General features: G+C 36.6%; 9 protein-coding genes across 14 annotated transcripts in view; 2 read left to right on the top strand and 7 right to left on the bottom strand.

Annotated features, from left to right (window-relative positions):
• LOC306887078 (synaptic vesicle glycoprotein 2A-like) overlaps positions 1 to 6725 on the bottom strand; it is a 36766-nt gene extending 30041 nt beyond the window's left edge. Inside the window, exon 1 of the mRNA XM_079444562.1 lies at positions 6590 to 6725. The gene's annotated coding sequence lies outside the window, so the exon portion shown is untranslated. The remainder of the gene's footprint in view (positions 1 to 6589) is intronic.
• Positions 6726 to 19968: 13243 nt separating this feature from the next.
• Positions 19969 to 47169, bottom strand: LOC306887060 (myotubularin-related protein 11-like). Its single transcript, XM_079444536.1, has 17 exons — positions 46849 to 47169; positions 38498 to 38567; positions 34583 to 34719; positions 34334 to 34403; positions 34079 to 34218; positions 33152 to 33236; positions 32039 to 32186; positions 30971 to 31058; positions 29964 to 30052; positions 29744 to 29868; positions 28451 to 28529; positions 28036 to 28106; positions 26652 to 26824; positions 25899 to 26069; positions 23572 to 23787; positions 22146 to 22445; positions 19969 to 21000 (listed from the first exon to the last, which is right to left on the bottom strand). The coding sequence occupies exons 1-17, from the start codon at positions 46903 to 46905 to the stop codon at positions 20581 to 20583; spliced, it is 2439 nt and encodes an 812-aa protein (XP_079300662.1). The 5' UTR covers positions 46906 to 47169; the 3' UTR covers positions 19969 to 20580.
• A 2345-nt stretch (positions 47170 to 49514) lies between these two features.
• Positions 49515 to 76658, bottom strand: LOC306887058 (OTU domain-containing protein 7B-like). 4 transcript variants are annotated; one of them, XM_079444530.1, is made up of 12 exons: positions 76446 to 76658; positions 61533 to 61713; positions 60795 to 60965; positions 60299 to 60526; positions 58703 to 58804; positions 58228 to 58355; positions 57443 to 57549; positions 57218 to 57345; positions 56799 to 56948; positions 56373 to 56487; positions 55246 to 55330; positions 49515 to 54625 (listed from the first exon to the last, which is right to left on the bottom strand). In XM_079444530.1, the coding sequence occupies exons 2-12, from the start codon at positions 61615 to 61617 to the stop codon at positions 53171 to 53173; spliced, it is 2754 nt and encodes a 917-aa protein (XP_079300656.1). In that variant the 5' UTR covers positions 61618 to 61713; positions 76446 to 76658; the 3' UTR covers positions 49515 to 53170. The 4 variants fall into 4 exon arrangements, with proteins under 4 accessions (XP_079300656.1, XP_079300657.1, XP_079300658.1 ...); XM_079444531.1 differs by having other exon boundaries at positions 55252 to 55330; XM_079444532.1 differs by having other exon boundaries at positions 60299 to 60523.
• Positions 76659 to 77560: 902 nt separating this feature from the next.
• Positions 77561 to 82962, bottom strand: LOC306887358 (RNA-binding protein 8A-like). The gene is made up of 6 exons (XM_079445027.1): positions 82811 to 82962; positions 82354 to 82413; positions 82195 to 82272; positions 81947 to 82083; positions 78137 to 78273; positions 77561 to 77975 (listed from the first exon to the last, which is right to left on the bottom strand). The coding sequence occupies exons 1-6, from the start codon at positions 82920 to 82922 to the stop codon at positions 77930 to 77932; spliced, it is 570 nt and encodes a 189-aa protein (XP_079301153.1). The 5' UTR covers positions 82923 to 82962; the 3' UTR covers positions 77561 to 77929.
• A 1192-nt stretch (positions 82963 to 84154) lies between these two features.
• On the top strand, positions 84155 to 89098 carry LOC306887866 (apolipoprotein A-II-like; the record flags this gene model as incomplete). Of its 2 annotated transcripts, XM_079445867.1 has the most annotated exons (4): positions 84155 to 84251; positions 84366 to 84435; positions 84660 to 84786; positions 85477 to 85745. In XM_079445867.1, the coding sequence occupies 3 exons, from the start codon at positions 84390 to 84392 to the stop codon at positions 85694 to 85696; spliced, it is 393 nt and encodes a 130-aa protein (XP_079301993.1). The 2 variants fall into 2 exon arrangements, with proteins under 2 accessions (XP_079301993.1, XP_079301994.1); XM_079445868.1 differs by lacking the exons at positions 84155 to 84251; positions 84366 to 84435; positions 84660 to 84786; positions 85477 to 85745 and adding exons at positions 88086 to 88131; positions 88386 to 88512; positions 88879 to 89098.
• Positions 89099 to 116595: 27497 nt separating this feature from the next.
• On the top strand, positions 116596 to 142498 carry ntrk1 (neurotrophic tyrosine kinase, receptor, type 1; the record flags this gene model as incomplete). Its single annotated transcript, XM_079444463.1, has 17 exons — positions 116596 to 116774; positions 120228 to 120302; positions 120389 to 120460; positions 124684 to 124752; positions 124932 to 125083; positions 125911 to 126053; positions 126347 to 126485; positions 128981 to 129313; positions 129413 to 129430; positions 129821 to 129876; positions 129972 to 130074; positions 132100 to 132264; positions 132356 to 132486; positions 133932 to 134104; positions 138897 to 139137; positions 139520 to 139678; positions 142313 to 142498. The coding sequence occupies 17 exons, from the start codon at positions 116596 to 116598 to the stop codon at positions 142496 to 142498; spliced, it is 2394 nt and encodes a 797-aa protein (XP_079300589.1).
• Positions 142499 to 148067: 5569 nt separating this feature from the next.
• paqr6 (progestin and adipoQ receptor family member VI) lies at positions 148068 to 165821 on the bottom strand. Its single transcript, XM_079444519.1, has 8 exons — positions 165585 to 165821; positions 157573 to 157817; positions 156786 to 156913; positions 155422 to 155627; positions 151736 to 151862; positions 150405 to 150501; positions 150151 to 150295; positions 148068 to 150061 (listed from the first exon to the last, which is right to left on the bottom strand). The coding sequence occupies exons 2-8, from the start codon at positions 157621 to 157623 to the stop codon at positions 149814 to 149816; spliced, it is 1002 nt and encodes a 333-aa protein (XP_079300645.1). The 5' UTR covers positions 157624 to 157817; positions 165585 to 165821; the 3' UTR covers positions 148068 to 149813.
• A 2245-nt stretch (positions 165822 to 168066) lies between these two features.
• smg5 (SMG5 nonsense mediated mRNA decay factor) lies at positions 168067 to 184820 on the bottom strand. 2 transcript variants are annotated; one of them, XM_079445217.1, is made up of 22 exons: positions 184419 to 184818; positions 183459 to 183557; positions 183137 to 183260; positions 182891 to 183047; positions 182109 to 182198; positions 181905 to 181994; positions 181638 to 181716; positions 181324 to 181449; positions 180270 to 180338; positions 179984 to 180195; positions 178852 to 178989; positions 177745 to 178596; positions 176802 to 176971; positions 176615 to 176690; positions 176342 to 176517; positions 175256 to 175414; positions 173201 to 173260; positions 172924 to 173083; positions 171735 to 171825; positions 171480 to 171554; positions 171225 to 171363; positions 168067 to 169178 (listed from the first exon to the last, which is right to left on the bottom strand). In XM_079445217.1, exons 1-22 carry the CDS (start codon positions 184481 to 184483, stop codon positions 169095 to 169097), a joined length of 3291 nt encoding a protein of 1096 aa, XP_079301343.1. In that variant the 5' UTR covers positions 184484 to 184818; the 3' UTR covers positions 168067 to 169094. The 2 variants fall into 2 exon arrangements, with proteins under 2 accessions (XP_079301343.1, XP_079301344.1); XM_079445218.1 differs by having other exon boundaries at positions 168075 to 169277; positions 184419 to 184820.
• Positions 184821 to 190660: 5840 nt separating this feature from the next.
• On the bottom strand, positions 190661 to 279119 carry syngap1b (synaptic Ras GTPase activating protein 1b). Its single transcript, XM_079444231.1, is given in 21 exon segments — positions 190661 to 191235; positions 201465 to 201537; positions 206093 to 206304; positions 208639 to 208815; positions 210176 to 210619; positions 211541 to 212116; positions 213829 to 214042; positions 217158 to 217380; positions 217383 to 217395; positions 217466 to 217667; positions 218627 to 218863; positions 220997 to 221141; positions 221231 to 221375; positions 222587 to 222922; positions 223700 to 223939; positions 225204 to 225302; positions 225762 to 225915; positions 230019 to 230140; positions 233082 to 233452; positions 264151 to 264256; positions 279087 to 279119. Coding segments are annotated over 21 exon segments (4401 nt in total). The 5' UTR covers positions 279105 to 279119; the 3' UTR covers positions 190661 to 190941.
• Positions 279120 to 288358: the final 9239 nt, after the last annotated feature.

Below are 288358 nucleotides of genomic sequence, written 5' to 3'. Positions count from 1 at the left end.
CAAAGATAAAACAGCAAAAGCGAAAACTGTCCAAAGCCCTTCTAAACTAATATGTTGGTCAATTTTGATCTGAGAGGACAACAGGAGATGGACGTTTCACTGGAGGAAATATTATTGTGGATATGAACTCGTATTTGCCCAGAAGCAACCTTAATGATAGATTTGATACTTACAAACATGCAGCTTTTTGGATCAAAAGATATTAATTGATGGACTGGATTGCTTGTGAATTATTGTGATGATTTTATCAGCTGTTTGGACTCTCATTCTGACGGCACCCATTCACTGCAGTGGATCCATTCCAGCAAGTGATGTAATGCTACATTTCTCCAAATCTATTCTGATGAAGAAACAAACTCATCTACATTTGTGGTGGAAATGATCCGTAAATGGTCTTTAAAAACTTAAACAGTCACAATATTGGGGTGTAAATAATACTGGACACGAAACACTACAACTTTGTAATTTCACAGAAAAATAAGAGTCACACATGTTTGGATCCAAGGAAAATTATTTGTTTCCTTATTGGATAAAAGCGAGGCAAACTATTACAAACAAAGATTTGAGAAGAGAAGCAGCACTCAATACTAATTTGAATAATCAAATATTCAAATGAATGCATACATTTTTATCCCTACAGTAGCAATGCTATTAAGCGATACTTGTTGTTAGTCATTTTAAGTCTGTAATTTAAATACAAGGCATTATAAAAACGATGTCATCCCATATAATAACCCTATTAATACACAATGCGATAATTAATTATTCATTTAAATAATTTGAAAAGCAATTTCAGCCTTAATAGTGTGCCCTTCAGGAACAATACATGCTGATTCACTTGTCTTACCAGGGTATAGAAGGCATTTTCCACATTGTGAACGATTATCTGAACAAAATTTTAAATAAAGCCATCCATTATTCACCAGACAGATGGAATATGTGTATGGTGGTCACACACACACACACATGCACGCACGCACACACACACAATATTATTATTATTACTGTATTGTTGATCAAATAAAGGAAGCAGGTGAGCATGAGAGACAACAAAACAAAACAAAAAAAATTAAAATAAAATATTTTAAAATGTCTAAATAACTGTATTAAATAACTATAAGTATTAATTAATAATTATATAATTAAAATATAGTATTTTCACAGTTGTACTACCTTTAATTTCTGGTGATTGTAATTAAAAAATTGTATTACAGCGCTGTAACATTACACAATTATATTTAATATATTATATAATATTTAGCTTTATTATTTAAGAAAAGCTGTTTTAATCATAGAATGCTCCAGCCTCTTTAAAAAAAAATCATCTTTTGCACGCCATCTCTTCATTTGTTTGAAGTCTAATCTCACCAAAAAGTGATAATTTAAGCACTATTTTAAAGCCGCTATTCTTTATTGCTAACAAGGCCAAAGCTCAATGAATCTGCTTTATTTCAACGGGCAAGAGTGACAGCAGAAGCCTGGAGTTAATGGATCTGGGAATGAGCGTGGTGGAATAGAGGGAGGAGAGGAGGATTTTAGTGGATGGTTTGAAGCATCTTGACAGCGGTCTCTCAGGAAAGGACAGAGCCGCTGTGAGTCACGTTAGTCCTGGAACAAATCTCTCAGTGTGTGCTGCTGTCACCATGGCCACAGTCACTCCTGCCCTCTGCTACATCAGCACCACCAGCATCCTCTGCCCAGCCTCCATTTTAGCCCAAAATATTCCAGCGCAAACAGGACTGAGCCACATTTGGATGGGTGTTGTCAATGCAACCTTTCATTAAAAACAGGAAGCACTTCTATTCTATCACGTTGTTGCTATAGTGCAAATGTGATTTAACACTGAAATGTGACATATTCTGCAAAGATCATTTTTAGAGTAATCATCATCAAGTCAACATGAATTTAAAATGGACCTTATTTTCTTTCTTAATATGTGACCCTGGACCACAAAACCAGTCTTAAGTGTCATTTTTTTTAAATTGAGGTTTATACATCACCTGAAAGCTGAATAAATAAGCTTTCCATTGGTTTGGTAGGATAGGACAATATTTGGCTGAGATACAACTATTTGAAAATCTGGAATCTGAGGGTGCAAAAAAATCTAAATATTGAGAAAATCACCTTTAAAGTTGTTCAAATGACGTCCTTAGCAATGCATATTACTAATCAAAAATTAAGTTTTGATATATTTACGGTAATACATTTAGAAAATATCTTCATGGAACATGATCTTTACTTAATATCCAAATGATTTTTGGCATAAAAGAAAAAATTATAATTTTGACCCATACAGTGTATTTTTGGCTATTGCTACAAACATACCCCAGCAACTTAAGACTGGTTTTGTGCTCCAGGGTCACATATGTTCCTCATCTTATTGTGCATGATTCTACAGAAATGACACAACATTTCATTTTTTAATTTTCACATTTTAAAATAAAAGTATTTGAAAACTTTAAAAAAAAATTGATCATTGTCAATATGAATAAAAAAATAATCCCACTTGACTTTCTTACTATTCCTGATCTTATTGTGAATTACTCTGAGGTTGCAAATAAAACAAATATTACTGTAATAGGTTTTTCTAGAAAATACTATACTGCAAATTTTAGCTGAATTCAGTACATCACTTTTTTTTATTATTTACCAGTAATTTCTGAGTGAAAATTGTTTCAAAGTACTACACCAAAAATGTTCCTGTGTAATTCCTGAGGGACAAAAATTGATGTAAGAATTTCCTTTTCCTCGTTTCCTCTGAAACAAATGATCTTTCTCTGCTGATGTCACATGATAACAGCCAGCCAAACCATCTTTCGATCTAGATCTATCCACTTTTCACAATTCACTCAATTCAAAGCTGATAATGCCAAGCTTCAGTCCATTTCTTCTTGATAAATATCCTGTTTCACTCAGAAATATACAGAAATGGATTGCAAATGGGTTTAAATTCTGACTCTTACTTGCATAACAGTGGGACACGCACCTCAACAGGTTTAAATGACAAAATAACAGTCATGGCACATTCTGTGTGTGGTGTACACTGCCCTCCAAAAGTTTGGAAACACCTCTGGCAAAGTGTGGTTTTGGACGATATCAGCATAAATCCATATCATTTTTTGGTGCAAATACATTAAAGTAACTTGACATTATCATTGAAGACCAGCAATAAAACATAACACTGGCAATATATACATGTCAAAGTCAGACATGCCCCTTTGCCAGCTGTGATGCCTGGTTACTGGTTTAAACTTGGCCCAGGTTTTTAAAAGATGTTTGTGTCAGCACACCTTAATACTGCAGCTTCAACAATTGATGACCAATTCAAAGTCAATGTTTGAATAAACTGACAGCTCAGATGCCCAGATTATTCAGACCTGTAATAGCGGCTAATGATGGATATTTTGATGAATCGAAAATTTACATTTTTTCTAAGTATAAACTGTTTATGTAATGAAATGTTTTCGTAGTTTTTGTTGTCCCTTATCAGTGCAAAATTATCAAGGATTCATGCCAATATTGTCCAAAACCCCACTTTTCTAGGGCGTTTCCAAACTTTTGGAGGGCAGTGTATATAGTGAAGTCCAGGGGAAATGAGAGATCCCTCTATAAGAGCTCATATTTTACCGCAGGGATTAATGGGTGAGAGATTACCATATGATTCAGTTATATGCGGACTCATGCAGTATAAACCTAAACATACTGCAGTTCCAAGAAACTTCTCACCCTCCATTTGCATCACTGTGAGGACATTTGGATGTAACCTTGAAAAAAATTCTAAATAAATCACACATCTATAGAGGACTGTGATGTCAATTTCTCTTAGAACACATGCTGGGAGAATAATGTATAGGTTTTTGTTCAAACACAAGCGAAAGGGAATCATTTTTATACATGACTCCACCTCTGTGTGTAAAGATACGTCTCTGCCTTCAGCTTCACTCTGAATATCTGCATGCCTTTGATTTCACTCTGAACATTTACTCAGGCTTTGACCTGGATCATTGCTGTTATGCAAGTTTAATTTGAATTTATGTTCAAGTGATTTTACAAAAGACTAAAAGATGGAAAGTGGGTATTCAAAGACACAGGGGAAAATCACCAATTATACCAAGAAATAATCCCAAGAAAACATTTAGTTTGAAACATTTTGATTAGAGAAAGAAAAAAAGGGGAAAATAACACCTGGAATATTTCTTAATAAATTGGCAATGTTTCATATTAGAGGTCAATTCAGTACCTGGAGACATGGAAATATTACATCAAACAAAAAACGTTCACCCAAAAATTAAACTATGCTGAATATGTACTCAGCCTCAGGCCATACAAGATGTATAGGAGTTTGTTTCTTCATTGAAAACGATTTGGAGAAATTTACCAAACCTAAAATGACGTTTTTTTCAAAGCGTTGCTTTTCTGAGTACATTATTTATAATATTTCTTAGTGAAAAAGTTGTCTCATCTGAATCAGGAGATGAATATGCACAGATCAAGCACTGTTTACAAGCCAAACCAGTTGGTATGACAGTGGATTTTGATGTGAGAGGACAACAGGGGGTGGACTTTATTACTGGAGGAAGCGTTATTATGAATTACAGATTCGTATTTTGGCCAGAAGTGACAGTTTAAAATGAACACCCCTTAATAACGGATTTGTTTCCTAAACATGCAGCGTTTTGCTGCACAAGATGTCAACTGATGGACTGGAGTGGTGTGGATTACAGCTGTTTGGACTCTCATTCTGACGGCACCCATTTACTGCACAGGATCCACTGGGGAGCAAGTGATGTAATGCTAAATTTCTCCAAATCTGTTCTGATGAAGAAACTAACTCATCTACATCTTGGATGGTCTGAGGGTGAGGACATTTCCAGCAGATTCAAATTTTTGGGAAAGCTATTCCTTAAATTCGCAAAGTGCGAAATTGTTTATATAAAATATTTGATCCAAATGTGACATGGACATGGAAATGTACGGCATCAAATTCAAGTGATATTCAGATCCCTGAATGAAGGAGTTCTGAACGACGGCCCAGTCAGATAAGACATCAGCACCTGCACAGATCAATGATAAACACTCCTGTTTCTGACCCTGTTCTCTCTCTTCCTCCTTTGCCACATCACTCCTCTGAGGATTCCTCTCAAGGTTACTCTGAAAAGAGCACTGCAGCGCACAGAGAACACAATAATTGAGGAACAACTGCAATCCTGAGCAGCACCACCACTGACGGAGACACCAGATGCTGCGTACCACAAACAGCCTGCAAATCAATTCACATTAGGAGAAACAGTCCTAGACGGGGTTTGGCCGCTTTCAAACAGATCAGATCAAAGTTGGGATCCAGAAGTATGTAAACACAGTAGCTCTTTCTACCAGTGACCAGTGTCATTGCACATCTAACTTTCAGACATTTGCATATCACATTATTTCTTTTCTCTCTCTCAATAAAGCTGCATAGGCTACTACTATCAAATATACAGCTTCACATCTCTAATATCAATCCAAAAATACATGTGTATATGCATATATAGCAATACTACCAGCATTAAGGTCTACATAAAGGCTACTATACCATCAGAAATCTCTGCATTCTAACATTAGGCTACTAACAACATACAGTTTTGCATATTCCAAAAAAACTAGCTCTACATAATCTACTCTAAGAATTGATAGAGATGAAGAGCACAATTATCACTATTTGCATGCACTCAACAGTAATGGTTGGACATTATTTCACTGAAAAAGCAGCAGTGATACAGACACATGGAGATGCACATAGAGCATCACTGTGAATTCAGTCAAAATAAATGACACTTGCTGTCGTGACGAGACTGAATGCAATCAGCAATGGAATAAATCATCGAGGAGATTCACACATGTAGCAGGTCTCCATTCTTCATGTCTGCTGCAAGGTCATTTGATGCTTCAAGATATAACGCGGTACAAATCTCATTTTCATTTATATTTCTCGTGGTTTATCAATTCAAGCAAATATGAATCCCGATGGCAGCCCAAAATCAGCCAGTGAGGAACATGTTAAGCCCAATCAGTCTTATTCTGATGGATATATTAGGTGAAGGGGCGAGGCTTAAGGTGCCGTATGTCTCTATGGGAATATGGCTTTTATCAATTACTCTTTTAATATATTATTTAACCCATGGCAAATAAAGATTAATATACATACAGGAAATTAGTAATAATAGGCTACAACGTTCTGGGTGCAAAATACAGCGCATTTCAACAACAACAACAAAAAAATCTGCTTGCCGAAAAAATGAATTTTAATGTCTCGAGATGATGCATGAGCCGTGTTAAATGACAAAAGGTTGCCTTATAATTTACATTGGTTGTTATAATTAGAAAGATGTATTTTTGATGAAGATTACGTTTGCATCCATCACTGATGAGCACACATTATTTTCCAAATGAATGCCTCAAATATAAAATCGTAAAATTTAGCATTTAACTCACTCAAACATAAATGTGGTATATTTAAACATGCACGAGCGTCTTAAATCATTTATGTCTATGCAAGCTAATTATAAATGAGCTCCAAAACATTCATTAATTTGCAAGAAACGTCACTTACCAGTGCGATTCGGTTATTATTTTTCCAAATGATGTCAGGAATAATTGTATATAAGATACGGTGAATGTTTAGTCGTGGTGATGATGAGGGCTGTGTGACATTGCCTGTATCTTCACCCTGTAACGAAGGCGCGTGTGACGCGTAACGGGGTGCAACCCTACTACTCAGGCAAAATGAACGATTCCTACTATGGCGAACGCTTGACTTATTAATATTAATCGACACGCTGACGTTGCATGTAACTTTCCTAGAGCGTCCAGTTACATAATCTAGTTAGTAATCCTAGCCAAGCCTTCTCTGTACTATAATTCGATGATAGGCCAACAGAATCACAAACTACTGCTCTTCAGCCAAACAGTGTGGCGAACGTCTCGCTGCCTCATTAATATTCATGAGACAGGTAGGATTCCATCATTCGCCAGCTGACCTGCACTATTTACGAACGTCTGCCTTTCAGCCAATCGTTTAGGTTTACTGAGCGAACGTGTTGTTACGTAATTAATATTCATAAGCCAAACCGTGGCCATAGTAGGAGTAGCTGATTCGCGTCCCTCATCTCGAGCGCACCGTTCTCCAATGTCAAGTCAAGTCACCTTTATTTATATAGCGCTTTTAACAATGTAAATTGTGTCAAAGCAACTGCACAATAGCAAAAAAAGGAAAATAGTGTGTCAATAATGTAAAATGAAAAGATTTAAAAAAAAAAGATTTTCAGTTAAAGGCATTTCATTATTGAATTCAGTAATGTCATCATCCAGCTCAGTTCAGTTTAAATAGTGTCTTTGCAATCAGGTCGACGATATCGCTGGAAATGAAGTGTCCCCAACTAAGCAAGCCAGAGGCGACAGCGGCAAGGAACCAAAACTCCATCGGTGACAGAATGGAGGAAAAAACCTTGGGAGAAGCCAGACTCAGTCAGGGGGCCAGTTCTCCTCTGGCCAAACGAACCAGCAGTTCGATTCCAACTGCAGCAAAATCAGATTGTAAGGGCTCAACTGGTTCCAGTGGTCTTTCCCGATGGCTGTCTAAGTGGCGGGGTCCTCACTGGGGATCTGTCTCTGGCGCTCATCTCGGTGTCCTGGTCTCCGCTGACGTTCAGGGCGGTAGAGGTCGTCTCTGGGTGCTGATCCACCATCTGATCTGGATACGGACTGGATCTGGTGACTGCAGTGACCATCTGGGCTGGATACGGACCGGATCGGGTGGCTACGGTGACTGGGGATATGTCCCCGGGGCTCATCCAGGTGTCCGGCCTCCGCCAACGATCAGGGCCACATACATCATCTCCCGGCACCGATCCACCATCTGATCTGGACACGGACTGAGAAACAGAATAGAAACAGACAAATATTAGCGTAGATGCCATTCTTCTTACGATGCAACGAGTACATCATGTATTATGGGGAATGTTCCCGGTTCCCGGATCTAATTAATGCAGCCTAACAATCCTTTAACGGATTTGAATAATAGAAGTGTATTAGTGTGTTATGTGTAAGCCAGGTTAAAGAAATGTGTCTTTAATCTAGATTTAAACTGACAGAGTGTGTCTGTCTCCCGAACAGTATTAGGTAGATTGTTCCAGAGTTTGGGTGCTAAATAGGAAAAGGATCTGCCGCCCGCAGTCATTTTGATATTCTAGGTATTATCAAATGGCCAGAGTTTTGAGAACACAGTGGACGTGGAGGACTATAATGTGATAAGAGCTCGCTCAAGTACTGAGGAGCTAAGCCATTCAGGGCATTATAAGTAATTAACAAGATTTTAAAATCTATACGATGTTTGATAAGGAGCCAATGCAGTGTTGACAGAACCGGGCTAATATGGTCGCACTTCCTGGTTCTAGTAAGGACTCTAGCTGCTGCATTTTGGACCAACTGTAATTTGTTGATCAAGCGTGCAGAACAACCACCCAATAAAGCATTGCAATAGTCTAACCTTGAGGTCATAAACGCATGAATTAGTATTTCTGCATTTGACGTTGAGAGCATAGGTCGCAATTTAGATATGTTTTTGAGATGTAAAAACGCAGTTTTATAGATGCTAGAAACATGGCTTTCAAATGAAATATTGCTATCAAACAGCACACCTAGGTGTCAAGTGTTAGATAGTGTTATATGTTATTACATGTGGGGTTTTTAGGTCTGATAATTAACACCTCTGTTTTTTCAGAATTTAGCAGTAAGAAGTTACTCGTCATCTAATTTTTTATATTGACTATGCATTCCATTAGTTTCTCAATTTGGTGTGTTTCACTGGGCCATGAAGAAATATAGAGCTGAGTATCATCAGCATAACAGTGAAAACTAACACCATGTCTCCTGATAATATCTCCCAAGGGTAAGATGTAAAGCGTGAAAAGTAACGGCCCTAGTACTGAGCCATGAGGTACTCCGTACTGCACTTGTGGTCGATATGATAGCTCTTCATTTACTACTACGAACTGATGGCGTTCAGATAAGTACTTCCACTAATGCCAACAAAGTGTTCTAGTCTATTCAAAAGAATTTTGTGGTCGATAGTGTTGAACGCAGTGCTAAGATCCAGTAGAACTAATAAAGAGATACAACCACGATCAGATGATAGAAGCAGGTCATTTGTAACTCTAATGAGAGCAGTCCCAGTACTATGATACGGTCTAAATCCTGACTGGAATTCCTCACAAATACTAATTTTCTCTAAGAAGGAATATAATTGCGAGGATACTACCTTTTCTAGTATCTTTGACATTTACAAAAAGTGCTTTTGTAGAAAGGGACCTGATATTAAGTAAGCCAAGCTTTATCAATTGTTTCTCTGTATTGTAAACATTTTTTATTTGTTGAACATCAATTAAATTGTTACTCTTACTTTGGTTGGGACGTTTTCTGTATTTTCTAGTTCGGGGAACAGACACGGTCTCTATAGTGTGATATGTAGGTGAAGGAGTCTCTATGTGCTGAGAATTAACTGACTTCTGTGACGTGAGGCGGCTAGCAGACGGTCGGTTTAGCCAGTCTGTCTGCTTCCTGACCTGGGCCCCAGTTAGTCAAGTATGAACTCTAAGACTATGTGCCATATTTCTAGAGAGAAGAGCGGCACCACCCCTGCAGGGATGAACACAATCTCTTTTCAACAGGTCAGGTCTGCCCCAAAAACTCGTCCAATTGTCTAAAAAATATGTTATTCTGCGGGCACCACTTAGACATGCAGCCATTGAGTGACAGCAGTCTGCTATGAATCTCATCGCCACGGTAAGCAGGGAGCGGGCCAGAACATATTACAGTGTCTGACATCGTACTTGCAAGTTCACACACCTCTTTAAAATTATTTTTAGTGATCTCCGACTGGCGAAGTCGAACATCATTAGCGCCGATGTGAATAACAATCTTACTGAATTTACGTTTAGCATTAGCCAGCACTTTTAAATTTGCCAAGATGTCAGGCGCTCTGGCTCCAGGTAAACAATGGACTATGGTGGCTGGTGTCTCTATTTTCACGTTCCGTACAATAGAATCGCCAATAACCAGAGCACTTTCATCAGGTTTCTCAGTGGGTGCGTCACTGAGTGGGGAGAACCTGTTTGATGTTCTGATCGGAACAGAAGAGTGGTGTTTTGACCCGCGACTAGGCCGCCTCACAGTCACCCAGTTGCCCTGCTGCACGGGCTCAACCAGAACTGAACAATGTACAGGACTCCCTGAGCTAATCGCATCCAAAGCAGTATCTACAGCCCTCACATTCTTACTATCCTCAACTAAAGTTTGGATGCGTGTCTCTAATTCTGAAACCTTCTCTGTCAACCTAACTATTTGCCTGCATTTATCACGTGTGAATCCCTCATCGCCGACAGAGAGAGATAAACTGTACATGTGGCATGAAGTGCAAACAACAATAGCAGGAGAAGCCATTTCTCACAGTGACTGATGAATGATACCAACTTAACTTACCACTTACCACTGTTGTTTGATGAACTCGTGAAAAACGAGCCAGAGAGAAATGAAAACGAGAAAAAAAGAAAACAATAATAGACGCGAATAGAAACGCGAGTAACAAGCTAACGATCAATTTAGATTAGCTTGATAGATAATACCAGAAATATGGTGGGAATTAAGTTATATATTATCACTTTAAACAACAGAGAGTGAAAGTAAGGTAAAGATTCAATAACGCAAACCTCTCAGCAGCACAACAGACAGAGGAAGCAATCCATCAACAAGATATTAATAAGCCGTCCGAAATTAATAGGCGTTCAGCATTAAAAATATTGTGACTGAAACGCGTTTTTATTATGACCAAACGTCACAATGTTAAATCCAAGCTGCCTACAAAAGGTTTTACGGAAACGCGCGTTTTCCTCAAATAGCCTATAATTGATTGCGGAAATAGTGGTGTTTCCTTATAAATTAATGTCATGTTGTGTGGTTAACATATAAGCCTTTAAAAACATGCAGCGAGTCTGAAATCACTGGTCTGTGCATGATTGCACACGTGCTCTAACTCGTGCACATATTTGGCCAAAAGGAGGGAACCATGATGCGCTTTTCTCTCCCTCTCCATCGACTGTTATTTATGTAAATTTGACGGAACCTGCCGTTATCAAAGGTTAGAACACTGTCAATTAATAACTGTCTGCTAGAGGTAAGATGGGACAAGGTTTTCAATCATTTAGATTCCACAGACCCCCAAATATGATTATCCATGTGCATCCAGGTATGCATTTTCATATATAACCTAAAGACGCAATTTATACTGTGACAAATTCATAAATATATGTAAAAATATTTATTTATCCTAGCCTACATGTTTTAGTTACTGGTTGATTGACTAATTTAAATTAAATAAATATATTTAGTTTAATTATATATACATTTTACACCGTTTTCCTGTAAACTTTTTTCCCCTGACAGCCAGTTGAACTATAAAAACAGAATCATATCTCCTTAAATAAAAATAAGCAAAGTTTTATGTCAATAACCTCTTAAATAAAGTAAAAAGCCACTGTAATTTGTCCACACTGATACTGTTTTGCAATGACGAATCAGTCAGATATTACATTTTTACATTTACATTTATGCATTTAGCAGACGCTTTTATCCAAAGCGACTTACATTGCATTCAAGTTACAGTTTTTATATTTTATCAGCTCTTATATATCTTTAATTGACAGCAGTTTCCTAATAGCCATGATTAGGTGCTTTGGTTATGATGCTGATTCTGGCATAATTTATAAAAGCTGTAGTTTTTAGGACACCTCGTCAATCATAACACCATCTGCCTATAAAGATGGAACATGAGCACAGCAAAACTGGAAAAATCTGGCTCCACATCATTTTGGGTTATTTGTTTGATGCGACTGTCTGTCTCCTGTGGAATTACTAGGTATCTGCGATGAAACCTGCACTGCAAAACCTGTTCCTGTCAGACGGAGTTCCAGAAGTGCCAGTATTATTGGACATAATGGGCTAATGCAGTGCTTAGCAACAGGCAGTATGACGATGTGACTGGTTTTCAAATAAGGCTGCAAATCTCCATTCTCCCGCTGACAACAGGAGCATCTACTGATGTACAGGTCTCTGAAGAAGCTAATACATCACAGTACCCCAACACCAAAATGACAGGCAACTAATTATTCATGCAAACTTAGTGTTTGAAATAACCCGAATAAGCAATCAGAACCCATAAAGCCTGACATATGACAGAAATATAATTATCTGGAATGGTTCAGTTTATTGAACCATTAGACAAAAGTTTGTTTGTTGGGTATCAAAATCAATACAGATTTTATGGCTCATATTGTATGATATAATGAGTTCATACTTGAGGAGGACAAATCACCTGTTGCTGATATTTATAGAACCAAAAAGTAAGATTCTGCAAGGTTAAAAAGTCATTCTGATAGCTTGAAATCATAAAGATTTACAACAGTATTGACCACTTACATAAAATACATATAAATATCAGTTGTCACTCTGTATCTTCCAATAATATGTCTAAGTAAGATGAGAACCAAATGCTTACTTTTATGATCAAAGCCCTGTAAAATATACTGTCTGCAATGCCATACAATGATTGGTTTTTCTGAAAAATTATGTATGGATATTCAAGTAAAGTTGCTTCTTGAATCTTGAAATATTACTAACAATATAAAAGTTATTTTTAAGTTTACTTCATAGAAATCAGTAAAGATTTCACAGCAAAAAGACACATGAAGCATGACCTGAAGTGGGCCGTTTATACAATGATACTATAAAAGGCCTTGTTGTTAAAATGCATATTGACACTACACAACGGGGTTTTCAGCAAAGTTTTGATATTTCAGCAAGTTTTGATATCAAATATTTTTTGTCGTGACGTATTGTCAAGTATGGTGACCCATACTTGAAATTGGTGCTCTGCGTTTAACCCATCCAAGTGCACACACACAGCAGTGAGTAGTGAACAAATGCACACACACACACACACACACCGTGAACACACACCCGGAGCAGTGGGCAGCCATGCTGCAGCGCCCGGGGAGCAGTTGGGGGTTCGGTGCCTCAGTCGTGGTATTGAGGGTGGAGAGAGCGCTGGACATTCACTCCCCCCACCTACAATTCCTGCCAGCCGGGGGCTCGAACTCGCAACCTTTCGATTACGAGTCCGACTCTCTAACCATTAGGCCACGACTTCCCCAGAGGTCTTCGAAATGTGCATATCAAATGTGATACAGTAGGGTTAATTGTAATGCTTTTCAGCCATCTGTGTTTGCTGTTATTTCATAGACTATTTATTTTGCAAAAGATATCTGCTAAAATCTCCTAAAATCTTTCAAATAAAAAAGCTTAGCGTGAACAAGCAAGACTTGATGTACATAATTCCAAAAAAAAGAAACTGCATTTCATGATGTCTTTAACAGTATGCAAAGCACTCGGTTATGTTGCGGTCCTTTAGAAATGCTTAATATTTTGTGAGCATGAAAACAGTTTAATCAAGAACATTGTGTTTATATGATGCAGTCTTATGTGAATGTTAGGAAAATGAAGAAACCAAATCAGCCATATGCTGCTACATCCTTACAGGGTAATCATCATCAAGTTGTAATATGCCATAAGAAGAGAACGACAAAATTATTTGTTCCATTTAATTCCTCGAAACCTTGTCACAACAATGGATTACTTCATTAATGCTAAATTACACCTCTCTGCCTCATGAGGATACGGCACCTTTCAGCTATTAAAACAGAAAACCTCCAGCTCCAGCAGATGCTTCTGACTCAACATCTTAATTTGTGCTGTGGGCTTCATTCGTGCCGCCTTTTCTAAAGAAAGAGGATGTACTAACTATTGTTAACTGCTCCCTGGAGACTGGCTTTTTAGTGCCCTAAAAACTGCCATGCTGCACTTGACAGGAAAGCAAGCTGGATTTTTCTGTTCCAAAGACATTCTCTGCTAATATTCATTATTATTTTGCAAAATGCATGGACTAAAATGTAGTAAAATGTTTTTGAAATCTCCAGTTTCTTTAGTTCCAGCTGTTGTGGGCCCTGTTGGCAGGAAACATCCTTAATATTATTATCCTAGTTTAGATCAGTCTACGGATCAGGAGTTTACAGCATGTCTAAGTGAACACCTGTTAGGAAACAGACAGACCATATCAGGCTGTACAGAACAACCCTAAACAATTAACCAGATGGAAGTCTGCAGTTTAGACTTGCAGAACATCTAACTGACACTTCTTCTGCTGTAAAATGAAGAAAAGAAGGCAAAATATGTTTATTATAGTGTCTACTCTATTTTACCCCCCCCCCCCATTTTTATCTATATCTGAAACAACAACTGGGCCAAAAGTATAAACGTTGCATTGTCCTGCAGTAAATCCAGGCTGGGTAAAAAACAAATAAAAATAAATTTATTTTTAAATAATTTTTAATATATTAAATTTATTTCTATGTACTTATTTAAAATATAAATGAGTTCCATTTACTCATGTTATATAGTATATATAGCAGATGCGTCTCCTTAAAAAATAAAATATTATAAATATCTTACAAATTAAGATATTATATTATAAATTAAAATAAGATATTACAAATAAATATTTTTATAAAAGGCAAGCAATTGCTCTGTCATTTACATTAGAGAAATATATCAACTTAAAAAGCTACACACACACACATATATATAATTTCTATTTACTTATATAAAGATAGAGCGTCTTTTGACTGAAACTTTCTGAAGACAGCTAGGATCTTGTAGAGACGCTCGTGCACTGCTCGCTTCGCGCGTGATGAGCAGATTTCGATTTCTTTCTCTCGCTCAGTTTCTATCTGCATCTCATCGGCGCTGAAACATCGAGAGCAATCGCCTCCTATTGATTTATCGACCTGCTCCCACCTCGAGAACGATAAACCGCCCATCGCGTCGTGAACTGCGTTTTAATGACCCATTTACTGTCCGCGCGCGTAAACATGCTTAGAAACGACGAGTCTGTCGCACAGATGTCACATCACTCTAGTCGTTTACCATGAGAGAACTGAACATGTGCTGGAAGATTATTGCGACACTGAGCTTGGACTGTTTTAAAGGTTCTCCGTCCTCTTCGCACAGGTACGTCGTATTTCAATAAATGTGCCAGTGTTGCGCATTATCTGTATGAAGGTGTTTGCATGCATATGCAGGATTCGTGTTGGTCTAAACAATGGCAGACTATAAATGGGTTGCTATGGCAATGCTTGCTCCGAACATCATTTTTACAGAGAGTGTGCGATGTCGCTAGAATGCATGATGCATACAAATCGAATGCATGGGCATAAAACTGAACAATAATGATGTGCTTCAATCATAGAGTAAGATGGTTTGCTGATCTAGTCTAGTCTAGCTGTTTTAAGGCACTTTTTTTTAGCTTGATCAGGCTGTAAGACTAGCTTAAACTACAGTAGCTGTTATTGCATGCTGACTTTAACAATAAAATGATGTAGTAGGCTATTTGGTAAAGGTAAGATTCATCCTGGGGTCACAACACTAGGTTATGCAACACTACCTTCCTTTGCGAGCATGTCATATTTCTCCTAAATGAAGGGGTTCTCAGATTCTGCTTTGTCTCAGATGTGTCTCCTAAAATAAAATAAAATAGATATACAGTTATAAAGACATAAAACACAGAATGAGTATAGAGTTGTAGGTGAACATCATAGTTTAGATAACAATAATTTGGTCTTAAACCTAAAGGTTTAAAAATGTTTCTTAATTTACAATTTGAAATTAATACATTTACTGAAATAAGTGTGTTTATTCCAGATTTAAATTAGAATTTGGTTGCCATTTTCTCACCGTGGTTTCAAACATCAAACATTATGAAAAAAATCCCAGAAATCGGCATTAGAATCTGACTTGATTTTTTTTTTAAATATATAGATTAAAGCAGATTTCTTAGTTTACAATTTAAAAAAAATAATAATAATAATAATAAAAATTGTTCCAGATTTAAATTGCAGTTTGAATTAAAACAATTCCATCAACATAAGATTTGAATTGAAAACTTAAACATAAAAAAATATACAATGTTTATTTAGAGTTTTATTAAAATTACAAATTGATTGAAATTTTTAGTGTGGTCTGTTTTTGATGAGAAATACTTGATTTTATACTGAAACCTACTGACCTTTAAAAAAAAAAAGAAAAAAAACCTGCTCTGTTATTTATATTTTATAACCTAAAAATGCTAAGCTATACATTATGTGCATTGTCCTTCCATTTACCGGTTTACCAGCAATACAGAGAAACAATTCAAAAAGCAATTTGAATCTCTAAAGAGACCTCAAATGTGTTTTTTTCTCTCCCATGGTCGTGCAGGTCATCCACAAAGCTGGGCTCGAGTCAGGCCGCCAGCATGGAGAGCAGTTCTCTGACCGGTAGTCTGTCTCTGAACTCTGATTTTCCTCACTGCCAGTGCTGTATCTCTTTCGAGGCCCGGTTGAAGCGCCTCTCCTGTGGCCACCTCTACTGCGACCCCTGCTCCGATCAGATCGTCAACCTGGCTTTTGAGGACATAGAAGGTCTGTCCGAGTATCCCTGCCCAATGTGCAAAACCCTCCGTCACCTTGGAGGCTTCGCTTTAGCCCACAGCTGCCAAGGCATGACCCACTGCTCGCCCTTCGGAAGTCAAAAGCAGCAGCTAGTTGAAGAGAAAGGAGGCCTGTGGGAATGATTGCGTCAATTGTTCACCCAAAAATGACAAAGTGCTGAAAATGTACTCACCCTCAGGCCATCCAAGATGTAGATGAGTTTGTTTTTTCATCACAACAGATTTGGAGAAATTTGGCATTACATCACTTGCTCACCAGTGGATCCTCTGCAGTGAATGGGTGCCGTCAGAATGAGAGTCCAAATAAAAACATCACAGTAATCCACACCACTCCAGTCAATGAATGTCTTGTGAAGTGAAAAGCTGTGTGTTTGTAATAAACAAATCTATAATTAAGTTTTTTTTTTTTTATTTAAACCTTTGCTTCTGGCCAAAATAGTCCATAATTCATAATAATTCTTCCTCCAGTGGAAAAAGTCCATCTCCTGCTCTCTCTCACATCAGCTATTTTGGACTGGTCTTGCATGTAATTGGTGCTTGATCTGTGCATATTTCTCTCCTGATTCAGAGAGAAAGCAATGTTATGGATAGAGGCCTGGAACCGGAAGCATAGGTTTGAAGTTAAAAATGTCTTAATAATGGATTTGTTTCTTACAAACATGCAGATTCTCACTTTACAAGTCATTAATTGATGGAGTTGAGGCGTGTAGATTACTTGTTAATTATGATGTAAATTAATTGTGATGTTTTATAAGCTGTTTGGACTCTCATTCTGACGGCACCCATTCACTGCAGAGGATCCACTGGTGAGCAAGTGATGAAATGCTAAATTTCTCCAAATCTGTTGTGATGAAGAAACAAACTCATCTACATCTTGGATGGCCTGAGGGCGAGTACATTTTCAGCAGATTTTCAGTTTTGGGTTAACTTTTAATGCAGTAGTTCTCAACTGGATTTGTTTCAGGACCCAGATTTTACATTATTCCTTTTTAAGATTATATAAGCTTACTACTAACTACAAACAATTACCAGGACAGATCCATCACTCATTTTCAGGTAGTGACCCACCAGTTGAGATCCACTGATATCAGGGTTCAATATTCTGAATCTGTAAAATGAGAATACAATGTTAAGTGAGACCTGCATCGTAAGTGAATCATTTAATAGGTTTCATATGCTCTCCAGTGTCATAATTGAGGAAAAGTAAGTTGATGCTATAAGAGTCTTTTTACTTCATTACTGGTGGAAGTGATTTAAACAAACGACTGGCTTTCATAGATAGATTCAGTTTGTATTTTGTTGTATTTGGTGTTTTTAATGCCGGATGATATATAGCAGTAAAGCGTATCCAAGTGTGTATTTATTTTTGTAATGAGTGCTGTGGATGTAAACTTTTATTTATTGGGTAATTTACAATTCATGAAAATCTTGTAATGCTTCTTGTAAAGTGCTCATGTTGTAAATATCCATCTATATTTTAATAAGATTCAAGTATGTCAGAACTATCGGGCTGATTTGTCATATATTTTTAATAAGCCAGAATAACAAATGTTAAGAAAACCATCAAACAGTTGTATTGAGGAACTATAATGTGCATTTATTTATCTAAAATGTGCCAATAAAGGTTGTTATAAAAGACTAAGGAATGAAAAACATGAGAATAGGTAATGATTTGTCCCTGTGGCAGATGCAAGGATGAAAAATACAAAACAACTGGAATCAGTTTTAAAGCACAAGCATTGGGTCATTTCATGAAATGAAAGCAATTCTTGTGCCATCAAATAAACATTTGCTTCAATTCAGTCTTGTGAAATATGTTGATGCAAGATATTTCAAGTCCATTTCTCCTACTGATATGAGTGCGAGACAATAGAGTGAAATCTCAACACGGTACCGTATGTTAATGTTTCCAGCACCTTTTCCCCGTAGGGGAAATAAAAGTAGGACACAAACCTCTGGAGCTACTCTCTCAATTTTGCAACGTCACTGTTGTCAGACATTAGTGGCGTAACGCTTTTTGAATATGAACGTCTCACAAGGACAGATCTGAAGAAGTCTGTCTTGTAACCCACATCACTAAGGAGCTTCAGAGCTTTCCATCAAACCTAAAAGGAATGGTTCACCTAACGTCACATTTATGTTCTTCCAAATGCTGCTATTTTTCCCTTAGAACATTACAATTAATTTTTAGGAGAAAAACAACAGCATTGGGATGAGTAAATAACAGTTTTAATTTTTAGGTCAACTATTAAAGGGATAGTTCATCCTGAAATGAAAATTCTGTCATCATTTACACACCCGCAAGTAGTTCCAAACCTGTATGAATTTATTTGTTCTCCCGAACACAAAGGAAGATATTTTGAAGAAAGTTTGTAACCAGGCTGTTCTGGGGCACCATTGACTTCCATAGTAGAAAAAAAAAAATACTATGGAAGTCAATGGTGCCCCAGAACTGCTCTGTTTCCCACATTCTTCAGAATATCTCCCTTTGTGTTCGGCAGAACAAACACACTCATACAGTTTTGGAAATACTTGAGGGTGTGTAAATGATGACAGAATTTTCATTTCTGGGTGAACTATCCCTTTAACAGAACGAGCAGTTCTGAACACTGTCATTTGTAGAAAATCTGTCAGTCTTACAAAAGAAATCCACAGGAAATGAGAAAAACAAACATGTTGAAGGAAGTCCTGGAACTCCACTGAATCAAAACAGAGAGAGTAATGCGCAGAAGATAAAAATGAGAATAGAAAATGAGCGCTACTTTTTTTGTCCTTCCTTATACACAAATTGACTTAACTCTCATCACAAAATGATTTTAAAAACACATCCCCATACATTATGATGAAGTAACAGTTAAATATCCACTTAAACGGCAGAGGCAGACTAAAAATAATTGTAATGTCAATGATGTTGCATCTACTCTCCATTTCTCTTCTATTTTTGTATTAATACTTAATAAAATACAAAAATGCATACTTAACAGTATTGTGCGGTTGCTTGTAAATATTAAGAGGCAAGACAGCATTTTGTATTATTTGCATTCAACACGGAGGCTGAAGATTGTTTTGTGTCCATCTTGTGGCTGTTCAGGAACTCCAAAACCTCCTCAGTTAGCGTGATAGCAGCCTTTTTCCTGCCTTTTTGGTTGAGGAAACAAAATCGCAATTTACCGTACCATGAACTACTGCTACAAGCACAAACTACTTAAAGCTAAAACTGTTTCGTGACCAACACTGAAGTTATCAAATCAATATTTTGGCATGAACCTCAGACACATAACATTTCACATGCAGACATATACTAGCTCTACTTCGCTACAGTTTTTCATTTTTATTTTAAGGAATAGTAAATTCTGTTGTTATTTAGTCACCCTCATGTCCTACCAATGGCTTTTATTTTCTTTCTTCCATGAACACAAGGTAAGAAAAATGATCAGTTTCACGTGTAAAAATAGTGCAAATTACAAGCATCAAAATGAATCATTTAGACTGATTCTGTGAACAAAATCAACTGATTGATTGAAATTATTAATCTCGAATAATTCCCAAATTGCATACTGCTACTTTTAAAATAAGATTGAATAATGATTTAAATTTGGTTTCGTTTTCACAATAAATCATGACTTCAGAAGAAGTCGTATAAATTTGGAACAACATGAGGATGAATAAATAACAAGACTCTTTATTTTTAGTGAACTAGACAATGCAGTTAAATTATCTTATAAAAGCACAACAGAGGAAGAACGTCAAGTTGTAAATTGTTGACGCTTTTTTGCTAGCCTGTTTTATGCTAAGCTTTACATAGCTGCTTATACAAAAAAAGCCCATGTCAATCTGTACTTTTTCAAGTGCACATAGATTTCATGTTTCTAGTGGAGTTTCTGCTTTGTACCGTATTGAATTGTTTCAGTAACACAAACACCAGAGGGGGTGTTTCTTTCCGTTACAGATCAGTGTGAGTTTCCGGGGCGTTTGGGAAGTTTGGCACTAGGGGAGGGAATGTAACGCTGCCCTGATTGCGGCTCTTGGTGGCCGAACAGAAACGTGTGCTTGCTGTTATTCCTCTGCGCAGGCCTGGACGGATCAGATGCCGTCCGCTGGGCTCTGGGAGGGATGGAGGATTGGACCGCACCTCGGCTGGACAGCAGCGGCTGTTGTTGAGATGTCCTAGAGGAAGAGGAGAAGAGGAAGGTCCCATTGTTGGCGTTCTGGTTGAGGTTGGACTCCAGCCGGCGTGGCTCCTGTCGTTTAGTCTGGTTCTCAGGGCGTCTGTGAGAAGCCTGAGCCAGTTTCTCTCGGAGCTGCTGCACTTCCCAGGCCAGCTGATCTAATGGATGCTGACTGCAGGATGACATGGGGTGTGAGAAAGCCTACAGGAAGTGGAGAGAGAGACGGATGTTATAAAATTAACTTGTTGATTACAAGCTGTCAACAACACGAGGATGTTAAATATGTTTTCAATAATCAAATTTCGATCCATCCATTCTTTTGTCCATTTACTCATTTATCTGTGTTTAGCCATCTATTTATCTGTTCAGCCATCGTTCTATCTATCCATCCTTCCATATTTTTAGCCGTCTATCCATCTATCTGTTTAGCCATCAACCTGTCTGTCCATCCATCCGTTTATTTATCCATCCATCTATTTATCTTTTTAGCCTTCCTTCCATCCATACATCTAACTGTCTATCTATCCATCCATCTGTTTAGGCATCTGTCTATTTATCCATCTATCCATCCATCTTTTTAGCAGTCTATCTATCCTTCCATCCACCCATCAATCTATTTGTTTAACCATCTATCTATCCATCCATTCGTACATATATCTATTTATATGTTCAGCCATCCATCCATCCGTCCATCCATCCATCTTTCCATCCATCTATCTTTTCAGCCATCCATCTTTATATATTCAACTATCTATTCATCCATCCATATATCCAACTCTGTTAAGCCATCCATCCATCCATTCATCCACACATATATCCATCTATCTGTTCAACCATCCATTCGTCCATCCATCTTTCCATCCATACATACATACATCCATCAGTTCAGTCATCCATCTGTCTATCCATCCATTCATCCACACATATATCCCTCTATCTGTTCAGCCATCCATCTGTCCATCCAGCCATCCATATATCCAACTATCTGTTCAGTCATCCATCTGTCCATCCATTCATTCATCCACACATATATCCATCTATCTGTTCAGTCATCCATCTGTCCATCCATTCATTCATCCACACATATATCCATCTATCTGTTCAGTCATCCATCTGTCCATTCATCCACACATATATCCATCTATCTGTTCATCCATCCATCCATCACCACAGTGGCTTTCACAGTACATACAAACTTAAATACTTTGCACTAATTCCCCCGGAAAATGATGATTTTCTTTTCAAGAAAACAAATTGTTTTCACTGTATTTTGATGATTCGCATACATTAAATTTGCAACCTAGTGAAAAAAACGTATCCAAAAACCAAGCACCATTACAGTGTACCTGAGCGTGTAGTGCGCCCCTTAAATAGCAGCCCCTCCATACTCTAACACAGGGTCCCAAGAGCAGGGGCAGCAGGGGCTCGTATGGGTCGTGGAGGATTGAGGGGTTCTCTGAGGGTTCCGAGAGTGAACAAGCTCGGATGAGACGCTCGAGTCCAGACAGACTCTCAGATGACGGAGCCCTGCGGTGGCTCTTCCAGTATGAGCCAGAGTTTCCGCTTCTCCAGGGGAGCAGGTTGGAGGGATGGGAGAATGTGCTACGGGACAACAGGAACACAGAGCCTGGCAGTCCATCATTGTGCTGAGAGAGAGAATAAACAGCATTAACACACTCTTTAACAGGCTAATGAAGTGGTACAGTCAGTTGACAGCCCAATTAGAAAAATGACCTAATTTTGGCACAGGTTTATTAGTTGGCCTCGTTTTTAAAGAACCTCCCTTTTGATTTCCAGCCATCTAGGGCAGCCCAGAAAACATGAATCAATTATCATTAACTTGACAAGCAATGCCTGTTAGCTGATAATTAATTTCTCTGTCCTGTACTATCAATTCCCCACTCAATATTGTTCCTCTCTATAAGGGAAGGAGGAAATTAATAGTCACATCTGATGCTTTTACAGTGCAGTTATTACAGGGACGATGCCTCTGGAGAAGCCCGAGATTAAAAGAAGACTTCTAACTAAATATGAAGAGTCTGTCATTGTTTTCTCAGCTTCATGTCATTCTGACCCTGTTTTACTATCTCTTACGGTCTTGGATGGTGACTTGTACACTACCATTAAAAAGTTTGGGGTCAGTAAGATGTATTCATGTTTTTGAAAGAAGTCTCTTAGGCTCATCAAGGATGCATTTATTTGATAAAATATGGCAAAACCAGTAATATTTCATAATATTCTTTCAGTTAAAAAACTGTTTTCTATTTAAATATGTATTAAGAAGTAATTTATTCCTGGGATGCAAAGCTGAATTTTCAGCATCATTACTCCAGTCTTCAGTGTCACATGGTCCTTTAGAAATCATTCTAACATGCTGATTTGCTCAAGAAACATTTATTATCATCAATGTTGAAAACAGCTGTGCTGCTTAATATTTTGTGGAAACAGTGATACATTTTTTCAGGGTTCTTTGATGAATAGAAAGTTAAAAAGAACAGCATTAATAGTAATATTGCCTAATTTTATAAAACAACTATCTTACGCGTTTCACAAATAATAAAACAGGATCAGAATGGCATAAGGGTGAATACATTAAATAAAAATTTCATTTTGGGGTCTCAGAGTGCCACTAGTAGGATTCAGACCTAAAAATCTTTGGTTTATCAGCCCAGATTTTTAACCACTGTGCAACATTTCTATTCCTATACAGGATGAATGTATCCTTGCTGAAATGGGACTGTTAGCGTAGTCCTCACAGCAGATCAATCTTACCCAGCTGCGGTCCAGGTTGGTGTTGAGGTTTCCATTGAGGACAGGTGGAGGGCAGGCAGGTTGTGACACAGGTTGGGTGAAGCGGGCTCGTCTCTGACTGCTGTACTGCAGGGCCCAGTCCCATACCGGAGGGAAAGGTGGGTCTACCGGCTCCTTTGGGGCGCCCATGGGCAATTCCCTCAGACCGTTCACTGGGGTGTAGCTCTGGGGAAGATGCTGCAGGGAAACAGCACACACTTCAGATCTGTTGTTTTGGCTAGTAAAGGAATACACGAATCAGCAAAACTTCCAGACGTAAAAAAATTATATATATACACAGTGCCTTGCAAAAGTATTCACCCCTTTTTTTCCACGTTTTGTTAAGTTGCAGCCTTATGTTAAATTTTTTTTCCACATCAATCTGCACTCCATACACCATAATGGCAAGGCAAAACGTACATTGTAAAAGTACAAAGTGAAATAAGTACATAAGTATTCAAACCTTTAACTCAGTACTTAGCTGAATCACCTTTACAGCCTCAAGTATTTTTTGGGTATGATGCGACAAGCTTTGCACATCATCATTTGGCAATTATTTGCCATTATTCATCTTTCAAGCTCTGTCAGGTTGAATGGGGGCAGATGCACATTTTCAGGTTTCTTCAGAAATATTTGATAGGGTTCAAGCCCAGGCTATTGCTGGGCCACTCAAGGACATTCACAGAGTTACCTTTAAGCCACTCTTGCTGTGTGTTTAGGTCCATTGTCCTGTTGGAAGGTGAACCTTCTGCCCAGTCTGAGGTTCTGAATGCTCTGGACTGGGTTTTCATTAAGGCTATCTCACTATTTTGGTGCACTGAGCTTTTCTTGTACTCTGATGAGTCCCTCAGTCCCTGCTGCTGAAAAACACTCCCACAGCATGAGGCTGCTACCAGCACACTTTACTTTTGGGATGGTACTCTGCAGGTGATGAGCAGAACTGGATTCCTTCAAACACGACACTTAGAATTGAGGTTCATCAGACCAAAGAATCTTGTTTTCCACAGTCTGAGGGTCCTTTAGGTGTTTTTTTGCAAATTCCAAGTGTGTTTTCATGTGTCTTCACTGAGGAGAGGATTGAGTTTGCCACACTGGCATAAAGCAGAGATTGGTGGAGTGTTGCAGTGATGTTTGTCTTTCTGTAGGTTTCTCCTATCTCCACATATGTTAATGGAGCTCAACTAGAGTGACCATCAGCTCCGTGGTCACCACTCTAGCCAAAGCCCTTCTTCATCAATTATTCAGTTTGGCCAGGAGGCCAGCTCTAGGAAGAGTCCTGGTTGTTTCAAACTTCTTCCATTACGGATAATGGAGGCTAAATACTTCCGTGAACCTGAATGTGTGGTTTGATGCAACCCTGTCTCTGAGCTCTTCAGGCAGTTTATTGATCTCAGGGCTTGTCTTTGCTCTGAACTATCCCTTTAATAATAATAAAAAGCATCTAATAAAGAAAAAACTAGTTGTTTTACTGTAGCAACTATTTATAATCAGTTTTTCATAGCTACATTCACACCTTTTGCATCACTCAATCACTCAAAGGGGTGTGCATAAAACTGATATGACACCTTTATAATCATGACATGACACACATCATTAATATGAAGGAGGTTTTATGCATGTTTATGACAACTGTCATTAAGTGTCATTCGCTCAGTTATATCATTTTTAATGCAAAGATTACATTATTTGACCTAACCCTACCCCTAACCCTAGCCTATAACAAAGACATCTTAAATAATGTCATCTTTGCATTAAAAATGACATAACTGAGCGAATGACACGTAATGACAGTTGTCATAAACATGCATAAAGCCTCCTTCATATTCATGACATGTGTCATGTCAGTCTTATGCACACCTTAAAGTGTAACCTTTGTTTCTTCTCAAATTATAAGATAACTCTATTAAAAAGAGATAACTCTAGGATAATAACTGTAATAAATATTGCACGCCCATTTAGTTTCAGTGCCACATGACCCTTCAGAAATCTTTCTAATGTGCTGCTGCTAGCTATTTTCTTTTGTGGAAAATGTTTTTTTCTTTGATAATTAGACAATTCAAAAGAACAGCATTTATTAGATTTTTTTTGTAACATTATAAATGTCTTTTCTGTCACTTTTGCCCAATATAATGCCTCCTTTTTTGAATCGTACTGGTAGTTTATGTAGCTATGCAAAAGGAAGATAATGTGCAATTTTGTGATGCCTTATTGTGAAATTAACTCCCAAGGCACAGACATTGCAGCATTAAATAGCTCTAACGTAGTTAGTTGCAGCTTTTTGTTTGTGCTTTGACATGTGTTGCGTATACCTGTGAGCGGCGACATCGCTCCCTCTGACTGTTGGCCAGGAAGCTGCTGAAGAGTGGAAGATGCACGCTGTCATGCAGAGCCAGCAGGTAGTCTTCAGTAAGCTGGAAGCGTGCGGGATACTGCGCCCACAGCTGCCACACACAGTCGAGAAACAGCAGGAACACAGGGGCCTGCCGGAGAGCAAGGTACATCATACAACTCATTTAGAACAGGACTCTTACCGTCAATTCAAACTGAAACTAAAGCTGAAATGTGAACAAGTTCAGCTCAAGTCAACTAAAAAAGCTCATTTAGGCAACATTTAATCATGTGTGCGCTCATGACCTCACTTTGGCCAATATCACATGCATGCTTTGAGGATATGGCAGTACCAGAATGCACTTCAACAAGCTTTTCATTCAAAAAGACAGAATCAAAGGATTTTTTTCTTTCTTTTCAGTACTAACAAGTATCAACAGAGAATTAAACATATCATTAGCTGTGCTACATTTCATCAGTTTGTTTGTCTGTAGACATTGTTTCATTGTTATAACATTTAATCGTTTCATAAGGGTTAGGATGTTGAAGGGAAGGTAGATGATAATGTATAGTATGACACTATTGTTTGCTGAAAGAACAGATCTTCTGGCTGTGTCCAAAACCTAGTGATCTGCCTTACTGTAAGTACATAAGCAGCTGCTTTTTAAGACAGCATTTATACGCATTGTATATGTATGTGGGTTATAGAACAGATCATTTTCTCTTTCTTTTACCTCCTCTTTATCACTTTCTCTGTGGTAGTTGATCCGACTGAGGAATTTGTGTCCAGCCGTGATCCACTCTTTCTGAACCAAGCCCTGAAATCCAGCCACGGTCCTGCAGTGAGGGTCACACATCACCTGCACCAGACTGCAGACCACACAGTTCATGTCTCGATCCTCCGGCTCTGAGTAAACAGAGCAAAACACAATGCATCATCTGAGAATTTACAATACACTCCAGCTTTAAACTTAAAATGACTGTAAACAGTGGATCAGGGGATTTCATCGCCCTCTCGTGGTGCTTTCTTAGCATCTCTGCTCAGCGCACATGTGGCGAACAGGTTTTACAGTGATTGATGTGTGCGTCAGCCTCATCTGAGAAACTCATTCCTGAAGTTATTCACTGGTTGTCAAGAAACACAGAATATTGATGTATATATGGCAGGGCAGCTGCGGGTTACGTGGAGGAAAACAAATGCTTTAGAGGACAGTAAAATTAAATGAGAATTTAAAGAATTGTGTCGCTGTTTGTTGGTTTATGGGTTAGGAAAAAGAATAAATCACAACTATGTGGTATGTTTTAACTTCTGCTAAGAGCGTGTCATTAAAAAGAGATTAAATCCTATTGTTACAAACTGCAGTCTTACGTAGTTTGAAGTGTGATTTCTATAGATTTTTAGAAATGCGCTTACAGGACAGATTTCAAGTATCAAGATAGGTTTGAAAAAAAAAAAAAGAAGTAATTAAGTGCCATATGAACAAAGCCTAAGACTCAAATTTAAGATAGTAGTACATTTACTTCCATACTGACATTTCTGAAATAACTAGTGGCAATATACAGTAAAAAATGTATTAACGAAATAATAAAAGAAATGGTCACATTTAATGGTTGATATAATTTTTTAAAAATGCTTTTGAAGTCTCTTCTGTTCACCAAGGCAGCAATTATTTCATAAAAACACAATAAAAACAGTAATATTGTGAAATATCATTGTAATTTAAAACAACTGTTGAATTTCCACAAAAATATTAAGCAGTGCAAATGTTGAAAACAGTCGCGCTGTTTAATATTTTTGTGGAATCTATTCTTTGATGAATATAAAGTTTAAAAGAACAACATTAATATAAAACAGAAATCTTTTGTAACATTAGAAATCTCTTCAATGTCACTTTTGAGCAATTTAGTGCATCCTTACTGAATATCCTTAATGGGTATTACTGAGGTATTTGTACATATTGTAAAGGGCAAATGTTATATTAATGTCTGATTTTCTCACTGTATTCAGCACAGATTGGATGTGTTTAAACAGTAAAGACACACATGAATCATTGTGTGCTAGTAGGGTGCAAAGTTCAGAGTCGGGTCAGATGGCTGTTAATGATAAGTTTGACTAACCTTGGAGAACAACAGTCATGTGACCTCCTCTGAGCAAACAAGCCACCTCTGCAGCTTTTCTCAGACAGCACCTGTGGAGACACAATCACATCAAACACAGCAGGGCAAAGCACACACAAACACACACAGCGGGATACACTGATGAAGGCAACATCAAATACACAACGCTTAAAAATAAAAGTTTAAGTTTAGAGCATTGAATTGCAGGATGCAGTATGCTCTTGTATACTGCACATTTTAGCAAATTAAGTGTAGGTAAGATTTGCATGTTTCCACAGTATTCTACAGTGCAGAAAAAGGGGGAATGGTAAAGATAGCAAACATTGTCAAAAGAGAGAAAACATTTCTACATGATGCATCCAAATATTGTTACATAGTTTAAAAGATCACTATTTATATTCATGCACAAATATACCTAGTATAGTCGAGCCAGCGAGTGCTTTCAAGAGTGGAGAGCCACTTGTCATCAGGCACCGATACAGATGATGAAATATCTGTAGGGCAGAGAGACAAAAATACATTTTATTGACCAACACATTTTTAAACTTAATAACAACAAAACTGGTCAAATATAAGTATAGACATAAATATAAAATAATTTCACATGATCAAATGTAATTATATCAAACTCCAACAAAACAAAGTGGCTAATAAATGCAAATATGAACATAAATATAAAATGCATATAAAAGCAACATAAAAAAATGCAACAAATGTGGCTAACCAATAAATAGATATAACTAGAAATACAAATTTCACATAAAAAATTAGTTATATGAAAAAACACTGAGAAAACAAAAATAAATATTAATATATAATGCACAATTTGAGACAATGGCTGAAATCTCGGCCTGTCATTTCCTTATACTCAGAAGCAGTTGAAATTTTCCAGTATTTTTTGGCATCACACAACAGACAATGCAAAAATGCAGGGGACTCAACAAAAATGTGAGAAACTAAAGTCTGGTCAGCCGTGATGGGATTGGGCGAGCTGCTCTTTGAGCTTGCAGCACTATGAGGAATTCTTCGGGTTCGTTTGGCTTCAACCGCAGGAGGAATGTGAAGCCAGACAAAACAACAAGGCCGTATCTCTGAAAGACTAAAATTGAGCTTTTCAAACAACAGAAGCTCTTGACCTCTGTACACAAAATCTTTAAATCCACACCCGAGTCTCAAAACAGCTGTTGCACAAAAAGTTACAACATTTAACCGCAAAAGATAAAAGACATCATTCCGATTCCAAACATTCCAATTGTTCAACTCAAAATGTCCAAATTCAAAGTACTTCACTCAAAAATAAAAAACATCCATGTAAGTCATACAACAGGTTTGTGTGAAGTACAAACTAGTTTTATGATACTTTTATAGAGCTGTTTTGTTTTTTGTGGAGCTTGGCAGCATGTGGACACAATACATTCTCACTAAATGGAAAAGAGAAGTGTGAACATTCTGCTCAGCATTATCTTTTAACCACAGGTTTGGAACAACGTGGTGAAGCATTTTCTTATTGTTGGATGAATTATTCCTTTAATATGCCCTGCTATAAAGAGTGTTTTTGGATGCTTATGAGCTGCTGCACCCATCAAGCTCGCCTGGCCAGCATCTTCAAGTAGAGTTTGTTGGAACAGTAACAACCTGTCTGGAAATTTAACCTGGCTTTTGCACCAGGGTATTATCAGGCCATCAAAAATCAACTAAAATGACCCACCGCCCAGACAAAGTGTCCGGAGTCTCGTGTGAGCCAGCTGGATGTCTGCAGGTGACGGCATTTCCTCTCCCAGATCCACAATCACACACAGCTGCTGTCCGCCGAAGAGCACCAGCTCCAGGTTCCTGCAGATCACAGACGACAAGAGCTCCGTTTAGTAATGAATGCTCAACTGCTGCTAAGGAACGTCTAATTCATCTAGAAAGAAGTAATGACAAACCTGATGTCATCCTTCTCATGGTAGATGTTATTTTGGAAGCTGGCCATTCGTAGTAAGTCACTGCCATGAGGATGACGCCAGCACCAGCGCTGAGGAAAGTTAAACGACGTATTATAAATCCTAAAATATGTTTCAATATAAAAAAGCTTTTGACATACAGTACAACAAACTGTTGTATTAAATACAGTGCTGTGAAAATGTCTTTGCCTCCATCCTGAGTAAACACAAAGTACAGTTTTGAAATGATAATGTTATTTATTGAAGCAAAAAACGTTTAATTTCTGAAACAATTTAGTATGAAATATACACAAAAACAGAAGAAACCAGGAAGGGGCAAACACTTTTTCACAGCACTGTAATTCACCCAGAAGATTAATATTCACACACAAAGCTATTGAATGGCTTCAAAGTACTTTTTTTAGTTTGACAGACTCGTTTTGCTGCATGGAAAAAATAACAAGATGCACTTTGAGAACTATAACTATTTATTTAAGGACATAAACAGCATTCACAATACTTGATTTTTGCAATGTGATGATTTATAAAGAGATAATTCAACCAAAATTCTGTCGTTTTACTCAACTTGATGTCATTCCAAACCTGTATGAATTTTTCTTCTGTTGAACAAAGAAATATATTTCAAAGAAAGCTGGGATCCAAACACAGTAGAAAGGAAGTCTTCGAGGTTTGGAATGACATGAGTGAATGATAATTTTAATTTTGGGGTAAAATATCCCTTCAAGTGAAATAATGTTGTGTAGGAACTGATTTTTTTCCTTAAGGAGTTGATTTGCGAGGAGTAGGTTTTGGTCTTGGTTCATTTTGGTAGCCTTGATTATAAAGTATTTACATTTCAATTATGGTAACAATATAAAAGATTATGAAAACTCAATTTAGGAACATTCCATTATGGAACATTTCTCTTAGCAGTAAATAATGTCACTTTTATTTTCATGCCATGTTTAAAAGTCTTGTTGTTTTGTAGCGGGATGTCAGAATGAACTCACTGGGATGCGACCCTCGTTAAAGTGGGCAAATGTTTTCTTAAGCTCTGTGTCCAGGACCCTCTGAGGAACCACACTGAATCTGGGCAGACTACAGGAAAAAAACATGTGATCAGTTTCCACATGGAACATGATGTGCGCATAATTGGACCCGCTTGTGCAAACATGATATTATGTGGTGAGCTCACTGTACTTGCAGGCACAAATAGATATAGCCTTACATTTCTACACAACCATTAAAAAATTTGGGGTCGGTAAGATGTTTTAATGTTTTGAACTTTATGCTTACCTAAGCGGAATTTTAACATACAGTAAAAACAGTAATATTGTGAAATATTAATACAATTTACAATGAGTGTTTTGAATATATTTAAAAATGTAATTTATTCCTGTGATGCAAGATGAATTTTCAGCATCATTACTCCAATCTTCAGTGTCACATGATCCTTCAGAAATCATTTTAATATGCTGATTTGCTGCTCAATAAATATTCCTTATTATCATCAGTGTTGAAAATCACTGTGCTGTGTTTAATATTTTTGTGGAATGTGTGATGCTTTTTTTTTTTTATTTGAAATAGAAATCTTGTGTAATATTATAAATGTCTTTGCTCAATTTAATGCATCCTTCCTGAATAAACATTAATTTCTTTAAAACAAATCTTAACGATCTCAAAAGCATTTGGATAAGCATGCAATATGTAACAATATACGCTCTCATATAATTAAATAACCATAATGTATAAATCAGCAAGTGGCGGCCAGTTATATTATTGAAATATGGTTATTTTGTTTTTGGTCCAATTTTGTGTAAAATGCCTTCAAAATAAATTGCAGCTCATGTTACCTTCATTTCATTAGTTTATCTGCATACTGCAAATAATCGGCATGAGTAGTACGTTAGTATGCTATTTCGAACACACAAAAGGTTATTCATCAGAGTGTATGTGTGGGAAAAGCATTTAGCAAGCTGTTATGGAACAATGAACATCAGTCGTGTCTAAAAAGTGGAAAAACGTGTTCTAATGTCAATGCTAAACTGAGCTCAGGAGGTCTGAAAGAGGAGCTCTACCTGGTGGACATCTCAAAGCGGTCATTGACAGAGCTGACCCTCCAGCCGCTGGCACCTGTCCTCTCCAGCTCCTGCTCCCATCCCATCGAACACTCGAACCAGTTCATGTTAGGGTCACGCCGCCTGTTGCTTAGGAACTGCTTCATTTCTATAGACAGCATAGAGAAGCATTGAATGTTCGAATTGATTACAAGATCCGGTTTGTGTGCAAAACCTCCCGAGAGCTGCAAACTCAATTTGCTCGCCGCAGAGCTCGTGCACTGGTACAATAAACATGCACCTACTACAAACAAACCTTGACAAGGTTGAAAAAGGGCTAGAAGGTGACCGGTTTCAGATTACTTTCCATTATTCATCTGGTTACCGGTCACTTTCCCTCTCAGAGACGTGCCTTAGCTCACATTTCCTTCTATGATTCATTTGAATATCACATATATGTGGAGCACAAAGCTAGAAGTGGGTGAAAAAAATTATATTCCAATATTCCTCAGCTTTTTGACAATATAAATTTAAATATTTATGTATTTGCTCTGAAATCACTTTTTAAAAACATAGTTTTTTTTCTTTTTTTTAAATGGAACCATTATTTTAGTAGATTCAAAATGTTTAAAGCAAAAAGTAAATAAAATCTTAAAAAATAATAATATAATTAAGCAATTATCTAAAAAAATATATAAAATCATAATTAAGAAATGTTTTCAATACTTTTTTTTTTCACTAAATGACCACAAGAAAAAAAAGACTCATTTACATTAATCCATATAAGTAAATTTAATAAATGAACAGCAACAATTACCTACAAATTATTAACTGAATCTTAATTCATACACGTGCTTGTACTTTTAATAATACAATATATTTCCACTCCAACCTCCAACTATAATACTGATCTAAAACTCATTCCTTCACTTACTGATGCTTCAAAATCAACTGAATAACTGAAAATAGAATTGAAAATTGCTGAAATGTAAAACAAATTCCTGCTTGGTTGTGCACTTGTACTTGAAATTTATATTATTACCAGTAGCAAACATATCAGCAAGCTATTTTGTAAAAAGTGTGTCATCTGGAATATGTCACATTGGATTTTTGGATTGATTATCAGTAACTCACCAATACTACCCAAAGAAGCATTTTGGAAGGAGAGGATGGTTCCAGGTTTCAGTGGTTGGTAGGTCTTAGCAATGGTGTACGTGATCTGTAAGCATGTTGAAATAGAGTGGCAGTCATTAGTATGATGATCAAAGGCTTGAAACATACTCCACAATAATGTACTGTAAAAGCAAATATACTTCAACATTAGCAGTTGGAATGGTTAGCATGCCCTCATGGTTAAAAAAAGCATCTTTCTCCATTGGTGGCCATTCAAAAACAGCCATGTTTTGAGACATATAAATAGTACAGTATAATATCATATAATATAATATTAGCATAGTATATATTTAGCCTGTATACAATTCAGTTTGGCTCTTAAAAGCATGAAATTAACATCTATTTTTCCTGTTTAATGGCTTTAACATCACAGATCAGGATAGTCACATATTGACTAAAAATACACATCTGTATTTGCACCGCAAAAGCAAGATTTTTTTTTTAAAGAAATTAATACTTTTATCATTTTCCAAGGATGCATTAAAATGAAGAAATGGCAGTAAAGACATTTATAATGTTACAAAAGATTTCCATTTCAAATAAAACTTTCTATTCTTTCTATTCTTCAAAGAATCCTCAAAAATAATGTATCACATTTCCCCAAAAACAATCAGCACAGCTGTTTTCAACATTAAAAACAATAAATAATTCTTGAGCAGCAAATCAGATTGATTTCTGAAGGATCATATGACACTGAAGACTGGAGTAATGATGCTGAAAATTCAGCTTTCCATTACAGGAATAAATTAATTTTAAAATATATATTCAAATTGAAAACAGTTATTTTGAATTGCAATAATATTTCAATGTTTTTACCATATATTGATCAAATAAATGCAGCCTTGCTGAGCATGAGAGACTTTCCTTATATTTTATATTAAGACAAACCTCCACAGCTTGAGTATCAGGCGTGAGTCTGTCAAACAGGAAGCAGAGGACACGCATGTCTCGGCAGTACAAAACCAGCTCCTCTGGGGTGAATTTTAGGGAGCAGGTAGGGGTCACTAGTTTGGTGCGAGACGGTCCCACTACAACACACATTTATATGCATTAAAACGTATGATTAAAATGTGACCTGGACATATTCTTTACAGGTTTCGTAAAAATATGTATCCATTTATCAGTCTGTAGAGATTGCCTCACCTGCCACGACTTTATCAATGGAGGCGAGAGCTACGTCATGATCCCAGAGCAGCACAGGATCTGCATTATCCTGAATAAGGAGAAAAGAAGCCATCAAGATAAATACGTCTTACACTAGACTGCCAGAGACTTTATAAACTTCAGCCGGCCAAAAACGGTTCACGGTTCACAGTAAAGCTCAACTTTACACGGAAAAAATAGTGCTGGGATTCTCATCCCGGAAACATCTCTGCAATCTGTGGCACTCACATCAGGTTTCTGGCTGTCCTGAGGCACGAAGGCCACTCTAAAATGAGTGCAGAACAGAGTCCCAGACAACCAGCCACCTCCTTCTTTAGCCGACAGCTTCTTCCTCACCAGCATGGCTCGCTGTAGCACACACTCTCCTGCAAGAACAAATGATGAAAAAGACATGCCTTTTGTGACATTTAGTCCCTTGGAGGTCATCTATATGCTAGTATTATGCTAAAAGCGTACTATAGCAATAGGAAAATGTGTGATCTGTGGAAGGAATGAAACAAACATCTGGCTTTTAATTCAAAGGGAAACTTTAAAGTCTCTGTAGGCTATTATGGTCACATATATAAAGGATATGTGGTATTAAAAAAAAATAGACTGAGGGAAATTATGATTCTGTTGACATAAAACGCACACAACCATAAAAAGTGAAGGCAAAGGACAGAATTTAATGTCGGTAGAGCCCCTTAAACCCGCTAAAGTCAGGCATGTCACACACGTGAACTGAGTTGGGCTGCTCTTATGGCTCTTGTGGTCACTTTTCAAAGGCGAGTTTCTTAATTTTATGATTCTCAAGGGTGCACTGGATCTCAAAGCTCATTCCTGAGGCATCATGGGACGCAGATGTCAGAGAGAACAGGACGGAAGCAGAGAGATCGGACTGTCACGGTGATTACTGTGCTATTAGAAAAACATGCACAAAATAATAACTTATTCTGGACAAGTATTCAATGAAGATAATCCACATTTACTGTGTGGTAGATGGCTGCTATGTATTTGAAGTGTTTGACAGCTTATCCTAAATACCTCATGGGGCCTGGAAATTGTATAAATACATTTATAGTCACTAAGTTAATTATTATATATGTGAAATACTTAAATAATACTGAATCAATTTAGTCTGCCAAAATCTTTCTCTCAAAATAAAACTCTTTCAGTCATAATGAATAACACGAATCCATTTCACCCGGCTTGTGTTGAGTTTCATTGAGTTGCTGCTTTGCTAATTTGAACCACACGTCCAGTTTGATTTGTTTTTGTCAGCATTTGTTTTCCATTAAACCTCACTTTCAGGCAAGAGTAGCGTGCGCTACCAGAGTCATGCCATGTTGGTCCAACCTCTCCGGGTCACATCAGCCGGTTTGTTCCAGGTTTTATGCTACTGCATGACGTCATGTGAATAAGAAACCATGAAGCAAGGTCACATCTCGCATTCCCAATGATAACAGAGCAAACATCTATCATATTATTTCAAATGTTTGCAGTTAAGACACTCCCAGCAAGGTTTTAATGGGTACAGTGACCTTAAACCAAGGCAAAGAAGACCTAACAGCTTAAACCACTTCCCTTAAAAGGTGCTGCCAGTGATTTGTTTTTTGTATTTTTTTTTTTATTTAAAAATCACACAGAAAACGTCTTTACTTTCTGATATTACATAACTGGGTTTTTAGAGATATCGGACACTCCTGGTTAAAAATAAAGACATCTGCCACATTAACTGCCAAAAAACAAATTCCTTTCTTTTTACCCACCCCACAACACAAATAAGAACAACTCTATATAACAATTAAACAATGAACAGCATCTGGGTGAAGTTTAAAACTGCACACTACCATACTACTGTTGCAGTATGCATCATGCACAATGTGATTTTTCTGAATGCATCTTACAAAATGTGCAGCATACAACCAAACCATGCCACAGAAATACTGTATCACACAATGCAAATGCCTACGATTTTGTTCAGTTGCTAACAGGATGCCATCCTCTCAATTCAACTTGAAACATAATGAGGTCATGTGACAACAATGCAGCGAACTATACATGTGAATAATTTATCATTGCATAATACATACATTCTTTTAAATAGCAGGCTGTCAGCAGTATATACAGTATGATCTACTCTTTCAAACTCCTCTGACCTGTTCACCTCCAGGGACCGATTCAGGTTCCGCTTCCCTGCGTCGGAGGGTTATCTGAGATTGTGCGGATGGAGGTAGAGTCTTACACACGACTGTACTGACCATGAGAGCATGTGTGTGTGTGTCCACAGGTCTCTGCAATGTGAGACCTTTGACCCTGAATGGTTAAACGGAGTTTGTCGCTCCATATTCAAAGTGAATGGATGAGACTTGTGGCACGTGATATCTTAGACATCTAGGATTCAAGTAAATGAAGATCCCATAACAGAAGAAGTCATGACAAGTGCTGCCTCAGACTGCTGTTAAGCCAATAATATTATGTATGCTGTCTACACGGCCTATAAATTACTACTGTATTTATGTCTATATTGTACTAGTGTGTACACTAGTATAAAGATCTGTGAAAGAAGTCTCTTATGCTCACCAAGGCTGTGTTTATTTGATTAAAATGCAGTAAAAACAGTAATAATGTGAAATATTATTAGGCTACAAGTTTTAAGAACGGTTTTCTTTTTTCTAAAAGAAGAATTTATTCCTGGGATGCAAAGCTGAATTTTCAGCATCATTACTCCAGTCTCCAGAAATCATTCTAATATGCTCTTTTTCATGCTCATCAATGTTGAAAACAGTTGTGCTGCTTAATATTTTTGTGGAAACTAGGATACATTTTTCAGGATTTTTTGATGAAAATGGAGTTAAAAAACAGCATTTATTTAAAATATTTTTTTGTAATATAATAAATGTCTTTACTGTTACTTCTGATCGAATTAATGCATCCTTGCTGAATAAAAGTATTAATTCCTTAAAAAAACACTTACTGATCCCAAACTTTTGAACAATAGTGCATGCTGTTCAAAATGAAAACAAAAGTTGTTTTTTTTTTCCCAGGTATCAATAAACACATTTCATAACAAAATTGCTTTTAAACATCCAATAATAAAAATAATAAATAATAATAATACTGCAATAGCTTTTAGACATTTTACAGGATTAAACCATTTTGGGGGCCACTGTTTTAAGTGTCCTTGAGAATTTAATTGAATTCACAAATGTAAACAGTGAAGAGTAAAAACAGACAGGTGTGTGTGTGTGTGTGTGTGTGTTTGGTGTCCAAACAGTAAGAGACTATGCAAGCTGAATATCAACAAAGACCGAACTGTGTGTGAGAAGCGTTGAGGTGAGCAGCTCTATTAAATGTTGATGCGGTGGGAAACGCTATATGCTCCCAAAGGGACGCTGAGCATAAGTGCTGATATGAAGTGTTACAGATTAGGTTGTCCGGGTCGGACTCACAGCCTGCCAACATTCCTGAGTAAAGCTGCTGCTTAAACACACTGCTGACGCTGAGATTGTGGTGAGGGGCTGCTGGGCTTCAACACACTCTGCACACTGAGCCATTGTTTTCTGAGGCCATTCACACCCACAGAGGCAGACGGACCACAACCATCCAGACCTGCTCTTTTCCTGTCGGGGATCAACTACCTGAAAGCAGCGCTGCTATTAACGTGACTACCTATTTCAGTAGGCTTTTCAAAACAGTGTCGCTTTTCTGACAAAGAGCGGAGTCACATGCCAAAACACTACATCACTGTTTTTGTAGTATGTCACACTGTACTAAACAAACACACTATCCTGGAATATTTTCCTCTCTCAAATGGCATTAGGAAGTCTGATTCATTTCAGGGAATCATTTGGTAATAATAATAATAATAATCATATGTATCTTGAGCAACAATTTCTGAAGGATCATGTGATGCTGAAAATTCTGCTTTTTCATCAGGAAGAATTAGCATTTTTGAAATTATAATAATATTTCACAATATTACTGATCCAATAAATGCAGCCTTGGTAGGCATAAAAGAATTAAAAAACATAAAAGAAATAAAAAAAAATGAAATAAAAATTCCCCAAAATTTTGAATGGTGTGCGTAATCAGGAAAACAGGGGAAATCCTGTTATAAATGTCAATACATTATAAAAAATAAGCTTGCATTGTGAGATTTACCTGGTAAACAGCAGAGGCCGAGCACATCTCTCCCGCGTGCATGAAGGCTACTGTGGCTCATCATCCTCTCCTGTAGAGAAACAGAGAGATAATAAAGAAATGAAGGCTGTCATATAGTATGGTAAAATTATTAATGCTTATATGTGCAACAAACTTCTGCATTCTTTAAATCTTGTTTTAGTCAAGATGCCTTCAAAAGAGATCCCAAAGATGATCATAACTGACCCAAATTGATATCTAAAAGTTTATATATTCTTCTCCATAACATTGGGATATTAAAATTGAATAAAATGCTAGTAAAAATAACAACTAGCCAGTTTAGCAGATTACCATAAAAGTCCATAGATATCACCATTAGTTCATATTGCTGTTAATACTTTCTTCAACAAGCGGATGCACTGAGACTGGTTTTCCAGTTTGGTCAGGTGATGTTCAACAAAAGCATCATGTACAGTTTATGTGTTAATTACTACAAATATTTGAAGACAGGAAGTTCAGACTCATACTAACATATTAAGAAGACACTGGTTAATGCTAAAAATCTCAAAATATTGAATAATTCATCAGTCTGGTTGATGCACACTATGCAAACATACATGCATGTATTTTATTTGCCTTCTGACACAGTGACAAAGGAAATGAGGCCTAAATTTATATGCACTGACCACAATAGTGGTTTGTTTTTAACAAGATGCAAGAAAGCACCTCCTGGCGCTATATTTAAATTGCATCAATCTTTCATATTTCATTTCCCACAGTGCAACTGAACCACACAAGTAGGTTCAAATTGAACAGGCTGATATTATCAACCTATTTATAACAAAGCGTCTTTCATTTGCGAGTCACTGCTGGGTAGAACAGAAGTCTAACAGAAGTCTGAACCCACCTCAGTGTAGAAAGAGCTTCAGCATCTCTGTAACTTTTCAATATTGAGAGTTTGAACCAGAAGCATCTGGCTGCATCATGCAGATAATACCTGCAGTTATTTAGACATTCTGAGTTTGATTAAACCAAAAGAGAACAAAACAGTTCAAGAAATAAAGTAATGTTGCATTGCCCATATTAGCAACATCTGAGAACTTGTTAGCTAATCACTAATATTAAACAGTCTTGATATTGGATTATATTAATACAAACACCCTCCCCTCAAACCTGCAAAATAAATTAATAAATATGATAAAAAATAATAAAATAAAAACATTTAAATAAACTTAAATAATACAATTAATAAATTAAAATAAATAAATGAAAGAAAAATGCTAAATTAAAATAAATAAACGAACAAATAATTTTTTTAACGTTTTAGCCATGCTTAATGGAGAAACGACAGGAAATGACAGCGAGAAGAAAATGAAACCGGTTCAAAAACAGTTTGCATTGCCCACATAAGCACCTACTGAGAACTTTTTATGATTATATTAACAAAAACACTGTCCCCCTAAACCTGCCAAAAAAACAAACAAACAAAAATGACAATTTCATAAATAAAACTTTAATTAATATTAAAAAGTTCAATCAAATGTAATTAAATAAAAGAACTAAACTAAAGTAAATAAATTCCAAGATAACTTTGTATATGATGCTATTCTATAATTTTTGGGAAATACTGAATAGCCATGTATAAAATAATTTACTGCTCGCTCATTAGTTTCAGTTTTGTATAAATTCAGTCACAAGGTACTAGACTCTAAAAGGCAGCCAGAATAAACCCCACCAGAACAAGTGTTTTATTCTAGTTTCCTTTGAACATCTTGTCTGGAGTTTTTGTTTTTGAACTTTTAAAGGCTGGTGTTCCGGCCAAGACCTGAAGGAAAACACCACAACAACAAAGTGTTTCTAAACAGAGGCTCCACTTTCCAATTTAACTAGGACAGGAAAAAATGCGTGCACAAGTGTTAGTTTGTTTGTCTTCAAGCTTAAGCTTTTTAATGGTCACTTTTTATCACTCTGTGATCAGAAGCAGTGCATTCAAAACAAGCAAACACACTCTTGCATTTATGCGGATTAGAATCAAAATTCCACCCTGCAGTATTCCTAAACGAATATAGATCTACAGACAGGAGTCATTAAGCATTCAAAGCCCAGGAAACCGGACTGCTTAACATCTCTGAGGAAGTGAATAAATGTGCAATAAGTGCAGGACAGATAAATGAAAGAAAAAAAAAAAAACAACCTCAGTAGCACATTTATGCTGAGGGTTCAGTTCTTCAAGCCACCGCTATTGTGCAATCTCTCTTTCGTTGCCTCTTTCTTCACCATTAAACGCATCCCTCCCTCCTTCCTCTCAACTTCTGAGGGCCGAGGCAGCCAAGACTCATTGCAGTTTCCATTGCTCATGGCTTCCCCTGGTTTCTGTGGCCAGAGAATGCAGCTGAGGGAACATACAGTCCTCCTCTCCCCTGAATCAGCCAGGCCAGACTCGCAGAAACAAGACGGCCAATGGGAATGTGGGAACGCACTGTGCCACCATATAAACTGTTAAGTTTATTAGTCATCGCCTAGAGGCACAATAAGCCTTTGTGCGGAGCATCAATCTAGAGCTAAATGAGGTAACTAGAGGCCCGGTGGGGCGCTTTATAGAGCCGAGCTATTGTTCGGCCGGTCGTTATTTTCATGCGATCTTCACGTGCATCTCTCTGCTGCAGAGAAATGTCAACAAACGGGAACAATGCATCTATTTCTATAAAACGTTTGAAGTATTTTCTCTGTATGTCAGTTCAGATGGTTAAAAATAGCACCTTTGTTCTCAAACTAACGTACCTAAAATGATAAATCAGTCTTGTCTAGCCATGACGCTGCCTTTCCTGGGCTTTATTTCCCAAATAAAACAGCTTGTATCATCATTCCTTAGTGCAAAAGGGGGAGAAAAAAGGGTTATTGTGGTTAACCAAAACTAAAAGCGAAACAATTAATCAATTGTGGGCAGTTGTGGCCTAATGGATAGAGAGTCGGACTTGTAACCTGAAGGTCGCAGGTTTGAGTCTCAGGTCCAGCAGGAATTGACCTAACGGTAAGCCCCGCCCCCCTTAGTTACTGTTTCTCCCTCGGACAAATAAACAGAGTTGCTCACTGTCTCAATGACAGCTGCAGTGTGAAAACCTTGCCGATGTTTTTGCACAATTTTGGACACAGAAGACCACCAAATGGGATGGAGGGATTTATAAAATATTTTTAAATAAATACGGTGGGTAACTCGAAGCGAGGGTTTACAGATCACAATGCAAGCGGGAGAAGTCTCATATTACGGTCAGTCATCACGATCGCAGATGACAACATGCAGGATCAACACTGTTCATGTATCGCAGGGTATAATTAAATTAATGTACATTTAACCAGTTTAATATGGAGAGGCACTGAAATGTAGACCTTCGTTTATGTGCTTTTGACCTACACTGTACAAGACGTGAGAACAGTCCGCTATTTAGGTTTGTACATTAGCATAGATTCACTAACTTTAACGCAAGCTAGTTTTAGCCAGAGATACATTGGTAAAGCACAAGATAACATTAACATTCTGCTTGAGCAGATGAAAATTGTAACTTGAGTGTATGACAACCAGAAAATGAATGTTTTTTGCCTTCATTTGTATTGGGGTTGAATACTTAGGGACATTTTGCTCTGTTTTGTTTGGATTCAGGAAATGTAATGAAATAAAATTATACTGCCCATCCTCTCGGGATACCTGGAATCAGTGTTACAAGTACCCCAGGCACATCGTTTTTCCATTTTTGAAGCATAAACCCGATAAAACCGATGCAAGCTTTCCATCTTCCAATGTTTCTCTATGGCGCTGAAACCTAAAGATGTACGGGTTCCGCTCCCCGTGCAACTGATACTCAACTGCCATTGGCTAGTCTGCATTCGAGGGGAGGGGCTTACCGATAGGTCAATTGTCGGTGGGGGAAGTAAACAACCAGCGCTCTCTCCACCTTTAATACCAAGACTGAGGTGAGACCCTTGAGCAAGGCACCGAACCCCCAACTGCTCCCCGGGCGCCGCAGCATTGGCTGCCCACTGCTCTGGGTGTGTGTTCACGGTGTGTGTGCACTTGGATGGGTTAAATGCAGAGCACAAATTCTGAGTATGGGTCACACGTCACTTCATTTCACTTCATTAAAAATAATATTTTCGTTACTTGGAATAAAATAAGCGTTAACTGAAATACAATAGTAATAAAAATGCACAACATTATCGGACTGATATCGGAATCAGGTGATAACGGTTTTAAATGTAAATATCGGCATCGGCCCTATATGAAAAAATATGCCGATATGTCTTGCCAATAAGAGGAATAAGTTAACTCACATGTGCTCAAGGTGTGCTAGTGATTAGATAACGTCAGCAGTGTGGCTCATTCTTGAAGCAAAGTTTTGTTTGAATGATGATTAGAGTCACTCTTTTGGATAGCTGCATTTAATCTGTGAAAGCACTTACAGAATGATGCCTTCGGTGTGTGATAGAGTAAACAGTAAATGAGCAGCGGCAGCTTCCCCCAGGTCCTAATGCCTGTTCGGTAAGGAGTTTTAATCTTACGGGGTGCTGTTGGCCTACTTCTAATTAAATTAAAAGTAAAATAGCCTACACAAGTAACATTTAGACTGTGTTTCTGATTAAATAAAGCAGTAATTGATGTCATAAAATAATGAGTATGTTTTGATTTAATTGTCAGAAGCTATAGCTTACATGAAAAAAAAAACAAAAAAAAACAAGACAAGACAGCAGTAAATTAAATAATTTTATATATGCTGATTTATTCATTAATGTGTAATATGTTTTATTTTTTAAACAAATAAGATCTAAAAGATTTTCAGAATTTTTACAACTTTTGCTTTAGACCATCTACAAATGTTAAAATAAAATGTTAGCGTTAACACTGCATCTTTCTGGGGGGAAAAAATGCAGCGACTGATAGTTTATTTATAGTTATTTTCAAAGCTTCAACGTACTGTCAAAAAAACCTTCATTATTTTTTATTTAATGCTAACAAATAAGTTCCTGTTATATTTTGCTTATAATTTCTGCACAGGACTTGGTGTTGTTTCCAAACAAAAGGAAATATATCGGTATAGGTATCGGCCAAAATGAGTTGAAAAATATCGGCATATCGGATATCGGCAAAAATCCAATATCGTGCATCCCTATAACAAGTAACTTATTTTAGCTAGTTTTCAAGGCAACATTTTTCATTTTCATTTAGATTCACTTGATGTACTAAAATAACTCAAAATGAAATAAAATCAATAAACACAGACATACAAAAAAAAAAAAAAAAAAAAAAAAAAGACAAGCAAATAAAATTACAAAACAGTTAAAACAAAAAAACTAAATGTCAAATATTATCTGTTTTATTTTAGTAACATTCATTTACTATTACTGTTATTGTCAATATTTTTAATCAGATTTATTTTTTTGCTTTCACTTTAATTTTCGTTTGTGTTTTGGTATTTTTTTAAACACTTACATTTAGTCATTTAGCAGATGCTTTTATCCAAAGCGACTTACAAATGAGGACAGGACAATAGAAGCAATCAAAACCAACAAAAGAGCAAGTGCTATGACAAGTCTCGGTTAGCCTAACGCAGTACAAGTAGCAACATTTTTATTTTATTTTTTGAAAGAAAATGAGTAGATAGAATATAGAAAAAAGAAACCTAGTGGGTTTTTTAATAAAAAAAAAAAAAACAAGATAATAATAATAATAATAACAACATTATATATATATATAAAAAATATTTCTTAATATTTATTATTAAATTATTAATTATTTAATATTTCTACTTTGGTTTATTTGAGATTTTAATACTTTAACTTAAAGTAAACAATTTCAGTTCATGTTTAGCTATTTTATTTCAAACTATTTTTTTTCTTTTTTTCTTTTTTTTCTTTACTAAGTAGTTTTACTTTTTTGTTTACTTGTTTAAATGCTACTCCTAAAAATTAAAATAATTAAAATAACACCAATTGCTACTGCTCATATTTAAAGATCTGTAGCGCTAAATAATAAACATTGGCACATACCTCATTCTGCAACAGTAGTACTACAAATCCGATAAAATCGCAATTAAATATTTTCACTTGGAAGGAGATAAATCAAGTCCAAAACAGGACCTGAGCCATATCTAGAAACATTAGGCCAGCAAGAAACCCATAACACCCTAGCAACCGCATAGCAACACACTTAAAAACCCACTCAGAACACATTAAGAACCACACAGCAACACCATTCTTTTTATGAAGCTTATTAAAAAACCCACGTCTCAAAAAAGCAGTGCAGGAAAAGCTCCAAGGTCAATTAGAGGGTGTGTCGCAGTCTTGTTTATGCTATGCATCGTCTTTTTAAATAATTTAAAGTCAAAACAAACCTTCAGCAAATCTCTTATTTAAACAACCACTCATCTCGCACCAAAACCAGATGCCATTCACTTCGATAACATAAACGCAAGTAATTACATACGCCACATGGCATATTCCACTCCAACCAAACAAGCAACAATGAATGAGATATTCCTGAGCTCTACAGCATTATATTTTCATTTGCAGTGTGAAGTTTTACCCATGGGGGAAGCGGTGAGTCATATTTATATTTATTTATTTTTTAAATCATTGACATTTCAGACGAGCTGATCCCAAGACTCCCATTTGAAGAGTCTGAAACGTCACATGTAATCTCTGAAAATCTCTTGAGTGACTGGTTTGAACTGGCTTGAGTTTTAAATGAAACAGCCAATGTGGTAAAGTCTCGCCACAACTTCTACATTCACAATTCCTTCTCCATCTGTTCATTTACAGCACTGGATCAAAATATAGGTCGCCCCATTCTCAAATGCACCAGCTTGGGTGGCTTCCAACCACACAATTGGATTCATTTTCTAAGCAGGGAAGAGTCACGTCTGACACTTCAGCAATACCGATTCACCACCTCCACACCTAGTGAGTTCTGGGTAGGCTGTTTCCATGGCAACAGCCAGATGTTGTGCACATCAGGGCCTCCACGCTCTCAAGAATCAAGGCATCTGCTAGCGTTTTTTTCCCCCCGAAGCAGCTTAAAATAGCCAGGGAAGAAAAGTTATGCAGTAGAGGTGAGCATTAGCAGATTATAGCTCAAGAAAGTAGATGATTTGCTCTCCCATAAATACAATTTGTCATTTACTCATGCTCTTGTCATTCAGACAAATGTATTATTTTCTTTCTTGCATAAAACACAAAGATGATGTTAGGAGGAATGTCCGATCAGCTCTTTTCCAACCAATAAAAAAGTGAAAGGTAATTTATACTGTCAATCTCCTAAACAAATAAAAAATAATAATAATAATTTTTTAAAGCATTGAGTGGAAAACAAATGTTCTTTTCTATACAACCAAAGGGGATCGCAATTTATACTCTCAATCCTCAAAATAAATATAAAAAAAATATATATATATATTTATAAATGCGTAATTTATATAAAATAAATATTTAATAATACATTAAAATATATTTATGTCTCCAAGCATACTTTATGACTAAAAAAAAAAAAAAAAACCCATAATAAAATACACTCACCACACCCTATGAAATAATAGATAAGCTACACAAAAATAAAAATAAAACTGAATTCCCATCTGAGAATCCAATAAAGGAGGCTCTGTTATTCAAAGATATTTAGGCTTTATCATTTTTAAGAAATCTGCTTTAGTGGGTATGAATGTCTGGCTGGTTTTATTTGATTAATGCTTTGATGTTCCTTTTCGAGAGTTTTTTATTTTATATATTTTTTTTCCTAAATGGAAAAACTGACTCCTCAACCACAGATTGTGGACTATTCCATTTAAAGAGTTTCTGGTGAAATGAAATGATGTGAATGTAGTTTCCAAATACAATAAAGTGAGAGTTATGGAGGATAGAGTACAGATACATCATTCACAATCACGGCATCTGAAAAATACTAAGCACTGATACAGTTCAAGTCCAAAAACCAGCTAACCTGAGCTCAAATTCTTATGCCAAACAACATAAGTCATTCTTAGAAAAAATGTTAAACTGTTTTTAATGGAAAACTGACTCCCACCACAATTGCAGATTGTGGTCACATCCATTAAACCTATTTCTGGTAAAATGATGCATTGGATGCAGTTTTCCTGGGAAAGTGACTAGTTACATTTGCATGAAAGTTGCACAACCATTTACTCATCTGTTATAAACTTACTGACAGATCAAATACACATAATTCACTAAATGAATGCGTTTGAAACCTCAAAATCTACTTTTAATATGAATTACAATGTTTATATTATACACACACGATGCAGAAATGAGAAAACAATAATAAACTTGTAAATAAATGATGGATATATATTATTATTTAACCTTACCTTCATGTCCGGAACCATCTGTCTCACTTTAAAGGTGGTTTTGGACCCTGTCAACATGATTTCAACCTAAAACAGCTCCGGACTAAAAGCATAAATGGAGTATTTGAGAGAGGTTTGAGGGTTTGATCCTGTCCATGTTACTGTAATCGGATGGTCTGCGTCCAGTCTGCATCACTAAAGCGCTTTCACACATTTCTCCATCTGTACTATGCTAATATACTCAACTAAACGCCAAATCATCTCTAACGGAAATATATTTTCACAAAGAGGACGCGCCTTTTCCCACCGCATTTGTTTACAGCCCCTTCGCCATAGTGAAATGACACGGGTGTTACGGAGTAACAAAAACCAGGATCGAGTCTCTTAAAGGCCCAGTACCGCCAAAAACTGAATGCGCTTCTGTCCTAATAGACTGCTTCCATCTGCTGCAGCTCTTTTGGACATGCGTGGTCATGTTCCAAATATCATACTAGCGTACTACTCTTACTATTTATACTATATATAGCATTCACATTTTCTGCATGAATTACCCACGAGATCTGACCTTTCATTTACAAATATGATAATAGGTCAAGGTTTGTCTAGTTAGCCCCTACTGGTAGATTTGCTGGTAAAGTCTCTTTTCCCACTGACCACCATTTAAAACAGACTGTTTTAAGCCACGCTTTTTCTTTTTCTTTTTTTAAATATGTATATGGATTTGACACTGAAGACTGGAGTAATGGCTGCAAGAATACAATGTTATTAAAGTTATTAAAATAGAAAACCGATATTTTAAAATTGCAATATTTCACAGTATTACTGTTATTTCTGTTTTTTAATCAAATAAAGTGTGCAGGTTCGTTGGACATAAGAGACTTCTTTTAAATATTTTTATACCATTTGTTATTGTTGCTGTTGTTAAGCAATAGTCTAAAAGCACCGATAAAATAATTAAAAAAATGCTAAAAAAGTATTTCTCCAAAACAATTGTGAGGAATACGATGTAATTCATCTTAAAGAGTCAATAACATTAACAAGATAAATGTATATAAAAAGATATACTAGAGAATAAATTGTAATTTAATTGTAAATTGTATCCTGCATTCTGTCAGTCATATATAACCACTCAATTCATCACTAATGCTGGTTTAACTTTAAACTCAAAGGTCTAAAGTTAAACCTTCTAACATTTGACCAGATTAAATGAACATGGCACTGAGTAATTCTTGGAAAGGTTTTGCATGCTAAAAATAAATCTTCTGCCAAGCCTATTAAAAGAACATGGTGTAGTTCCATTCTATGCTTTATCAATGCATCTAAACGCGCAAAATACCAGTCAATTTTCATTAAGTTGTTTACAAACAATTCAGACTGCTGCACCATAATTCTCTTCTGCTCAAACATATTGCACTTCACCGGTGAGCAAACACACTTGACAGTCCCATAGTTTTTGACACCCTAGTTACCTCGTCACTGCAGTATCAAAGAACCATTTCACAGCAACGTCCAGCCAGCAGAGAGACTGAGAAAGGCGTCTTTAGATTATGGTGTGTGTCCAGCATCAGCACTCGGGTGGATATGAACACGATGCACTGTGTGAAAAAGGCTTCCACTTGAAATGGATACCTGCAAAGCAAAAACAAATGAAAACTGATCCCAAAGATATCAGTGTTGCTATTACTAATTCATCAGACGCTCATTTTGAATTTATTAGAGCAAAAGAACTCGAGCAATAGCCCACAAAAATACCTCATGAATAATACAAACATCCGGAGCACTAATCTGGCAATTTCTCACATTACATAGGAAGTGAAAGCAAAATAAGCCTTCAGCAAACTAATATAAACATGCATTAAGTAAACTTTATTTACACTTTACTCTGTCCTGGCACAAGGCAAAGTGTCTGGAAATTAAAATTAAATGATTTTACCTTGTAGTAACTTAAAATATTTTTGAAACAATTGCTAGGACAGACATCAGCTGCATTTTAGCTGAGGAAACAAGTTGCTTCTTCCTATGCTTGCTTACAACTATAGTGTTTCTCCTTCTTAATTTAGGTTTCCACACTTTCATGGAATTACTGTAAAAATCTTTGAGATGGCAAAAGAGCAGATTCTAGCCAAAAATATATTTAGAGAAGAGCCTTAAAATACTGAGAAATGCCCATTATTTTTATTTTTTGCTAAATAATATTTTATTCAGAGAACAGTTTACCAAAATAAATAAATAATTCTCATCTCAGTTGTTTATTCCAAACATACCACTTTTCACTTCACAAGACATTAATTGATGGACTGAAGATGTGTGGATTATTGTGATGTTTTCATCAGCAGTTTGGACTCTCATTCTGACGGCACCCATTCACTGCAGAGGATACATTGATGAGCAAGTAAGTAATGCTAAATTCCTCAAATCTGTTCTGATGAAGAAACAAACTCATTTACATCTTAGATGGACTAAGAGTGAGTACATTTTCATATTTGGCTCAACTATTTCTTTAATCCCCACTAAAGAATTTGTAAAATTCTCAGGTTTTCCATAACTGTGGGAATAACCTTGTATATGCAACTGAAAGCTCGTGTCACTGTAAAAATACAAGATGTTTGTTATTCTGAAGCCTCCGTATAGTTAAATGTAGAGAATGAGGGTGCAACATAAAATCAATACAAACAACTGTTTAAATACAATGAGAATTTTATTAAAACGGTGCAAAAATAAAATAAAAAATAAAATAAAACTAACATAAAAATCAGATGTTCTTTCCACCTAGATTGCACTGTCACACAGCCTGGGGTCACCTCTCAAACAAGGAGAAAGGTAAAACGGCTGAAAACAAACAAACTGCCCAATTAGCCAGAAGTAATGCACAAATATGAGTAGATAAATTGCATCTGCCAGTTCTGTACATGCAACAGTTTCAGTCTCATGCACATTCGAGAATGCTGATGACTGTAGCTCTGTCACATCCATGAACATACCATATAAAAATAGTAAGCTGCATCATAACAAAACAAAGCCCACTGTATTAAATAAGAGAATTTAGTGTGTGAAAACTGATGGTGGTGGACGCCACCACCATCGTTAAAAAATGTACTCAAAATTCGATTAAGTATCATAAATCGCTTTAAAATAGAAATCAAAATTAGGAATCTTCAGAGGCCCGTCTGTTTGATAACTAGCCACATAATAAAGAACATCCTAGTTTCAGAACTAAACATCCCAAACGGTTTGAAAAATCTTACTACAAATATATATTTTCAAATCATACCTTGTCAGATCACTGATGGAGAAATGAGTTTGTTCACAAGAAACACTCGGATTTAAGAGGCTTCTCTTGTCAGTTATCGTTGTATGCTCCAGAATACTGACTCCACCACCAATCAGCATACATTTGTATCTTTAAAAAACACTGTAAAACTGCATTTGATTTACAAAAATAACTTGAACGTATTTATACAACAGTTTTATTTCATAATACAAAAATGTTTGCACTCTTATTGAAGTCCAACGCTCGGGGTGGCTGAATGAGCTTTCCATTCATTAAATAACTGGATCCCTTAAACGCAAGCGACGAGTACAATGGAAGGAGAACAAACTCCTAAGGAGAGTAGTTGTCATTTCACTGACAATTTCCTCTTGTTTGTGCCTTGAAGCTGCAATAGGTTTGCAAAAGAACAATTCACCAGGTGCGCACACACAAACACAAACTCACACGCAGAATTCCTTTTTTGCGACTTATCGAGTGGAAATCTGGGTAAATGGTTTATATTCAAATGTGCTGGACTGAAAGGGAAAACAAATCCAAAAGCAGCAGCAGCAGCAGCAGCATACTCTTCGTTCCTTATTTACACTATGAAAATGTAAGCCATAGGCCTCAAAAGGTCACTAGGGATGCACTGATTTAGACAAAGGTGATGGCAAAAGAGAAACCTAAACAAGTGTGCCATCTATTGGTTATAAGAGTGAATAACATGTCAAAGATATCTTTCTGTCTTTGGGTGAAAAATAATACTAGCAACCCTTCAAGTTTTTATTCTGCTGCAAAACTTCACTCTGTCAGAGATAATAGACAATTTAGTGCTTTAAAACGTAAATGAATCTAAACAGAATTTATAGCTTCAAACGAATGGGAGATGCTAGATGAAGAGAAGAGGTATGTTCAAATTTTGGTAGGATACTAACCTAGCATATATTTAATTGTGCAAATCAGTAATGCAAATGTGGGAACATTGTGGCCTTGAGCTGACACAGTTATACAATTATTTGCATACGACTGATTACATCTGTATTGAGCATTTGAGAAGCGGAAGGGGGTTCGCGGCAACTACAACACCAACTCTACAGCTACCATCAACGCAGCACACTAACACTTACCCACTTAAATGAACATGATCACAGCAGCAACATCCTCTTACAGTACTATAGAGCCCATTTCACATGAGCAAAGACAGGGTAAAGGGATATTCAGCCCAAAATGAAGAACCTGTCGTCATCATTTCATTAACCCTCTTGTCGTTCTGAACCTGTATGACTTTCTTTCTGCTGTGTCCAGCAGAACGTCCAGACCGCTCTTTTCCATATAATGAAAATTAATGGGGACATGTGCTCCAAGTCAAAATGTTGTAACTAAATATTTTAAGAGCAAAATTAGTAACATGTAACAGACTGGTTTGACTCAGATTCAGAGAAAACTGAGTGCATGTGTGCTATATTAGCAGTTTTGTCCTAAAACGTAGCTCTCAAAATGTCATTTGCACATCCACATTGGCTTGTTGTGCTCAGTTAAGACACAAGAACCAAATGGCGTTTGTCATCACTGGCTTCAAATTTGTCAGAAGGCGAGATGGAGTGGAAGACTTTGGACCGAATGACTTCTGGTCCATTACTCGCATTAAGTGATAGGTCCACATTTACTTCCATTGTATGGAAAAGAACAATCTACTTTTGTATTTGCCAATCATACGGGTTTGGAACAGGGTGTAAGGCTGAGTTAATAACAGTATTTTAGTTTCTGTCTGAATTGTACAACTAGCTGGCTTTAATGGAGGCTTTGATGTCTGTTAACAGTGTAACTGGATTTGATCTCGATGCACCATGCATCGTGTAATTGAGATACTGAGAGATCTGCTAGCATCCCTCTAAGTCCATAAATATTGACAACACTATAATCAGCACTTCGAATCCAAAACCAAACAGAAGTAGAAATTCAGTTCAACAATCCCCCTGAACTAAGACTGAAAAGGCAACTAGGAAACAAGTGAGCTTGCACACAACAGTGGCACCTACAGCCGAACCCTGACATCCACAGTCCATGCGAATGGAACTGCAAGTTCTCCCTCCAGAACGGAGCGAAATGCCAGACTAGAAGCACAGCAACATAACAGTCTATTCATGGTCACGTCTGAAACCCACACGCACAACCTCTGGACATTAGAAAAGTGCTTGATTTGGTGCAGTGACTGCTCTGGGGGTGATCGATCATTTAAGCCAGTAACATTTAAGATTTGAAGGGGTCAGAAATTGTTTCAACATCAGCCCTCTTTGACCTGTGAGTACCTAGAAAAAGTTCCGAAAAATGACATCTGATTTCCTTCCTTTTTTGAGCTAATTTGAAAGGTTTTACACTTTTAAATGTTGTAGAAACACTTAGAACGTAAACGACTGTGAATTTTTCATATGGACATGTGAAGACGCAAAGCAAAAACTTTGGCTATCAAGGTTTAGCTCCATAAGTTGAACATCTTAGAAGCGAAAAAGCACCATTTTAGCTAATTCAAGCCAGTCGGGTATGGCTTCCAAAGGGGTGCAAGTTAAATTATTGTAGCGTTGGGCCAATGCAGATAACACTCACTAGAAGTTAACAATGTGTTTTTGCCTTACACTCGCAATATGGCAAGTCTTACATTGATTGCAGCTGAAATTCTACATGAAATGTCTATTATGCATACAAATGCAAATTTTCTGGTTGTGCTTAACATGTATTTTGGAGTACGCGGTGTGTTCGTGTGATGCAATGTAGCACATTGTGCTCCAATGTCTATTGCCTGTGCTCTACATTCTCGCCACTAGGAGGAGACAAGGAGACAGGAAAGAGGATGACCACGTCAAGCAAATGTTGGCAGAGCTTAAAGCTCCTGCCTATGAGCCACAACAAATGTAACACAACAGCAGTCCTTTTCCCACAATGGCCATTCATTGTGGGCGCCAAGTCTCAGTAACCTGGTTCAGAAAGGCCGAACTTATGTCTTAAAGCAAGATCCACGCAAACAGGATATGATGTGGCTCACACGGTGGGCTCCAATGAGTCCTATAGGAGAGAAACCGGACAGAGATTGTCCATTCAAAACCTGTGGATGGCCGGATCCGTTTCCCGTCTCTTCAGCTCCTCTCTGTAGCAGTACGAGCAGTAATTGCCCGTCTCGGGGTGGCCGTAGTAATTGCACGTAGGCGTTCGGCATTTGCTGGACTGCAGGTTGGCGAGGCCACCCGCACTGCCTAAAGAGTAATGCCTCACGGGCAACGGCCCGTTGCGACTGTCCAAAGTGAAACGTGAGTCCCGCAAGCCATTCGTGTAGCCTCCAGCAGGTTCGGTTGGGTAATCAATTGGGTCATGATCTTGGGGAAAAGACGTCAGGCAGGGGTTGATGATACGGGATGGGCTGCCTAAACTGGTGGAGGGAGGGTGGTACTGGGTATGGGGTGGGCCCTGTGCTAGAGGGCAGTGCCGGGGCAAGGTAGCATAGGATGGTAGGCCTGGGTAAGAAGACGGCGAACCTCCTGCCAGCTGCCGTCGTGTATCCAAATAACCATGCATATGGAGATGCTGTGTGAGTTGGGAAGGAGAATGGTCAATGAAGGTGGGCCTGGGGATTGGGACCACACCAGAGTACATCACCGGGCTGAAAGACGACGACTTCAAAGCATTAAAAGTAGGAGGTGAGTTATCAGTGACTTCCTCTTTGCTTTCAAAACTTCTGTAACTCAGCTCAGGCCCGTCCTTTTTTAGTTGGGACCCAGCATTCGTTGCGAGACCTCCTGCCGCTTTCCGCTCAGCTTCCCTTCTCTGTTCCTGTTCGGCACGGAAGCGCTCCTCTGCGTCAACCAGGTAGCGTTGGATCATTTCCTCCTGAAACGGCTGCCGGTTGCTTGTAGCGAGTAGCGCAGCAAAGATGTACTTCCTTTCGCCTTGCATAGCAGATCGGAGGATGCTGAGACTCACTTTCACATCAGAGCTGTACTTAAAAGGGTCACTTTCAGAAGAGTAGCATCCATTTTGTCGCTCGCTGGTTGAGGAGGGTGAACCTTTCCCAGAGTCCTCAGAGCCGGTTTGAATGGAGGGAGAACTGTCCTTACTGCCCTTACGACCTCTCAGCGAACCTTTCTTCTTCTCTTGATCCTCCTGTTTGGATCCACTTCCACTTGTATTCTTTCCCGTCATCAGGCCTCCTACATTCTTTTTCAGCTTACTGCCCAAGCTCTTGCCAAAGCTACCCAGCTTGTTGGCAACGGAGTCTGCACGTTTCTTGTCCTTATCCTTTTCTTTGTCTTTCTTTCCCTTCTCCTTTCCAATTGTGCCAGTTGTCCCTGCTGAACTGTTACTGGATGAACTAGAGGAGCTGGATGATCCACCACTTGTTTTCCCTGTTGTGCCACTGGTTCCAGTAGTGCTGCTGTCTCCATTGCCATTGGAACTGCTGCTGACGGACTCCTTATCGGACTCTCCAGAGTCTGGCGGGGTGCGGGCATCCTCTCCTGCAGATGCTGTAGGTGACTCTGGCTGGGCCAATGGGGCCTGCTGTAAATGCAAATAAATAAAATAAAATGAAAAATGATTATATTTATTTATTATTTAATTACTTCCTTATTTTTAATTAAGAAAAGTAAGAGAACACCCCCCCCCCCCCCCATTTCAGACCCATATCCAAATTACTTTTCAACTTTTACATATAACAAAAGAACAGAACAAAAATACTGTTAAAATTATAATGAAGTCTACATTTATCATATTGAAAAAGTGGATAAAAACATAAAAAAATCTGGGAAAATGAACTTCTTCAATAAATGTGTGTACAATTTATCATTTCTTTTACAACGAATAATTACATAGTAGATTTTTTCCAGACAAGTTTATATTTAGATAGCATGAAAATGAGAAGTGACCAGAAAACACTCAATGCCATTGGCAGTTTAATTAGTATCATCATTTATTTTAAGACTTTTACTTAATGAGAGTAGCTTTAAAATATATTTATACCATCCAACAGACATAAACCTTTTTAGTGTTATAAATAAAAGTGCTTTGGACGTACTTTTTGCTGTTGTTGTCAGAGCAAATTTACCAAAGGTTTCTGGCTGATAGTTTACACTAGACCAGTTAAATTATTCTTAGCATGTCAAACAAAGCAAGAAGCTCACCTGTACCTCACAGGGTAGAGGAAGCCAGGTGACAGTCATGTAGCTATGCAGCAGATGGAGCTTGGCCTCCAGAGATAAGGTTACACTGAAACCAAACAAGAGGCAGGTCAGAGCGCTGATATTCACTTATAAGTGGCACTTTACATGCTTTGGATTAAAAATAATAATAATAATAATAATGAGCAAGTTTCATGAAAATACAAAATAACATTTGCATAAATTGGAGAAGAAAAAAAAATAATGAGAAAGATGTGCTAAAGTATTTAACAAGATAAGTAAATTATTTTAAAACAGAATATCATATAGTGACAAATGTGAAAGCTGTGGGAATGAGGAGGAACTACAGATGCAACCCTGAGCTTTTTGAGAGCTTCTCTGTGTTCCATTCATAGAAAGCATTTAGTGATAATCTGCATTAAAGAATGATGCATTATGGTCAGAAATGACTAAACTCTGCTGTAAATAAGACAAAGCTTAGTCATTTTACACTACATAAACACAAAAATACAAAAATAACCTGAATATTTTAAAAACATTTTCAGAGCAAATCTGGTATATGCACAACACATAGCAATTACAACAATGTTCCATATTTAAAACAAGCCAAAATCTACGGATGGCATTTGTGACATGCTGTTGACTACCAAAATAAATAATTTTCACTCATCCCTCAGATTGTATAAACACGTGTAGAGAAATTACTCATGTAATTTTAACAAAAATATGAGCCATGCATTTTTGCTTTAAAACTGAATGTCTCGCTTCAGACTCGACATACAAGGTTATTACTGTAAACAATTTATGCTTGTTATTCTTTTTTCAATTGTAGTCTGAATTATTGTCTGTGGTAACTGACAGCATCTCAAAAATGTTGTCAATTCAGCTTAATTATATGCATGAGCATGGGCCTTTTTTATTCATTAAACTAGGTGGCACACTTGTACAGAGGATTGCACAAAGTGATGAGTGCCTCAAAAAGCTGAGAAATGTTGATGTTTATGTAAAGACCACAAAAATCTTTTAAAATCACATTGTCACAATTTAATTCAGATTACAAACGCATACTGCAAATGGTTTCAAACCTAGAACATTCCTTAAACAGACAAATGTGCGTAATGAAATTCTACCTTGCCAGCATCACATTATCGTTATCATCTTTGCCCCATTCCCAGTCTTCTCCAGGATCCACAGCAAAGTGCAAAGGCAGCATCTTATGATCTGAGTCTGTCAGAGGGATCACCACTGCGGAGATATATACCAAACAAAAGGCAACAAATGGTCAGTATCATTCTGAATTTCACTACTTCCCTACTTATTTATAATTTGGCTTCTTTACAAACACAATTCAGTATTCAAATTAACTCCAAGACTACAGTCCCAAAGGCCTTTGAAGAAATAAGATGGATTTAAGTGGATAAGGACTTTCTGGAAACAATAAATGATTGCAGATTTTGTTCTGTCTTGCTTTGAAAAACTGGTTTATCAGGCAAGAACAGCACACTGCATGAACCATAAAAAAAGTAAACAGATTTGCTACATAAACCACTCCTCACCTTGTTCTTTGGAACTGTCTTTCTGCTCCATTGAGACCAGGGCAGAGAAATGGGCCTGGTCATATGCCAGAACGAGAGGGGAGCGGTGGCACTTGTTAGCTGGTACTTCTAGGGGCAGGTAAATCCCTCCAAATGGGATTGGTGCAAATGCTAAACAACAGACAAAAATGATAAGCTTTGCTTATGGATCATGAGGACAAATGGAAAATGCATTATTTAAAGGGGACATAGTCAACACTATCCATTGCATCTTTCCGCTACAGTCATAGTCATGCTAATGTTTTCATGGTTACGTTATAACCATTATACAGCCATTTTTACATCTTGGCTTCAATAGACAAGGAAGGTTTTTGGAGCTGTGAAACTCCCCTCATTTAAGAAATAGTTTGTGCAAAAATGAATATACTCTGCTTATTTACCTTCTCCCCCAGAGTCCCGCAGCATGGTGTCAGCCACCACCACTATCGGCCTGCGGAGCACATGAGCAAGAACGAACACATGAAACTCCTCCAGGCTCTCGTACACTGGCTCGTCCTGTGACTCAGCACTGCGGGACACAAAACAAACTCACAGCATGAGCAAAACACTCCAGAAAACCTCTATTTACAGCTTTCAATGTAGAAAATAAAATCAGATCAACACACCCGTTGCTGCCGTTAGTGCTGTAGTGTATCCTGGGTTCACTGGATGCCAGTTTCAACAACTCATTCCACTCTTTCTGCCACTCTTCCTCTGTGTAAACCAGTCCCGACTACACACAAATCCACACACAAACATTAGGCTGAAACAGAGCAACTTTGTGCAGATTTTCTAATTTCCTAATTATACTACTGTTCAAAAATTTGGGGTTGGTAACTTTTTTTTTTATATTTTTGAAAGAAGCTGCATTCATCTGATCTAAAAATTGCATTTATGTTATAAAAATACAGTAAAAAATAATATTGTGAAATATTACAGTCTGAAAGAATTACTTTATTATATTTGTATATTTTCATTAATTATATAAAATATAATTTATTCCTGTGATTAAAGCTGAATTTTCAGCATCATTACTCTAGACTTCTGTGTCACATGATCCTTCATAAATCATTCTAATATGCTGATTTGTTGCTCAAGAAACATTTCTTATTAATATCAATGAAATCAATTGCGCAGCTTAATATTTTTGTGGAAACTGATACTTTTTTTCAGAACTCTGATTAATATACAGTTTAAGTTCATTTAAAATAGAAATCGTTTATAGCATTATAAATGTTTTTGCTGTAATTTTTGGGGTTTTTTTGTAAAAAAAAAAAAACACAACACACACAAAAAAAATCCTTTTCAATAGTAGTTTATATTTTACTTGATGGAGCCTGATCCTAAACTAGCATTATCCGTTACCATTTTTGTAAAAAAAATAATGAACCAACAGATAAAGTGCTCTAACCTCCTTATTCTGCATGGTTTGTTGCCATCTCCACCTTCGCTTTAAAGCCTCCCTCTCCTGCCCATGATCCATCAGTGCATAGAGAGACTTCCGCAGCATTAGGTCTCGATCATGAAAGCCCCACATACCTGCATAATAATGTTATAAAAATAATTACTGAATTAATATCTTAATATTACACCTGGCAGTGGTTTCTAGGCAAGTATGCAGTCCTTTTACTGTTGCTTTGAACATGAGTAGTTACACTATAAATATAATACAGGAAAAAAAGCACTTGTTTACAACTCTATGCCACTCCAATAAGCATCTGTTTTCAATAACACATTAATTCACAGGAAGACTAAATGTTTTTTATCTTATAATCTTCAAGCTATGTGTAACACCAACAAAATTTTAGAAACCTGTAAGGTGACATGATATATATATATATATATATATATATATATATATATATATATATAGTTTGAACACTTACCCAGTGAAGCAGCATGTAACAGACAGTTCCCATCACCACTAGTCGCCAGAGGTAATAAACTCTGACAGCCAGTTCCCAAACGAGTCCACCAGTTCAACCGTCCTGTTGAAGAAGAAGGCTCTCAAATCTGTGGCTACAGACACAAAGATACTTCCTTCTATGGACTGCGGTCAGGCCAGCCTCCACTTTCAAAAACACAGTCATTCTATACTAGGCTTTAATAGCGCGTAAAAACTAAGATCAAAGGAAAAGCGATTCATTCAGCCAGTTTCTCTGTCAATGATTGAATGAATAAATTAATTAATAAATAAATAATAATTTAAAACGGTCTGATATAAATAAATAAATAGACCAATTAATATGAAAAAACAGTCTGATGAGAAATAAAATAAAAGCCTTCTACAACTTGACAAAATACAAGACAAAACTGGTCATATATGAGTTTTTGGAGGGCTTTTATTTTGTAATGCAACATCAGATCCTCTTGAAGCTGGTCGAGAGACACCCTGGGGTTGTGGATTATTAAAAACTAGTATATATATATATATATATATATATATATATATATATATATATATATATATATATATATATATATATATATATATATATATATATATATATATATATATATATATATATATATATATATATATATATATATATATATATATATATATATATATATATATATATATATATATATATATACTTAAACTAGTATATGCGCGCACCACAAAATAACTTGGCAGCTAGAATGACCGTGTTTTTGAAAGTGGAGGCTGGCCTGACCGCAGTTTCTATGGCTGCATCCAAAAAAAAAAAAAATCACATACTTCCTTCTAATATAGTAGGCAAAAACAGTATTCAAACTGTAGTATGTCTGAATTCAAAGTAAAACAGTAAAAAAAAAAAAAAGAGTTTTTCTGTTGAGATTCTGAAGTGTGCATCCAACAGACACTTTACCATCCCATGAGGCTACAGGAAAGGATACGTGAATGGCAATGATGCTGGTAGTACATATGACATCATAAATACAGTATGTCCGTATTACATTGATACTACATTCAAACTATATAGAACATACTTTTTAATGGTCACAAAGTAAATATTTCAAAAGTAGTACCTACTCTTACTCAGTTTACGATTGCGGACACAGCCTGTCTTTTTCAAAAACTAGTGAGCTACCTACATAGGCAACACTAAAAGAGCAATAGTGGACCAAGTAAAATATCAATCATAAATATTTATTCACTTTATTCATAATTAATTCAATACTTAAATCTACTAAAAAAAGAAAATTTTACCCATTATTTTGTGTGGTGTGTTTCTTTAAGCTTATTAGACTAATGCTCTAAATCACGCTAATGGAAAACTCCTGTGTGCGTCACATGAGAAGCACAAAATGCTGCCTATGTATGGCATTTCAAATCAGTCACTTATAATGTTACATTTTAGTCAGGATGCTTATGCAGACAGCAGAGAATAAAGCAGCTAACCGAAACACAAGTTAGAAATATATGACTATAAAACTCCTAATATCAAAATATTTAGTTCAGCTGTCGGAGGAGAGATTCTTGAAATGAAATAACTAACCAGCGTGCTCCAAGGCCACCATCATGGACTGCTCAATGAGGTCTCTCTCGATGAAGCCGCGGAAGTCATCCCTGTAGACGGTGAGGTCAGGCAACTGGAAGGTGCAGAGCGGAGTGTCCAGAAGTGGCTCGTTGCTGCCGCCCGTACTGGACACGTGTGAACGGGCCAGAGAGACGATGGTGGAGCTGGCGTGAGAGATTCCCCTCGACAGTCGCTTCTCTGTGGCTGCTGCCATGATACATGTTCAGATTACTGTGTATACTGGAGAATATAAAACTAGACACTGGTAAGCTATTATCTGGTCGACCTATTCTTATCAGTCCTCCACTCCCTTCAATTCAAAAACAACGTTAGTCAGGTGAGAGTGGGCAAGGTTTTGAAATTACATCATATGCAATTAACTGTCATGATCGGTGTAAATCATTTACAAAAGTTACAAACCACATTTGAGAATTAAGGTCAGGCTGTGCAGACAGATATTCAAGTGCTTTTGTACCTTGAACAGCCTCATCTTGGCGATGCAAGTGAGGCCGCCCCGTCCGAGCTATCTCCTTTTCAAAGGAGGGATACTCTCTCTCCTCAGCAAAGGTGCATGAGAGGTTCCCAGCATGCACTTGTCGCAGCTGTTCAAAGTCACTCAGCGCAGCCGAGAGGTCCCAGTTCTTTCCTGCGAAGAAAGCCACATTCATGAAGCATGCAAGAAAATGAGAGTTCATAGTTTCCCTGCACCTCTACTTAGGAGTTTAAATATTAACCTGACATCGCAGCAAAGTTCGATGACACAGTCCGCTGCAGTTGCTTGTGCAAATTCTGGTCAGTACCAACTGTCAAGCCTGCATACTGCAGAACTATACATATTTCAACTCATTCTCTTATGTGCAGTGTTGCTAGGCAACATGTGCTGGGTTTGTTAAGGCTTTATTGCACACATCCATATAGATGCTTTTTTACTCTTCTGCAATCACTTCATCATAAAGACCTTAGTCAGGGTAGACGCCATATTGAACTCTTCATGACTCACCCAAACAGAAATAGCCAGAATGGTAACCATAATAATAATAATTTTACAATGTAGTTTTGTAAAGTATGCATAATCAAGTTACATTTAACATCATAATGAAAAAGTATTTATTTTTGTTAAAAAAAATAAGTGAACAATAAATTGCATGAATATTAATTATATCTATATAGAAAATCTGAGAGGGTGATGGGGAACAGGATGGTTTTGGCTCACCCTCCAGCAGGTCTCTGGCCAGTCCGGGTTCAGCTCCAGTAGAACGGACAAAGTCGGACAGGACCGCGTCCATATCCAAAGTCATGTGATCATGAATTTACAGTGCAGAAGGGGGCATCAGGAGAGAGAAAAAACAGGAGAACAATTCTCCCTCACAGCAGAAGGACTGTTTCGGCCACACCTAAAGAGCAAGAGAAGAAAACAGACAGTGAGGCCATGTTTAAGCTTTGGCTCTGTGCATCATATTGGTGCACATTACCAGAGATCTGTTGACTCCAGCAGTCACATGTCTTTCTTGTGACCTCTGCTGTGGAGCTCAGCTGAACGCTTCAGTTTGCATTACAGAGAATTTGCAATTCATTAGAAAGATGGCTACTATGTTAGTGCTGTTTTAGGCACATTTTAAAGTTCCAAATGATGTTATTTCAATAACTGTAAAATAAAAAGTAATTCAATGACATATTGAGGGGAATAACACCCACCCACACATAAAACAGGGCTCAACAAAAATGATTTTTTTCCCGCTGACCTCACCAGTGATAATACAATTTTATTTTTGCAACATACAAATAAAAGTTTGGGGTGAGCAAGGTTTTTTTTTTTTTTTTTTTTAAATGAACACTTTTATTCAGCAAGGAAGCATTAAATTGATCAAAAGTAATATTAAAAGACATAAAAGTTTTCAATGCTTTTTGATCTAAACATCTAAGCTTTACAAATTGTTTTTTTTCTTAACTCTTTAAGTCCTCGTGAGAATTTCCTACTTGTGAATTTGGAAGTCATAATTACAAACGTGCATTCAAATGATTTTAGTTCAGACTAGTAATTTAGTCTGAATAAAATGGTTGTGTTGGCAGTTTTGTTTATGTCTCTCTTTTGTATTTTATGTAAGGCAGGAAACTTTTTTGTTCAAATACGACACAAAGAAGAGCAAATTTTGTGTGTAATTGATGCTTTCTCTGTGTCAGCACAAGAATGATGCATAGATAATGATGGACTATTTAGCTTTGTCACGCAAGTCTGCTGCCTCATTAACTGGCTAAACGAGTACTATTTTCTAGTAAGCTTTAAAGCCATTCCTCATCAACAGCACACAAAACACACACAGACTAAATTGTACAGTCAATATTCACAGAAAGTACCATTCATGAGCACATATCTCATAGAATACATTCATTCCAACATGACTTGAAGGATGTATAGAATCAAATGCACATAAAAGCTCTGAACCTTTATGCCTAAAACTGCACAAAGTGCAGTTTTAAAAAGCATTTTAAAAAGCATCCTCACACAAAGTGGCAGTAAGCTGAGAAGCCAGCACAGAAAAGCATTGGAGGAACTGAAAAATGCCACGGAACCGATAGCCGATATTAAAATTATTGAAAATTCGATGTACATAATCAATATGCATATCTCAAAAACCCTTCAGAAAGTTATGTTTATGGTGAAGCAAAGAGCAAAGAATAGATTGGGTACACAATCCTGCTGAGCCACAGAACACCACTTACATATTTTTCCATTGTATTACATTATATTTGTCCCAACTTGTTAATGTAAATATTGACTTCAAGACTTGTGCTGTTTTTTTGTCAAATGCCACTTTCCAAAGTCAGAAAAAATAAGCAACAAAATATAATGACCATTTATAATATTATATGAATACCAATTAACCAACAAATAGGCCTAAGCTTTTTTTTCCATTACATTAATTCAGAAATAGACAAAACAATGAGCAGAGATCTTACATAGTTAAATAATTTTTAAATGATTGATTTCGTATTGCACATCAAATATTGCACCATTTAACAAGCTATCATATTTTTCTTGAATATCGTGCAGCTCTACCATAGTGCCTTATTCAAGCCAAGCTGTAAAGCATTTCCATCCATCCATCCATCTTCTTCCGCTTATCCGGGGCCGGGTCGCGGGGGCAGCAGTCTAAGCAGAGATGCCCAGACTTCCCTCTCCCTAGACACTTCCTCCAGCTCTTCCGGGGGGACACCGAGGCGTTCCCAGGCCAGCCGGGAGACATAGTCTCTCCAGCGTGTCCTAGGTCTTCCCCGGGGTCTCCTCCCAGTGGGACGCGCCTGGAACACCTTCCCAGGAAGGCGTCCAGGAGGCATCCGGAACAGATGCCCGAGCCACCTCAGCTGACCCCTCTCAATGTGAAGGAGCAGCGGCTCTACTCTGAGCTCCTCCCGAGTGACCGAGCTTCTCACCCTATCTCTAAGGGATCGCCCAGCCACCCTGCGGAGAAAGCTAATTTCAGCCGCCTGTATCCGGGATCTTGTCCTTTCGGTCATGACCCAAAGCTCATGACCATAGGTGAGAGTAGGAACGTAGATTGACCGGTAAATCGAGAGCTTCGCCTTGCGGCTCAGCTCTTTCTTCACCACGACAGACCGGTACATCGACCGCATTACTGCAGAAGATGCACCGATCCGTCTGTCAATCTCCCGTTCCATCCTTCCCTCACTCGTGAACAAAACCCCAAGATACTTAAACTCCTCCACTTGAGGCAGGAACTCTCCACCAACCTGAAGTGGGCAAACCACCCTTTTCCGACTGAGGACCATGGCCTCGGATTTGGAGGTGCTGATTCTCATCCCAGCCACTTCACACTCGGCTGCAAACCGTCCCAATGCCTGCTGAAGGTCCTGGCTTGATGAAGCCAACACGACAACGTCATCTGCAAAAAGCAGAGATGAAATCGTGTGGTCACCAAACCTGACACCCTCCGGCCCCTGGCTGCGCCTAGAAATTCTGTCCATAAAACTTATGAACAGAACCGGCGACAAAGGGCAGCCCTGCCGGAGTCCAACATGCACCGGGAACAAGTCTGACTTACTGCCGGCAATGCGAACCAAGCTCCTGCTTCGGTCATACAGGGACCGGACAGCCCTTAGTAAAGGACCCCGGACCCCATACTCCCGGAGCACCCTCCACAGGCCGCCGCGAGGGACACAGTCGAATGCCTTCTCCAAATCCACAAAACACATGTGGACTGGTTGGGCAAACTCCCATGAACCCTCCAGCACCCTGTAGAGGGTATAGAGCTGGTCCAGTGTTCCACGGCCCGGACGAAAACCACACTGTTCCTCCTGAATCCGAGGTTCTAAAAAAAGCATTTCAAATCAAATTAAAGTGGCAATTACACCTTACTCAACAGGAAAATGCAAATCAACTCAAACAAAGGTGTCAGTGTAAATCCTCTGACGTGTTAAATAGTGATTCATTGCTGCTGATTACACTTTACAGTTTGCTAACTAATAGAGACATCACATATAGATAGGGCTGGGTATCGAGTTCGATACTTTTTAGGCACCGACCGAATTGCCTCGATACCAGTATCGAAAAACGTCTTGTCGTTCGGTACCAAATTTCGATACCTAAGAGGTTAATCTCATTAACGTCAGTGAGCCAATAAACCTGCAGCACTAGGTGTGTTTGACTAGAAGTGACGCGGTGCTGATTGTTCAGTGTTTGACCTCCGCGAGAGCAATTCGAAAGCGTAGTAGCGTATGGAGCAGTGTGCTCTCTATATCGCGCAGTTTCGCTTACTAAACACAGACTGAAGCTCGCGTGACATTTCAGCGTCTGCCGTCTCACTAAATGAGGACATGAACAACATCTCCAGAACTGCTCTGAGAGTCACTTCGTGAGCATTTTACCGTTTGATTCGAGTAAAACTTGCGTCATATCATATACACACAGAACTGTAAAGGTATTCCCGGAAACCCGTCAAAATAAAAGTTCGGATTAACTTGGAAGACACTGCGGTAGAAATAAATTAATATTGTTCAGCAGAGTGTACATACTGCTACTACTAGGCTACTATTAAAATTATTAAAACTCTTATTTTTTTAATTAATGATCACACAACATTCCATGTTTTAATTTTAATAGTAAAATTTTGTTTGCCAAAATAAATAAATGTTTTATTTTCAATAATTTAAAAGAAAAATGAAATTAATGTTTTATGCCTTCATTTGAAAACCAGATACAGAACACAGAAGTTCTGAGGAAAAAGAAATCATTTCATAAGGCTGTTTTAAGAATAAATTTGAATTAAGTAGTTTTTATGCATTCAAATAATTAGACATACTACAACACAGAATTTAATAACAATAAAACATATTGTGAAAGAAAATAAAACACCCACTTATGAAAGTGGATAAAGATTTTAAATTTCTTGAAGTCTTTAACAACCTAGAATAAATGAATAGAAATGATGATTGTGTCTGAGCTATGCGTTTTAAAACGAACACGCACTAATGTAAACTGAAAACTATTTGAGCTTTATTAAAATTATTTGCACTGATTTATTGTGTTGGCTATATTTTGTTCCTTTGTGCAGTGTCTCAGGAGATGAGTCTTTGAGTCTGTATACATGTCAACAAGCTGAAAAAAATAAAACCAAAGTTTTTTGAGATAATGTAATCTTGTTAAAACTGTTTTCATAAAATTGGTATCGAAAAAAGTATCGTTCAGGAACCGGTATCGAACTCAAGGTATCGGTATCGATATCGAACATTTTTGAACGATACCCAGCCCTACATATAGATGATGACATTCTGCAGTCAAAAGTTCCCAAGTTTAAATCTCCCCTCCCTGCCTTAATGGTACATCCTGTCAGCGCTGCCGTTGCCTCCCTGTAAGCTCTGACTCAAACTTTACAACATAATGCCCATGACTCATGATTCCTTACTGGGCCCTCCCCACCTCTACGCCCAACAAAAAGGCAGGCGGCTCACTGTGCCACTGACGGACATAAAGGGCCTTTTCAGCGAGGGAGCTGCTTTCTCTCTCGCTTTGACTTTGTTTGGCAACTATAGAAGAGCAACTAGAGAAAGACCAACAACGAAAACAAGAGAATCCATTGAATCTAGAACATGATTAAACATCTCTATCTGATGATTTCTAGGCATGTAAAGAGCTCCTGCCCCGAGCTGCTATCCAGACTAATCCACTGGGTGGGGATAAGATTAGTGACTCAAAACAGCTCCTGTCAAAGTTCAAAGGAAATATGAAGAGCTAAATAAAAACTTGAATGACTCAATAGCATATAGCTCGCTTCACGCTCACCTGACATCTTTCATAACATTAGTTAGAGTGAGTCAGCCTCTTCTATAACACAAACAAACACAACAGGGCAGCAGTTCCAGAGGTCTGGGACCCCAGGGCAAGGTCATAAGCCCATCTCTCAGCAGGGCCATCCAACAAGCAAAACTGTCAAAGACAGAGAAATTTTGCATTAAAGCACTTGCTCATATGGATCCAAAAACATCACAGTAATCCACACTACTCCATCAATTAACATCTTGTGAAACCAAAAGCTGCATGCAATAAACAAATCCATCAAGAAGAAATGTGAGTCCGCTATACATAAAATTTCAAGTTTTCCTTCGTCTTTGGAGTGTTACAAGCTGTTTGTGCATGTATAAGATCCGTAAAGTTGCAACGACTAAAGTCTCAAACCCAAAGAGATATACTTTATAAAAGTTAAGACTTGTCCACACCTTCCTAAAATGCCTCATTTAAACAAGCCCCCACATATCTACGTCACTGTGTTGGACGATTTGCATAACACTGGCCAAATGTTTATGCAAAGAAAGAAGGCGTGTCATGGGTGTATTCCAGAAAGCAGGTTATGTGACATACCCAGGTAAGTCTGAGGATAAGAGAGCAGATAACCTCAGCTTTCGGTTCCAAAATCGGAGGTTACTTTCAGAGTTTGCAAGTAATCATAGTAACTTGCTCTCTGAAGATAACCTGCTCCGGAGCAGGTTATGTTCCAGGGTTAGTTCACGTCAGCGCTATCAGCGCACGCTGATGAGCCTTCAGTGGGCGTGACAGATAGCGTACAACATTACACAATATTACAATATGTAATATATACATATATTTTTTTTTATTATTATTATTACTTATATTAGGGCATTTTCTATAATGTATTACTATAATAAAAATACATATCTGATATGACTTAATATATAATTAGCATCAAACTAAAAATATAAGTCATATTCTCAAGGTTCAAAGATTAAACAACCCAAAGTTCAGGGTTTAGTTGAAGGCAAGTTAACCGTGCTTTCTGGAATACACCCCATGGAGACATTGTGTGTTTCCAAATATGGTAAGGGGCATAACATTTCCATCACTCGCTTGAGGTATTCTGCCAACCACAATGCACTGAATAGCTGGTCAATCACAGCACACCTCGCTTTTCAGAACAATGAGCTTTGTAAAAATCAACGCGTTTCAGAAAGGTGGGGCAAAGAGGAGCAACAATAATGTACAATATGTGGAAAATAATGTGTTTTTTTTTTTTTACCTTAAACCGCGTAAACACATTGCATTACACCAAATACACAAAATAATGTTATTTTTAACATTGTCATATGACCCCTTTAAAAAGACGTTAATTGATTATTGTGATGTTTTTAATCAGCTGTTTGGACTCTCATTCTGACGGCACCCATTCACTGCACCCATTCACATCCATTGGTGAGCAAGTGATACAATGCTAAATTTCTCCAAATCTGTTCCTAATGAGAAAACAAAAAACATCTTGGATGGCCTGAGGGCGAGCAAATTTTTTAGCAACTTTTCATTTTTGCGGGATCTATTCCTTTAACATCTCAGGTTACTGCGGGAGAAGCGACTAACAAAAGGTTACCAGCATGTTTACGGAGTCAGTTTATAGGCAATCTGGATGATCTCTCAAGCATCATTATGGCATTCTGGTTTTGCCAGAGACACCTAGGTGATGGATTGTAAACAGACAGCACCCAACAGATTTTTCTGCATTGGCTAGCCGGGCTTTTGTCTGTTACATAACGTGCATTGCTGCCAACACGTGGGTGCTTTAAGATAGCAGGATCATTGAAACGGAGACACACAAGCAGAGTTCAACACGGTTGTGTATACTCTTGTGCACTGACTCAAGCCCTCTAACCTATATGACTGATGACTACGATTGTGTACAGGTTAAACTAAGAACAAAGATTTGCATCAGTTTATGGAAATAACACAAACGCTTGTAACCTTTGCAGCCATATAAAAGGGCATCAAGGCTGAACAATAAAGATGACACTGGGTCAGTGAGAGCGAGTTCTAGGCCATATGATGAAACGGTCACTCCGGTTAGTGCTGTGTTGTCAACTATGTTTAATGATCATGTGCATGCGTTTATGCATTTGGATATATTGCATATTTAAAGCAATAACGTCATTGTTTTATAGCCGTCATGGAGCTGATAATAGCCTGAAATACTGACCAGGACAGCGGAAAAAAAAATCCCCACAGTTGAGCCCTGATGCATGCAACAAGACTTGACATGCCTCTCCTGATTTGCTTGTCAGATCGCCTCAATAGATCTTATGACAAGCATGGTAATATAAATGAGACACCAGAGCAGTGGTCACATCTTAAACTGAGTTCGAGTTGACAAAGTTCTTACTCTATGGCAACACTCTGCTTCTCCATGGTAGCTGACTTATTTTATACCCAAAAGTAGGCTAAGAAAAATACATGAGTGAGTTAGAAATTAGAATAATATCTGCAGGTGCAATGACAGATACAATGCAACTAAACTGAATGAACACTTATTTTTCACCATATTTACTCAATTCACAAAAATCTGTAAATTTAAGAAAGGAGGAAACTAATTCTACTGTTACAAAGTTACAGTGAATTTGCTCTGAATATACAGGTGTCAACACATTAAACAATGCAAAAAAAGAGTTTGTTTTACAAGAAAATACTATTTCAGTCTTTCTACCTTAAAATTCAATGTTTAATTCAATGTATTACTTGATGTTGATTTGTAATTATTGGTGAAACTAGCAATTTCGGAGTTAAAATTGTTTCATAGTAAATCCTACATTCAATTTTTCTCTGTGTATTACACAATTTAACTAATTTAAACATTGCTAACATTAATCAACTGTGGAGTTAATGGCACCAGAGTCAGCAACTAAAGAGGATTTGTTTGAATACATTATAGACTCTGTTTCTCTTCAGGTGGTGTCTGCTCATGCAGAGCTAATGACCTAACTCACTAGTGACAAACACCACCGTAAATGAGCAAGATAAAACACTAACCAACCATCTGCTGCTCATAATCCAAATTAGTAATGTCAAGCAAAACACAAAGCCTAAACTAAGAAGGCCAGACAATCATGATCTAAATATAAACGCAATACTGGGAGAAGAAACTCAGAGCTGAAATGATTTCTGAGGTTTGGAGCAAACCTCCTCAACAGACGTATCAGAAGTCACTGATAAAGGGTAATGGGATGAATGATCCCCGTGGTTTTAGAGCTGCATTAATGAGCCCAACTGGTATCAAGCAACCACCACTGCTGAGATTGAAAGCAGGAGAGGCTGCTTGTCAATCACAACTTGACTCATGCTTGTCACTCTCACACCATGCCCTGACCAGGTGCGACACGACCATTTGAGTGTCAAGTAATTTTTCTGTTCTCACTGAATGCTGAGAGAAGCAACAAAATCACAGCCAACGGCAACATATTTGAAGTTTAAAGATTCTGCCCCATTAGCAAAAGTGGAAGAAGAAATAATAATAAAATACATTAAAAAAATTAGACAGCCATGGCCCAAATAAAATGTTTTCTTGCTAATAATATGCACATTCTTATGCATACAAGTTACAGCAGTAGATGAAGTATTATTTCATGAGCAAAATTAATTATTGTCAATGCATGAATCAAACAAAGTCCAATGAAGTCTTGTAAGATCTGATGAGCCTAGCAAACTTTGTTCTGGTGTAATCCATTTAGGCATGGGATGCGTAGTATTGTTGTTATGTAACATCACTGCTAGGGCTCTGTGATGCGGCAAAGAGGAGATAGAGCCGGTTTGCTCTCAAAACCCAGTTTGCACCCGCTCACTGCTGCACCAAGACAGGCCGTGCAAAGATGAGACACTGAGGCCTGAAATCAAAGGCCGTCTCAGGGGGTTGGGTGGGGATGTGTACACTCTTGGGAAATTCAAGGACCGCACCACAGATATATGCTCTTCAGTATCCTGTCCAGCCCTCATTAAAAGTCTTTAGTGCAAAGCAAACCAATTGTTTAGTCAGAGCATGGAGTCGCTGTTAATTTGTCCATTTGCAGCTAAGCAAATGTGCTAAACAGTCCAAATGCCCTGTGACTCCTAATCAATATGTTCAATTGCGTTTGCCATTTCCTGGTCATAAAGAGGGACAAAATAAATAATTTTTGAAGAGAATACATAGGCCTTGTGCTGCTATGTTTTGTCACCTCCCTTCTCTGGTCTTAACACCAATTTGTTTTTGTACTATCAAGAAGTTTTACAGTGCAGAGAGGTCAAGCTTTACCTTATCTTGCCTTGTCCATCCATTTAAGTTCATATTATTTCCTGACAGACTGACTGACTAAATAAATAAAATAAAATAAATAAAAGTAGATTAGTAAATACAATTAAACAAAAATAAATATATATAAAAAAAAAAATTATAATAATAAAAAGGCTTATTGGCCAGGAAAAAGGCAACAATCTAATCAAACACCTGTCATAGGCAGGTGTGGCAAAACGTTGATGACTAAACTATTTTAAATGTCAATTCTAATATTGGGAAATTGGTCAAAAGTCTGATAAGAGATGTCTTGCAAATGTAAACGTAACAAACATCTTTGGAACACTCTGTGGCACTAGAGCTTCCCAACGCACGTTCAAGCTCTTATCAGCAAAGTGCCAAGTTTAGAAAAGCCTGTTCTTGACTACTAAAAATAGCCATATATAATCATAGCCTAAAAAAAGCTACACAAAGTACAAAGTAAAGTCTGCTAAACAGACAGCAGTGAGAGAGGAAACAGGAGGGCATGAAATCTGGCAAACCCCCACGCTATGAATAACATGGAACACAATGCACTTTATTGATATGACTGAGAAGTCTTTTTTTTTTTTTTACAGTGAGATGAGCTCACAGTCAATTATGTAATACTCTATTTCAGCTACAGTCTACTCTACCAAGAAATACAGTAAATAATGAAGATAAGAGAATTATGTCACAGTTAACTTGTTTTTATCTCTGAAGGGTCACTGAGTTCAGGACAGGCAGTGTATATACTATACGTTAGTAACATACGCTGAGCTAGAACATCAACAGAGTGCAGTGCCTTTTAAAAAGCTTAAAAAGTTTGTACAGAAAATAGTCAGAGTTTCCTTAAGTCTACTTATATCTTACAATACAAATAGTAAAAGATAAGCCTATCAGCCAACACACACAACATCTGCCCCAACAGATTATTTCAGCTACCAATAAGAGTGCAGTACTCCATTTATTGCATTAACACTTGTTCTTTCACAGATTTTAACTAAAATTCAGTGAAGAAAATGCAGACAAAAAAAATCCAACTGAGCCAGCCATCTTGGTAGCACAATGGCAATTCTGCATCATGGCTACGACTCCTGCTGTGCAGCAAAAAATAAGAGATAAAAATACAAGATAACGACAGTTATGTTTTCATTGACCCTGGCAAACAATCCTCCAAAGTTTTCACAGTGCAGGGGAGTTTGCCAACCCAAACTAAAAAATGTTTGGACGACAAGTCATACTGTACTGTGTACATGGTTTGGGTTTCCCCCTTCCATCCACATCTGACTATGTCACATTTATGTAATTGAATTTAACAAACATGCCTTAGAAAACCAGCCATCTGAGCAGGAATAGACTGAAGGGCACAATCACGTTGGCAGCTTGTGTCATTTGAAAAATGTGCAATGCTCACTGTGCCGTGGGAAACTAGCTGCGGCTCCTACAAAGGATGCTATTGTTGTTTGAATGATTAATTTGAGTTGTTGCATTTACACTGATGCTGTTATGCAATCCACATTAATGTGGCAGGGTGTGGTTTGTGTTTTGATTTACACATCATTCTTAAAAGGCACATATATTTAATGAGATTTTATCTACCGTTGCTGCTTCCTTTCATCAAGCAAAAGTAGTCTACCATGTCCATAAGTAAACTCAATGAAACTTATCTGTACAAAATGTTTAAGCAAGTCAAGCTTAACTACTTTGTTGTTGAAATAAGACACTTCAAACAAACCAATTCAAGGAGTGACTTCTCACCAGGGTAAATAGAAAAGCAATACTTCTTCAATAGCAAACAAATGTATTATCAAGGAGGACATTTGGAGCACACAACAAACCATAGGCAGCTCAACATGAATTATCCACAGCCTAAGGCAGCTAGTGCTCATGTGAATCCCCACGTGCTGCAAACTCGACAGCCAGGCATCTTTACGTCAATCCCTGTGATGTCATCCCAGGCGAAAGACTCCTCTTCAGCTTCTCTGGGATAGGATTACGGCTGCTCTGGATCGAGACTGATGTTCAGGGCACGAGGAATGAGCCATGTGATCAGCACACTTTCACACCAGGCACTGGGCCCAGTGACAGTCACAGTGCTGGTGGCTTGGGTAAACTGACGGTTACATGGCTGATATTGTTTATTTGACTCACTGGCCACTATTTAGGACTAGCGGTTCCGCTTTTGTTGCACAGTATAATCTGTGGTGCTCCGAAGAATAGCGGTTTGTTAAGGAACGCTGTGAAGTTGACGCATAGGTCTGGGGCAGCGAGGTGTGCTGCTAGCAGGACTCTCCAGAGTAATGAATCAAACCGTGGGCACTGGCTGTCGTCACATGGCCTTTTGGAGAAACCAAGAGAACAGTTAGTTCCTAGGAAGCTGCGTGTTGTAGAGGAAACAACCTGCATTTTAAAGCTACAGCTTAACATCTAGCAATTAGACAAGTTAGAGACAATGCTCTTTGACTAGACATAATGTGAGCAGTCAGCCACTTTTATCCAGGGTCAATTCACCTGGAGCAAACGGCTCGATCTAGTGCTTCGCTCAAGGGCACAATACTGATGGTGCATGTTAGCTCATATCAAATGAAAACATAGTTCCTCTATATAAAGAAGCAAGCGGTCTAAAGCTGAGGGTCTCATGTCAATTTAATATGGTGCCCGTGTTTATCAGGGCAGATGATTGTTGTGGGAGCATTTTGGCTCAGTGCTAACACTGTAAGTGATATGAAGTCTCTGCCCCACCTGCTCTCATTCACCAGCTGTTCACAGGCCCACTGGTGAGGGGACACCTCTTAAATTCTCATAATTAACAAGTAGCACCTGCAGGCTCTTACCGGACACCCAGCTCAGAATTAGCTCTCAAAAATAAATAAACAAAACAAGGAATTACACATAAACAGACTGATGTGAAGCTCTGAAAACAAGCATTGGTTTTCAGCTGTCTGAAACATCAAATATTCTCACGTGCAACGATTGGTCAGTTATGCACAATGCCTGCACGCTATTTGTCACACTCCTTTTCATTCATCACCTTCAGCATGTAGGAAAAGGAAAACAAAGCCAAAACGTAAACATTTCATGCAACTTAAAAATCCTAGACAGGATGTTCATGTCCATGAAAAAGAGGGCGTATGGTTACCTTACAGGTATCACTATTACTATTAAATAGTGACGATCATGCAATCATGCACACTGCTGCAAACTGGACCAACTTAAAAAAAAGTTAAGTTGCCAAAAAACATTAATAACGTCATGTAGACTAAGAAATGAGGGAGCAGAGACCTCCAAAGCACAGTCCACACTTGTTCTTCAGTTTCAGGTGTGCTGCAAATAGAGTATGACTCAGAGGAAAAAAGCTCTAAGATCCTGTAACTTTCAACCTGTTTACTGCAAACCATAAAACAACACACTTTTCTGGGTATTACACAAGGTCTTTGTGGTTCTGCATAAATCGTACAATGAAAAGAACAGTAGAGCATCTCTAAAACAGCCCATTTACTCTGTAACAGTTTATGATGTAAACCCAAGAGCAACATACAATAATGACATTAGTCTGAACATGCTGAATTAAAATAAAATCCTATGAACTTCACCATGACTAACAGACAACAGACACCCGTCCTGGGGTGTGACATGCTAAACTGCATATAAAACTACGTCAAACAGCATTTCTCGAACTGCATTCTAATTATTGTTCATGCAGCTTTCATGAATTCATATTAATACAGAAACTGCATGGAATATTTCTACTTTTGAAAAATAATTCATCATTGAACAGGTTGAAAAAAAGTAAATGCCCATGTTCATTTGTCAACTATGCAAGAATAACTCAAAATCATAATGAGGCTGATGTACTGCGTTTAAACTACGAAGGCTTAGCTACTATTATTTTCAAGGTCCACACAAGAGAAAAACAAGCCCAAACAGTCTAAAACCCCAAGACTTTGTTTGCATGTCCTACTTTCATGTTTAGGGGTGGCTGCCTTCACTAAACAACAAGCTGACAAAAGAGCTTGTAAATACAGAGCTGAATAATTCAGGGCTGAGTGTAACCGTACCCACACATTGTAGGGATACAAACCATGGCAGCAAGTGCCCACAGCTTTCATTTTAAGCGGGGTTCGATAATGAGCACCCCACACTCTGAGAACTCTGTCAAATTCCACCAGAAGAAGAAAATAAGAAGAATTATAAAATAAGAATTCCTTATAATTTCCCATACAGATTTGGGTCACTGAAAAACACTGCAGTTCACCTGAGATAGCCGCAATCACAAAACAAAACATTTCACCTGTCCTTGGGTGGTTGCTATAATATACAGTCAAAGATGCAATCAGTATGACTTTGTGTTTAGCAAACTCTTATTAATTATTTTAATTGATTTTGACAATGGATGTCCCGCTGTTTATTCTCAAATGGTGTTAGACTGCTAATTGAGAGATTTTATCAATTGCATGACACATGATACCGACATGGCAGTGCCCATAAGCAGGCAACTAGTTCCACGTTGAATAAAATATGATTTTTTAGATGACTGAAGTGGTTGCTATTTACTTCTACTAATTACCAAAAATTACTGAGCGCACCTTTAACCTAACACTGTGCTTTTCAGCCAACAAAATATTATTACTAGAAAGAATTATATATATATATATATATATATATATATATATATATATATATATATATATATAATATTTATTTCTTCAGCTTAAATACATTTGTTATTTGCAAGATGATCTTTAGTTGAATTGGCATATGAAGATAACGGAAAATATAGATCAGGTCATCATATAACACAATGAATAAATATACAAAAAGGACAAGGTATGAGACACACTGTACACAACATGATAAGCTAAAGTCAAACAAAAACAAATATGATGCACAGGTCAGCATCACAAACATACCTGTATATGACAACCACATACCTGTGAAGCACGAAGAGTCAGTGGGCTGAAAGGAGTGACCACAACCATAGGCTGCCAGATGGTAGCTTCAAAAGTGTTCAATATTCAAGAACACATTTTCACTTCTTACTAATCTAAACCTTTAAAGCCACACAATTTGTCCTTCTTCCAGACTGTCATTGCTTGAGCAGTTAGTTAGCCGCACGGCTAGCGGATAGCGAGCGTCTCTCAAAGTTGCTGGGTCACAAATATTGCGTTAGCCCACAAACCGAGGATCAAGTCTTGTTATATACAATTGAGAGCATTTAATAAGAGTTGTAATTAACTTTTATAATCTGTGACGGTTATTTAATATAGTTTCAGCAGTTAAAGAAGGGTCAACCGTCCCCCTCAGAGAGTGTCCAGCCTAAAACATGACCTAACGGTCAACTTTCCCTTATTAACGCTCTACTTTCACACAGTTTTTCCACAGAAAACATCTAATCTGGCGTCAAACTGTGGATATAGAGGAAATAACGGACACTTTGCTTTTATCACCGACACTCAGCCGCTGATGAAAATCGACCCGGTTCCGTTACAAAACGCTCGTGAAGGGTTTTCAGGCTCGTGCAGCTAAAGCTAATGCAGTTGCGCGCTTACCTCGAGCGGCCTCGCGGAATTTCTCTCTCATTTCCTCCCACTCTGGGCCTTTCTTTCGCAGAAAATCACTTCCTCCGGGGGTAATGTGCTATTCAGCTTTGTGTAAATGTCAAAAATACGTCTTGCTTCTTGTCTTAAAAAGACTTGACTATGTACATTCTTACTCCCACAACAACAACAATGTCAACCAAAGCGCTACAAATCCGCCCATCTAAAGAAACTCAACTGGGCGTTTGGGCCAATCAAAGAGTGAGGTGAGTTTGACAGGCACATGCGTGAGCCAATGGCGGTAGGAGTTTCCTTTTAAGCTCCGCCCGTGGGCAGAAAAGGGCAAATGTGAAGATAGAGTGGGAGCTCAGTGTTGCACGCTGGTTGGTTAACCACATTGTACATGATAGGCATCGGTTCGAGGAGCCTATGAAAGAAAATCGGACCTGAGTTACAGTGACAAAGCAGTAAGGAACAATTTTATTTAAGGGGGACCGGCTTAGTCATGATGCAAATTGCTGATGCTGGAAAAATATCATCAGCATCCTGTCTGGTCAATTCCACGTTCTGTCAGCATGAACTCATAAGTTATTTTTCCTTTATGATACGTTAACGCCTATCATTTCTGTGGAAAACTTGCCTAAAAACATTTCCTAATAGAGATATGATATTCTTCTGTTGTGTACATTCCACTTATGAATGTAGATGAAAAAAGAGAAAAGCATATCAAATATTTGTATAATTTGTTTAAACTCAATTTAAAGTTAGCAAATATCTAAACAAGTCATCTTATGTCCTATTTTTAATTTTTTTTTATACTGGTGAATAAGAACAATGTCAGTAAATACAAAAACATAACAGAAAAACTTATCAAATTATTAAACTATTTGTGGTCAATATTAGTCAATGGATTAAAGTATCGCAAAAATTTGCAAATGACAGGATTGTATAATAAAAAAAATTAAATCTCAAAGAAACTCATGAATGCTACACATGACATTTGACGCTTTTTTTATATACTATTTTGGTACTACATTCATTTGGGTAAACTTGTAAATTCTTGGTAAAACTGTAATTGTGAAAAAACAGAATGGGCTCAAAGGCAAAGCATGAAGCCAACAAAGATCTCAAACCAAATTAATTTATTGGAAGTATACAAATCCCTACTCCGGTTTCAATGAGTGATTTACATGTCTACATACATTTTAACTTGTACTGCCACTTTGTACAAAAAAAAAGTAAATAAAACCATGGAGGAAATACAGACATCTTCAACACATGTATGCTTCAGCAGCGTCTGTCCATTCTTTAGCAAAAGACCAACAGGCAGTTGTGAATAGCTAACAATTAAGACTAACCCCCCCCCCCCCCCCCTCAAAAACAATAAAATCCTCAATTTAGAGATACATGCACACTCCAATCTGACTACAAACGGTCTTGAAAAACAATGCCACACTGGCTGGGAAACAGACACTGGAGTCAAAAACGGGAGAAAATCAACGTCGCCGTCTGTCAGGGCTCCTACTGCGTCTTCTTCCACCCCTAGAGGAAAGCACAGCGGTCCATTAGTCATGTTGTATTACGACCTGCATCATTAACAAATTCAATAGAAGACATACATCCACTACAAATGAAGTTTGTGTGAGCGAGTGAGAAGGTTAGAGTATATAAATCCAGTTTAAAAGGATCAGAAACTGACTCACCTCCTCTTGCTCTTAGGGGGTCCTCTTACAAAGCCCCAGTCAACGTTGATTGGTTGCCCCATAAGATCCTGGCCATTCAGCCCTTCCATCGCTGCCTGGGCTTCTTTGTAGGTCTCGTACTCCACCAGTGCATAGCCCTATGAAAAACAAGTCTCATTATTTGCCAAGATAATGTTTCAAACAACACATGATGCCCACAAAAGGGATGTTTTTTCATTGGGTTGCCTGCTCCAGAACTGTCTTTTACATTCTTTGTCTTGAAACAGGCCAAACTAAACATTTTATGCATTAAAATGTGTCAGCTTGACCCGAGAAAACAAACCAGCTAGCAAAAACAGGGTCGAATTTGATGATTGACCAAAATGGTTCTCTCAATGCCAGATAGTGACGTACGTACATATATATATATGTAACAATTTGATGACAGAAATTAGATGTGCACATTCTGCACAAAACACAAGGTCTGATTGTTCAACATGATCAAAAACAGCTAAACAGAGCACAACTGAATGGACAAGGACACACGGGTTGAGTTTTTCTTAGTTTAACTATTTTTAACATAACAATCCATCTTAGATAAATTGACCGAAGAACTTCATCTGACATGTGCACAATAATAAAATAGCACAAACTAAACTTGCTTTCTCTCCCTCCCCACTGCTCGAGTTTATTGAAAGTGCTTGAATAGACAAAATATTAAAGATGCACAACCCTAATCAAATGCAAAGCTGCTACAACCATACATTGACAAAGGAAACATCTCGTCATGGAAAATAAGTTGATTACTAGAATGCTTAAACAAGAAAGCATCAATATATGAAACACCACCCAAAACACATGGTCATTTAGAGATTGTGGTCTGTTTAAACACTGCCATCTGGTGGACAACATCAAGCACATTCAGGTTTATCCCTCTTGTATCAGATTCCACAATTCATTCCTTTAATAGGGAGAAAGATTTGCAAGCTTTTCAAAGCCAATATATACAGAAGGGGAAAAAAACATTCTTGAGCCAATAAAACCATGTCAAATTGAAATGTCAACACAAAAGCCTGACATTTGTAGGATCAGTTATTTCAACACCACAGAAAATAAATAGCTGCCATTATAATAAAATATTCAAAGTGATTATATGTTGTCCTAAGTCAAGAACACATTTTGGTTTTAGGACAATTTTGATGAAATGTTGACTACTGTGTTTGACTTTTACATCGCCCGTCATTTTGACAGACAGGGTCGTAAAAATTCCGGAAAAATTCTGTAAATGACGGAATATATATTAGATTATATAAGTCTATATTAGGGCTGCCATTAACGACTATTTTTATTTTGATTAATCTATTGACTAATTTTTCGATTAATTGATTAATCTAAACGATTAATTTCCCGCAAAAAAGAAAAAACCTATTTTACTTAAAAATATTTTATTAAACCAAATGAAATCCTTTTTTAAAGCAAATGTGAAGTGCAACAGAGTGCAAGAAGCAAGTGTCCATCTCATAGTCCAAATCACTAAAATCAAAGATCAGTATTATAGTGTAAGAATGACAACATACCCACGTGTTCTAATCTAATAATACAAATATAATCAAAAAACACTTTTTAAAGGAGCATTTACCAGAAATATTATTTACCAGAATTTATTTAGATTAGGGCTGCCCCCAAATAGTCGACTAAACGTTAGTCAATATGAAGAGGGCTTGGTCGAATACATTTTCATTAGTCGGTTAGTCGCAAAAAAAAAAATCACGTGAAATTACGCATTCAGGGGCTGCGCAGTTGGTGTATGACATCAAAGCAACGAGAGATCAACGCGATCTCGTGCCTCGCGGTATACCAAAGCGCACTTGTGGGAGAGGTGTCTGGCTGATGCTAATAATTATGTCAGGAAAAAAGTCCAAAGTGTGGGATCATTTTGAAAAGTCGAAGGACGACCCTAAAAAGGCTTAATTTCCTTTTTGTAGTGTTTCTGTTTGCTATCCGTTAGGCTATAAAAAAAAAAAAAAAAAAAAAAAAAAAAAACGGGTATTTTTATAACGGGTAGGCTATACAAATAAATAAATACATATTTTTATTTATTCGTTTTTATATAATGCAGAAGTTGTTTTTTATTCTGTTAGAAAAATTAGTCTGATGTTTGCAATTTGTTGTTTCAGGTCAAGACTCACCCGTCGTCTTAATGACAGTTTGCGGCTTTGCTCTGATATTTTTGATTTGTATTAGTGTTCTTTAAATTATTTGTTCCACATTTTGTCTTAAATATAGTTGTTCTAAACAATTTAATCAAATACTTAGGCTGTTAATTTGTTTGCCTTCTTTTTTATTCTTAGTTTTGGCGTTGTGCGATGTGCCATGTGCATTTATTAAATTGTTCATTTTTGTTAATTTTCCTTTTGAACAATATAAAAATTATATACATTTTCCACTGTATTTTTATACCAAACAGCGTTTTTGCTACAGTATTTATTTGTTTTTTGCCTTGTTTTGTACTAGGCCTAAGTTACTAATAAGTTTATTTGATTTATTTTAAAGAACGAATTTTAGTTTATTTTATTCAAAACTATTTTTTTTTTTGTTTGACATGTAACTGTTACAGTTTGTATTTGTATTGATAATAAATTATTAAAATGCACAGGCAGTCTGATTGCTGTTTTTATGTTATAATTAGCCTATAACATTCCGGCCACTGATTTTTGTGTCTGCAAGCGCTGTACTGTACTTTAAACGCTTTACTATTCTGTTTTAAGCGCTTAATTTTCATTTTGAACGCGCTAATATCATGCTTTAGCATTTTGTGTCATATGGAAGTGTTAAACTTCAACTTGGACTGTACCTTTCCTTGTATATACGCAATATATTATATTAATATCATAAATGAACGATTATTCGACTAATCGCTAAAATGCAGGACTGTTAGTCGACTAGGAATATCTTTAGTCGGGGGCAGCCCTAATTTAGATGAAAAATGTAAATGTGCAGTATTTCTGAAAAAACACTTTTTAATATAAAATCAATTAATTGGAGATGCTTTTTATTATTAAAATTTAATGGAACAATTAAAATGGAATATAATGGAAAACAGAATTTGGTAAAGATAAAACTGTAAAACTCAATTAATTAGACAGGCTTTGATTAATACAATTTTAAAAACTGAATTTGGAAATAAAATGGATTTCATAGGGCCCTATAATTATAATTTTTTTGTGTGGTAATAAAAATAGATTTAAGTGAACAATAGCTTTTAAAATGACTTAAACTACATATATAATAGCAATAATGCAATAATAATTAGTTCAAATAAAGTATCAAAAGCAAGAAATCATATGGTTTTACCGAACAAAACTGTTAAAATACAAAATGTATTATAAACAATAGAAATAATGTAGATTACGCATTACAGCAAAGGCCTGCAGGGGTGCCAACGGCTTGATTATTTTTACATAAATAGTCTAAAAATGTGTTTTATGGATTCTCGTCTGTGAAAATGCGCCACTTCCGGTATTTTGCCGGTTAGTCAACGTGAGCAAAATGAAGTTGACGATTTAAAAAAAATCGACTAGTCGACTAAAATCGACGAATCGCGACAGCCCTAGTCTATATATATATATCGAAAGTGAAGATACAGTAGTCAACATTTGAAGTGGATCAAAAAAAAAGTTTCAAACTTTGATGAAAGGTTTTGATTCACTTCATATGTTGACTAACGTATTTTTGACATCATCTACAGACAAGCGACCCTTCAAAAAAAACAATCGAATTTTCATTTACAGACATTTCTCTGAACAAGAGAGCGAAAAACTGCCAACTAACCTTAAGGTAACCGGTTCTTCTGTCCAAATTTAAATGCAGATTTTTAATCTCTCCATATTCTGCAAACTTATCGTGGACATCCTCTTCTGTCGCCTCCTCATGCACACCAGTCACAAACAAAATCCATCCTTCAACAGCTGTAACGACAACAAAAATGTTACAAAATCGTAGCCACTTGAGTTCTATCATGGGGTCACAGAGGTCAAGTGAGAGAAGTCAGATGCTATGTAGTTGTGAGTTACACTTACATCTCTGTGGCCCAGGCTCATCTCCATCCTGCTCTACTGTGTCATAGTCCTCTCTGACTCTAGACCTCGCTCCCTCCTCTGTCGAATAAAGCAGCAAACAACATTAACACATGATTTATTAAGACGCCAAAACACAAAATTGGAGACTAAGTCACTTACCTGATCCAAACCCACGACCCTTCCTCCTCTTGGCTTTCTCTTTTAACTTGTGAATGCTCTCTGTAAAGTCAACAAAGGAAAATAATCACTTACGATGCATTTGAATGTACTGAATGAACGTTTATGAAAACATAAAAATAAAAAACCGCAATGAACAGCGTCTTTAATGCTTAACAAGCACACAATATTTATTCATTTATTTTTGGTCATGATAAACATGAAAAAAATAACACGTGTTACAACTAAAACCAAAGCACTGCAACAAAATAAAGTATAATCACAACATCGCGCGACTCGTTTGAATTAGCTAACTATTAGCAGGCGAGCTAATCGGACTAGGCCCGCCGGACATAAACACGAGTATTTCAAACATTCAACACCAACAAACAGGTGAATTCTGGCTATATGAAATAAATAAACCGTCTGTGCACCGTCTGAATATAAATAACAACTGTACCGTCACCATCCTCGTCCATAGGAAAGTCTTCACCTCCCGCTTCATGAAGATCCAGTACGTCCGCCATGATGCCTGATTGTGCGCGAGTGAGCGAGTGCGCGGCTGCGAGCATGCGCAGAACAGTCAATGCGACGCTGTCCCTTCTTCGATCGGTGTGCGTCCCATGCTGTTCGAGTACTGCGCCATCTGTTGTTTGGGAGGTGATAGTAGCGTAATCAATTACACCATACAACCCGATATAGATAACAAACAAGAACAAATAGGGCAGGAATTCAACATTTTATTAAATAAACTATAAACGAAACATTTATTTATTAATTTGTACAGCTAAACAAAAGATGTCTTTTTTATTTAGCAAGTCTCTGATGTCAGTAATTTAGACGCAATTCTAAAAAGATTGAATTAATCAAACTGTTTATAATCCTCATGTCATATGTAGCCTATGTATGAACCAAGAGCTCCTAAAAACCACAGCAAATTCCTTGTGTATTTGCACACAGTTGGAAAATAAAGCTAATTCTGATTTAACATATTTTAAACAGCACTGATGATGAAGTTCATAAATTCATGATAATCTAAATCTACTTTAAACAAAGCCCAAAATGACCTGAGTGTAAAGTTCAGCGTTTCTAACGTTGTACTCCAATAATTCCTTTATTAGGCAAATGGAGGCAAGATAACCAGGACTACCTGACTGTAGATATTCCCCTCACTCCGCAGTCTTAGATAAACCCAGTCAGTTTGTGATAGATTAACAGCTGAGCTGGACAGTGTGGACGTGTAAGTCAAAGATCTGACGTCTGCTAATGGTTTGTCATTACATTTCTTCATCCAAAGTCGATTTACTAGGCTATGTCAAATTTTTAGATGCCAAGGAACTCCTAAAATGATCATGGCAGTTTGAGGGACCCCATCCCAAATTGTTTATATATATTGTAATATAAACTATTGTAATAGTTGTAAAATGAGCCTATTTCCAAAAAAAGTGGAGTGTTCCTTTAAGCTAGTAAAATAAATTAAGATCTGTTCGCTTAAGTAAGACGCTTAAGTGAGCCTGTTAAGTAAGGTTGTGTGGGTCATACACAATATAACCTAGATTTACCTTTCCAGAGCACCATATAGACAAAGATATCGAAATGTGCATCATTAATGAATTAGGTATGATTATTTTAATATTAAATATTCCCTCAATATATCCTTGCATAAAAGTCATCTCATGAGGTGATTTGAAACATCACAAATGCATTATTTGAGCACAAAGAGCAAAAGAGATTACTGCTGAACTTTGATTCAGTCACTTTAGTGTCAGTTAGAGCCTAAAGGTTCAGTGTGTGTGGATGAGTTCATCAGCACAGGTCACCCTTTGAACTTGTCCCAGGACTATATAAACCCACAGCTCTTTGGAGAACGCACCATCAGCTCAAGAACCCCTGGAAGCAAGGTAAGATTACAGCTACATTATATGCACGGTCATGTCAAACTCTGCTGTTGATTCTTAATGTACATTTATGAGGATATGACCAGAAACAGAAATCAATTGTCTCTTTCTGTTCAGGCAAATCTCGCTCAACCTGCAACCATGAAATTCTCCCTTGTCGCCGTCCTTGTTGTTGCTCTGGCCATTGGTGAGACGCTACACTATGTTCAGTTGAGATACTCTCAATATATTTTGTTTTGTAATATGGTAACTCGGTTAGTTTAGGGGTTAAGTTAAATAAACTATAACAATGTGTGTGGTGGGTATTTTATTAGTACTTAAGATAGCAGAGTCTATAAGCTGATTTAGTTTGAGTGGCTGAGAGTAAAGACGCAAGACTGTATTGATCAAACATCTCTGTCTGTGTTCCAGGCTCTGAGTCAGCTTCTCTGGTCAAGAGAGACGCTTCTGCTGAGCTGGATAAGATCGCCAAGTACTTCCAGGATCTTGTGGACAACCTGAAGAACGTCGAGGGCCCTGAGCTGGCCAACAAGGCCAAGTAAGTTTATCATGCAGCAGCCATATCACCCTGCAGCCCAAGACTGGTTGCCCACTGAAGCTAAGCAGGGTTGAGCCTGGTCAGTACCTGGATGGGAGACCTCCTGGGAAAACTAGGTTGCTGTTGGAAGAGGTGTTAGTGAGGCCAGCAGGGGGTGCTCACCCTGCAGTCTGTGTGGGTCCTAATAGTAGTGACGGGGACACTATATTGTAAAAAGCACCGTCCTTCGGATGAGACGTTAAACTGAGGTCCTGACTCTCTGTGGTCATTAAAAATCCCAGGATGTCCTTCGAAAAAGAGTAGGGGTGTAACCCCGGCATCCTGGCCAAATTTCCCCATTGGCCTCTGACCATGACAGCCTCCTAATCATCCCCATACACTGATTGGCTTCATCACTCTGTCTCCTCTCCACCAATAAGCTGGTGTGTGGTGGGCGTTCTGGCGCAATGTGGCTGCCGTCGCATCATCCAGGTGGATGCTGCACACTGGTGGTGGTTGAGGAGATTCCCCCCTTCTATGTAAAGCTCTTTGAGTACCCAGAAAAGTGCTATATAAATGTAACAAATCATAATTATTATCATCATCATGCACTGTGGAGGAATTTTCATCTCAACTGTCAACTTAAATGATCAATACGATGATGCATTTGAATTGATTGTATTAATGAATTCTCTTTGGTTTGTGTTGTAGCGCTTACTTGGAGCAGAGCAAAGCCCAGCTCCAGCCCATGGTTGAGAAGCTCCAGGAGCAGCTGAAGCCCCTCTCCAGCAACATTGAAGACCACATCAAGCCTCTGGCCGCCTCTGTCCAGGCTCAGATCGCCCCCCTGGCCGGCATGGTCCAGACCCAGGTTGAAGATGTCCTCAAGTTTGTGGCTGACCAGACCAAAGCCATCCTGCCTCCCCAGTAAAACCATTGCTTAGTTCTTATCCATTTGGACACAGTCTCTTTGTATGTATGCTGGTATGTTTGAAATAATAAAAAGGATTAAAAACTGACCACATTGTAATGGCTGGTTATTCACTTGTCTTACATTGTCAGTGGACAAGGTGACATTTTAACACTTTTTAATATTTATTTAAAATTTTTTTTTAGAAAACTGCCCAATTTCCAACACTTACCCCCGGTTTAACAGACGAGGTTTAAACCTAGTCCCAGACTAAAATGTAAATCTGAGCTGTAAACATACTGATCTTAAAACATGTCAGTGCCTTTGTATTGTCTTAAGATGCAAACCAGTAATGTTTTTTTCTAAGGCATGTTTATAAAAATTACTTAAATGTCCTAATTGAACTATGACCTAATCCTAAACCCTGTCTATGAAACCGGGCCTTATTGTGAGATATAATGTAAACAAAATAGGGATTTTTAGTAAGGCTGTTATTTTAAAATACAATAAAATGGGTTATGATTTGAGGGTAGTGAAGTTTTACCCTTTCATTAACAAATAAGATAACTCAGGGACCAGCTGTATAAACCGCTTAGACTAGTCTTAAAAATTAAGTCTTTTTTTTTTCTTCAAGACTGGTCATAATTTCTATAGTTACTATAATTAACCACAAACCACCATGGTTTTGCTAGTTGAACCATGGTATTAGTATTAAAACTGTGGTTATACAAATGGTAATCAATACAATAATCAAAACACACACACACACACACACACACATACACACACACACACACACACACACGCACACACACACATGGTTACTACACTTTTACTATACCAAAACCATGGTAAATTTTCATAAGGGGCAAAATTGGTCTAATCTGAATCTGAAAGGTGTAACTGATTAGGTAGGCTACCCTTTGCATAACTAGTTGGTCAAATATACTGGCTATATGTTTATGCAATTAGGCCCAGGTTAATTATAAGTATGTATGGTAAGAGATAGATAGGAGTCATATCAACTGGCTTAAATAGCCTATACTTTAACACCGAAAACAGTTTACTTCTCAGCTGATATTTTTCCATTACATATGAATTTGTATCGATCAAAATTATTGCCTGCCCTGTTGAGATGTTGACAGGAGCGAGTAGAAAACAATCAATTTCATGCGCAGAGTTAGTGTTCGCCAACAAATTTGGAAGTACGCTTGCTACATTGAACAAATTCAGTAATAAAACAGTGTGACTTGTGAAAAGGGCTATTTTAGCATGGGCACCGTTTGTGCTACAGTCATAAATAATAGGCTACCTCAGATCATATGATCATATAATAAGTAGTCTAAGCAACCAATCAGAACACTATATCAATCGCATTCTACCTGATTCTAAATTGAGTTCATGAACAGATTTTTACAGTGCATATGTTAGAGCATTGTCAAACTATTTAGTAAAATCATTGCATTTAATGTGATTAAAATGCATTTAGCTATATTTACAATATAAAACAAGGACAATGTTCTAATTATAATACAGTTAGCCTAAATGCAACTATTTTAATAGAAAACAAATGTAATTGTTTTTTTTTTGGTTATTTTAAATGATCTTCTCTAATCTTACTTTCATACATTCTAATCCCAAATGACAAAGAATAAAAGCAATGAAATATAATTAAAACAAAACAGCATTTCATAGACCATGCTACCAGTGTCACACAGTCTGCTTTCATCCTAATTTTACTGCATTAAAATATTTGATGCATGCAAAGTCAGACTCGAAGACAGTCATGAGACAGTTTCATACAATAAAAGAAAGAAAAAGAAAAAAACCTGGAGGTACAATGACATTTAGGTAAAGGCCGTGATGAAGTTCATGAATAAAACTAAATATCAACACATTGATTACAATCACCTTACAAGCAGTTTTGGGCATCAATTTATTTGAATCAGATTCCAAAACAGTTTTTTCAGTTCTTAAACAGAAAAAAAATCATTTCTGTGTACAAGAATAAGCCGGTTTATTTCTGAACACACTGAGGACAGTTCCAGATCGTCTGCAGTGTCATCTTTAAAACTGATGAAACACCACAAAAATGCACAAACACAGATTACTATTGAACTTTGATTCAATCACTTCAGTGTAAGGTAAAGCCTAAAGGTTTAGTGTGTACGGATGATTTCATCAGCACAGGTCACCCTTTGAACGGTTGCAATCCCAGCATCCTGGGACTATAAAAACCCATGGATTCTTAGAGAACTCACCATCACAACATCAGGCCTATAGAACTCCTGGATACAAGGTAAGATTACAGCTATATTACAGCAATGGTCATGTCAAACTCTGCTGTTGATTCTTAATGTATATTAATTATTGTCTTTCTGTTCAGGCAAATCTCACCCAACCTGCAACCATGAAATTCTCCCTCTTCGCCATCCTTCTTGTTGCTCTGGCCATTGGTGAGACTGTAAACCATGTTAACTTTTGATGCTCTCAAGATATTGGGTATTTTATGTATGTAATATGGTAACACAGACAGAAACTAGAACAATGTGTGTTGTGGGTATTTTATCTTCACTCTGTAAAGTATGTAGCATAACAATGTGCCCTGTAGAAACATACAGTCTTTCACCTCATTTAGCTTGAGTGGCTGAGAGTAATGCCATTTAAGACGTAAGACTGTATTGATCAAACATATCTGTTCGTGTTCCAGGCTCTGAGTCAGCTTCTCTGGTCAAGAGAGATGCTCCTGCTGAGCTGGAGAAGATCGCCAAGTATTTCCAGGATCTCGTGGACAAGCTGAAGAACGTTGAGGGCCCTGAGCTGGCCAGCAAGGCCAAGTAAGTCCACGATTATCTTTGTGCAATGAATCTGCAACTTAAACAATGTTAGTGAAGGACACAGTTGGTACCTAGCTGGTTTTCATTGATCATTACACTCTTAAAAGATAAAGGTTCTTTATTGACATCAATGGGTTCTTTTCCATGCACAAAGTGAAAAACAATCTTCAGATTAGGAAAAGGTTCTTTTAAGATCTGTTCGCTGAAAAATTATTTATGGAACCCAAAACGGTTCTTCTATCACTGTGAATCTTTACTTTTCAGAGTGTACTGTCAAAAATAAATATTAGTATGAATATAAGTCCTTCATATAACTAATGGTTCAGGCAGAAGAGCAGTACTGATTAATCTTGGTTTGTGTTGTAGCGCTTACTTGGAGCAGAGCAAAGCCCAGCTCCAGCCCATGGTTGAGAAGCTCCAGGAGCAGCTGAAGCCCCTCTCCAGCAACATTGAAGACCACATCAAGCCTCTGGCCGCCTCCGTCCAGGCTCAGATCGCCCCCCTGGCCGGCATGGTCCAGACTCATGTTGAAGATGTCCTCAAGTTTGTGGCTGACCAGACCAAAGCCATCCTGCCTCCCCAGTAAAACCACAGGAATCCTTCTTAGTTCTCTTCCATTTTGTTATCATTATGTATATTTAAAATAATAATAAAAGTGATTTAAAGGTGAATGTGTGATCTCCGTGTTTTTTTCATTGCACATCTCACATGTATTAAATGCAGTAGCCATTGTGCTACTAGGACTTCATTAAAATGAAGGAAATCGTCTAAAAACAACTTCTAAAGACATTTTTGAGTCGATAAATCTAAAATAATGTAAATCAAACCTTCAGAAGGAAGACTATCTTTTAATTTTTCCAATACTTTAGATGTGTTTGAAAGTGAAACAGCAGAGAAATCTAATAAAAATTCTTATAAAATATTATAGTAGTAATGTTTCTTTAAAAAAATAAATAGTTATTATTATTTTCCCCATGGATTTATGTTTTCGGATCCATATTTAATATGTATGCTCTGAGGACAGATGGTTGGGGCCGGGGTGGGGTGAGGGAACATCCAATGTCATAATTTGTTTTTTTAAATAAAAAACAAAACTAAATGTAATAGTGCATTTGTGTTTGGAATGTTATAGCCATTATCTCTAATTGAATTAAACATAGAAATGCTTCTAGTTAAAAAATTGTGGGACATTTAAATTTCAGTGCCATATCTCAAGGATCAGTGATACGTTAATATGTAGGTTTGTTTGTAATTAAAGAATTAAGATTTAACGATATTAGGGCATTTTAACAAAAAAGTTAAATTATTTATTTATTTAATTGGTGAAGCAAAAATAACCGTTAAAAGTCTGAAATGTTAAATGTACACTTTTTTTTTTTAACATTTTTTTATCATTTTGTCATTTGAAGCCCAGGTTTGCCAATTTCTAACCAGCTCTCTTCTTAATTCTTCTACAGAACAATATTTTATGCTAAGAAACAAAGGCAGCTGCATCCCCATAAGAGCAAAAAATACAGAAACACTTACAGGTGTCAGTTAAGCTATCCTAGATAAAACTTAACACACATTTACAACAACCCACATACATCTGAATAACCACACAAGCAAATTTAGGTACATTTATTTCCAAATGAATATCCTCAGTTCATGTCAGTCATTTCATTTGGCAGCAGAGGGCAGTGTAAATAAATAAACTCTGCTTATTTTCTGTGTGCACTGAAGGCATTCATCTCAGCGCCATGAGGTAGACTATGATTTGTTGTCTTCTTAGACAATAAAAACAACAAAATCACTAGTCTTCCACGCGGCAATGAACTTCTCTGACTAATCACAGAAGAAGCTGGTTTTATAAAAAAAAAAAAATCAAAATCAAAAATCAAATACTAATCAACTAAAAGAGGCATGCATTACCACTGGCAGACATCTGAGCTTACAAATAAGGGAAATTCACATACAAGCTCTCCAGTCGTGATTTTATTCGCCGCTTCTTTCTGTCAATGCAACACCTGCATGGCCTGCAGACTGCAGTCACTGTTCCATTTGAGCACAAATCAATGATTTATATACATCTGTCTGAGTTTTAACATATTATGAAGCAATAATTTGGTCGTTTATCAGCTCACATCCCATGTACCATGTAATATCTGGTGTGAAGGTCACACAGGCGTGAGGGACACGCTGTGAGTCCGCATGACCTTCTCCTTGTACAGCGAGATAAATAAACTACAGCGAGCTTTTCATGCACATGTCAGCCTTCATAAAGCACATTTTTGTATCTCGCTTTGAAATTCAATGCCATGTGTTATCTGCATATCTGCAAAATGTTGTTTATTCCAAAGCAAAATTGCATAATTTGACAAAAATTAATAAAGGAAACTTACAGAACATTACCAGTAAAATGTTGTAAAACAGTGTTGAATGTCTAAAAATATATAAAAATATTGTATTTTCCTTCTTCCGAATGAATAAAAACTTACCAGAATGATGTACAAGCACAAATAAGTCAACGATTGTCCTTTTTCTGTCTCATTGATCTACTTTTCCTTGGTCCATATGTTCTGAAATATGCATTCAAAGTCTGGTGACCTGTAAGGATGGATCAAAAATGGAAAAATGAAAATAAAGCAGATGATTCAAGGCAGCAGAATTAATATCAAATAAAGCATACATGAAGGTATGTCCTGCCCGTCACATTAACTTCAAAATAAAATAAAACACTTGGTACTCACCACGAACAGCCATTGTGCGTCTCTCAAAGGGATCAGTTTATAGTCGAAAGGGCTTGCCTTTGACGAAAAAGAAAGAAAAATAGGCAAAAAAAGAGGAAAAATAAGGCTCCCGCTGATAATTGGAGTCTCTGCAGCACTTGAAAATAAAACAGAGGTCAGATGAATGGAGTACTGCTACAAACTCCAAGGTGCTTTAGCTTAAAACTGGGAACAAAACTACAGGTTTGTTTTGGAAAGACTGTAGGACCAACGCTTCCCGAGGAGTCTTATCTCTTGAAAAAACGGCTGGTCCTGAAGGGCCCCGGGCGCGAGGAAAGCTCTGCGTCTCTGGTCAGTGGTGGATACTAATGGGTAGGTTTTGCAGACATGGGTTATGTTTTTTACTCAAAGCTGACAGACAACCCCCCCTGCACGCAGGTGCTATTCAAGGATATTGTGTAAAAATGACGTCAAGCAAATTTTACTTGAAAATCTTTTCAGCCTAAAAGTCCCGCCCTCTCTTTCCACTGTATATAAGTTCATCTGTTCTATAGGCTGGCGTCTTCTTTCACACCTATGCATTTGATCATTCAAATGGCAAACTGTTTTTAATCATTATTTATGCCATTTAGTGCATGTATATGTTTCTAACATACCTGAACATCAGATGCATTTAGTCAAATCTATAGAGTAATGCAAGCGTGCAGATGAATCTGAAGACGGGCAGTGTAGCACGCAGAGCTTTGCCTCAGCAACAATGAAGCGCTGGCCTTGGTGATAGTTGCTAGGCGATGAAGGAAATACAATGGCCTCCTTAGAAACCAAAGGCCGTTTTTGGGCTAAAAGGAGCAGTGCAAAGCAAATTAAACTTGATGTACAGAGCTAAACAGTGATGGAGATCATCTTTAGTGTGATTTTAGTAAAACTCTTTGCTGCTTTTAATGCAATATAAATATAAAGTTAACTGTATAAACAAATGTAATTTCACCTATTGCATATGTATAAACTAGGGCTTATTTACACTGCGGTGACATTTTAAATGTTTAATATTTCCTGATCAGCATGATTATTATTATAAAATGCCATTTTGGTCTAACTGACTGATATAATTTTAATATACCATCAAACACGAACTGCTCTAATCTGCTCTAATGAATGAATCTACTCTAATATAATAATAATAACACAGGTGGTAAAATAAAAGACTAATGAGGACTTTAATGTAAACCCATATGGTGATGATAGATCGATAGATCGATAGATAGATAGATAGATAGATAGATAGATAGATAGATAGATAGATACACACACACACACACGCACACACAGTGCTTTTTCAGAATGCATGTAGCAAAAATGAATACAGGTTTGAATCAGATCTCCAAGACCATTTCCTCCTGCTTTTTTTCTCTTTTTTTGAACCAAAGTTATTCTACTTAACTTATGTGGTAAAGACATGCAATTTTCTAAGGTAAACGCGTAGCAATTAGAAGACCATTCTTTCATTAAGTTGAGGTCAGCCCATTAACGGCGGGAAAAAAAATAAATGTATAAGGCAAGTTTGACGCACCCCAGTGAGTTTTAGACAGGTCTTCACAATGGGACCTGCAGCAAAATGTAAATTACAATAAATTGCTCTAATACAAATCCAGTGGTCCTGAGAGGCACAGTGGGTCTTTTATGCCCATGACTGATGGGTTCAGCTACAAAGTGGAGGTGAATTAGAGAACAGACATGAAAACAGTAGAGAGCCAGTGGTTGAGCATGAGGCAGGCCAGTGAAGGATTGTTCTTTTGTACTGACAGAGGAGGCAGGTGCACTTCGCGAGACGCTGAGAAAGACAATGGCTGGCATGCTAGGATGCGGCATTTCCAAGATTAAAAAGGACAATTAAATTAATTGTATTTTTTTGGAGCCGCTCCCTTCCCCCTTCCGCATTTCCTTCTTAATTAGGAAATTAAAACGAGACTGAATTATTAAACATGACCACACCTTTTTATTAAAATGTTCCTTTGCCATACAGTTTTCTAAAATTAACCATCATTTAGAAAAGAGCACAAAGGGATTGTTATGGCTTTTTGGACATGCAAGTGTAACATTGTGTCATGTTTTTTTGCAAATATCATGGTTTATGAATATGATCATTACAAGGGTTATGCAAAATACAGAACTGAAAAATTGAATTCCATTTGAATGTGAATTAAATGGATGCTTTTCACACTTCCATCATCACACTTGGTTATGCTTCTTTTATACTTCGGTTATACTTCATAATTTTTTTGTTCCCATTTGCCCAGTAGCAAGCAAGCAAATAAATAAATAAAATAAAATAAAATCCACAGTAGGATTTTATGACTTTACAAAAAAGGAAATTATTTTGCGATATTATGATTATGCTGGTCAGAAGAGAGAAAAATGTCAATTTTGTCATCACTCCCTCAGTCCAATGCATTTGAAACAATCACGCAATAGTGTTCTCTAGTTTTCTGTTATTTAATGCAAAGATACCAAATATATATATATATATATATATATATATATATATATATATATATATATATATATATATATATATATATATATATATATATATATATATATATATATATATATATATAAACAATATAGTGTTGTAAACGTAAATCAGATGTTTTGAAAATAAAACATTTGCTATTACTATAAAAAAAACACGTTTTTTTCAAAGTTGCAAATAAAACAAAGAATACTGGTGTAAAACACTACTTCAGTCTTTCTACTTCAAAATTTCATTCTTTGTAATTAATTGTGACACTTCCGAGTAAAAATAGTTCTACACCATTTTATTTCAATGTAAATGTATGATGTTAAAGGGACAGTTCACCCAAAAATGAAAATTTGATGTTTATCTGCTTACCCCCAGGGCATCCAAGATGTAGGTGACTTTGTTTCTTCAGTAGGACACAAACAAAGATTTTTAACTCAAACCGTTGCAGTCTGTCAGTCATATAATGGCAGTCAATGCGACCCACAGCTTTGAGAGTCAAAACAACATACACAGACAAAACCAAATTAAACCCTGCGGCTCGTGATGATACATTGAGGTCTTAAGACACGAAACAATCAGTCTGTGCAAGAAACTGAACAGTATTCGTATAATTTTTTACCTCTGATCCACCGCAACGTCCAACTGTCCTGAGCGCGTTCACAACAGCCGGTGTGCGCGCAATTTTCATTTTTGGGTGAACTATCCCTTTAATGCGGTGTTCGATTTGTCATTGGAGTAAGGAAATCCAGAGCTCTATGTCGGGTTTTTCAAAATGGAATATTTACACAAGTCATAGTTCCTTCTCGGGAATTCGGTCCGCCTTGCTCAAACCCAAGCTGAGAATTCAAGATGGCTGCTTCCTATACGTGCGCAAAATTGAAAAGCCTCTTTTATATTCACATGTCATTATTGAGTCACACACTCATTACGGCACAGCCTTTATCTGTGAACATGTTGCTGTGGTGTATGTGAGTGTCTCCAGTTGTGTAAATCTCTGTTTTTGCTAAAATGAGTGAACTCCATAACTTTTTTTTTCTGACTTCTCTCCTGGAACGCGGTCCACTTGGGTGTGACGTCACTCCCAGCTCTGACATCTGACTTCCGAGGTAAAATGAACACATAATTATTGAGAAAATGCATCATCAGTTTTTGGCTCCACTGGCCAAAACACACTGGAAGTTGAATCAGCAAGAGAAGTTTACTGAACTGACGGTGTGTTCCATGTGTACTTGGTAATTCCAAGAAGGAATGTTTAAATGGAACACCACTCAAGTTCAAGCTCTGACTCAGAAACTCAATAGTTGCTAAATTCGGGATCACATACTAGTATACTACTCTTCCTATTACTGCCATAGAAAGATGCATAAGAATAGAAAAATAGTAAGCAGTAATAGAAAAATATCAAATAGCAAAAAATAGTAAATTTAGTGAAACTAGACTGAAAGTAATACAGTATATTGCTTATTAGCATTTCTGTTTGTCTATGTCTCAATAAACGCCGTAGAGCACACAGTACTATCCAATATCTGTGGACATGATACTTCAGCATTATCTGTGCAAAATACAGAGTTTTATGTTTTTATTGATTGGTATTGCAAACAAAAGACATCCATCTTGGTATATATATATATATATATATATATATATATATATATATATATATATATATATATATATATCACTGATTCTTGAAATAAGGGACAAAACATGTCCCCCATCAAAATGTTACAATTTGCCTTAAAAAACAATAAATTGTTTAATTTAAAAAGGCTTTAAAAGTTGGATATGAAAGACTTGTGTATGTTTAGACCCTTAGTTTTGTATATATTTATATTATTTCATAGTAATTTTATAAAATACCGGCACTGTACTATGAAAGCCCATGCAAATGAACTCGTCCTCTGTAGAGGTCACAGTATCAAACTGCAAAAAAAAAGGGTTTTAAAATGCCCAAAATGCACAAATATGAATATGAGGTTAATTGGATGGCTTAATAAAATATCACAAAATACTTAAAGTGAACATTGCATTATTTTATACATTAACAACAGCCTTTCAAAATCTGTCATCAATTCATGTCAACTCCGTCAGATATTTTTCAAATTTGAAATAAATCAGGCATATTTTGGTCAGCTTTAACCCTGAGGACCCCCTTTGACTTCTTTCTGTTGATGGATGCAGCAGTCCAACACATGGTCTCGTATGTTTTAAATTTTTTTAAATATTCAGCAAACAAGTTGAAATCCCTGTGGTCACAGCTTTTATGTGTCAACACTGTCTTCAAAGTAGGGATGATTTTAATCAAGAATTTTGAAATAAAAGTTGGTATTTTGGTTTAGTTTAGTGGCAGCTGGCAACTGAGGAAAATCAAAATGGCTACCATCTATTAGACATGATTAAGTTGAAAAAACATGTTGTTTTGTCAACTCCGTCAGACGTCAACTCCGTGAGATATTTTGTCTGACGGTGTTGACCTGTAAGCTGACGGAGTGGAAAAGTGCTCCAAAATACTCATTAAGTAATGTATAACAACTACATAACATGATAATATGATCTAAGTATACATGTTGATTGACTTAAAATATCTTAATATATTTAAAATATATTAAGATATTTAAAAGATCTTAATATATTTTATCTGTACTGTAGGCAGACATGGCTAGACCAAAACTGTCAGTGGCGGAGCAAAGAAAAAGAAACAGAGAGTACCAGAGAAAAATGAGAGAAAGAATTAACAGTGACCCAGAAAGCAGAAGAGACCAGTTAGAAAAGAAGAGACAGAGATGGAAGGACAGGGTCCAAAACAAAACAGTAAAACAAATAGGAGAATTAGGACCAAGAGCAAAGAGGCACCGCAGAAAGTATTGGAGGAAAGCAAAGAAAAGGTCGAGAGCTATGCAGAATAGACGGCTAAATTAAATAGACACCCCACCAGAAAGTCCTCTGGACCAGTCACATAAAAACTCCTTTTTTCCTCTTCACTGAAGCCTTTTCAATCACGCATTGAAACTACACGTCCATTGGTTCGTGCAGTGCGATAAAAACAAACCAGTGGCACGGTGGCGGCGATGAGCAAGCCTATGGCTATGCAGCCCACCAAAATGGGGGGGCTTCTGGCTATATAAGCGGCCGCTTCACTGCCGCAACTCAGATTTCTTCGAAAGAAGCGACTGAGGCGTGCAGCTCATAGCACGGCCAAGAATGCAGTACTTGTTCCCATATCTCAGGGAACTGAGGTTACATTAGTAAACGAGTATGTTCCCTGTCGATATTTCACTCGTACTGCGTCGTAAGACGCTGTATGGGAACCAATACAATCCCGCCGTGCTATGATGGGGAACGACTCAAACATGACTCCCATGGGAGGGCCCAGGGGAGTTAAAATTACACCAAGCACAGGCTGAGCCACCGGGTCAACCATGGCCTGGGTGTCGTCCCGAAGTAGACACTTAGTGCCCATAATATGGATCTTCCAAGAGAAGGAGGGCCTTGAGCAGAAATGGTCAAGAAATCCCAGAGATAGCTTATCTAGTCGGAACGGCGAATTTTAAGCAGAAAGGACCCTGGCCTGCAAGGCGGGGGACGTCCAGGTTGTAAAACCTCATAAATGTGGACGGCGAGGACCAGCCGGCCGCCTCACAAATTTCTGAAATGGACACCCCGCTGGACCATGCCCAGGAAGAGGCGATGCCTCTGGTGGAATGGGCTCTGACTCCAATGGGGCACTGCAAGCCCATGGAGGAGTATGCTAGGGTGATAGCATCCACTATCCACCTGGAGATACTTTGCTTCGTAACAGGGTGACCTTTAGCGCGGTTACCGAAGCTGACAAAAAGCTGTTCTGATCTTCTGAACGAGGCAGAACGCTCGATGTATACCCTTAGGGCCCTGACGGGGCAGAGCAGGAACGATTCCTGGTCGTCCATCGAGGGGGGGGAAGCGCGGAAAGCAATATGACCTGCGCTCTGAACGAAGTGGAGAGCACCTTTGGTACATAACCCAGCCTTGGTTTCAGGACGACCTTGGAGTTGTTAGGCCCGAATTCCAGGCAAGCAGGGTTGACAGAAAGGGCCTGTAAGTCTCCTACCCGCTTAACCGATGCCAGTGCCAACAGCAGGGTGGTTTTAAACGAGAGCGATCTCAGGCTCGCAGATTGCAGTGGTTCAAATGGGGGGCCTCTCAAGGCCCTCAGCATGGTTGGTAAGTCCCAAAGTGGAACTGTACAAGGGCGAGGAGGGTTCAACCTCCTGGCGCCTCGTATAAATTGGACCACCGCACTACTTCTGCCCACCGAACGACCAGCAATAGGGCATGAAAAGCCGCTATGGCTGAAGCGTAAACTTTGACGGTGGATGGGGAACGCTGTTTGTCCAGCAGCCCCTGCAGAAACGAGAGAACCACTGGAACCTCAGAGGTGACCGGATCCAAATCACGGTCTTGTCACCAAGCCGAGAAAATAGACCATTTCAGAGCATAGAGGCGTCTAGTAGACGGGGCTCTAGCTTCTGCCATAGTGCTTAAGACACGCTCTGGGAGGACAAAAGGCTCCCGTTGAGGGCCATGGATGCCACAGCATGCTGTTCGCTTGAGAGAGGAGGTCCCGTCTCAAGGGAATGGGCCACAGGGCTGCTTCCAGCAGCTGGAAAAGTTCTGACACCCACGGCTAGTTCCTCCAGAAGGGGGCTATTAGGAGAAGCCTGTGCCGTTGTTCCCTGACTTGTCTGAGTACCTGAGGTAGCAGAGCGATTGGAGGGAACGGGTAGAGCGGAAGACTGGGCATCCGTGCTCCTCATAAAATAGATTGGGCAGTGAGAGTTGTCTTCGGAGGCAAAGAGATAACTGATCGTACTAGAACGTGGTGTCCCCTTATGTCCCGCAGGAAGAATTGACAGGCACGGCACACTGCTAGCATTTCTAGGTAGTTGATGTGCAGACCCGCTTTCTCCTCAGACCAAAGACCGAAGGTCGGTTTGCCGTCGCACAGCGCTCCCCAACCCTTGTTGGAAGCGTCTGTCGTGACAACTTTCCTTCTGTGCGCTAAGATCACACCTCGCTTCAGCCAGAAAGGGTCCCTCCAACAGCTCAGGGCTGATACGCCAAGCTGAAAATGGAACCATCTGCTTCAGCCAGAATTGTATGGGACGCATGTGAAGCAGACCCAAACGAAGCACTGGCGAAGCCGCTGCCATAAGGCCCAGCATTCTCTGGAAAGCCTTGAGCGAGTGGACGGTCCCTTCCTCGAAGGAGACCGCATGGCGCTGAATAGTCATGGCTCGTTCCGCTGAGACAGTTGCTGTCATCTGCACCGAGTCTATCTGTCCCGAACAGGCTGTTGGCTGAAACTGGAGAATCGAGGAAGGGGACCTTATCCGCCTCCTTCATCTCTGTCAGCGTGAGCCACAGATGACGTTCCAATACTACAATGCTGGACATAGACCGCCCAATGTGATTTTCATGTGTGCCTTAAAGATCCTGTCACCAGGTACTCTTTGTTTGAAGTTTGATACCCTTTCCCTTGATACTCTCTCCCTTTTCCATGTTAAAACTAGGTAAATATCTTTATTCAGTTTAATTCTCGATTAGTTTGTCAACACCGTCAATTGTGTGTCAACACCGTTAGTTATGCGTCAACACCGTAAGATGGAGGTTTTTCATTTTTATAAAAAAAATGTATGTTTCATTTGTTCAATTGAGTGTGTTCATGCATTTAAACACCAACTTATCTACATTTATCAGTGTCTTGTGTGCACAAAACCATTGATTGTATATATTAAAAATGAAAAAATTTGTAAACTAAATGACGGTAATTTAAAATGGCTAGTTCCAAAACAATATTAAATAATATTAAAAGTGTATATAATGCAATTTATCACTTAACCTTGCTAAGGCACACCATTTCTACACACTTAAAGACGTTACAGTGTTGTTGAATTGATCAAACACACAAAAAAAAACATTTTCATGTGTCCGACGGAGTTGACAAATGTCAAGTTACTAAGTGAGTAAATGTAATTTTTTTAAAAAGTGGTTAAATAAAAAACCTGTTCCTTTTCATGGTATGATAGATGAGACCCGTGTTTATGAAGATATCCAATTCAAATGAATGTAGTATGGATTTTTTGTTTGTCACTTTTCAAAAGTACTTTTGTCCCTTATCTCAAGAAACAGTGATATATATATATATATATATATATATATATATATATATATAGTGTGTGTGTGTGTCTAAAAATCTAAAATGTTTAACATTCTTACATTCAGTTTGCAATTCTGCATGCTGTTTTACCTCAACTCATATTCAATAAAGATTTCAGAACTGAAATGCAACTTAAAAGGCCTTCTTAATTCAATTCTATGGCTAATATGCAATAATTGCTGTTTTTCAAATTGCATCAAATAGATATACACATATTTATACAAATCTATAGTATATTGAGTTGTGCTACCCACTGACAAAATTTCTTGTTTAATCATGCTGTGTCTGATTAGGACATATAAAAGTGCAACATAACATGAGCACATGTAAAATCCTTAAACTTCTTTTTGTATAACTCTGCTCTAATATTAAAGTATGGCTATACGCGGTTGTTTGGCAAGACATATTTGATGGGCGTACAATGCTTCTCCATTAATGTATCTGCTGTTCCAATGCTGCAATTTCATTTTCCCCAGCAGTTGAGGAAATGGTGAAGCTCCACTCAAGGCCTCCACCCCCCCTCCCTCCCCCTCCCATCTCAACCCCACAGACGGCCCAAACCAGAAGTGTTCCACTCCGTTAGGGCTCTTAATGTAAATTCCATTTCAGTGGCTATTATCCCTGCTTATTTTCCAGAGCTTTCCGTTAGTACTACATGCATTGGGCCTGTGGCACTCACTGGCAGACGCGGCCCTCATCCAGCAGCAGCACCACCCCGGGGAGTCCTGCAAACTGCTTATTCAACAACTGCTCGCCATAAAGATGCGTAATGACATTTTAGAGGCAAAAAGGCCTGTGTGGTTTTTAATTCATATTTAATGGTCGTCAGGCTAAATAGGTCCACTGCCCTAAATGAGGACTCTCTCTCTCTCTCTCTTTCTCTCACTTAGGTCTGATGCTGTGAAAACTGTATACTTTTTTCTAAATGACTTGCTGAACCCAGTTGCTCTTGTTTTTTTTTTATGTTAGGGCAAAACAACATAAATTTAAAACATGTATAATAATATTTAATATCAACATATTACCAGTGTTTTTTTGGAATCACTGAAATGATTGAATTAAGTTTTATTTTTGTATGTTCCATTTTCATTTTAAATTCAGTAAGTTTCAGTGATTTTGTTGTTTGTTTGTTTTTTTGTAAGTGTGTGTGTGTTTAATGTTTATATAGTTTTTACTCAGTTTTATTTCAGGTATAGTTTTAATTATTTTAATACATCCAGCAAATCATTGCTTTGGGGAGCTGAAAAAATAATTTTACTTTCTTTTTTTCAGTTAACATTTATTTTGCTTCAATTTTATGGTTTTAATTGAACCATAATGAACATTATTATAAATTCTTCTTCTTTATTATTTAAATAATTTTTAACAAAATATTTTTTCTCTGTTTTAACAGCTTTGGAATTTGAAGGCAAGTCAGTAATAACAAAGTCCCTTTAATTTACTCTTGAAAATAAAGAATCTCTTCTGAACTTTATTTATCTGAGAATCCTGAAAAAAAACTGTTTTTATTAGAAATGTTTCTTGAGCAGTAAAATCAGCATATTAGAATGATTTCTGAAGGATCATGTGACACTGAAGACTGGAGCAATGATGCTGAAAATTCACCTTTGCATCACAGGAATAAATTTCACTTTAAAATATATTCGAATAGAAAACGGCTATTTTAATTTTAATAATATTTCACAAAATGTCTGCTTTTTCTATATTTTTAATGCAATAAATGCAGCTTTTGTGATCATATTAGATTAGGTAAATTTATTAAATATATATTTTATATATATTTCATATATATTGTACACACACACACATATATGCATATGTGCCCATGAAAAAAAGAGCCCAGAAAAATGGCAGTAAGTGGGTTAAAAACCTACAGAAATTCAAACAACCACCATCAAGATGAATGGACATGATAACAAATAACTTTCCAAAAGTACTATAGACCTACTAGAATCAGGCACTAAACTTAATAAGAACAAAAATGTGAATCAAGAAGATCAAATCTTTGATTTAATGTTGACATTAAATATTTGAACCTTACATGCAAATAATATAAAATCAGTCCTACAAATAATTAGTGCGATTGTGCAAGAAGCACAAAGACCTTCAATAAAAACATGATCATCACCAAACAGTGATGCCTCCACTCTCCCTCTCCCTCTCCCTCTCCCTCTCTCTCTCTCCAGACAGGGCTGAGGCACTGAATGTAAATAAATCTATCAGGGCAAGGAGCTTGAATATCAAGTTACCACTCCTTACAATCAAGAGCCTTTTCATGCCACCCATGAGGGCCATTCTTGTAATGCTAGCACACAAGAGAGGCCCACAAATCATCTCTCCCTCTCTCGCACAGACACACACCTTATTATTTTTCCTCATAAATTCCCTTTCAATACCTCCCTGTTGTATCTAATCCTTCTTTCTTTCCATACGCTGACATCTTGTTTGTTTGATTGTGAAGAAGCAGAGGGATGTGAACGCTGAATGACTTGTGATTGATATCTGCTAGAATCTGGTTTGTGCTCATGTAGCCACTACACAAACATGTTGCGAGTACATCTGAACGATGAGACTATCTCTAGCCATGATCAATGTCAGGCTCGGCCGCTATCGATCTGTCCCTGTTGGCTCTGACTGGGAGCGGAAAATCTGCTTACAAGGGTCAGTGGAGTGTTTAGACAGACAATTGAAGAGGTCAGTAGCTACTAGTAAACACAGTAAAACAGATGGGCTGGAAATGTGTTGCATGTTATAGAACAACAACATAGCAGTTAAATACGATCAAATACCTGTGCATCACCATGCTTATTTAAAAGAAGCGTAAGTCAAAGTCCCTTGTAACAACGACATGAATTAAACATTAATATAAACATTTTAAAAATGTGAATATACATACTGTTCAAAAGCTTGGTTTTGATTTTGTCATGTTTTTGAAAGTCTCTTCTGCTCACCAAGACTGCAGTTATTCGAGTAATATTGTATAATATCATTCAAAATAATATTTAAAAACAAATTCATTTAAAATAACTGTTCTCAATTTAAAATGTAATTTATTCCTGTGATTCAAAGCTGAATTTTTAGCATCTTCAGTGTCTTCAGAAATCATTCTAATATGACTTTTTTATTCAAGTTTCATAGAAAGTTCCAAAAGAACAGCATTTATTTGAAATGGATTTTTTTTCCTAAATGTTTTTACTGTCACTTTTAATGAATTTAATGTATTCTTATTGAACAGAATCATCAATCCAAAGGTTTAAATAAATAATTTAATGAAGTAAATAAATCTCTAACTTATGAACTCAAACATTTGCATTCAGATCACATCTGACTTCAGTTCTTTCCCGAAACTGCCAGTGATTCATTATCAGCTTAGTGAGTCATTTGATGAAAAAACATATTTATAGATTTGTTTTTCAGACATTTCTTTTGGAAATACTGCTATAAAGAGTAAGCCTGTGAATCTGGGGGCGTATTGCAGAAAGATCCTAACTTTAAAATCTTATCTTATCTGTTTGGTAACCATGGTAATTTCAGTTAGGACCACATTTAGGACAAAAGCTATTACAGAACAGCATTTCCTAAGTGCGTTATCTTATTTTAACTACAGATAGGAAGGGGGTATTACAGAAACCTCCTAACTAGACAAAAAAACCTAAAAACTGTCAACTTTAGGACAACCCCACAGCTGCCCTTACTTCAAAATGATTTGAAAGCTAACGGAAAAAACGCTTACAACTGTGCTGTCCGACAATGTCAAAAAATGATGTTTAATGGTAGAAAGACTCTTGGAGGACCCTGAAGATGTGTTATATTTTGATGACAAAACACTTTTAAGTAATTACAGACTGCCGCACAACATATTGCCGTTAGCACAGGAACTGCAACCAGCATTATAGAGACCAACAAAAGCGTCACGCATTACTGGTTGTAGTGCAAGTGACTAATGCCTTACGTTTTTTTACAAAAGGCGATTTTCAAAGTGAAGTAGCTTCTATTATTTTGTTTACCTCATCAGCAGTGTTGGTTGCTTGATAACAGACCTGAGAGTGGATTGTCCAGCTTGATTATGCCATTTAAGATTTCCTAACTAGAGATAAGATACTATGTTGTAAGATAGGATAAGAATCCCAAATCAAGTTAAGATGTGCTTCTGTAATACTAATTTGCGAAAAATCCCAATTTAACATATCATATCTTAAGTTAAGACCTAAGATAAGAAACTTTCTGTAATACGCCCCCTGATCTCAAAAGTGAACGAGCATGGGCCACTTTTAAGGATGAACGAGTGTACCACGACGCTACCCATCTGTGTTATATTCCCACAGGAGATGACATGCAGTGTCTGTGACTGAGAGATCCTTTACACTTTAAACTTATGCTTCACAAGTTATAATATAAAAATGAAATAAATCATATACTTCTGAAAGTTAAAAATCAACATGAAATGGCATTTGCAAATCATTCTGAAATATGACATACGTACTATTCCCATATAAAACAAGAAATCTTTAAAATGTTGCTCTTACTTACATTGAGTCATGCCACACTCCTGAGTGCTTTCTTGAAGTCTCTCGCTCATATTCACAACACACAGCTTTCACTTCCTGTGAGAGAATGAGGAGAGCACAATGTACAGCAGCATTTAAAACTGAAGGCCCGTTTACATCAAGGACAATAAATATAACCATAACCATGTAGAATTAATGATCGTTTAATTTGTATTAGAACTATAAAAATAATAGCACAGAGGACCGATTTTGCTGAAATCACTTTCAGAACTATTTTTTTTTCCCAGCTGATGAATCATAAAAACACTGACAGCCAATCAGAATCCATCCTACAATAAACAGCTTGAGCATTTATACACTGTAAAAAAAAAAAAAAAAGATTACTTAAAATTTTAAGGCAACCAGCTTCAGCAGATTTTTGAGTTCTGTCAGCCTATTTTTGTTAGAGATTCTCAACTTTTTGTTGTATAAACTTAAAACAACATGTTGAGAAGACTCAAAAAAAGTTTGTTGCCTTAAAATTTTAAGTTGGCTCAACTTTTTTTTTTTTTTTTTATACAGTGTAGTGGCACTCGATTACACACGTAAAGTAAAGTCGTGACGTATTGTCAAGTATGGTGACCCATACTCGAAATTGGTGCTCTGCGTTTAACCCATCCAAGTGCACACACACAGCAGTGAGTAGTGAACAAATGCACACACACACACACACACACACACCGTGAACACACACCCGGAGCAGTGGGCAGCCATGCTGCAGCGCCCGGGGAGCAATTGGGGGTTCGGTGCCTTGCTCAAGGGCACCTCAGTCGTGGTATTGAGGGTGGAGGTGCCCTTGAGCAAGGCACCGAACCCCCAATTGCTCCAACTCAAAAATAATAAATGCTAGTGTTTACAATTATTTATATACTATTATCATATTTTTAGAAATATTTAGTATTTATTTGTAATTTTAATAGTTTAATAATCTTATGATAATGCTTTTATCAATATTTATGTTTAGATTGAATTTATTTGCATTTTAGTTTTAGTGATTTTAATTTAGTTTCATTTTTAGATCCTATAATTTTACATGCTGCTCAGATGACCATTTCCTGTCGAAGTGTTCTTCCTGTCCAGTTCTTGGTTCAGTCAGATTATTGCAGCTATGGCACTTGTGTAAATATCATTTTAATGCACAGGCTAGTCGACCTCTTGCACTGGAACAAAACATCCCCAATAAGCTTCCAATAATGACAGAAAAGGCAACGTTCCACTGTTGTGTTTAGGAATAGCTTCCATTTACTGCAAAATCACTGTGGGCTTATGAATAAATCATTATGCATAAGATAATATAATGCATCAAGCCATATTGCCCACAGACCTTTAACCCTTGTGTAGGTTATGAGATTAATCAAAGAAAATGCACTCACCCAGATATCTGGTTAATGTTTGGCCTCAAATGCCAAAGCACCCGAGCGATTGATCTCCATCAAACACTGAGAAGATGAAAAAGGTTTGTTTTTAATCTCATTAGACCATCACTAAAACATGATTTAATATTCCAAATTAATGATGATAATAGCAGCCGTCACTCTTAATATGTAACATATTTTCATATATGTGTAAATGTGTTAAATAAAATATTAAATTCATATTAAATGGTAAATTTCAGCATATAGTGGTTCATACATAAGAAGCTTTTATTAAATGTACTAATAAACTCAGAATTGTGAGATATAAACTCAAAATTCTCAGATATTAATTCAGAATTATGATTTTTTTTTTTTTCTTTTGGGGGAATTCTAAATTTATATCTCAATTCAGACTTTCTTCAAGGTATACATTTTGGAAATGGGATATATAGATGTGTAATTCTGACTTTATATCAAACGACAGATAAAAAATAAATTCATAAAACAAAATGACAAAATTGTGAAATAAAAACTCACAATTGTGAGAAAAAAGTCTGAATTATGATATGTTTTTTTAGAATTGCGAGATGCAAACTCAGAATTCTGAGTAAAAAAGTTAGAATGAACTCAGAGTTGCATGAATAAAAGTCAGAATTGTGAGAATTTACTTCTCTTTTTTTTCTGTCCCATGGCAGAAACAAGTTTCCATGGATAATAGCAAGCAACATACACAGCTGAAAACTTTCTGAAAAATTAAAGTTGCTGTTCTTCTTAGCAGTTATTATTGAAGCAGAAATGGACAGATGAAAATACATTTTTTTTTGTAGTTTCTTCAAGGATCAGAGATGCTGGACATTTCATGTCTTCTTGTGAATGGCAAGTGTTTAGATCTACCAAACAGCCTTGGGCTTTTTTGGAGCCTTTCATTTAAAGAAATTAAATACTATTTTTACATTGAGGTCAGTCATGTAATTGGGCTATTTCATAATGATGCATTATAGTAATTGAATGGATCCGGACCAAGACCACATCTGATGAGATACATAGGATCAGTCGATAAAGAGCAAAGCGCTTCTGATTCCTCTCTTAGCTCTGCACTTTTTAATACTGCTTTTATTAGGATATTTATAAGGAAGCAGTGCAGATGATGATAGAGCCTTCTTAAAAATAAAAAAAAAACATAATGAAATCATTAGGCTTTAATTTCAGCTAAGAGGGGCAGTGGAGATTAGATGGTAAGAGTGAGCTAATATGTATGAAAGAGGTAGAAATGGAAACAACAACTGTAAGTGCCAGTCAGAGTCAGAATGGAGAGTAGGAGAGGAGATGCTGCATGTTCATTAGTCTTTGGCGAAGCGCTCCTCGAGTTTCGGCTCATCTGCATGAAGACGGGCTTCTCGTGTCCCTAATGAGAGAACCTAGATACAGTTACATTACCAAAACCCCCAGCAGCACGAGCCAATCGATCCCAGGTTTACCCCAGCGAGTCTCACTAACACTGCTGTTCTGATCGCTGTGATTTGGGTGTTGATGGGGTTTGCTTCCTGGTAGAGAGATGATGTGAGGGGAAGATGAGGCAGAGATGGCCACACCCTGCAATAGAAAAACATCTTTGTATCTGTTGTTTTATTGGCATGAAAACAACACTTTAAACTGGTCATCTGAAAGTTCTGTTAACTGAAATATGTATTAAAGCGCAGGTCCATTGCTTGCTTTGATTTGCACCCTAGAAACAACCCACAACACCCCAACAATCACCTACCAATGCTCTAGCAAACACATAGAACACCCTAGAAACCATATATCATGGCCCTGGTAAAGACCCAGAATACTATAACTAATGCTACTACCAACCAGAACACCCAAGCAAACACATAACACCCTAAAAACAACTAGGGCTGGGCGATATATCGCATGCGATATGCATCTCGTTCCTCGATTAGCGCTAAATCTCCATCACCTGTTTTCAAATAGAGCGGCATTTAATACACAGAGCCGTAGTTCACTGACAAGCTACGCAATCATTAATCACTATCGCGTTCATTATCGAAGGTGATATATCAGCGATAATGAAAGCGATATTGCGTAGCTCAGATCACCATAGCGACACCCTAGGAAATAACCAAATCATCGTAGTCTACTAAAAACTTCTCAGATCACCATAGCGACACCCTAGGAAATAACCAAATCACCGTAGTCTACTAAAAACTTCTCAGATCACCATAGCGACACCCTAGGAAATAACCAAATCACCGTAGTCTACTAAAAACTTCTCAGATCACCATAGCGACACCCTTGAAAACAACCAAATCACCGTAGTCTACTAAAAACTTCTCAGATCACCATAGCGACACCCTTGAAAACGACCAAAACACAGAAGCCTACTAACAACTTCTCAGATCACCATAGCGACACCCTCTAAAACAACCAAAAACACCAGAGCCTGCTAAAACCGTCTTAAAACACCATAGCAACACACTAGAAAACAACCAAAAGAGCATTCTAAAAACCTCTTAGATTACCATAGTAACACCCTAGTGAAAAACCAAAACACCAGAGCCTGCCAAATACACCTTAGATTACCATAGCAACACCCTGGTAAATAAAATAAAAAAATAAAAAAACACCAGAGTCTGCTAAAAATAGTCTTAGATCACCATAGCAAAGGCATAGTAACACCCTGGAAAACACCTAAAACACAAAGCCTGCTAAAATCTTCTCGGATCACCATAGCAACTGTTTAGTAACCACATAGCAACACCCTAGAAAACACCTAAAAAAACATACAACCTGCTAAAACTACCCAAATCACCAAATCAACTGCTTAGCAATCAATCACATAGTAGCAACTCACTAGACACCAACTAAAACAGCATAAAACTTCTCAGATCACCACAGCAATAGCACAGAAAACAAATAAAACACCACAGAGCCTACACACTGAAAAATACTCTGTAAAAAAAGAAGAAGAAGAGTGCTTTGGTGAGCTTAAGAACCACTAAACAATCTTTTCAGACTGAGGGTGAAGGGTCACATTTTAGGAGCTGCAATAAATTCACAAAGCTTATGGCGTTATTTTAATTTGACATTACTCATAATTTAACCAGATATGCAAATGCAGCATGCACATGCAGGTCAACGTTTTGCTTTATTGTGTGTCAGAGGACAGCATAGTGTGGAGATCCATATATTAACCACTGCAGGTGTAAAAGCCTTTCCTTGTACCAGTTCCAGAAGTGCTTTTACTCCGGTCCACTTCGCACTGGTCTCTGTGGCAGGACATTAGTTTGATGTGGATTGAGTAACCTGCAGTCCGGTCACTACTCTCCTCTTCTGTCATCATACCTCTTTCATCACTGCTGCTTAGGGGAAAAAAAAGTGAGGAAAAGAAAGACAAACATTCACTAAAATGATTCAAATATATTAAAATGCATAACACTAAATGAAAAGAATACTTAAGGATGAATAAATAAATCAAGACATTTTATTTAATATTTTACAATAAATAAATAAATTTATTACAGAGACAGCACTTAAAATAGTTTTTAACTAATAAATAAATAAAGCGTGCCAAAAATCAAGTTGTTTTAAATTAATATGTATTTTTGAATGAATGAATGAATACATAAATGTGTGTTTATTTCAGACATAAAGGTTGTTAAAAACGGAGTTTAAAAATAAATAAATAAATAAAAATATTATGTATTATATTTTTGAATATTTGCTATTTGAAACATGTATCACTGAATATTTAATTTTGTTTCATACTATTTTTAAACAATATGCAACTATTAAATTTTGAACACAGTCTCTGAGAAAGGTCCGTTGTTTCCTTCTTATTTGGAAGCTGCAGCCATTAGCAGTAGTTTTGTTGTGTGGGAGTGGTGAATTTGGCCTGTAATTGAATTATTCTCTGCTCTGATTGGCTTGACAGACTTATTCAGCATATCCTGTTTAAAATCACTGATACTTCCTACGCCTAACTTTAATGGACTGGGAGGGCACACCGGAAAATAATGACAATCATTTTTACAGAAAAACAGCAAGTCTGTTTATAAAATGACACCAAAAAGCACCATAAAAGTCATCCATGAGTCATCCTGATTCATGAATCAACATATACTGATTCTACTGAGTCTTATTGATTCAGTTCAAAAAATCATCTAAATAATTTGCTCATGAATCAGTCCTCACTGAATGCTATAACATGGCTTCTGCAGATTCTCATGGACTACTTTTATGATTCTTCGTGGTTGTTTTTGAAGCATGAATGCAAAAGAGGAAATTAAAAACAGGCCAAATATAGTATTCAAAATCTCTCTTTTTGAAATGGTTTGGATGATATAACACAAGGGAGAAGAATTATGGCAGAATCTGAAGTTTTTCCATCAAACTATTTCCTAAATTCACAAGACCTGTGAGGTGTGTAAAGGTCAGCATGGATGTTTCTGTAAGTTATTCTTTAAAGCACACAAAGAGAGTATTAACAGCCGACCTCTACTCATGCTGACGGTTTTCACTGTTTCAAAAAGACTGAGAACGCACTGAAATAAATCAATGGATTGTGAAAGCACACAGGTACACTGCTAGATGTAAAGAGGTAAAAAACTGAGGCAATAATTGAGACCGGAATCGGCGAAATGGTCTTAAAAGCCTCTTCACAAGCTGAGCGTTTAAAGAGCACGAGAGAACCGTCCAAACTCTCGAGTTGCCATTTTAGGGCCACGGGATAGAAAACCACCATAGATGGATTTTTCACTCGCCCCCTCGTTCTCTATCTCTCTCTCTCTCTCTCTCTCTCCCCATCTCCAGCTACATTTCCATCTTTGCTGATTCTGATGAAGAGGGAAAGAGAGGAGGAAGTCTGGAGCCATCACTATGTCCTTATTGCAACAGAAAAAGGGTCTGCTTGGGTCCTGCCAGTAATTGTGGTCAGGGCACTATGACCTTACTGCTGCGTGTATGGAGACTCTCTGAGAGGGAGGCGGGACACAATATTTATCCCTTATGGGAGGATGAGACTCTGCAATCACAGCAGTTGGCCAACAACATCCATCCTCCTCTTGTACCCTTTCAATACCAGAAAGCCTTGAGTGGCTCTGAGTCCGAGCTGAAGGCATAAACCACATGGAAAATTACAACAAGCACAGCTGGATCTGTAACACACCAAAGGAAAAAATATTTAATATCAAGGAGAAAAAAATCTATTAAATATCAATGAGAACAAAATGAAATGAGAATCAAAACAAAGACCCAAAAAATGTTCTGTTGCACATTTCTGGATTTAATCTCGCAATGTCTCAAGAAGCCTGCAATCAAATGAAAAAGATCTCATTATGAGTTCAAATATCTCATCGCATTTTAAGCTATATTATCCACTTTCAATTAATAGCTGTAATGCCAATTTTTATTTTTTTATTGTACATGAGATTTGAAGAGAAACAGATAACACTTTACAATAAACTTCGTTATTTAACTTTAGTTAACCACATTAGATAATATGAACAATGTCAAATTTGTCTAAAGAGGTAATGTTAATTTCCACATTTTAAAATCAGAAATTGTATATGTTAAGATTATTTAATGAACCAGAGCTAACATGAACTAACAATGAACAGGTGTATTTTTATTAACTAACATTAACAAAAATTCTTAAACACTGTATTTCTCATTGTTATTAATGGCTAACTAAGAAAGGTTAGTATCAATGGAGAGCTACTGGAGACTTTGGCTAAAGCCTCCTACTTCTCAGATTTATTCTCCTGAGAAAAAGGCACAGAAATCCAACATGTATGTCATCTAGAGTTTCAGAAGGTTTCTCAAAATGTCTCCAACTGTGCTCAGACTTCCCAGGATCCAAAAGTCTGCAATCAAAAGTCTGAGATCTCAATAAGAAGTCAAACATTTCTCATCAAATTCTAGAGTTAAATTTTATTTTCCTCTGATACCTGCTCATTGAGCGAATGAAGACTTTTGCTGGAGTCTCCTGCTCCTCAGATTCACTTTTCTAATCTCTCACGACTTTCAGAAGAAATCTCAAAATGTCTCAAACTGTGCTCAGATTTCCCCAAGACCTCAAAGTCAGCACTCAAAAAAGCCAGATCAATAAAAAGTAAGAGATCTCAATATGAACTCATAGATTTCTGAGAGTTATGTTATTTACATATATATTTCATAGTTCTGTACATTTACTGTATAAAAACAACTGTAACATTTGAGTCTATTTTTATTTATGTTTAGGAATTCTATCAGGAAAAAATCCAAAATGAATTTGATACTCACATCTGAAATCTCCATGAGCAACCTAAACAATATCATTTATCAAAGAAAACAAAATCACACAACATCTCTTAATATTATTCTCAATAAATTAGAAATGGAAAGCAAATTTTGCTCGAGTCTCCTACTTCTCAGAATTATTCTCATGGTAAATGACCCCAATAATATCTAACTGCTTCTTGTCGAGTTTCAGAAAAGATCTCAAAAATATTTCTGCACACAGATTTCACAAGAACCTAAATTCTAAAAACACATTTCAGAGATCTCAGTATAAACTCAAATATTTGTTCTCAAATAATCAGATTTATGCTACTCACATTCATTTTATAGCTCTATATATTTACTGTAAAATTTGTTTATTTTTAACGAACCCATAGAATTTTAGCAAGACCAAATTTTCTAACATCTGAGATCACGTGAACTATGAAAGAGCAGCCTCTGAGCAATATCATTTTACTCTGATACTTGCTTACTGGTAGGAAAGAAAACAAAAAGCACATCCCCTCCTTCTCAAATGACTCTCCTAATCTCACGTGTCTCCAAGAGTTTCAGAAGAAATCTCAAAATGTCTCAAACTGCTCAGATTTTTGACCTTAATATACAGTCTGAAATCAAATGTCAGAGATATTTCTCATCAAATTATGAGATATTCTACTCACATTCATTTTATAACTTTATATATTTACTGTACAATATGTTTATTTTTAATGAACCCAAGGAATTTTAGCAGGAAAAATCCAAGATGCATCTCATATCTCCAGAGCCATGAAAGAGAAGCCAATGAGAAATATTATTTTCCTCTGATACATGCGGATACAAAAATCACATCTCTTTAATATCTCACAATTGGTTCTCAAGACAGCAATGAGGTTAAATACTGTTGAAGTAAATGAAGACTTTAGCTTGAGTCTTCTCAGATTTATTCTCGTAAGAAAAACACCCCCGTAATCTCACGTGTCTCCTCACAGATTCAGATGACACTGAGCATAAAATATCACTCACAAAATATGATATCACACACATTACATATGATTTTAAATAAACACTGGACGATATTAAAGGTTGAGGGGGATGAATTAGGGAATTGGCACAGTAAAATTGTTTTGTTGTTTTCACATTAAATCACTGTATTCTCAACAGTTCCCTACCGTACGATTTGCATACAGTATGTTACTGTGATTTCTGTTGTTTTCACAGTGGTATTACTATTCTCAGCAGTTCCCTACAGTATATGCTGTATACAGTATGCTACTGTAGATTTTCAATGTATTCTGGGAAAATATTAGCCTACTGTAAATCTAAATACAGTAGTACCAAATGACCGTGAAAAAACAACCTTGCTCAACAGCTCTGTGACAGACTCGTGAGGATAAAAGCCCACAAGAGAATAGGCTATGATATGTTAACTTTAGTTTTCGACTTTTTAATAACTTTTTGTACATTTTATTCTGATGTTATTTGCAAGATAAAGAGTATCTGAGCGAATATCCGAGTGAGCACTCAGTTTCTGAGTCAAGCTGCTTTAACTGTCCTTTTACTCCCACAGTCTTGTCATGAAGACGAAAGTCATAAGAGTAAGTTAAATTGATAGGTATACGTTAAAACACATGTATACTTTTCTTCATCATCTTGTACATATTATTTTAATGTAACTTGTTCACTTTCCCTGTAAAGCTGTGCTAACTAGTATTTTCCTTGTGAAGATTAGAGAAGACGAAAAGGTGCACGATTTCGTTAAATTGGTAGGTCGTCTTTAAAAGACATGCATTCACTTTATTTGTTAGCAATGCTATTTGCAAGGTATAAATGCGTTTGAGCTAATAAATGTCTGTAAGAATATCAGAGTAGGTGCTCATTTCTCAGTTAAGCCTGGCTAACCAGGATACAGACAGGCAGGAAGAGTCAAGATAAAGCAGGGAGCTTGGGCGGCCATGGCGGGTCCGCCTCCGAGACCGCAGCCCTAGCCCACATCTCGGTCTCTTCGGCAGGAGCTCTACTAAACCCCCCCCCTCCAAAATTCCTTGGGGGAAGTAGGGGCTAGATCCGGCTGGCATTTAGGGGGGCGCTTGGGGGCACACTTGGGGGCGCTCTGGAAACGCGGACTCTTGGGGGTGCTCTGGCAGCACGGACTCTTGGGGATGCTCAGGAAGCGCGCACACTTGGGGGCACTCTGGAAGCACGGACTCTTGGGAGGGCTCTGGAAGCGCGGACTCTTGGGAGTGCTCTGGAAGCACGCACACTTTGGGGCACCCTGGAAGCGCGGGCTCTTGGGGGCGCTTTGGCAGCGCAGAGCTGGACGAGACCAGCGATGCAGGAGGGTTGGACAGGACCAGCAGAGACGCAGGAGGGCTGGATGGGACCAGCGGAGACGCAAGAGACACAGGAGGGCTGGACGGGACCAGCGGAGGAGGACACTTGCGAGGAGCGGGCACAGGAGGGCGCGGTCGAGGAGCAGGCACTGGAGGGCACTTGCGAGGAGCAGACACTGGGCTTGGGAGAGCAACGACCGGCGGTCTTGCCATACTTTCTGCCGGCGGGCTTGCCATATTCTCTGCTGGCGGGCTTGGGTTGGCCACAAACAGCGGGCTTGGGAGGGCCGCAGACGGTGGGCTTGGGAGAGCTGCGGGCGGCAGACTTGCGTTGGCCGCTGACAGCAGCTGTCTTGTGTTGGCCACGGGCGGCGGGATTACGTGGGCCACGAATGGTGGCTGGTAAGGGAGAGCGGCGGACGGCCGCGTGAATTTCCCCGCGGACGGCGGGCTTGGGAGAGCCGAGGGCGGCAGACTTGCGTTGGCCACTGACGGCGGCTGTCTTGCATTGGCCACGGGCAGCTGACTTGCGTGGGCCGTGAACGGCCGCGGATTTGACTTCGCTTTGGACGGCGGCTCAGGGCTGAGGAAGATGGAGCTGCTTCGGAGGCAGGGGGGATTCTTAGGGTTGGGCAGGAAAGGCAGGGAAACACAGGGCTTATAAAGGGGAGATTAAACTAGATAATTGTCAACACAGGGGGACTAATAAACTAATGATGACAGGAACAGGAAGAACACCAAATATGGTCACGAGAGGAGGGGAAACAAGACAGAGGACTGACATACTTTGTTTTTACAGTACTCTTAAAACTACTGTACTTAGATTTACAGTAATTTTACTGTGGTACAAAATACAGCAACTTCTGGATAATTGTTGCCAGTAAGCAGAGGTGGACAGTTGTGAAGTATTTTTACTTTACTGAAAGAAATGTAAAAAGTATCTGTACTTTATCAATGTTTTTCTTTGGAAAATTTTTACTTCTCTGCATTCAAAAGCATAATGTCATACTTTTTACTGCACTAAATTTCATATATAAAATTTGTGTTTTTTACCTTTATACTTAAGAACATTAAACATTTATTACTTTATTGTATTCAAGTAAAACTTTGAATTACTTTTACTTGAGTAAAAGTGGGAAGTCGTGGCCTAATGGTTAGAGTCGGACTCGTAATCGAAAGGTTGCGAGTTCGAGTCCCCGGCCGGCAGGGATTGTAGGTGGGGGGAGTGAATGTCCAGCGCTCTCTCCACCCTCAATACCACGACTGAGGTGCCCTTGAGCAAGGCGCCGAACCCCCAACTGCTCCCCGGGCGCTGCAGCATGGCTGCCCACTGCTCCGAGTGTGTGTTCACGGTGTGTGTGTGTGCATTTGTTCACTACTCACTGCTGTGTGTGCGCACTTGGATGGGTTAAACGCAGAGCACCAATTTCGAGTATGGGTCACCATACTTGACAATACGTCACGACGACTAAAAGAAAGTACTAGATTCCCAATGTAATTAAGTATTAAATGATATTTAATATGAAACGTAGCGCAGTAAAAAGTACAATATTATGCTCTGGAATGTTGTGAAGTAAAAGTTTTCAGTAAAAACACTCAGATAAAGTACATATACTTGAAAAAAAATCTGTTTTAAAGCAGAGTAAAAATACTTCACTACTGTCCTCCTCTGCTAACAGTAACTCCTCCTAAGTTACTGTTAATTTGATGACAAACTTTATACAGTGAGCTCTTTGAGCATTGAAAGTCGTGAGTTGTTTGTTTACTAGCTCAAAGTTTACGGTCAGCTCTAACAGGTGGAGCTCTTCCAATCCATCAGTGTCCACCTGCAGCTCACAGGTTTGGCTTCCCCGCTCGCATCTGCGAGTGTCACAGAGGTGTCTGGTGACCACTGCTCTCTCTCATCTCACACTCACACTCAACTAATGGACTGCTTTGCCCCTCCCCTCCGTTTCTCCATCTCGGACTGGGAGGTAGTGAGAGGAGGAGAGGAGGCAACAGCCCACCGTTCCCCTGGGCCCTGCTACACGGCTCAATAGCTCAGCTCCTGGATGGGATCATAACCCTGAGTGCTGGCCAAGAGAAGAGCCGCTTCTCCTCACGTCCAGAGTTCCTGCTGCTGGGTCGAGTTTCTCCCAGGATAACAAACTCACTCGAACCCCACCATGGCTGACCGTAAGGTGGCCCCGGTTGTGGTTTTTCTTCTGGTCCTGGTCGCACCAGCCCTGAGCGGATGCCCAAGCGCCTGCCGCTGCTCCTTCGCCATGCTTCAGTGCCTGGAGCCAGACGGAATCACCAACATCCCTGCGCTGGCGGTGCAGGAGAGCGAAAACGTCACTGAAATGTAAGTTGAGTTTGGCATTTAGGCAGTTTACATTGAGAAAAGTTGTGTGGAAGTTCAGCACTTGATCTTGGAAGGAGATGGAACGGGTGGCGAGTCCAGTCGAAGTGACTGGCCTTCATGAATTTTCATGGAGAAATCTAGTCATTTGGAAATGTAATTTGTGCATGGTGTAGCCTAGTGGTTTTTCCTGGCAGACCACTCCAATTATCATCATCATTTATTACTTTTACATGCATTTCACATAATTTGTGGAATCAGCATGTGATGCACTGAAAGCAGAACTTTCTCAAAACGAGGCAATCCTTAGGAATGAGTCAAGGACTGGTGGAAAGGCCTGTAACTCTGTGTTGCTGCTGAGTGTCTGTGTGCAGTCTCTCTTTAGTGCTTTTAAGAGTGTCAGGTACATAATCTATTCTCGGAAATGGTGAGAAAACATCTCCACGTTCATGTGTGTATAGTCAGACGGATGGATCCCAGAGATGCAGGACCTGAGATCAGTTTAGTGCACTTCATTCAGAATAGTGTTTATATTACTGTAGCACTCATGCTTGTAGTAGGAAACATAATCGCCACACCTCTTACAATCATCTCAGTTTCATGGGTTCTCTGTTGCCCATCCAAGTGTAAACAATGGAATATTCAAATGAAAAGAAATGCTACAAAAACCCTGATAACTGGTTAACTCCAAGTTAGTTTATTATATGTAATGAAAAGCTATTATATTTAAAAATAGAATGTATTTTTATGCTACAATGTTGTTTTAAATGTATATAATTTTGTGTGTAAACTATGATTCACCTCAAAATTTACAGTCAAAACAATATAATTCCCATATCTAAGACATTTCCTTTTTTAAAGCAATGCTGCATCTCATTTTCTTATTATTTATGTCCATTGGGGTGTTAAATGGCATTTACTTAGTTGATGTTTATGGCATTACTTTAGTGGCATTTAGATGTGTGTTACCTTAATGGTCTTTGTTTGGGTCACAATGTGCACTGCCCAAATCTGCGTATCGGTCACAGATGCTGTAAAGATGATTTTTGATGAACTGTACATCATCACGTGCATCATGTATCAATACGCTGAAGAGGAGTTTTTTGGTTCTCTGGAAGAGATCAGACATTCAAAAAGGTGAAAAAATGCACTTTTTAAAAAGTAAGAACCTGGGTTCAAATCCTAAGCTAATAGATTCTGCTTAATAAACCAAGCTTAAATTGAAACTGAAGAGATCAACATGTAATTTCACCATACAGAAAAGAGCAGCTTTGACATTTTTGAAAATAACTCCTATTGTTTCCTGTGGAGAAAAAATAAGCCATATCAAGCAATATACAGATAGATGGATAGATATAGACAAAATGTTTCAATACATTTTACTGATTGTTGCCACAGTATTTAGGCAAACACTTTACCTACAATGATTATAATGCAATTTAATAACAGCAGATTTTTTGTTGTTGTTGTTTTTTTCTTGGACGTTGCATTGATCATCTGGTGCTTAATATAATAATTAAGATAATTGGATGTAAAACACAGAGATTCCAAAATGCCATCTAAAAGTGACTCACGTCATCCCTGTATTTTATGGTAAAGTTCTGCACAGTTGCCACTATTGTTTTTCTCAGTACACCTGCTCAAGTGTGATTTTCTGAACTCCAGTCGAGTCTTACATTTACTACAAGCACTCAATCAATAAATGAGAATGCTCTTTCACCATGTGTTTACACAGAACACTTTGTGCCCGTAAAAAACCCAGCATTTCGCTGTATTACTGAGACGGGCACAGTACAGAGGAACAGCGCTTCTACCAGGGAGGAAAACAAGAGACCATTAACTTCATACCAGCGGCAGAAATACATCATTAATCATGATGTAAATTCCATTCTGTGAATTGCTCGCGAATGCACCGCTGAAAACAATAGATGAAATATTGCCCACTCGACTCGATTCAATAAGCCAAAGCAGTTTGAGATGTCGTCCCACCTGCTCTGTAATTGCATTACGGCTCTCTGGGTCAATCAGACGCTAATAAATATCTGTTTGTGCTTCTCGAACACAACTGGACAGAATCATAGATCAAAGGATTCCAGTAAAGTCAGTAGAAATGTCTTTAGTTATCAGCATATATATTAAAAATGCTTATTATGTACAATTAAGGCAGCAATATTATTATCAGCATGACTGTATGAAATCAATTGGTTTAGGATTTACTTTGAAATCATTTTTACTAAGAAACTGCTTGTAAATTTCACAAATAATTACAAAGAAATGGCAGGTAACACATTGTAAAGTTTTGAATAATATATATGTATGCATGTATATATAGCATTTATTTATTTTTAAATAAAAGAGCATGCTTTCAGCATGCCACAGTAAATGCAATTTCTGAATGCTTGAAAACAACACATTGAATTGAACTGAATTGCAATTTTTTTTTAAATGTATACTAGTCTGTAAAATGACTTACAAAAAGTATTTCTGATATGAGTTTTCTAGTTTATTTGGGTTTTCCAATGTCAAGTGCTGCTGTCAGTTGACACTGCATCACTGACCAGCAGAATGAAATGTTCTAGATGATTAGAGACATGGTACACAGAACCATGGCAACACCATGAATGGTTTTGGAGTTTTTTACTTGGTACTGAATTAGGGAACACGTATGATGTATGCACATTGTCATTTAGCTCTGTAAAGTTAGATTCACTGAGCCATTGTGGAGAAGCTATTTAAACTTTTCTTTAAAAGAATCTGAGTTCTCCATCCTGGAAGTATAAGTGCTTTTCAACGAAACTACGTGGAACTGAAAAAGTAATCGATTTCAAAATACTTCACTGATGGTGCTTATGCCTCATATTAACGGCTGCAAGGGCACAGCGCTATTTCATTTAACTCAGTGAGACCTGGAAACTTCATGAGTTTAGTGGAGACCAAACAAGTTTCTTTTGCTATGTGCTCAGGTGAACATTAGAGCATTTATTTATCTAAATGCATATACATAATGCAATCTCAGAAAGATGTCATTATAATGAAACTTGGATGGCTGCATTTCCACATTTTCAATATTTCAACATATTTATGATTGAAAACAGATGGGGATAGATATGATGGGAATTGATGAGATCATGAAAAGTGGGCGTTACATACCAGAATGGAGTCCAGTGGTTGGAGAGGAAAGTAAGATGGATTCATGACATCATCTGAAAAGGAAAGTCATTTAAGAGATGAAGCAAGTTATTGCATTTTTGTCATGCAAACAAAAGAAAGTGCACCAATGAAATGCATCAGGAACTTATGGTAAATAGTTTTAGATTTGAATTGATGACACTGAGTCTTATTATCACTAGAGGTGCAAGAAACAACCTCTAGCAACCCATAGCAATGCTCAGAACACTGTAACATATGCAGCATTATTTTAGTTGTATAACCTGTTCTTTCATTTCAACCCTCTAGCTACATAGAGAGTCAAACCAACCTGGAGAACATCACAGACGTAGACCTTGCCAACTACAGAGAACTGAAGAACCTGTAAGTATAACAGTCTACAAAAGATATATGAGATTCCAAAAGATTTTCAAGTAACTAATGAGACTTTGTGCATTCATATATTTCAGGACGGTCACATATTGTGGGTTGCTGTACATCTCTGAAAACGCCTTCCAGCATAATTTCAAGCTGCAGTTTGTGTGAGTGTTCTTTACATATGCGACTGGCCTTCCCACGATACACTTGGGTCTCAGGACTTGTACCTGTCAATCACTTCAAACCCTCTTCCCTTCTGATGAGTGAAGCTGCTTTATTGGTCTCAGGCGGTAAAAACCCAAGACACATTTAAAGTTAGTCATCAGCCAAATGAATACTGAGGAAAAGATTTCCACATTTCACTTGCAGAAACCATTAAAATGCATTCATTTCCCCATAATTCAAAAAGGAAATTAGCAGAGATGAGTTCATCATGTATTTCAAAGGTGTTAGAACAGTCTGAAAAACTGTGTTTGGTGGGGTGGAGGACACTTTATAAAATCAGCTTGGCTCATGAATATTAATTACATAACATTATATCACATAGTTCTTCCTGATTTGCTATTTGAAATGCAACGGTGTGACAAAGGATTTTGTTAAATCTTAAATGCTGTCATTATTTATCCACTTTCCTATCATTTCAAAACCGCATGCTGTTATTTGTTTTGTATTGCATTAATTAATTATGCTTTAAATGTGATTTAATCACATTCTATCTATCTATCTATCTATCTATCTATCTATCTATCTATCTATCTATCTATCTATCTATCTATCTATCTATCTATCTATCTATCTATCTATCTATCTATCTATCTATCTATCTATCTATCTATCTATCTATCTATCTATCTACCTACCTTAAATCATGTATACAATAAATCAAACATCACACACCATGAAACCTTATAGAACCTCAGCCTAATCATGTCATAATAGTCTATAACATATACAGAGACATAACTCATTAACTCAAAATCCAGTTGTAAATAAAACAAAGATTATTGGAGTATGTTTTACTAGAAAATACAATTCAGAATGTTGTATTAAATTCAAATTGTTGCTTGATTGTTTATAATTGTTTATGAAATTTACTAGTAATATCTGAGGGAAAATAATTTGTACACCAGTTTTTTTTTTTCCAGTGTAGAAGCATAGCTATTTCCAAATCATCCTTTTCAAGGCTCAAAGATGTGACATCTATTCCCTCCTGAAGGGAAGATTTCTAATCCCGGCATCAAGAAAACACTAACGATATTAGCCGAAAGGTTGTTGACCCTTATCTCCACTATCTTGTAATCGTTATCTCTCATTGTGTGACATGCCCACTGTTGTTGATGTGGGGGAAAGCGGTCACGCAGGAGGGGGGAACGGAGGGATTCTGGGGAAACATGAGAGCATATCCAGCAGTCACCTTTTACTCGCCCACTTTGGCGTATTATTGACAACTGATGCATAATAAATACACTCCACTAAGGGTCCATTATCACACAATCAATATTTCACAGAGGCTGTGCGGAGGACCAGATATGTCTGTATCTCTGTGAGCATCGTGTGGCGGTGGGGATATACAGCATGAAAAATCATAAGCATAAACGAGTCTCTCTTTTATTCGTCCGTGGCTTCAGTTCTTTAATCCACGGCCTCCCCCTCCCTCCTCTCGACGCCAGCTGCTATTCTCAGACGCTCTCTCTCCCCACGGTAAAATCGAGCTGTAATAGATAGGCCCCGATGGCCGACCCATCTGACATGAACTTTTGGGAGTAGGGAAAACAAATATTTGAACCCTTGCTGGCCCCCATTAGCCCTGCCACAGAGAATCTGTATGTGCGAATCCGTCACTGTCCCCGTCCGCTGTCATCTAGCTTTAGATTTCAGGTTCCGTCTCGCAACTCAATTAGACGGGACGACAAATATCTCTGAATTGGAAACTTTGAACTGAGAAGTTTTCTGTACAAAAACCGATGCAAAATATCCATCAAACTATGTCTGCGGTCAACAAACAGGCCTTCAAAATTCCTTCTCTCGCTCTTAGTCAAATCTGGTCTGCGAGAAAGAGAAGAAATTCACTCAACTAATTAAGCTCGAGTCCGGTTGTCAGCCAATACAGAGAGATGCGTGCCAGTGTTATTTATAAATGCAGTGCTGCTATGAAATATTTTGCTGCATTGAATCTTGTTACTGCTGCTTGCTATTGCTCATATTTGAGGGTTGAGGTTTATACAAACTCCTAAGCTTAAATATTTTGCTCTTCAAAGCACAAAACATCCTTTATGTTTGTGCTAAAAAATCCCCCTTACATTGAAGGGTTTACTGGATTCATTTCTAGAAACCAGAACAATGTCTTGTTATTCTTGCAGTAGTATTATTTATATGTAAGAGTATTTTCATGTAAGAGTAATTTCAGTTTTCATTTGCTGCTTGCTTTTGCTCATATATGATGGTTGAGATTTATACAAACTATATATTTTGCTCTTCGGAGCGCAAAGCATCCTTTATATTTGTGCTACAGACATGAAAATTACCTCAAATACCTTTACTTTCATAAGTGATTGGACTTTAGATTTTCAACTGAAGGACAATAAAATTGCCCCCCAAAAATCAATCCCCCTTACACTGAAGAGTTTACTGGATTCACATCTAGAAACCAGAACAATATCTTCTTATTCTTGCAGTAGTCTTATTTTAGTATTATTTATATGTTACTAGAGTATTTACTATTATTTACTATTATTACTGTTGTTTTTGTAATTTCAGTTTTCATTTTTAGTTTAAATTTTAGTAACTTTTAGTGTGCTTTTGTATTTTTTTTGTATTTATGTTTCTATTAAGCTTCAATTTATTTTTGTTTCAGTTTTACCTCAATTTAAAAATATTTTATTTTAGTCAGTTACCAAGGCAACATTTCAAATTTTCATATATTTTTAAAAGGTTTTTAAAATGTATATTCTATTTCAGATTTATTTTAACTGGCACAAACTATTTTTAATTGTAGTAAATAATTTTTTTTGTATGTTTTACAAGAAAAAGTTGCAACACTTTACTTAAAGCCTTTATTTAGAATACAATATAAATATATTTTGAATGCATAGTTTAATAGTAACATCTGCTAAAGCACCTTATAATGCATTATATGATCTCATGAACTGATACCACGTTTATAATACTTCATAATACTATTCATCTACAGTATTCATTCATTGTTACAACTTTAGAAAGTATATTTGACATGACAAACCACCAATTTCAGATGTAAGGAATCTGTAATATATTATTATACATTTTAAGTCTGTTAAAATTATTTTTGAAAAGATATATTGCATTGTAATGTATATTATGATGTTATTTATAATGCATTATACATAAAGGGTTTAAGTAGCGTGTTACTGAGAATTCAGTTTTTCTAGTTCAAAATTATAGCCATTTCTAGACTGTAAAAAATTACCGTGATTTTAACGGTAAAAGACTGAAAATGCTACAGCAAAAACCTGTTAAATGGTTAACGGTAAGTTCCTGTAAAATTTCCAGGGAAAAACAGTAAACTGACGTTCCCAGAATTCCCTGCGTTGCATTTCAGATTTTGTTTGAATTTGATGTTTTTTCTTTGAAATAACTGTTTCTTCTAAGTTTTTTCTTATCAGTTATGTTCATTAGGGTTGTATGTAACATCTGATGTTGTTAAATTAATGTTTATTGCATATTTCAGTTTAACAAGTTTCACCATGATGGTGTTTAGTGCTTGTGTGAATGACACTGTGCATCTTCTCTATATGTTATTATTTAAAAGCTGCTTGTGATGGGCTTTGGTTCATCATGTGACTTTCTCATCACCACCTGCATTTGGTGGTTATCAGTGTATTTCAAAGGTTCAAAACAGATTTCAGTACTTCAATAGGTTGGTATATTAACATTATATGAGTTAATGAAATTACGGTATTTAACTGTAAATTTAAGTAAAAACCGAACATGTTGGTACCGTATTTTTTAAATGGTAGAATTCCGGTAACCACAGCTGGCAGTTTTGTTACCGCACATTTTACAGACTTTTTTTTACAGTGTATGTTATTTGCTGTTTCTATGTAATTGTTCATTAAATTTATTAGAAATTTCTGAGTACAAATTGTTTCTATACCCATTTTTTTCGGTGTAGCACCACAGCAGTATATTTTACACCACTAACACTCACATGAGAAAACATAAATATCTAGTTATTTGATAAAATTCCTACAAACATGTTAAACTATACCTGAGCTGTCTACACATGTTATGTTTTTAAAGAGAAATAGTCCTATTTATTAAGAGTCGAACTATTGTAGAACTCTGTTGTACTGAATGCAGAATACGAATCTCTCTTTGGCATGTGTAATTGACATCGCTTGTTTTACAGAAACCTGGCCTCTAATTTACTGGTGCACATCAGTTGGAGAGTGTTCCAATCGGTCCCTCTGTTGAGTCTGTGAGTAACACACTGCACTCAGATTTACAGATTTATTCTGCTCTGCTGGTGATTTGAAACTGAAAATATGAACAATTTACCTCTGTCTGAAAAGTTTAAATGATACATCTGAGGTCTTATTCTTTCTCTGAAAGCGTGAAATAAGCATAAGAAATGTCACCTGCATCTCTTTTGCACAGAATCTTGAGGGACAATCCACTCACCTGCTCATGTGACATTTACTGGCTTCAGCAGTGGCACAGAAGTAGACAAAGCGACATTGATTCTCAACAAACCTGCATCCATAATGACAACAGCATTCAGCTGGATTCATTTGAAATGGATAACTGCAGTAAGTGGTTCTGGAATCAAATGGATAACTGCAGTAAGATCTGGAATCAAACCAAATATTTTTGAGAAAAAGTGTGTCATTTTACTTACTTCTGTCCCAGTTTAATATTAAGAGACAATAAGAAAGCCATTCATAGATTGATTTCCCCAAAACTTGGGACAGAGACATTCGTTTGACTGAACAATGGCAGTGTTTAGGAAACTTGGTTGAAATAATCATTATTTATGCTTATTGAAACATATTGGATACTTTACAATATTACATTCACTATTGTGCAGTAATTTTACACTTAGGCTGCATTTATTTGATCAAAAATACAGTAAAAACAGTGAAATATTATTGCAATTTCAAATAACTGTTTTCTATTTAAATATATTTTAAAATGTAATTTATTCCTGTGATGTAAAGCTGAATTTTCAGCATCATTACTCCAGCCTTCAGTGTCACATGATCCTTCAGAAATTATTATAATATGCTGATTTGCTGCTCAATAAACATTTCTTAATAATATCAATGTTAAAAACAGTTGTGCCACTTCATATTTTTGTGAAAAATGTAATGCGTTTTTCGGGACTCTTTGATGAATAGAAAGTTCAAAAGAACAGTGTTTAGTTGAGTTATAAAATATAAATTGAAATCTGTCTTCACTGTCTCTTTTGAACAATTTAATGCATCCTTGCTCAAAAAAAGTTCTAATTTCCTTAAATTTCCTGTATTCATAAGAATATTCCATGTTCTCACACACTTCATGTTGTAAATTATATTTCCTGATCTTCTTCCCCATCATTTTACAATGTGCTTATAACTAAATGTTTTGTGGTCTGCAGGTATTCCTGAAGTCACAATTCACCCATCGACACTGACCACTCAGGAAGGTGGAAATCTTACATTTACCTGTCTGGTGACCGGAGTACCAACACCGATGATCCGCTGGAGAACAGAGCACTTAAAGTCCAACTGGACCCTGCAGGTACATGACACTGCTTTCAGATAAGGACTTTGTCAATGAAGTTGAAATCTATGGAAATTGACCAATGTGATTAACCATGCACTTGAAGGAAGATCACATAAAAAAAAAACATGCAATCATAACTCTAACCCTATGATGAATCACTTTTGTTGTAGTATTCCTCATTTGTAGGCCACTTGGGACAAATAATACATATAAAATTTGTTGAAAGGACTCTTGTTCAAGCCCCTAACCCCAGTACACAAAAATTTGGTTAATCGGTTAAACTTGCCTACATCCATCCTTGTCCATAGCGAGGGATCTGGGGATCAAACCTGGAGCTGATTCTGTACATGAGGAACGTGTCGTCTGGAGACAACCTGCACAACCTCACCTGTGAGGCGGAGAATCGCGCTGGAATGGGAGAAGCCGTGGTGCAGCTGGACATCGAATGTATGTGATGAAATTTTCTGTTCTTTAATTTCCATAATTTTTCTCATTATTTTTCAAGGGAAAACCAAGTTGTTTTGCTTAAATGTCTACCAGCGTATTTTAAAATCTGAAAATCTGAACTCGTTTCTGCATGAGTAAAAAATTAAAAAATTAAAAGAGGAAATTGCAATTGCAAGATTCTGAGATATAAAGATGCAACTAACTTTTTTCAATACTCTGTGCTTCTATGGATTTCTTAACTTGGCTGTTTTTTTAACAGAGCAACATAAGCGACTTCTCAAACCAAAAGTTATTAAATTTATCTGGCCAAACATGTTTAAACTGGAAAACCCATGCATGAGGTTCCTTAAACCCACCATCTTATATGGACAAGCAAAACAGTGCTGTTTTAGTATTATTTACAAAGGTTTTTTAAATATATATTATAATTAGCTTTTATTTTTGTGTTTTTATTTTAGTTTAATATTTTGTCATTTTGCTACTTTTATTTATTTCTTTTTTAATATTACTATTTAGAATCAGTGTTATTTTCTCTTGAGATTCTATCATGGTTTGTATTAATATTTTCAAGTAGTAATTTTATTTTTCTATGTTCATTTTAATGTTTTAGTAATTTTTCTTGTGTTTTTATTAATTGTTTAAAGTTTCTATAGTTTTTATTTAAATTCATTTCAGTTTTAGTTAATTTAGTATATCCAGTTAAGCTAAAAAAAAAAGGTGCCTGGCAACTAGCTGTGTATATTTTATTATTTTATTTCAGTTCATGTTTATTAACAAAAATGCTTTTTTTGTGTGTTTTTAGTTTTACCAAACTATTTTTATTTTACCCTGTTTAGGTTTCCTTTATTTCAGTTTTATTTTAGTTGTGATGGCGCCATATCTAATTTTCATAAAACAAAATTCATCCAATATTTATATTTGATAGTATTTAAGCTTAATTTCAATGTTTATAATAGTTTTATAATAGAAAAATGTTTATAATAGTTTTAGTAATGGATAATAACCCTGCTCTTGACAGCAAGCGATAACATTGCAAGATTTTCCATCGAAAATCCTCCCATATGACCGCACTCCACACCACAGCAATTATCACTGTTTATCACCTCCTCTTCAGAAAGAAGAAAAACAGTGCTTGACTTCAGACAAATGTATAGCCATCAGGGGAGCGATAATGACTGTCAGGAAAATGGGATGATAACCGTCTTCAGATCTTGTTTGTTCTCTACTAATGGATTTCTCTCCCCCATAGTCCGGAAATATAATTGTGAGGACTGATTGGCAGATAGCAAGTGTGCTAGTTGCCAGTCTATCAGAGCCATGTGATGGGTGGACAACGGCTCGTCAACGGCCACTGCTTAATTAGCTCGTAAATTAGCAGGACGGTTATAGCAACGCACTCACAAAATCCCGCACCGCGCGCAGGCATAATTCCCATCCAAAACCTCTTTTATTAAACCCAGACACCAATCCATATTGTAATTCCCCAACGTTAGTTATGGCCTTAGCATACTGTACTCCCTGCTAGCTGTAGCTCCAGATGATGAAATTTACCTACGGCCATCTACCTCAACCACAACCTGATGGATTCAATTATGTAATTCCTTTTGATTACCACAATTAGTGGAGTTCACAGATGGCTCTCGAACTCAACCGTTAACATGGGGTCGGTGTAACGAGGACGGTTTTTAAGCGTGAACTCTAGGCCACGACAAATGACTGCGATTCTCCCTGCGAAGCACTTTCCGCAGACAGGGTCACGGGTTAAGAGCAGTGAAATGGTTATGAAGCAGAGAGCGGGCCGTGCGCATCAGCATGTTCTCCCAGCTAAAAGAACCATTTCCTGCATCCCACCTTCAGCAGGCTCTCAAGTGCCTCTTGTGGTTAGGTCCCCTAAACAGACTGAGATTTATTATTTATAGCAGGTCAACAGGTTTACTGTAAAGATGGAGCACATTGATTCGTGGAAAAAATTATGACGGATGTGCCAGTCATTTGAGCTATTCTGAAGAGCGGGTACTGGATATAGAAAAGCATTATCCATACAGGAACATTACGTGGACTTCTTTAATTGTGTGTTTTAACTTCATGCAAAGTAATGACTACCAATAGGAATGCAGACAGCTGGAAGATAGAGTTGGAACAGCAGTTGAAGAAAAGCAATGACACGCTGTCAATGTGACAAAGACAATTATATATATATAAAAAAAAAAATAATCACACCATGTTATAATGCACAGTATGAAAGAAAGAATCACTTTTACACTTTGATCATATTTATTACACACACAACTCTGACATGCACTCTTAACATTAAATTGCTCTTCAACAGAGTGTTCTTTGCCATAATCTGTCACTATCCTTTTACATTACTCCAAGATGTTATCAAAAGTAATCTAAATCTCAAAATAGGAAGAAACAATTCGATATCAGCTGATATTGTGACTGTGATTATGCCTCACTGCACACATGTGTGAACTCATTCCCCATATGTTTAGTTCCAGTGCGGATCTTGTATCTAAAGGACCCAGAGCCACAACATCACTGGTGTTTCCCATTCGCTGTGGACAGCAATCCTCCTGCCAGCATCAGATGGCTGTACAACAACCTGCCTCTCATCGAAACACGCTACGCCTACACCGAACTGATCCGAGACGCGGCCGACGGCTCCAATCAACACGGCTGTCTGTTCCTCAACAAGCCCACGCACCTCAACAACGGCAACTACACGCTCATCGTGGAGAATAAACTCGGTAGAGACCAGGCTACAGGCTACGGGAAGTTCATGGACAATCCTTTTGACCCCTTTGACCCAGAGGGCATCATTCCTGGTGAGTGTACTGTACATCATCACAAAAACATGGCATGCATTTCAACAGCTGTGTGGTGTATTGGGTAATTTATTGTTATAATCTCTCTCCACATGCCAGTCCTCACCGATAACCCAAGTAAGTTACTCTAAATCAAATTCCTATAGGTCAAACACTTGCTTTGACTATTAAAATACTCATTTATCTCATTCACTGCACATACATTCTCAATATATTTGTCTTGTTTTCCAGTACAAATATATAAACATTCCTAAATCAAGCTGCATTTACCTCACAAGCAAAATGACTAATATTAAGTCTTGTTTTATGAAAAATATTTTTTTTATCACTTAATTTTGATATATTTTTCAGAAAACGAGACATGATATCTTAAGTTATTTTGCTTCTCAAGTAAATGTATCTTGATTTTAACAATGTTTAGACCTTTGTACTGGAAATCAAGACAAAAGAAGGAGATTTTTTTGCAGTGTTCATAAAGTAATATTTCATTAAATGCTTTAACATTAGCAGCTCCCACTAACCAATCAACGGAGACGGAGAAACTGGAGACCAGAGTGTTTGGGGTGAGAGACAAGTCACGTATGATACATATGACACATATGATTATTTTTTCTATTCTTATTTATTGCCCTAATTTTGTCCACTTGCACATTCACAGGTGTCAGTAGCGGTGGGTCTTGCTGTATTCGCGTGCACATTTCTGCTCATCATGGTTGTCGTCATTAATAAATGTGGACAGCACTCCAAGTTTGGCATCCACCGTATGTTCTGCATCCACATATATCAACATGAAATCAAAATCGCCCATATTTACTTTTCAACCTCTTTATACCAACCAGCCATTTTGGCATTTAACATCCACTTTTCACAATCAAATTAATTCTCAGCGGATACAATCAAGCCACACCCTATCCCATTCAGCTTGGAAGTACATCAGATGATGCACAACGAGTTGTGATAAAAATTTCATGTTGACTTTTTCTGTCACTTTCAAGGAAAGTTCAAGTTTCACTTGAAAACCGTATTTGCAACGTATCCGAGCAGCTATTTTGTTGCATGCATGACCAACTTGAAATGGGAAATGTATGCCAAATAGCATTTCAAATCAGCATCAAAATCTGACATGAACAACATGGCATTAAAATCAACCATATTTACTTTCATAATGCATTGATCTGCAAAGCTCTGAAACAACTTTCCATTTAGCTGATGCTACATATCCAAATATCTTCCCACCAGCTATCAAATTTTGCATGTAATTAAGCACCACTGTACATTTTTTTCCTCATTACATATCTTGTTTCCCTCAAAAATATATCAGATTAAAGAAACAAAATGAGTTGTGATTAATATTTGATTACTTTTTAATGTATAACTGGTTGATACAGTAGTCACAGTTGTGCGATCTAAACACACCATTTGTAGGATAAAACTGCTTTTTCTAAGATACTGATACTGACTGACTTCATTTAATTTAATTTGTCAAAAGTACCACAATTAAAAATTATCCTTGGCCGCCTCAATATTTCTTCAAAATCCAGATCAATTTGCAGTTAATTAGAAGACTAAATCAGTTTACTTGTGTTAGGTCTCAAATGAAGATGTTTTGGTCTTGAAGAGGTCTTTTATGGGAAAGAGAACTATCACAAGCAAAGAAACAAACCAGGTGCGACTCAAACAATAGCAGAAGAAGTTAGCGTTAACCGAAAACTGGTGACAGCACAATCATAGCCCATGCCAAAATGACTTTCTCCACTATTATTTTGGATTCGGAATGAGTTCCTCAGAAGGCATTGTGTTGCTTTTAAGTAAGGCACAAAAAGCAGTGAAATACAGTCTCTTCTAAGCTGTAACTTTGTACAGTGTCAGCCTAACAGCTCGGGAAAGTGCTGCCAGGTCTTAATTACAGCATGCAAAGTAAATAGCATCGGGAGCCCCAGCCGCGGGCGAGCCATTAAAGAAGAGTGATGGAGCCAGGCTTTTCAGGTCCACTCGCTCCGCTCACAAAGTGCCTAAGTGGACCTGATTGCCTCCCTCCCCTCTCGCCCTCTATTCCCTGCCTTCCTCTTCTCTGCCCAGTCTGGGGTCTCTGCGGTTATAGCTTAAGTGGGTTTTGTGATTTGAAGGAGAAGCTTTTTTGTCAAATTCTGCTTCCTAAATACAAGGTGATTTGCTTCGGAACAAGCAAACATTCTGCTTGATATCTGTTTTGTAGATGATGTTTTGTATATGCATCTTGTTGTCAATTTTAAACATACTGTTAGTGGTGTTTGCCAAGGCAAGCATCAGTAGTACTACTTCTCACACTTAGGGTTACAGATTTGAACAAACTCTATATTAAATTACATGTAATCATTTGCGCCACACGATAACTCAAATTCTGCTGCTTGTTGAGGAAAGTTGTGCTACTACTTTTTTAAACCAGGGGATTTCAACTTGTAGATGGCACAGACCACCAAATATGATCATCTTTGTGCAATATATATATATATACATATACATATTCCAGTTATTTGAACACCTAGATAACCAACTTAAACAGCAAACAGTTGTGAAAAGGTTAAATGTGACTGGCTAAGACTATACAAGGAAATAAGAGAGCCTGTAATGTCTATTATGCTGTCAAACTATACACAGGAAGTTGTGTAGAGCACTTCAGATGACTCGATGATTGCCAATAAGTTGATTAACTTAACATGGGCTCAGGATATAGATATGAAGAAAGGAAAATAAAATAGGCCAAACCGGAGCTGCTTGGGAGCCACTTCCTTTCTGTGTATCTACAGGTTCATCTGTTCTAGGCACTGAGGATGATTTGGCCGTATCTCTTCGCTTCATGAGCTTTGGTGCAAGTCCTCCGTCTTCAGATGAAGGCATGCTGGATTCTGGCTTGTCCAGTTTTGTAGAGAACCCGCAGTACTTCTGTGGCATCATCAAAGATAAAGACATGTGTGAGTGTCTCACAATCCCACAATGACAAGTTTTCAGCATGCTGATTCAGTTTATTCCAAATCAAAGTGATTATTTCTTTGTAATTTCTAGGTGTTCAGCACATTAAAAGAAAAGACATTGTTTTGAAGTGGGAACTGGGTGAAGGAGCTTTTGGCAAGGTGTACCTGGCGGAATGTGCCAACCTCTGTCCTGATACTGACAAGATGCTGGTTGCTATCAAGGTATGATCATGCTTTGTTATCAGGGCTTAACATTCTTGTCAGTCAGCAATATATAATATTTTTTAAAGCAATGTCTTTTTATGTGCCAGAAAAATATTCTTGTTTTTATTGAAATAAAAAGTTTTTTCTTTAAATTAAAAATGTTTTAATTAGCAATAACAGCTAGAATTTTAACAGAAAATATACAGTAACTCTATATGCAAAACCACACATCTGTTTGAGATTGATGGCATACAATGTAAAACATTACTGATTTTCAACCAATTCTGATCCCTCCAAGCCTATCACAAGTCAATTTCACAATTCGAGCAAATTCCCATTCATGTTAGCCAGCTAGATAACGAACTAAAAAAGCTAAATTTGCAACAATATACAACCACAGAAAATAAAAGTACATTTGCAAATCAAAGAAAAAGAAATTGCTTTAGAAATAAAATACAATGATATATATACATATATTATATTCAGTGTTGGGGAAAGTTACTTTTAAAAGTAATGCATTACAATATTGCGTTACTCCCTAAAAAAGTAACTAATTACGTTACTTAGCTACTTTTTATGGAAAGTAATGCGTTACGTTACTTTTTCGTTACTTTTTAAATATGAGCAGGGCTTGGTTTTTAATACAAGAAGTTCTAATTATAGCAAATGTAAAAGCACTAACAAAAAGTGTAATGAATAAACCTCAGGCTGAAGGAAAAGTAAATTCACGTCTTTGCAAGGTTCAACACTCAATAGAAAAAACAATGAAGCACAATTGTTAGTTTATCTAAAGTCATTTTTTCTTATTAGTATGGTTGAACTGGATCATCAAAGGTCAGCAGCAAAGACATTGGTTAATAAAATGGGATTAGATACATTTGTGTTGTTTAACATATTTAATTATTGGAGGTTTGCGTCATATTCTGAGTTTGCATTTCACTCTTTTAATTAATTTCGATGAATACTAAATCTGTTTTTTGTGAGTGGGATGAATTAATGCACATTCACATTTAGTCTAGGACTACAGTAACAGTATGTTCACACAGCACACTGTCAGTCAACGTTTTTGAAAACGTTACTCAGATATTTTCTTGTAAATTAAAAAGTAATGCGTTACTTTACTAGTTACTTGAAAAAGTAATATTATTACGTAACGTGCGTTACCCCCAACACTGATTATATATATATATATATATATATATATATATATATGTATATATATATATATATATATAAATTCAAACGAGAATTTAAAATTTAAGTAGCAGAATTTAAGAAACAGAATAAAGAACTGCAGTTTGAATTTGAATGGTAGCAAGCAGCATTAAAATTAATTCATATTACTGCAATTTTCAACAAAAAAGCCACCAAAATCCATTACCTTGGTGAATTTCTTGAAAAGTGTCTAAATACTTGGTCATATGCTCACTATAAAAATATCTCACTGTCTGTTGTCTGTGTAGACCCTGAAAGTTGCCAACGAGTCCACCCGGCAGGACTTCCAGCGCGAGGCCGAGCTGCTCACGGTGCTGCAGCATGAACACATTGTGCGGTTCTATGGCGTGTGTACAGACGGAGAACCTCTGGCCATGGTGTTTGAGTACATGCGACACGGAGACCTCAACCGCTTTCTAAGGTCAGTCTAATAACCACCAGCCACTCACAGCAAATTAACTACTACGCCAGCAATGTGGTGTAGCGGTCGGAAACTGAAGAGCTTGCATGGAGCTCCAATCTATACATGCCATTCTTAGACAACCTTGGAAACACCAACACAAATTTGCAAGGTTTTTATTTTACTTTATGTTATTTATTTATTTGGTTATAGCAAAGAACAGTCCCTCAAGTGTTACTAGTTTATAATCTGCATTTTGTTTTGAGCTTACACTCTTAAAAATCAAGTTTTTTTATTGGCATCTACGGTATGGTTCCATGCGAACCTTTAACATCCACACTCTTAAAAACAAAGCTTCCATAAGGGGGTTTTGTGCAGCAATAGCTTTGAAGAACCATTTTGAGTTCACCAAAGAACCTTTCAGTGAACAGTTCATAAAATAACCATTGTTTTCTTAGTGTAAGGAACATTTTAATGATCTAAAGAATATTTTTCCACTATAAAGAACATGTTGTGCAATGGAAAGGTTCCATGAATGTTAAAAGTTCTTAATGGAACCATAGATGTCAATAAAGAACCTTTACTTTTTAAGTGTAGAAACTTTCCATTGCACAAAAGGTTCTTTATAGAGGAAAAAGGGGGTTTTAGATCATTAAAATGTTCTTAAAACTAAACCGTTCACTGAAAGGTTATTTTATAACCCAAAATGGTTCTTCTTTGGCATCACTGTGAAAAAACCCTTCTGGAGCCTTTATTTTTAAGAGTGTACATGAAAAGTTGCATCAAATTAAAGTTCTTTCATTTGCCGTATTTCCATCTACAACCACATTCACATGTGAAACTCGAAGCCCTAACTAAGTAGAGGAGTGCTGGAGCCCAAATGCAGATCCAGATTTGTGATGCTCAGTCTTAATTAAGATGTAAAGTTCACTGAAGTATGAGGTGGCTGATGGGGGACTGAATGACCATATGTCCAGCACAGCTGAGTCTCGGTGCGTAAAGATCCAGTCTGTTTGCCAGGTGGTTGCTGGGGCCAGATTGGGAGTGGGGACATGTGAATGTTTGAGGGGGAGATGAAATCGCATTTTCAAGTGTATGGATGTGGCTCCAGCCTCGGTTGCAGCTGCCCCATCCTGCCACCTGCCTGCTAAACTAATAGGGATCACATACTAAACCTCAGAAGGCAAGCGAGTGGCAGAGATTTTACATGCGTATATTAGGATGAATGGAGAGAGTGGTTTGCACATTGAGGCCTGACACGCAAGGCAATGGTGACCAATGGTGCTTGTGTTGTCATTAAGCAGATGTTTTTATATCCAAAGTAACTTACAGCACACTGATTTCAATCTGGAGTTTGTTTGCAAGTATAACAGTATAATTAATTTAGCTTACCATTACCAACGCAGATGCTAAAAAGGCAGTGTTCAGAATGGAATGTTGTTGTTTTTTTTTTAAAGTAGCATGTGAAACAGCATGCAGTACATAATGATAAAAAGTAGCATGCTGCATTGTTTTCACATTGCTAGTGAGTGGCATCCAGTTATCATCTCAGAATTTTGCACTTTTAATATTTAGCTTTGTGTAAAAATGCCTTCATTTTAAGCAGTTCAACCAAATAATGTGCCAAGATCACGGTTGGTGTCACTTCCAGTTCAGTTGTTATGGTGGAAATAGAGTGCCGCAGGAATGAATACTAAAACCTGCAAATAAGTAAGCATTTTTTCCAGTTCCATTGTCCTGAAGTCAATAGGTTTTTTTGAATGGGTTTTTGGTTACATACCTAAAACAAGTTCTGTGGTTAACACAAGCTCAATATACAGTCAGGTCCATAAATATTGGGACATCGACACAATTCTAACATTTTTGGCTCTATACACCACCACAATGGATTTCAAATGAAACGAAAAAGATGTGCTTTAACTGCAGACTGTCAGCTTTCATTTGAGGGTATTTACATCCAAATCAGGTGAACGGTGTAGGAATTACAAGTTTTCATATGTGCCTCCCACTTGTTAAGGGACCAAAAGTAATGGGACAGAATAATAATCATAAATCAAACTTTCACTTTTTAATACTTGGTTGCAAATCCATTGCAGTCAATTACAGCCTGAAGTCTGGAACGCATAGACATCACCAGACGCTGGGTTTCATCCCTGGTGATGCTCTGCCAGGCCTCTACTGCAACCGTCTTCAGTTCCTGCTTGTTCTTGGGGCATTTTCCCTTCAGTTTTGTCTTCAGCAAGTGAAATGCATGCTCAATCGGATTCAGGTCAGGTGATTGACTTGGCCATTGCATAACAGTCCACTTCTTTCCCTTGAAAAACTCTTTGGTTGCTTTTGCAGTATGCTTTGGGTCATTGTCCATCTGCACTGTGAAGTGCCGTCCAGTGAGTTCTGAAGCATTTGGCTGAATATGAGCAGATAATATTGCCCGAAACACTTCAGAATTCATCCTGCTGCTTTTGTCAGCAGTCACATCATCAATAAATACAAGATAACCAGTTCCACTGGCAGCCATACATGCCCACGCCATGACACTACCACCACCATGCTTCACTGATGAGGTGGTATGCTTAGGATCATGAGCAGTTCCTTTCCTTCTCCATACTCTTCTCTTCCCATCACTCTGGTACAAGTTGATCTTGGTCTCATCTGTCCATAGGATGTTGTTCCAGAACTGTGAAGGCTTTTTTAGATGTCGTTTGGCAAACTCTAATCTGGCCTTCCTGTTTTTGAGGCTCACCAATGGTTTACATCTTGTGGTGAACCCTCTGTATTCACTCTGGTGAAGTCTTCTCTTGATTGTTGACTTTGACACACATACACCTACCTCCTGGAGAGTGTTCTTGATCTGGCCAACTGTTGTGAAGGGTGTTTTCTTCACCAGGGAAAGAATTCTTCGGTCATCCACCACAGTTGTTTTCCGTGGTCTTCCGGGTCTTTTGGTGTTGCTGAGCTCACCGGTGCGTTCCTTCTTTTTAAGAATGTTCCAAACAGTTGTTTTGACCACACCTAATGTTTTTGCTATCTCTCTGATGGGTTTGTTTTGTTTTTTCAGCCTAATGATGGCTTGCTTCACTGATAGTGACAGCTCTTTGGATCTCATCTTGACAGTTGACAGCAACAGATTCCAAATGCAAATAGCACACTTGAAATGAACTCTGGACCTTTTATCTGCTCATTGTAATTGGGATAATGATTGAATAACACACACCTGGCCATGGAACAGCTGAGAAGCCAATTGTCCCATTACGTTTGGTCCCTTAACAAGTGGGAGGCACATATGCAAACTGTTGTAATTCCTACACCGTTCACCTGATTTGGATGTAAATACCCTCAAATTAAAGCGGACAGTCTGCAGTTAAAGCACATCTTGTTCGTTTCATTTGAAATCCATTGTGGTGGTGTATAGAGACAAAAATGTTAGAATTGTGTCGATGTCGATAGTAGATTTTAAGTACAGATTGAAAGATTTGTCGAAAGCTTAGCAGTGTTGACACTGATGTTGTGCAACTGTGGTGTAGGTATAGCCTACTTCTGGTGATCAAATTTAGGCTTCAAAAGTTGTATTAATTTGTGAAGGTCATCTTGATAAACAAAACATGTAAGAATCAGAAACTTTTTACATTCTGCCAAAATCCAATGGAAAAATTCTATTAATTTTTTTTACTGAGGACATCAAGGTTATGTTAATTTTTGTAAAAAATTTTGGCCTGCAAAAAATCATCCCTGCAGGGATGAAGTAGAGTGCATTGCATTGTGAGATACAGCATTCCAAATACACTCTTAAAATAATGGTTCTTTATTGGCATCAATGATTCCATGATGATCATTTAACATTCATAGAAACTTTACATTGCACAAAAGGATCTTTATAGTGGAAAAAAAGGTTCTTTATATTATTAATATGTATTCAAATTAAGAAAAAGGGTTCTTTTAAGAACTGTTCACTTAAAGGCATATTTCACCCAAAGATGAAAATTCTGTCATTAATTACATCATAGATTAATTAATCCGAAAGCTTCCAGACCCTGTATAGACAGCAACACAACTACCACGTTCAAGACCCAGACAGGTAGTTAAGACATCCATTTGACATCAGTGGTTTAACTGACATGTCCTTACTACCTTTCTGGGCCTTGAACTTGGTAGTTGTGTTGCTGTCTATGCAGGGTCAGAAAGGTCTTACGGGTTTGGAACCACATGAGGGTGAGTAATTAATTACAGAATTTTCAATTTTGGAGGAACTACCCCTTTAAAGATTCTTCAATTTTCTTCCAAAATTGTTCTTCTATGGCAGTGGTCTCAAACTCAGTTCCTGGAGGGCCACAGCTCTGCAGAATTTAGCTCCAACCAGCTCCAAACCACACCTGCTTGGAAGTTACTAGTAATCCTGAAAAGCTTGATTAGCTGGATCAGGTGTGTTTGATTAGGGTTTGAGCTAAACTGTGCAGAGTTGTGGCCCTCCAGGAATTCAAATCTGGACCATTCCTGCAGAGTTTAGATCTAACCCTAATCACGCCTGAGCATGCTAATCAGAGTCTTCAAGATCATTAGAAAATCACAGGTAGGTGAGTTTGACCAGGGTTGGGGCTAAACTCTGCAGCAGATTGGACCTCCAGGGTAAGATTTGAGGAACCCTGTTCTATGGCATCATTGGAAAACCTCTTTCTGAACCTTTTTTTCAAGAGTATAGCATGCTTTGCATGTATACTAAATATCTAGGACAATGTAGTGTCCATGCTGAACACAGCCAAAATCTCTGAGACATGTTTATATAATGTGTATTATAATGTGTGTGGTTTTTGTACAGGGCTCACGGTCCAGATGCTCGTATCCTGGATGAGATGAAGGTTCCTCTGATGGGTCAGTTGACTCTTCCTCAGATGCTGCAAATCGCAGCTCAGATCGCCTCGGGCATGGTGTACCTCGCTTCCCTTCATTTCGTCCACAGAGACCTGGCCACCAGGAACTGTTTGGTTGGAGAAGGTCTCGTAGTGAAGATTGGGGACTTTGGGATGTCGAGAGACATTTACAGCACTGATTACTACAGGGTAAAACACCATTTCAATTTTAGCATTGTCCCATATGGTCCTCCTGAAATTAAGAAAAAAAAATACTGTAAATAACAAAAGTGGTAGATCATTTGGTCTGAGTTCATATTGAGATCTCTGACTTATCTGATTACAATTAGGATCCCCTTGAAAATGAGATGTCACATCTCAAGGGGCTAACCTTTCAATAAATTCAAATTTTAGGCACTTCAGATAACTTTAGAAACTGGAGACTTCCCCACTTCTTGCTAAGGTCTGGGAGAAACATTTGAGACATTTAAAGATGTCTCATTTGTGATTCTTCCTTTCCTTTGTAAGCTTTTTTTATATGCACCAACAGCAGAGATGTTTGGGTGTAATCTGTTTCCATTCACGTCCTCAGGTCGGCGGGAGGACGATGTTGCCCATTCGCTGGATGCCACCAGAAAGCATCATGTACAGGAAGTTCACCACAGAGAGTGACATCTGGAGCTTTGGAGTGGTCCTTTGGGAAATCTTCACCTACGGCAAACAACCCTGGTATCAGCTATCCAACAGTGAGGTAAAGTACCACATTTGATATTCAAAAGTATGTGTGGCTGCAATCACCTATTTATATTTCAAACTCATTCACTGTCAGTGTTTAAAACAATACAACCACAAAACAGATTATATTAAAGGAACAGTTCACCTAAAAAAAAATCTAAATTCTGTAATCACTCTCAAGTCATTCCTGTATATGGACGGAAAAAAAAAGCAAAAAACAATTGTTGTTGACTGATCCCATTAATGAATTATGTAGTATATTAAGCATTCAAAATAGTAAACACTACCATTCAAGTACGAGTCAGTACGATTTTTTTTTCAGCAAGGATGCATTAAATTGCTCAGTAAAGTGACAGTAAAAATATACATTTTTTTACTGTAAAAACATTTTTCAAAAATATATTTTAAAATATATTCACATAGAAAACCGATAGATAAAATAAATACAGCCTTTGTGAGCACAAGAGATGTCTTTCAACAATATTTAAAAATCTTACAAGCCCCAAAATTCTGAATGAAACAAAACTCGTATAATGTTATCTTTACCTAAATGTTTGTCAAATGAACAGCTAGTCTGTAATTAGTAACAGGTATAAGCCATTACACAGAAAAAGAAGTTCATTTTGATTTGGACACGACTTTGACCAATTCATAGGAGTCATTTGTTCAGGAATGAGACCACAATGTTCCTATCTAATATAGATACTTTAATGAGATTGTATGATGTTTTTGTGCTGTTTGTCCTTTTTTCAACTTTAACATTTTGCAAAAACTGAAAAGTTTAGAACAACAAGAGAGCGAGTAAAATAATTTTCATTTGACAGTAAACGATTCCTGTAATGTTTACCTGTACTGACAGAAGTGATTTAGACTGTCTGATGGCATCAGTGCTGGTCAGTGAGTTACAGCAAACAGACAGAGCTGTTCCCAACTTTCATCGTGATGTGAACATACAATTTGGACTGGATCAGACCGTGCTCTTAAGCACTTATGAACGAGAAGATCAATAGATTTTTTTCGGTTCCAGAGTGATCCAGACCTCTCAGATTAGACACCAAAAAGTGGACTCTGGTGTGACCACAACTGCACTATTACGCTGGAGAGGGCTCTCTTCTTTCAACAGAGAGGTAGATCACTTTCCCGCCGACTCGATTTTAATCCGATTAAACCTCATCTTCGCCTTGGGCCGACGTTGTTTAACCTTGTTAACCTAATCCTTCTCGAGCCATGATGGACACAGCTAATTATCTACAGCCTAACTGTATGGGACGGAGACAGATCGTTCGTGATTTTCCATCTGCGAGGAGAGAGGGTGCCAGACTTTCAGAGGGGTCAATGTGAATTTTTGTTAATTCATTGCAGTGATTGAAAGCCCATTTCAGAATGATGTTGTGTGGTGCTGACAGTCTCTTCACCTCATTTGATTAAGAGGCAATGCTATAAGGGCTTGAATTCAATGGCGTTTTAAATAGCCACCAGAAATAGACTTGGAGAGAAGAGGGTGCTTCTTTACAGCCAACTGCTGCCTGTAGAAAATAGAGTAAAAGAAATCAAATTTTCTTTGATAAAAAAAATAAAAAAATGTACTATGAAAATGCACTGTAAAGTTTAGAACTTCCTCCATACCACATAAAAGAGCATTTATTGAAACGAAGTTCTGCTCATTCTGAATGTCTTCATCTTTCTAAGGTCAGACAGATGAATACTGTACATGGTTTATATAGGGAATCATGAAGACAAAACTGCAGTTTAATTCAAAAGATCATAGATAGTGGAAAATGGTTTTAAAAATAAATGACAAATGAAAAGAAAAAAACATCAATAATAATAATAAAAACTAATTACTTAATATTAATCAATATTATTTTTAAATGTAAGTTATGACCCTTTTAAAAGTGCACACGCAATCACATACACACATGTGCTTTTAAAAGGGTACATAACATACATAAATATACATAGTTGCATAATTAATAAATCATTAAAAAAATGTTACAGCATTAAAAATATATGACCACTTAAAATAATTGACATTTATAATTGTCAACTGTAATAATTCTACATTTCAGTTAGTAATATGGGATTATATATATATATATATATATATATATATATATATATATATATATATATACCGTATGTATATGTAGAGCTGTCAAACGATTAATCACAATTAATTGCATCCAAAGTAAAAGTTTTTGATTACACAATATATGATTACTTACTGTGTTTGTTTATTATGTATATATAAATACAAACACATGCATATATATATTTAAGACAAATATGTTATGTTTCTATATTAAATATATTTATATATAATAAAATAATGATATAAATTTCTAAAAATATTAAAATGTAAATAATTAAATATATGTAAATATTTTCCAAATATATACTGTATGTGTGTGTATTTATATATACATAGTAAATATACACAGTACATATACAATGTAAAAAAACTTATTTTGGATGCGATTAATTGCGATTACTCATTTGACAGCACTAATATATATATAAAATTACACACACACAATAAACGCAAACATTCTGATTATTTAAATGGGGTCACATTATGGCATTATTACTACTACTTCCATCTTTTTCCACTTGTTTGACTGTAAATATGAAATATTTACCCTCTTTCCAGGCCATTGAGTGCATCACACAGGGGCGAGAGCTTGAACGGCCACGTACCTGCCCAAAGGAAGTGCATCTCCTCATGCAGGGCTGCTGGCAGAGAGAACCGCAGCAGAGGCTCGTCATCAAGGACATCTACAACCGGCTCGTGGCCCTCGTCAAGAACCCGCCCGTCTATCTGGACATCCTGGAGTAACAGCATCCTGATCGGACCTGCATGGAAAAGACATACTTCTGGACGCGGGCTGTTTGAGGAGGAACATCTGTGGTGCGCAGTATGAAGGTTTCCGGTGTTTGTTGTGAAGGCCTACGGTTTAATCCACTGGAGGTGTAAGATTGTGTCCATGCATTTAAAAAAAAAAAAAAAAAAAAAAGAAACTGACTGAGTAAATGGACAGTGGATACTTTGAATATGCATTAGTGGAAATTGCTCATGGCTCATCATGACTCACCCTGAAGAGACACTTGATTTTCTACATGATACTGATGTCAAGGTCTTGTAATTAAAGGTCATTAAAGGTGAAGTGTGTAATTTTTCTCAATCCAGTCTAATATCCAGTCTAATATGCAGAGATTGTAGGTTGATTTTCTAAATAAATGTAAAAACTGTGGCTCTGTTTGTTAGAGCATCCTGCCCAGCCTGATATAGCAACAGCCTTAACCAATGGGGCAGGACTTTCTGTTTGTTTGACCAATGGGGAGAGTGGTAACCTGGGCACAAATGAAGTGAGTGGAAAAATAGTTTTAATTCAAAGAGAAAAACATTATACCCCATTATTAGATTTTTTTTTCTTTTTTTAAGCATAAACTTCCAATTTCTCACAAAACCAGACTGCATACCTTCATTTTACATCTTAAGTAAATGCATCTTGTTTTAAGAATATTCAGATATTTTCATGGAAAACAAGACTAAAATAATCAGGAGGAACGTAATTTTTTTTGCAGTGCACGCAACATTTAATGCCAAGAAATACTGATTTCAAGACTTCCTTCTCCTGGTTTTGTAACCACTTAATTTCACTTGGGAATTCAAATCTTAAGACAAGAATCGAAGGAATAGGAAGTTTCTTAGCTTATTTTATTCTAATGTCACATTTATTACATACTTCACCTTTAACCATCGTGTGCCCCCCAAACAAAGACTCTTTAAGTTGCTGTGATTTACACATTGTGCCAATCTGAACGCATTTATTTTCTGTCTTGCAATTATGAATATACTACATCGGTCTGTTATGCGTGATCGACACATGCATGTATTGTACATCTCTCCATGTTGAACAGCAACGTCCTGTTATGGCTCCGAGTTCTGCTTTATTTTCTATATCAAAAGCATCAACAAGGTCAGCAACAACACAGCAGTGGAAACACATGGGCTGTGTACGGAATAAAGTACTAACCTACTGTATACCATTATTTATTTGTAACCGTATGAAGTAAGGAATGGAAAACATTGCAAGCAGTTGTGTCACGTTTAAGGCAAGACAATACAGGTGAATAATTGAGTACAAAATTGAACAAATCACCATACTTTTCCCAGTTAATTAAAGACAAATGCGTTGTATAACAAATTTTATGAAATGTTATGCTTTGCTTAACAGAAATGTGAACATTGGATAAAGCCAAGTTTAAAATTATTAAGGTTTATACTGAACATTTATCCTATTTTATCACTCCATAAATTAGAAAATACCGTCAACAGGCAGAAAGAAAATCAACTTTTATCATATTTTTAGGAATAAAATATATACACACTGTAAAAAATAAAAAGTTGAGAAAACTTAAACGTTTTAAGGCAACCAGCTTCAGCAGATTTTTGATTTTTCTCAACTTTTTGTTGTATAAACTGAAAACAAGTTGAGAAAACTCAAACATCTGCTGAAGCTGGTTGCCTTAAAACGTTTAAGTTGCAAATCATAAAGCAAATCATAAAAGCTTAAATTCATAAATGCTTAAATGTCTATTTTGGATGTTTTGGAAGCAAAATAGCCCAAAATCTCATAATTGACTATTGCATAAAAAGCATTTTGCCTGTAGTGCCTTGCCTTAATTAAAAAAAAAAGTTACTATTTCTAATCTAATGTTGTGCTAAAATGTCAATTTCAATGAATTATACCTGCTTTCATTGAGCATTTCTCAGTTATCTCAATGGCTCAGCAGGCACACACAGCCCTGGAAGTACACAACATGTGTTTGCTCATGGGCTCTCAGTTATGGCCTTTTTGTATTTTAAGCCATAAATGCCATGTGACTAATCATATAGAGCCACATGCTGTAGTATGCAATTCCGAACACAGCCAGAAATCCAGCAAGATACTGGTGTAAAGGCAGAGATCAATCAATCAAATATTAATTTATCATACAGCATGTTAAGCTGCAGTGGTCACTGTTTACCATTTTATTATTTTAATAATGGGTGCATCATTTTTACTGGTTGTGCCTCTTGTACATAATCTAGTTACTGAACTGCATTATTTTGCCTTATTGAAACTGAAGATAATAATTTCCATTAACATAAATTAAACAATAACTATCACAGAGTGTTGGCATCTGACAGCTAACTTATCATTTGTTTCATTGTACAAATAAATACAACAATTTGGATAGACTTTGTTTTCTATTTTGATGATGGACAATAGCTGTATTAAACTTGATTTTCTTATTATTGGCAGCTTTTGTATGTCATAATACTGGTAATCTCACATTATTTTCATATACTGTGCTCTATGGATAACTGTGCAAATTTAGAAAGGAATGTGTAGAGAATATCAGCCTCATTTCAGTTAACATACATACCATAGACAGCTATTGTTTTTATTTCAAACTAAATATATATACAGTGGGGTGATGTGCAGAACTTTTGAGACCACATTGAAAATCTGGAATTCAAAATGTCATTCAGGCCTGTAAATAAACAGAGTATTTTTTTGGGAAATTTTAAATGCAAGTAGTGTTATGATGTAAAATTAACAATATATTTAATATTCTGCATTATTATGGTCACTAATCATCCTTTGTATAAAAAGTTTAATTAAAAACACCATCCTAAAACAGTTTCAGGCCTCACTGACTTCCATAGTATTTTCTGTCTATATTTTGGAAGTCAATGGGACTCGGAACTGTTCGGTTACCAACATTCTTCAAAATATCTTCTTTTGTGTTCTGCAGAAGAAATAATGTCATACAGGCTTGGAATAACATGAAGTAAGTAAATGGTGACATAATTTTCGTTTTGGGGTGAACTAGCCTTTTAATTGTACAAATATGTTTAATGTAAATGTCTTTTAAATGTAAAATAAACTAAAAAAATACAACTGAGAGTACAAATAACTGGGCAGAGGTGATTATAGATGAAGAGGATCTTTACAGAAACCATCAACAGATGGACAGAAGAGATGCTGGTAGAAAGTGACAGATGGAGGTGAAGTTGAAACCTCAGGTTACAACATAGATACATACCATGAACATGCTGTACAGCTGCCAGAAAAAGCCCATCAGTCTTCATATTAGAAATGTGGCAACTGTGACTCTTCAACAACAAATGAGCTGAAAAACATCTGGGTGCTTATAAGGACGCCAAACACTTATCACGCGTAGTACCTATATCTGAATTAAGGAGGCCTGCTATCGCTTCCACACATTTATTTTGTCTGAAATCTCAGCACAGAGACTCCAGAGGACTGTAATGCATTCTGGGTAATGGTATCGCTGGCTCTGCGGTGCCTAAACTCAATTCTCACGGGTCATTTGTGTCTGGACCACTATTCCATTTCACCCTCTTTTCCAGGCAGTCGATGTATTCCTGCATCAGACGCTAAATTGACTAGTGATGCACAATTAAAGGGATAGTCATTAATTTCTCACCATCGTGTCGTTACAAACCGCTATGTCGTATGGAAATAACCTATCCTTGTTTTCAGTTGGACATAAAAGGAGGAATGATGATACAAATCGTTTCTGTAAAACATGTGGACGGTGGCGCTTATCGAGCTTCAGACAGGACAGAAAAATCCAATAAAAATAATCTATGCAATATTAATTCTTCTGAGGTCATACGATTCTTTATTTTTTAAAATGTTTTTTTACCAATCAGCATCCAGAACCGGCAAGTTTTATCATATTTGAATTGGACATTACCCATAATTTGCCATAAGTGATATAAAATACATTATAATAGTTCATTTAATGAAACATTAGCCTTACTAAATGAACTATTATTTATACGTTTTTTTTCCCTTCTGGGGCCTGAAATAGAGGAATTTTGGTCAATATTTATAATTAAACAATATTTTGCTGAATGTGTTTTTGTGCTGGCACCTTGGCTGATTTAGGCCTGTCATGGATTAATAAATATGACAATAAAACCGCCAGTAGGTGGCAGCAAGTCAAAATCGGTTAATCGGTTTCAATCAATTACTTACTGAATCATTCATATCAAACGATTCTTCAAAACGGCTGATTCAATAGAAACGAAAGAAATTAGACCATTTCTGCATCCCAATGTGTATACTATCCACCCTATCTGCCCTAAATAGTATTGAAAATTACTAATATCACATAGAATTTAGGATGGATATTATGCACATTGGGACGCAGCACATCTGAATGGACCGTTGAATCACTGACTCACTCGATTCGTTCAAAAACTGATTCATTCACGGAATAAAACGCTGTGTTGCTATGCACTAGGCTATTGTATAAAACTAATAGCACATTTGTGCTTGTGGCCTCGCGCACGTGTGCTGATCTACAGAAAAGTGCTTGTACAATGAATATAGAAACGTAAAAACTCATACATGGTATTTTTTGTTTTATTGCTGGAATTCTAAGGGCATTCTAATTATATTCTAATTGGCTTCATCGCGCAGTGAATGCTTTTGTACTCTCAAGATGTGTTTTTTCTCTCTCTCTCTCTCTCTCTCTCTCTCTCTCTCATAATGTCAGCTCTCCTACAGTCACACTTAAATTATGTCAGGAGAATGTCTTTAAATTCTAATCAAGGAAAAATCATAGCTTCCGTCTTCTTTTAAAAGAATTTCAAAAGTTGCGCTTGAACCATTTTGCGCGAAAATTGCTTCTGCGCAGCTTGTTACAGTTCTGAGTTCTGATTGGCCAATCACCGTTATTTAGTTCATAAATGATCATAAGTAGAGAATTACGTGATACACAAAATTAATAATCCAAAGGGGATGGTGGTTTTACAAAGGGATGCTTTTTGTCATTTTTTTTCGACCAGGGGGATGCCATCCCCGCGCATCGCCCCTCAATTCGAGCCCTGTATATATATATATATATATAAGTATTATTAAAAAGTATCTAGCAGATTCTTTTTAGAACTGAACATATCTATAAACCTTTACATTGATTATAGAACTTTACATTAATTTCCACGACTTTCCAAGTGAACACTTTAAGGTACAAATACCTAATTGTTTTATTTAATCTAATTATTAAATAAATGTATATAATTTTGGTACATAATTTATAATAAAATTATTAATATGAGGTAATAAAGACTCGATGTACATATTTAGCCTGTACCTGTACTGAACTGGATCGAGGGTTGTGGACTAAATCCCAAAAGAGGTCAAAGGATGACGCCTCAAATCTTCAGCATATTACAAACAAATAATCTTCTAATTACAAACATCTGTTACACAACAGAATTACAGAAACAGAATTGGCTCATACACTTTTGTGCTAAGCCAATAACGCTATTTGCGTAATCGCTCTGTAACCGATGATACCACAACAGCTTGAAAAACACTGTAGTGAACAATGAGTCAGTTTAATATTTTTCACATTTGTTACAAAAATATTTCAAAATTGACAAAAAAGGCATTGCGATAATGATTGCATATTTCAATCCTCATATTTAAAGGGAAGCATTATAGTAAAAAAAAACATATCTGGAACATTTAAAAACAAAAAAATTAAATAATTTCAATTTCCTTGGTAATTTTAAATGCTACTTTGTAACATTAAATGGTGCATTAAAACACAGTTTTCAAAACGGCAATACATTCATTTGGGCCAACAAACACGCAGGGATTGGGAATCCAAAACCTTTTACGTTTCATTTAAATTTAGTGCACAACATACTATTGTGACCAGTCACATTCACATCTAAACCTCTTTGAGCAGAAGAACAGACTCCATCAGAGCTGGAGCTGGAAAAACACACACCTACTTACACGGTGAGTGAGAATTCCTGCTTTCGTACTACAAATGGGCATTTAGAGAAATGCAGAATCTTTCCGCCACTAACCACTGAAGCACCTACTTTTCCTTTTTAACCCAAGATCCCTTTCATATACACCAATTAAAATACCATTACCACCAAAAGACCGACCTTTGGAGCTTGTTAGAAAAGGTTCTTCGAAATTACTGCCTTTACGCAGCATTAATTGCACTGAATTAGAAGCCGTCGTACCTGTCCTGGACCGCTAGGTCAGACCAAACAAAACAAAAAAAAAAGGACAAAATGAGAAACAGAGGTTAACAGCTTAGCCATATGCAACGATTAGATTTGATTTCTGGCTGAAGAACAGAATGTAACTAATTACATGAACAAAAAACCTATTTTGAGTTTGCACTGGATCCACAAGTGCATTGACAAAATCCAATTAAATATAAAAACCTTGTGTATCAATATAAACAGAGTGTATTGTATGCCATGAACCTGCAATGAACAAAACAATACCACAGCTATGTGACCTGAAGCTGAGAAGGACACATAACTCAAAACGAGAGTGAAGGACTCCAGTGCAGCCCCATATTCCCATGAGATGCAGTTTAGTGGGAGAATGCTGTTTAGACGAGCTAAAGTAAAAACGGAAATATTTTTTCTAAAAACAGCCCTTAATTGATTAGTTACTGAACCTGTGAGATTATTCAAAGGCTTCCATTAAATCCGAATTATAATAAAAAGGGACATTACAAATACAAGTATTTAAAAGGGCAAAGTTTCACCCTCCTGCAAGTAATTTTAGATATGATACCCGCCATAATTTTTGTATATTGTGATATGCAACACATCATAAGATTGGATTAATCATATTAATGATGTTACTCATGATGATATTAATGCAAATATAAAATCCCTGATTAACGCTACGTAATCATTTTCCAATTAATGTTACACAACATTAATATGTAGTAACACAAACATCATATTGTGTTTATAAAAACCCCCAAAACTATGTTAGAATATAGCCTGCAAAAATCAATATGAGCGTCATTCAACCCTCGACCTTTCATATCGATGACTAAAAAATTCAATCAAATAACTCCCGAAAGGTCACGATTATCATAAGGGTTTTCGGCTGAGATAATAAACCGTGAGTATAAAAGACACTAGAATAAACAATCTCGAATATCATAAACGTTTAGCTTCTTAGTACAAAAGCATCAAGGCTTATATATCAGTGAAAGTGACTGTATAAGTGCGCAATCGAGTAAAATCGTCCAGAAAGGTGCACAGGTGCGAGGTGTGGAGTGGTCAAGAAAGCTCGTTACTCCTGATGAAGGTGGGCCGAAGTGCTTTGGCGAGGTGTTCGCGGTAAACCGGCGCTAAAGATGCCGATGATGCCCAGGTTGAGCAGGACGCCCAGTACGAGAACCCCCATGGTGCCCAGAAACGAAGGTAAAGAGGAGTGCGACGTCAGCCAATCTTTGCGAGACGCCATGTCTGTCAACACTGCCTCCATCTGGAAATGGGTGCCCACCACCGCACATATGTGAAAGAGCTGGTGACTGTGACCTTGGAGGAGAGCGAGTGGAAAAAGTGACACCGGTGTGAACCACTGAAAACTAAACAAAGATGACTGTAAAATCAATAAAATGAGGTACCGATGTAGTCGAAGCGTCCAGGGGCCAGTCTCTCGGGGAGGTGAGACGCAAACAGGAAGCATGTGAGGAATGCAAAGAGCAGATGGTAAGAGTGGCTGGCCAGAGCTTCACTGGAACTACAGCTCCCCCAACAGCACGACAGCAGCTACAGACACACATGTGGAAAGAGAAGAGCGCATTCATATCTGCAGTGTACACAATGCGCATATACAACTGGCTAATTTGCATGCGCAGTGAAGTGTGACCGTACTTACACGGTAGAACAGTGGGAAGCTATCAAAGAGGAAGGGGACGACAAACGCGGCCGTTCGCAAGATTTTACTTTTGTGTGGGAACTGCAGCTCTACAAACCTGTTACAAAACACAGGAAAACTCACTATTTGTTATAGATAAAAAATGCATTAAAATACAGTTTTTTAAATAAATAATATAAAATAATATGAATAATAAAATCATAAAATGTTAAAAAATTATATTTTTAGATATGTTCAAAATAGCATCTTATCATACTACAAACTAGTAAAACAGGAAAATTCTCCCTCATTTAATTTTGTTTTATAAATTATATATATATATATATATATATATATATATATATATATATATATATATATATATATATATATATATACACATATGTTATGTTTCTAGTTAAAAAATAAACGTATATAATATATATATACTATATGTGAAACAGTGAATTAATTTTTTTTCATATTGAATTATAATTAAAAATATATTAAATAAATATAAATGATTGTATTATATTAATATATCAAATATTAACAATGGAAACATTAAACAATCATATTTACACAGTTTTTTTAAACTTTATGAAGAAAATGGTGGTGCTTGTTGATGCAAAAATAACAAATATTTTAAATAAATATATATTATAGAAATATTAATAGAAATATTTAAATAATAGAAATATTAAATAATAATATTTCCATTACTTTTTATTTATTAACATTTAGAAAATGTGTGGTGGTTAATCCCACAAAAGTTGTGAGCAGCTTCTATGGTGGTTTTATGTGGTTGCTAGATTATTGTAGATGGTTGCTAGGTGGTTGTGTATAATGGCCCAAGTCCAAAGACCCCAACACCACGTCTCTATGACATTCTGTCTGTAAATATAGCTCCCTTCAATGTAGATCCATGAGATATTGTTTTGCCCATTCCTTCATCCTCCACACACAGATCTGATTGTTTAGAGGAAGTAAATCGCACAGCTCTTCTAAACAACCTGTATGATTTGAGGCATCAGAGCGAGACAAGTTATGTGCCAAAGTTTAATAATATACATCCACAATAGTCTTGCTTGCTTAAGCGAAACTAATCAATTCACAGAACTCAACAACCAGTTAAGCACTTTCGTAAATAATTTATTTATTAAAATGACTGAAACCTTTTGTGCAATCAGGAATAAGGGCAAAACAAACAAAGGTCTGTGTGTGAGAGGGACTCAAGTTATATAATGAACTCTCTATTATTCATAGTCTGGCTTTGAAACGACATCTGCATTAGCTCCTGTAATCGCAGACTTAGTAAATGAGTCTTAATAACCCTCTGAATCCACTCTCACCTGGAGTAGCAGGACATGCTGGTACAAAAGAGCGAGTTGCCGACGCCGATGGTCACGAAATGCTGATGAAGCCAACTGTTTATCCAGAAGTCAGGCATCGCGTAAGAGCCGTATATGATGGCGCAGCCTGGAAAAGAGTAAACACTGAAACGGTGCAGAGCATTGAAGATTAATGCATGTTTTCATTTGGATATGATTCTGAGTTTTATGCTATATGATGAGTGCTTTTAATGAAGAACTAATTCCTGAATTTAAGTTTGCCATCTTAGTGGCATCAAATCTTTGCAAGAGTTCTGTTTGAGGGTGAAATCAGGTAAAATGGGCCATCTTTTCATAAAATCTTCTAGAGCAGCATTAAAATGTCTAGGCACATTTTACAGACAGCTCTTTGTGTGTTAAATCAGGTTTCTTTTATCATTTATTCTGAAAATGTCACATAAATATGTCTAAACTGCAGAGCATTTCCATTCAACAAAAACATTGCAGATTAATGGAAGCTTTAGTTTGGATTTGATTCAGCGTTTTGTGTTTTAGAAACTGCATAAAGCACATTCCTTGTAAGGGAACTATGTATCTAGTATAAATAAAGAAGGTTTGTTAACAGATTAAGATTTAAACCAAGAAACTGTAAATATTAGATTTCCAAATTCCAATGGTCCCAAAAGGTCAAAATGTTTTTGTGTTAATTAATAAAATATCACACAAAATGGCGTGATGCATGCATATTTCTCAGAGTTTTTGCAATAATATTGAACCAATTGATTTCAGTGCATGCATTGAAATGGCTTATTACTAAAACACTTGAATTATTTCTGCAGTATGCATACTATACATATGAGATTATGAACCATTATTTCCAAGAAAACAATGTGATACAGTAAAACTAAAATTAAAATGAAAACTGCAAATATAAAAATAAAAACCAATTCGAGATAGTAATAAATACTATAAAAAAATAATGTTATTTCTTTAGAAGGGACAATACAATCTAATAAATAAAATGGTTAAAGTATTAAGTAGCTTACCATTATAGTATATATTTATATATTGAATTTGCTTTTATTTTTATATTATATTTATATTATTATATTTTTATTTTTATTTTAAATGTGCTTTTGTCATTTTTATTTTTTACATTTCTATTTAGCTAATATATTTCTAATATATTTCTTTCTTTTTTAAGTTTAGGTTTTTTATCTATTATATATATATATATATATATATATATATATATATATGTAACAATAACATATATGACATTTTTTGCACTACCTACATACATTTTGATAAAGTAATTGACATCAAGTCTTTGTAAATATTACAAAAATTTGATATATATGTTTGTATATTCTAAAGTCTTATTTGAGGCACTTAATAAGATGAAGTCAGATAAAATGGGCCACGTTTTCATAAAATCTTCTAAAGCAGCATTAAATTGTCTATGCACATTTTATACATTGCTCTGTGTGTTAAATCAGATATCTTATATCATTTATCTTGAGAATGTTTCACAAAAATGTCTAGACAAAGTTTACACAAACATTTACATAAAAATGCAAATGAACCATTATTTCAAAGAAAGTACTATGCAATAATGTTGCATACAGTTTTAAGAAAAGTAGTAGGTATATGGCATAAACAGCACAAAAATAACATTTTTGGGGGGTTACTGTATAAAATCCCATGTTATATTGAATTTCTTCTTTTGTAATGCTTGGCTATTGTACCATATCTAAACACACTCACATTCACTGCTGTGGACATATACAGCTATTCTGCTTTTCTCAAAGGCAGCAAGAGAGGCCATTCTTTACCACAACTGGAAAACATGACCAGAGATGGATTCCACATATGAAAGAATAATATTTTTATTAGACTACGGGAGCTTACAAGAAAAACTCACTGTTCTAAACGCAGGATATTGAACAGAGGACCGAAGTCAAATGAATGGAAATACTGCAGAAATGGGATTACTTTTCAAATATAAATTTATATCTATTTCCACTTGGAATAATAATCATTCTTTTATCAAGAAAATGAGTCTTTAATATTTGAAAGGTGCATTAAATCACGCACTCAATGTAAAGTTAAGTGTTCCGTCCATATTTAAATTGCGCTTATATTTGGCATTATATTAGCTCTTCATAAGTGACTCGAACAATACGTGCAGTTCTTCAGCCTTCACTCTTTATCAATGCAGACTTTAAAGGTTTTCTCTGGAGCCAGAGCGTTTGCTTTCTTTCCTTTGAAGTCATACAATAAAATGCCAGCAGTGTGTTAGACGGCTCATTTCCTCCGAAGCTCATGCTTTCCATAACCTCACATCAACCCGTCCAAGACGCATTCATTTCTACTGCTGGCCATCGTGAAATTCTCCGACATCTCATCAGATTTACATCAGAACTGTGTCTAGTTCTATATTCTGTCAAGGACCGTGGATGACAAGCAGCACATTTTTCTCACAATGTCACATTCATTTACATTCACACATTTGCATTTCGTGTTTTATCCAAAGCAACTTAGAGTGCATTCAAGACATACTGTACATTTCATCAGTTCATGCATTCTCTGGAAATCAAACCCATGACCTTGGTGTTGCCAGCGCTATGCTTGCTGTATTGTTTGAGGTGCATGAATGTTGTTATTGTTAACTAAAACTATTGGAAATCATTTTCAGTAACTGAAATAAAATACAATAAAATGAATATTAGAAGAATACACTTGAAAGTCGAAGCACCAAACTAACTAAAACTAAAACTGAAATAAATTTAAGCTAAACAGAAATATTAAAAAATAGAGTATAAACGGCAAAATTATTTAAATGAAAATGAAAATAACTAAAATAAAAGAAAGCCAAGTCAACGCATTAGTAAATAATATAATAGTATATCAAATATTTATTTTTTATTTCTAAGGGACAAATAAACCTTAATACATAAAGAATGCAGAATTATTTATACACTATTACAGTATTTATTCATATCTTGAATTGGCTTTTATTTTATATTTTTCATTTTCATTTTAGTTTAAGTTTTAGACCTTTTGCAAATTTGATGTTTTTGTTTTTAAAATATATATATATTTTTTTTTTTTCAAGATTTTTGTGCTTCAACCTTAACATATTTCAGTTAATTGACAATCTATTTATTGTTTAGGTTTTCTTCTAATATGTGGTTGAAATCATGCTTTTGATGAAGTACTAATTGATGAATTTGATCATTTGGCCAGGTTAGTGGCATCAAATCATACACAAGTAGTAGCTGACTTTTGTATATTTCAAAGGCTTTGTTTGAGGAACTTAGTGTATAGGCAGGTAAAATGGGTCACTTTCTCATAAGCTCATCTAGAGCAGCATTAAAATGTATTTCTGTGTGTTAAAGCAGGTCTCTTTTATCATTTTTCTTGAGGATGTGTCACAAAAAAGTATGGAAGGAGGCTTTAAAAGTATACTGCTCTCTTTCTACATAGGCTGTTCTTGATTAAAATAAGCCGCAGTGTGAACCATAGGTGAGGTTTTTAGTCTTTAATTTAACTTTAGCTATGCATGACTAAATCTGCACGCCACTGATGTTTAAATCGTGTCAGTGTAATGATGATAAAGTGCTTATCTACCGGCCAATAAAGTTCACAGTGAAGTGTCACTCCGAACAAACAGGACAGAATCGCCCGTGAGAACCGCAGCGTACCGAGACTGTAGAGGCTGAGCGCGCCGTAGTCGAAGAAGTAGCAGATGTGACGAGCCTCGGCCGACATGGTGCTGAAGATGTGAGCGCAGCTGGAGGTGAAGGGGTACAGGCAGACCAGAAGCATGTATACGAGCAGCGGCCAGGTGTAGCTGTCCGTCAGGAAGTCCAGAGAGGAGCACAGCACGCTGAACCGCCACAGGAAGTACCTAGAACAGCACAGCTCAGATCATACACAGGGAATTTATGTCTTGTGTGAAGAACATATAGCGCACGACTCTGAATAACCGACTTCACTACCATTCAAAGAAATGAGCAGTTTCTATTTAGCATTAAATTGATCAAAAGTGTCAGTAAAGACATTTATAATGTTACAAAAAAAAAAATATTTAAAATAAATGCGGTTCTTTTAAACTTTCCATTCATCATAGAAACCTGAAAAAAAAATTCTACAAAAATATTTAAAGTTTTCAACATAATTGATAATAACAAGAAATGTTTCTTGAGCAGCAAATCAGTAAATGATTTCTGCAGGATCATGTGACACTGAAGACTGGAGTAATAATGCTGAAAATTCAGCTTTGCATCACAGGAATAAATTAATTTATTAGTTATAGTAGTTATTTTAAAATCATAATATTTCACAGTATTTACTGGATTTTTGGTCAAATGAATTCAGCCTTGGTGAGCATAAAAGATTTTTGAACAGTTTTTATTTATTATGCATTTTAAGTGTATTATACATATATCCATGTATTTTAAATATAACTTTCACATACATTTTTATCTATATAACAGCATCACATGATGAAACGTTTGAGTTATATAAAATAGATGAAGAGTTTTTATATATATATATATATATATATATATATATATATATATATATATAATAGATGAAGAGTTTTTTTTTTTTTCAACTCAAACGTTTCATCATGTGATGCTGTTTCTGCACTGATGTCGCATTTATCATGCATTATGAATAAAAATCTTCTGGTTTCTATTCAACAAAATAATAAATAAGAAAATTACTTAAGTATGATTAATTTGGAAAGAATTTGATTAACCCGATTATTACCCGATTATTATTATTAAAGATTATTTAATAAATAAAGCATTTTTGTTAATAACAATAATGTGAAATACACCAAAACAAGATTTAGGTCATACTACCCTGCACTGACATAACACAAATATACTTTTCAAGTAATGTGTTTAGTGCTCGTAAAATCCGATATTGCATAAAAGTGTCTGCTCATAAGCTCGATCCTGATTGCATAATGAAGCAGCTCAACCAAAGCTTCAAAGCTGACAACCTACTAGTTCTGGCACTAAAAAGGAATCACATGTTTAACGAGGCGCTTTACCAGGTTGGCAGGAAGTGGGTCCAGATATTGACCGTCTCGTTGGTCATTTGAAAACTGCTGAGAATGCAGTCCAGGGCTGAGCTCCTGGGATGACGGTACCCGGACATGATGCCGTCCTCTCGAAACACCTGCAAAGATGCACACGGACATCTAAAACACATGCAAACATCTACACTGTAAAAAAACAACATGATTGATAAGTCATGACAACATATGTTTTTCCATTACCTTATTCAAATAATTTAACCAATTTCAACTTCATTTTTAAGTTCTACAAGATTCAACTTGCTACAGTTTAAATACTCCAGAAATTATAAAACAAATCTAAATGATATAAAAAGCACAAAATAGTATAAAAAAAATATAGTTTTAATAAAATCTGTATTTTGTCATGATCAGTCTTCTTTTAATATTATTTAAATATTATTATAGTATATATTATATACTACTAAAACATTCTTCTAAACCTCATCTTTTGAGTTCCAAATAAAAAAAGTCTAAAATTCTAAAAAAGGTTTAGAATAACATTAAGGTAAGTGAGCTACCGCTTTAATATTCTGAATGCAAGTCATTCATCTGATGTAATCGTACTGAATTTATTTAAGAAAGATTTAAGCAGAACTGAAATCTGTGGCTTGCACCGTTTAGTCCAGCTCATTTGGCCTGTAACTTTTAAGTAGCTACATGCAGGATTTCCCCGGGATTTCCCTTCAAGGGAAACTGAACTGCAACAATAAACGGTTTCAAACGCTCTCTTTCTACGTCAAACAGATACTCCCTTCCTCACCTTTGGCACCTGGTGGATGTCAAAGAGCTGCGGAAGTCTGAGGCTCAGCATGTCTGCGGGCAGGCACAGCACTCCCCTCCCTCTCTGACAGGCCTGCTTGAGTCTCTCCTTGCCTCCTCGACACAGGACGCACCACAGCGGACACTCCAGACCCCGGGACGGACCCCCTTCCCTGGCCTCCCACCTCACAAACTGAGCCCAGCCCCAACCATGACCCTCTCCAGCCCCCCGCCACACAGGAAACACTGCAGAGAGACACACACACAGACAGAAACAATGAAGATTTGACCCATATGCAGTGAAAAGAAAGCTGGATTACTGCTGAAAACTCACTTGAATAAGTGCTTTTGCATCAAGACCCAGATTTTGCATTGGGAACTTGGAACACGAAAGTGTCTTGAAATGACACTTGAAATCAAGTAAAAAAGTCTTGAAATCAAGGAACTTTGCTGCCATACCATGGGTTTGGCTGGCGCAATTATATTACACAGTGCCTGAAAGTAGTCCCCAGCTATATCATAACTAGTTACCTAGCTGGGGACTACTTTCAGGCGCTGCGTAATATCACTGCGCCTGCTGCACCCATGGTACGGCAGCAAATTTCCTTGATTATTACGCCGGAACGAGAGTATAGTTCCTAGACTTATCGGCCACAACTTTTCATATTCCATCAGTTTTAGTACACAATGTAACTACAGAAGAGTCAAGCTTTAAATAGGAAAATTATCTAAACTCTTTGGCCATTTTTGAGCGAGATGCTAATGGTCTAATCCGATTCACTGATCTATGCTAAGCTAAGCTAAAAGTGCTACCGCCAGACCCGGAGATCGGCTGAATGGATTCAAATATGGTAAAACTCAACTGTTTAACTCTAGGGGAGTTATAAAATGAGCCTATTTTCAAAAAAAGTGGAGTGTTCCTTTAATATTACTATAAACTCCACAGGCTCAACAATATGGAAAACATAACACAGGAAGAATATAGTAAAACAGAATGATTTATTTGTTTGTTTGGGTGTGTCCCAAATGACGTACTTATGCACTATTCTATGGATGTTTTGTAGTATTGTAGTGTTCACACTGAAAATTCCAAAAGAAAAAGTGCACTTTAAATACCCGGATGATGCACTTAAATAACCGAAAAAATTAATTGTGGAATGTTGGACACATCATGGACTCAACTGTCGCAGCTTTAATTACGTCACGAAGGGAGGGGCTATCAGACTCGATTATTAATGACAAAATAACCTTATAAAATTCATACACTACATGGTTAAGTACATAGTGCATCATTTGGGACGCAGTTTTTGTTTGTTTTAAATTAATACTTTTATTCAGCAAGAATGCATTTAATTAATCAAAAGTGACAATAAAGACATTTACATGTTAGAAAAGGTTTTAAATAAATTCTGTACTTTCTATGCCTGAAAAAGAGCATAGTTTCCACCAAAAAAATCAGAACAACTGTTTTCAACCTTGATAAAAATCTGAAATGTTGAGAATGGTTTCTATTAGATTGAAGGATCATGTGACATTGAAGACTGGAGTAATGAAGCTGAAAATTCAGTTTTGCATCAAAGAAATAAAATTCAACAGAAAACTTATTTAAAATTGTAATAATATTTCAGAATTTTTTATCAAATAGGCCTAATTGTAGCCTTGGCGAGCATAAGAGACTTCTTTCAAAGTTAATATAAAATCTACAAACCCTAAAATTTTTTACATTTATTTATTTACTTATTTTCTTTCATTTACATTATAATTTAAAGTTAAGAGAGAGTGAAGTTTATGCACAGAATACCCAGAACGTCATTTGGAATATGGAATGCTGTATCTCAAAATGCAATGCACTTGACATTTCAATTCCAGTGAGACGTGCAAAATACAGCTTCTTGACCGAGTTTAAAGAATTTTGTATGCACAAATTGATTACAATTGTAATATAACTCCAGAGATGAAAACTAGACACTGAATTTCGCATGCAATGGCCTGACATACATAATCAGTTTAGAAGGTTTTACCATTGCATTCTGCTCCACACCTCTGGAGAAGAAAAAAAACCCACTATGGCTTTATGCATTTATAGTATTTCCATTTCACACAAGAGAGCATGAGAGACTTTTGAGAACTGCCATATGTTTTAAAGCTTTAACACTCAAATCAGACTATTTCATCATCACACACCCCGGTATGGGCCTCCTGTTTGACTCTTTCAACCAATAGCAGGGAACATAACTTGGCACGTTTGTGACATTGCATGATTCTGTTACATGCAACCATTTTTGCACAAAACCACTAAGCAATACAGCCGTTCTCTGGAAGCTGAAGTTCAACTGTTTAGCTGTAAGTACCTGCCTCTCTAAAGGGGTCCGTACTTTGCTTTGCACAAGGGCCGATCCTGTGAAACTAGAACAGAATGTGCTTTGTGAGGGGAACAGAGTTGACTGTTACACACAGAGCTGTATGAAAATGAGCACGCTTTCACCACATGGACAAATAGCAGTCTAAACAAAGCAGATGCTTGACCAATGTCTCCACATTAGAGCCCTTCCTTACTGTATGCAGTTACTCTGTGGATTTGAATAAAGAGATTGATATTAGATATTAAACCCATCCTCTCTAAGTATTTTTCAGCTCTTTACAATGCAGTATGCATCAGTATTTATAGGGCTATTTGCTCTGGATGGCTTAAAAGAGTGGTATTTTTTAATTAGTAAATCATCATTTTGACCAGCAGCAAATGTTTCTCACTAGAAAAACACAAGAATTAATTTGCACATATATAAATAAAGTGTGATAAACAGCAATAATTGCTTATACTGTTCATCAAAATCTTTTACATGATTGAAATTTTTTACACTGAGACGGACATTTGTGAGTGCTAATTCAACAATTCTCAAACAAATATTTTTTGCTACCGTTTAAATTCTCTTAACAAATCAAAATGACACGGCTCTTAATATTTAAAAATAATAATAAAAATAATTAATAAGTATAATAAAATCAGCATGTCAGTCATATTAATATATTTTAAAACTATTACAATTTTTTATATTTTATTTTACCATTATACTAATATACTGTTTTAATATTTAAATATTTTTTTTATTTTAAATTACCTCTCCTTTTACATTTTAAGTTTTAGTAATTTGATGTAATATAATTGTCATTTGATTTTTTTAAATGTTTTCATAAATTAAAGCTAAATATATTTTTTATTTCAGTCTTAGTTTTTGTAATTGTAATGTCAGCTTATTGTCCAGATGTTAACTCATTTATTGCAGTTAGTCGCCAAGGAAACCTTTCAAATTTTTCATTTAAGGTGAACTTTTCAGGTAATATTTTATTTCACTTCAGCTTTATTTCAACCAACAACAACAAAAAAAATTTAAAATGATATATATTTTTAGTGATAATACTAACACTGGACTAATGTGCTTTTACTCTGTGGAAGAGAGCAGCATGAACATTCAGCTAAACGTTTCCTTTTGCACTCTACGGATAAACAAATTTCATGGGTTTGGAGCATGTGCATGATTAAACAATGTCAATTTTAATTTCTAGATGAACTATTCCTTTAAAAGCACATCACAGAAACTGTCTGGGATCCAACTACAACAAATGCATTTACATAAACTAATACAACTGATAAATCCCCCCCGGTCAGATCGTGCAGGGCTGGACATCCATTCATGGAATATGCTGTCATTATTCCATGGGCCAGTGTTGATTTTATGGATTAACGGATTGTGGAATGTCTCCTCCATCAGCTGTTTCTATGGAAGTCAAACATAAACCTAATTCATCTGACACTAGATATGAAGTTCTTCCCACAATTCCCTTTGGGAAACGTGTAATTCAGAAACAAACAGCTCGCATCCCAGTTGCCGCTGCTAAGTTTGAACTGGATGTGTTTTTTTTTGTCTTGTTGATAGGTGGAGATGTTTGGATTACAGTCTGACTAACTAAATCCCATGACACACCAATCTGAGACAAAACAAGAGGAGCAGATGAGCTCAGCTGAAGCTGCTGATGTGTGTGTCCACCAACTGAGACCAACGGCAGAGTTGTTATTGCCACTCAATTCATTTTCTGACGTATTTCAGAACGAAATGGGATATACAAAAACAGGACATTTTATCCATCAGGAATTGATTGGATTGTGAAAATCAACATTATGTACAAGAATGAAGCCAGATGGTTGGAAGAGAGCTTAGTGGACCAAAACAAAACAAAACCAACATTTTCACTAAATGAACACAAGGAAGAATGATATTCACTACTTTCCAATAATATGCACCAGTATAACGATGCAAAAATATTTACCCACATACACATCACCATTTAAAATCTTTAGATTATACTGGTTAGAGTTTTGTTTTTGAAAGATATCTCTTTTGCTTACCAAGGCGTACCTTACTGCACATTTCGCCGCAGTTTCAAAGAGAAATGTCCACTGAGTGGCGCTAAAACACAGGTTAAATATGTGAACCCTGGCACGTTTTTATTATGTTGCTACAGGTACGTACATATAAATATTGTTTTGAAGTCGTAACATGATTTTCTTAAAGTAATTGTGCGAAAAATATGCTTTATTAATCAAAACTCTGTAAATTTGTGTGAAAAGGAGAAAAAGGTGTCGGAGTTTTACTGCCTCTAGTGTTTGTTTCTTTAGGAAACTGAAACTGCAGTAATATTTACGTATTTCATGTCTCGCTAAAAAGTGCACCCAGGTACGTAAATGCCATGAGACTAGAGGTTGGTCATAACTCATAATCTAAAGCGGCGTTTTTCAAGTAAATCTGGATATTCAAAAATATAAAAAAATAAAGGTGAGACTTATAGAACAAGAAGGTTAAGTGATGTCAGCTGATTATTAAAAAGTTTAAAGTTAATTTGATTGAATTTTACATTTTTACCACTTGGACAAACACTTAGTTGGAACAACATGCACTGATTAATTTTTGACACCAGGAATGTGTATTAAGAAGATAAATTTTGATTTCATGTTTGCTCACAAACTATTGCATGATCCAGACCAGAACAAATCAGACTAAGACAGATGCTTAACAACCTTACTTGTGCGTCTCTCGCTCCACAAGTAATTCTGACATTCTTTCTCTGGCTCGTGATTGTGTCACAAGATCTGCCTCAATGGACGTCTTTATCACTGCATGTTGACAATAGAGCGCCTATATGCTTGCAGCCCGTCCGCGCACATTCTGTTGGGCACAGATGTATCTGCAGAATGCATACGGACACTATCTCAGGCTCTAAGCATTCCACTGTCATGTTAATACACGATCATGGGATGAAGCTGTCTGGCTACTACCTACACACACACACAAGACTAACAATTATGCAAACCGTTATACTGGGAGAACAGTAATTTTCCACTAAGTTTAAACAAAGCAGTTTAGATTTTAAACGCCTTTGCATATTAAACAGTCATTACGTTTTTCAAGAAATAGATTTCAAAGGAAAACATTTCTGTTAGAACTATTGAAACCTGTTTTGTGTGTAACAATTTTAATTTTGCATGAGGCTTTTTCCTGGAAAAGAAAGCTTTTAATTGCTACCAAGCAAAAAGCACCTTACATACATTATAACTGTAGCTTTCCGGAGAACTAACAAATGATTAGTGCTCTCTGCTAAAGCAAATCCCATAGAATTACACTGAACGAGGGACCCAGAGCATATACATTGTAAAAATGTGAAATGTACAGTAAAAACGACAGCCGTGGTTGCCACTTGCAAGAACTTCACCGGAAAACTGTACAAATACAAAAGCAACAATATAATTAATCAAAATATCTTCTTTTGTGTCTAGCAGAAAAAAGAAACTCAAGTAGATTACATTTTGGGGTGAAAATATCCCTTTAAACAAAGTAAAAACCATTTTGTACCTTAAATATTAATTCATAGGTAAATAATAATATATAGAAGGAGTGCCATATAAACAAATAGAAAACACCTTCATGCTAACACACATGACTCTAAAATAAAATAATAAACATTAATTTTACACCATAAGATGTAACATAAAACCCAAATCTACATAGACTAACTGATAGCAATAGGAAGAAACATAATTAAAACCAAAAATGAAAAAAAAAAAAAAAAAAAAACTGTAAATTAAACAGTATTTTACTGTAAAATTACATGAACTGTCTTGTTAGATCTATTTTTCACAATATATAGTAAGGGAATTTTTAACCTTATAAACTTGTAGCTTGTTAACCATTTAACAGGTCTTTAATCTTTAAAATTACACTTGTTTTTTATAGAGACTAGTAAGCAAACACCTAGCAACAACTCAGAACTGCACAGCAATGTTCTGACAAGCACCCAGAACACCTTAATATAGTGGCAACATGGAAGAAACACAAGTTTTCTTCTTTTACTTGCCAATTAAATACAACTGATGAAAGGAATTGCAATAGTTCCTAATGCAGAAGTGAGGATAATAGACAGTAAAAATGATAACTCAAAACCATGGGTGGAAGAAAATATGACCCGCATGAATCAAACATATGGTTGAAAGCCATGGGAATGCACACTCAATAGACAACAATGCAAACAATATCACATGCTTTGCACTGCAGCTATATTTCAGAATTCGGAGAGAATGAAAATGAAAAAAAGTTTGTCCTGGAAAGTGCTGACTGTGCAGCTCTTGCAGGCTAAACCTTCTTGAATGTATAGGAACAGTGGAAAGAAAAAAGGGAGTATTTCCCATAAGTCACGGGGTTTAAAACAAAAAGCAGAAGATTTGAAACACGTGTAACAGAATTTGAAATCTGCTTTAGGAGCCAAACTTTAAATGAAAATAAACATTTTGGATGCATTTTCTGGATTTGAAGCAAACAAAGCCCATGCAAAAGTCACTACCATAATGTCAAAGTTATGATGCTGACTTTAAGACAAAATAATTATTTTCAACATAACTTCACTTCTTTTGCAATTAGTACAAAGACAATAAGCCAATTATTTAATTTGGCAAACAGCATGTTTTTATAATAACATGCTTAAAGTGATATACATTTTTGGGTATCTATCCCTTTAAGCTTACTATTTCTCAAACAGTATAAATGGATCTGCATACAGTACATGAGAATATATAGGTGCTCTTATATTTTAGGAGAGGGGTCTCTCACAAGCGATCACCATATTATAAAAAAATCAAATGCATTAAGAACAAAGATCAAAAAAAGCAATTACTACAGAAACTCATTGATCAAACCCTTTCTTTTTTTTTTTTACATCCAAAAGACAAAAATGCTACATTAATAAAGTTCTAGACTCACACAATTGGTACAAAAGAAGCACATACATGTCACTTTCTTCATATCTTCTGGTGGAAACGTGGAGCTCAGGAGGGCGTCCAGCACAGAAAGAGACCAAGACAGGCTGGTGCTGTCAGTTCTACAGTGCTGAGGGTCTGGAAGAGGCCCTGTATTACTTACAGACGCCTGTTCACGTGGACTAATGTAGGCTACTGGACAGACTACGCTCCATGTGTGTTCGAGGAAAAGACAGGCACTTCTGCAAAAGCAACTCTCCCACCATGCATGCTATATATATACTGTCTCTCACCCATAGGGAGGTGCTCAATGTCAACTCAACACTTGCACAACTTTAGAAACCACTGCTTATAACTCTTTGATCTGCTCTCCAGAACTTGAACTTGAACATTCAACACAACAACATCTAATCCATCACCCTGATGTTGATACATGACACTTGCACTTTTGCTTCGCCAGAATGACATATTTGCAATGAGTTTGTGTGAGATTTCAGGTTTTGCTGAAGTTCACTGCCTCTGCGTTCATGACAAAGTCATGACATCTTCACTGAAAACATATTTTCAAAACATTCCTTCATATAACTTTCGAAGAACTCGTTTGAAAGTTAATTTCAGCAAATGCATGGACAGGTTCCATGCATAGCAACAATTCAGACACTGCGGATTAAAATGACAACATAACGCAAGAGAAAATCGAAGGTCCAAACCTTTGAGCTTGATCTGGTCTAAGAGATCATTTGCGCGTGCCAGCTGGAGATGTGAGGTCGCCAGTTTGGGTTCAGAAGAGTTACAGTAATTGGGGGAAAAGCGCGAAATAACTACAGTTCCATGGCAGAACTAGGTCATAAAGTTAGCGGACAGCCCGGAGAATCATTCGGGCTTTGTGTGTCCCGCACATTCCTTGGGAAAGCAACACAACCAGCAGTGGAAATCCCTCCCTCCGCGGCGCGCACGAGCATTCTCTCATTGGATGGAGACATGAAAAGCAGCCTGTGTTTAGAATCAGGAGAGCAGCCAGAACAAAGCCACGAAACCCGTCCAGCTGCTTTTCGCGTGAAGAAAAAATGCAAAGACACTCTATAGGCGTCTTGACTATATTTACAATATGGCCTTGAGTGCTTCAATGAAAAATGTAAAAGACACCGTAATTTATTATTTTATTATTTTAATTAAATGTCTTTTGTTGTTGTTGTTGTTGGGGGCATTTAACATTTATATTACCATATTCAGTTAGTCTTGTCATATATTAGTAGCATAATGATAATTATAAAGATATAATTTGTCATGTTTCCGTTTGGTGGTTTTTAAACGAATCAGTTGAGTCAACGTTCTAAAAACTCGCTAATAAGATACAAAATATCTGCTGACGTAGGCCAAGATTTATTAGCATGACTGTCGATTATTTGCATTTTTCCCCAAAAACAAGTAGAATTAAAAAAAAAAAATATCTGTAATGCAAATAATAAAATTAATATATTAAAATTAAAATAAACAATACATAAGGTAAAGATATTAAATTGATGAAAAGAAGGGGAAAATAAAACACACAATAATAACTATATATGCAAATATTAAACGAGAAGAAACTCATCAGTGAATTGATTTAAAATACTTTGGGATGGGATAGGCCTAAATTAAATTTATTGTAGTCATACTGTCTAATATTTATGTTCTTGAAAATGAGCTATAAAATTAAAATTTTGTTTAGGTACAATAATAATAATGTATTTTAAAATTATATTTAAGGTGAAAGACACTTGGTTTAGGTACAAGAAATTAACTAAATTATTATTATTATATTTAATAAAAATTAAAATTGTTTTTTATTAAAAAATTATGTTAGGTGAAAGACAAATAATGAACTGAAACAAATATTGTATAGACCATTTGTACTGATTCTGTTGTGGTATCATCATCTTCTCATCCTCCCTTCCACTGAAATCCCAGAGTAAATTTGGTCATCGGACCAGACTGCAAATCATTCTCCCCAATAAGTGGGGCAAAGCCGGGCATTCTTTGACACTGGCTGGGGTCTTTGCCAGAGAACAGGCCATAATGCCACAATGAGATCTCGGCAGAGGGCCCAGAGCGGCTGGGGCACGAGACACTGAATATAGTTGAATGAGGACACAGAGACCTACTTACACCAGCTAGATACTGAGAGACAGACCCCGTAAGAACGAGAAGGACTGGGGTATGGCGTATTTGCTGCTAGAAATCCCCTGGTACTTTTATGGTATCCCATCACAAATTACACTTTTTTTTTTTTGTAGTAGTAGGAACTAAAACTTTAGTCCAGTCCCAAACTAACTAGCATCTGCTGATTGATAAAGTAGTACTAATTAATTCAGATTAACTTAGTCAATTAGACCTGCAAACTCATTGTAACCATGCTTTTTACATTATATTGTGATGTTTACATAATTTACATTGTACTTAATGTTTATTACTAGAACATAATATATACTAATAATTTCTATATAGTTTTATTTTAGTATCATTGATATACTATTATTGGATTTTGAATTACATCTTTTATATTTTCTGTTTTCATTCAATTTGTTTTAAAGTTTTAGTGATTTTTTTAGTCTTTATTTTTTTTTAAAGCATGTCTATACAGTTTAAGTTTTATTTATTTTATAATGTTATACTTAAACTGAGAAATAAAAAGGAGAAATGTTGGTAAGTTTTTTACTTTTATTTCAGTAAATGTTTGATGGCAGTTAATTTGATTTAACTTAATGATTAAAAAAAAAAAATTGGTTTTAGTTGTAGTTAATAAACCTGGTTTGTGGTCAGGTGTTTTGAAAGTAATTAATTCTTATATCCAGCAAGGATGAATTAAATTGATTAAAAGTAACACTACAATTTTTCAACACTGTTTTCAACATTAATAATATTATGTATTAATCAATCATGTTTCTTCACCAAAATTCAGCTTTTGTCATCACAAGAATAAATTGCATTTTAAAATATAAACACTTCAAGCTTCTATTTTTTTTTTTTTTAATTGAGTATTTAACTTTTTTCAAAGATAATTTTAAAAATAATAATAATCCTGTGGACTTTCAAACATTTTCTGAAGGTAAAGAACCTTCTTTCACAAACCATTTGCTAAAATAAAATAAAGTGACTTACATTTTTGATGGCACTCAAATTCACATGAATTTAACCACGACAGAAACAAAAGCCTTTTTAAACGAAATCATTTTATTGTTTAATGCACTGCCTCACACGTACATTGGATTCCTTTGCGTTGTGCAATATGGGACAATTACTATGAGAACGTGATGGCAAATGACTACGACTGGGACTAGATTTGCTGAGTCGTAATCTCATGTTGAGAGTACAGCAGAAACACTTCCACATCCGTCAGCACAGCAGAGTGTGAGCGGAGTCAGATGATGTCTGCGACTGCAAGCCGCTTAGATCTCTACACACATCCTCATTCCTGTGTTCAGCACAGCATACAAAGGCAATACCACATACAAAAATAAAATCAAATAAAAGCAACCATTTGCCAGACTTCCTGCTAATACACATATAACACAATACATTAAATCACAAAGTTACACAGCAAAAAGAAAACAAAAACAAAAAAATACCAACAGTGGGGAAGCCACGTTAGAAAGAACAAATCATCAAAGAGAAGTGTACACCCTAAACCCTGAATCCTTCGTGACCCTAGGAGTCAAGGGTAAATGCTAGACGGGATGATTTCTGTTCTGTGCTCACCGCCACGGTCAAACACAGACATCCATGTAGCAGTGCAACCCCATGACCGTAGCCAGAAGACGAAAATAAAAAAGAATCCAAAAACATTTTTCTATATATTTTGATGTATGGGTTTGTTTTTGATGTATATGCACATGAATGTTCGTTTCTCTCTCTCAAAACATATACAGTCATTTCATCAGTATATATGCCTGGTTATGGCACACCAGGGGCACTTAAACTGAGTGATTTCACCCCGTAGCTTCTTTTAACCCTACTGTGTCGGGGTTGAGGATGTTCCTCTGACTTCTCTTTTCTCCGAACACTTCCTGCACCATCCTTCCTTCTAACACTCCATCTTTTGAGTTTTTTTTCCTGGAGATGCAGATACAGACAGAGCAGTAAAGTGGGAGAGAGAGAGAGAGCGAGAGAGAGAGAGCGAGGGGGAGTGAGTGTGCGATCAGCCGAATGCCGAGCCGACCCCCTGCGTCCCACGCTGTCTCTCAGCCCATTTCTTTCCACTGCCGGTAGAAGTCGGTGATGTTCTTCAGCTCCATGCCTGCTGCTGCCACCGCCTGGACAGCCGCCTGCAGCCAGAGCAATGGACACAGTGTTAATGCAGCTTACAAACAATACTGCAATAACCCCAAGCCAGAAACATCTGGACGATCTAAATTCTGCTGCGTCTGGGTGGAGTTACAATGAATGTATGTTAGCTTTTCCATTAAGAAGCTACATTTTACAGCAAAAGTAGCAACACATGCCACATTGTATTTAGCATTTTTCAAAATAGATTTGGGAAGAATATACACTACCGTTCAACAGTTTGGGATCAGAGTTTTTTTAAGAAATTAATACTTTTATTCAGCAAAGATATGTTAAGTTGGGGGGAAAAAGTGATAGTAAAGACTTAAGTGATAGTGAAGTGATACTAAAGATTTAAATTTTGAATGAATGCTGTTCTTTTTAACTTTTACTGCTGAAAATTCAGCTTTGCCACCACAGGAATAAATTATATTTTGAAGTATTTTGAAATAGAAAACTGCTATTTAAGCAGCATTTATGAGCATAAAGAGACATCTTTAAAATACATATATTATAAATGTTTTATATATACAGTCATGGCCAAAAATATTCACCCTGGGTAAATATGATCAAAGGCGGCTGTGAAAATTAATCTGCATTGTTAATCCTTTTGATCTTTTATTTAAAAAAACCCCACAAAAATCTAACCTTTCATTAGATAATAAGAATTTAAAATGGGAGGAAATATCATTATGAAATAATGTTTTTCTCTAATACACATTGGCCACAATTAACGGCACCCTTTTATTCAATACTTTTTGAAACCTCCATTTGCCAGTTTAACAGATCTATAATACCTGATGAGGTTACAGAACACCTGTCAAGAGATCAGAGACCATTCCTTCATCCAGAATATCTCCAGATCCTTCAGATTCCCAGCTCCATGACGGTGCTTCTTCTCTTCAGTTCACCTCACTCATTTTCTACAGGGTTCAGGTCGGAGGACTGGCCATAGCAGAAGCTTGGTTTTGTGCTCAGTGACCCATTTTTGTGTTGTTTTTGAGTTGTGTTTGGATTATTGTCCGGTTGGAAGATCCAAACATGGCCCATTATAAGATTTCTAACAGAGTCAGTCACTTGTTGATTTTTTTATCTAAACAAGGACCTCCAGCAGAAATATAGGCTCACAACATCAAAAATACAGCAGTATATTTCATTGTACACATGGGGTACTTTTTATCCCATCTTGAGTGTTTGCTGCTAAAAAGCTCATTTTTTAGTTTCATCTGACCATAGAAGCCAGTCCCATTTGAAGTTCCAGTCGTGTCTGACAACTGAATATGCTGGAGTTTGTTTTTGGATGAGCAAGGAGAATTTTTCTTGAAACCCTCCCAAACAATATGTGGTGATGTAGGTGCTCAACTGTTTCAACTCAACTGGATGATCAGATCAGATCTCTGTGTGGAGCACTGGCTGTTGTCAGAATCCTTGTGCAAACAAAAATCTCACTGGACTATTACAATTAATGGCAAAATTAATGTTTGGAAATGTAAACTGATATTTCCTACTGACACACTACAGCAAAAGATAGAAATAGCAGACTTAAAACCATTTTTTAGCAGGTGAAAACACTAGTGTTCTAATCATTTTGGCCACTACTGTGTACATATGCATGACTAAGGCTGCATTTATTTGGAATACAAATTTTGAAACATTTAAAATACAGAACTGTTTTGAATTAAAATGACTGTTTTCTATTTGAATAGACCTTAAAATGTAATTTATTCCTGTGATGCAAAGCTGAATTTCAGCATCATTACTGCAGTCTTCAGTGTCATATGATCCTTCTAAAGTCATTCTAATATGCTTATTTGCTGAAGAAATAATTTTGTGGAAACTGATAGGCTGGTTCAGGAATCTTTCATGAATACAAAGTTCGAAAGAATGTCATTTTATAGAGATCTTTTGTAACTTCAAAGATCTTTGCTGTCACTTTTGATAAATTTAAAGAGAATTAAAAAAAATCTCATATGTTATAAGATTCTACAATATGACACTATTATGATCGTAAAATCTTATTTTCTGCAGTCTGCTAATGCCCGACTGACCTTCATGGAAGCTGATCTTTCAGTCAGCTCCTCTAGTGAGTGTCCAGTCAGAATGGTCACCATGCCAGCGATGTCTTCGTCTCCACTGCTCTGAGATCCCGTCAGCTGGCGACAGCTGTCCACCATCTTATACAGGTGCCTGTCAACAGGAACAATCAGAGTTGAGACAGCGTCTGCAGAAAACCCTACAGGACTTCATGACTGCAGTCAAAATCACTCTGCTCTCCAACAGAAAGTGAAGATGATGTAGCTTACCAGGCTTCAATGTCCTGTCGTTTTAATTTGTCCCTCTCAAAGCTTCTTCCTGTCTCTTTCTGGCAGCGGATGTACCTGTTACACAATAAGTGAGAATAAAAGCTCAAGCGTGAAACATTAAACCGTAGACTTTATCAATAGTGCCGTCTCAAATTCAAATGCATGTTAGAATCAGACTTGTTCTACAGGTCTACAGTTTGGAAGAGTTTTATAATACCAGTATCGCTAAAACTCACTGCGGAGCTCAAGACGTACCTGTTCCCCTTCCGGAACTCTGTCTCAAGGAATCTGATTCCATCTCTCGCTCCAGAGTTCTCTTTCTTCAGCAAATCCAGACCATCAATCACTGCAAGAGATCAGAAATTCATCTCAGTCAAGCAATTTGTACAAACATCCATTGATTGATCATTCCTGGCACACGTTCTGTACAAAAAGTCCATATTTTTCATTACATTTTAGGTACAAACTGGAGAGTTCAGATCTGAAATAATTTAAAGTGCAGCGATTAAAATGAACTAATGTAAACGTTCTGTAGCCAATCAAAAATATTGGCAAATTAAGTCACAAGGCTGCCATACAACTGTCAAGTATATATGCCAAGACGATTCACAGGGCCCCCACTCTTTTTGACTGATGAATTTCCTATTCCATGACCTTCAGTTTCTAGAGTGAAGAAGGATTTCTAAAAATCATCGAGTCAGACCGACATACTAATGAAACATTCAGAATGATTTGTGAACCGGTTTGTGGTGTGTTATTTTAGTATTGTTTATATGATATTATAGTATTTATTAATATTTTGAATTAGCCTATATTTTTATAGTATCTGTTATTTTCATTTTAGTAATTTTGTTATGCGTTTTGGCTTTATGAATAAAAAAAATAAAAAAATAAATCGATACGGCTTTTATTTATTTTTATTTCAGTAATTTTACTACATCATAAGCACCCATTTCAAATTTTTACGTTTTTCATAAAATATAAAACAAATATTTTATTTCAGCTTGCATACAATAACTAGCAGTGTTATTTTAGTATTATTTATATACTAATGTATTTTTACTAGTATTTTAGATTTGCTTATATTTCAATTATTTATTGTCAGTAATTGTATGTGCTTATCGTTTTTATTAGTTAGTATTTCAATACAGCTTTATTTTTTTTTTTTATTCCAATTTTAGTAATTCTAGTACTTTAAAATAATTATTTTCTAATTTTATTTCAAGTCTAAATTTTTCATCAAATATTTTATTTCAGCTTTAAACATCAAAAATGATCAGCAGAGTATAGCCAGATAAACATGTGTTCACTATAGAAATTTTAATTAAGATTGCATGACATTTCCAGACTAGAAAAGCACCATTTTTAAATCCCCTGCCATTTCCAGATTTCCCACAATTGTGGAAACTCTCATTAGGAGATGGGAGGAGACACGCGGGCAGACCTGTGCGTGGGATGATGATGATGAAGCAGCCACTGGCAGCCAGCTGTCTGAGCAGCCCCAGGTGCTGGCAGAGAACTGCGGTATCTGGCACCAGATAAGGAGACATGGAGGACTGCGCTTTGGGCTGCTGCAGACTGCCCTCCAGCTGAGAGACCTCCAACTGCAGACAGAGGAAATGCTTCATTACTGCGTACATTAATTGAGAACATTTGGATAAATGTTGTGTGCAAGATGTGCATTAATAAAAGTTAAAAATAATCCCAACAGCTGGTCTGACCTGTAGGCGCAGCTGGGCCATATCTCTCATGAGCCGGTTTCTGCGCGCTTCCTCCTCCGCCTGTGTACAAGTCGAGGCAAGGTCAATATAACCTCTGTGTAACCTCAAAACATGACTCAGAGTTTACCCTCAGTAAACACAAGGTGTGAATAAGCAGCTAAATATATTTTTGCCCATAATAAAGAAGGGAAAAACACAAGAGTAGTATACTGTAAACAGACAGACACATACATAAAAAGATCACTGTTGGTTTACACCTATGTTTTGTGCATTTTCTTTTTCTAAAGAATACCTTAAAGTGCCCTTAAAGAGATTCATGATTAAACCACAGATATATTTAAACTTACAATTCTGGGAAGAGAACTACAAAAAGGACACCTTGCTGTTTCACATATTCATTTCACTCCAAAGGAAAAAACACGAGAGAGAGGGAAAATGTAAGGACTGAAGTGTTCTTCTTCAGTAAATTTTAATATGGTTTTAGAGATTAATTTTATTTGCATACTGGTTAACCATAAGATTAACCACGCTCCTGCACGTTTCTTGTTTTCTATACAAGATTTTTATAAATAGATTAATGCTTTTATTAATCAAAGATGCATTAAATTGATCAAACTGACAATAATAATGAAAAAAACTTTTATATTGTTAAAAAAAGAATCTCATTTCAAATAAATGATGCTCTTTTGAACTTTATATTCAACAAACAGTCCTGGAAACAACCGCATCATTGTTTCCACAAAAATATTAAGAAGCACAACACTGATAAAAATAAATGTTTCTTGATCAAATCAGCATATTAGAATGATTTCTGAAGGTTTATGTGACACTAAAGTCTGGAGTAATGATGCTGAAAATGTAGTTTTGAAACCATAGAAATAAAATACATTTTTAAATATATTTAAATAGAAAACAGTTATTTTAATTGTACAATTTTTTTTAAATATTACTTTTTTACTGTATGGTTGATAAAATAAATGCATCTTCTGTAAGCATAAGAGACTTTTAAAATCAATAAAAATAAAAACCTCAAATAGCTGGTCTAACCTATAGAGGCGGAGACCGACAAACAGAAATGTCTGAAGAACTTTTTAGTCATTATGTCTTATAGACTAAAATGTCTGTTATGACTAAAGCAGGATCAATAATGCGGGCCAAAATGGACTGATAACCTACCGCTGCTATCCAGCATTTTAAAACCCTCCACGAGTTCTGTGTTCATCTTTGGATCTGCACAATGTTACATTTTTTGCATTAAAAACAATGACTATTGCCTAAAGTCTGCATGATTCACGTGTATAAACTCCCACTAACCTCACCTGAATGCCAAAAGATGGTTTCAGGTTAGATCTAACACTATGTGATATTTAAAAATCTAAATTAAGAGGACAACTGGATGTGAGTGTTATGATGTTGGTCGAATGCCAGAAATTGTGTATCTGTAGGATAGACTAAAACCAACAGAAACCGCTTCTGAAAATCATGCAGAACTCTCAAACTCTGAGCTTGTTTAACAGCAGGGACACATAGTTCATGCTGATTGCAGTGCTCGTGCTGTAGTGGCGTCTTGTGAGAGACCTGCGCCTTTCACTGCAGCCTTATTCCATGAGCTTGTCATGGACTGCCAGACATTCTTTTCATTTGCAGACCCTGAAGGTTTTCATGAAATTGTACCAGAAAGAGCCGCCTCTTTACCGGCACAGCAAGGTGGCACTTCAACCATCATTTGTTCTACCCGTAAGGGCTGCGTGGTTGCTTGGCAACATAAGGCTCTCAAGCAAAAGCTCACAAATGTGGTGAGGTTTTATGAAAAAGCCTTGTTTTCTTAACTGTGTGGACCCTATCATTTAGATGCACTTTTCCGTGACTATTTCTGCAAGGATTTATGTGGTAAGCCTATTGAAATCCCCAACTGAGCCGATGTATCTGAACACACGAAAGAGATCAGCTGACTTAATGTTTCAAGAGTGCAAATCAATACAGAGCTGTTATTGTTCCACTAATAGTTTGGTTTTATGTCTGTCTTTCATTACTATTCAATCTCACGTCTTTTACCATGCGGAACTGGGCCTTGGCCTGTTGAACCAGGTTGTCCTGCTCTGATTGGCTGATGCTGGTGAAGATGCCCGCCTCCGGGTTGAAGTGCAACACGTTGCCTTGGAGATTTGTGAGGAAGTGACCAAAGCTACGAATGCAGCACAAGCGCACCACACACTGGACAGCATGGAGAAAAAGAGACATAAAGAAGGAACATGAGAGAATGCAAAAGACATGAATGTTATATACTTATGTAATATGTAATGTAGTAAAATCCTCTGCATTGTAACTGGCTGAAAACAAGTACTCGATTTTGACTGAACAAATATTACTGTGCATAATGATAGTGAAGTAGGGATGAATGAGAATACTAAGAAATGTAAGGATTACAATTGTTTTAGTACTTTGGAGGAAGCACCAAACAATTCTAATTCTATTATAATATATTAACTTTTTTTTGGTTAATATATACACTATCGCTCAAAATATTGGAGTGGGTAAAACTTTAATGTTTTTGAAGAAAGTCTTAGCACACCCAGGCTGCATTTATTTGATAAAATATACAGTAAAAACAGCAACATTGCAAAATATTATTACAATTTAAAATAACTGTTTTCTATTTAAATATATTTAAAAATCTATTTTATTTCTATGGTTGCAAAACTACATTTTCAGCATCATTACTCCAGACTTTAGTGTCACATAATCCTTCAGAAATCATTATAATGCTGATTTGATGCTCAAGAAACATTACTTATTACCAATGTTGAGAACGGTTCGGCTACAAAAAAATTATTAAATTAATTTAAAAAAAAATTTTTTTAAGTATCGTTCATTAGAGTTAAGACTTGAATTCAAGTAAAATGTAGTAAAAACCTAGTTATCAGTAAGGTTTTGGTTTCCACACATTTTTTACTAAATGAAAACAAGCAAGAAAGATACATGAAACATGTGATTTAAGTGTATTGTATATAGTAATGCATGTGATGAAACAAACGAATTGTTGAAGACTTAAAATGAAAATAGTGAAAGTGCAGATGTCACACAAATTCTTGAAGAACATGAGAGGACATCAGCACATAAGGAGGCAAGTGTGAGGGATACCTCATCCAGAGGGGTAAGAGGGGGTCTCTGGCTAGTGAAGTCCAGGCGTCGATGGGCTACACTGAGGGCAGGAAGGTGGTGGAGGGCCAAATCCTCTGGCAGCAGCAGTGTCTGGACCAAACCAGGCTGCTCACACTCATTCAGCAGTTCTGTTACATCCTTATTCAGACCTAAATCTGCAATAGAACCAGGGAAAAGATCTTTTTACTTACTAATTTAAATATTTTTTTTAATCTATTAATAATTGAGTTTTTATAAACTGATTTCTCACACCTGTTTCTAACATCTTGCTTCCATCAGGAAGCAAATTAAGCAGCACTGAGAGTCTGTTCCACAAGCTCTGAGAACTCTGTTTGGGCAGAGACCAAAGACCAAGATGTATACAAAACAGTAGCTAAGCAAATAAATTATTATGCTGTTTATACTCTGGTAAAATGCACAATTTTAGATTCCCATGTACCTGAGCGCACATGAGGATGATATCAGTGTTCGTCCTCAGCCAATCCAAGAAGACCTTCACCACCTGGATGAGACCCTGATTGGTCAGAATCTCCAGTCGCTCAGAAAGGGTTTTCTCACTGTGGATCGAATGGTTGCTGTGTTCACTGCCCTCAGAATCAGAGTCAGGATCTGTATATGACAAAGATATCAGATATTCTTAGCTATATAAGTAAGACTAACTATGCACTTCCTGAAGGAAATAACAGTGCTTGAAAGGCAGTGTAACAGTATAATGTTAAGGTTTTAAGGTCATTTCAAGTTTTAGGAAATGTTACATCAGAGTTTTAAACTTCAAATTTCTTAAACATTATACACTACCGTTCAAAGGTTTGGGGTCAGTAAGATTTTTTTTAAAGAAGTTCTTTCTTTTATTAAGAAAGGATGCATTAAATTAAACAAAAGTGACAGGAAATACATTTATATTGTTCTATATAACTTGTATTTAAAATAATTTTTTTAATACTTTATTCATCAAAGCAGTGCAACTGTTTCCCGCATTGATAATAAAAAGAAATCTTAATATATAGCACATATTAAAATAATCTTAATAATAAGAAATTTCTCATGCACCAAATCAGCATATTAGAATGATTTCTGAAGGAACGTGACACTGAAGACTGGAGAAATGGCTGTTGAAAATTCAGCTCTGCATCACAGGAATAAATTACATTTTAAAATACAGTAAAACAGAAAACAGTTATTTTACATTGTAAAAATATCTGACAGCATTACTGTTTTTTTTTTTTTTTTTTTTTTATCAAATAAATGCAATCTTGGAGCATAAGAGACTTTTTACTGGACTTCAACTTTTAAACGGTGATGTAAAGCATAAAAAGTACTTTAATTGACTGAAATAATGTGCAAAAATAGTCTAATTTGGAGAAAACTCAAAAATCACTTACTTGTCAGCAATGTACCATTGTCATTGGTTCCATTAGCAATCTCTGGACTCATGTTTCTTGATATTTCTTCAGCAGGAGGTGTGGCTTCTTGCACTGGGGCGGGGTTTGAGTCTGGGGCAGGGTTAGTGGTAGCTGCAGGGCGGAGCAGTACATTGCTAAAGGTGGGGGCGAGTCGAAAGCAGCGTTTGGCTTGGAAGAGCTGAGAGGACATGGCCTGCAGGTTGCTGCTGATGCTGACGTCATTAGACACTAAGGGGCCGTTGGTTACTGGAGGTGTAGAGTTTTCCTCCCTAGATGGCTGCGGTTGCACATCTTCCTCTTGTTGTTGCTGCTGCAGTTGTTGTGGTGCATGCTCAGCATCCTCCATGTCTTCAAGGTCCGAACGAGATTCCTGACTGTTCATGTCAGAGTCTGTCTCGACGTCAAAAGCCGTGCCGCCCTCGTCCTCCTCTGAACCGGTTTCCCAGCTGCCATCCTCTGGAAGCGGTCCCCTCCTCCCTTCCCTCCCTAAAGAGTTCATCTGGACCCTAGCAGCTCCTAGACCATCGACCGGACCGCCGCCTTCCTCATCCTCTTCTTCGTCACTCTCAAATCCTTCGCTCAGGTCACTCTCGTCCTCCTTGTGAGCGCAGCGTCTGCGGCGAAGCATGGAGAGCCGTGAGAACTTCCGCTTCTGTTTTTGCGCCTCCTCAGCTGATCTTTTCTTCTCCAGGCTTTTCTTTGTCCCTGTTGTCCTTCCGTTCCCCTTAGGCTCCTTCTCCTCATCTTCATCATCTTCCTCTAGGGAGCCGTTCTGCAGGGTTCTCTCCTTTGAGAGAGCAACACTACCGTGATCTCTGGCATCAGCATCATCTACAAACAAATGCATCACAATGGGAAAGTTAGCTTTAAGTGGTAAAAAATCTGAAACAAAAGCTTTTCCAAATCCTAGTGAGCTGCCTAACTAGAAAGCATCATAAGGCATCATAGGTGCTTCATAACAAAAACATTATGGTGCTTTCTAAGAAACCTAACTTCGCTGAAAATCTAAGGAAGCACTAAATATTTTCTTCACAGATACGACAACTTCTGTCAAAATGACGTAGAAGCGAAACAAAGTATCCATACCAGTATTATCAGTGTGCAGGGGTGGGACATCACGCTCTCCCTCCTCCAGTTCAGCTTGCAGTCGAATGTTGACATGATTGACCAAATGGGAGAACAGAGCCAACGTGAAAGCAATGGAGGCACTGTACTGCTTTGAAGCTAGAATTGAATTGAAAACAGTTGCACAGATGAGTTAGTACTTTATTTGCAAATAAAACACATTAAACAAGAACTGTGCTTTTAATGCTTCCAACAGATCCCTAAATGGGCATTAAATTGAAAGATATTTTATTTTTTAGATATCCTAACTTTTCCAAGGATGGAAAACAATTTTAAAATACCCTGATATTTCCAGGTTTTGCATAGTATAGCATATTTCCACCTAATATGGTTATTTAAATTTTGACTTTATATCTACTTGTCATTAAGTCATTTTACACACACTATATTAATAAATAAATATATAAATAAATGAATAGAGAGAGAGAGAGAGAGAGAGAGAGAGAGAGAGAGAGAGCGTTACCTAAAGCAAACTATCAAAAAAAGTTTTCATTAACTGAAATAAAGTTGAAATAAAATAACACAAAAAATATAGATAAAACCTCGGGAATGAACTGAAATAAAAATGACAAATTATTAAAACCGAAATAAATAAAGATAAATAAAGCACATAACAAAACTAAATATTTAATTAAAATGTAAACATAAAATCTAATTAAAATTTTTAATAAATACTATAAAAGTACATAAATAACACTAAAACTACACTAATATATATGTCATAGTTGAAAAACAGTGGTGGTCCACTAGTCCTAAGCATGTTTCTAACCACAACATGTTCCAAACTAAAGATATTAAGTATATCTAATATAAATAGGTATTTTTCACTTATCCTTTACAGTGTTGTATCTGGTCAGGATGCAGTCTAAATGTCTAAATATTACCAGGAAACTGAGCTTGCTGCCTGATGTATCGAAATCAAAGTAGGCCTGAAGCGACACACAACTGCCATTCCAAATAAAAAGAATTAGCTTGAAGCCAGCACTATTTTTAGACTGGTGAAGTGAATGCAATGTAACATAATTAATGACATAACGGCATTGCGTAAAATGAGCAGCAGATGTTGTGATCAATTCTTTGGGTCCATACTTACCCCCTCTCTTCAAACTGTGCACCACCATAAGGCAAGTCACCACCATCTTGAATATGAGGCTGTCAGGAAGCACAGAGCAGACTGAGTCGTGCTCTTCCTCCTCCTCGCTGGCTGTCTGGCTGCCGTGAGCAGGAAGGGGGAGGTAGAACAGCACCAGGTTAAAGTCTTCCAGCACAGACTGGCACAGTGACGTCAGCTCCGTCTCCATCAGACTGAAGAGGTGACAAGATATTAGTCAAACTGATTTGATTCTCAAATGATATCTTTCAGGAGGTGATGCGCTCACCTGTTCTTGGGCTGCAGCAGACTCTGCAAATACATGAAGCTCACCAGCAGTCTTTTGATGTCTTTTGACCTGAAGCAAGAATTACCTAATTAATGTGAGTGCTACTTTCCCATGCTAGTCTACACCATGATGTTAGAACGCTTTATGGTATGGTTTCCAGGTCAATGCTGAGTGCTTTATATTGAGTACTGTTAGGTGCTGTTTACTGATTCCATCACTAAGTCTTTACAATATTCTAGACGGATAAGGGGCTGTATTACAATTGTAAACATTACATTATTAAACTTCCTATCTTAATTCTTGACTTAAGGTTCGAAACCGTTTGATTTCCTAAGTGTTACAAATTACAGTGGTTACTAAACAGACAGGACAGGATTATGAGTTAAGATGAGCCAATATAGAAATCCTGGCAAGGGTGTGTCCCGTAAAAATGGCCCATATGGTCACCCTATGTTTAATACATAGGGATAAGAGTAAAATATGAACAATAATAGTAGTGATACCTATCTAAGACAGTACCACTAATAACATTTTATAATAATAAAAAACTGAAATAATAAAAACGCAACATTTATTTGGTTTGATACACAAATACAAGTCATTAATAGTTAACTTGAAATAAAATTGATCCTATTTACTTTTATTAATGCACATCTTAATGTGTTTGATCCATGAGTGCGTGATACATGTTCCCCCCAAAAAAACTACCTTGTCATTTCTTGTCCTCTGAAAGAAATGATAGTCAGTTTCACTCAGAAATACCATCAGATTATTCTTAAAATTTAAAAGTAAAAAAAAAAATGAATCAAGGATTGAATATTTATTTATCTTTATTTTCTTCCTCAACAGCAAATGTTTTTTAATACTTATGCAATCACAAAAATAATTGCAGTTAACTTAATATTATAGGTTATATTTGAATATTGTGTTGAACAATGGAAAGCAAGTCGAAAGGGTTGAGAACCTGATTTAGATAACAGGAACACACTGAACATATTTCAAAAACACTCCTCCATCCTGTCTTTTATATGTATATAAAAGAGAGCGAACACACCTCTGGCGTGATGGTGAAAGTTTTTTCACCTCTTGTTTCTTCACCTGGTGGTACATCTTGGCTGCCTTGTCAAACAGACGCTTTAAATTCCCATAAGCACCATCGAAGGGAGTCTCCGACTGAATACTATTCAACAGGAAAAAACAGTCCGTTATGTTCATGCAGCGTTATCAGATTCTTCGAACACTAGTCATACAAAACTGTAATGCTACTTTTCAAAAGGGAAAGAAAAGGATTGTCATTAAACAGTCCTGTAATACTGCTGTATCCATTTATTCTCCATTTAAATATGATGCAGTTCTCAGATGCCTTACCAGCGCAAGTAGTAGTAAGTGGCCTCCACATTATAAAATTTACTTCCAGCAAGCGTACCCAGCTGATTAAACGGCATGCCTGTAAAAGACAACAAAACATTTCCTCAATGCAATAACATGAAAGTCAAACAAAATAAAAAAATAACAAGGAATCCATTAAATGTTCATTAAAATTCACAGTTTAACAGACAAAATCATAAAATGCATGCTCTCTGATGCCAGGAAAAGGTGCTGTAGGGAGGATGTGAGAAGCAAGGACTCGCTCACCGACATGAGGTGCGACAGACAAGGCCTGGTGATAAAAGCGCTCCGCCAGCTGCTCTGCCTCCACTCCCGCCAGTTCATTTTGGTACCGCGCTTCACATAAACATTAAACGAGTTTGATTTCAGATTATGTGAACATAATATCACCCTGCCAGAGAAAGATTTGAGAGGCTGATTTGATAAAATATCAAGTGAGAACACACTTACCGAGATCTCCCAAGTACACAAGGCATCTGTGACAAGCCATCTGGGCCCACTCCATCTCTTTAGGGGTGGCTGAGACTGGTTTCTTACGACCTGCAGTCATTAATCACAGAAAGATTATCCAATGTATGGTTCATTCAGCAAATGCTAAAACATGATAGTCAGACAGCATATATTATGGAATCCCAGAGATTTTGCTATTTGGTATTCCTACATTTTTGGACCGATAAACTTTTCCATGACTTCTACAGTCAATTGTGACAACTCGATACCAATTTTTCATTATCCTTAATGCATTTCCATAACTTTATCAGGTCTAGAAACCACAATTTTTGACATCTCTGATATTTTCAAGTTCTCCATGACTGTGGGTTCTCTGGCTGTTCTGTTTATATGGTAGACATATTTACAATGAAGGCTAGTAAATGACAATTGCTTTGATGGATAATTATGCCTTTATTGGGTTCCCAAATCATTTGATCAGTGAATCTCCATGGATTATTGTTATTACTTCATAGAGATTAAACTCACAAAGAGCAATTACTATTCAATTAAATAAAAATCACATTTAAGAATAAAAAAAATAATAATTACTATAGATTTCTTTACATAATATTATTTTCTATTAACATTATAAAAAAAATAGCACTGATATAAATAATAATTTATTTATATTATTATATTTTCATTTTAATTAGAAATATTTAAGATTTATTTTAAATTCCCCCAGTTTTCCATGACTTTAGGAACGCTGCATTTAATATGCATATGGAAGCATGTCTCACCGATGAGTGGGTCGGTGACGTGTGTCCAGTCGATGCAGTCCTGTAACTCCAGCTGATAGTGTGACTGGATGTAGAGCAGCAGGTGTTGAAAGAAGCCCACCCCAGCGATCAGATGGGTCCTGTAGGCGCACTCCAGAGCACTGCGGCTGTGAATATGCTGCGAAGAGAGGGAGGATTTCAGTCTGATGGCAAGTACAACAGCAAATAAGATTACTTTAAATCATGCAATGTGCTACGTGACTTTACCTTCTTGTTGGTCTTGATGACCTGAATGACCTCATAGTAGACCTTCCTCCACAGTAGCTCTTCTGCCTTGCGTCCATAGTCCACAGGGTGCAGGAACATCAGCTTTACACAAAGTTCCCGCAATCTGGTTAAAAAAAAATATAACAAAAAGAAAATAAGAAGCTGTGATATGTAAGTATATGGGAACATTAATGAATTGTTGTGTCATATACAGATGTGACAAGCGATAAAAGCTCTCTCTTCCGTGTAAATACAACATAGTCTGACCGATCATATTGCATTGTTCCTGATCAGGTTGCAGAGAGAATAAACTTGTGCTTACTTGTTCCTCAAACTGATATTCTCAGGTTTGAAGACCTCCCTATATGACGACTTGCTGCTGATTATAATATCCAACTTATGCACAGTTTCCACCACAGCCCTACATGAAACAAGAAATTATGAAAACATAGTTATATACGCCACATACTCACAGTATATTAAACTTTCATTCAACACTTTCACGTATTAATTTGAAAACTTCAATTATTGACTTCAGGGTTGATAATTAAAAAAAGAGGATGCGGATGTCATATTTTTTAAAATGTTAGTAACATTTCAAGATGAACATTTACTGGACTGAAGCATCTTGGGTTTACTTAAACATCAAAACATATTTTTTAGGGAAAAACTTAAAATGTGAGCATCAAAATTACATTACAAGCTACAATTTGATTGTACTTTACTTATACATATGCTCAGTTTGGGCCTCTGAATAAAATGTTTTTGAGATCCATATTCTCCTATATCACACTATATGAACCACAAAGGCTTAATGTATCAAATCTGATACCAATCTTTTTTAAATAATTTATTTTACATTTACTCTAAACGTTCAATAAACTGTTTCATTTTAAATGATTACATTATATGTCAGGCTTGTTATCAATCGTTAGGCGTGCAGATGCTTTAAATAGCTTCAATTCTCGTGCAATTCTGGTCTTTCATTCTTATATACACATATCTATCCTTTTAAAGAAACTAAAAAGAGACTCTCTAGACATAGACCATGAAGTAAATTTAGATATAATGGCTATAATTTGATGCCAGACATGCTAAATAATATAAGACTCCCAGATGAGACATTATGGACACGCAGAGGCTAAAAATGGCTAAGTGTCTCTCGTTTAGCAATTTACCTTTATGAATATGTTTTCCAACACTTCTGACCCACAAAAACATAAGATATACAAAGCATTACAGAGCTTTCCTGACATTACCGGCCTGCTGACAGCACTCTCACCTGTAAAGTCGTTTAATATGAAGCACTTTGGCCTCTGGCTCGCTGTCTTGACCGGGTCCGCTCATCCTAGCAGTGATAATGCGGCTGCTGTGGTCTATTTTCGTGTATCTTGTGTTGTTTCTGGTTCGTTCAGCTCCAGTTTAGCGCGCGGCTAACGTTAGCAGGCTAGCTAACTCACCTATTTCCTTCAAATTACAACTTGAACACAAACGCTGTCGTTCCTGACCTCCCCCGCCACCGGCCGCGATACCCATCCGTTTGAAAGCCGGTGTGTGTGTGCTGGTGTCGGTTCGGGTCAGCTGTCACATTTTGAAGGGGTTGTGTTTGTGTTGTTGTAGCTCATCATTCCGAGTGTCGCTCCGCGAGCGGCCATTTTTTCCCCCCTCCCACTGCACACAGTTCAGCTACCGCTGCAAGTATCGCGACAGTTGACAGATTCCTACACCGCCGCCACAAATCTCGCGAGAGTTTCCTGAGGTCAAGTTCTCGGTCAAATACGAGTCGCTGGTTTGACGGTCCTTTACAAAACTCAGAAATGTATTATGTTGTTAAGTTATAAGACGTATGTATAGAATTTATTCAAATTCTAAGAAGCCTTCTGAAATTTTGTCATTTGAATGTGGTTAAATCCAACTTGCCAGTTCATGTAGCTAGACATTTGTAATGTTTGTTCTTTAAGGTATCTTTTCTCACCACTGTCTAATGTAAATCACTTGATCAACCAAGTATATAAATCACTATATATTTTATAGTATTCTAAATAATAGATGTGTCTGAAGAGGCACACTGTAAGGCTTTTATGAATTGAAAGTGAAGTCAGATATGCAATTTCCCTCTAAAAGATGATCAAACATACCATTTAAGGTGTGAATTGCATATAAATGAGTAAATTTAAGGCCAATCTCACAATGAATGACCTCTAGAATATGACTGACCAGAGTCATAGTTTCTTAATGCAAAAAAAAATAAAAATCTTGTTTTACTGTCTAAGAAATTAATTCTATATTATTTAAATAAATCAAGATTTAAATTATATTAAACTACATTTATGCTGATTTCATTTTTTTTTTAAATATATGTATGCAGGCATTAAGCAGCTACAAATTAGATGCAGCCACAAACTGTTTAAAATAGGAATTTCATTCGAAATCTTCTCATCAGCCCCTCTTCTCTAGACAAGATTAACAGACAGACCATCTGGCATCACCTGGCAGCTGCATTTTTTAACATGTTTGACAAGACACAGCAATGCTGAAACCACAAGCTACCATTTTGTTTCCTTCCTTTCATCTTCTGCTTTGGCTGAAGATAATAATAAAGATGGGGTTTCTCCATTTGAGTAGATAAAGACCATAAGAACCTGGGAGTGGCATCAGTTATGTCAACTGTAACAACCTTTTTTTTGTTTTGTTTTTTACAGACAGACAGATAAAACACTAGATAGACAGACAGACAGATATATAGATAAAACACTAGATAGACAGACAGACAGACAGATATATAGATAAAACACTAGATAGACAGACAGACAGACAGACAGACAGACAGACAGATAAAACACTAGAAAGACAGACAGACAGACATAGATAAAACACTAGAAAGACAGACAGACAGACATAGATAAAACACTAGATAGACAGACAGACAGATAGATAGATAAAACACTAGATAGACAGACAGATAGATAGATAGATAAAACACTAGACAGACAGACAGATAGATAGATAGATAAAACACTAGATAGACAGACAGACAGACAGACAGATAGATAAAACACTAGATAGACAGACAGACAGACAGATATATAGATAAAACACTAGACAGACAGACAGACAGACAGACAGACAGACAGACAGACAGATAGATAGATAAAAAAACTCATTCTCACAATCATAACTGAATTCAATAAGAATTTATTTCTTTATTCATCTGTTTAATTGGTTTAATTTCTATAATTAGCCCACCCAAAAAATATAAATTCCGATTTATTCAAAAAGAAATGAAAGTCTTTAACAGTATTGAATAAACTTAAGAATGATGAAATGATAACAGCAGTCATTATATTATTACAATAATAATCATAATTCAATAACCAGAATATCAACATTCATAACATATCCAAAAACATTGGCAATACACTCTGACATACCACTCTTTATATTAATATAATATATACAAAAAGAAATAAAATTCCCAAGTGTCTGCCCTTTTCAAAAATGGAAATTTAGGGGCGGGGCTTATGGCTTGTCAAGAAAGATGACTGATTGGCTTATGGCTGACAGAGACCAACTGAAGTTTATTAGAAAGAGGCACATCATGGGAACTCCATTCATTTACAGGGGACAAAGAAGCGATTACTTGCATGGAAGAGTTGCTAGGCAAGTAATGAGCGAATAAAGCATCAGGCCATACAAAAGATCAGCAGAGTAAAATGGGGACGTCTTCTCACGAGATCGACCTTCTACAGTGATCCAAAAAAACCTCATCCGACGCACGGCACTGCATTGAAATCTAAAGCAAGTGGAGATGCAAAAGCTGCAAAGATTAGCAGGTGACCCATGTCTGGAAAAGCTGATATATGCAAACATATGTTAGGTATTAAGCCTATATATTTATGTACAAGCATTGCTTTGTCATCCAGAATCTGTTACAAAACACCTCAATCAGTGAGAAAATGAGTGCAAGCTTCGGACTGGCAAAACGCGTGGCGGACTCACGGCGATGCATTGTAGGTTTCAGACTGCGTACAATCAGCCTGAGCGAAAAGTGCTTCGAATAACTCCGCCGACGAGTCGCCAACGTGAGCTTTCATTCCCAAAAAGTTCTGTTATGCTTTTTCTTTTTCCAAAAGACAAATCGGTGTAAAAGAACACATTCTGTACACTGCATATACAAACATATCTTATGTACAAAATACATGTGTATATATATATATATATTTATATTTATATTATATAACCATCCATACATCCAGTATATACATAAAGACTGTACACACTCTATATACACACAGTCACCCACAGCATTATTTGACCTGCATGATCTCTCAACATTTATATTTTTGTCTAGTGGTGTAAAAAGGAAGCAGAGAAATGTCTGTGTTTCCCGGCTATAGCATCCAAACAAGGAAATAAAGTTCAATTTAAAACAGCAACGTGGCTTCGCAAAACTACCCACGATCCTACAAACGTGCAACTGCCAAATTTCGAAATAAGAGGATTCCACATCCAAACGGTGTCGTCCATAAAATCAAGAACTCCACAGCAAAACCAAAGAGAATTAAAAAGTAAAAGAATCCATCTTTCTTTCACATACAAAGGAGTCGGTGGGGATCCGGGACGTAGCAAAGTGTGGGAAGGGGGAGCAGGTAAAATAACAGGTTGTCGATTTTGCTTTGCAAAGAGATTGTCACATAAATTCACGGATCAAAAAACAAAAAAAGGATTATTTTCAGACTTTTCAAGTTCTTGTCTCACATTACCAGCATGTAAATACGTGATCTCATCCGGGTGAGGTCCAGTCAAAAAGTAGAAAACCACCAGGAAACAAAAGTTTGGATATATCCAGCCTCTTATCAAATCCGCTGAAGGACAAATCAGCGTCTCTTGAAAAAAAAAAAAAAAGGCTGTGCATATTCAGTTTCCCCAAAATAAAAGACATGATTGAGACACAGGCAGGCATGACAGGCAGAGCTAATGTGGCATATGAAGATCATAATGAGAAGAAGTAGAGGATTGTTCAATATCCTATATGTAGTTAGTAAAGAACCTAAAAAACAGCACCTTTGAGATTGATCTGATCCTAAGAACCTCTCCAGCTCTCTCAACGAACCACTGCGCTGCGTGCGACGTCATCTCTCGTGCCGCCAAGAGGCACGCAGAAGCCGTCTGGCAGACGTTAAGCATCCCAAATGGTCATCAAATTAAATTATATCAGAGAGAGGGTACGTCAGGGGAAGGGAACCTATATTTTCTCTTTGGATCGGCTCTGGCACTGGGTCAAAGCCTCAGTTTCTCCTCTGTCAACCAACTGAATCGCGTGACAGCGCCCTGGAATTAAAACCTGGCCAACCTGAAGAATGTCCAAGGTGAGGCCTCCAATTAGGTTCCAGATTGTCCTCCATGAAGCTTTGTGATTGGCTGGAGATGCAGGGAAAAGAGGAGGTGCTTGATGAGCCGCTGACCAATCACTGCTAATAATCTCAGAGAAGAAATGGACTAACTGCCAAAACAGGCAGTTCAACTTAAAATGATTTTTTTTTTTCTATCCAGTTTGCGTTAAACTGTGAGGCAATTGAAAGTTTACCTGAGTCATTCGATTCTGCGTCTGAGGTATATTCATGTCATGGCACATTTATCAGCTGATAACCCTGTTATCCCACTTTTTCTCAACCGCTTTTGGGACATAAAGAACATTGCCTGTTTATTATTACTAAATGGAGTAGAAGTCACTTAAAGATAGCCCTCGAAGCTCTTAAAAGCTAAAATGGCAATCAGTCCATTCTCCTCTCTAGTGCCTTCCCAATCTATAAATATTACAGTACAGCTCAGTGTTTTTATTGTGCAGTTACGACTTAAATCTTCTCGCTCTCATCTAGGCCAGCTGTATTAGTTTAGCTATGTTACATACAGAACTTGAGTATTTTACAATGCGACAACAAGGCAATCAACAATGAATTGGGTTACAAATGAATGACTGATATCAGCGAAGCCAAGTGAATGTCTTGAGTCTGTAGAAACATGACAATGAACCGATTAATCGTAAAACAAACAAAAACTGTAGTGAACGATGAGGAATACAATCAGTATCAGATGGCAGTGATACTCAAATGAGGAATATTTCTGTACAGTACATAAGATCTGATTATTTTACAAACCAAGTCTGTTATCTAACAAGATCTTCCCTAAAATGACCATTCAACACCACCGAAAACTACTTTAGAGATGCTTGAGCAACTTTAAAGTCAACATGAAAACAAAACGGACCCTGTTTACTTTTAACTTATATTCACAATTTCATAGCAGAGCTTAAACAGAAGGGTTTGATTTCCAGAAAATGTGTGAACTGATCAAATGAAAACTTTAAATGTAAGTTGCTTTGCATAAAAGCATCTGCCAATTCCATGAATGCAAATGTAATGATTATTTGGTGCGAGTCATTGTCTACTTTTACATTCTTAGTTGTCTTATTGATGCTTATTTGGTGCATGCTATTCTATATAAAAAACAGGGTTGTTTTCATTATCTTTTAACAAACTAATTTTCATAAAACATCACAAATCCCTTTTATTATTTAGCTACCAGAGTGCATTCTAGTATATAACACCCATTTTTACAATCCAATGAATTCCTAAAACTAAAAAAATAAAGTCTATTCTTTCCATTTTACTCAAAAATGTCACATTATGGAGGGAAAATTGGTCGACTTTCATGTTGACTTTAAGACCAAAAAACACAAAAAAGTTCTGCTTATTTGAAATATCAGCTCACTTCACATCACGTCCATTTTAAGGAAAACATTTCTGTATAAAAAAATACCTTACGACCACAACTGCATTCTGGCCTAGCTTCTTGTTTTAGTAATAACACAAAAGGTTTTTGACCTGACAGAGATCACCTCGCGCTCACCTCACGTTGCAGACACACTCTGAAAGAAATCGGCCTGTAAGGAGATAAATGGGAGGACGAAGACACATATGAACAGTTAGGACGATGAGAGAATGGGAGGCGGTGATGTGACACAGAGCAATGCTTTGAGAATCCATAGCACCAGTTAAATACACATAGGTTCTGAGATTGAGAAGAGAAAACATTGCACAAGTTCAGTCTAGTGAGGCAATTCAAAGACCACAAACACTTTCCAGACATTGTCCACAAAAAACCCGAGCCACTGTCGGACTCCAAAGCTTGACATTTTTCAACATTACATTGAGGCAGAAGAACACATCGATCTTTCCTAAGCGAGCAATCTCGAGAAGAGAGCGGCGTTTGCACAACCATTTCTGTAATTCTGCTGTAGTTATTCTTGCGTTCATTTGAAAACCCTGTCAGGAGATACAGAAAGGCACTAGGGAAGCCAGACGACATGACAGAATCCCCAAGACAAAGCTGGCATGTGTTCGTGAGTCACATTTCGACCTCTATACACTTCGAAACATACGTATAGTTTGTTTGCCCACCGTTCCCGGGGTCATTCATTCCCAGCTTCTTGGAATTTTTTTACACAATACGAGGGAGCTCAGTCAAAAAACCTGGAACCTGAATTGAGCACTTTCCAGTGTTATGGATGACTTGTGGTGGCAGAGGTACTGTATGTGCAAGGGGCTTTTAACTTTGATCCAAAGAAAATGAGATTTTGGAATAACTTATTGGATCCAATGGAGAGCCCTTTTGTTTTGGATGGTGCAAGCAATGGTGTGTCCCGCCTCCCACTTGTCCTCAGTCTAATGCACAAAATAAAACAACCGCTGAAGCTTCATCCTTCAATGTGGATGACAAAGGAAGTGAGTTTTTTTTCGGAATTCCTAAAAATTTTCTCGGATTTGGTCAGCGTTGTTATTGACCTGCTCCCCCTCCGAACTTGCCCTCGATGCCGTTGCTGATTTTTGGTTGCCGGAGAGTTCTCCGTTCGGCCAGAGTTGTGCGTGAGGACGGGAATGAGGAGGGGAGGCTAACGGGAAGGACAAGATTCCATTCAGGGGGGATTGGGTGGAGGATTTGTCCGATTGGGAGACTCCGACAACGCCAGGAGCGCTGGTCAATTCTCCTCCAAAACTCACACCGGGGTCTGCTGAACCCAAGGCGGAAAGCTGCTTTTCCTAGCGAGACAGAGAGAGAGGGGAAAGGGGAGGAGAAGAGAGAGAGCAGGCGGAGGGATGGAATGATGGAGGGATGAAGATTTTCCGCAAAAAAATCAGCAAATGGAATGCAAAAGAGAGAAGTTCCCATGGCAAGAAGATCGATAGCGAAGTACAGAACAAGAAGATCAAAGCAAATGGAGGTCACGGGGTCAGAGTAAGAGGGAGAAAGAGAGATTTGAGGTGACGAGGGATTGGAAGAGCAGTAAAGGAGGAATAAAACAGAAGCATGAGTCGCATAGCAGAGGAATGAGAAATATCCATAGAATCGCTCAGGGAAAGAGGGTTAGACACAAAGAAAAGGAAGAGAGAGGGATGAGGAGGGAGTTACAAATCTGCTGTTGACACACGGGTTTTTGTGAGGTTGCACTGCAGAAGGCCAGAGTGGTTGTCAAAAACAGTGACACAGAACGATACAAGCCCTGGTTAGTGGATTATCTTTGGGAAATATTCTTAAAAAGGTGATTTTAAATGAGAAGAGCACTATTCATTGAGGTTAATTTGCATTAAAGGGGTCGTATCATACATTATTTAAAAAAAAACAATTTTTGACCAAAAATATATTTCATTTATAATTTATTGATTCTTATGATATTTTACATCCTCTTCCTTATGGAAGAATAAAGGTAGTTTTATTCAGTTGTCAAATATATAAAGTGGCAATGTATTAGCTTATTTGAATTTACACATCCAATACCCATACTTGTAACATTTGGTGCAAAAAATAAAATTAAATAAAAAATCTGGTTCAGAAATGAAATTTGCCATCTCCTACATTAATATTTATAACTTATTCTGTTAAAAAGGTAAGCAAGGATGCTTAAAATCGATCAAAGATGCCAGTAAAAACTTTTACTTTGTTATTCAGAAAGAATCCTGAAAAAAATGCATCAAAGTTTCTACAGAAATATTAAGCAACACAACTCTTGATAATAATAATAAGAACTGTTTCTTGAGCACCAAATCAGCATATTAGAATGATTTCTGAAGGATCATGTGACTAAAGACTGAAGTAATGATGCTGAAAATTCAGCTTTGCATCACAGGAATAAGTTAGATTTAAAATATATTAAATGAATTATATTTTTGGCTATTTTAAATTGTAATCATATTTTACAATATCACTGTCATTACTGTATTTTTAATCAAGTAAATGCAGCCTTGGTGAGAATAAGAGAACTTCTTTAAAAAAAAACATCTTACCGACCCTAAACTTCTGAATGGTAATTATAAAAAATAAATATTATTTTTAACATATTAATGCAACTTGAAAATGCATTCCGACACGATTGCATTAACATGTTCACATTCCCACCTGTCAATCATTACATAACTCATAGTTATTCCTTTTTTCTCAAAAAATCTGATTGCTCATGATATGACCCCTTTAAAAGTACAGCTGCCACAACAGTGTCTGAGAGCAGTAAAAGAGACTTCTACTAAGCATGCAAGCATGCAACTGATGCAACAGTGTGATCAACTGTAAAGAACACAGGAAGTGAGAATGAATATTTATGTGAAATGTAGGTGCTTTTAGTTCTGCTATCACAAGTATATCTTAACTGTTGTGACAGTTTGTATTTGCAACACATGTGCTTGACAGCAATATGCTAGTCCAAAGAACTCTAGGGAATAAATCATGTGTTGTTTATTTCTGTAAAAATAAGAACTGTAAGCTCTTTAATAAACTTGATTCTGTCATCAGTACAAATGAAAGACAATGAATCAAGTTGCAACCTATCTACTATCTTACAAATATTTTATATCAAATTTGTATTATATTGCATGATTATATATAAAAATTTGATATTTTATATCAAAATTCACTTGTTTAAACCAAAACAGTGTCAAATCCACTATTTCGAATTTCAGAGAGTTTTCACACTCAATACGGCTTAACTGTACAGTTCAGTTTCTAAATGCGGTATAGTGTCATTACCGTGTTTACCACCAGAGTACTAATGGCAAGTAACTAGATATGCATTTCCAAGTAGAAATCAGGTATGTTTGCATATTTTTTTTTAATAAACTTTTCAATACGCACCATGCATTCCGGTTGTTATTTAAGCAATATCACACAAGCAAGAATGCTGTTTTTCGATACATGCATCACAATTATAATAAGAGACAATATTAACAGATAATTGTCTTGTTTTTGTTTCACAAACAAATCGCATAATGAACAGCAACAGATTTTGTTCCTTAATTCGTTTAAGTGAATCACTCGTATATCCAATACTAGTTTCATACCTGAGTGAATTAGTGTTTTTGAATGAACTGTTTGCATGAACGATTCAATGACTGACACAAATGTTCTGTACTTGTTTTGAATCATCGTTTTTAACAACTTGGTTGAGTCACTTGTAGTCACTTACTATGTAAGCTGCAGAAAGAGTCACACTGAAAGCATTGCAAATGATATATCATATCACTATGCTCTCAATGAACATATCTCTATACAAATCTGAATATTTTATAATCAAGTTATTGATTTATAAACTTACATATGTATATTTTTGGCTAATATATTATTAGCAAACTCCAGTGTGAAAACACCCTCAAGCCCATCTCTGTCACGCACACACACAAAGGATAGTTTGCCTTTCAGACTTTCTGTCATGTGTGGCTTAGCTCTTATTCACAAATAGTGGAGACACTGTTTTTATTTAGCTCTTATCCGCTAATCTTACCTACAGAGGCGCAGTGCAGTGCCAAAAGCTGCCTCAGCTCATTTTATATCTAAATCATGTTCAGTGTGTTTTTCATCATGATCAGTCCTTTTCAGTGAAGTCTGCATTGGGGTGGAAACATTGGAGTTAAATCAACCAAAATTGAAACCTGAGGCTAATGCATCAAAAATTCAACAAAACAACATGACGAAAACATTTGTTGCTAATATGTTTACCATTCTAAATATACTCACCTGTTATTCACGTTTTACAAGAATTAAAAGTGAAGGGCTCAACTTTAATGGGTTCTATGTTTTTTAACACCAAGGAATTTGCTTTGGTTCCAGACTGTTACATTAGCGAAGTGGCTAGCTTTGCTAACATAAGCCAGTCTGACTCAGTTTTGGTGCAATTTGTTTCTCTTCTCAATCAGAACCTAGTATTTGAGAATGAATATGGATTTAGAGTTGGGGAACGGAGGTTTGGATCTAGCTGCAACACTAAACAGAAAGACAAGTGATGACGACAACAGGAGCAAAGGGTGCATCTCTGTCAGAACTGCAACTCATACGACAGTCACTTTCGTCTGGAACCATTGCTTTTCTTTGGGTGGTCAAATCGAAGTCCCGGTTGAATTGGTCTGTCAGGTAATTTAGGTTCAAAAGTGTTTCTGTGTTTCTACAGCTCTTTGGGACCCAGAAACCTATAAAACATCACCTGCAGCGAACATAATCACAAACACATTGAGCAGCACCACATACATTCACCTTTCATTTTCAATCGGCCTTTCACGTCACACGAACGTTGTGTGTCTTCATTTACCCAAAAGAGACAGTGCATAAAATGAGTTATTAACGCAACCATGAACATTATATTTCTATGCAACAAACTAGCGATACAGCTACACGCCACTCAATGCACAAATATCTACACAAGTACTTCCAAATCACCAGAAGCGCTCTAAACACTGCAAAACAAAAGCATGAACACATACTACGTACACTCACACTCATCCAGGATCTCATGCACGCTGATAACCCACCCCTGACCCCCGTCAGGGCGGCACAGAGAAAGATACGGAGATTTCCCAGAATTCATCATCATTTGTTTCAGAGTGCAATGGTGATGATGTGGAGAGAATGGACATGGGGATGAGAAGTCCTGCGCCTTGCACTGAGCCATATGCCCTGCGTACCTCTATATAGTGTCAGATTATGCTGAAATAATGAGATTTTGCATGGATGTAAGGTGAAGCCTCCTGCAAAACAACCAAACAAACAAACTCCCCCAAAACAGCATCTCTTTGAAACAGGACATGCAGCAAAATGATTTTCAGGATGCTCAGCATTTGATAATGCACTTATCAAAATGCTGTCATTATTACATTTATCAGTATTGCTTTTTTTTTTAAATGAACTTTTTGCTTGAGCAAGTGAATGAAAAACTAGCTAATGCATTACTTTCCATAAAAAAGTAATCAAAACATAATGTGTTACTGTTTTAGGAATAATGCAGCTACACTGTGCTGTTTTTTCCTCCAGATATTTTTTACGCCAAATACCAAACTGAGTATTTTTACAGAGTGTGAGAAGTTCGAAATTATCTTAAGTTTATGTGGAATGTCATATTTACTTAAGATAATTTTAAGATGAACAACAAACACTGTGGATTGAGACAGAGCTGTGGGAGAATATTTGCCAGAATGTCTCACTGTACATCACCAGAATTGTTAGTTTAATTTCTTGCCTATATTTATGAAGTTGGCTTGACAAACAATTTGACAACACATAATTAATATCTGTCTGTCTGTCTGTCTGTCTATCTATCTCTGTCTGTCTGTCTGTCTGTCTGTCTGTCTGTCTGTCTGTCTGTCTATCTATCTATCTATCTATCTATCTATCTATCTATCTATCTATCTATCTCTGTCTGTCTGTCTGTCTGTCTGTCTGTCTGTCTGTCTGTCTGTCTATCTATCTATCTATCTATCTATCTATCTATCTATCTATCTCTGTCTGTCTGTCTGTCTGTCTGTCTGTCTGTCTGTCTGTCTGTCTGTCTATCTATCTATCTATCTATCTATCTATCTATCTATCTATCTCTGTCTGTCTGTCTGTCTGTCTGTCTGTCTGTCTATCTATCTATCTATCTATCTATCTATCTATCTATCTATCTATCTATCTATCTATCTATCTATGTCTGTCTGTCTGTCTGTCTGTCTGTCTGTCTGTCTGTCTGTCTCTCTCTCTCTCTGTCTGTCTGTCTGTCTGTCTGTCTGTCTGTCTGTCTGTCTGTCTATCTATCTATCTATCTATCTATCTATCTATCTATCTATCTATCTATGTCTGTCTGTCTGTCTGTCTGTCTGTCTTTTTTTCTATCTATCTATCCATCTATCTGTCTATCAATCGATCAGTCTGTCTGTCTGTACATCCATCTGTCTGTACATCTGTCTGTCTGAACCTTCAAATTTCTTTTCGAACTCCTCAAACTATAAGGCTTACATAAACTAAGGTGTTTTTTCCATCAGATTTGAACAAGCCGATATTTATTCTAGTTTAATTGACTCTGGCTGGGAAGTATGGGTGCATATGACTTTGTGCTGGCGAGGTGCAGTGTGTGTGTGTGTGTGTGTGTGAGTGGACGAGTCCAGTGTACATACAGTGGATGTGGGAGGAGACAGAGGTGGAGTGGCGGGTCACAGTCAGGTGAGTCGTTACCTGTGCATTCGCAGTGGGACGGGCGCAAGGCGGGGCTGCACTAGGATGGACTGCCGCCTCCCCTAAGAGAAATCACCGTATCTCATCAACACACGACAGGAGAAGAGGAGAGGAGAGAATTGTGTGTATGTGAGAGTGTGGGCCTCTGCATCAATCCCAGCAGGCAAAGGGAGTGTGTGTCCGTGAGACGGGGCCGGCATGCATGTAGACATACACACGCACTCACACAAAAATACATACAAATTCCCAGACGAACATTTAAATTTCCACCAAAATACACACACAAACCTCATCACATAAGTCAAGGGCAAACAAAATCTGTGCTGCAGCTCTCAGTGTCATGTTGGTCATCGCAATGATTTTGCAGCCAACATGCAGCTACAGCTAAACAAAACTCTTCTCTACAAATACAACAGAGTAATTCTTCAGCTCTCAAAATCCCAATAATCTGTGAACAGGGACATGCTCCTGGCTCAATGCACCTGACATAATAAAAGTGGCGGGAAAAACAGCAGAACAAAAGCAAACATACAGCTTGTGAACGTCTGCCAAGCACATGAGCAAACACAGAACTGACAGAGACGCATCATTAAAAATTCAGGACAGTTCAAAACCAGGGCGCTTTACAAACACAAACTTCTCTTTTGCTGAAATCAGAAGAGAATATGATCAGTTTTAATGCAGAATGAGTTTTTATATTTTACATTACCAGTCAGAAGTTTGGAATAATTAAGATTTTGTTATGTTTAAGTCTCTTACGCTCATCAAGTCTGCATAGATTTAATCAAAACTACGGTAAACACGATGATACAGTGAAATATTATTACAATTTAAAATAACTGTTTTCTATTTTATTTTATTTTAAAATGTAATTTATTTCTGTGATGCAAAGCTGAATTTTCTGCAGCCATTACTCACATGATGCAGAAAAAACATGATTTTTTTCCCCAACATTGACAATAATAAGAACCATAAATAATAATTGAACACCATAAATAACTGATAATAAGTAAAAATAATAACAATTAATTCATAAAGAAATCAGGAATAACTTATATTTAATATATTACAATTATATATCGCAATATAAAATAATTTATTTTATAATATTTTTTTAAATAACAATTATATAAATATAATATTATTTTATAATATATTATTGTATAATATATAATATATAATAGATAAAATAATAATTGCATAATACAGTGGTGTGAAAAAGTGTTGGCCACCTTCCTGATTTTTTTTTTTTTTGCATGTTTGTCACACTTTAATGTTTCAGATCATCAAACACATTTAAATATATTTATTTAAATATATTTAAAACATAACTGGGGTTTATCACCCCTGAGTTCAGTTTCTCTAGCCACACCCAGGCCTGATTACTGCCACACCTGTTCGCAATCAAGAGTAGGACCTGCCTGACAAAGTGAAGTAGGCCAAAAGATCCTCAAAAGCTACACATCATGTTGAGATCCAAAGAAATTCAGGAACAAATGAAAAAGAAAGTAATTGAGATCTATCAGTCTGGAAAAGGTTATAAAGCCATTTCTAAAGCTTTGGGACTCCAGCGAACCACAGTGAGAGCCATTATCCACAAATGGCGAAAACATGGAACAGTGGTGAACCTTCCCAGGAGTGGCCGGTCGACCAAAATTACCCCAAGAGCGCAGCGACGACTCATCCAAGAGGTCACAAAAGACGCCACAACAAGAAAGAGACTGGGCAAAAATGGCCTGCATGGCAGAGTTCCAAGACGAAAACCGCTGCTGAGCAAAAAGAACATAAAGGCTCGTCTCAGTTTTGCCAGAAAACATCTTGATGATCCCCAAGACTTTTGGGAAAATACTCTGTGGACTGACGAGACTAAAGTTGAACGTTTTGGAAGGTGTGTGTCCCATTACATCTGGCGTAAAAGTAACACAGCATTTCATCATACCAGCAGTAAAATATGGTGGTGGTAGTGTGATGGTCTGGGGCTGTTTTGCTGCTTCAGGACCTGGAAGACTTGCTGTGATTAAATGAACCATGAATTCAGCTGTCTACCAAAAAATCCTGAAGGACAATGTCCGGCCATCTGTTCGTGACCTCAAGCTGAAGCGAACTTGGGTTCTGCAGCAGGACAATGATCCAAAACACACCAGCAAATCCACCTCTGAATGGCTGAAGAAAAACAAAATGAAGACTTTGGAGTGGCCTAGTCAAAGTCCTGACCTGAATCCTATTGAGATGCTGTGGCATGACCTTAAAAAGGCGGTTTATGCTCGAAAACCCTCCAATGTGGCTGAATTACCACAATTCTGCCAAGATGAGATGATCCAAAATAACTCCACAGCGCTGTAACAGACTCATTGCAAGTTATCGCAAACGCTTGATTGCAGTTGTTGCTGCTAAGGGTGGCCCAACCAGTTATTAGGTTTAGGGGGCAAGCACTTTTTCACACAGGGCCATGTGGGTTTGGATTTTGTTTTCCCTTCATAATAAAAAACTTCATTCAAAAACTGCATGTTGTGTTTACTTGTGTTATCTTTGATTAATATTTAAATTAGGTGATCTGAAACATTAAAGTGTGACAAACATGCAAAAAAAATTTAAATCAGGAAGGGGGCCAATACTTTTTCACACCACTGTATATAATATATTTTAATATACATAACATATAATAAAATAGAAAATATTTTAATTAATAATAATATTCCACAATATTACAGCTCAAATAAGCAGCTTTGGTTAGCAAAAACTTTTGACTGGCAGTGAAAAATGGAAGTCATTTTATTTAAATAATGTTTATTATGAAGTAAAGAAATACAAATATGTAATATGTATATGTGTTTTATAAAAAAACTTTCTTTACCTTATTAACTAAATTAATAACATCATATTAATTATTAATATTAAATGTTTATGATTTAACTTATCAAAATAAAGGATGTTATAAGACCCAGACAGAATCCCTCCCACATTTCATTTGGGCAATCTAAATGTGTTAAAGGGATGTTAAAAATATGTTTCTTTCTGGAACTCCTGCAGTCTCGTCTCTTCCAAACATCTTCTGATACCCACCTGAGCTTTTCTTTCACACGCTAATTGTATTCTGCAGGAGAATCTGTGCTGACTGCGCTGAACGTGTGTCTGCGGTTCTGTCCACTCAGCAGCTTTCCTCATCCCTCAGTTATACGTGCAGCAGCTCACTCGTTTTATCTTATCTTATCTTGTCAGAAACAGGTTTATTGATTTTCTCCTTTTCAAAGTCACATCGGAAGTCGATTTAAATCCAGCTGGAGCGTTAGCTCAGAGCGGTCGAGTGACGTGTGCACAGACTGGAACTGCTGAGAATTTGGTGTTTGTTGTAACATAAGAGTATAGCGATGCACCATTTATGACAAATCAAAGCATAAAAAAGAAGCGAGGGATGACGCATGGAAAGAAACATGAAGCATTTGATGTCCCTACAGGAGATACTGCAGTTTAATGCTTGACTACATATCTTTCCACTTGAGGTAAAGGAACACTGAGCAATTGATGTTTCAAAAATGCAAGAATTATGCAATTATGTATTTGTATTTTTTTATTATCCCATTAGAAATATTTTTAGAATGTCTCAAATGTTTCTCCTAGACAGCAAGAAGATTAAATGGAGAGCCTGGCCTGAGAAAAAGACCCTAATAATCACAAGAGTTTCACAAGAAATCTCAACATTGTCTCAAACTGTGCTCAGATTCGCCAAGATATCCAATCTCTAATCAAATCTCAGAAATCTCTGTATGAACTCTGTATGACATTTCTCATCAAAAGCAAATAATATATTTTAGTATTTTAGGTGAAACATCTTAATAATACCTAAATAAAGCATAATTAAGAATTCTATTATAGGGGTCATATCTCAGATAGATATTTTTATTATTACATTTTTTCCACATTTGGGGTCAGCAAGTGTTTTTTATTTTTGTATTTAAAAAAATAAATTAATTAATACTAACTAACTAATAGCAAGGATGCATTAAACTGATCAAAACTGATGGTGAAGACATTTATAATGTTACAAAATATTTCTATTTTGAATAAAAGCTTATCAAAGAATCACAAAAAAAAAAGTTTTCCACAAAAAAAATTAAGCAGAAAAAACATTTTCAACAGTGATAATAATCAGAAATGTTTTGTCAGCATATTAGTGTGATTTCTGAAGGTTCGTGTGACACTGCAGACTGCAGTAATGATGCTGAAAATTCAGCTTTTCATCACAGAAATAAATTGCATTTCAAAATATATTAAAATATAAAAGAGTTGTTTTAAATTGTAATAATTTGTAATAATATTTCCCAATATTACCAATATTTTTCGTTTAATTTCTATTTTTGAACAAATAAAATGCAGCCTTGGTGAGCAGTATAAAAGATTTCTTTCTTACAGAGTCCAAACTTTTGAACACAAGTGTATAATAATATAAAACGTTTTTTTTGGACTAGAGAAGACTTAAAGTTAGAGTTCTGAATTCTTATCAAGGGAAGGGAAAAGTTGATTCCTCTTGACACGACCCCTTTTAGCCTCCTCTGTGCAATAAAACCTTCCTCTGGGATAGTTCAGCTTTAGCATCAGCATCAGAATTCAGTGCTACTCTTCCTCAAGTGGATCGAATCTGTGATCTGTGAGCTCTGACCTACAAATCATCATACATCAGAGATGGAAATCAGTCCTGTAAAGCGTTCAGACAGGCAGAGCAAACAGGCAAAGACATTCCGACATAAACACAGATGAACAGACACGCAAACAACAGACAGGAGAGATCCAGAAAAAGACCACAGACCTGGTCTGCGAACATCCTGGGTTTTTGCTCAGGCACCACCCCTCCCCTCAGCTCGTCTTCCACAGCCATGAGTCTTCACGGAAAACAAGGAAGCGAAGGAGAGAGAAAGGACGAGAAAGAGAGAGACATTATTAGTTCCAAAGCACACAGACATTATTGAGATCCGACATAAGTGTTCATCAGCCAGAAATATCATTGATAGAAGCTTTGACTGTAGAAGTTTGGCCAATCTGGAAAGCCTACTGTGAGAAATTCCATCAAAAATATGTCACATTATGTCATATAATGACATATTTCCATCATCCCATGGGAATAAGGGAGCTGATAAATGAAAATGGGCCACGTTGTGCAGCTTCTATCGACGGCTGCCGCTCTTACTGGCAGCTTATTTCAGCAATTACACGCCATTGAAGTGGCCGCCAGCGCGCATTAAAGTGATGTTCGACTTTATACACAAACAGGGATTTTTTCATATCCCCACATGAATATTTCCTCTCTGGAAATCGCATCAGATACTGTTTTTAGGTACAAGTGGAGGCAGAACAAACCACTTTAATAGGCGATTATCAACTGAACAATGGCTTTGTAAGGAATCATGTGTCTTGTGATGTTTGCTTTGATATATGTTGACAAGACAATATGAGTACATGACAGGACAGTTGATATTAAATACATGCATTTGGTTTGAATATGAAAGGTTTCATTGTTTTGATGTATACTGATATGAAATATTCATGAACGGTACATTTATTCATTGCAGCACGTCTTTAGCATAAGTAAATAATGAATTCCACAGTTTAGGTTTAAAACAATGTGATTGGATATTTTATTCCATTGATAAATGTACATATATGCTTATACAAAATCGAAATGCAAAAAGTAATAAAAAAACAACAACAAACAGAAAAGACTAAATAAGTGCTTCGGGACTCCTAAAAAAAAATCCATTTTATTTCAAGTCCGCTCATGTCTTTCACATCAACATGATTTTTTTTTTTATTAACAAAGGTCAGACAAAGGGTCATGGGGTCAGACACATTTCACAAGCAGAGGTCAGAAGGGTCATGAAAAGGAATCGTTAATAAAACTTAATTGTGCTATTTAACATTGCTACATTATCAAGGCATATTTATTGTACACAGTTTGGCTACAAGAATGAAATATATATCTTGTATACAGAATATATATTATCTATGCTCTATATTTATGAATAAATAGCTTTTAAAAGAATTTATAGGTAAGCAATATCTTTGTTATTGGTTTCTAATTGTATAGAATCTTTAATACACTCATTTTTATACATCGATATTTGAAAGGCTAACAATGAAAAACAAAAAGACTTTAAAAAAGGCCTTTTTTCAGTGCAAACATTCCAGTTATTGTTGGTATCGACATCACATTGCAAAAAATACTGTAATTTCAGTCCTAAATTAATTCAGTATTTATGTTTCTTGATCTATAATTCATATCTCTACGTTTATTTCACAAACAGCACCTTCACAAAAAGTGCCTGTATCACAACTCACTTACCTCATGTTTAATATTTTATACTGCATCGTCTTGATATTGCACATGAAACATAACACTGGTTTGTTGTGTTAATATTTCTCTGTAAAGGTGAAAACAAATCCAGGTCATATTTCACCTCAAAATCAAAAGAAAAAAATATTATATTTAGCATAAAGCAAATGAAGCCCATTTTGTATTTTGTCAACGTTTTTACATTTACTTAATAAAAAAGCATAAATTAAGGCAGCACAATATATATTATATATTACATATATGTTAAATGCTGTCAAATGATTAATCGCGATTAATCACATCCAAAATAAAAGTTTTTGTTTACATAATATATATATATATATATATATATATATATATATATATATATATGTGCGTACTGTGTATATTTATTATGTATATATAAATATACACACATGCATGTATATATTTAAGAAAAATATATTACGTTTATATATATAATATATTGAATTATGATATAAATTATATGAATATAAATATATACATGTCAATACATGTAAATATTTTCTAAATATATGCTGTATGTGTGTGTATTTATATACACATAATAAATATACACAACACACATATATTATGTAAACAAAAATTTTATCTTGGATGCGATTAATCATTTGACACCACTAATATATATATATATATAAATTACAATTACAAATAAATATGTTTTAATATTATGCATTGCAGTTAAAAAATAAAAATAAATTTAATATAAATAATAAAAAAGGATATAATAAATACTTTAAATAATTTAGCTAAAAATGCATTTATAAATTATTATACCATAAAAGCAATGTTTAAATGATTTATTAATGTACAGCTTTGTTTCTGTTGTGCTGCCTTTAATAATTTTCTTTTTATTTTGGAGTGAAACATGACCTTGACCTGGTTTTGTGAGATTAAGCCATGAATTTAAATATTAGGAATCATATATGAGGCTTGTGTTGGAATATAAGCAATGCATATTAAGAATGCTTGCTCTTGCCGCTGAAACTGATATTCCCGCAAGGCCTGAACAACTGAAAGCCAAATGTGATGAGGAGCGGTTGACACATGAGAGCGCTGTTCTTGTGATAGCACATAGAGATATGGAGAACATGAACATCTGACATATGATCTGTTCTGATGTGTAAGACACTTTCATCACACAGTATGTTCCAGAACACAGTGAAGAGAGAAGTGCAGCAGAGAAGCTTGAACAGGCAGTTCAGGAAGAGACGGTTCGAGAAGAGGCTCTGCTACAATCATTGATGGTTATTTGGAAGAGAAATCGCCAGCACCTTGTTTTCAAGATAAACAGGTAGAAGGCAAAGAAAGGCTTTTTGAAGAAGAAAACATTATTATTGCAGATATGCTGAAATATTTTACACTCCATCTCGTTCTTAAACCTGTATTACGTTTTTTCTATATTATTTATTTATTGATTGTTATTATTAATTAATTATATTTATTTTATATTTGACCATTTCTTTTCTTTTTGTGTTCCACTGAAAAATTAATAGCATACAGGTTTAGAACGGCATGAGGGTGAAAAAAAAAAAAAAAAAAAAAAAATCACAGAATTTTTATTAATGGATGACCGATCCTTGAGAGAGCTTTCGCAAATGGCAATTTTTCATTCTCAACAAGTTATTTAAACATTAGCAATTCATAAAGCAACTCCAACAGCACAATCTGTCCATGTCAAACTTGTTTCCTCAGACGGCAGTGCTTAAAACTACAAATATTTATGCCTCCATTACAAACATCCCGTTCATCCTGAGCTCATTCCGGTAAGGGCTTGCACTAATACACGTCAAGGAGGGAAGAGACTTGATGATTTATATTTTTATGCCCTTTTGGGAGTAAGAACCAGGTCTCCCTTCATCATCTGAGTGTCTTGATTCCATGTCTTCATTCCTAGAATTGGATTGAAATAGCAATATACTCTGTGACACACAATATGCGGTAAGTGCTGCATTACAGGAAGTTACATCATCATTTCATCAACCAATGGCTGGGGTGATGTCATTTATAACACTGAAACTAAATATTGGAAGATGGGTCTCTGTAGATTCACAAAGCTGAAAAGAATCCAAATAACACAGTAATAAAAACGATGAAATGAAACAAACTAAAACAACAACAGGAAGGAAATCAACCCAGTTCATCGATTAAAAGTAGCTTTGTGAGGAGACACAGCATGACAATTACAAGACTGAGATGTCCATCCATGTCAAACTACTATGAGAGTGGCCCAATTCAACATAAATGACACGCTTTAGAAAACCCCTTATAAAATGTCTAAAACATATACAGTGACCCTAAAAGTATTTGGACACCTGCATCATTCTAAAAAATGGTCTAAATATCAAACAATATATCAAATAATGCAAATTGTGTTCATTAAAATGTAGTTAAAATATTTGAAAAATGTAATAAATGTTAATAAAATGACTTAAAATTTGAATGAATACTTATTCAAGCATTACGCAAGCATACATTAAATCGATCAAAATCGAGTTATAATGTTACCAAAGATTTCTATTTCAAATAAATGCTGTTCTAAATAAACAAATGGATAATGTATCTTAGTTTCCACAAAATAAAGGAAGCAGTAATAAATGGTTCTTGATCAGCAAATCAGCATATTAGAAGGATTTCTGAAGGATCACGTGACACTAATGTAATGATGCTGAAAATTCAGCTATGATCACAGGAATAAATTACATTTGAACATAATTTAAAATACAAAACAAAAAAGTTTGAATAATATTTTACATTATTACTGTTTGACTGTATTTTTGATAAGATAAATGCAGCCTTAATAAGCATAAGAGTCTTCTTATAGTTAACTTTATTGTATAATTTTTTTTATCACTTTTCGTGAAATGCTTTGCTTGAAAGGCGTGCTTGTGCTATATTTTGATTGACATTCAGACAATCAAGTTTGATTTACTATAAACATATAAATACTTTTTCGAGCCACTTTTTCTAAACAGCATTCGATAAGGGGTCTTTGTGAACTTAGAAGGAACCGAAGTATAAGTACACAGCGAGTGTGATCATGTAACCACCGTTTCTCCAGCCTCTTTTTTTTTTCATATTACCTGTCAATAATTCCTTTAATTTGGTTGTCTTTCTCCATCTGCTGCTGTCTCAGTCTCCTCTCGCTGTTCTCCAGTCGGCTCTGATACTGCAGCAGGATTTTATTGGTCTGCTGCTCCTGAGTTAACAGCCTCCTCTCGTACTCCTCCAGCTTGTGGTGAGACATCATCAGACGCTCCTTCAAAGAGTTGATCTCCTCCTCGTATTCACGCACCTGCGTCCAGAGGAGAGAGGAGGACAGCCGGCGTGTTATCACAGCAGATGTTACCTTCATCTTGAAGACTTCGTTGAGACAGTATAGGTTGGCGAGTGAGTAAAAAAAAAGTTTCAAAAAGTTGTTTCAACTTAAAATCATTTGTTACCCCGCTGACTTAAAATTTTTAGTTTAGTCAACTTGAAATTTGAAGATACTCAATGTTAATTTAAGGGACAACTGGAATATTTTAGTTGACTAAACAAAAAAACTAAATTTAAAATTCAACTCTGGTTGAGTCTGCGTGCTGCTTGATGACACAATATTTCATAAATAGGCTTCTTATCACTCTAAAAAGTGATAAGTTGACTTAACTTAAAAAAATTGAGGAAATCCGATGCCTTAAAATTATTAATAATGAGATTAATAAGTTAAGTGAATTGCTGTCACGGTTTGGTTTCAGTTTAGTTCCTGTTTGTCCTTATTTGGTCGGTTTCCTGTCATTAGTTAATCGTCGTTTATTCCATTCACCTGTCTTGTATTAATCATCTTGTTTCCTCATTAGTTTGTGTTCTTTATAAGCCTCGAGTTCAGTAGTCGTCTTCGTCGTGTCTTAAAGTAAACTAACGTTATATCATTTGGTAACCTTTGTTGGAAACGTTTATTCTCTGCTCTTCATTAAATCTTCAATTCGTCGAATTCCCGAGTCCTGTGTTCCCTCAGAGAGACGTTACGTAACAATTGTCACAACTTTTTTTTTTTTTTTTATTATTATTATTTACTTAATAATTTGAAGGCAATGGGTTTCCTAAATTTTTTTTAAGCCAGCATCACTTTTTACAGTGTACTAAAAGGTAATTCAATAAAAGTGAAACATTGCATATCGATTAAATAAAAATTAATTCAGAAAAATTCAATTAAAGTAAAAACGCTAAAACATTGAATAGTTTTTGAAAATTAGAATGATCCATTCCATTAAAAGGCTTTAATAAAGGCTTTAAATGTTCACAGTACTATTCAAATCTGAAAATAAAGGTTCGATAAAAATGGTAATTTAAAAGCATTCAAAAATAAAAGTATAAAAGTTAATTAAAAGTAAAACAAAAAACAAAAGTACTAAATAAAAGTATCAGAAATAGTTTAAAATAATTGAATAACTTTGTCCATTAAATGGCATCAATAAACATTTAAAATATAATTAAAATCTGCAGAAAAATATTAAGAGTCTTAAAAGTAAAATAATAAAACTAAAATAACGCAAAAAATTAAGTATGAATAAAACAAAAGTATTAAAAATAAACATAAGTTGTCAAAATTACACAAGATATTATCTATTAAATGTATTTAATAAACTTTCAAAATATTAATAAAATATGCAAAAAAGTAATAAAACAGTAGTAAAAGGTAATAAAGTACTAATGTTCAGCGTTGGTGATACACTAAACTAAAAGTGGGGGTCATTTACTTCCTTTCTTTCTTCTGTGGAATATAAAAGGGACATTTTATAAGGATATCCTGGGCACGACATTCTTCAAAAATTCATGTTTTGTGAGAAACACAGACTAAGCAAGTCGTACAGGTTTAGAACCGCATCAGGGTGAGTAAATAATGACTCATATGTTTGTAGCTCAGCTGTTTTCAGAACAGTGTGTTTTTGCCAGTAATGAGCAACTTTCAGATTTTGGCAAAAATTTGGCAAGCAAGCGTGATTTTGCCCCCTGTAACTTTTCCTCAAGGAACATGTAATTCATGCATGAAAACGTTGCCTAGGTGGGCAACTGCAGTCAATGCAAATGAGCCAATTCTCCTTCCAAACCACACGGGAATGAGAAAATGTTTAAAAAAAAATGCTGATTCACAGCTGAAGATGAAACTGTCCTTTAACAAGCACAATGTGAAACAATGAAAAGCGGTTGCGTGTCACCTCTACACAAATTTCCAAGAGCAGCCAGGACATAGTGATTGAAAGCCCATGCTGCTCTCTCTTGAAGTCTGTTTACTGCAAAAACCTGCTCATTCTCATTTGATATTTAAATAATGCATAAATGAGGCTGCCAGCACCATCTGCTGCAGAGGTGAAAGATATGATATGCATTTCCTTGACACTTGTTCCGCTGAGGTGGGATACACAACTGAGAGGCTTGTGACACATTTACACAGGGACAGAGGGGGAATCAAGCTCGAGTTTGGACCGAGAAACAGTCGCAAATTCTGTGAGTAAATGGGGTGAACTATCTCTTTAATTCCCTCTAAAGTGATTCTAATTCAAAGCTCACAATATTCACATCACAACTAATATGACATCATCTGTTGGTATGAATAGAATAAACCTAGTAGAGTAAGAGAGAAACACACCCTGTCCAGCCGCGACTCGTCCATGCTCTTTGAATACTCCTTGAGTTTGTATTCCTCTCGGTCGATGCGGGAACTCTCTATGTCAGCAGAAAGATGGGGCATGTTGGACACCCAGGCAACCGTTCGCTCAGAGGCAGGGATCGTGGGGTTGAAAGTAGATGGAGATTGGGAAGAGCCCTGAGGAAAAGAACACAAGATCATGAAAGTGTGGAAAAAGACATTTGGGTTGCATCTTTGATACGTACACTACACGGTTTGGGGTAAGATTTTTTTATGTTTTTAAAAGAAATCTCTTATGCTCACCAAGCTACTTTTTTTTTCAAATCAGCAGTAAATAAACAATAGTGTGCAGTAATATTATTACTAACAGTTATTATCATCATTAACTGTTTTCTATTTGAATATATCATAAAATGTCATTTATTCCTGTGATGCAAAGCTGAATTTTCAGTGTCACATGATCCTTCAGAAATCATTCTAGTATATTGATTTGCTGCTCATTTCTTATTATTATCGGTGTTGAAAGCTTATTGTTGCTGCTTAATATTTTTGTGAAAACTGATACATTTTTTCAGGATTCATTGATGAATAGAATGTTCAAAAGAAAAGCATACAAATCTTTAGTAACATTACACATTTATTTATGGTCGTGTTTGATCATTTTAATGTGTGCTAAATAAAAGTATTAATGTCTTTAAAATATTAAGTATGCTGGTTAATTTTTTTACGCTACTACCAATTAAAGTATATTCCTTTCAGCTCCATTTAACAAATTTTACCAGATTTTTCTCTACAATCTGCACAACAATAGTCCCTGTGTAGCATTTTTTTTCAATTTTTTTTAGCAAAATATATACTTATTTAAATAATGAGATTACTGTTATTCATTCAGATTAATAAATTGTAGCGTTTTTTGTTTGTTTTACTATGTGTATTTATTATAAATATAAGGAGTTTTAAAGTGTTACAGAGATTCTCATTTTTGCGAGTAATAAATATTGGGTCAAAAAGTTTTTATTAGAATTTGTAAAAATTATAACTAACAAGATACTATCCGTTAAATGGTTTTAATAAACATCCAAAATATTATTAAAATCAGCAAATAATAATTGTGAAAACTCCCTGTGTTATTTTATCTTTTTTATAGCGAAATAAATATTTATTAATATATAAATATTTATTTAATATAACCACATTTATAACTGCATTTTAGATGGGTAAATTGTGGCATCCGTTTGCTTTACTAGCTATATTTACTATAAAGTAAGGTGTTCAAGTTTGATGTTGCCACCTTAACAAAATTCTCATTTTTTTAATGTGATAAAATATTGCTGTTTTTTTTTTTTTAAAGGAAACTGAATAATTTGCTAAAGTATTGCCCATTATACTTTAAAGCTTTAATAAAAAAAATAAAAAAATCCCAAATATTTTCCATATAAATAAATGTATAGAGATCGCACACACAAAAGAAGAAATACTAGACAAAAGCACACGTTTGACAGCAGGGAGAGTGAAGAATGGATTCTGATTGGAACACCTGTTTGCTCATGGTAGGCTTGAGCAGATGCTGTTGCTGGATCTGCTGGCGTTCCTGATGTGATTTGGATTGCTGTGTGGACTGCGGCGTTCCGCCCTGAGAGCCCTGCGATCCCTGGCTCTCTCTGGTGGAGCTCTGCTGATGCGGCAGGCCAGGTGGGGTGCTGTCTTTGACGGACAGCTGCTGACGAGGGCCCTGCTGCCGGCCCCCGAAGCCGGACTCTGGGGACTGGAGCAGGTTTCCGCTCTGGGGCCTGGTTTTGCCCGCAGGAGCGGCGGCGGCGGCAGAACTCACGGAAAGCTGATGCGAGGGTTGCGATGTCATGCGCTGCGTGGGAGGAGCCATGGAGCTTTGACGGACAGGCTGAACGGTGGAAGGAGGCGTGGCGAGCGATGAGTGAGATGTGCCGGTCTGAGATGCCATGCCTGCCATCTGCTGCTGCTCCTGGTCATTAGACACATGCTTAAATAACACCACTCATCTCTAAATCAATTTACCCAGAAATCCCATACAATAAGTACTAAATTCATTAAGTGCAATAAAAATAAAACACAATGGAATGATGCAGGAGTGAATAAACCGAAGGCAGCATCACCCAAGTTCCCAAAGGATATTTCCATTTGCTTTTGGATTAAATAAGATCTGTGACCAACAAAAGTTTATGAATCTATGATGTTTATCGTTTAACTTCTTTGGTCCCTTTTGTCCACTACTACTGTCACCTGAGTTTTGGTTCCTTGCCAAAATATATATATATATTTTATTTTTTTTTAAGGGGGATGGACAATGGGACAATGGAACCGAAAGTTTCCAAAAATATAACTGTCCCAAATGTCACACTTGATGTGGGCTTTTTGTGAGGACCATAGTGTATCCCATTTCTCATTTTATGATGATCTGATGATGGTCCCATAAAGTTTGCATCTGAAAGGGAAACTCCTACAAATGCATACGCAATAAGGTCAGTTGCAAAAAAAAAAAAAAACTGTGTCCACACCTTTTCAGTGCTAATTCGTTACTGCACATCTTTAGTAAATCCTGACAGTACTAGTTTAACGTGGTTTGAAGATGGTTTGCGCTGACGCAAGGTGTTAGTAAAACTGGCTCTAAGTCAAATAAATGTATCTTGATTTAAGAATGTTTACATATTTGCATTAGAAATAATTTTTTGCATTGAAGAACTTCTATACTATTCTATATCAAAATGACACTCTTTCAAAAGTCTTTCGAAAGTTAGATAAAGAAAGGTGCTCATCATGAGCTTTTTTGTGGCTTTTGCCCATGGTAGCACCATATTATTTTGGAACAAGTTGTACTTTAAGATCAAAATGATGCAAAAGCCATTAAAACTGGTCAAGAAAATACCTGCATGTGCATGGAGAGCTGGCGTCGGCCGTATTCGCTCTGGTTATGGCGGCTGTATTCGTCGCTGTAGCTGTGGGAGTGAATAATGCTCGGCTGACCCAGATGAGGGCCGGGTCTGAGTGTGGAGAGGTCCTCGCTGCGGGAGAAGCCGCCGTGGGCGAACTGCGGGATGTAAGTGGGGTGAGAGCCATCCGGCTCTGGGGCCAGCAGGAGAGGAGGAGGAGGTTGAGCTCGACTGTGCTGGTGGTGAAGCTGAGGGCCGTCAGCAGCCAGGTGGAACAGAGGGTTCTGGAAGGAGAGGGGGTAGCGGAGCGCGGCGGCTTGCTGCTGTTGTTGCTGGGACAGCGAGTCGGTGGTGGCTCCCATCTGGCTCAGCTGGTTCAACCTCAGACCTCCAGATATGCTGGAACCCCCAGATCCGGCCGACATGCGCCCTCCGGCGCGCAGCTGGCCACCGAGTCCTCCTCCCAAGCCCACGAGCCCACCGTAGCTGCCGAGGCCAGCAATCGAGGCCTGGGAAGAGTTGAGCATGTCCCCCATAGACTGCAGGTTAGAGACGCTGTTCATTCTTGAGTCCTGGAGGTCCATCATAGAAACATTTTCATTAACACCTACAGCAGAACCTAGGGGCGAGAACGCTGCAGATACCTGCCGTGCGCAGCAGGTGTGGCCGAATATGAACGTGGCTTGACAGCGTGTGTGTATTAACTTGAGGGTTAAAAGGAAATCATTCACCCAAAAATTTAATTTCTGTCATTATTTACTAAAGTTGTTGAAAACAAATATGCTGTTAAATTTTTATGCTTGAAAATATGCTGCCATATTTATATTCCTTTGCTTTTTATGCAAAACAAAAGTCTAGTAGGTCTAGTAAAGTTTCTAGGAATAATGTCAAGATTTTTGATTATATAAATATACAGTAGTATATAATATAATACATAATCTTTAAATAATGCAAATAAATAATTACAGTCAGCTTTTACGGGATAAAATTAATGTAACTGAATTCAAAATGAACAACAACAACAAAAAAACACCATAAAAAGTGTAAAAAATTTCCATTTTAAAAATCACATTGAAATTACTGATGATACTCTATAATTTGTTTGACATGAAATTTATAATATTTAAAAAAAAAAATATATATATAAGAATTAAAATAAAGAAGACACCCAACTGTCCTAGTAATAATATATAATTGTTGAAATATTTCAACAGTGTTAACAAATAATTAGCATCATCTTTTAAGAAAAATGAATTTAACTGAATTCAAAATAAAAAAAACACCATAAAAGTAGTTCATATTACTTCATTTACTTTTTTTATACAATTAATGTAAATTCCCTTAATTTAAATTTAAATGTCATTATTTCATCGTTTATTGTTTGTGTAAAATATTTCCATTGAAAAAAGTCATATATAATTTGCTGATTATACTTATACATCATTTTTAGAAAGACAACAAAATTTGTCTGAGTAATAATGTCAAATAAAATTATATTTAATTTATAAAATATAATATTCTATATATTATATTTAAATAATATAATTCATCTTTTTTTTTTACAATTATATAATATAACAAGAAATAATTTCCAACTGCTTTTATATGAGAAAATGTAATTTAACTGAATTCGAAACCTTTGTAACAAAATAAAAAAATTATAAAAATGTACATTTTAAAACTAAAGTACCTCTGAAATAGACTGCAAAAGCCAAATTAAATAAAAAAATGGCACTGTGCATCAGTTTGAGGCAAAAACTAACATGGCAGGTAACTTTTGCATTTAATTATTTATATTTTTAATTCAATCTGTTAAATCGTCAATTTTAAGAAGACTTGGAATATAGTGCACAAATAATATGGACTACCTTTATAGTGCTTTTTCAACAGCATCGGTCACTACAAAAAATGCATGTGGTGCAATTTTGCAGTAAATACTCACAGAATTAAAATTTTTGGGTGAACTATTAATTTTATGTCAGGACCCTGAATCCCAAAAGGTGATGCAAGATTAAGGTAAAGAATCTCTATGCACCCACATCATCTCGTAGCCCTCTTTCCATGCTTGGATGGTATTTGACTCTGCAGTAAGCAGGTCAGTGGCGCTTCCTTCTCCCACAGGAACAAAGCCAACCCTCAGAAAAGCTGGTGAAACGTGTGCTAGGGAGCGAGCTGTTATTCACATGACAATTCGGACCAGACAGCACTGACCATAGTCATGAAAGATTTCTAAATGAAAGGGGCACCCCCCACCCTATCAGAAGCACTGCTCTATGGGACTTACCTTTGGGTCTGGATCAGTAATATCAGAACTGCTAGTACAGTACGCTGGACTGGAGCGGGCCAACGGGGGACGGGCGACATAGAAAACTTCTTTAGATGAGGCTCGGTGAGGATGATCGCGGTCCGCAAACCCCCCCATTCCGGCCCGGGGCGGAGGGGCGCCGCCACTGGACATGGCAGAGGTTGGAGAGGGCAGGCGAGTGATCTCGACTGAACTATGTGAGATATAAGAAAGTTAACATGGAAAATCATACCCACATTCATTTCCTCTACCAGCAATATTCCTTAAGACATTCACTTGAGCTCAATTCCAAAACCTAACGAGCCATATGACGTGATATTTTTATTATTCTTGATTCTTGATTTTGTTTCAAGTTATAAAAAAAAATATGGTTTTAGTTAACAATAATTGCCCTGCTTTCAGTATGAAAGTAAAATACAGTATGAAAAGAATATATATATTTTAATATTTTCTTAATATTACATTTAACAATGATATCAGTCTTTTTTAAAGATTCATTTTAAGTGACAGGAAAAATATCTAAAAGTTATACTGAAATACCTCCCATAAAAATGAGAATGCACGATTAAATATTTTGAAAACAAAACAAAACTATGGAGGGCCAAATTACTCAAAATTAAATAATTAAATAAATGTCGAAATATATAAATAAATCGTTAAATACATATTGAAATAATTAAATACATAAATAAATGCAGAAATAAGTATATAAACATTAATTAATTCATTTATTCATTTTATTTATTTATGTATTTATTAGTTTGTTCGTTTATTTATTCGTTCATGTATTTATTCATTAATTTATTCATTCATTAATTTCTTTATTTCCTCCCTCCACATTTCATTTTGAGGGTTACGGTTGTCGGCACATCACTCAGTGGGCGGCGTCACCTTTCAAACTCGATGTCTTTGGTCTTTCTAATTTAGGCGCTTTTTTCTTGTTTTTCGCATCACGAGCTATGGCTGAGTATGGTACAGTCCAATAGGTAGCTGAATTTGTCCGCACACTGCCAAAAAAATTAAATTAAAAAATGACCAAAAAAGGTCTAGCAAAAATCCAATTATTTATTTTTCATAAGCAAAAGTGCAAAAGTGCAAAATGTATTAAAAACAGACCAGAGAGCAGACGTTTCAGCCCATGCTTTCGTCAGTGCTCACTGAAGCACTGAATGAGCAATGAGCACTGAAGAAAGCATGGGCTGAAATGTTTTAATACATTTTGCACTTTTGTCACTTTTTCACTTTTGCATATGAAAAATAAATAATTGGATTTTTGCTAGACCTTTTTTGGTCAGTTTTTTTTTTTTGCAGAGTGCGGACAAATTCAGCTACCTATTGAACTAAAAACTTTCTTCTTTTTGTTCTACGTACCTGAGAACATTTATTTAGTTTGTTCTGAGCGCACACAATTCCTGCTTTATGAGTATGGTACAGTAAAAGATCTGTTGTTGACTCTTGCAGATGAAGTTGTCAATCAAAACGTTGATTTTAATTAAAGTTGAAAATATCCGGGAGATGTTGGCTGCACGTGTAAACAGAGCGTATTCACACCGCACGCAGTTTCGGCGCCGAGTCTATTTTGCTGCACCGCTTATGCTGAATTAAAGCCACAGTGTATTGTTCTTGATCAAAATTGACCTGATTAACTTGAAAAAATGACAAATTCATGATGCACAATCACCATATGAAAAAATTAAATGCACGAAAACACATCACTTCCACAAGGTTTTGCCCAAACTTCAAAGGCCTGTTTAAATTAATAAAACTAGAGGCATTTGTTACTTGTACTTTTTATCATGTAAACTACCTATATACAGCATGTTATTTTTCCCTGCCCCGGCCAGGATTAGTTTTGGCTTTGTTTTGGTGCTTGCTGAAGGTAATGATCGAAAAGTAGTTTGACCAATAGCATGCAAGCATTATACATAATTGACCGATCATGGTGTGTGTGAGAAGGTGGGATCTACGGTCAAAGCGATGCAAATATTAAAATGTGTTTGACTTAAAGCGGCACGGCTCAGACCGATCAGTGTTTGACATCAAAATACCTCGAGAGTGTTTTGAAAGCATAAGGAACCATTGATGTCATACACCGATCGGTCTGCACACGCAAACAAAGCCAAAACCTACATATTTTAGGCAATATGGGAAAATGACAGGTATGGTCACCCTAAAGAGGGGCACACATCGCATCGCAACAGAGTATGCTGGCCATATCATACATCGTTCAGAGGAGAACACTGGAAAATACGACATAATTGATGATACTGGTCTGTATTTACAGTACACAAGCCGCGGTTCAGCTGCGCTGCCAGTATTAAAGCACAAGAAAAAGCCGCCTAAATTAGAAAGACCAAAGAAATCGCGTTTGAAAGGAACCGTAACCCTGAAAATGAAATGTGGAGGGAGAAAATAAATAAACAAATAAATAAATAAATGAATGAATGAATACATAAATAAATGAACAAATAAATACATAAATAAAGAATGAAAGAATTAATTAATTTCTGCATTTATTTATGTATTTAATTATTTAATTATGTTTTTAACTATTTATTCATATATTTAATTATTTCATTATTTTTTTGAACTATTTATTCATATATTTAATTATTTTGTTATGTATTTAACGATTTATTTATGCATTTAATTATTTCATTATGTATTTAATTATTTATTTATATATTTCAACATTTATTTAGTTATATCATTTTGAGTGATTTTTCCCTCCATACAAAACAAAACAAAATGTATTTAAAATATATAAAAAATATTTCTACTCTTAACCATTTTTAAAATACAATAGTCTACATTATTTTATTGTATTTTAAATGTGTTTTTATACCGTGTGATAAAAGATTTTAAAATAAAATAAAATAAAATGTTTTTATATAAGATAATATTTCTACTCTTGCTCTTTTATGAAATACATTTTTACATTATTTTATTATATTTTATAATATGCAAACATTGTATTTTAAATGTGTTTTTATATAAAATATAATACAAATGTGATATTATAAAAGACAACATGTTTCCTAAATTAAATAATTGCCTTTTATATAGTTACTGTACTAAAACCAATATTAATAATTAAAAGAGTCTCTGTAAAATAGTATAAAATGGTTTAAAAATAGAAAGCAGGATGAAATAGTAAAAAAATAAAACTCAATTCTTTTCTCAATTTTTTTTTAGCACCCATTGCACCTCGATTCAAGTTTGGCTAAGGTGACTAAAAATACGGACTAAGTAGGCAGCTCACTAGGATTTGGAAAGTAGTTTCTGCAGAGGTGACACACATAGCATACCTGTTGAGGTCCCTCATCATGAGGTTCTGGAACTCAGACGAGATGCCCCTGTTGAAGCTGGGCCTGGAGAGCAGCCTGTCTGTCTGTCTCTCTGGAGGCGGTCTGTCCATCTGATGACTGGGCTGTCGCTGGAGGTGAGGGTTACGAAGGGCCATGCTGATGTCATTCAGAAGGCGGGGCAATGGTCCGAGTTTGATGATAGCGTCCTTTGGCACGGTAAAACAGACAGGAGACCAAACTGATGACCGATCACAAACGGAAGTACACAATCACACTCATCTTCATCTAGATTATCAAACAGCATCTACCTTGCTTAGTTGTGCCATGACTTCCCACAAAAGACTGTGGAGGATCGAGAGCTCCCTTCCCAAGTCGATGTAGCCCTCAAAAGCAACTGCGTTGCTCACACTGTCGAGATTGGAGATCTCGTACAGGAACTGCTGCATGGAGCCCCACTCCATCTCTAAAAACTCATTCATAAAGCACATGTACTCCTCCTTATTGCCAAACCTGTAACACAGTGAAGAATCGATAAGGACACAGGGCTCAAGACAATGATAATGATGATAATGTGAATGATCATCATCAGTAATGGCCGCACAGTTTGTAATAGCTAAATGGTTAACGATCTGGGCCGACAACCCAAACGTCATAATTTAACCCATAAAATTGGTTTAAATTATGGGGGTAAAGAGATCTCCATCACCATCTTGTCCTTGAGTACACTTAAAGTTAAGATGACTGTCCCAGATTTAAGTGTTTAATATCTTGGTTTGGATGGAAGAATATAATTTAAAGCACAAATATCATGAACACAATTAGGGATGCAAAGATATTTCAATTTTGGCTGTTACGGTAACCATGATATTTATTTGTCAAAATAAATTATAAATAAAACACCAGAAACTAAAGTCATTTACTTTAAATCTATCACTTTAAACTAATTAAATCAAATATAATTTAATATCAAATTAAATTATATTTGCCATCAACTGATGGCAAATATAATCCAAACATAAAATTAGGGAAAATTAGAATGACCAATTAAAAATATTTAAATAAAATAAAATAAAAAATTATAAATCTGTTGACAACTAGTTTGGTTCCATTATATTATGCATCTCAAAACAGAATGGGGAAAATGAGAATGTACAAAATAAATATCCGATGAGGGAAAATAAAATAAAATGCAGAAATAATAAAATAAAATGGTACCAATACATCATGTAGTTCAAATCAGAATGAGGAAAATGAAAATACTAAATTGAATATCTAATGTGGAAAATTAAATTAAATTAAATCAAATCAGTTGATAACCAATATGATCCAAATGTATCATGCATCCCCAATCAGAACGGTTACCCTGCTGAAAAGACCAGCATGAATGCAAGTTCCTGTCCTCTCATAATACAGCAGAAAATGATGACATGGTAATAAAGTTAGAAGACCTTAGAGAAGTGTGTACTGACTTTGAGAAGTTTGCAAGGTTCTGCACAACTTTGGCTATGAGGGTGAGTGTGCGTGAAGTCTGCTCATCAGGGTACTCCTGCGTGAGGTTGAATAAGGATGGCGACATGACGGCTGGACACAGGAAGCGCAGGAAGAGGGAACCACTGATCAGTCGATCTGCAATGTCCTCTCTTCCCCTCTCAGCGCATCGAACACGCCAGGACGCAAACACCTCTTTCAGTTCTCTTGGAAACGCACTGGGAGAAACAAATAATACAGATTATTTCCATTTAGATTTAAGCAGCTGGTGCAATATCATATTTTTCCTGTCCCTTAATGTACAAGATATTAAAATAAAAAAGGCTGAAAATTCATAAAGAGGGATAATGTCAATTGTTATCAATTAGTTTTCTCAATATTTAATATAAATTTCATCATGCAATATTAAGAAAGATTTTTAAGGAGATCTCCAATCATAGCTATCATTAAAAAGTAGTTTTGTCTTTAAAACTCGAAAGTTGTAAAAAAATATATATAAATATAAATAGCACAATTAAATGTATAAATTCAATTCAATATTGCTTTATTGGCACGACTGTAAAAAATAGCTTGAAATATATGTGGAGAAATATAATAACAATGAAAATATCAAAATAATAGAATAAAAAAACAGGCTGAGGGTCACTGTGGTGGACAGTAGGGAAACACACTGAGGTCAGACATAATACACACGTTACACACATCACACACACATTCACCTGCTGTCTCTCAGGCTGTGGCACGTCCACACGTATCTCGCAGCCAGTGCTGCTGTCTGTCCCTCTCCTAGTATTATCTTTATTTGTTCCTCTTCAGCCATGGCTGTAAAGTTCTTTATGATGTTTGTGAATTTGTTGCTGTATTGATTTAAATTGGTAACAGTGAAGGAGAAAGTGTGTCTCTGTCTCGATCTCTCCTGTCTCACAGTGAACACACACTCTTTGCTCTCTGGGTAACCAGCTCTTTCTGTGTCTGCCGGTCTCGATGGCTAGTCTGTGCTCACTGAGCCTGTACTTGGTCAGGATCTATCTCTGCTTTGTGTCTCTACCACTCTGGAGATATTCTTCTAATTCATATTTTAATTTTATAGTTCGATAGAGTTGTAATATACTTTGTGTTTTGGTTTCTTGATCCCAATGTTCCAGATATATATTTTTAGATTGTTTGATGATGATTTATTTTGATGTTTGAGTGAGAAGCAGTGCTGGTCTGAGACTGGTTAGTGTTAGTAGAGTTAGTCAGGTTAGTAAGTCTCTGAACCAGCTGACTGAGTGGACTCTTTTCAGGGTTCAGTTCTTGGGTTTGTAGTGCTTTAAAATGTAGCGATTCTGTGGGACTTGATTTTAGATGCATCCAAAATTTGAGGGATCTTTTTTGTATATTTATAATCAATGGGAAACGGGCTAATTCTGCCCTAAAATTGGAAGCGGTATTTCAATATTTTTGATTTTTTTCTTGATTGCATATAGAGCTCTTCGAGCTTTATCTTTGAGAGCATTCATTATATATAACTGAGCATAATTTTCACTGTCCAGTGGTGTGGTGCACTTAATTAAATATACATTTATTTATTTATTTGTTTGTTTTTGGATGACTAGAAAGTTCAAACGAACAACATTTATTTGAAATACAAATATTTTGTATAATTATAATTTCTATTAAAAAAATTATAAATTCAATGCATCCTTGGGGAGTGAAAGTGTTTTTTCATTTATTTATTTTTTACATAAAACTTTTACTGGTAGTGTATAGCAAAAATATTAAGCAGCACAACTTTATTTCAGTGATAATAATAGTAATAAATATTTCTTGAGCAGCAAATCAGCCTATTAGAATGATTTGTGAAGGGTCATGTGACTGAAAACTGTAACAATGGCTGCTGAAAATTCAACTTTGCATCACAGGAATAAATTACATTTTTAAATATATTCACATAGAAAACTGTTGTTTTAAATTCTAATAATATTTCATAATATTACTGTTTTTCCTTTGTTTTTGATCAAATAAATGCAACCTTGGTGAGCACAAGAGACATCTTTCAAAAACAGTAAAAAAGAGTATTCCAAACTTTTAAAAAGTAGCATAAATTTTAAGCTAAAATCTTTTATAAATAAAACATTTACAGAGATTGTGAATAGGAAGACTTTAACTTTTAACAGGAAAAAACAGTAAGGGATCATTCATGCTGTTTATTTATTTGTTTGTTTATACGTAAACGTGCTGTAGTCATGTATTTGATTACTGCATTACATCTTGTAGTTTTTCAGCATTTTTAAACACGAGTTTTACAGATGGCACATCGTTTTAAAAATGGCCCATGAAGGATGGTCTATGTCAGCTCTGTAACTAACCAATGAGAGTTGACGATTTTGCAGAGTGCGAGCTCACAGCACATCCGGAGGTTGGCTTGATGTTCGGCCAGCACAGAAGGTGGAGTCCTCATTGGGTCAACTTCACAGTTCTCCTCTGACTCATACAGCGCGCGGATAAAATCACCTGAATCCAGATGAGACCATTAATACAGTATGTGAACATACAGCAGCTGAAACCACAACAACTCTCCAAACATTCTGAGGAAGTCTCACCTAAAACGTCTTTGAGGTACTTATGTCCGATGAGTTTGAGGTACTCTTCTATGGCTTTGGTGGCCAGGGTGTTCTCTCTGAAGATCAGGTGCTCTCGATCGATAAATCGGTCCACCTCACACATCGCCATGTCTGAGAGAAAATCCTTGTGCAGAGCAAAAGAAGAGACATCTGTAATCGCTTCAAAATTACCTTCATATTATTAAACATAGCTGCCTTGTTGTCTACTGTCGACATATGGAGACAGTCTCCAATTCATGACAGAACCAAATAAGTGCGTGATTAGGAGTGCTCTACATAGACAGCAACAGTGTCGTTATTGTTCATAAAAACTACAACTATTTAAAGTTGCTTTGGTAATTGAAATAAAGTTGAAATAAAATATAAATAGTAGATAAAAAACGTAAACCTTAAATGAAAATGAGAAATATCGCCTTCGCAACTACGAGAAATAAGTTAACTATTAAACTACATTTTAAGTTGAAGTACTGACATTGCTAAATCTAAAAAAAATTATATTTTTAACATTTATAAAAATAATAAAATAGACAAAAACACATAGCATAAATTAATAAAAGTAAAATAAAATAAAAATATTTTTAACATTTATAAAAAAATAATGCATTGACAAAAATACATAAATTAATAAACCTAAAACTAAAATAAAATAAATATATAATAAATATATACAAATAAAAGTTAATATTAATAAATACTATAATAATATATAAATAATACTGTGTGAATACCCAAAATATTAGATAAAACGGTCTATTTTTAATTAGAGTACACTATTTGTGCAATAGTTTTTAACATTAAATGAAATATTAGCAGGTCCACATCATTTCTTTTCTGCATTTTCTCTGATTTAATGGATTTAAACATGGTAATGTGTTGCACACACATTTTGATTCTTCAAAATGCAAACATAAAATTACACAACATATAAACATATTAGGTAAATTATTAAATTTTACTCTATAGTTTATTTTTTCAATAATTTTCTCAAACATTAGCAGGTCATTAGCAGTCTCCTGTTAATTTCGTTCTGATTTATGGAATTAAACATGGCAAAATATTTTACATGGAGCAGAAAGAATCTAATTGGTGGCTGAAAATAACTTTTCAAAACAATACCTATTTCTCTCAACTCATCCATCAACTATTGGATTTACTTTAACTCAGTTTGGCACAATACATTCTGGGATTCTCTTTGTCACAAAATTTTGTTGCCAAATTTACGTCAGGAGCACATATATGAGGTCTTAAAATGCTGTCTGATTAGGCAGCTCACTAGGCTTTGGAACATACTAAACAGCCTACATGCAAACAAACATTATTCAAACAAAGTGGTACCTTGGCCTTCCCTGTGCTCTGCAGGATGTGCACCAGAGCACAGGCCACTTCCTCTTTGCTCTTGACACTCAGCAGCGGCTCCAGAACGGCACACAGCGTTCGGTAGTTGTTGGTCACATACTCTGCAAACTCTTTATACAGCTCCATCGGCAGGATGCTCATGGTCTGAAAGCGTGACTTGAGCCGCAGGGAGGCGTTGATGATTTTGCCCCCTCCAACACCGCCACCCTTGGCCAGGGCGCTGGGCTGAATGACGGGGTACCATTGCTCCACAAACTGACGACCAGTGATGCTGGAAATGGGAATGCTGACCAAGCCCAGGTATGTGCTCTTCTCCTGTTATGATCAAGAAAATTGATGAACCAAATGATGATCATTCACCGTATCAAGAGACATATCAAAGGCTCATCTTTTCATCATTTTAAATGGCAATTGCCTTGAAGCATTATTTGCTATCAGTTTTTCGCTAGTCTATAGGAGTCATTTCTATCATCAGAACATATTTTTATATGCACACACTTACAAATTTTAATAATTATTAATTTATAAATAATATTAAATATAAATAAAAATACTGTTAATATTAATATACATTATATATACTGTATATGTTGTAAAAATATAATATATATTTATTCATTATATATACCGTACTCACATACATAATGTATATTAATATCCATTTATATGAGCGTAATATTTTAAATAATAATTCATTTATAAATACTACACACTATTAATATATTAAAAATATTAAAAATATAATAAAGTATAAATTATACACACACACACACAATTATGAATATACAGACGTGTGTGTGTGTGTGTTGTGAAAAGTGTTATATATATTTATTATATATTTGTATATTATATCTTTTAACTTTTAAATTCAGAAATAAAAAATACTATTAATATTATTTTGTTATATGCTACAATACATTTTTATTATATATAATGACATTTATATTAGCATAAAATATATCCATACATTTTTAAATATATTTTTATAATACATTTAAAATACATATTTTTTTAATATTTAAATTTTATTTGATATGCATGCATATAGTCTTTAAGTCTTCATTTTGAGTTGTAGCTATCAAAAGAGTTTACCTTGCGTCTTTTCTTGTCCGTCTCTTTGTAAAGGTGAAGGCGGAGGTTACGGACAGCTGGCAGGTTGTTAAACTCAAAGTGCTCACCCCAGAAGACAGTATCGGTTCGGGGTTTGCTGGTGGTGCGGGCGTAAAGCATGTCATCCAAGCACAGCTCACAATAATAGCGCTTTTTGGGTGGGAGTTCACGGGCCTCGATGATCCACAGCTTCAGAACGTTGTCGACGCGTCGACTGTTGTCCTGAGTGTGGGAAATACAGACGGTAAAGCCAATACAGTCATATGTGCACCATACAAACTGCAGGTGAGGGTGGTGAGAGGGTTTGCAGATCTTCAAATGTGTCATCAAGCATGCAGACAGACAGCAGAGACTGCAGTGATTTAATGATCTGAACTACTGTTAGTCTAACACCTACAGCGTGTCTAAAGTGCTGGACGGTCTCACAGAATGATGAGTCATTAGAATCATCAAAATGCCATTTTCTACTGGCAATCACAGATCCACTAAATATACCCTGAAAAACTGATTTCCAACGCTCTGGTCGATCCATTAAAAAATAAAGTGACGATAAATTCTACATGCTACAGTAATAGCCTCAGATGGTTATACTATGGTATTCTGATATATACCATGTTACTGAGTGATTACCACATTCGTATACCAAGGTTCTTCAAAGATACAGAGGCAGACTGACATAAACCGACCAATCACAGTGCGTTCTTTTTACATGCTGTTTAGAAGGGGTAAATTTGTAAGACTAACAAACTATGTGGAAAAACATAAAAATAATGACAATTCACTGAACAGCTGTACAAAAAATACAACTGAAAAAATCTGAAAAAAAACCTTATTCCTATGGTACATGTCCAAAATCATGGTATTATCATGGCACCATATGTTCAAATCATGTTTTTTTTTTTGTCAGTGAGTGCTTCAGTGGTTTGCTGTGAACTAATCAGTGATGCACATCTGTGCTTTTGTCTATAACTTCAGAAACTTCTTCAGCTAATCAGCTAATAAACCAAACTAATGAGCACCCTGTCCTCGTTTATTGTAATATTGACAATGCATCTGTTCTAAGACTGAGCGGGCTGATCATTTTTGGATGCCTATGTCATGTTCTCCACGCAACACGATTCAGCCCAAACTCCCGCTGCCTGAACATCTGGACGAGTCAATCCACAGCGCTCTCTTTCTAAAACCCACCCATTCAAGACCTTCACGACAGACACAGCCAACAGACGACTGCAGGAGAATCCAGTATTCTGCAATGGCCTTTGGGATATTATCTAAGCATACCAGATTAAAAAAAGAAAGCCTTTATTTCATTATAAGGCAGGACAGCACAGGAAGCCTTTTCAAGTTCATTCAGGATTCCCACAAACAGCAGTAGAAGCTAAAATGAGTGTAAAGATGGAGATGACAGGAGAGGTTGTTACTGGAGTTGACTGATGCAGTCATGGAAGAAGAGAGTTCCTCTTTTCTTTTTCTTCTTTACACTCACTTTGTTTGGTTTGACAGCTCTCTGCAGATTCTCTATCCATTTGTCTCGCTCCGCAGCCGACCGACAGGCAAAACACTTTGTTCCTGAAACAGTTATGACCTAAGGAAAGGAATAATGAGTTTCACTATTTCAACCATCAGCGTAATTATAATGATAAGAAAGAGCAACAAAATTCCACAGGGCACTGGAGTTAATATAGTCATGTATTTGATGATTTAAGATGAAATGTGTGATTTCTAAGACCCTAGTGGCACCAAGTGAAACTTCACAGGTTTCATTCATTGTTTTTCATTTCATAGAATGACAGAGCAATAGATAGAATGAGCGAACGATAGATAGACAGAATGATAGAACGATAGATAGAATGATAGACAGACAGAACGATAGATAGAACAATAGAACGATAGATAGAATGATAGATAGATTCAAAAATGTGAAATTGCATAAATATGTGAAAATCACTGTAAGTTTTTTATGCTGTTTTTAATAACCATCTGGTAGATTCTGTAAGGATCATGCAGCTTATGAGTCTGAAGTATATAGTTTGCTGTAGATCACCTCAAAGCAGTACTCCTGTCCCAGAATACTGGAGTGAACAGGCTTGATGACCGCATCTTCATCAAGTGTCAAATCCAAGGCCTCGGCTGCGCTGCTGGGAGACAGCAAAGACTCATGGGAGTGTGATTCTTTGAAGCTCTGCATCAGACGAGTCCTGTGAGGGAGCAAGAACAGCAGGTCTGAGAGAGGAGACGCTCACAGGTTGAGCTTACATCACACGCCTACATGAAGAGGTCATTTGATATTACACAAGTCAACTTTCTTCAGAAGTCCTTTTTCTGTGATTTATGGAGAACGACATCAGCGTCTATCATCAATCCTGAGATAAACCATTAGTGATTGAACACTTGGGGGAGAACACAATAGCGCTGAACACAATTTGCACATTGCAAGTTTCAAACATGAAAATGCTGAAAGTGAGCTCAACTACACTGCCTATCCATATATGAAAAATTCTATATTGATTAATAAAAAAAATTCACAATCATCACTTTTTAAAAACAAATTTAATATAAAAAAATAATGCTAAAATCATCTAAAATAAGCCCAGTTTAAAAAAAAAAGGAGGTGTTGTTTGTGAAGAAAAGACTGACAATGGCCTAAATACCCAAGGTAGAGTTGATTTCAGTGCATTTTTCATTCAGTTAAACTGGATTGTGTGTAATAAGCGAATAGGATGAAAGTTTTTTCATTAAAATAAAATGCACAAACACTGTTTGGTTTAGTTTATAGAAAATGCAAAAAAAAAAAAAAAAAAAAAAATAGAGCTCAACTATGTTGCACATTTGGATATATGAAAAATATTCTACATTGATTAACAAAAAAAGTTGCCAAGTATTGTTGTTTTTCAATGAAATTATGTTTCTGTCTGCTTTCCACAGGTGGAAATGTAAAAGTAACACTTTTAAAATCACAAAAATGTTTTTTATTTTTTTTAATTTTTTTATATAGTTCTAACATTTTTGGAATAAAGTACTACAGCCATTTAAAATGATCTTAATTTACAAAAAAAATAAATGTTTGTTAATGAAAATACAGGTGGATTTGATTTCAGTGGTTTAGTTGAATTGTGGTTCATTAGTGAATAGGACATAAGTTAAAATAACATGCACAAATGTGGTTTTTAGTGTGTAGTTTAGTGAATTCAACCCTTAATATGTTCAAAAAGTTTTACTTGCATACATCTAATCAGTCTCAGAACAAATATGAGTATAACAACATACACATTTACCTCGCTGTACCTGCAACCACCCCCACACACAAACACACACACTCACTCACTCACTTCACCGTTTACAGCCACAAACCCCTGAAAGAGCTGAAGAGAAGATTGACAAGCTTATCATGAAGTACCATTATATAAATATCAAGAGAAAATGAATGATAAATTGTTAGATCCCTACTAGTGATGTATCGCTTCCCCTGCGTCTTCTGAGACTCACTGTATATGTATACATTCAGCCTCACAGCGTTAAGTACATACAGTGTGGGAGAGAGAGAGAGAGAGAGAGAGAAAGAGATGGAAGGCATAAAAATAGACCCAAAGGAGTGAGTCAGAATGAAAGAAATGATAGAGCGAGTGGAGGAGGGAGGGGGAGAGAGAGAGAGAGAGAGAGAGAGAGTGAGACAGTGAGAGACTTCTCAGTGGAAATCAAAATGTTACATAAACCATAGGAACTGAAAGGAGGAAGACAAGGATGGACAGACAAAATGAAGGACTGAGATGCAGGTGTATGTGCAGGTGAGATGTAACAAAGAGGACAACAGGAAAGTGATGGAAAAATGACTCTTCTGTTGCAAGGAACACAAAAGGAGATGTTTAGCAGAATGACCAAAGGAGCTTTTGACCATGCAAGGAAAGCAGAGACTGCCGAGCAACAAAAATGATATTGAAGCAACAAAGAAGTACCATAAAAGTAGTCTCATGTACTCTAGCTATCATAAAAAAATACTATTTATTATTTCAGTCTTTTTACCACACCAATCAAATTAATAGTTTATTTATTTATTTGAAAATGATACATTTATTTAGCAAGGATGTATTAAATTGATCAAATGTGACAGACATTTATCATGTTACAAGCTTCTATTTATAAAAGAATCCTTTAAAAAATTATCATGGTTTACAAAAAAAAAAAAAAAAAAAAAAAAGTAGCACTGTTTTTACTATTGATAATAATGAGGCATAATTCCTGATCAGCATATCATCATTAGAATGATTTCTGAAGGATTGTGTAAAGACTGAAAATTCAGCTTTGCCATCACAATAATAAATTATATCATATAACATATATTAAAACAGAAAACTATTTTTTCTGTAATATTTATTGCATTTTGTAATATTATTTCACATTACTGTATTTTTATAAAAAAAATTCTTGGTGAGCATAAAATACTTCTATTTGTGGGTTTTCAGTGTATTTTGATGAAATAGTATTTTTAAAATAAATATTTATTTTTCATTATTATTTTGTATTTGTATTACCATTCAAAAGGCAGTTAAATTACATTGCAAAATAATAAGTGAACATCAAAAAAAAAATGCAATGAAATGTCAAACTGATCAACAGGGTGCACTTGATTTTATATGTCTTATCTTGCACTGTACATTTTATTATATTTTTTTAACATAACGATCCTCCTTTTATGTTTGGCTTTTAAGCAGGTAAGGAGACTCAAGAGCAGGCAGCAAGAAAGAAAAGTGGGATTATTCTTCTTGAAAAGCTATTTATTAACTGAGACGAACAAAGACTTTCATTGCACAAAGCTATCATATGAGTCACTTTTATGGAGCTTTTCATCTTTTATTCAGCCTGACAGGATAAATCCCCATGAACTTTTATTTGTATGGGAAAGAACCACTTGGACATTTTCCAAAGATCCTCATTTTGGGTTTGGAACGACATGAGGGTGAAGAAATGATGAAGTATCCCATTCACATCTACACAAACAAGCTTTTAGGACGAGGTCAGTCAAATCCAAAAGATAAGTGAGTTTCTACACTAAATTCCAACGTATAATTGCTGGCATATCGAATTTGTGTCATATTTAAATCATCCTGACTATCAGTTCTCTTTGAGATCAGGTGGATTATATCACAATTACATCCCAAAATGAAAACCAGCATAAGAAACGCAGTCTTTCTCTGAGACGCTGTTCACAGCACTGAAATTCTGCCCCCACGCTGTCACTCCAGCTGTTAGACTGCATTTGTGCATCATACGATAATCCAGCTCACTACCATTCCAGTTAAGGGCTGAATCAAACGATTATATGAAAGTGGAGTTGTCTGTTTGAATTACTCAAAACGGTTGGCAGCACGGCCTTCATTTCAAAGCTACAAGCTACGCAGCGAAAACTCCCTCTTTGAAAAGAAAACATCACTAAAGCTTCCCTGTCCAAACTGAGCAGGAACTTCAAAAACCACGACATGCCTTTTTCTGGAAGACCACAGGCTGACCGTGGGTGAGCGTAGAGCTCTGAGCATGAATAAATGAATGAATAAACCATGATGAGAGCACCTCAGCACCTGTCGGGATGCTTGAAGACGGATAATAAGGAACTAGAGAACGTTCCAGATTGAGAGATATTGAATTGGAGTCAGTGTTGCCAGATTGGGCAGGTTTGAATTTGATTGTGCGGGTAAAATTTGGGCTGGTTTTTGGCCAGTTTGGCAGTTTTCAAAACATATAAATTGTATAGTCTAATTGGTTAAACAAACCCAAGTGTGCATATATAGCCTCCTGTATGCATCCAATCAGTCATCACGACGTTACTAAACACACGCACATTGCAAAGACGACTGGTGCTGATGTTGACGTTGCGGCCGCACAGCCATTCACTAGGGATCAACAGACAGACGTGATGATTCATGAGCGACGGGTTTTTAGCACGATAACGGATCTGATTTTAAATATATAACTGTAAGTTACATAATGCCTATATATAAGTTCGATGGTAAAGAGTGGAGATTGTTTTAACTCTCAAAACGGGAATTACACCTGTTGAGGGAGATGACATGAAGGCTATATCACTGCAACTCCGAAATAAGAGCACAGTTAAATTATTTAATCAAAATGACTAAAAAGAATGACTGGGTCAAAAGAACCCAATCGCTGGGTTTGTCCATATTTAACCCAGCATTTTTTAGAGTGTGGGTGAACTATCCTCATTCACAGCAAAAGAGGCTTTGAGGTGGAATATCATGACACAGCACTGTTTCTGCATGTGGCTATGGGAGGAAGAGTTAGGACGTACCGGTCTTGGTCGGCGCTGCGGAAGCGAGGGAGGATCATGTGGCGGAAGCTGCTGGTTCGGTCCAGTTTGGGCTGACTCTTGGCCCGTTTAATGGACCCCTTCAGTCTTCTACTGAGGAAACTCTGAGAAAAAGAACAGACTCTGAATTAATATGCATGACCACAGAACACAAACCTAAGGAATGGATCATTTGGATTGCATAGTCAGATAATTGAAAACATAAACAGAGGCAATATTTGCCCTCATGAAGTGACTTGCACCCATTTAACCATTTAAAACATACAGTGTGCAGGAAGTTATGTCAAGTTATACTTTACAGTTAAAGTATCATAACATTGAAAAAATACATGTTTCATCTTTATCCAAGCATTGGTGATAATGACAAAAAATAAAAAATAGACCCAAAAAATGTAACTATTTTTGAATAAGATTTTTATGCAATAAAAATAAATATAAAACTTTTATATGTATTTATATATTTGTATAATATTTAGTATTTATATACTTGTTTATATATGCACAATTTATACATATGTACTACATAAATATTAAAATTACTTTTTAAAATAATTGATTATTTTATAATTAATTACATCAAGTATTATACCAGCTTTTACAAAGCAATTCTTTAGTATATGTATTATTATATTAAAAAGACAAAACAGAATAAAGTTTAAAAAATATTTTATAAATTAAATTTGTCTGTGTGCAAATCTATTTATTATAAGTATTAAAGTTACTTTTCTTAAAAAATTGATTATTTTTATTAATAATAATTTAAAGTATTATAACATTTAATGAAAAAATATTTGTAAAAAGCTATTTTTTATTATATTTATTAATATTATTATATTAAAATGTCAAAACAGAATAAAGTTTAAAATTATTTTATAAATTAAATTTGTGTGTGTGTGTGTGTGTGTGAAAAAAATTATATTATTATTAATAACATACATAATTATAAAATTAATTAGATTTGCAGATTTGCAGTGCAACTGACTGAAATGATTTTCCTTTGCTGGTGGCAAAACACTCCAGCAATGTTGCACTATCCACACGCAACCAATAGTGGGAAGTGTTGCCTCATAAATATTTCCTGACGCCTACAGTAAGAACAGACTGGCAACAGCAGGCAAGAGGTTCAGGCCACAGCAGAGTAAAAAACTAAACAAAAAAAACATCAGATCTCACTGTGTTCGTAATGCTTTCATAAGACGTGAAATCTCAAGATAAAACCTAAAAAAAAAAGACACAACCCATCAACAGAAGAATGTTTAGACACAGCAGATGAAGCTGTGAAAACGCGTCTCCTCCGTGATAATTATAGTTTTTGCAAGGCAGCAGTGTACTGAGGAATATTCCTCAAACATTTTGGCTAGGGGGCTCATTTTAAACTAGTAACCCTTAGCAAACTTACGCAATTAAATTCAGCCCAAACTACTCACCCAACTCAAACTGTCATTCAACCTGGTTTCATCCTCAGGTGTGCTATCTATTTTTAGTTTTTGTAAACTTACAAAGAAACTTCAGGTTACATTTTGAAAATCTCCCATTTGGAAAGCTGTCCTAAAGCCTAAAACGTACCCAAAACCATCTGTTTTTTCCTTCAGGAAATGCAAATCTAGTCAGTTCTGCGGTCCTAAATGAGCTGTTTCTTAAGCAGAATTTAGATTAATTTCAGAAAGGACTGATATTAAGACACTTTGTGGTCTTGTGTCTCCATGAAAGTGTGAATAATGTATTAAAAAGAGACTTTAAGAAATGCATTTATGCACTTTTCTTATCCTACACAAATAAAGCTCTGATTATCAATAAAATATTAAGCATGTAAAGCATGTGAAAAGCAGAAAAACACAGACTAGGGCCAATAAGCAAACAGTAATGGAAAGACTTTGGGTTAAATTTTTTCATATTATTTGTAATATTTTTGTAGTAAAATATAATTTGTTTGGCCACTAATTCTTTAAAATGGGCAGATAATCATGTCCAAAACAATTATTTTAGAATAATTGCAATGCTTCAGTTTTATTATTTTCAGTTTTAAGTATTTTTCATAAAAGTCATCATGTTCATCCTCTTTTAAACAGACAAAAAGGTCTACATTAGTTTATGCCTAAAAAGAGAGAGCGTAAAAGAAACAATATCATATTGTATTTTGGCAGAAACCGAAGCTGCAATTGTACATTTTCATTATTTTTAGTTTTAAAGAGACAGTTCTCCCAAAAATGAAAATTATTTCACATACAATGGAAGTCAATGGCTAACGTCAACTATTTGGTTACCAACATTCTTTCAAATATCTTCTTTTGTGTTTGACAGAGGAAAGAAGCTCATACCGGTTTGGATCAACTTGAGGGTGAGCAAATGATGACAGAATTTTCATTTTTGGTTGAACTATCCCTTTAAGTATTTTCCAAGCTGCTCAAATCCCTGAACATTTGAATTACACCGGGACACTAAACCTAAACAAACTTCATGTTCATGTTCATGACAAAAAAGTCTACATTAGTTTATCACCAAAAAAGAAAAGAAAATGTAAAAAGAAATAGTATTTCAACAGAATCTGTCGTTTTTTCACTGTTTTCAGTTTTAAAGTGACAGTTCTTCCAAAAATGAAAATACAATGGAAGTCAATGGCTACTATCAACTATTTGGTTACCAACATTCTTTCAAATACCCACTTCTGTGTTCAGCAGAAGAAAGAAACTCAAACCGATTTGGAACAAATTGAGGGTGAGCAAATGACGACATCATTTTCATTTTTGGGTGAACTATCCCTTTAAGTATTTTCCATGCCACTCAAATCCCTGAACACTTGAATTAAACCAGGGATACTAAAAAGTCTTCACATTATTAAACAGACAAAAAGGTCTCCACTGGTTTATCGCAAAGAAATTGGCTGTCCAATCTGATGAACTCAGACATAATGACTCAATCATTGGCTAGGGAAAATATGAACATGTTTGCTTCCTGTGTGACTAACTGTTTGTCTAACACCTCCGAGCTGCTCGCCGGTCACTCGAACCCACAGCACAAGCCGAGCTCGGTTGTTAGATAACCTACCTCAAGAGAGGGCAGAGCAGCCACACTGGGTCCGGTCCCTGGATTAGAACCCACAACCTTCCACTCACCAGCAGCCCAATGAGAGAGCGGGACAGTCAGAGAGATGCTCGGGGAGAGTGGAAGGCAACGGGGGAGTGGAGGGGTGCTGACTCTCTTCTGGGACTGTGAAGAGGAGAAGCCGGTGGAGGGAGACAGGGGCAGAGGTGCGAACGGGAGCGGGAGCGAGAGAGAGAGGGAGGGAGACAAGGATCCGGGACGGGTCGGCGGGGTACTCACGGATTGTCGGAAGGGTTGTGGGGGGGCAGTGGGTGGGATCTCCATGCTTGGCTGCTTCCCGGTGGCGATGCTCTTCCGCCGGAGCCGGGCCTGTTCTGCAAGAGAGACCCAGAGCAAAGTATCACAACCAACAGCAGATAACGTAACGAAAGGCTGGATAACAATGACGTTTGCACAGATTTCAAATAGAAATATGAAAAATAATAAAACGACAAGAGCACAAAACAAAATTACTAAAACTTCAACTAAAATGAAAATATAAAACTACAAGTTTATTCAAAATAATAAAAACTGTAATAGCATATAAATAATACTAAATAGCCCATAAATAATAATAATAAATATCATTGTAGGCTTATTAAAGGAATAAATCACCTAACAGTGAAAATTAATAGCTAATTTTATTTTAGTGAATTTGCATTTTTCCCCACTTTTAATATCTAAATGAAATAGAATTTTTAACAAACATGTTCAAAAAACTTGTTCATTCACATGACATAAAGACAAAGTTATTTTATTCTATGATGGCCATCATGCTAACGTGATTATCTGAGCACTATTTGCTTTATACTTTCAGATGTCGATTAAATAAATCATGGGTGATAAATATACCTGTTAATGGGGTTCATGCCCTCATACAGTTTCACAAGCAAAACTAAATTAACTGCCAAACTGAAGTAAAAGTTGCTTGTCAGTTGCAAGCTATTTTGTAACCCAATACATTTTAGATCACAAATTAGGAATGACAGACTGACATTTAATGATGTAATCAATGATATCCGTCATGAATCACATTCATTTGAACAACTTTTTAGTGGACAATTCATCAGGGGATGACATATTTTGTCATATGTTTGTTACATTAAGCCACCAAAACAAATCAATGTGGCTTTTCTTTACGTTTTTGTGCCAGATTGCATTTCAGCGAGAGACGGAGTCTGGCTCATCTCGTATATGATGCTGCGAGTGACACTATGGCTCTGTCCCAAAACCAAGTCAGGCAGCTTTCCCAATGCAAAGGCTGTTTCAAAAGGTAAGATACCTTCTTTTGGCTGTTGTGGTAAAGGCAATCCCATAATGCATTTCAGCAAGCATCAATGCATCTAAAATGGCCAATTAAGCAAAAGAAATGTCAGCAACTAAAGACATAATTCATTCAATACAAAAATCATTAATAATATTATGCAACGCACTATTTATTGTTTATTTATGTGTGCTATGTACAGTATTTTGTTTTTTATTACTATTCCAAATCAATCACTCACAGTATGAGCATCAATTCAAGTTGGTTGTGGAACAGAGCCAATGTTCTGATCAAAATAGCTAAATAATGTAAATAAACAATAAAATAAATAAACAAAATCTTTTGAATAGTGTGTATATATATATATATATATATATATATACACACAGACACACACACATTCATCCTGGCTGCATTTATTTGATCAAAAATACAGTAACAACAGCAAAATTGTTAAATAATATATTACAATTTAAAATAGCTGTTTTCTACTGTACTATATTTTAAAATGTAATTTATTCTTATAACGCAAAGCTGAATTTTCAGCATCTGAAATCAATCTAATATGCTAATACGCCTTCACTATTTTTATCAATGTTGAAAACTATTGTGCTGCTGTATAAAAATCTTAGAAATCGAAGACAGAAACCGTTTGTAACATTATCTTTACTCTCACTTTTGATCAATTTCATATGTCCCTGCTGAATAAAAGTATTAATTTCTTTAAAAAAAAATCTAACTTTTAAATGATATGAATAAATATAAATGTATAAAAAATATATGTTTTATTTATAAATGAATAAAAAAAAAATATGTACAACACAATTTCATGACCAGTAAGTAATCTTTATAGCCAGTAAATGTTCACAATTAAACTGCTCTTTTGGCAGACGTAGCAAAAAGTTAATTTTGGACGGTGAAAATTACACAACCAGTAAGGAAAATGGCAAAACAATAAGAAATAAAACAGCCTAACTGCAGGCACAAGAGACAGGCACTTGCAAACAAAGTGCTTATTGACTGGCGTCCTTGAGTGAGTACCGGATACAGTCATTGGCAGAGCTGCAGACACGACTATTGCTCAGGAACGTTAAGTCATTAAAATAAGACCAACAGAAACAAATGAATGGACGGTTTAATGAACGTAGAGGTGCTGGGAGGGGAACAGACTGAAAGAAGCAGTCCTCCACCATCATACCATCCGTCTCTCCTGCTCGCTGCTGCGATAACCCTCCCATAAATCTGAGTGTAAATACCCACCGTCTCTCCAGCCAATGCAATCTGTCTCTCTCTCTCAATCTCTGAAGCTCACACACACTAACACAGCCATACAGTTCTCTCGCCTTGCACCCACGCAACTCTTTTACATAAATCAAACAGTGTATTTATCCATCTCTCTGCCTCTCTCTTTTTTATGAGAGCATTTTCCTTCTCCTCACCTCTCACATTCATTCTCAGTCCATTCTCTGCACTTTCAATCTCATCACTTTTTTCGTCTTTCGCCATCCTAAACGTCAGACCTCAAATCTCAAAATCTCTCCTCCTGATCTGATGCACAGCCTCGACTGAGCTGATTTTACAGTTCTTATTATGTAACACGTCAGTTATAATCAAACATATTTTACATATTGATTCATCTGAGGCCAATGTTCTTGGTCATACTGTCTCTTGACTGCGTTTGGCAATCTTGACTTGGTTCTGTAATACTGTAAGCAAATCATTTTGATGAGTTTTGGTTCCACTAACAGGTTTGGGGACCGAAGACCATAAAAATATGCAACATGCATTAGAGTCGTTGCCATGACAAACAGCAAGTATCTTCTTTTTTATTACTCTGAATCAACAGTCAGCTTTCACATGTGAGTAATTGTTTCGTGTTCAATTAAAACAGAATTTTGTATCATGTATTCCACTTCACAGACACGGCATAGATTATATTCTGTCTTGGGTTTAAGAGTCAAAACAAAGTTAGTATATTTATACATTAAATACAAGCATACTTTCTGAACCCAGCAAAACAGTAAAAAACTATTTTAAAAAAATTATAAAATTTTTGAAAAAAGGAAATAAACATTTCTTATTATTATCAGTGTTGAAAATAGTTGTGCTGCCAAATATCTTTGTGCTACTTTTTAAGTTTTGATGAATAGAAAGTTCAAAAGAACAACATTTATTTGAAATAGAAATGTTTTGCAACATTATAAAAGTATTTACTGTTACTTTGATCAATTTAATATGCCCTTGCTGAATTAAAAAATTTATAATTTATTATTCCTTAACTCCAACTTTCAGAAGCACACTAGCATTAAAACCCACGAAACAACATTATTAATGGAGTCTTTAACAAATCACACCCACATTGTATGAAAGAGGCTGTTTGATGAATTTAATAAAGAATGGTCATTTTCAGATGAAATGATCAGCGTGTTATAAAGACGTGTTTCCATGACGACTGCGACACTTTGAAGAATTGTATAACTTTGTTCTGATTTGTTATGATACCTCTGTTGATTTCAGAATTAATGTTTTTCAAACACCGTCCGTGTTTTATTTCTCAGAAATGATGACAACATTTTCATTTTTGGCTAAACTATCCCTTTAACGATTTAGCTTAGTAAAATAATGTTTATTGAAAACTTACATTATTGATTTTAATAAATAATAGTGTTTTTATATATGAAACAGCCCATAAAAGAAAAAATGCTTTATTGTGAATACACTCGCTTCTGAATTCTACAGAAGTATCCAACAAAATTCATTAGCCATATATTCACAATATAGGAAAACATTTCATACCTCATTGCTTAAATAACTAAACTGAACTTTATATACTAAAAATACTAAATACTAATATATATATATGTGTGTGTGTGTGTGTGTGTGTGTGTGTACTTACCTTGGTGTAACATAAGAATACAGTCATTCATTAGCATAGTATGCCATAGTACATATAACAATGCAATACTTTGTATGCAATACGTCAGAGCAAGACAGTTTTAACAAATGATTCCGTAAATACATTTACTTAACTGCAAATCAATTTCTAGTTTCCGATATGAATTGTCACACAGTAAGGAAATAAACTATAATTCACTTTAATGAGTCTGGGACGGAGAGAGAGCATTTAAAACACGAATTAATGTTCACGCCCTTCAAGAACCGCAGGACTTAATGGACTGAACCTGATCACAGGCCAGAGGTCACTATTCCTTTTAATTACGCCAAACTGAAAGCTTAAGTAAAGCGGGCTCGATTCATCCATTTATTTCAATTTAATTTCTCCCTCTGTCCTTTTTGATCCAAATCCAGGCTCTTTATTTGGTTGCCATGGCAACATTTTCTAGTACCTTACATTTGACTAACATGATGAAACACTGAAGTGATGGAACACAGACTCACACGCATGTGAACACGCATGTCACAAGACGGTCGGACGAGAAACAGCATTGCATTTCAATAGAGTTCAAACGGGCATTGTCTGTTATCAAACACAATGATTGCTAAAATAAGCCGTGTTCTGCATCTCCAGCATAAGAGGACACATTTTCTATCACACGATAATGCACTTTAATATTCCTCCTAACATAGGTGTGTACAAGTACGTGCGTGTGTGGGTGAGAGCATGTGTGTGTGTGTGCACTTTTTATTCTCAATGTAAATCTGATGTCAAGCTGAAAGCCAGAGCTGTGGGTGGAAACAGCTTCAAGCTTCAGTCCCTTTGAGAGAGACAGAACGGAAGAGAGAGAGACAGCGAGAGGAGGGGGAGCAAACATGATAAAAAGTGAAACTAATAATAATAACTGCTCAGCCTCTGATTGATATGCGTGGGGTTGGTGGCGGATCGATTTTTACGCCTAAATTGAATTTGTAATGCTGCATGGGGCTTGAACAAAACAAAGTAATGAAAACAATTTTATTTGAAACAAAGCCTTATTGAGTATTATTCTTAAAGATGTAATTTTTCAGATGTTAATGTACTTCTCTTTCATCCCAGCTCAATATGCATAGACAGTTGTAAGTAATGAAACCACCTGTGCTGTAAATGATTCATTTTGTCTGAATAGCATTAGTTTAGTATCATTCATACTAATCATTTTATTGTTACAGTTTTTGTTTTTATTATAATTTTAGTTCAACTTTTGGTGTCATTTGTATTAGTTAAAAATTATTTAATTTTTAAATTTCAGTTTAAGCTCTAGTTATGTGCATACATTAAATTAAACTTAATTAAAATGAAATAAATCTTTCCTTTGCAACTGGCTGAAATAAAATGTGCCTGTATATTTAATTTATTTAATTTAATTTAAAATAACACAATACAACATTTGTGTTATGCTAAATACAAAATATAGTAGCCTTAGTTTAGCTTAGTAAAATAATATTTTACTGAAAATGTGCAATACTAATATTAATATAAATGAAAATAATATTTTATATATAGCAACCATATAAAATGTAGTAAATGAAAACAAGAAAGTTTTTTTTTTTTTTAATAACAAATAATAATCCTAATGGCTACTTTTGAAAGCCTGTGATAGAGATGGTGTAGTTACAGTATCTACCAGCAGGGGTCTACATGTGCCAGTCTGATTCAATAACACTGGCTCGACCAATGGTGTGAGTTTGGAGGCGGGGCTATCAGTTTGTTTGACAAATGGGAGTGTTTGGGAAACCTGTTTGACAGTCGTTATCAAACATTACACACTTCATGTTCAATAATAAAAAAAAGATTTCTAAGATCTTTTAGTGTTTTTAGATGTTTTGAAGCTGCCAAAGAAAAAAGTGATGCCTGTTAAACCTGGAGCCAAATTGCCGAAAGACTTCTGTGCATTTCTTCCCTCTATTGTCATTTTCAAGGATTTTTCTCCTGCAGCAGTGGGTGTTTTTATAGCTACCTAACACTCTTTTCAGAGAAGCATCACGAAACAACCTTACAAACAGTTCTACAGACTAAAACACAGTATAGATATGCATGAATCAAATAACTAAAGATCTATGCAGCATTATACAGTTAAAATGTAGTATAGTAAAAAGATTTGTAATATATTTCAGGAGCAAAAAAAGAGCATCATAGGTCATTTATTTGATATAACTGATCATTTTTAATGCATTTTTTTTTCTAATTTTATCTTAAAGTCAGATTTTAAAAGAACTTGTCAATGTATGAATTCATTCAGATGACCAAATGAATGACGTAACCCAGTGTCTTCCCAGTTACACAATCAATTAACCAACTGTAATGTGCAAGTTATTCCTACCTACAGCAGAATGCAACTGTAAGGGGCGGTACAATCCCTTATTCCTCCTTAATTATTCCCGTCCAGGATCCAGAAGAGTAATCTCAAACCACCAAGAAAGACAAATTGTCCAAACTGTCCATCTCCGATCATAATCCAGTCTCGATTTTTTAAAGTCACTTGCTTCTGTTTAACTTGTGAATGATTCTTTTCCCTTAGCAGGTCAAGAGTTCCTTTAAAAGTCAACAGAACGATGAATCCCCACACCATGTTTGGTTGCAATCATGTGTCTATATGCACTCTGCTTTCAGATATGGCATTGGTGCTTTTAGACCACTAAATCAATCCAGAATCCTATAAGTAATCTCATATGCATTGATGTACAACTCTGCAACATTTTGAGCTAATATGCCATAATTCTAATCTTTAAATGTAAATCTAGCTAGAAAAAAGGCATTTATGCATTAACTCTGGTTATTGCAATCAACTGTAGGTTATATATATATATATATATCAGTATTTTGCTTAATTGAATACATATATTTCACAAATACTATATTTATGACTAACTAAATGTATTTACCTACAAGAATAGTAAGAATTGTTAAAAATGAATATTTACAATCAACAATTTGCACTCTATACTATAAAAGGATGAATCCCGAATGTTTAACTGTTAGAATTGTTGTGTCTCATTTCTCCACCTCGTCTCAGTCACTCTCTCCAGCCCTGACAGTGGCTGTTTCTCAGCAGAGCGCCAGATGGAGAGCACCTGGTCCCGGCGACGCTCGCCGACGCCTTTACGCACGACCCTGAACCAACGAGCCGCTTCCCTTCTGCCTTTACTGCGGTTACCAACACCAGATCTGCGGTGAAACTCTCTCATGTTTTACTTCAGCTATTTCAGGGCGTCGTTTAGCGTTGCAATCGAGCTGTCAATGTTTAAAACGCTCTACGGGAGAACTTTTCAGAGCATGCGCACACATGACTAAGGCATTTATTCTAAGCTCACACTTCCATAGACAGTAAAGCACTGGCATCTGATGCGAACTCGCGCGTGTGACGGACCCAGACTTCTCCGCAGCTCCGTGCCAGCGACCCTGACGCGCAAATCCTCCGAGCGCACAGAGTTCAAACGTTCATTCTTGCGCAAAACCGCAACGCATCAAAGCTCCGATTCAAACGGATGGGTCATTTGCATGAGGACTTCCATGCAATTCCAAAATGGAAATCCTTCGCTTGAGGAAAAGTTGGAAGTCCTTCTTGCTGTATTCTCGTTTCCAGGCACGCACTCAGGAATACCAGCAGCAAGGCGATGCATCCTTTCCTGCAATTGTCCTTTTCTTTACTGCGCTCTCACTCGAGGAGAGGAGAAGAGGGGCTGAGCTGGACAGGGGGGGGTGGGGGGAGAGATGGGGGAGAGATGGGATTTGATGGAGAGAACTTCATGTAAAAGCCTGGGGCAAACTCTCTCTCCCTCTCTCTCTCTCTCTCTCTCTCTCTCTTTCTCTCTGTCTCTTTCACTCTCTCTCGCACACACTCTCGTGTGCGTGTGTGTGTGAGACGCTCGCAGGCAGCCGGTGAGTGGAGAGGTTTCTGTAGAGGCAGGTTATGTGGGAGGAATGTGTGTAATTACACAACTACACAAACTGAAGACAAATGACAATGTAGATTAAACAGTGAGAGTGCGCGTACAGTACGAGCTGCATGTTAGCTTTCGCTGATCGTTGCTTTTAATTCTATTGTAGTTATATTATAACTATAGTAGCGAAGATTTTTACATTCGATTTGGACCACAGGGCTGTTGTGGGTGGTTGCCGGAGCATTACGCGGTTGCCAAGGAGTTCTGAGTGGTTTTTAGTGTGTTGCTATGCGGTTGCCAGGGTGTTCTGAGTCTCGGACTGGTTGCTGGGAGGTTCTGGTTAAAAGAGCCCACCCTCAAGTTTCTGTGATATAATGGCAGGCTGATAGTCTGTCTCTTAGAACTGTGGTAGTACAGCGCTCCTTAAAGGGCAAGATCACCCAAAAATGAAAATTCTTGTCATCATTTTACCTCATGTCGTTTTAAACTTGCATGACCTGTATGAAATATATTCTGATTGTGAGATAAAACAAACTTTTGGGTGGACTATTCTTAATATATAAATCTTGGGAGGTTTCAGTCCTCTGTAGTGTGTGTCATGTGTCCCCGCCTCTTGTGTCCATATTTGGTTTGTTTCCTGTCCTCGTCTAGTGTGATTATTAGTTAATTCAATATAGTTGATGATACTCAACTATATATCTCAACAAGACCAGATGAAACTTCTCAACTATCTAAGCTAATAGATTGTGTAAACATTTAAAAGATTGGATGACCAATAATGTCCTCCTATTAAATTCAGATAAGACAGAGATATTACTTATTGGACTAAAAATCAGTACACAGAATCTCTTGGATTACAATTTGCAACTAGACGGATGTACTGTTACGTCCTCTAAAGTCAAAAATCTGGGTGTTATATTAGACAGCAATTTGTCCTTTGAAAATCATATTTCCCATGTTACAAAAACAGCATTCTTCCATCTTAGAAACATTGCCAAGCTTCGAAACATGCTACCTGTTTCTGATGCAGAAAAGCTAGTTCATGCATTCATGACCTCTAGACTGGACTATTGTAATGAACTGCTAGCTGGTTGTCCTGCATCTTCAATAAACAAGCTACAGATAGTCCAAAATGCAGCGGCTAGAGTTCTTACCAGGTCAAGAAAATATGATCATATTACCCCAATTTTACAGTCTCTGCACTGGCTACCTATTAAGTTCCGTATCATTTACAAAATATTATTACTTGCCTATAAGGCCCTAAATGGTTTAGCTCCTGCGTACCTAACTCATCTTCTACCACGCTACAATCCAACCCGCTCCCTAAGGTCGCAAATCTCTGGACTTTTGGTAGTACCTAGGATAGCAAAGTCCACTAAAGGAGGTAAAGCTTTTTCACATTTGTCTCCCAAACTCTGGAATAGCCTTCTTGACAACGTTTGGGGGTCAGACACACTCTCCCTGTTTAAATCTAGATTAAAGACACATCTCTTTAGCCAAGCATTCACATAATGCATCTTATAATCTTGTACTGCAGTTATATCTGATCAAATGTACATTATTATTATTCTTTAGCTTGGGTTGAACAAATCATTTTTGCTTCGATGGAACAGCAGCTACGCTAATTATGTCTCTATTTGTTTCTCTGTTTCTGTCACGGGATTAACATCCCGAGGTAACTAGGAATGACAGAAGCTTCAGTCTGGATCCAACCCTTAAATGACCTGAGATGACCGAACACCTGAGAAAAGATAATGCCAACCCCTCAGACCTCAGAGGATGCCAATGCTCAGACAACATACAGAATTACCAAATTTTGCCATAAATTAAATATATTAAGGTTCTGCAATATATAAATATATTGTGGAAACTTAATTTCCTGTAGAGCTGCTTTGCAACGATTTGTATCATAAAAAGCGCTATACAAATAAACTTGAACTTGAACTTAATTCTTGTCCAGCTGTGTTTGTCTCATTATCTATGATTATCCTGTGTATTTATAGTCCTGTCTGTTCAGTTTGATTTCGTCTGGTCTACTCGTTACTCCCCAGTGTTCCTGACTGTGTCTGCCTTGCCTTGTCTTGCCCTGCAATGATGTCTGAAGTAAAGACTGTTATTTTGAAGTTACATCCTCGTCTCCGTGTTCCTCGTTCCTCCCTGCTGTGTGCACCATGACAGAAGTCCAGACCTAACAGTAAGCGGCGCCCCTTCATCTCGTTTTGTTTTATTAATTTCTTCTAGTTTTTAGAAAACAAAAATAGAAAAAACTTCTGCAAGTCCGCGTGGGAGTTCGGCGGGATTGCTGCAAGTGCTGCGAGTCTGAGAGTCGCGAGCCCTGCTGGCCCGCCGTTCGCGGGGAATCACCGCCGCCGTCCATGGCTCACCCAGCCCGCTGTTCGCGGGGGATCGCTGCCGCCATCTGCGGCTCACCCAGCCCACCGTTCGCAGGGGATCGATGCCGCCGTCCACGGCTCACCCAGCCCGCCGTTCACGGGAGATCGACACCGCCATCCGCGGCTCCCTCAAATCACGCCGCCGTCCGCGGGGAAAGTCAACCTGCCGTCCGCGGCTCTACCAAGCCCGTGGATCCAGTCCACATCACGGCCAGGAGTGCCGTGCCGTGCCATGTCCCCAGAGTCATGGATTTTGAAATCTTGCCGTGCCCACAGGAACATTTTAATTTACCTAGTCTTGTCTTGTCCACGGAGACTCGTCCAGGGCCCCTCCTGTCGCAGAAGTGGAAGCGGTTCCTGAGGCAACCCTGTGAGTGCCCCTGACGCCACGTCATGCCCAGAATGGACCGCAGCTTCCGAGCTCGTCCACGGAGGGCTTCCTGCTCCTGTGGAGTGTCTTGTTCCTGTGTGGACTGGCCTGTCATGTCATGTTCTGTCCTGTATGTCTAGCCCCGGAGGGCTCCTGATACCCCCTAGCTGCCCCATGGAAATTTTGCGGGGGGGTAGAAGGGTTCCGGCTGCAGTGGCCGGGACGAGGCCATGGCGGGTGGTCCTTGTGGCCGTGGCCAGAGCTTCCAGCTCTGCCATGGCCTCCAGAGCTTCCAGCTCCGCCATGGCCTCCAGAGCTTCCAGCTCCGCCATGGCCTCCAGAGCTTCCAGCTTCGCCATGGTCTCCAGAGCTCCCAGCTCTGCCATGGCCTCCAGAGCTTCCAGCTCCGCCATGGTCTCCAGAGCTCCCAGCTCCACCATGGCCTCCAGAGCTCCCAGCTCCACCATGGCCTCCAGAGCTCCCAGCTCCACCATGGCCTCCAGAGCTTCCAGCTCCGCCATGGTCTCCAGAGCTCCCAGCTCCGCCATGGCCTCCATCTGTCTGTTCCGCTCTGGAGGTCCCCGTCCTGTGTTCCTGTCCGTGTCTGTCCTGAGGGGCCTCCAGAGCGCCCACCCCCCCTCCCCGGTGGAACTGTTAAGGCTCGGGACGAGCCTTTCGGGAGGGGGGGAGTTATATCAGTCCTCTGTCGTGTGTGTCATGTGTTCCCGCCTCTTGTGTCCATATTTGGATTGTTTCCTGTCCTCGTCTAGTGTGATTATTAGTTAATTCTTGTCCAGCTGTGTTTGTCTCATCTATGATTATCCTGTGTATTTATAGTCCTGTCTGTTCAGTTTGATTTCGTCTGGTCTACTCGTTACTCCCCGGTGTTCCTGTCTGTGTCTGCCTTGCCTTGTCTTGCCCTGCCTTGATGTCTGAAGTAAAGACTGTTATTTTGAAGTTACATCCTCGTCTCCGTGTTCCTCGTTCCTCCCTGCTGTGTGCACCGTGACAGGAGGACTCTTCTTATTTAATAAATCTATTTCATATTAGTGCTGTCAAACTATTAATCACGATTAATCACATCCAAAATAAACGTTTTTGTTTACATAATATATGTGTGTGTACTGTGTATATTTATATGTATATATAAATAAATACAAACACATGCATGTGTATATTTAAGAAAAATATGTTATGTTTTTATATTAAATATATTTATATATAATATAAGAATATAAATGTATATACATGTAAATATTTTCAAAATATATGCTGTATGTGTGTGTATTTATATATACACAGTACACATACATACATTATGTAAACAAAAACTTTTATTTTGGATGCGATTAATCGTGATTAATCGCTTGACAGCACTACATATATATATATATATATACTGTATATACAACTTACTGACCCCAAGCCTTTGAACAGAAGTCAAATTTTACAATATTTTAAATGTGTTTCTACTTAAAGTTTATTTAATAAACTTTTAGAAGTAGCACTAAAACCTATAAAACTGTATTACTGACAGGGTCTGCAACACATTACACCCACACTGCATGAAAGAGGCTTTTTGATGGATTTAATCAAGAACGGTCATTTTCAAACGAAGTGCACTGTGTAAATGATCAGCGTGTTATAAAGACTTGTGTTTCCATGACAACTGCTTCCGGCTTGCAAGCCCAAGACAGCAAGCACTAAAGTTGAAGCATCGAGACGAGGCCGAGCCGGACACATCTCCAGCGGAGAGGCGTCTTAATGCTCGCAAAGACAGCTGGCACACACCTCATACCTCCCGATGATTGGATATCCACCTCAAGAACGCCGCGATTGATCCAGAATGGACATGGCTAATGTACATCCCTCATTCAAGAGCCTGAGTGTATGTGTATTTAATTAAAAGAACACTATACGTGATCAAAGCCAATTTAAAAGCCGCCTGCCTATAGTGCCGAGCAAGATTGAAAATCCAAAGATGCACTCTTATTTCTCTCTTCTAAATTCCTCCCTTCTCTCTTTCATTTTTCCTTTCTCTCTAGCAGTCTGTCTGCTCTATAATTATTTCCATGGTTACCATCAGCGATCTTAGGCTAAGCTCAATGTACAAATGTCTCTTTTCTCTTTCACATTTTCTTTCAGCTCCTCAATTTGCCTGACTGTGTTCGTTAGCATACAATTACTCCCTTCTGAGATGTTTCCTCTTTTAAAGAAACAGCCCGTGGTGAAGAAAGATCAGAGAGGAGATCTCTTGAGTCGCTCAGTTTTTTCCTCAGAGACAGCAATGAGATTAAATGGAGAACAAATGGAGATTTTTGCAGAGTCTGTCTATATGGATCGAGTTTGAGACATTGATTACTGGGGTCTTTTTCTCAGGACACATATCTAAGAAGCTAGAGACAAAAAAAGAGAGTACAGAATACAGCTGGAGATGTGTGTGTGTGTGTATACATACATATACATACAGGAATCTAGAAACAGAAATGACATTAAAGAGAACAAATGGAGACTTGTTGTGAAGTATACATATACAATAAAATATAAAATATTTCTTATCAGATTCTCCCTAGATCATACTATCTGAACTATAGTCATATTATGAAATATACTTGTAAAAGAGATTTTTAATAATAATAATATTTTAATAATAATAATAATTATTATTATTATTATTATTTGATATATAATTATAAAATATACATATTAAAAATAAATTAATTAAAATAAATACTTATTTTATTAAAACTATTTATGACAAATAATACATTTACAAACAATATGAAGAATACTGTAAATATGAATAAATAATATATTTAAATAAACATATTTTATAGTAAAGTATTATTTATTAATTTACATCAACAAATGCTGTATAATGCTGTATTGTTTGTAGTAACTAATATAATTAATGCAGTAACACTTTAACTTAAAGTTCAATTCTCAGTATTAACTAATTGCTTATAAGCATGCATTACTAGCATACTGGCTGTTTATTAGTAATTATAAAGCATATTAATGCCTTATTCTGCACGATCATATTCTAGATATCTTAATCCTAATCCAAACCTGAATTTAACACCCACCTTACTAACTATTAATAAGCAGCAAATTATAGAATTGGCCCTCAAACTAAAGTGTTACCACTAACAAATGAATCCTTATTCTTAAGAGTTACCCTATTTTTATTTCTTACATATTTAGAAGAAATGAAATACATTTAAAATAAATAGCTGAGACAAAGCAAATTCATAACTGAGGACTCGATTTAGTCTCCTGCTTTGAAAGAGCAAGCTCTGAGAAATATGCAGTATTTTTGCTTTTGCATCAGCCTGGTGCACATAACACAATCATGTGATATTATTAAACGCCAGTGTTTTTCCAGGTTTGATGTGAGATGATTTCTTGTATTGGTGGAATCCTGTTAACCAGCAGTGAAGCGAGTGTAAGAGAGAACTCTGCATCACTAGAGTTCATGAATAATGGTTCCACCCACCTCCCCCAGTTTACCACCTACTGGGATCAACACCAAACAGCAGCCGGGCAAGACTAACAAACTACACACTACACACATCACACAAACACTTACAGCACTGTGTGTGTCTCACTCGCTGAGAAATGAACAATTACACACAGAGCTTCACATTTTATTACTCAGAGACTGTGCTTATACATCTCAGGAAACTTAATGGAGTTCTCAGTTATATTAAGTACCAGCTTTGCCTCAGATGTTTCTCATTAAACTGACAGTCCACCTGAAAAAGAAAGAGATTCTGTTGTTTGCACCTCATCGTTCTGTCATCTTTCTTTTTTCTGCAGAATGCATCCAAACAAATCTGGAGCTCATTAATTTCAATTAAAAAGAAAGAAAGAAAGAACGTAAGATTTGGGAATTCCTCCCTTAATGCATTGTAATAAATAAACAGAATAAAATAAAATAAAATAATTCAAGACTACAAGGCAAGAAAAATTCCAATAGAAGTACAATCCAAGAAAGTATAAATAAAAAAAAAAGAGTTAAACAGTTGAATTTTACCGTTTTCGAATCCATTCAGCCGATCTCCGGGTCTGGCGGTAGCACTTTTAGCGTAGCTTAGCATAGATCATTGAATCAGATTAGACCATTAGCATCTCGCTCAAAAATTACCAAAGAGTTTCGATATTTTTCCAATTTAAAACTTGACTCTTCTGTAGTTACATCGTGTACTAAGACTGATGGAAAATAAAAAGTTGCGTATTTTTTAGGCCGATATGGCTAGGAACTACGCTCTCATTCCAGCGTAATAATCAAGAAACTTTGCTGCCGTACCATGGGTGCAGCAGGCGCAATGATATTACGCAGCGCCTGAAAGTAGTTCCCAGCTATATCATAACTAGTTACCTAGCTGGGGACTACTTTCAGGCGTTGCATAATATCACTGCGCCTGCTGCACCCATGGTACGGCAGCAAAGTTTCTTGATTATTACTTAGTACACGATGTAACTACAGAAGAGTCAGGTTTTAAATATTGAAACTCTTTGGTAATTTTTGAGCGCGATGCTAATCAGATTCAATGATCTATGCTAAGCTAAGATAAAAGTGCTACCGCCATACCCGGAGATCGGCTGAATGGATTTGAAAACGGTCAAACTCAACTGTTTACCTCTTGGGGAGTTGGAAAATGAGCCTATTTTCAAAAAAAGTGGAGTGTTCCTTTAACATTAAAACTGACATTTACTCACTAGGTTTTTGAGCTGACTTGCTGTCCACTAGTAAATGTGAGCATAGTTGGAGATACAAATGAGATTACTAAAGTCTTTTTTCTCAGGAGTCTCTCCATTTGCTATATTAGATATTAAAACAATCTTCAATTTCGTTCATATGCACACACAGTAACTGCTGCTCAAATTTGTTAGCATCAACGGCTCCTTCAGCTGTGAGAGCTGATGCAGAAACCCAGAGCCCCCACACACCGTTCATATGGAGACTACATTCATACATCAAACATTATGTGTTCTTTCTTCCTCCACCCTGTCATGGCTGCACCACTAATGTAATCTCTTTCTCTGTGAAAAGGTGCATTGCTGGATTATGTAACAAGCCTTTTTTTCCCTGGCTAATCTGACATGACTGCATTTGCTACTTGTTTTGAATCCTAGCAAACAAGCTCTGCAAAATGCCGAAGGGACAAGCATGCAACTAAATACCTCAGCCAGTTTTATTACTGCTCTCAAATGCCACTTTTTTATGTCAGTCCAGCCCTCGTGCATCTTCGGGCTCGAATCGAACTCCCTACTGATGCCATCACTCTGAGGGTGAAGGGATCGGATGCTTGCATGACCAGAATGAATTCCTGTGTGGATGTTTGGCCAAAGAGAGACCAGATCTTGACCTTTGCTAAGCCACACAGAGAGGACATTATTACTCCTGACATTTGCACACATTTCTTTGTAGTTTTTATGCCTGCGACTGTGACCGTCATTTGAAATCAGTTCAAGACAGATGAAATGATAATGACGATGATGACAGGCATTACAATGGCTGCTAGAGCTAAACTACTTGACATAAGCGACAACTGATTTGAGGCACCTGCAAGAGACAGGTGTAATAAAAAGAGAAGAACTCATCCTATAACTCTAAAAAGTACACTTTAGCCCAGCATGCATTTCAGCTATGGCCAATAACCAGATAAATGGTAGATATGTAAGCAATATTAAACTTCCAAACATGTTGATATTCAGACCAGCAGCATGATTTCCAGTGTGATATTGCTTTTAAATAATGAATCATGAATCATTGAATCATTATGCATCCCAGAGCAAAACACACACAGTAGTGGCGTTACTGAATGAATCAGTGGTTTTGAATAATTCAGATGAGTGAATGATTAAATAGATTGCTTATAAAAGCAGTTACATGTTTTGTTCCTAAATAAATAAATAAACGCTTTTGAAAAAATCAGATCAGAAAATTATTAATGAATCACTCATAAGTGAATCTACTTCAATTGTGTTTTTGAATGAATCAAATGAGTGAATGATTTATTCAATCACTCACAAATGAATAATCCTCCGTTATTCTGATTTGAATAAATCAGACGAGTGAATGATTTAATGAATCACTCTGAAATGAATAATCCTGAATTAATCTGTTTTTGAATGAATCAGAAAAGTGAATGATTTAATGAAACACTCATGAATGGATGTTCCACAGTGAATCTGTTTTTGAATAAATTAGATGAGTGAATGATTTAATGACTCACTCACAAAGACAGTTACTTGTTTTAGTCCTGAATAAATCAGCGTTTTTGAATGAAGAATTAATAAATGAATAAATTAATTAATAAAATAAAAAGAATGAATAAAAATAATTAATAAATGAATGTTGCTGAATTAATCTGTTTTTAACAAATCAGATGAATAATTGATTTAATGAATCACTCAAATTAATGTTTTTGAGTGAATCAGAAGAGTGAATGATTTAAAGAACCACTGACAAAGACAGTTTTTAAATGAATTGCATGAATGAATGATTCAATGAGTCATTCAATAACTCATAATATAATCACTTGTCACTACCTATTGGTAACTATATGTAACCTGCAAAAAGAGTCCCTGAAAATTATGTGAACTTTGTCTAAAGTTAAATATGAAACACTAAAAACTCAAATAATACTTAAAAAACAAAAAAAAATTATTATATACTTGTAGCTTTTTTTTAGACGTTATGTTGCATAATTACAATAATTGTAATTATTAGTGTCAATGTTTCTCCTAAAAATCTATGAATCTAGGCTTCACAACATTATAATGTACAGTATAAAAAAAAATAAGATTTGCTGAAGATTACAATTATCCGTTTATTAAATTCTTAGTATTTTTAAAGAGCATTAGATGATAGCAAAATAGGTCAAATGAGCATGCACAATTAAATATCTAATGTCATATTGTTATGTGAAAAAAATATTCTCGTGGCCAATGACCAATATAGTGCAAATATTGTTCCAAATAATAAAAAAAAAAAACACTGTAACATTCAAATATGAAAGTATACAGGCTTAACTTTGATTGCATGTTGACATTTAGGAATAAAGGTGACAGACAGGAAGCAGGTTTTATGTGACAGGCGAGATAAGGCAGGATAAACAGACCAGCAGAAAACTGGCATCAGTCTGAGCAAGAGGAATGATGCTGAAATGAGGACGCACTTGAAGCGTGCACAGTGCCACCTGGCTAGGCCCTACGCCAAGACTGTTGTGTAAACTGGCAGTGCCATGCATATGCACGTGTGAACACACAAATGCACGCATGCAAGTTCGGGAACATTATCTTGCAGTTGCCCTCCACTTGCACACTTAATGATCTCACACAAACACACGCAACTATACACACATGCATATGCACAATTACTGTCACACGCATTAATCTGTTTTGGCATGTTGCTCGACACCTGCAGTGATCGAGTGTGAGAGCGATTCTCGTGCAGGCTTTTGCACAGTGATTCTGAAGAAAGGAGATATAAGCAGCAAGCTGTACCCTGACAGCCCTTCCAATCCCCACCCTCTCGGAAAGGATCTGCACCAGCGGGGCCGCAGTGCTGCGAGCACATCATCATTTAGAGCAGTAATGGCTCTAGTCTCCATGATGGAGGAAGGCAGCTGGAGAGATTGCAGGCTGCGGCCCAATTCGCCTGCTTAAGCTATGCACTAAAGGTAAAGCATGTACTTTTTTGTAATGGGACACTGCATCATTTTGAGTGCGTAACAAGCGTATTAATGTACTAGGATGTAGCAAGGACATAGGTTTGATTTTGACATTGGTGAGGACATAACAGCAGACAACACCCCCCATCCCCATCCAACTACCCCAACATGTTTGCATTTATGATAGACTTTTGACCAGTTTCATGTTATTTAAAGTCATTATGGTAGCTACTTCATGAAGAGAGTTTTTTATGTTCGCATATTCATCAGACAATAATTACAAAATTTTGATTATGTAAAACCAACATTACAGTAGCAGTTTTAAAGATGTTTCCTTTGGATTGTTTGACTATTCAAAAGTGAAAACAGCAAAATATAACTTAAGCAAATCCAAACTGTATCAAATTTATTACTTTTTTTGTTGTTAACCTGGCAACACATCCCTTACAAAAATGAACCATGGTTTTACTAAAAAAACAAAAAACAAATAAAAAACACCATGGTAACTACTGCTACACTAACCATAGGTTAACCACGGTATTTGTAGTAAAACTGTGGCTATACAAAAAAACATTATACTCTTTTACTATAAGGAACCAAGGTTCAATTTCTCAGGCGATTTGTATTTGTGTATACATTCTGTGTTTTTTCTTTGTTTTGTTTTGTGGTCAATGGTTTGATGTATTGTACTGTTTAATAAAAAAAAGAAAGAATCAGAAAAAAGATTCCCGAACCCGCTCGGAAGGTCCAACCTAAATCAAATCATTCGCATTCCGAATCAAATGATTTGCGAATCCAAAATCTTGCACCGAAGTTACGATCTGAATAGTGATTTACGAAACCTGGTACAAATTTTTCTCTAAATCAAATAATTCATGATACGCACTGCGAAGTTCCAATATGAATCAAAAGATTCACAAACCTACTACGAAGTTCTGATCTAAATCAAATGATTATTTCTCTAAACTCCTGATCTATGGTCCCGATCTGAATAACAATTCACAAACCCGCTTCAAAGTTCCGATGTAAATCAAATGATACATGCTCTGAAGTTCCGATCTGCATCAAACGATTTGTGAACCCACTCTGAAGACCTAATTCAAATTATTTGTGATATGTGCTTTGAAGTCTCGATCTGAATGAAATGATTCACGATACACGATCCAATTGGAGCGCTTCGAAACAGTGAATCATTTTGCGACACAATGGTTTAACCGATATAGAGTTTAGAAAAGCTCAGTTTCAAGGACATAGGCTATGTTTTTCTAGTGTATTTCTAGTAACTTCTAAGGTAATATCAATGGTATGACCTATTAAATTACAACCACAGTGGTTACACATAGGCTACATAGGCCTATATTTAATTGTTTGATAAAAATTATTGCGATAGGGACAATTTAGTAGTTTCTGGATATTGGTAGGGACACGTCCCTAGCGTCCCAACTAGATTCTATGCCCTTGTGATGTAGTACCAGAAAAAAGGCAACACAGCCCAATTTGGCATATTTTTACATGTGTCCTATAACCATAAACCGGTACTGTATATGATTCAAGACCAAAGTACACACTTTTTGGTGACAGGAAAATGGGAAATTTTGTCTTAACTAGTTGAAATACATTTTTGATTTTTTTTTTATTTCAATTCCAGTTTATTTTACTTCATGGTTTAACAGTATTCCATATTTGCATACTGTATACTTATACATTGTGATAGTATGCTGTTTTAGAGCTTGTTTGGTGTATAAGAAATGTGAGATTTATTATCACTTAAATTCACAAAGAATTGTTCAGGAGGAACAATAAAGAAACTCTCTTAAATCTAACAAAATACATCTCCCTTTGGCAATCTTGGTAGCAAATATTGCAAGTTAAAATGACAAAATCACTTTACTGCATCAAATAAGTCATGTCTTCACAGAGCAATGAGTGGTTATTTTAAGAGCTGCCCTTAAGCTCTTTTAGGACAACAACCTTTAATTGAACACTGGTAACTATCAAATAAAACAGACCAATCGAAGAACTTCATTCCTCAGTATGAAGGTCATAAAACAGCTAAGCTACAGCAGCAGCCAATATGAGCCATCAGATAAGTCATCAAGACGATTCAGCACTTCCTGCTCATGACAAATAGTGAACTTATGAGACCAGCGTGTCCTCTAAAAGTACAGCATCAGCCTTTAGAAACAAACATTGTGTATTAAACATAATTACAAATTCAGCAAATAAATTTAGACTTGAATGTGCAAAGTTGATAATGAAACAAATATTTTTTGGAAGATGCATTCAAAGGATGATGCATCTGTGTGTTATCAATTTCTCATAATCTTACAATGCATCTACAGCATCCTATGTCACAAAATCAGAGTGATCAGTCATATAAATCAATACCAGTCAGCGTTATTATTTTTGTGGTAGATCTCTAGATACCACTGAATTGGCCTCCGGACACACTGGCACCATGATATGCCTGTTGCATATTTCATATGACAGAACATATGAGGCAATAGCACTAGAGCAGAACCGCAAAAACAGCAGCACTGAAAATGAATTGCATGGCCTTGTGTGACCTCTGCCTTTGGGGGGAGCCACAGATGTCAGTTTTGTATAATCAATATATGGTGCATCTGTAATCATTCAAAAGTTGACTCACAGTTTACAGTAGAAGATGTGTCTGGAAGAGGAGCCACACACACGGAAAGGTTTCTATTTAAAAAAAAAAAAAAATGCAATTCAAAGAAGGTCTGAAATGTCCGAGGGGGAGCGTGCAAAGAGAAAGAGAGCGTGGTGTCCTCTCTGTGGCAGAGCACTGAAGGTCGGGCCGCGCACAGAGCCGTTAAATCCTGAGACGCAGAGCCAGCCGCTCATTATCTTAGCAAAAAAAAAAGCACAAATTGAAGAATTGACTTCATTTTAATTCATGAGCTCGAATTTTATTTGTTCCATTGAAAAAATGTAACACAGATGATGCATTCTGGGAATTTAAATCTATCTATCTATCTATCTATCTATCTATCTATCTATCTATCTATCTATCTATCTATCTATCTATCTATCTATCTGTCTAACATTCTATCTACCCATCCATCCATCCATCCATCCATCCATCTATCTATCTATCCATCTGTCTAACATTCTATCTACCCATCCATCCATCCATCCATCCATCCATCCATCCATCCATCCATCCATCCATCCATCCGTCTAACATTCTATCTATCTATCTATCTATCTATCTATCTATCTATCTATCTATCTATCTATCTATCTATCTATCTATCTATCTATCTATCCATCCATCTGTCTAACATTCTATCTACCCATCCATCCATCCATCCATCCATCCATCCATCTGTCTAACATTCTATCCATCCATCCATCCATCCATCCATCCATCCATCCATCCATCCATCCATCCATCCATCTATCTATCTATCTATCCATCCATCTGTCTAACATTCTATCTACCCATCCATCCATCCATCCATCCATCCATCCATCCATCCATCCATCCATCCATCCTATCTATCATTCTATCTACCCATCTATCTATCCATCCATCCATCCATCCATCCGTCCAACATTCCATCCATCCATCCGTCCAACATTCCATCCATCCGTCCATCCATCCATCCATCCATCCATCCATCCATCCATCCATCCATCCATCCATCCATCCGTCCAACATTCCATCCATCCATCCATCCATCCATCCATCCATCCATCCATTCATCCATCCATCCATCCATCCATCCATCTATCTATCTATCTATCGGCTATATGTCCATCCATCTATCAATCTGCAAACAATATGCAAAAATTATACAAATTATAAAGGTGGCATTTCCATCATCTGTCTGTCTAAAAATGCAGTAATTATGTATTTTTTGCTCTGTTACTACACTAAAGTATCTGCACTTTATCAGAGTAGTTTAATTTTTAGAATATTCTACTTTTACTTTTGATTCCACCACATTCCAAAAAAAAAAAAAAATATGCCATTCCTTGTTAAATCAAAGTGAAGACATTAATAACTCTGAATGAAAAAAATACGCCAATCAGTGTCGGTAGTAAAAGTCTCAGTTACTCATTTTTCTCAAAAAAGTTTAATATTTCAGCCTGAAACACTGGTGCAACTGTGAATATAAAAATGTTTTTTTTTTTTCTTTTTGTCCAAAACTATTTTCATTCTCTTCTGTTGTTCACATATTCTCTCCTCAGGAAGTTTACTTTCTGTCTGTGGCTGTGCCAGATGCAGCTTGGGTCATGAATATTAATGTTGCTTTGAAACGTTTGCCCTAACTGATTTGCTGAAGGCGGACGTTGGTAGGTGAGAACGCTAGCCGTGTGGGATTACAGTATACCAGTTGTGTGTTTGTTCAGCCCAATGTCAAAGCAACCGGCTGGCAGAAGCTTCTGAGCGACATTTTAAGAAGCAAACTACAAATTTTTCCTTCACACTGTGAAAAAGTAAAACAAACCTCTGGATGGATGGATGGATGGATGTACTATTTTAAAAAATTTAATTAAGCATTTTTTATAACTATTTAATAATTTTTGCAATGTAAATATTTTAAAATTAGCCCTCTTTGGAGTTTATTTTATATTTTTAAATATTTATATGGGGCAAACTATAACCTTTGATTCAGTACTTTAACTTTTAATGCTCAAGAATATTCAACGGTGAGTACTTTTATATTTTTACTCAAGTAGGAATCTAAAAAATGTTCTTAAAGTAATATTTCATTCTCCATCAGCTGTACACAAAATCCACACAAACTATTTAAAACATACTATAACCCATGCCAGTTTGCTTTCTTCAATTGAACTCAGCAGACAGAAAATGCCACATGACATTGTGGTGGCGTTTATGTGCGCTCATCTCATGAATACAATAATTCCGGCGTGACATGAAGGCACATGAGGAGGTGGACACTCTGCCACAGGGGATATGGGCGAGCACGGCATTTATTAAGCATTACAGCCCAACGACGGCACAGAAATTCCTCATGCCACTCCGTCCTCAAGACACTGCAGAGCTGCCTATGTTCTGAATCAATAATTCATATTGTTACATGTGTGTGAGGAACAGAGGAAGAAAGGGTGAACAAAAGAGAACAGGCCTGACTAAACTGTAGTCTCGCCTTTGGCATCCTGCAGGTACAAAAATGTTTCCATTAAATTAATATTGGAAAATGAAAAGAAGTCTCGCTAGAAACATGAAGAGAGACAAAAAGCCAATCAGCAGGAGAATCTGTACAAATGTAAGCGTAGAAGTTTCTGACCAGATATTGCACTATGTAGCACTAGTTTTTAACTAAATCCAGAACTCTGAGCGTATAAAACTCACATCAGCAATAAGATTATGGTTGTGAGCTCAGCATAAAGAAACTGAAGCAATCTGATTCGAAAACAAACACTGAATGTACTTGTTAAGATGTTGCCCTGCCGAAAATGGCCCAAGAAAAAACTATTTAATATTACAACTTCATACTTGGAGTGTGACGAAGACAAAAATTACATTTAATTAAAAAAAAGTTCAACAAAAAAATAATGCACTTACCATTCAAAAGTTTTGGTGAGTAAGATTTTTTGTTTAATTATTATTCTTTTGAAAGAAGTTTCTTCTGCTCAGCAAGGCTGCATTTATTTGATCAAAAAGTATAGTAAAAATATTATTAAAATTTCAAATAACTTTTGTATTTGAATTTATTTCAAAATGTAATTTATTCCTGTGATGCAAAGCTGAATTTTCAGCATCTTTACCCCTGTCTTCAAGAAACATTTTATATTATCAGTGTTGATGCGCTGCTTAATATTCTGTATTTTCACGATTCCTTGATGAATAGAAAGTTCAAAAGAACAGCATTTATTTGAAAGATTTTGTAACATTACAAATTGTCACTTTCAATGAATTTAATGCATCCAGGCTAAATAAAAGTAGTAATTTCTTTAAAAAAAATCTTTACACTGTATAGTGTATACACTGGCACATTATGGTTAGTTATGTCAATGACATCAAACCTGCTGTTAAAAAAGTGCATTCTATTTTTTGAATTTGAATGCAGTCACATTAAATTTGACAGCTTTGGTGGAGTAGAATTCTACTTAAATATATCAGTCTTTGAACTATGACTTTCATAAGGTAAGGTAAGGTGTATTTTGTCCTTTCAGAGCTTGATAGCTGTATTCAATATCGTATAGAAAAAAATCTGTGTAGATTTACAGCATACAGGTTCATGAAACAACATGAGCATGAGTAAATAATGACACAACTGTCATTTGTGGGTAAACGATCCCTTTAAAGCCATATTCCTTTAGTGCACGCTGATGAAGACATCTGCATTATACACTAACTAATGCTTTGTTTAAAAATCTTTGCCCAGTCACACGCTGTTAGTTAGCTGAGAGCAATATGCTCTGCCATCCCAAATAAAGGGAATTTTATTCATTAAAGTGACTCATTTTCTCATGTGACTATATATCTTGCCACATCATTGTTATGCTTATGATTCTCAACTATATATCTCAACAAGACCAGATGAAACTTCTAAACTATCTAAGCTAATAGATTGTGTAAAAATGTAAAAGATTGGATGACCAATAATTTCCTCCTATTAAATTCAGATAAGACAGAGATATTACTTATTGGACCAAAAAACAGTACACAGAATCTCTTGGATTACAATTTGCAACTAGACGGATGAACTGTTACGTCCTCTAAAGTCAAAAATATATTTATTAGACAGCAACTTGTCTTTGAAAATCATATTTCTCATGTTACAAAAACAGCATTCTTCCATCTTAGAAACATTGCCAAGCTTCGAAACATGCTACCTGTTTCTGATGCAGAAAAGCTAGTTCATGCATTCATGACCTCTAGACTGGACTATTGTAATGCACTGCTAGCTGGTTGTCCTGCATCTTCAATAAACAAGCTACAGATAGTCCAAAATGCAGCGGCTAGAGTTCTTACCAGGTCAAGAAAATATGATCACACTACCCCAATTTTACAGTCTCTGAGAGGCGAGTAAATCATTTTTGGGGGATTTATTCTTTTAATTATCAAACAGATTCTATTTTAGATCAATTCTGTGGTTAGAGCACTTTCACACACAACACACAAAATCCGGTCTCACATTGAACCAGATTAGAATATATTTTTTATGTGAAAGGAATAGTTCACCCAAAAATGTGAATTTGCTGAAAATCTACTCACCCTCAGGCCATCCAAGATGTAGATGAGTTTGTTTCTTCATTAATAAGGTTTAAAGGAAATTAGCATCACTTGTTCACCAATGGACCCCCAGTGAATGGGTGCCGTCAGAATGAGAGTCCAAACAGCTGATAAAAACATCACAATAAGTAATCCACAACTCCAGTCTATCAATTAATGTCTTGTGAAGGGAAAAACTATGTTTGTAAGAAACAGATATATCTTTAAGACGTTTTAATATTAAACCATTGCTTCTGGACAAAATACCAAACCATAATTCATAATAGGGTTTCCTCTAGCGATAAAGTCCATCCCCTGCTATCCTCTCACATCAAAATCCTCCAACATATTTGTAAACTGTGATTGGTCAGTGCATATTTCTCTCCTGATTCAGATGAGTTGACTTTTTTTTTTTACTGGAGAAAGCAATATTACAGATAGATGACTCATATTTTAGATGGTATCAGGATTACTTGTGGATTATTGTGATGTTTGGTTTGGATTCTCATTTTGATGGCACCCATTCACTAAAGAGGACCAAAAATTTGTAGTAATAAAGAAACTCATCTGCATCTTGGATGGCCGGAGGAGCAGTACATTTTCATCAAATTTACATTTTTGGGTGAACTATTTTTTTTTTAACTACCTTGAAGGTGATTTTATACCATGGTTTTTGACAAAGCTTCTTGGATTTTGCCACGCAAAGAACTGGCACTGCAGTGGTGATTTTCTTGTAAATTATCATTAACAACCAAAATGAAACCAAAGCTTTAAGTGCTTGCTTATTACTTAATTCTGATGCCCAAGGCAACACACACACACACACAAACTAATAGACTACATTGGTGAGCGTATGCTAATTCCAAAAATATAACTCCAACCACACAGACAGATGCTTTATGAATTTTCTTTTCAATACTTTTTTTTTAGGTCTATTTAGCTAATAGCTTCTGACCATATGATTTGCTTAAAGCAAATCATTCTTGTGTTCATTTTTATGTTAAAACACTTTGTATATCACTATAATGTGCAGAAAGAAGTATAAGTAAACCATGTGTTAGATTATTTTTCTCTGTAGTTTTTTCACAACTTTGCTCGGTGCTTTGATATGTCAGCTTCCTTCCGGTTTATTATTCGCTATAAGGAAATAACGAGAAGAATTACAACATGCAGTAAATGGTAAAACTGTTTGCACTACAAACAAGTGTGTTCATAATTAAGATAATACACTAAAATAATATGGCAAGACACACCAATCTGCAATATCAAGCAGCAAAATGAGCGGTTTTGTACAGCTAAAAATAGCTGGAAGCGAATGAGACCGGAAGCAAGACTCATTGAATTTACAAATGGCCGTGCAAGAATAAGGGGAAGAATAAGGTGGATAGTAAATGACAGTTATAAAGTTTAACTCTCTGGACAGTAAATAAACAGACCTGGGGGCTGTTCCATAAAAGACGCTAAGAAAAGCGGGGATTAAAGTCCAAAACCTGACTTGAAATAACCTAACAAATCAATCGGGACTAAAGCGGTTCCATAAACGACAATTCAAGTTCACGCAATCTGACTAATGCTATCCAGGTTCAGTGAGTCAGGATAATGTGACGTACACGCTTATTCTGAAGCAGCCCTTAATGTCGATCATGGATCAATCGATCCACCATAACAAACAGCGAATATTTGTGCTGTTTAACGCATTTGATTGTGTTTTCCTCAGTGCATAACTGATACGTTACAGGTATATTTTTTACATCTGTAAATGTCAGAAAGCCATGCAAATATATCCATTTAGCTGTCAGGAGTGGGCGAGGCTTATGCGAGAGAACGAGCGCTGCGGCGCGCATGCGCGCTACACAGACGGAGCAGGATAGAGTACTAGCGCAAGAATTCTGAATAAAATATACATTCTGCTAAAATATTTGTTGTTGGACATTAAATGTGACACATAGAATTTTACTACATATAAGTGTATTTTTATGATAGCAGCAACTGTTAATCACTAGCTCAAATGAGTTAAATGTGTGTTCCTCTTATCAGTTAAAATATACTCTGATTTCTATTATAAATTTACATTTTTAATTCAGTGATTTTAACTTTTGATTGTGTTTTTATGCTTTAATGCTTTAAAGAGCCATTTTAGATTGTAATGTTTTAATGTTCTAATAACCATAAAAGGCACAGCTGTCATAAATTCAGAGAGAAAGGCTGCATGGCTAGAAACTGCATGCACAAGTAGCAACTATGTTAAAATGTCATTCGCCTACATTTTGGGCACAATACATTAAATACAGAAGGTTGTAGCCTATTTTTTATTTATTTGATTATTTAAGGTGTATTTTCTGTATACTTTTATTTTTGGACCGATAATAAATTAAACTGACTGTATGTGAGAGAGTCAGTGGTAATATCGATCCGTTCCTATTGGTCAGAGTTAGAGGAGCTCAGCTTAGCCTGACAGTTAGCCTGCTCCGGATCAGGTTAGTTTGCCAGCATAAGTTGCTGGGGTAACTGAGTTTGAACTTTTTAAAGTTTGATTTATGAAACCGAATCTACCAAAAATAAGCCTGACTAACCGAAATAAGCCTGGCTTATACTCTAATCTTGGTTTATGGAACAGCCCACTGGCCTAAATCAGTTTTATGTATATAACAATAGAAATAATATAATATCAACTTTTTACAGCATACCAAATCTGATGAAAAATAAAGTTTAAAAAGTAATATTGTGAAATTATATACAAATTATAAACAAATTATATATATATATATATATATATATATATATATATATATATATATAAAATATATAAATTTATTAAAAAAATATATAAATTTATTAAAAAAATATATAAATAAATTATATTATATTATAACATAAAATATAAATTATATTATAAAAAATATATAGATATATAAATTTTTATCATTTTTATCATTTAAAAAAAAACAATTGTAGGCATTGATGGCAAAGCTGAATTTTCAGCAGTCATTTCTCCAATCTTAAACTTGAAAAAAAAAATCACTTGACCCTTTAGAAATCATTCTAAGCAGTTATTTTAATTTGTCAATTATTTTAAAACTTTTAACTGATATTGTACAAAAAAGTTTGTTTGGAACAGAGCTAAGTAGTCTCATCCTGAAAGTCTACACAGTGCAAACTAAGCAGGAAACACACTGAGGAAAAGACACTTCAAAATAGGTCACTATGTCATTCTGCTATGAAGAATGAATCTATACTTCACTGAACGTTACTCCCCAAATAGCATGCCTTGTCAGCTAATTAACGTCTTTCTCATGAGATCGATTCCATTCAATATTTCGTCTTCCTCAAGGCCTGTCATTCTGGAAAGCATATGGTGGTATAGAGCCCCTGTGTCGCTCAGAGCATAGCTCACATTCATCAGAACATATAGCTGTGGGCAGCTTCTTGGAAACCAAGTGAATCCCAAATCGTTGTCACGGAAACTGCAGAAGAAGTCTGGAATGATCAGCAGAGGGCCACCTCGTTCAACACCTCACATGGACAAACCATTAACCAGGTGCAGATATAGTATATGCTACACTCTCTATAATAACGCTTTTTTGCAGTGATACTATAGAACCTTTATTTTTAAGGGTGTAGGTGCTTTGTTAAAGATGTCAACACATCAGACTGAGTGGAATCAGGATGTCCCAAAGAGTAGGAAGCAAAATAAGATGCTTTATAAGCCTTATTTTGGCTTGGATGTACATAACCTTTTGTAAGCAGCCAATGTTAAAAAGCCAATCAAAAATTGGCAATTATCTATTTACATTTTTAGCTTTCAATTATAATACATACCTTTTAAGGTCGTTTTCAGTTTGTTTGTTTTTTCTGAGAAATCTTCAGTTCAGCAGCACTTACATCCACCACAATTTACCGTATTAATCCCATCTATATTCTGAACAGTTCATATATCATCTGCCTGAATTTATACAACATTTTATTCCTAAAAAATATGGGATTTTTATTTTTTTCTAGCTGTTGAGTATTTTCTATGGAAGCTTGCTTGCTGCCACAGGATAAACAAAAGTAAAAAGGCAATTGAAATTGATACTTTTTTCCCCTCACAATTCTGAATTTATAACTCACAACAGACTTTTTTCTTGCAATTGAGAACAAAAGTCAGAATTTAAAGATAAAAAGTCGCAATTAGCTTTTTTATTTTTTATTCTGCAGAGAAAAACAAAAAACCAAGATTTGCGAGATGTAAAGTTGGAATTCGGAGAAAATGTCAGAATTCTGCAGATTCTCATCATTTTTTTTTTCACTCAGAATTGCGCAAACATGTCTGAATTGAGATGTAAACTCAGACTACTGAGTCTAAATTGCAAGAAAGTAAGTCAGAATGGCAATGGCAAACTCACATTATTATATCTACATATGTGACCCTGGACCACAAAACAAGCCATAAAGGTATTTTTTTTAAAATTGAGATTTATTCATCATCAAAGCTGAATGAATAAGCTTTCAATTGATGTATGGTAGTATGTATGTATGGAATTGTTATGATAGGACAATATTTGGCCGAGATACAATTATTTGAAAATCTGGAATCTGAGGGTGCAAAAAACATCTAAATATTGAGAAAATCGCTTTTAAAGTTGTCCAAATAAAGTTCTTAGCAATGCATCTTACTGATCAAAAATTAAGCTTTGATATATTTACAGTAGAATATTTACAGAATATCTTCATGGAACATGATCTTTACTTATTGTCCTAATGATTTTTGGTAGAAAAGAAAAATCAATAATTTTGACCCATTCAATGTATTTTTGGCTATTGCTACAAATATACCCCAGCGACTTAAGACTGCTTTTATGGTCCAGGGTCACATATATTATATCATATCCATGTTCATACTTATGTTCTGGAAATGCATGCAAATAAGTGCATATTAAATGCATATTAAATTAGAAAATGCCTCATTTCCATATCTAAACAAAATCTCAGAAAACGTTGCACAAAAAAAGTTGGCAATTCTTAAATCAGTCAGCTGGGAGGGAAGTATGGTGATATGAACCACATATACACACATTTTTACAATTATTATATGTGACCCTTTCCAGATTTTTAAATAGTTGTATTTCTTCCAAAGATGAAGAAACGTCTTATGGGTTTGGAATGACATGAGGGTGAGTAATTAATAACATCATTTTCATTTTTGGGTGAACTAACCCTTTAAGTAATCCATTTTTATTGAATTTTAACCCTTAAGAGGGGATTCACGCTGTGATGGCACTGAAGCAGCAGGAGAGCACGTGTGTGACTCACCCATTTCAGGATGGTGCCTCCCCTCCACAGGCACACTGACCGTCCGTCGCAGCAGCTTGTTCCTGTGCGACTCCGAGCGCTGCTCGCGCATCAACAAAGGGTGAACCTGCGGGAGAGCAGAGATAAAGGTCAGCACAAAGAGTGTGGGGTCAATACGGCAAGCTGCAGGGCTCTGCGCTAAACCGGTCGGAAACCTCCGCTATTAAAACAACAAGCCCCCATTGAGACGAGACTCCTTGAAATAATAAAGCAATGGTGTGTGTGCTTGGGGTGAAGGGAGAAAATAATTGCAAACTTGTGTGTGTAATGTGTTTATTTAAGCCTCTGTATGGGGCTGCATCCCACGGGAATTCTTCTTAATGCAGAAAGCAGATGGATGAAAACCTCTCAGTGCAGGTTTGCCTTCAAATTGCACAGGGCTTGTTTAGCGGCGTGGGTGTATCTCCTGTGCTCACCAGCGCTATCCAGAGGGAGATATAATCGGGATATCAGGAGCAGGGCTGCAAAGGAGGCGATTACCTACAGTCTGGGGTGATAAATGAGCGGGGCAAGAGAGGATCAGACACTGAGCCCTATGGAGAAAGCAGCTAAAATGTTTCAGGGGTGGTCTTGTCACTTGGCTGAAGTCACATGACCTGGCTGCATTATGGGACACTCGTTCCGTTTTTATGCACAGCTCAGCTTTTCAGACGCAGAGAAGAAAGCAGATTTATTAGAATATGGCATCTGATTCACACAGCTGACTTGTGCGCTCTGCCTTAAGATGCATCGGTCTTTATAGTTTTAAAAATGATAGATGTCTCCGTTATGCTTTCTGTTAGAGCAAAGCAAGTTAAATATTATCTTTCAATGTCTTTAAAATAGATATCCAGCTTTGAAATTGCAGGAAGGATCAGCGCATAAAAAATGCATAACATCCAATGAATCCTTCATAACTTACTAGAAAGCATGCAAGATCGCTGTTTATTAACGCACATGCCCTTTTATGTGAACAATTATCTGCTATGCAGGCAGTGCGGATATATTTTAAGGATAAACTCTGAGCACACCATTAACAATGAGTCAGTTTGCATAGAATGTGAGGCTGTTAAGACTAGTTTTGACTAAATGTAAATGATTAGGCTTACGGTAATATCAGCGTATTTGTCTGCTAAAGACAAATGCCATCATATCCACAAAACCAGAAGAAGCATGTTTAACACAAATTAACTGTCACTATAAAATATGCTCTTTGTCGAAGATATTTCTCCTAAAATTGCATAGGAGAACAAAACAAATGCAGGTGCCATAAGCCCCTTTCGCACCGCTTTAGTTCCAGAACTAAAAGTACAGTACTAAAGTACTGGGACGATTTTGCGCAAACTATTTCCCAGTACCATTTAAAGGGTTGCATTCGCACTGACGGTGGGTACTAGGAAGTGTGGTAAGCCAGTCGACAGCGACGTCATTTGTGCGCGGCATTCAACTACGAAAACAAAGAACAACGACATTAACAACAGGAGGATTGAGGATGCTGTGATCGGAGCCGTGTTTTTGTTGTGTCTGGCGGGTTTCACAATAATGGACATGGAATGTTTACACAGTGTTTACACAGCGTTTTAAATCATGGCGGGTGAGGGCATTTTCGTACGTGTTTAGCCAATCAGCATACACTTACGTCACGATAGTTCCAATGGAACTGTTTTAGACCCTACTCTGAAGGAGGAGCTAATTTAGTTCCTCTAAACGGAGTTCCGGGAACTAAAACAGTTCCTAGTTCCCGCGGTGCGAACACGCCAAAAAGTGGGTAGTTCCACAGTTAGTTTGGGTACTATGAAAAGGTTCCTGCAGTGCGAAAGGGCCTAAAGTTCAGATAAGGGATCTTTTTCACAATTTTAGGTTTGGAACGTGGAGGTAAATAAAATAAATAGCAAATAAATTACAAAACACACTACTGTGTTTCTCCAAAAGAGGAATAAAATAGATGAATTACAGCATTCAAATGCATCATTTTTAAATTGGAAATCTAATTAAAATCTTACATGTAAGTATAGTATGGTAACTATAGAGTATATTAACTATAATACTAACAATGAACCGTTCTGCTGTGTTTTTGCTATATATACACACACATACATACATATACGTAGGTACTGCTAGTGGCACAGAAATTACATTCACCTTTATGCAAAAGTCTCCATTAGTTCTCCCTAAACTCTGAGCTAGAATATTACAGATATCTTATTTGTGATTTTGTTTTCCTCTAACTCATAATTCAACATGGCCGGTGGCCATCATGTTAGCTTCATGAAACTGAAGCCATCAGACACACATCTACAGTACGCATCAGGAACTGTGGGACACAGGTGAGTGTCTGCCTGTGGAATGAGTTCAGCTGGGCAGCAATTACCTGGTTCAATGTTATCTGGAACATCACAGAAGAGTCACTGAACAAAACACAGAGAGTTAGAGCCCAGGTGGAGATGGACCCGCTACGGGTCGACAATCAGCTTCTCAGAGGAGAGAAGCCTCAGTAGAGATGAGCCGTCACTAGATATAGAGCTCAAAAGTGTTCAACTTTTTCTGCTGCCTTAGTTCTGGAAGTAATTTTTACATTAATTTTTAACATATGGATACTGTGAGGGACCGAGAAGCCAGGAACAAGGAACACAAGCTTTGCAAAAGAAAATGGGTCTTTATTTAAACCCAAAGAAAAAAATAACTTTACAAACTCATAAATTTCTTACAACAAAAATAAACAAGCAAAAAATGAGATCAAAACAATTAGACAAAAACCAACAAACAAACTAAAACTACTGACCTGATCAAATGAACAAAGCAACAGTTTATAAAGGGAAAGATGGGCCCATTACAAATTAAGAGGGGAAACAATTCAACTTTACACTCAACATATAACCATAAGTAAATCAAAACCAAATCAAACAAAAGGTATATAATACATAAAAATAATGAGAACAAAATAATCAAATATAATAAATATACAACTAAATAAATCAATTGATCAAACTATTAACATTTCTTCCTCCCCCGGGCAATTCCAGCAAATGGTATGTCCGGGCGGAACCCATAATGCATAAATTCTCTGTTCCTGCCCGGACTCTAATCCTTGTCACACCAGGATGCGGCTGTCGCGGACCACGTCGGAAGCTCATCACGGTAAACTTAAACTCAAAATAGAAACAAATGTAAATAACATATACAACGTAACTAATTTGCGTGCACTTCAAATCAGTAACAATGCATATAAAATGTGCTATAAATGTAAACATATGAAAACCTAACAAATAAAAAATAATATTGTTTGTTTGTGTGATTTATTATGATCCATCATTATACTGAAACCAATGAATATAAATGATAAAATAAACTTAAATACAGAGTATTCCTAAATGTATATCCTTCGTGTAAATGTATGCATGTTGACGTGTGTGCCTGTGTGTGCGCGCGTGTATGCATCCACATTACCGCTCGTGTGCGGCCACCATTCAGGCCGTCACATTTCCCCCCCCTTCAGGAATCTCGCCAATAGAGCGGGAGAGATAGTCAGCAGTAACGTTGACTTTACCAGGAACATGTCGTATCTTGAATCTGAAGGGCTGCATGGCGAGATACCATCTTGTAATCCTTCCATTAGAATCCTTCATTTTCTCTAACCACTGCAATGCTCTATGATCAGTCTCAAGGGTAAACTCACGGCCTAATAGATAATATCGTAAGGAATCCAACGCCCACTTTATGGCTAAACACTCCTTTTCCACCGTGGAATAACGTACTTCTCTGGGAAACAATTTACGACTGATATAAGCCACTGGCTGTCGGCTCTCTGGTGGTCCTTGCAATAGGACAGCTCCCACTCCCCTCTCAGAGGCATCAGTCTGCACAATGAAAGGACAACTAAAATCAGGATTGTGTAGCACAGCACCAGTTGTCAAAGCTCCCTGGATGTCCCGGAAGGCTTTCAATCTCTCCTCAGTCCACTGCAATTGGTTCGGGCAACGTGCCCCCACCATGTCCGTTAATGGAGCAGCCCTGCTGGAAAAGTTAGGGACAAAGCGATGGTAAAATCCAGCCATACCCAAAAATGATCGCAGGTCCTTACGTGTCTGGGGTACCCCACACTTCTCCAAGGCTTGAACTTTCTTCACCTGCGGTCGCACAACACCCTGGCCAATAACATAGCCCAAGTACTCAGTCTCTTGCTTAGCTATAGCACACTTGGTAGGGTTGACAGTTAGGCCGGCATTCTGAAGACGCTGCAAGACTTCTCCGAGATGCTGCACATGTTCCTCCCAGGTGTTACTATAAACGACAATATCGTCAAGATATGCAGCAGCAAAAGTTAGACCATGTAATACTTGATCGATTAACCTCTGAAACGTCGCCACGGCCCCATGAAGGCCGAAAGGTAACACCTTAAAATGGAAAAGGCCCCTTGATGTTCTGAATGCAGTTAAGGGCCGCGAAGAAGGAGTCAGTGGAATTTGCCAATAGCCTTTAGAAAGGTCCATTGTTGTAAAATACTTCGATTGGCCCAACCGATCAATTAGGTCACTTATGCGAGGAGTAGGGTAGGAGTCAAACTGTGATACTGAATTCAGATATCGGAAATCAATGCAGAACCTTATAGTCCGGTCCTTCTTTGGCACAAGGACTATGGGGTGACACCACTCACTGTTCGAAGGCTCAATAATGCCCAAGCGGAGCATAAAGTCTACCTCTTCCTGCAAGGTCACCTGGAATTTCTCAGGTATCCTATAGCTCTGGCGTTTCACGACAACATCAGGTTTCAGTACTACACCATGCTCAATCAAGTTGGTAAACCCAGGATATTCAGAAAATACCTTCGAAGTGAAGAGCACTTGTACCTGTGACTGCTGGGAAGCTGTTAGATGATCTAACCCGATGTCCCCAGGAACTGGCTGCGGCAGATACTGCTCATCGGATTCCTCCTCTTCAATACAGCGAATCATCAATGACTGTGACTTTTCAGGACGAGGAACCCAATCTTTCAGCAGGTTAACGTGCAAAACCCGACTAGATCGATCTTGACCCGGCATACTGATTTCATACGTCGTAGGACCTAGGCGTTTCTTGATCTCATAAGGACCCTGCCATTTTGCTAGCAGTTTACTCTCTCGACTAGGCAACATGACAAGTACCTTTTTACCGACCTCCAGATCCCTTTCTCGAGCCAGGGGATCATACCAGGTTTTCTGTTTTCCGCTGGCTTCCGCCAAGTGATTCTGAGCCAAACCAGTCATCTTCTCCAACCGTTCCCTCATTTGCAGAACATAGGCGACAACACTGGTGGGCTCTTTCTTTCCAGGACTCCCTTCCCACATCTCCTGGAGCAGAGCCAATGGACCCCTGACGTCACGGCCATACAACAGCTCGAAAGGAGAGAAGCCTGTGGAAGCTTGAGGGACTTCCCGATAAGCGAATAGAAGATAGGGCAACCATTGATCCCAGTCTTGACCAGTCTCACTGACAAACTTCCTTAACATCTGCTTAAGAGTCTGGTTAAATCGCTCAGTCAACCCATCCGTTTGGGGATGATAGGGAGTAGTACGCAGACTCTTAATTCCTAAGAGCCGGTAGACCTGCTTCAACAAGCTAGACATGAAATTAGTGCCCTGGTCGGTTAGAATTTCTGCTGGAAATCCGACCCTGGAAAATAACTGGACCAAGGAAGTAGCCACTGGTTTCGCCTTCACAGATCTTAACGGAAATACCTCTGGGTATCTGGTGGAATAATCCGTTATTACCAGCATGAAACGGTTCCCTGAGCGACTCCTCTCCACTGGACCAACGACATCCATTCCAAGCCTCTCAAACGGAGTACCAATGATAGGAAGTGGTTGTAGTGGTGCTCTTGACGGACGTCTGAGAGAAACCTTCTGACACACAGGACAGCTTTTACAAAATTGGGCCACATCTATTTTTAAACCAGGCCAGAAAAAAACACTTTTTAATTCTTGCAGTAGTCTTGTTTTTCCCCAGGTGGCCAGCCCAAGGAATCGAGTGACTTAGATGTAACACCATCTCTCGAACACACTGTGGAACCACAAGTTGTTTCTGGCCCCCGATCTCTCGATAGAGTATTCCCTTCGTTATCACATATCTAGCTGTACTGTCATCTAGAGGCTTCTCTCTTACCTCTGCAGCTCTAGCAAAGCACTCTGTGAGCGTAGCATCTTCCTGCTGCATCTGAATGATGTTAGTGGGCACCTGGAAGTTCACAGGTAAGTCACAAGCCATATTTTCAGACACTGTATGAGCAGCATATTTTACCTTTTCTTGTCTTTTTCCTCTTCTAGTCTTTCTCCTCTTCGACACCCCGATCTCAATCTCTGCATTGAAGAAAGGTAAAGTACTTAGTTGGTGCTCCATCCCCTCTAACTGGTTGGCCTTTGCTCTAGTCACCACCACATTACACTGTCGAGTCGGATGCAACAACTCCAACAGCACTGGTATATCTCGACCCAGAATCACCGGAAAAGACAAGTTATCCGCTACCCCCACCTCCACCAGGTAAGTCTGTTCTTCTATTTTGATATAAACATTGGCGGTAGGTAATAGTCTCTCGTCTCCATGTACACAGCAAATAGGTAATTTGTTGACTGTGCTGATCAGAGAGGATGATATGAACTTTCTTCTTACCAGCGTCTGATCACTGCCGGTGTCAACCAAAGCAGTCAATTTCTCACCATTTATCTCCACATTTGTAGTTCTCAAGGAGCTTGGGGATTTAGTTACATCCCTCCTTGGTACAAAACAAAGCTGTGTAAGCTGAGCTGAGATCCTTGGACAATTTGGTTTAGTGTGCCCTTCTTGACCACACCGGTAACATATAGGAGGTCGTTTAAGAGAAAAATTTAATTTGGTTGAAGTAGGTTTCCCCATATAGGGCTTACCAGACCCCTCCACCTTCCGTTGCTGAAAGTGAGGCATGTCAAGAGAACAGCGGTCATTGACAGATTTCCAAGCCCACGGCTTACTCTTTCCTCTGGCTGCAACAAACACATCCGCCAGAGACGCTGCTTCTACTGCGGTTCTAGGATCTCTCTCACGAATCCACACCTGAAGTTCAGGGGACAGCATTCTAAGATATTGCTCCAGAATGATGATCTCACTCACCTCCTCCACCTGTTTCCTCTTAGGCTGGACCCACTTTCCGAAGAGTTCTTTGAGCCGGTTATAAAGCTCTATGGGACTTTCCGATGGATCTACTGATAAGGAACGGAACTTTTGTCGATAAGTTTCAGCATTGACATCATATTTCTTTAGAATAGCATACTTCACCTTGTCATAGTCAGTAGCCTCATTCACATCCATATTGACATAAGCTGCTCTTGCTTTACCCGTCAGCAAAGGGATTAAATGCCAAACCCAATCAGTTTTAGACCACCTACAAGCAACAACAATCCTTTCAAAAGTCACAAGGAAGTGTTCTACATCATCAGTATCACTCAGCTTCTCCAATCGAGGTATCTGAGCTAACGGTGGGCCTATATTGTTCCCAACCTGATTAAAACTCTGCTGATGAGCCGAAGCCACGGAATTTCCATCAGAATCTAAAGGATCCGCATTAGGCCTTTCCCGGGACTCCCGGTCAACATCAGATAACTGAAGATTCGGAGAGGTGCGTGCTTGGACTTCTATTTGCAAAAGCCCGAACTGGTGTTGGAGAGCCTTAAACCGTCGCTCCTGATCAGCCTGCTCCTGCTGTCTTACAGTCTCCCGGCCTTCCATCCTGGCCATATGGGCTCGAAGCAGATTTGCCAAATCAGTCACCGAAACTTCTCTGTCTCCCACTGCCTCACCTCCTTCGGCTCCTTCAACCAAGTCCTGGTCTTCCTCACCCCTTTCTTCCTCTTGCGGCAAGGGAGGAGCCTTAAGCCCACCTTTCTTTAAGGTCCGACTCATATTAACAGGGAAAAAAAACAACCTCGAGGGGCAGAAAAAACAAAACTCAGCTTTGTGTCCTTGACTTACGGAAACATCCCACCGCTGCCACCATATGTGAGGGACCGAGAAGCCAGGAACAAGGAACACAAGCTTTGCAAAAGAAAATGGGTCTTTATTTAAACCCAAAGAAAAAAATAACTTTACAAACTCATAAATTTCTTACAACAAAAATAAACAAGCAAAAAATGAGATCAAAACAATTAGACAAAAACCAACAAACAAACTAAAACTACTGACCTGATCAAATGAACAAAGCAACAGTTTATAAAGGGAAAGATGGGCCCATTACAAATTAAGAGGGGAAACAATTCAACTTTACACTCAACATATAACCATAAGTAAATCAAAACCAAATCAAACAAAAGGTATATAATACATAAAAATAATGAGAACAAAATAATCAAATATAATAAATATACAACTAAATAAATCAATTGATCAAACTATTAACATTTCTTCCTCCCCCGGGCAATTCCAGCAAATGGTATGTCCGGGCGGAACCCATAATGCATAAATTCTCTGTTCCTGCCCGGACTCTAATCCTTGTCACACCAGGATGCGGCTGTCGCGGACCACGTCGGAAGCTCATCACGGTAAACTTAAACTCAAAATAGAAACAAATGTAAATAACATATACAACGTAACTAATTTGCGTGCACTTCAAATCAGTAACAATGCATATAAAATGTGCTATAAATGTAAACATATGAAAACCTAACAAATAAAAAATAATATTGTTTGTTTGTGTGATTTATTATGATCCATCATTATACTGAAACCAATGAATATAAATGATAAAATAAACTTAAATACAGAGTATTCCTAAATGTATATCCTTCGTGTAAATGTATGCATGTTGACGTGTGTGCCTGTGTGTGCGCGTGTATGCATCCACATTACCGCTCGTGTGCGGCCACCATTCAGGCCGTCACAGATACTAAAAATGTATTTGTTCAAAAGTTATAAGCCATGAACCGAACCAACCAGCTACAAGGAGAATCACAACACTACAAACATTGATTAGAAGCAAAGAAATATTTGAAAATCAGGCAAAAAGACAAAGAAGACTGTGAACTTTAATGAGGGAAAGAACTACAATCCCATGAAGCACTGCAAATGGCATTACCAAAATGAAAACAATAGATAAATATAAAACAACTGATAACAAATATATTAAAACATTAAAACAACTGAAATATATTAATTATATCTTATATATATATATATACACACACACACATATATTTTGTTTCTTTGTTTAAGATGTTTAGAGAATTCATGAACAGATTAGAAAGTTCTTATGAACATTAGATTTTTTTTAAATACTGTTTCTGTCATTAAATAAATAAAAAAACTAATTGCAATTTTTTTTCTCTCCATTCTGAGAAAAAAAAGAATTGCAAGATTTTTACAGTCAGTTTACATCTCATATTCATACATCTTGAATTTTAAATTGACATTTCTCACTTTTTTGTGTGTCTGTGTGTGTGTTTTGTTTTGTCCACGAAATAAAAAATAAAAATAAAAGGTAATTGTGACAGATTGAGATTTTTGTTTTTAATATCTATTTTTTTTATTTTATTATTATTCTCAGAAAAAGTCAGAATTGTGACATATAAAATCTAAATGACCACAGAATTAGTGAGAATTACCTTATTTATTTATTTATTTTCCATGGTGAAAATGGGCTTCCATAAGATTTTTTTTCTTCCGGAACACGACTGTTACACTCTATAAAAGGTACACAGTATTTAAAACAGGAAGCATTTGGGGCGGGACTATCTCTTTGTCTAACCAATAGCAGATAGGCGGCATCCTACAGTGATTATGTGTTGGTTTCACCTTTAAAATTTTCAACTTTGGGACCTGTCTCAGGACTTCAGCATTTAGCATTTAGCGTCTAGCTGTTTTGATCCCAAGAGCATTTTCTGTGTGTATCCCCATAATTCTGAGCAGGGCTCAGGCTTGGCAAACGCATTCATGCTGCGCTGTAGGGGGGTTTGCCATATGTCAGCGCAGCCGAAACCGGCCCAGCTGTGTGATGGGGCAGGTGAGGGAGGAAACGGGGAGGAGAGCAGCAGGTGTGCGGTCCGTTCTGTCCTAATGGTGCGCTAATAGATCACAGCCCAACCTGACAGCACCCCGCCGGCAGCCCGACCGACCCTGAACCTCAACTGACTCCGTTGGCATCCTGCTCCATCCCGGATCTGCCCCGCGAACACCATGACAGCACTGCAAAACGGCAAAGCTAAAGAGAAGGATGAGATCTGTCTGCTTTTATCAACATCACATCACTGTCAGGTTCCAGCTGCTCTGGTAATAAATGACACAAGATGATTTTCACTGAAGACACCAGCTACGGGTTATATCCTGATCCTGAGAACGCCATACCTGAGATATATTATCTCCTGTTACATTTTACTGTGCAATCATTGAATTATGGATAGAAACTACAGTCAGATGTGGCAGTTGAAAGATACGGATAGATGGATGTGCTGCTTTCTAATTCTCCACCTACAACAAAATGGCAGAGAAAACTGTCCGATCTGTTAACAAAGCAACTCTACTCTACTTTTTGTGACATAAAAGTGTGAAAAAGTCCAAAAATCCAAACTACGTGATTTTTTTTATAGTGAATAGTTACAAAAAGGAAGACATTTTTAGAACTTTGTTAGTGCCTTTTTAGTGTTGGTGTTCAAATTTGTGTTCATTTTTAATTTTACATTTGAGGCTAAAAATGCTCTCCTAAAAGTCGCCAAAAAGTTTTAAAACATTATAATGTATGGTGTTTCCTTTCCTACCTGTGACTAGCAACAGCAACTAAAACCTATTTTAGAGAAAGAATAAACCTTTCATATTAATTCCGAATGTAAAATCCCATTCATATCCTCCATAATTGATTTTTAAAGGGTTAGTTCACCCCAAAATTAACATTCTGTCATTAATTACTCACCCTCATGTCGTTCTAAACCCTTAAGACCTTCATTCATCTTCGGAACACAAATTAAGAGGTTTTTGATGAAATCGGAGAGCTATCGGGCCCTTCATTGACAGCAACACAACTGAAATGTTCCCAGGTCCAGAAACGTAGTAAATACATAAGTAAAACAGTCCATGTGACATCAGTGGCTTAACTTCAGTTTTGCGACGCCACGAGAATACTTTTTTTTTTGCGCAAAGAAAACAAAAATAACAATTTACTCAACCATGCTTCTCCCCCGAGTTATATCTTCCGCCATTTTTGCAATACACATAAAATATATTGTTTCTATATACAAAATCAACAGTTTTAAATCAACAGTTTTATATTTCTCCATCGTTTTCAATTTGATTATATCATTTGCCATGCTTTTTTAGTTCTTTCGCTCATTAAAAGCTTTGAGTACACAATTTTGTAACCTTGTCTTGTCAATGTTTGTAATGTTGTGATTCTCCTTGTAGCTGATTGGTTTGGTTCATTGCTATACTTCTGGAACCAATGCAACTGTGGACAGCCACTGTTGTGCTCTACAGAAAAGAAAACCATTTCATGAGTTTCATATTTTCACGTGACAGATCCCATGAATCCATTACATAATCTTTTCAAACAGACTCCCACAATGCTAACATCTCTTTCTGAAGACTTGTCATGTTCTGTCACAGCATCGGCTGTGAGCGAAGCCTCTCTGTTGACTGTGTCCATACTAATTAATTTATTTACTGTGACATCTTTGAACAGCGCGATGCAAGCAGCCACAGAGAGCGATTTGGTGAGCGCATGATTCCATTGCCTGATTCCTGGGGCAGCTAGAAGAATGGCTGCCGCCCACTCACAGCCAGAGAAACCTTGCTCTGGGCCTATTGCGTAACACCGTGTCACGGTGGCACGGATCTGCACGAGGACCATTAATCTGCGCGCTGGCGCACAGAGCGTGTGTGAAGTCGGACGTGGGCCACTGTCACCCCACATCAATTAGCATCTAATCACGTCAGCAAATCACTCCTGACTCTCTCACTCCCTCTAAAGGCTGTTTCTGAACACAGCAACAAGTCACTATGTTTATTTTTAATCATCCATGTTACTTTAATCTACCTGAATTTGATTCTCGTTCAATATGAATTTCTGTGACAAATCAAAGTGGCTGTAAATTAGTCAATTAAATATTTAAAACAAGTATTTAAAATGTTTTATAAAGGTTGTTAAAGTTATAAATATAAAAAAATATCAAAATATTATGTGCATTTCAGATTTTTTTTTTTTTTTTGGAAAAGTGGTACATTGACGGGGTGTTAAATATTATAAAAGGTAATGTTTTTTTTTATAAAATCCACACATTATATAATAAAATAGACATAAAACACATTTCTATATATATTTACTTTTACATATTACATTTATTATTATTAATACATATTAACAATGTTAATATTAGTATTAATCTACATTTTATATATTTTAAAATATAATAAAATTTAAATATTAAGTGAAACATTTAAAAAAACTTCAACAAAATAACATCAAAATTATGAAAACTTTAACTAAAATTAAAATTAAAACCTAAAATATAGTATAGTATAATATAATATATATTGATTTTATAATGTATTGCTATTGTTTTATTATTTTTATCATTTAATTATTACTATTATTTATTATTTACTTGTTTTATAATTATTTATTTTTAAAGAAAGTCCTATACATTTTACATAGCAAACAAAACAGATACCTGTTGTTAACTAAAATTAAAACTATTAAAAATCATTTTAGTTAACTGAAATTGAGCAGAAATAAAATAAATATTAGGTGAAACACTTAAACATAAAAACAAAAAAAATACTAAAAATGACAAAAGCACATAGCAAAAATTAAAAAGCTAAATCAAAAGATTATGAAATACTATAATAATAGAAAAATTATACAAAAAAATACTTGTAGTTTACTTTACTTTAGTCATTTAGCAGACGCTTTTATCCAAAGCGACTTACAAATAAGAAAAAGTAACTAAAACTAAAAGTTAACCCTCTGTAAAAACTCTATACACACCCATTTAAGAAAATACAGAAATTAAATAAAATTGACAAATGCATACAACAACAACAACATTTCAATAGTAAACATATAAAGGAAAAAAATAAAATAAAAATAAAAAGCGATACTTAAAATAAATAATACATTATTTAAAATTAATTTAAAATTAAATTATAAATTTATAATAAATTTAAAAATATTATTATAAATAAATACTTTACATAAAACACCCAATTTGTATATTATACACTAGTACAGTCATTAATTTATGGTATATAAATTTTGTTGTTAAGTGAGGGCAGAATAAACAGAATTTAGTGGCCTCAGTCATCAACACCTCCTGAAAACATTCAGTGACAAACATGTCCTGCTGTGGATTCACAGAGTGCAGTGTCTGCATGGAGGAGACGCTTGTCATTCACTACAGGACCCGAATGAAGACCCTTCACACACACAAACAGCACTGCAACTGTCCCCTGCAACAGATGAATGACAACCATGAATATTTCATGGTGCTCATCTTCACAGAGGTGACAGCCATTAGCCCGTCACTACTGATTCACATCTATTCAAAGTGTGGCCTTATCGGAACACGCAACAAAATGGTGCAATTAGACGGGACGGTGTGTCTGATTAATGAGCCTCTCAGCGCTCTGCAGCACTAGCTGCTGTACAGGTCAGTCAGTGTGTTCATTACGAACACAGCACTGCATAGGCTGACTTCCTCTAGGTACAGTCAGATTAGACTTTAAGAATGCCAATTTATTTTACACGAATATGGGCAGCAGGATATGATCAGGGCCATCATGCACCTATTTCTTGAGGGAGCACTAATCCTGGCTCACTGTGCCCCTAGTAAGATGAAGGGGAAATATTCTTAATAGCTTCTGTAAGATGTGCTACTGTAGAGATAAAGTTTAAATTAATTCATGTTTACTGCCCACAACAAGCAAATTGCATCTGAACTTCTATACTAGTAATCATCTCATTTTCAATATGTTTATGTGTACACACACACACACACACACAACACATATATGTATGTAATGTATATGTAAACACACAAAATATATAGTTATTTTTAAAATTATTTATTATATTAACAAGTAACAATTCCTAATTTATTAATAAATATAATAATAATTATTATATAATACATATTAATATAATATATTTAATATATATATATATTATATTAATATAATATAATTAATATATATATATACATATATACTGTATATACACACACACACACACACACACATATATATATATAACAACAATATATAGCTGAATAATATTTTTATTATTTATGTGTATGTGTTTATATATAAAAACCAAGTTTTAATAATATACGTTCAAAAATATTATTAATAAAAATATATTAGTAAATGATTTATTAAATAGGTATATTGTTGCCACTGTTCTGTCTATTGTTGTTATATTAGGTACACAATGACAGCAATCATAATAATAATTAATTTTATATAATGTTCTCTAGATATCTGTAATGTTATATTTGCCATTAAAAAATAAACAAACCTCAAATTCATAATTTTTCAGACTTTGGATGAAATCAGACATCGAAACTTTATAATGTAGAGTAGAAAGATGCATAACCATTACATACTTCTGTAACCTGTCACAAAAGGGAAATGGAAAAAATAAAACCTGGTATTATCTAATCAGACCACAGATAATTAACAAACTGCTAATAATGCCCAAGACTCATATGCACGCCAACATAATTCTTAATACTTACGAGTTACAACACTCCCAGACTCCTGATGCAAATCAACTAAAGAATATAGACAAACAAAATATGTTTTGAGCTGTGGAAAGTCTGAAATAAAGACCCTCGTGTAAACTGGCGGTAAAATGACCCCCTAGCACACAAACTGTAGAAAGGAACGTGTTGGAAAGGAAGTGCTTGATTATGTGTGATTGGAGCTGCCAGTACCTCCTCCTGGTCCAACATGTAGAGCTGATTTCCACTGATCACACACAGACGAGGATTCCAGTCGGGTTGCTCGTAGGAGGGAGCAGCAGCAAAGGAGGGCTGGTGTCGGAAGGAGGGGGGGGCAGCATACCTCGCATCTGGGACAGGAGGAGGAGAGGAGGAGAGGAGAAAGGGTAAGGGACTGCATGTCAATAATAAAAATGCAAGACAAAACTACGCCGTTATTCCAGCTAATTCAAAGTCTAGAAGCAGATTTAACCTGAACTTACAACATTTGACCAGTATGTGGCGCTATTACCAAACATTCATCCACAAAGTTTGAAAAATCTATACCTCATAAATCGCTTGGAATAAAACTGTCTTCCATAATGGATAAATGGAAGTTTAATTTGATAATGCAAAAGCTTTGCCACATAACGATAACGTAATTTCATGTCTGGCATTTTTACAGTGAAATTCATCAATGCACTACAGGAAAATGGAAATATTTTAAATTGTACTTTAATCATGACCACGACTTCTGATGCTGGCTGGCTGGCTATTTATACATATATTTGTCAAGCTTTCATGCTTTGGGTTGCCAGATGTCTAAATACCGCAAGGGACCTAAAAGGGATAGTTCACGCAAAAATGAACATTCTGTCATTAATAACTCACCCTCATGTCGTTCCAAACTCCTAAGACCTTTGTTCATTTTAGGAACATAAATATTTTTTAATGACATCCTAGCTTTCTGACGCTGCATAGACAGCAACGCAATGCATTGTGGTACTCTTGTGAATAGCAGCGGAAATTGACCCAGAAGAGAATGAAAACACTGAATAAAGTTTTTTGCTTTGAGCACAAAAAGTATTCTCATAGCTTCATAACATTACGGTTGAACTGCTGATGTCACATGGACTATTTTAACGACGTCCTTACCACCTTTCTGGGTCAAAATGTTTCAGTTGTATTGCTGTCTATGGAGAGTCAGAAAGCTCTCGGATTTCATTAAAATAGCTTAATTTGTGTTCTGAAGATGAATGGGTCCTACGGGTTTGAAACAACATAAGGGTGAGTAATTAAATTACAGAATTAAATTTTTTGGGTGAACTAACCCTTTAAATATATTTCTGCCTAGTGTTTTATTTCATTTTGTCAACCTGGCAACCTTTCACAAACACTCTCTCCACTGCAAAAACCAAAAACCAAAAAAAAAAACATTGTACTGTTTTCGCATTTGAGAGAAGTTTTACCAGTTTGCATAATGGGAGTGTGTTGATGTATCATAGATACACATACCGTAGTAAATCAGGATGAGGAAAAATATAACTCTCATGTGAGTTGACATTTTCTAGATTTATTCTTTAACCATTATCATTATTATTATGCATTATCATTGTTATAATGCAGCGCTATTTAATAATTTGAGCAGATTTGTATCAAATTTAGGGGGAGAAAAAAGCTGTAGGATGACTTTCTGAAGATGTATGAATATTAATTAATATCGAATGACTTCAGGTCAAAAGTCAAAAAAGTTTCTGAAGTAAGAAAAAAATATATATTGTTATATTTTCTTTTTAAACATATTTTTAGAATATATTTTAGTATTCTTTGATGAACAGCAAGTCCAAAAGATCAGCATTCATTGCAAATAGAAATATTATAAATGTCTTCACTGTCACTTCTGATTAATTCTAGCACGTCCTTACTGAATAAACATTAATTTCTTAACAAAAAAAAAGTACTAATCCTATGGTACTGTATTTCAATCAAAATTCGTCAAACCCAGTATGAACTGTTTTGCACAAGTGCTCATAATATCAACCTACAACATTTTTTTAAACAATACAGCCAGTAAATGGTCTGTCCGTGGGCCAACATTAACGTCAGGGTCAAATCTTCTGGTCAAATTGAAACTCACACTCTCCCCAATCAGTGCACCACATTTTCCATTTTTTTACCATATGGTTCTATGGACTGTCATAGACTCCAGCCAAAAACATTCAAAAAAAAAAACAACAAGACACAATATGTGCCTAAGAACCTTTGGTGCTTGGCCTCTAATAAACATAGCGAACACAGCTTTACTCAAACATAAACAATACATGTGAGCTACATTTTTATCCAGCATTGAACCTTACAGACAGTCTTTCTCTTCAGACTGTAAACGTATAACTCATGTGCAGACTTTGATATTGATGGCACTGTGGTTTTATCAGGTTTTAAATCGAGCTGTAAAGCTGTCACACATTCAGCTCTGGCCCTGTCAGCCAAGGCGAAAACAATAAAGCGATTACTATGGCCTTTGACTTTTTACTTCATCCCTATTCTTCTATAAAACACACGACTGGACGAGCCTCCCACTCTTTCGCTCCAAAAACTACAGTCGATATTCTGCCCCAGTGTCCTCTCGTTCCATGAGCTCCTTCCCTCTGAACCTCCAGCCGATCAGAAACAGCCTTGACATATGGTGGCAGCATCAGAGGGATGCTGGACCGGCACAGGACACTTCTGTCCAGGCTCACACACACATTTGTCAGATTTCCTCCAGAACAACAGGGAAAGGCACTCACAAAACAGATCACTGGACTTAAGCAGCCGTATGTTTGCAAGAATTTATGCACAGACAATTGGACGTTTCTTTTTTCTGCTTTCCATTTGTTGGAGCTAGTGGAAAAACATCTTCAGAAAATGGGTAATAAAGTCCAGTTGATTTTAAATGAGCTTGAGCACAAGTGAAGTCCTAACAGCTAGATATCTTTTAGATTGAAGTGTCATTTAGTATGAAAGGATTTCTTAATATTTTTAATTAATGCTTTTATTTCTCATTTACATTTTAGTTAAAGTTGTGCGAGTGCGCATGTGTGTGTGTGTATGTGTGTGTGTGTGTGTATATATATATATATATATATATACTGTATGTGTGTGTAGTTTTGTTATTTCATTTTTGTTTCAGTTTTAGTTATTTCAGTACAAAAATATTATCATGGCAATTAGCTGAAATACAATGTTTTTTATATTTTATTTCAGTTTACATTTACTTTATTTCAAGTAATGAAAATGTCTTCTATGGTTTTATTTTTAGTTTTCGTTAACTATAATAACCCTGTTTGTTAGTGATTGTCTGAGGCTATATATATATTTTTTTTTTAAGAAATAAATGCTCTTTTTAAAAAAAAAAAAATAGACTTGTATAACGTTACAAAAATTTCAAATAAATGCTGTTCTTTTGAAGTTTTTATTAATCATAGAATCTTTTAAAATAAAGTATCAGTTTCCATAAAATATTAAGCAGCACTATTTGCAAATTATTAGAATGATTTCGGAAAGATCCTATGACACTGAGGACTGAAAATTCAGCTTTGTATCACAGAAATAAATTACATTTTAAAATATTTAAAGACAGAAAACAGTTACTTTAAATTGGAATATTTCACAATAATACCGTTTTACTGTATTTTTGATCAAACAAATACAGCCTTGGTGACCAAAAGAAAACTTAAAGAATAAAAAAGAATAAAACATAGCTAACACCAAAATAAAATGTGATTCATTTGATTCAACATATGAGACTAAGTAATGACAGAATTTCCATTTTAAGATGAACTATTCCTTTAACAAGACAGCAGGCCACAAAATGACTCAAACAAAAACAGCAAACACAGTACTATGCCGCTGCTCTGAGCCGTATCCCCACCGCTGGGCCGTACAACACACTCACTACAGTGCGCTGGGCTCCCCGCTTGACAGTAAGCCAGCTGAAATCTTTTCCGCCATGGAAATAACCTGTCACATCCAGCTCCATCCTGACAAGAAGTCCTGGAGAGCTGGAGGAGCTGCCCAGCGCTGCCCTGTTCAATGGCACTCTCCACCGTCATGTAAGAAACTGCTCATGACAACAACTAAAGAGATTGAATATGAAATGATTTAGTTGCAGGGAATATGTAGTGACTTTATGCCAACTTAACACAAGGTACAATATGTTAGTGTTTATCCAAAGCAGTAAAGCTAAAGAGAACTACCTCCGTTTTATTTACCTTTTGTTTACCATTTTATCATTTACACATGTCTGTCAGGACAAGCTGAGACACTAAATATGGACTGAATATTGAGAACTAGGAGTGACACAAAATAAAATGAATGAATCAGTTATCATCACATCACTTGCTCATCAATGGCTCCTCTGCAGTGAATGGGTGCCGTCAGAATGAGAGTCCAAACAGCTGATGAAAACATCACAATAATCCACAAGTAATGCAAACGACTCCAGGCCATCAGTTAAAATCTTGAGAAGTGAAAAGTGAAAATCCGACACGTCCACACTAATCCATTTTCATTTGGAAATTAATATTTTTCTCTCCGTTTTGGCCTTCCATCCACACTGAGACAGCACTTTCGTCAACGCAAACGAAGCTTTTTGGAAATGCTCTCCAAAGTGGATAAATTGGAAAATGCCGTTTTTGAAAACGATGACATGCTTAGTCATGTGACCCATGTAAGAACCATATATGGCTCGAGAGCCTATGGTTTCAGAACAGACTGTGTAATTTCAGTCAGTCGAGCAAAACACACGCAACCCATAGCAACGCCTCAGACTGACAGATATGTAAAAATAAACAGGAATTTCCCGACTTTTGAGCGATTAGTTACCGTTTTGTACACATTATCATGTTAATTAGAATTCATATGCATTTTGTTTCATTGATCACAATATCATTGATATTTGTCTGACAGGGGCACTTTTGAATAATTTTGAAAAAAGGAGCCCCTGAGGAACTACACATCCCTGTTCAGGTGCCACAGAACACGCGTTATTTTACAGATTAAAAATAAAAGAGCAATAAAATATAAGGTAAGGTAGGCTAGTAAATAAGTGTAGAATAGCACTGTCTGTTTGCTTACGTGCGAGATGTTGAGAGATGTTCAGGCAGATGAAAAGCGTTTGGTTAATGGTGAATATTGTCCTATCGTGCGTCCTGTTGTCGGAATGCATTTTCAAATCCACAATGACTTAAACTATATTCATCGCGGGGTATTTAATGAAAATGCAATTGAAACGTCATATATGTAAGTATCAATGCATTTAAGAAAAATAAAAGATATTTAAATCACCATTTTGCTACCCTTTTGCTGCACCTTTGGCTCAGAATGCATTTTGAAACTCGCACTGCATTTTGCTACAATTATCATGCGGTATCACAATGAAAATGCAATCCCAAGTGTCCTACCCCTAAGTCTAAATGCATTTAGGAAAAACAGCATTTAAATGATCATTTTGCTAGTTTTTGCTTGGACATGTTAAACATATCTAATCAATTTGGGTAATACATTTTCATTTTAATATTGCAACTTTTAAATCTTTAAAAATGTTTTTAATTTGCATATTAAAACTAGTGTAGAAAAAGGCAAATTTAAATGATACAATTGAATTTTCATTGTGCAATAAATGTTGCACATATGGAATGGGAAAATGTCAATTTAAATACAGAAATACATTGTCTTTTTACATATTGCATTGCCATTTTGCATATTACATTTCAAACTGAATTTATCTACACATATGCTTCCATACTCAGTGAGCTTTTATGAGGTTTTACACATGCGCAGTAGTTTAATTTAATGTTTTCCGACGTTTCAGTGTGGATGAGAAACTTTTGGAAAACGCTAATGTGGATGGAGAGCATTTTAAAACATTAATGGCCCAAGACATTTTAAATGCACTTCTGGTTCCAAAACAGTCGATAATCCATAATAACACTTTAGAAAAGTCCATCTGCTGTTGTCCTCTCACATCAAAATCCACAGATATATTTGTTTAGAACCATTTTGACTGTTTTTGCTTTTAAATAGATCTGTGCATATTTCTCTCCTGATTCAGACGAGACAACTGGAGAAAGCAATATTATGGATACTTCAGCCGAAAGCAATGGTTTAAATTTAAAATGCCTTGATGGATTTATTTTCTAATATGTAGCTTTTCAAGATGACAAGATGTTAATTGATGGACTGGAGTGATGTGGATTATTGTGATGCTTTTATTAGCTGTTTTGGAATCTCATTCTGACGGCACCCATTCACTGCAGAGGATCCTTTGGTGAGCAAGTGATGTAACGCTAAATTTGTTCTGATGAACAAACAAGCTCATCCACATCTCTGTTGGCCTGAGGGTGAGTAAATATTCAGCTATTTTAAATTTTTGGGTGAACTATTCTTTGATGTGCCCACGGTTAACGATTTCTGAATGACCCAGTTTGGAATGAACGTTCTGAATGAACTAGGAAAGAGGCTCTGGGTTGTAAGAGTGCAGTAATTTCTTCAGTAACATGCATTCTTTCAGCACATGCACCACCTCTGACATTACAGACACAAACGCTGCAGGCGCCTCTTCATGTTCTCCATCACAAGCGCTGGGTGTCATTGGTTAGCACACTTCTGCGAGGGTGTTACTACTCTTTCGTGGGCTGTGGGTGCTGATGTGTGCCGTGCACATGAGGATCAGGCCGTGGATGGGTCAGTCTCACATTGTCATTACGCAGCCCAACAGGAGAAACACTGATTATTCACATGCTGCACTCCAAACAGAGCTAAAAATAAATCACACAGTATCTCCAGATGCCCCAGGCAGGCATGCACAGAAAAGAGAGTAGATGCAAGTTTATCATATCTGTGTTGCATTAGCAGATGTCAATAGTCTGTTTTACAGTAGGCTGAAAGGTCGTGCTTTGATGCATGCACAAAAGCATTTCTGTGTCCATGTACCGTGATGGACATGTGACCTTACATCATAATGGACTTTAAAAGGCAGGAATGTGTCATCCAGCAGTAGCAGGAACCGAATGTTATTTCTCAGAGGATGCTCTAAAATAGCTCTGGAGATTTACATGTTGGCTTTATCTCAGATCTTTCTCCTGAAGCTCATTTGGAGATGTACAAATTAATACAAATAGGCAATATTTAACATACGTTTCCTATGAAGATTTTTGACGGAATAGAAACTTCTAAAAGTAAAAGTGCTTTAAATAATCTCTCCAAAAGCTCACCGTCCAAAGATATCTCAGCCAATCAGATGCCAGCAAACACAAAAAATGATTGACGGGTTGAGAACGTTCCTCATTGGCTAGCTTTCAGAATGGATAAAATAACACATCTTTTGTCGTTTACAGAGTTTATGGTTCTCACTGAGAGGTCAGGGTTTAGCTGGTTACCATGGGTCAGTTTGCTCCTTCTGATTGATGACATAACTACACCATCCTGAAGGCAAAAAACATCCCTCTCATCAAGTGAAATTCAAAAGAAGCAGTGTATTCTACTGAATTAGATGTTTTGCATGCAAAATATAATTCACAAACACTTCATAGTTTTACATTAGATATTTTGCAGTTGCCTAGGGCTGAATAATTTAGGGAAAAGGTCTAATTGTGATTTTTCTGATAAAAATGTAGATTTAAAATGTGATTTTAAAAAGCTCTTGGTTTGCTGTGTTTGTTTGTAGGCCTGAACAATTTGGATAAAAATGTTGTGATTTTATATGTCACTATAAAATAATATTAGCAGTGTTACTTGCTATAATAATAATAATAAATTGTTAATAATTCATAACTATTAATAATATTTGTACTATTATAATTCAATTATTGTTTACTACAAATAAAGTTGTTGATATTATTATTATTAAATAATTATAAACAAAATTAATATGACTTTTGTAAAAAGGAAATTATTATTATTATCATTATTATTATTTGTAATAATAATAATAAAAGTTGTTGAAATTATTATTATTAAAAAATCTTACAAGAAATATATCTTGTGAAAAAGAAAACATACAATTATTACTAATACTAATTATTATATTATATTATATTATATTATATTATATTATATTATATTATATTATATTATATTATATTATATTATATTATTACCCTTAGGGAGACCACAGCTGTTTATAAAAGATTCTCATTAGATAAAGAAGGTTGGAGCATGTTGCAATAAGCCATACTTTGATTTTGGTTGTATTTCAATTAGCTCTTAAAAACCGGACCAATATTTTTTCCTACTACTTTTGACATCACAGCTCAGGTGACTGCTTCAAATCCTTAGTGGTTCCCATTAGCTAAGATGGCAGATCTCACACCAGGGGTCCTGCACCAACTTCCATTAGGCTGAATTGGAATGCTAACAGACATCACAAAACCATTTTGATTAAAAAATACATAGTTTTTAGCAAAATTCTGAGCTTTCTAATTTCATTGCTCTCTAGGAGAAGCAGCTGAGATATGAAAAGACATTAAAGCGTGGTTTCCATTGCTAATTCCCACCACACACTGGAGTTCTCAAAAGAAAGGCTGCACTCATGCAGCACTGATCAATAGCTGGAAGCTCCTGAAGCAGCGTTCACATCTACCTGCTCGTCTCCTCGGCGCATCCTCCACACGGCGTCACTGTAGCTGCACTTTACTGCTCCCGCCCCCCAAATCTACATACAGGAAACAAGGTTACTGCCCAAGAGATGTCACTTCCGAAACACCCACTCTCTCTCTCATTCTCACCCACACACCCCCAGCTTATTGCCATGACAACCGGGAAAAGAATAGAATATCAGTGAGTGTTAAAGAGACAGATGATCAGAGAGAGACAGGGAATGAGAGAGGTATGGAAGACTAGGATAGAACTGGACGAAAAGAGAGAGAGGCAGATAGAAACAGTGTTAAAACGGGTGGGAGAGATAAAAAAGCGAGAGACGGAGAGGAGGGAGAAAAAACAGAGATGGAAAAGAGAAAGAGAGAGAAAAACGAGGGGTTTCGAGAGAAACAGAGGGAACGAGGACACTTTTTTGGGAAAAGAGAGACCATTTCTTGTTCCCATAGCAACCTAGCCATCCATGAAATACTCTGTTTCTCGTTCTCTCTCTCCGTTCGCTATGTATAGCTCATAGTATGTATATGACAGCAGAGATCTGATGAGTGAATGAGACGATGTGGAAATCAGAGGATAAATTAGTGGCAATGATGGTTTATGAGCTCAGTTTTGATGGAAACTGTCGCAGAACAAGCAAGTAAAATTATTTGTAATTCAGATTTGACTTGAAGTGACACTTAAAGTCTAGACTCAGAATTTAATATAAGGAAGCAGAATAAAAAGAAAAAGAATATATATATATATATATATAGTAATTGCATAAATAAATATTGTAAACTTTAAAAAAGTTTTCAATTATAATAATTTTTAAGGTTTACAGTTGGGGGTGGAAAGGCAAGAATCGCGATATGGCTGGATTAAACTTCAAA

The sequence above is a fragment of the Barbus barbus genome (genome assembly GCF_936440315.1).
Source record: "Barbus barbus genome assembly, chromosome: 21".
Lineage (NCBI taxonomy): Eukaryota > Metazoa > Chordata > Actinopteri > Cypriniformes > Cyprinidae > Barbus > Barbus barbus.
Note: the sequence above shows the minus strand (reverse complement) of the source record. Positions and strands in the feature narration are given on the sequence as shown.

Coding starts and splice junctions, on each gene's coding strand:
- LOC306887060 (XM_079444536.1), bottom strand. CDS start 46,905: ATGTTGACAGGGTCCAAAACCACCTTTAAAGTGAGACAGATGGTTCCG. Junction 29,869..29,963: donor CATGAGAAGGATGACATCAG/GTTTGTCATTAC, acceptor TGTGATCTGCAG/GAACCTGGAGCTGGTGCTCT. Junction 28,107..28,450: donor CGCTGGCTCGACTATACTAG/GTATATTTGTGC, acceptor GTGTCTCCACAG/GTGCTGTCTGAGAAAAGCTG.
- LOC306887058 (XM_079444530.1), bottom strand. CDS start 61,617: ATGACTTTGGATATGGACGCGGTCCTGTCCGACTTTGTCCGTTCTACT. Junction 58,805..60,298: donor GGTGGCCTTGGAGCACGCTG/GTTAGTTATTTC, acceptor CTTCTTCAACAG/GACGGTTGAACTGGTGGACT. Junction 54,626..55,245: donor CTCTACCCTGTGAGGTACAG/GTGAGCTTCTTG, acceptor TTGCATTTACAG/CAGGCCCCATTGGCCCAGCC.
- LOC306887358 (XM_079445027.1), bottom strand. CDS start 82,922: ATGCTCGCAGCCGCGCACTCGCTCACTCGCGCACAATCAGGCATCATG. Junction 82,084..82,194: donor TGAGCCTGGGCCACAGAGAT/GTAAGTGTAACT, acceptor TTGTCGTTACAG/CTGTTGAAGGATGGATTTTG. Junction 78,274..81,946: donor GAAGAACCGGTTACCTTAAG/GTTAGTTGGCAG, acceptor TGTTTTTCATAG/GGCTATGCACTGGTGGAGTA.
- paqr6 (XM_079444519.1), bottom strand. CDS start 157,623: ATGCTGAGCCTCAGACTTCCGCAGCTCTTTGACATCCACCAGGTGCCA. Junction 156,914..157,572: donor ACATCCACCAGGTGCCAAAG/GTGAGGAAGGGA, acceptor GCATCTTTGCAG/GTGTTTCGAGAGGACGGCAT. Junction 150,062..150,150: donor TGGACGCTTCGACTACATCG/GTACCTCATTTT, acceptor CTCTCCTCCAAG/GTCACAGTCACCAGCTCTTT.
- smg5 (XM_079445217.1), bottom strand. CDS start 184,483: ATGAGCGGACCCGGTCAAGACAGCGAGCCAGAGGCCAAAGTGCTTCAT. Junction 175,415..176,341: donor CTCTTACCCCTCTGGATGAG/GTATCCCTCACA, acceptor CATGCTGTCCAG/TGTGTGGTGCGCTTGTGCTG. Junction 171,364..171,479: donor CGACAGGACATTGAAGCCTG/GTAAGCTACATC, acceptor TCCTGTTGACAG/GCACCTGTATAAGATGGTGG.